Below are 288,358 nucleotides of genomic sequence, written 5' to 3'. Positions count from 1 at the left end.
CAAAGCATTTGGTCAACTTAAATACAGTATTCAAAATAATCAATTATCCTATCACATCGTTGCATTCAGTGCAGCAGGTAAACTCCCCCTGCTAACATACCGCAGGTATGCTGAATTGTCGATAGCTCACAGGTGTGCTGCCATGCAGGCTAAGATTACAAACACACACACCTCTCTGAGTAGCACCATTGACCACATAAATATTAATACTTAACGTACTTCATACAGGTAATGACTACTTTGCACACGTTCAAAGCATACAAGACCATGCATGCATGCTCCGTTTTTGGACCTGGAAGAGGGTGGAAAGGGGGAGGGACAGGTGCAGAACAAAGTAGGGTGGGCCTATGCGGACTCTGCTGACGCATACGATGATGCAGAATGCAACCCCCGCACAAATTGGAGTTTGCCTGTACAACATAATGCATTTTTCTATATAATTTCCACTGGTGTGCATTTTATGCACACTTTAACCTAGCATATACATTTTAATACACATTATTTGCACAGAGAACAGCACTGAAAAATCCGTGTAACAGATTAATCCCCAAAATTTTCAGAATGAACAGAATTAGCACGGGCTTGAAAGTCTTTTTCTTCAGTGTGGGACACCAACAAACTGTAAACAGGCTGGTTTTCATCATAGAAACGGGTCCTTGAGATGATGTAATAAACAAATCCAAGTTGGGCATGTAGATGGACCACCAGTAGATCCCGTCTGTGGATTGGCTGGAATGATGCTTTCCTGGAAAAGCCACACTATATAGTGCATTTAAGCACATGACTTCCCCTAAAGAATCCTTGGGAATGCAGTTTCCCCCTCACAGATTTACAAACTACAGTTCCTAAGATTCTTTGAGGGAACTAATTTGTTTCAAATGGGTGTTGAATGTGCTTTTATTGTATGGAGTGGGTGTTCCCAAAGTTGTTTGAATAAAAAAAATCCTTCCAGTAGCACCTTTAAGACCAACTAAGTTAGTTCTTGGTATGAGCTTTCGTGTGCAAGCACACTTCTTCAGATACACAAAGTTGTTTGGTTTGCCTAGGTCAGAGCTTTCCTAATTTTTCAAGTTGGTGACACACTTTTTAGGCATGCACCATTTTGCGACATAGTAATTCAGTTTTACTAGCAAATCGGAGGATAAACTAACCCCTTTCCAGCCCGGGGAGGAGCACAGGGAGTGCAACACACCTACACACTGCAGCCAACACTCTAATGTGTTGTGATGCACAGTTTGGAAAGCTCTGGTCTAGATGCTTTAAGTCCTACATCCACTTCTCCGCATTCTCTATTATTGTGCTAAAGGTCTCTTCACAAGCTTACCTGTGTTGTTTCATTATTCCTAGCAACTCTTGCACATGTGCTTTCATTTCCATTACATCCAACTTCACAGACTTCAGAGTTTGGGTGTCTGGCTCTAGCATCAAATAATATTTGCTTGTGATCACAAGACAAACAATAAAAATGGATGTCTGTGAGGCACACGGACAGAACATTTGATGCAGCGCAATGTGTTTATTTCACGTCTTTCATCTACTTTGGCCTCATTGCAATCCATGACATAGAACTCAAAACATATTTTCACATTTTACAGATGAGTAACCCTGACACCAAGGCTAGTCACATGTCACAGAATTCAAAATGTGCCCATCGTTTCACAGGACACAACATATGGTAAATCAGAACTGGAGAACCTTCTCCCTGTGGAGACAAGTGTGGCTCTCCAGGACGCTCCGCCTGGTTCTTGGCACTGTCCCCAAGCCATACTCCCTCCCCAGTCTCATCCTTGGCTGGTTCTGCTTTGCCCCCTGCTGGAGTGCTTTGCCTGGCTGGAACATGCTCTTGAACCCTGCTCATGCCTCTTGCTCACCTGGATGGAGGACAAAGAGGGATGAAAGAGTATGTTTAGAAACCACTAGCCTTCTGCACGTTTGGGACGTGGGTGGTGCTGTGGGTTAAACCACAGAGCCTAGGGCTTGCCGATCAGAAGGTCGGCGGTTCGAATCCCCACGATGGGGTGAGCTCCCATTGCTCGGTCCCTGCTCCTGCCAACATAGCAGTTCGAAAGCACATCAAAGTGCAAGTAGATAAATAGGTACCACTCTGGCGGGAAGGTAAACAGTGTTTCCGTGCGCTGCTCTGACTTCCCAGAAGTGGCTTAGTCATGCTGGCCACATGACCCGGAAGCTGTACATCGGCTCCCTTGGCCAATAAAGCGAGATGAGCACCACAATCCCAGAGTTGGTCACGACTGGACCTAATGGTCAGGGGTCCCTTTACCTTTACCTTTAGCCTTCTGCACAAAAGTAAAAGTCATATTTATTGCTCTTCACACTTTCACCTCTCGCCCCAACCCCCACTGGTCTATGGCTCCCAGAAGGTTCTCCAGAAGTCAATGGGGCTCTCAGAATGAAAAAATTCCCTACCCCTGAGGTAAAGCTATTATTAATAATGCATCTACAAAGCATCCAACCATTTCATATTTCTCTCTTCTTCAGACAGACATAGATAGGAGAGAGAAATGAACACACACTCTCATTGGACACTGTCCCACTGGCCAACTGCTGTCACATGCTCCTCACCTCTTCTCCATTGCCGGTTGACCTGGGCCCTACTGGGTCCTCACTAGTTGGCTGCTGGTAATGCCAATCTGTAGTGTGAGCCTCAGCTAGCCAAGCCAGTGGGTTCCTCCTTGCCGGCATTGCTGCCCATCCCTCCTTCTCTGCCTGCGATGACCCAAATAAGACAGCTGCCTACCAGGTCCCTGCTCACCACCCACTTGCAGTGGGGAAAGCTCAGGAGCCGGGGGGCTGCAGTAGGTGGCTGTTCTGAGTTTTTAAGCCCTTACACGCCTGGCCTTCTCATGACTCAGTACAGTGGTACCTCGGGTTAAGAACTTAATTCATTCTGGAGGTCTGTTCTTAACCTGAAACTGTTCTTAACCTGAGGTACCACTTTAGCTAATGGGGCCTCCTGCTGCCGCCGCGTGATTTCTGTTCTCATCCTGAAGCAAAGTTCTTAACCTGAGGTACTTTTTCTGGGTTAGCGGAGTCTGTAACCTGAAGTGTCTGTAAGCTGAAGCGTCTCTAACCTGAGGTACCACTGTACATGGGTGTGCATGCGGCAATGCATGCAAAACAAACAAAATAATTAAACAGAAAAGAAAAACTGGAAAGGAGTGAGGAAAAGGCTCACCCCTCTCCACACCATTAGGACATGTTTTCTGCTTTATTATTAGTCTTACTCATCAGTTTCACCAGAAGTATTTGCAAAGTATTGACAATGCTTTGGCTGCATCTATTAAAGTTCATTTGATCAGCCCTTGGCCCTTATGGATAAAGGAAAATTAATGCTAGGCTGCCTGTCAATAAGAGACTTTGCAGAAGCCTCTGGCTGTGCCTCACTTGTTCGGTAGAGGGCGCTGCTTTTAGCTGTGCCAGAACAAGTAACTGTACCACAACAGCTAAAGTGGATACATAGGATTTGTTTTTATTTTCCAAACTACTTTCTGCTCATTTACTGCACACTTGCTCTAAGGCAGGGGTTCCCAACATTTTTGTGGGGACTGAAAGCACATCTGAAAGCCTAAGAAATATTGTGGGCATCACACAACACTAATTCCATGAAATAAAAATTGGCAATGTTCAGAACCACCACCTTCCCCCCAAAAGACAAATCATACCCCAAAACACAGACTGAAATGTAGCTATTAACTAGAAATATCTCTGAAAATCAGAGCACACTGGAGGAAGATCTGGGTGGAAAGCCGTTGCACGTCATACTTACTACAGCCGTATTTTGGATCAGCTATGTACGCTGATAAAATTTTCTCTCAGCAATAACACTTAGAAAACACTTGATGGCAGTATTCTACTTGAATTCTTTCACTTTTCATTCTGTATGGACAGGAGTTTTTTTTTTAATTCACACACACGGAGGGGGGGGGGGGGAGAGGAATTAAAGAAAACATATCCGTATCTCTCCAAAGCTAAAGCTCTTCCTTCTGGGGTGGGGACGACGACAACACAAATGCACAATCAGGGTATTGAAGTTACAGTATTGTCCCTTGTTCAATCATCTATGATTTTAGGAATTAATATTTTTTTAAAAATCAGGGACACATTAAGGCCCGCCCTCCCAGTCAAACATACAACAAACAATAGCGCCATTATCTTAACCCCTCCAATGATTCCTTAACAAACCTTACAATATATTTTGAACACACACTTATAGGAACATATTTGAATATACACAAACTCTTCTAGGAATGAAGTCACTAATATTAACCATGTTGGGTGTGGGGAGCATACAAATGAGATTGGACCAATTGATGAAGATGAAAGCAGTGAATGAGATCACATAATTAACTAGAAATTCATCTCTCCTCACAGCAGTGGTAAAGGAAAGGGGAGGGGAAATTGATTTGGTGATTTGGGAGAGTAGAGTGCTGACAGGAGTGGTGGGAACTTCTCAAAACCAGGAGGATAGGTTTCTGACACTTTTTGGTTAGGAACAGGTGATCAGAGCCAGATTGAGGCCTTTAGAAGACGTAAGCACCAAGTGCTTTTTTCCAGGGGGTACTCAAGGGTTTGCAGAAACAACACCTTTTTGTTGTTGTTAAAAAGTGTGACACTTACAGTAACAACTTCCTGGTGAGTACCGGCACCTATTTTTCTAGGGGGGGAAATCACTGGTAAGCACTGAAAAGATGGTGCCCTCTATACAGTGGTACCTCTGGTTACGTACTTAATTCGTTCCGGAGGTCCGTTCTTAACCTGAAACTGTTCTTAACCTGAAGCACCACTTTAGCTAATGGGGCCTCCTGCTGCCGCCATGCAATTTCTGTTCTCATCCTGAAGCAAAGTTCTTAACCCAAGGTACTATTTCTGAGTTAGCTGAGTCTGTAACCTGAAGCATGTGTAACCTGAAGCGTATGTAACCCAAGGTACCAATGTATGTTGTTCAAAATAAAGACAATACTAAACTGTAAAATAAAATGTTAAAATAACAAAATAAAACAAAACCCAGATTTATTGCAACACAAGCAGGATCTGATTTCCTCACATTATTTCGATATACATTCCTAGGACGCTGCCTGGTTTAGCAATAAAAAGAGAATAGAAAGATTGGGGAAGACTGTGCAGTGGGCAACAAAGAAGCCTAATGAAATTCTGATTTTCCCCATTTTAACTACTTTGATGCTTCTTTTTTTTAAATCCCAGATATCACATTCTTAAAACAAACCCCTCACATTGTTGTATGCCTCTGCTTTGCTGGCCTGCCTGGGTTACATAGTGGGTAATCCAGCATTGTAGGTGTTATATAATGGAAAGAATGAGGTAGATTGTCTACTATAGATGATTAGCAAATAGGCAAGACTGGTGCTGTTGGAGATCTGAAACCTCAAGACAAGTCTCAGGAGACTAATTATACGGGTGGAAATAACGACGAGTTACTTTCTATGATTCACACCATGTTAAAAGTTTGGAGGACTTCAGTGAGAGCTCATAATCACGTAATAAGTACAGTGAGAAGGTACCCCTCCCAAGAATGACATACTTATGGAAGAAGACATTGATAATTTAGATGAACATATTGCAGAAGTATCAGGTGGAAAATATCCCTCCGTGACCTAGAAGAAGATATATCTGGAATTAGTTCTTTTTTATTTTATTTTTTGAGGGAAGTGGATCAAAATTTATTGAAAATGATTTTAGAAGTGGTTCTGGAGATTAACCGAGCAATCATATACATGACTTGAAGGGAGCGGGTGGCACTGTGGTCTAAACCACTGAGCCTCTTGGGCTTGCTGATCGGAACATCGGCGGTTTGAATCCCCATGACGGAGTGAGCTCCTGTTGCTCTGTGCCAGTTTCTGCCAACCTAGCAGTTCAAAAGCACGCCAGTACAAGTAGATAAATAGGTACCGCTGTGGCAGGAAGGTAAATAGCATTTCCGCTGCACCAGTAGAGGTTTAGTCACGTTGACCACATGACCCGGAAAGCTGTCTGGGCAAATGCCAGCTCCCTCAGCTTGAAGTGAGATGAGCTCCGCACTGCAGGTTGCCTTTGAATGACTTAACCTTTGACCTATACATGGCTACTCAGAAGTAAATATCATTGTTTTCAGCAGGGCTTACTCCCACCAGGAAGTGCATATAGGATCACAGCTTAAAATCATTTTTAATCAGTGGCTTGAATGAAATATAATAATAATAATAATAATAATAATAATAGTAAACTAACTAACTAACTAACTAACTATATAATGAGATGAAGAAGCAAGAGCCATTCTGAGGCAGCAAGTAGAAAAAGAGGAAGAAGAAAATGAACAAGGTCAAAGGGAAAATTTGTCTTCAGAACCAGAAGAAAGAAATGGTGAGAAATATGAAGAAACCAGCAAACTTTAGAAGATGATTTAGAGATGAAAGACATTTTGAATAAGACTAAGAACAGGAAGGAAAGTTCTGTGAAGGGGAAACAACATTTGTGGGACAAAAAACCAAATTAAGACAGGTTTCTCCAGCCTTGAGTCCTCTAGACGTTTGGGGCTCCAAAAGGTTTAACCAGCAATTCTGGCTTATGGCTGTTGGGAGGGGAGTCCATCAGGCTAGCAAAGGTGGAAATAAGGCAAAATAAATACAGTGGTACCTCAGGTTACAGACGCTTCAGGTTACAGACTCCGCTAACCCAGAAATAGTACCTCGGGTTAAGAACTTTGCTTCAGGATGAGAACAGAAATCGTGCAGCAGTGGCACAGCGGCAGCTGGAGGCCCCATTAGCTAAAGTGGTGCTTCAGGTTAAGAACAGTTTCAGGTTAAGAACGGACCTCCGGAACGAATTAAGTACTTAACCCGAGGTACCACTGTATTAAAGGTCAGACTAAGTAAATCCTAAGCACAAAATCTCTCTGCAAGTTATTTAAAAATGCTAATTGGTTTTTTATCAACTAGCCAACACCATATGGTATTTTTGAAGCAATTTCAATGGGAAGCCCATTTCATGCAACAGATGAGTGTTTCAGATCCTTGAAAAATAGAGGCTATTGAGAGGGTGGAATTTTAACAAATAATTATCCGACTTGCCAGAGTACTATTAGGAATGAGAAAATAGCTGCCAGGAACTTTCTTCAGTGACTTTTTAATATCAGTGTTAAGAGGACTGCAGTTAACAGGTTATTTGTTCATTTAATTCTTTGTCCCCTGTTAGAATTCCTCTTGATTCAAGATAAAGGGAAGTCAGAGAAAGAGCAGTTCATGAAGGCTGATGATCTGGATTTGTCTGGACGAATGTAACACAATATCATACCCACAATTTATCACCTTACCTCTCCAAAGGTAAGTTCTGGAAGTAGTAACTGAAGCTTTACAGCAGACGTCTTTCACCTGAGGCCCTCCAGAAGTTTGGACTCCAACTTTTATCAGTTCCAGTCAGCTCATGTGTGTAGATGTGTGTATATATCCTTAGAGCACCTGGGGGGAATTTCTGAAAATTGGCAAAATGTCCAGGATTTTGAGGTTGATTTCCCAAAAGAAAGTTTCATTTCCCAGAAAAAAGCTCAACCACTTTTGTGTCTGAATTTTACTTCTAGAACCCCCGAACAAAAGACATATACTCAGAATCATAGAAATCTGAGCCCAGAAATATCTTTTGAATATCAGCAGTGCACAGAGCTTACAGTTCTTCCACACAAAAACTCTGTCCGGATTACCCGAAGCCTTAATTTCAACAGTATGATTTAGGGCAGTGGCAGGAGGGGTATTATTTTGTTGCTGCTATTGGTAAACCATGGGGAGTTAGAATCCTTGCCAGTGGCGTCGCAACAGGGGGGGCAGGGGCGGTGCGCCCCGGGTTCCATGTCTGCGGGGGTGACAAGAAGTCACCCCATGGGGGCTCGTGGCGATGCGAGCAGCCACCGCAGCCTCAGGTGGAGGATCCTTAGTTCACGGCTAAAGCTGCAAGCAGAGGTTCCCTGCACCGCTGCCGCTGCCAAACCTCTGAGTACAGCGCATGTGCGGCGTTGCACACATGTGCTGTATGTAGTGACGCCGCACATGCGCTGTATAGCAGTTTGCCGGTGCCACCGCTTCAGCGCCGTATGGACGGTGCTGGGATCCCTCTGTTCCTGCTACAGCTGTGAGCAGAGGATCCCGGCGCCGTCCGTATGGCGCTGGAGCAGCGCTGCCAGCAAACCGCTAAGTACAGCGCATGTGTGGCGTTCCTACATACAGCGCATGTGTTGTATGTAGTGACACCGCACATGCGCCCTATGTAGCAACGCCTGCCCCGGGTGTCATGCCGCCTTCCTTCGCCCCTGATCCAGCAGATCCAGAGCTACGTTTTGTCCACCGCTGTACTGAACAATGCGCCCCAAACAACAACATCTCTTCCACCTGCCCATTAAGGGAGTGTTCTTACTTGGTGAACAGGTCTTTCCCACAGGAATTTCTGTGTGCTTTTTTTAAAAAGAAGAACAGGACAACTATTTGGCACAACTCTTGTTCCACTTGATCCATAGGGCAAGGCTATATAGCCTCTCGTATCCTGATGCCACCTTGCCAACAAAGGTCCGTATAGTTAAAGCTATGGTTTTCATGGAACTTTGAAGTGTCAGGCATAGCCCTATTGGCTTTAGCCCAAACGTAGCAGAGTTTTCCTGCACAGCGAGGAAGCTAGTTGCGGCGGTAATGACTAGTCAGCTAGACTCAGAATAACTATTTACAGGATTTATTAAAAGGAAAAATAAAACCAGCAGAGTTTCTGCATACAAATGAAAGCAAAATAAATCCTTTCTTTCTCTCTCTCTCTCATAACCATACACAGCACTTCTACTCCTAACACACCTCACACCAAACTGTGCTAGCAATCCTAGATAACAGAGTTGAGTGCTGGTCGTTAACCAATCAGAGTAAGTAGTTTCTAGGTCAAGCAGACCTTGGCTTTCTGCCAAGAGTAAATTGACACTGCCTTGAGTTAATTGTGTGAAGCCAGAATCTGCAAGTTTCCCATGAGAATCAATTAACAGAAACTGAACACCCCCTCACAGATTCTGCTGGACAATTAACATCAAAAACACCTATGTAGGAGATTATTTTTCCAGCAAACCTAAACCCTTGCACATTTGCTTGTTCTTTATCTTTGCCAATGGTTTAGTTAATACATCTGCTACATTTTCTTCACTTGATACATAAGTACATGTGATTATATTGTCTTGTACACAGCAACGTACATTTTGGTATTTTACAGAGATATGTTTGGAACGCGATTTGAAACCCTCTGTTTTACTTAAGGTTATACAAGCTTGATTATCAATGTAAACTTGTACTGGTTCTCCACAATTTACATTTAAATCTGTTAACAAATGCTTGAAATAAATCACCTCGTTGCACAATTCACTCAATGCGGCATATTCGGATTCCGTTGATGACACACTTACAACATCTTGCTTGCGTGACCGCCAGCTGATTAAAGCTCCACCGACCATTACGACTAGTCCTGTGACAGATTTTCTATCTGGCAAATTTCCCCAGTCACTATCACAGAAGCAACTCAACATTTCATCCTCTGAAGAATTTAATTGCAACATATAGCCAATTGTCTGTTTGAGGTATCTCAGAACTTGTTTTACCCCTTTCCAGGCATTTAGTGTGGGTTTTGAGACCAATCTACTTAATATGCCTACTGCATAGCTAATATCAGGTCTGGACCACTGTGCTAGATACAATAAACTTCCAATTACAGAATGATATACATCAGGATGTTCAAATTCAGGACCCTCATCTATATGAAGTGTTTTTATGAAACCTGGATCCATAGGCACTGCTGCCCCTTTGCAATCCTGCATCCTGTATGTAGTCAGTAGTTGTTTAACTTTGTTCTGCTGACTAATTAGGCAGCTGCCATCTTGGGCCCAGCACACTTCCAACCCTAGATATGTCCTAACCGGGCCTAAGTCCTTCATTTTGAACTTACTGGACAATTGCTTGGCAAACCTTTTAGTTTGTTTATCTGTTTTGCAAGCATACAAAACATCATCTACATAAATCAGACAAAACTCTTGATCGCTGCCTGTACCACGTACATAAACACAATTGTCAGCTGTACTCTGCTTGAAACCAAATGACACTAAGGCCTCATGGAAACATTTGTTCCAAGATCTTGCAGCCTGTTTGAGACCATATAGAGCTTTGTTTAATTTTAACACTCTATTGGAACCTGTCTCATAACCAGGCGGTTCGGCTAGATACAGGTCTTCTGATATTGATGCATGTAAATATGCAGTCTGGATATCAAAATGGTTTAACAGGAGTTTTCTCTTTGCTCCAAGCGTTAGAATCAGCCTTACACTGTCCCCCTTAGCAGTAGGGGAAAAAGTTTCATCATAATCTTTTCCAGGCCTCTGAGAATATCCTTGAGCCACTAAACGAGCTTTGTATTTGTACTTTCCTGTCACCAGAGGTTTACGTTTGTACACCCACCTGCAGCCTACAATCTTTGCCCCCTCAGGCGCTGCTACTGGTGTAAAAACCTTGTGCTCATTCAGAGAGGACATCTCTTCCTCCATTGCCTGTTTCCAGAGCTCTGCCGCCTCTTTTGGTAACTTTAACACCTCCTGAAAACTCTTGGGTTCTGCAATTACACTAAACACATTTGCAGTATCTGGAGAAAAACGCACCGGAGGCACTCCTTTGTTTTGTCTTTTAGATCTTCTGGGAGAAAATTTTTCTTCTGACCCACTTTCCTCCTCAGAACTACGACCTCTCTTTTGCTGCTTAGCAACTGGTCTCTGGCTAACTCCACTTTCTTGAGAGCTCTTATCTGAACTTTCCTCCCCCTCAGACTCTGATTCTCTGTGTCTACCTTCAGAGTCATGGAGCTCCTGGGAAGGTTCAAACCAAACCTCAGTATTGGCATGTAGTCTCTCCCAGCCACTATGTTCACAAAAACTGGCATTCCTGGAGATCACAATGCCATTTGTCCCTTCAGCAAAGCGGAAACCTTTTCCCAGCTCCTGGTAACCCACAAACACTAACTGTTTGGTCTTAGGATCTCCCTTCTTTCTCATTTGTTTCGGAATTAATACCCAGGCTTTTGATCCAAACACATGCAAATGGTCAATTTTAGGTTTTTTCTGAAACAATTTAAAGTACGGGGTTGTACCTATTGTTTGATGAAAGAGCCTATTTTGGAGATAACACGCGGTGAGCATACTCTCCCCCCAATAAGACATGGGCAAATCAGCATCATCAAGCATGGCAAACATCATATCTTGTAAAGATCTGTTTTTTCGCTCTGCAACGCCATTCTCCTCTGGGGAAAAAACGTTCGTTTTTCTATGCCCAATCCCACGCTTTTGTAACCAATCTCTAAAAGCATTTGACATAAATTCGCCACCTCTGTCCGTCTGAATCCTTCTGAGTTTAATGGACAGAAATCTTTCCACAGATGCCACCCAGCCTTTAAACTTAGTGAATACGTCACCCTTATTTTTCATGGGAAAAACCCAAGAGTAACGCGTGGCGTCATCCACAATTGTTAGTGAAAAGCGCGCTCCACCCCTGCTTACAGCAAATGGACCAATTACGTCCATGTGAACCAGCTGTAGCGGTGACTCACTAACTCTGTCACTTCTGGGGTAAGAGACTCTGTGGGTTTTAACCTTTTTACAAACATTACAATCAAGGTACTTGTTACAACTCTTTAAATTACCCCCATCAGCCAATTCAGACATTTTTAGTACACTTTTCCAGCAAGCATGCCCCATTTTCCTATGCAATAAGTGCACACAGTTGTCATGTATAGCTTTGTTATTCACTGCAGGCTGAGATTTACTGACTACTGCTGCAACTTGAGATCCTGCTTTAAGCCAAAACAAGCCTCCCTCTGACTTAGCAGTGCCTAAAATCTCACCAGCCTTCTTAATAATGCAACTGTCTCCTTCAAAATACACTTTAAACCCAGCTTTTAGTAAACAATCTACAGACATCAGATTGCTCCTTAATGAAGGCACACAAAGTACATTTTGCAGGCATTCACGAAGACAAGGAACAAAAACTGCACCCCCCGAAATCACTTCGGAAGTACTTCCGTCTGCTAGAGCCACCTGGCTGCGCTGTGCTGAGTTCTTGGAAACAAACAATTCATCTGAATTTACGATGTGCCGAGACGCTCCAGAATCGACCACCCAGACAGCTTGTTTCTCATCAGCAATCTTGACCTCGGCGGTCACCAGCTGAGCCGACTGTTTTTGTTTGAAGAATTTCTTTTTACGCTGCTGCTGCTGCTGATCTCGTCTCTGCTCCTGCACCGGCAACTGAGACTTGACCAACTCCGGACATTGTCGTTTTAGATGCGCTGAAGACCCACATCGAAAACAACGCCTAACAGCAAACGCTGACTCCTCACCAGTATGCTGCTTTTGCTTCACCTCTGGCACGGCATGAGAACTCCTTCCAAACCGTCCACCTGTAGAAGCCTCTGCAGCCAACGACCTTTCTTGCCTCTTCTGCCATTCTTCAATCAAACGCCCAGTAACGTAACTGACTGATAAATCACGCTCCTGTATGCCTTCTAGAGACAAAACTAAATTATCCCAGCTTTCCGGGAGAGAACTCAAAATAATAGCCACCTTCTCCTGCTGGTCTAACGCACAGTCTCTTTCCTGTAGCGCAGCAAACTTTAACTGTAAACTGTGTAGGTGTTCCTGCATTGTAACCCCAGGCTGTAACATTGCCTTGTACAATGCCTTGTGAATGAACAGCTTGGAAACCGCTGTCTCACGCACATGGAGTTCTTTAAGTGCTTGCCACACACCTCTAGCTGTCTTGATTCCCCTCACATACGGCAACTGGGAATCTTCCAGCCCCAAGACAATTGTGGCCCTTGCTCTTTGGTCTTTATCGAGGTCTTCATCATCCGGCTTCGCAGGAAACTTACTCACCACTTGCCAGAGACGATCCCTCTGCAGCACTGCCTGCATGCGTTCCGACCACAGCAAGTAATTGGAGTCATTCAGACGCTCAAAAACCATCTGAACTGGTTGTGAGGCCATCTTGAGAGCGATGTCCCTGGAACCCGGAACCAGCTACTCACGACCACCGAGAGAGAAAACAGGAACCACAGCACCCAGCACTCACACGCTGCAGCTGTTGTCCTTGTGTCCACTGCGTCACCAGCTCACAACAGTCAGGAACCAGCCAGTGTCCATCTGCTGCACCAACAGGAACAACAACTTCTGGAACTACTGGAACCAACACCGCTGATGCTGACACCACCACAACTCAGGCTGGCAGCACAATGCCCATAACCTCATGGAACTTTGGAGTGTCAGGCATAGCCCTATTGGCTTTAGCCCAAACGTAGCAGAGTTTTCCTGCACAGCGAGGAAGCTAGTTGCGGCGGTAATGACTAGTCAGCTAGACTCAGAATAACTATTTACAGGATTTATTAAAAGGAAAAATAAAACCAGCAGAGTTTCTGCATACAAATGAAAGCAAAATAAATCCTTTCTTTCTCTCTCTCTCTCATAACCATACACAGCACTTCTACTCCTAACACACCTCACACCAAACTGTGCTAGCAATCCTAGATAACAGAGTTGAGTGCTGGTCGTTAACCAATCAGAGTAAGTAGTTTCTAGGTCAAGCAGACCTTGGCTTTCTGCCAAGAGTAAATTGACACTGCCTTGAGTTAATTGTGTGAAGCCAGAATCTGCAAGTTTCCCATGAGAATCAATTAACAGAAACTGAACAGGTTTTCCCAGTAGTGATGTATGGAAGTGAGAGCTGGACCATAAAGAAGGCTGATCGCCGAAGAATTGATGCTTTTGAATTATGGTGCTGGAGGAGACTCTTGAGAGTCCCATGGACTGCAAGAAGATCAAAACTATCCATTCTTAAGGAAATCAGCCCTGAGTGCTCACTGGAAGGACAGATCCTGAAGCTGAGACTCCAGTACTTTGGCCACCTCATGAGAAGAGAAGACTCGCTGGAAAATACCTGATGTTGGGAAAGATGGAAGGCACAAGGAGAAGGGGACGACAGAGGACGAGATGGTTGGATAGTGTTCTCGAAGTTACCAGCATGAGTTTGACCAAACTGCGGGAGGCAGTGGAAGACAGGAGTGCCTGGCATGCTCTGGTCCAGGGGGTCACGGAGAGTCAGACACGACTAAACGACTAAACAACAACATCCTGATGCCACAGATAAAGCAGATCCTGCACTGTGGTGAATATGAGCAATATTGTCTGCAGTTTTAGTGGGATACTTCAGAACACACGGGATTTGACTTTGGCTCTGAACAGAGGCACCACATGTACAGAAGCTGTTACTTTGCAGGGAAGTACTTTGCAGATGTTACCAGTGTGGCAAGAGTGCTCTCCTCGCTGTTGTCATGGCATATCACTCTCTTTTTAAAAGACTTATGGCTCAATCAGTCAGCTTTGGCAAGCGCTGAATGCCATGTGCAATCAAGTTATGAGCTCAATTTCTACAGTTTCCAGCATATTGGTGCCTTACATTAAAATAAAATAAAAATCATGACATCGTAGCAATAGGGAACAATGTTGACTAACATTGCTCGTGCATGTTTCCTATTGGGGGGAAGTAAGTAGTGTGTTGCATAGCATATGTCCAGTGAAGATATGAAGCAAACCTCTTGCTCAGTTAAGCACTAAACTGGAAGGCAAAGGATGCCTGCCAATGGCGATTCTCATTAATGTACATCAAGCATTTACAACCCTGAGAGCATTTATATGTTGAAGATATTCAGAATAGATTGGCTACTGGCCATGTTAGGTTTTATACCCAGTGGTGGCTGGGGCTCAGTGGGACACCCAGAGGAGAAGAGGAAGCTGATATCCTTGCCTGGATGCAAGCAAGAAGGCAGACCAGCTTCCACTGTTAATAGCTTGTGGTTCATTATTCAATGGAAGTACCAAAATAAGCACAAACCCCAAATGGACTGATGCCCCATCAGCATCTTCCAAACATTATACCACATCAGGTTGGCAAAAGCTCCCAAATGCCAGTGGACTCTTTAATCCAGATTAGAGTAATTAGGTATTTGCTAGAGACAGGGGATTTAGAAAAATTATATTATGGCATAGTTTCATAAAACCATTTTCTCTCTTGCCCTCCTATGCCACCCCCACTACTACCTAAACTGTCCATATGTACCAAAGAGGTTCTGTTCACAGTTAAAGCTGCAAGGATTTCAGGAACAGCTTTCATGAAGCTCGACTGCATTTTCTGTTTTGATCAGCTGGGTTTACAGCAGCCAGCTCCACTTAGCATAAATTATTAATTTATTACTGAGCATTGCAAAGGAGGATAGAGGAATAATTCAGTGAGATAAAGACATCAGCTGGAACACTATAGGCACTTCTTGTCTGCTTGAAGTTTATTGGACTCAGGCTTTCTGCCTTTTAGCAAGAGACCCCACACAACTAAACTTTGTAGTCAAAACTTTCAAGTGTCATTGGGTGTTCGTTGTTGCTCTGCAGCTTGGCCTCTATCTCATTCCCTACACACAGGAAAACCCTAGATTTCTTTTGCTGGTGTAAAATCATGTAGCTCCATTGACTTTAATAAAGTTGTGTCAGTTGTTATCCAATAAAAAAAACAAAGAAATAAAATGTTGGAGGGTGGCCGGAAAGTTTTACGGAGTCATGAAGCCAGCAGTGGACAAGATGTTCCTTGAGGGCACGTGGCCTTACGTGGACCTTGAGGAGGCTGGGGGAAGTACAAGTTTGTTGATGGATTTAGCTGTCAATAAAAAGTCAGTACATGCAGACTTCTTTAATAATTTTGATGATGACGATATCCAGTGAAATTCAACTTCCTGCTGTGCTAAATACCTATGTTTCTTGTAGAAGCAGACTATATTCCTAACAAAAGATAGGAAAATGTGAATATTGTCTCCAAGCCATGAAAGAGCACTTCGAAATGGCCAGAGGTGGTTGAATAACTAAACTCCCCCCTCACACATGCACAAACAAATCCCATGCAGCCAACCAAAGACAATCAACCACACCCAAACCTCTCTCACTACCAAGGAAACATAAGTGAATAGAAAGAATCTACCCAAGTGACACTGACACAACACCCCCCCACATATACTAAGTAAAAGAACATAAGCTTCTCCCCTCCTGTCCCCCCTCTTTTCTTCCCAAGCCTATGCTGCATATAACACCAATGTCTCACAACAAATTTAACTGATCTGAAAACACAACCTGAAGAAAGAGACAATGCATGTGCTTTTGTAAACGAGGAAAATCTTTAATAAAAATTATTAAAAATAAAAAACATAATCAAAGGAGATCTAGTTCTTATTTGACACACACTGCTGAATATTCAAATATAGCTTTTAACAAGCCAGAAAAGCATGGACTTAAGATTCTAAGAACTATAGATTTCATTTTTGTAAGTGTCACTACAGTGTACGCTGAGAAAGGAAAAAGCAAACTTGCATTACAAAGACCTGCCATTCTTGCTTTTAAAGAGAGACTCACTTGGTGATCTCCTGGCAGGATTGGCTCGCCTAGTGAGATTTCAGTGATGGAGGTATCAGGTGTTCTCTAGTACCACCCAGTAGTCACTAGGCCTGGGGAGTGGAATTTCAAAGGAAGACCAGAGTGAGAATTGTGGTGTTCAAATCCACTTCCCATGATTAGGATTTTTTAAAACCATAGTGTGCTGGTCCTGTGGGTTACTTGAGAGGTGAGGTCCGAGTCCGGTCCATGATCAAAGGTGTAATGTGGAGGCAGTCCATAGTAGCTGAAGCTGGGTGCAGGGCAGGGAGCCGGGTGAAATCAGGAACAGCCTTGCAAGCAGAGAGCCAGGGCAGGCCAGGAGCTCAGGCAGGAAAGCAGGACAGGGTTCAGGCAGGAACTAGCAACCAACAATGTTGCTCCTGCAACTTGGGACTGGGGCTGGCCAGCTTTTATCTGCCACGAGGCATAGGGCAGCCCCGATCCTCTGGTAACTCGCTTCTCCTGGCCTGGAGGCGAGCACTCCTCCTGCAGGAACTTAGTTCCCTCCGCCTCTCTGCCCTGAGCCTCTGCAGCTCAGGAGAGGCTGGAGGGTTACTGGACCCAGAGGCAACCTCAGCTTCCTCTGATGGGACTGAGAGTGGAGCACCTGCAGGCAATGGGTCCTCCATCACCTCAGGAGCCAGAGCAGACTCAGCTGATGCCTGCACCTGAGGATCCAGCACAGGTGAGGACCCTTCATGCTCATGCCCCAGCCCCGGCTCAGCTGGTTCTGGAGGCGGGAAATCCTGTGCAGGCTGGGATTCCCCAGGTTCAGTATCCGAGTCTGAATCCTAGGCCATCACACATAGGTTTGAAGATGCAAAATAATAAACAGTCCCTTATTGTTTACTTGACATTATTTTTGGCCCTGTAGTGGATGGGCAAATATCACCCTATTATTTATATACGCCTTTTCCTCATACTTTTATATTTTGTTTGAGCTGCATTACATGATCACATTCAACCATGCTCAGAAGCCATCACACAAGAACCTTGGAAGAGAGCCTGGCTTTCCCCAGCCTTTTGGGGTGCTGCTTCCCTTCCGCCCTTTGAGATGAGTTGGAAAGGGGTGTGGTGAAGTAGAACCAGCAGACAAGAGGGCTGGTGGTTATAGAGGGCTGCTGCCAAGCTGCTACAGGCTGAACCAAAATTTAAGGAAGGGTTGTTCTTGGCCCATAATGGAAACACCTTTGGCAAGATCATGAAGGGATGAGAGCAGAGCATTATACAGTGGTTCCTACAATCAGAGCAGGTGATAAATCTGACCCCTAGGAACGATCACCCAGTTAGTTTGGTACCATTTCTGAATTTCACTTGTTATTGACCAAGTTAGGAAAATGGGCTGAATTTTAACTTGCATAATCATGGAAAAACAGGCCAGATTTAGAAAAGTTAATTGTCTAGGAAGCAGTTATACACTGTTTTTGCCAACAATTTGAAAGCTACCAGGAATCAGAATTGGAGCAAAAGAGTATAAATTAAAGGCCTACGCTGATGATTTGGTAATATCGTTAGAAGATCCAGTAGAATCATAGAATCATAGAGTTGGAAGAGACCACATGGGCCATCGAGTCCAAGCCCCTGCCAAGCAGGAAACACCATCAGAGCACTCCTGACATATGGTTGTCAAGCCTCTGCTTAAAGACCTCCAAAGAAGGAGACTCCACCACACTCCTTGGCAGCAAATTCCACTGTCAAACAGCTCTTACTGTCAGGAAGTTCTTCCTAATGTTTAAGTGGAATCTTCTTTCTTGTAGTTTGGATCCATTGCTCCGTGTCCGCTTCTCTGGAGCAGCAGAAAACAACTTTTCTCCCTCCTCTATGTGACATCCTTTTATATATTTGAACATGGCTATCATATCACCCCTTAACCTCCTCTTCTCCAGGCTAAACATGCCCAGCTCCAGGCTAAACATGCCCAGTAAAAGGTATTGGTAAAGTTCTAGAGCTACTAGAAGAATTTGGAAAACTGTCCGGTTTTAAGCTAAATAAAGTTAAAACCAAGATGTTGACAAAGAACTTGGCTGAAGATTTAAGAAGCCAGTTAGAGTTGCAAACAGGAATCAAGTTGGTGAAAAAGGTGAAATATCTGGGTAGTTGGGTCTCCATGAAAAACATAAACTTAGTAGAAGATAACTATATTAGGACCTGGAGAGAGATTAAAAAAGACTTAGATACCTGGAGTAGGATAAAACTTTCCTGGTCAGGAAGAATGGCTGCAATTAAGATGAGTATTCTTCCAAGACTGCTGTTTTTATTTTAGAACACCCCGGTGATTAGAGGTACAACAATGTTTAAAGATTGGCAGAAAACCCTTTCCAGATTTATTTGGCAGGGCAAAAGAGCAAGAATAAAATTTAAACTACTTACAGATCGAAGAGCTAGAGGAGGGTTTGCCGCCCCGAACTTGAAACTATACTATGAGGCCTCGTGCTTGTGCTGGTTTAAAGAATGTATTGTTTTGAAAAACACAGATTTGTTAGATTTAGAGGGATTTAACACCAGATTCGGTTGGCATGCATATCTGTGGCACAATAAAGAGAGGGTACACAAAGGCTTCTCTAATCATATCATCAGAGGAGCGTTGTTTGAAGTATGGGACAGAAATAAAAGACTTATAGAAAAAGACACCCCCTGGTGGTTATCACCAATTGATATTCTAACAATCAAAAAATTAAACATGGAAAGTCAAAGATGGACCTATGAAGACCTCCTGGTAAGATCAGATAAAGGATGAAAAATCAGAACATATGAAGATTTAAAGGATAAATTAACGGGTTGGCTACAATTTCACCAAATTAATGCCTTATGGAACGAACATAAAAAAACAGGGATGAATGAGAAAAAGTCCAGATACCAGGTGGAAATACTAGAAGGTAATTCCAAACTCTTATCCAAAATGTATAATCAATTACTAGATTGGGATACTAAGGATGAAGAGATAAAGGAAGTTATGGTCAAATGGGCCATAGATCTTGGATATAACCTAGATTACGATAGGTGGGTGAAACTTTGGAACAAGGATTTGAAGTTCACAGCATGTGTTGGACTCCGAGAAAATATGGAAAAAATGATGTACCGATGGTACATCACCCCTGTGAAATTGGAAAAAATGTATAAGACCGGAGACAAAACATGCTGGAAATGCAAAACAAAAGAGGGTGATTTCCACCACATGTGGTGGACTTGTGAAGAAGTGAAAAGGTTTTGGGGACTTATTTATGATGAATTAAAAAAAAATTTGAAATATACTTTTCCCAAAAAACCTGAAGCCTTCCTCCTGGGAATGGTCGGAGAGGAGATCAAGAAAGAAGACAATGTTCCAATATGCAACGGTAGCCGCCAGGATATTGCTAGCGCAAAATTGGAAAACCCCTAATATCCCAACTGTTAGAGAATGGCAAATTAAATTATTCGAGTATATAGAATTAGCAAAGATGACACAAAAAATCAGGCATCAAAAAAGTGTAAAATTTATTAACGATTGGAACAAATTCATAACATACATAGAAGCAAATTTAGGAAATGTTAAAATCACAGTAGGTCTAATATAAAGCCTGTGATGTATAGATAGAGGTTGTAAAATGATACCGCAGAAAGATATTGTGGCTACATGGCCCAAAACCAAGATGGAGGGAAGTCAATCAATGTTAAGTTATGAATTGATGTTGGTTTGTTTTCCGTTTGTTTTCTTTTTTTATGTGTTGCTTTGTCTTTTTTCTTTTTTCGTTGTTCGTTTGTATGTTTTCGTTTCTTCACTTTGTATGTTTTTGTCTTAAAAAGAACTTAAAAAAAAAGAATTAAAAAAAAATAACTTGCATAATCTTGGAAAAACAGGGCAGATTTAGAAAAGTTAATTGTCTAGGAAGCAGTTATACATTGTTTTTGCCAACAATTTGAAAGCTACCATTTTATTTGGTAGCATACACCAGGAGACACTAGGGGTAACATTTTGATATACCAGTGTTGACAGATATTTACTCTGATCAGGAGGCATCATATTGATACATGTGGCAAAGTCAGTGGCCATATTTAGATGACCATGTTGTTGCTTAGTTGTTCAGTCATGTCCAACTCTTTGTGATCCCATGGACCAGAGCCCACCAGGCACTCTTGTCTTCCACTGCCTCCCGCAGTTTGGTCAAACTCATGCTGGTAGCTTCGAGAACACTGTCCCACCATCTCGTCCTCTGTCGTCTCCTTCTGCTTGTGCCCTCCATCTTTCCCAACATCAGGGTCTTTTCCAGGGAGTCTTCTCTTCTCATGAGGTGGCCAAAGTATTGGAGTCTCAGCTTCAGGATCTGTCCTTCCAGTGCAGCTTAATAAACTTGAGACATGAATGAACCTTTTGGCAGAGCACACAACCACTTTTCTCCTTCATTGGTGTGAGAGACTGAACAGACAAAAACGTGTTCTATTAGTTGTAGTTTTGCACATATTCCAGATTGGGAAACTATGGTAAATGGTGCGACAGAAAGACTTTGGACCTGCCTCCTGGTGACCCAGCAACCATTAAGAGCTGGTGAGACTGGCAGTCAACCAGGAGAGAAGGTGTGAAATTTAAGCAAGCTGCTGACAGTTTAATGAACAGATAGGAATTTGATTCTCAGTGGGAGAAGGATTGACAGCGATGGCAGTTGGGGTTTTGAACTATCTGAGTGGGGTTAGCCAGGCAAGGCAACCTGGTTTTGATTCCCTGTGGGCAAGTTAAATATTGGAAGGGGCTAAATGGGGGTTGCTGGTTAGAACACTTATAGCCATTCTGTGTTCCGCCCAACATTGTGGGGGCTTGTTGTGTGCACATTATGTCACACGTATCAGGAAGAGGCTGTGAGGTCTGACAAGGCCCTCTGCTATCGCAGGAAGGCCCAGCAAGACCCATCTCCTCAAGATGTAAATAGATAAAATGGAGGGGGACCTTACTCATAAAGTGTTAAACCCTTGTGGAGTGTAATTTAAATAAGCACATAGTTCTGTTCAGTGCTTTCCCCCCCTAAAAAAATGTTTAGGGGTACTCTCATTTTCCTGCTCATATTGAAATACTGCCCCTCAATGAGGCCAAACTTAGATTCACAAAATGTTTAGGGCTGTGTGTACCCCTTCATCCCTCCAGAAAAAAAAGGTTCTGTTCCATAAGTGCTTCCTCATACTTTGGACCTCTGGGTGGGAAATGAATGGTCACTGGGAAGCCTTCACAGAAATAGAATGCTTGCTGCAGTTAAACACAAATGCTACTGCAAACAGTTAACTTTAGACTTTCCTAGTGTAAGTGACGGGGAGAGCTTTATCTATGGACACACCCATAAAATCAATCATGTTATTCAACACCCATCTTTAGTCTGTCACAAACGGTTTTGGAACAGGACAGCATATGAAGCCACAGTTTGAAGATGGCTTAATATTCTGTCTTATTAAGCCAACATATAATTGTCCAAATCAGCCTAGAGTCATTTTGAAGGTCAACTTTCAGAAGTGGTTTCTATTATCAAAGGTGTTGCAAAGGGTGTCCTATTGACTCTATCCCTGTTTACCAGCGTTTCAGAAGACAGATTGCTTACCAGTTCCAGTTTTATTCCACAGACTGTTGATACTAAAGTATGCAGACAATATGGTTCTGTTGTCAACTGTGCAATAAGGGTTACAGTTGCCGAGGGATTTCCAGATGGTGTGCAAAAGAAAGCAGTTAATGGTTAATTACATTAAGACTCAGGGTTGTGGTTTCTAGCAATTGTCCTGATTACCACAAATAGCTTCTTGATGGTCAGGCAATTAAAGAGGGTTTCCATTATTTGGGTTTGTTGTTGTTTTTTACGTTTTCAGAAATATGGAATTAGACTTTCTGCTTGCTGCAGCAAAGGTAAAAGCTTCAACATGCTGGGTTTGCAAGAAGATTTGAGGAGAAAGATAATTTAGAATATTTCTATCTAATTTGGATGATATTTATAACAGTGTTTATTTTTCTAGTTTAACAAGTGTGTAACAACCTCAGTTGTGCATTTCGCTGTGACAGCTCAGAAGTTGATAACACATTTTGTAATAACGAATATTGATGATTTTGGTGACCTTTCAACTTTTTTTTATTCCATTGGTTCTTGGAGATGTTATTGCTATAAACAGAAACTGGTGGTAATGCCATTGTTATAATATTATAGTCTACTATTTTGTGATCACCTAATTGGTTGAACAGCAACATTTTGACTTGACTATGCTCTTATATTTTCAGTGAGGGCCGAGTAAGCGAAATAGGCAAATATTTTCATCATTTTTTTGTTTCCTTTGCTGAGCAAGATGATGATGATTTAGATATTTATCCTGCCCTTTCTCCCCAATGATCCAGTGAAGTTGGTTGTTGAGAAAATGATTAATTTCAAAAACTGATCTATGCTTTGCAGCTGAGGGGTTGGAAGCAGGCTGTGGGCAACCTCAAATCCAGATAGGCTGAATTAAAATGGGCTCCTGCATCATTCACTGTTTCTTCTTAACTCCTCTTTTCAGTTGTCATTTATTTCAAACTTTTTCTTGACCTTATTAATTCCACTGTTTCAACATGATCCATCCAAATGTCAATTGATTTCAGTGGGTAAAAGCCGAAAGATTATGTTCCATGACTGACCCACCAAATCCCATTTGTTTTCTTTTATGAAAGACAAGGTTGGGACTTCTGTATGAGGAACAGGGATTTAGTCCTTTCTTGCTACATTGTTTTCTTCCTGAAAATCACAACTGGAAGCTGTTATTTTGCTCAACTAGGGGAAAATAATAATAAGGGGATAGGGATGCAAGAAGGTATCCTTTTCTATTCTGCTCTGTATTCATTGCACACAGCACTGTTTCTCTTCCACTGCAGGTCATCTTCTACCAAAAATGCAGACAAATTATATCACATTATTCCACCTCATTGATATCAGTGCAAAGGAAACATAATGAAAATGGGGAGGGGGCAAAGTAATCAACTGCATAACATTTGCAGACTGAAAGCAAGAACAGTGAATGCCAATCAATATTGTATTTATTTCTTTTCCAGACGTGGGATGAAGAATTGAACATCGGCAATTTCCGCTCCCATTTCTGTTTTAATCAGAATTCTTTGACATCCCTAAGATGAGATGAACCACTCTCCCTTATCCAAATGCTCCTCCCATGACTACTTGTAAAAGAAAAAACATGGATCATTCAAATCACAGAACTCCCACATTATGTCTAGTATGGTCTGTAGTTAAAGCTGCTGCTTAACTCCAGTGAAATCAATGGGACTAAAAAGTGATCGGACTTTGTCCGATCATGCCATTTGTTTTTGGCTAGATATACCTTGGCAATTGCTGTTTCTTTGTTGTCTGTAAGCTCTTATGCCGTTTAACATGTTCCCAGACACATTAAACTTTGCTGTGTCTTCCCCTGCTGCCGTACATTCTCTTTTAATGAAGTCTATAAAAACCATTATCTGCAGAACTAGTCTACGGTCGCTCCAAGCTGTTATTCCCATTTAGTTTATAGACTGGAATTATGACATCTCATTGATTGCTTTCAACATGACATATTTCAGAAAAGAAAAATGGGTGGGGAGAGGACTTCAGTGGACCCAAAGTCTGTGGCGCAAATGGAAACAGACATGTGAATGAAGAAAGGCTCTTTTAACATTCTCTTAGACACTTTGGCAGAGTACTGGTATTTCCTGCAAGCCTTAAATCAAGAATAAATGTCTCCATGCAGATCATACTTGGTGCATGTAACTATCCGAGGTTTCTCTTTGCAGGCTGCTGGTTGGTTAATGGGTGGTTTCACCTCCTTTACTGGTTAATCAGTTTTAAATATACATGCGAAATATTTATAGACAATTGGGCTGTAAGTCATCATGAGAGAAAGACCTACCGGTACTTTGGGATCACCTGAGAAAGTGTGTTGTGATCTAAGATAGATGTTTGGTTGTGGGGCCTTGTGCAAAATTCATTTCAGCCCCCACCAGTTTTTGCTTGATTATACACCATTATCCAGTTACATAATAAAGTAAGGCAAGGCAAGGCAAGGCAAGGCAAAGCAAAGCAAAGCAAAGCAAAGCAAAGCAAAGCAAAGCAAAGCAAAGTAAAGTAAAGTAAAGTAAAGTGTATTTTAGGAAAAACACACTGAGAAGGACACAAAAATGCATTTCTGAGGGGAAAAATAATATAAAGCGCATACTAAATGAGTACAATTTAGCTGCAGTTTGCACAATTTCTAGAATCCACAAGAAATTGAAAGCAGGATTGTGTGTGAACCCAATGACACAAGAAGTACACATCATCATGAATGCACAATAAAAAGGATGTCTAGAGGGGTCCGTAGTTAACTCCAGCTCAGCAACAGGAGCTGGAGGACCAGAGTTCTCATGTTCCTCCCTTCTAAAAGATTTCAACTTGTCCACATTAAGTGTTGAGCAGGATTCGAGTGCCTGACAGGTGACAGCAGAATTAGCAAAAAGAAAGGCAGGAAAAAGGCATGCCAGTAGAGGCTGTCCTCTAAAAGCCATGGCTCTTGTTGCTCCGATGCACCCTAGCACCCCAGTGTCATAAATGTATCGCACAATATATTAGTGTACATATCTTGGATTCAACATTGAATATAGGTGCTTTGCCTGAAGAAGTGAATTCTCAAAGTGTAAGGTAAAGGTAAAGGGACCCTTCACCATTAGGTCTAGTCATGACCAACTCTGGGGTTGCGCGCTCATCTCGCTCTATAGGCCGAGGGAGCCGGCGTTTGTCCGCAGACAGCTTCCAGGTCATGTGGCCAGCATGACTAAGCCGCTTCTGGCGAACCAGAGCAGCGCACGGAAACGCCGTTTACCTTCCCGCCGGAGCGGTACTTATTTATCTACTTGCACTTTGACGTGCTTTCGAACTGCTAGGTGGGCAGGAGCAGGGACCGAGCAACGGGAGCTCACTCCGTTGCGGGGATTCGAACCGCCAACCTTCTGAATGGCTAGTCCTAGGCTCTGTGGTTTAACTCACAGCGCCACCCGTGCCCCATCTCAAAGTGTAGATGCACGCAAATCCTATCCCAACTGAGTAAACCCTTCTGTATGATCAGGGCCTCTGAGAGAGCAGGGCCAAACAAGCATGAGGAGAAGTCCCCTGAAAACCTTCCCTGTGCAAACACTGAGAAGGTTGGTGAAGACGCTGGGGGTGAGCCTTGACAGCCCGCTCCTACCCCTATCTACACTGCATGTGCATCTTCAGAAGACTGCCTGAATAAGTGTGTTGGGGATATATTGTGGACTTTAATGGATAACAAACAACTGCATCCTGTAGAGGAAGAAAAAATGCACTATACAATTGCCATCTTACCATAGGCTTAGTAAATGTAGGTTGAAATGCAAATTGGGTGTGTGGTGTAGCCAATGGCATGGTCACGTCACAATAGGTCAAATTCAGTATGCAGTCTTCAAATCACCCTCTTAGTAGGGGCCACCACGATTTATACAGATGAATTCTTTGATTTTGCTTCTTTTCTGCCTGAGAACCTTATCATTTTCTCCTGTGCAGTCAAGATATATTGGCCCTGTTCATTGTTTGCCTGTTTATTGTCTCCTGTTGAAACCTTACAGTAATATATATTTGTCAATTTTCAGTTTTTGACATTTCCCCCCTGGCTATTAGGGAACCGTTTATTCTGTGTCAAAAGGTTAAGAGTGCACTTTCTTTTTAAAATTGAAATTTGGTCAATAAATTACTAGCCCATTTGCTTCTTTTATAAATGTCAATGTTCTGATTTATTTTTTAAAGGAAGATAGTTAATGTGTAGAAATCTTTGATACACATTAAAGTGGAGACTTATATTCTGATGCTTGGTATCTCTGCTTCAGACTGATAGGTACTCATATATTACACAGTCATCTATTATTTACTGTGCAGTTACCATAAACATAAAGTTTGGGCATTTGCAGTGCCTATGAGTAATTGACAATGTACACTACCAATAATAAATCACTGCCTAGGAGACAGATTCCTCTCCAGTCCTGTATGATGTATTTATCATTGTCTGCTCAGATGTGGCAGATGGGGATTGAAAATTTGGGTGTCTGTCATCTTGCATAGAGTTTGGATAAAACAAAAACAATTGCAAAACATAACTTGGCCTCTGTTTAAGAACATTCTTAATGTGTGATTGACCTTGGGGTGTAGCTAGAAATTCTGACTTGGGGCTTATTTTTACGCATTGAGGACTATTAGAATATAGATTGCATTCATACATATTGATGCACCCCATAAAGTCAAGGGAATTAAAGGTTCTTAAACAAAAAAAGAATTAGGTTTCGAACGCTCATGGTTTCAGAGTTAGGAAGACAGTTGTGGTTTTAAATTACAAACCATGTGGCGTTCTTAGAGAGTGATGATTTAGCGGAGCTTCTATAGCTATTGCTTTCTGGATTCTTCTTCTTTCTTCCCTTCCCCTGCTTGCCAAATTCCGCTCAGAGTAGACAACCATGACCTGGGCACTTGAGTCCCAGGTCTTTTGTGTTGGGCCTCCAGATCACCTACCTTAGTGTTAGAACATTTAATTTGCATGCAAACGGTCCCAGATTCAATCCCTGGCATTTCCAGGTCAGGCTGGAAGTAATCCTGCTCCTGGTGGAATGCTCTGCCTCATGAGACCAGGGCCCTGCAGGATCTTATTTCTTTCCGCAGGGCCTGTAAAACAGAGTTGTTCCGCCTGTCCTTTGGATTGGAATCAACTTGATCCCCTTCCCCCTCCCCCCTCCCCTTTTTCCTTTCTCCTTCTGTGATAGAACTCCTATTTGGGGACTTCCCTGGCTTTTTTTCTGGCCCACATAGGACCAGTCTGGATAGTTAGCCTTGGTGAAGACCTGACGTTTTCATCCCCCAAGAAGTTTTTGATTTGAGTTTCTACTGAAATGAAGCTGCATTTTAATCTTGTTTCTAAGTTGTATTTCTAAGTTCTAAGTATTTTAATCTTGTTTCTAAGTTGTATTTCAATCAATTGTTTTTATACCTGGTGTTAGCCGCCATGAGCCTGGTCATGGCTGGGGAGGGCGGGGTATAAAAAAAATTATTAATTAATTAATTAATTAATTAATTATTATTATTAAAGCCCTGGAGAGATTCAGCCACTCAGCATAGACAACGTTGAGCTTGATGGATCACTGGTCTGACTCAGTATAAGGCGGCTTCTTACATTCCCAACTTTTGAAGAACTTTGTTTACAGGGCTGCTGCATGTGCTGTAAAGCAGTGCTGTTGATTCACATCCACCCACCATCTTAATTTGCCCAGGATGCTAATAATAATAATAATAATAATAATAATATTAATTTTTTTATTTATACCCCGCCCTCCCCAGACGAAGCTGGGCTCAGGGCGGCTAACAACAATAAAAATAATCCAACATTCTAGAAACCTTTCATTATAAAAATTAATTAAAATCAAATTGATGGCAACCATTAAGCAAAATTCTGTGCAGATTGCCAGAGGAGGGGGTCAGGCTGCGCCCTGGCCAAAGGCCTAGTGGAACAGCTCTGTCTTGCAGGCCTTGCGGAAAGATGTCAAGTCCTGCAGGGCCCTAGTCTCTTGTGACAGAGCGTTCCACCAGATTGGAGCCGCAGCCGAGAAAGCCCTGGCTCTAGTTGAGGCCAGCCTAACCTCTCTGAGGCCTGGGACCTTCAGGATGTTTTTATATGCAGACCGTAAGTTCTTCTGTGGGATATACCAGGAGAGGCGGTCCCGTAGGTACGAGGGTCCTAGGCCGTATAGGGCTTTAAAGGTTAAAACCAGCATCTTAAACCTGATCCTGTACTCCACCGGGAGCCAGAGCAGCTGGTATAGCACCGGGTGAATGTGATCTCGCAGCGAAGACTCCATAAGGAGTCTCGCCGCGGCATTCTGCACCCGCTGGAGTTTCTGGGTCGGTCTCAAGGGCAGCCCCACGTAGAGCGAGTTACAATAATCCAGTCTGGAGGTAACCGTCGCATGGATCACAGTGGCTAGGTCAGGGCGAGAGAGATAAGGAGCCAACTGCTTAGCTTGGCGGAGATGAAAAAATGCCGCCTTTGTTGTAGCTGTAATCTGCGCCTCCATAGAGAGGGAGGTATCGAAGATTACACCCAAACTCTTAACGGACGATGCTGGCACTAATTGCACCCCCGCAAGAGATGGGAGTTGCCCCCTCAATCCAATATCGCCCCGTCCCAGCCAGAGAACCTCTGTCTTCGAAGGATTTAACTTCATTTTAAGACTCAAAGGCAAATCTCCTCCACTAAACAGGCACTTAGAAATGAAAACATCCACAATTAAAACCATGTTTGCATTTCAAGTGGATAATGTGTGATCTAATCCTCTTTGCAATGAAGCCATTTGTGGAAAAGGGAAAAAAGCCTCAAACCCTGAAAAGGCAGATGTGTGTTGGCTACGTAATCCCAGGGTGTGTGCCAGCAGCATAACTGGAACTACAAAGAAAGGTGAGATCATTTCTATGTTCTGCTGGGGTGCAAAATGTTGAAGCCAGCCAGATTTCTAGGAGTCAGCATGGGAGGAGGGAAAGACCACAGTGTGAATTTCATCTCTGAAACTCCATTATTCCTGGCATGGTGAGCTCCAGACCAAAGGGCATCCCAAGCAAGGAGTGTTTTCGACACCCATCCTTTGTTCAGCTTTTGAATACCTCCCTTCCTGTTCCATTTCAAGGTATAGTGTATATGAAGCCTTATTCTTGCTGAATTCCATGAGTAGCCCCATTCAGGCTGAGCAAGAGTATGCCTATCTGGTCCAAGAGACCTGGCATATGATTGGCTACCAAACCATGCAGAACCCAGCCATCCCAAACTTGGTGCCCTCTATATATTTTAGTCTACAATTCCACTCATCTCTGATCATTGGCCATGCTAATTGCAGCTGGTGGGAGTTGTAGACTGTAACAGTTGGAGGGCATCAGACTGAGGAAGACTGTGTAATGGGCACTTGCCCTAAGTATTGCATTTGTTTGCAGGAGGTTTGTACCATGCACATTCCTGGTGGATTGTGTCCTCTTTGCTTTACATGATCTAACAATGTTGGGACAAGTTTAAAGTTTGTTTTGAGACTGAATCACTTTCCAAATGTCTCAGTTGTGCAATACCTCAGGAAGCAGGATTATTATTTTATTTGACTATCTAAACAAATTAAGAATTAATCCTTCACTCTCCAAAACAATGAGTTATAAGGCTATAGCAGTTGGCTATCAAAGGGAGATGCTTCAAGGTGTGGCTCACTCTAAAGATATGTGCCAAACTGCTCAAGGGAAGTTGTGTGAAATAAATTTCATGGAGTATGAGTCGCCTTTTCTTAAAAGTTCAGAGAAGTTGATTGTTAAACATAACTTTGCCAGCCTTCCCATGAACTTGTCTCCACTGCATTCCAGTTAGGATAATATTACTGTACTGATGTTACTAGTGAAGTTTTGTTTTTCTTTTTAAACTTGGAAGGAAGGACTTGAACTTTGTTTTCAGGGTAACATTTCTGGTTTAGAATGGAGATGGGAATTCATTTTTGGCTGAGGGTCATATTACCCCAGTGGAAAGTTTAGGGGGCTACATTCCAGTAGCAGGTAGGAACCAACCCCAAACTGGTCAGGCACTCACCCCCCATCACCCACACTTGATGTACAGAGAAAAATATAATGCACACACAATGTTATTTCCCTGGGAATGAGGAATATATTTAAGTCTCAGTAACTCCACTCAGGCTTCACCTTCCATTTCGTCTGTAGATTTTTTTTAAAAAAACAATGCTTATAAAAATAAAAAGCTCTTCAGCACTCTTTATCTGTCCTCATTGTGTAATAGGCAAAAATAATTCAGTAATCCGACAGAAGAATGTGAATAGCATCAATGCACAGCTGAACACCCCCAGCCAAGGAAGGCACACATCTGATAGTTATTGTCCAAAGCGCACACTTATGCCAGCTCCTAAGGTGTCCCAGATACACACATGCACACACTTCTAGAATCTAGGCCAGGGGTCAGCAGCCTTTCTCAGTCGTGGGCCGGTCCACTGTCCCTCAGACCATGTGGTGGGCAGGACTATATTTTGGGGGGGAAAATGAACGAATTCCTATGCCCTACAAATAACCCAGAGATGCATTTTAAATAAAAGCACACATTCGACTCATGTAAAAATATGCTGATTCCCGGACCATCTGCGGACCGGATTGAGAAGGCGATTGGGCCGCATCCGGCCCCCGGGCCTTAGGTTGCCTACCACTGGTCTAGGCAGCTATCCCTAGATTTGTGCTCTGCAGAGCAGTTGCAGCCACAATGAGACCATGGCCCTCCACCAGCTTATGTACTGTCATCAGAAGGGGTGCACGTGCGCAACCTGAGACTAACACTACATGAAAGCTGCCATTGCTCTTCCCTCTTGGATTGGATTTGATATCCCACTTTAACACTACCCGAAGGAGTCTCAAAGCGGCTAACAATCTCCTTTCCCTTCCTCCCCCACAACAAACACTCTGTGAGGTGAGTGGGGCTGAGAGACTTCAGAGAAGTGTGACTAGCCCAAGGTCACCCAGCAGCTGCATGTAGAGGAGCGGGGAAGCGAACCCAGTTCACCAGATTATGAGTCCGCCACTCTTAACCACTACACCACACTGGCTTCAAGCCCCTCCTGGTTCTTGGAGACTGTGGGGCAGGGGATGTTGGGGATTTCACTGACTTGTCCCTCACCTGAACAGTCTCTTCCTCTGCCTCAGGCTGTTCTGACCCTTCCTTCTCCCGCCGCCACTACCATGGCTCCTGCCTTGTGGGCGGCACCAACCCCACACACTCATCAGAGCCCTGCCAGTCCCTGACATATTAGTAAAGGTAAAGGTACCCCTGCCCGTACGGGCCAGTCTTGGCAGACTCTAGGGTTGTGCGCTCATCTCACTCTAGAGGCCGGGAGCCAGCGCTGTCCGCAGACACTTCCGGGTCACGTGGCCAGCGTGACGAAGCTGCTCTGGCGAGCCTGCACCAGCGCAGCACACGGAAACGCCGTTTACCTTCCTGCTATAAAGCGGTACCTATTTATCTACTTGCACTTAAGGGTGCTTTCGAACTGCTAGGTGGGCAGGAGCTGGGACCGAACGACGGGAGCTCACCCCGCCGCGGGGATTCGAACCGCTGACCATGCGATCGGCAAGTCCTAGGCAATGAGGTTTTACCCACAGCGCCACCCGCGTCCTGTAATATGTCCCTGACATATTAGAGCTATTCAAATCTTAAAGGTCAACATGTAATTGCATCCCAAAACTTAGACACATGTACTTTCAAATTTCAGGACAGTTGCAGTAATTTTCCTGCAAAGAGAACAGGTTGGTTTAAAATTTGCATGAAATTTAGCATACCCAAGAGAGCTCCCCCAAAGTAAGGAACTTGCTAAATTACAGACAAATAGGTCCAGGTGTCATTTACTTTTCTAGACAGTTTTAAATTTTATTTTATTTTTTGGGTGGAGGAGCTAAGAGGGATTTTATTTCCTGCCTTGTAGTTTTGTGGGCAGGAATTTTGTTATGAAAACAGCATGCTTTGTAGAAGTACCCCCAAGAAAAGTAATTGGGGGGAAACTCAGACAAATAGGTGCAGGCAGTTAAGGCAGACGTAGCCAACATAGTGCTGTTCCCAGACTTTGATAATGTAGGAGTCCAAATGTTCCAGGATCTATTTATTTTCATTGGTGTCACTGTAACGTTCATGTTCTGAACTATGTCTGTCACAGTCTACCCCCATATTCTTGGGAGAAAATATGCTGGTGATTCTTGATGGTTTGATTACAGTACATCTGTTGACTGCAGTAAGTGGCTCCAATGTATACAGTGAAATTGTCCTCGGATGTTTAAAACAAATGCAGTACAGAACACCTATAAAATGCTCATCTCCACTTGTTATAGCTTGGTGGGGTTCAGTTGTGGGGCAGGGACGGTTTGTGTTGCCTTTCCCCAAGTGATGGACGCCCAGCCTATGTGAAACACAGTCTGGTTTTTTAAGTTTCATTACCTGTCAACACCTTTTAGCCCAACAGTCAAGCTGAAATAAACGCACATACTATTTACTAGGCACCTGGACAACATTTAGCAAGTGTTGCCTTTTTGCATTAGGCAACTGCTTAAATGGAAACACATTTGTCTATCTTGAGCTTTATTTGCTGATCTTAAGAGAGCATGATAAACAATACTTTTGGATGCACTATCTCAGATGTCATTGCGGGTCGCAATGGAAGGGTCTCAGAAGTACAGTGGTACCTCGGGTTAAGTACTTAATTCGTTCCGGAGGTCCATTCTTAACCTGAAACTGTTCTTAACCTGAAGCACCACTTTAGCTAATGGGGCCTCCTGCTGCTCCCGCGCTGCCGGAGCACGATTTCTGTTCTCATCCTGAAGCAAAGTTCTTAACCTGAAGCACTATTTCTGGGTTAGCGGAGTCTGTAACCTGAAGCATATGTAACCTGAAGCGTATGTAACCCGAGGTACCACTGTATTTTGTTGACTTCTAAGAGGTGCGATATAATAATTCAACCCTTTCTGTGTGACTAAGAGAGTTGGCCCTACCATGAGGCAGCTGATTTTGAGTGTTGTGGGCAGAGCTGTCCTAACCCTGCCTGGGGGGTGATCAGAGCAGAGGGCCACCACCACTTCTAAAGCCCTGTTGGCTCCTGCTGGTCAGGACAGAAGGTGAGAGAAGCCAATTTTCTTCCCCTCTTTTTTTTCTTTCTTTATCAGCTTGAGGTTGGCACAGGAGATGGGCTCATAACAGGCCCTTCACCTGACATTGGGTTAGAATATGATGCAGCGGGTCCTTGGCTGGTACAGCTTTGCACCTGAAACACCCCATTTTGGGTCCTTATGCCATCTGCTTCTGGCAGGAAGATTATTGGTGATGGCCTTCACCCACCTGTAGGCATTCACCACAGAGGAGATCCTTTTCAGCGGTGGAGATCCCTCCCTGCCAGTGGAGTCCAGCAGAGAGGGACCCATGCTTCACTCTGCTGTTCCCCCCTCAGCCACCCACCTTAGGAAGGTTAGGTTCATTCTCAGCAGAGATGAGTTAATGTGGAATGGTGAATAGGTAACAAAACAAAGCAAATGTAAATGATTCCCACTTATATGTTTAAGTGAAGTTATGCCTAGTGTGCCTTTCAGGCATGGCCAAACTTGGCCCTCCAGCTGTTTTGGGACTACAGTTCCCATCATCCCTGACCACTGGTCCTGTTAGCTAGGGATGATGGGAGTTGTAGTCCCAGAACAGCTGGGGGGGCAAGTTTGGCCATGCCTGCTTAAGTGAAGGCTTATGCTATTAAGCAAGGGTTATGAAGGGGTACAGTGGCAAAAAAGAAGAAGGAAAAATGGTGGGGGATAAATGAGGTGGGAAATTGTGACTTCATTAGCCTTTCAGAGAGCATAATTTAAAGTGGTAATTTCTCTGTGCTTCATATACTAATGTCTCAGGATGTCAACATGAGAAAATATAGAACTCATGTTTCATTAACTTATGTACCAGTCCACACATGAATGTTTTCTAAAAAAGCATTAGAAGCTTTTGAAAAAAATAAATACATTCTTGGTGTACTATTGTATACGGGGTATGATTCTGCAAATAGGGATAGGTAAATCAATCAGTTTTGGTTTCTCCCTTTCTACTCTTAAATTCAGTTCCCACATCTTCTCATCAGTTTGCAATTTAATTTTTAAAAAGCCCTCATGAATTCATCAGTGTGCTAGTGCAAATTTATCCTAATACACATGTTTTCACATGCAATTTTGCCTAATGTAGTCATTTGTACAAAGTAATCTTCCCTAGATTGAGGGCACAAGAAGAAGGGGACAACAGAGGACGAGATGGTTGGACAGTGTTCTCGAAGCTACCAGCATGAGTTTGACCAAACTGTGGGAGGCTGTGGAAGACAGGAGTGCCTGGCGTGCTCTGGTCCATGGGGTCACAAAGAGTCGGACACGACTAAACGACTAAACAACAACAAATCTTCCCTAATGTAATGCATTTTGGTATACTCTTTTTATTAAACGTGCACATTTTACTTGGCTAGTGAACTGCCTAGCAAAATTTAGAGAAGTGGAAATTTCAAAGGATGGCTTTGTTTTGATTCAGTTATTGTTTTGGAAAATGCAAATTAGGGTGCTCACCGTTAAATGTGAACTCAATCAAATTTCTCTCCCATCTCCAGCAGCAAACAAACATCTCCTGGCAATTATAGATTACTGCAGGAAGAAAGGCTTTGCAGAGACCTCTTACTATCCTCTCTTGGAGAGACCTGCTAGGATTAAGCAGGCTGAGGTCCTCTCCTTGGCCGCAGCTCTGCCTCTGGAGATGTTTCATCCTCTGGTACCGGAGATGGGAGCTGTAATCTCCAAAGCCAGTCATCACTTTAAGAGACACCGTGTAGATTCACAGCTGTGTAAGTTCTTGTAAAAGCCACGGAATGCAGCTGTAATAGCTAATGGATTAGTATAAACCAGAGCATCTGGGAATCTAATACCTGGGATAAGCCTTTTGAATTGCTGGGAGCAGGGATGTGTGGCACAGGACCTGTTTGGTTTGTACCCAACACACACATCTTTACCGTCGGCTTCCTCCAAAGTCAGTGGAGTTCGCTTAAAACCTCCTGGTGACACCAGTACAGATTTTACATATCAGAAAAAACGATGGTTAAGAAGACTTCTTTTTTCTATGTATTCAAGTTTCTTACTTTTGCTTGTTGTCTTGTTTGGGTGTCCTCAGAAGGCCTTCCTACCTCTGAGATCTTCAACCTGAAATCCAGGGACCCACAAGCCAAAAGCTTCTCTAATGACAATCCAGAGAGTGGCATTTGATGGGCAAACAGGTGTGGCATCAGCCCTCTGGCCAGCATGAGCATGTAAAGTTGAAATTTCAACATTGCAATTGGAGCCACAGAGAGAGACAATATGTGGTGGCTGGGGCTGGTGGGAGTTATAGTTCAGAACATCTGAAGGACACTAGGTCAGGGAAGGTTGGAATAATCTGCTGACACATGTTCTTGCTACTTGCTTCTTCATATTATGGCTATGTAGATTTATTTTTCTTACTTTACAAGACAGCGAGGATCTCCAAATGGGTGGGTGGATGGATGAAATAACAAACTTTATTTATTATTTTTTATGCATTTTATTTTGACAATTTATATATGCCACCTAATGACAATTATTGTACAAGAAACTGTATAAGAAACTCAATACAATTAAAATGAAAATCAGTTAAAATAATAAAATCAGAATTCAGTTAAAATGCCTGCTGTAAGAAGTCATCTTCAGAAGGCACCTGAAGTTCAACAGGAATTGATTTTAACTTGTCGAGAATGACTTTTTAATGCTCATTTTGCATCTCAATGAAACAGATAAATATCGGTGTCACTGATATTTTGGGTTCACTTCAGTTAAATGGGGAGGTGGGAACACTGAACTCCAGGCAAATATCAAATATACAAAAATACACAAATAACAAACATACATTGGGGAAATTTCCTAAGAGCTCAGAGCTCCTGGGGCCCCAACACTGAAAGAAGTTCTGATTTAGAAGGTCTCTGGCCATGGTACTCTCACCTGCTTGAGGGGGCATTTCTTGCTGGGGATTTGGAGGGGAACTTCCAGAATTTTAAATAAAATGACCAGAGTTCCTCCTGGCCACTTAGATAATAATAAGAAGCTTTCCATAGGTGTGTTATAGATTTTATTACTATTATTTTTTATTTTTTGCGTTGTGATGAATGTGAAATTACTGGAAAGGAGAAAGATGCATAACATCTGTTGTACGTTTAAAGTGATGGGGGATAAAACTTCATTTTTCATATGATGTGCCAAATGTCATATATCATAATATAGCCTCACTCGCTGCATACCGTGGGGCAGCTGGGAGGCAAAATGGGGACTATCCAACATCGCATTCAGAGTAAGGGGCTTACTATATGTTTACTTAAATAACTACTCTGGCAAATGTTGCTGCCTTCCTGAAATATCTCTCCCCCTGCCTGTCAGCATACTAAAGTTTCAAATGGAACCGCTGTAAGACTCGTGTATTGCCCATCTGAATGGTCTCTCCAGCAGTGGGAGAGCAGCAGAGGTGGCAAGTAAGAGATTAGCCTAGGTCTGGGGCTTGGCTTAAAGAGGCCTTCAAACGTCCATGGGTCTTGTGTCACTAATTGATTCTGTGGGTGCTGTCACTCACCATGGCAATGTCCCACAATCACAATATTGATGCTGTTCAGGGCAAGGGCTGGAAGAAGAAGAAGAAGAAGAAGAAGAAGAGGAGTTTGGATTTGATATCCCGCCTTTCACTCCCCTTCAGGAGTCTCAAAGCGGCTAACATTCTCCTTTCCCTTCCTCCCCCACAACAAACACTCTGTGAGGTGAGTGGGGCTGAGAGACTTCAGAGAAGTGTGACTGGCCCAAGGTCACCCAGCAGCTGCATGTGGAGGAGCGGAGACGCGAACCCGGTTCCCCAGATTAGGAGACTACCGCTCTTAACCACTACACCACACTGGCTCTCACTGGATCATTGAATCCTATGACTGTCCTACGTTGGAGGCTGGAGCACCAACTTCAGTCTACCCTCAGCCAGCCCCCACCTGCCTTCTTTCTTACAATTAGGGATAAAAAGATCTGTCAATTTCAGTTCCCCCAGTTTCTGATTTTCCAATTTTAAATTTAGTTCTTCACATTTCTGCAGCAGTTACACACACAATGAAAATTCACCTGCATTTTACTGTGAATTTCTCCTAATAAACACATTTCTATATGCAGTTTTGACTAATGTACACATTTTTGCAAGCGATTTCTCCTAGTTTAATTCCTTTTTGTATGTTATTTGCACCAATATCATCATTTCCCCTAATGTATGTATTTCTGTAAACATTGTTTGGCCAAAGAACTGCATCACAAATGGGCGAATGTGAATTTTGAATGCTAGCTACGTGTTGGTTTGCATATTGTTTTTGCAAAGTGTGGATTTGATAGATTTGGCTTTAAATGCATACTGAATCCAATGTTTCCTCCATCCTTACTTACAACCTGTTCAGTGGATGCCACTGCCTGTCAACTTATTCCTCCTTAGTCCCAGTGTTGCCTTTTGTACAGCTCAGCAGTGAAGAGGACCAGGATGAAAGTGGAATTAATTTGCTCCACCTGCCATTGGCTGAGGGTAATGCCTAATGTTTGCTTCTTTGTCTTCTTCCTTCCCAGTCCCAAGGGGCCACTAGCCACCATTGCTAATCTGATGATATCATGCTAATCTCTTTAGGGAACTACATCGACTGGACAAATACAAGTCTCTTATCCAAGCATGTATGCCACATATTGCTTGAATACTCCCCAGTTAGAATGGCCTCTCTCTGCCTGTTGTGTGGGCTTGTTCAAGATAACCAAAAGTTATGTTTACCTGCATTTGTACATATACTTCCCCAGTTGACCTCACCTCTCTCATTCTCTCCTCCATCTGTTGTCTATCATTCTGTCAAATGTTAAAATTGTAGCCTCCTCAGGGCAGAGACCTGCTGTTTTTAATGTCACTCTGTAAAGCACTGTGCATATTAATGATGAGATATAAATAATAGCAGCCAGGGTTGAACCGTGACTTCATGTCTGTACATAAAAAAAAGTTAGGTAACTACAGTGGTACCTTGGGTTACAGACGCTTCAGGTTACAGACTTCGCTAACCCAGAATTAGTACCTCGGGTTAAGAACTTTGCTTCAGGATGAGAACAGAAATTGTGCAGCGGCGGTGCAGTGGCAGTGGGAGGCCCCATTAGCTAAAGTGGTGCTTCAGGTTAAGAACAGTTTCAGGTTAAGAACGGACCTCCAGAGCGAATTAAGTTCTTAACCCGAGGTACCACTGTACGCTCTCTATGTCTTTTTGCTCACTGAAAATATTGTGGTTTTAGTTAGAAGACTTGCTCTAAAATTTCATGAGCCCTGCGCTTGAACCCTGCTGAGGTCTAAGCATACAAAACACTCCTGGCTTCTGATGTCTGGAGCCATCCTGAGTGTACTCCTGCCCCCAGTTTTCTGACTCAGTTAAGTCATTTGTTAATAGGCACTGATGATCCCTGAGATTAGAAAGGAAAGCCATCTCCCACAGTTGTGATTTACTGCTCCTAGTTTGTACCAGCCAATTACTCACTAGAACTACAAATGTTCAAACTTTATGGTTATGGTGACTGCATGGTGAATTATAGATGACTCTGTGTTAGGTAGCGTAATATATGACATCCTATCACCAAGAAATGGAGATATCCAAATGTGGGTTTTGCTGTTTTTAATGAATATGAAGGATTGCTATGCATTAAGAGTCTGCAGCCAAGAATCAATCAGAATATTGCAATTTACAAAATGCCAAATGCAGCACAGTGCACAGTTATTCATTGACCTAATTATGTTTTCAATTCTTGCTACGGGTAGATGAGCAAAGTGACGTGGAAGAGCCACAATGTTCATTTTAAACAGCGTGAATGGAAAAGACAATCAGGAAGCTGCTTGAACAACCTTGTTTAGATGGGATGGTGTGCAGTAAGTGGTTCTTCCATTATTTCTACAAAGGAGAGGATGGGGTTTTTTCACAGGCTTGGTAGGGAGAGGAAACCTCTAGACAGAGAAAATGACTTGTGCATTTTAATTCTCTCCATAGCTGCTTGCCAATGATTATCTGTATGAACTGAGTTGCGCATCCCAGAATGCCACCAGCTTGTTCTGCATACTGTGTACAATGGCTCTCTCAGGCACATTTCATGTCAGCCAAGCAGCTGCAAGGATGAGTACTGGAAACTGAACTTCATGGCCCAGATTCCACATGACAAGAGCTGTCCATTTTGGTTTCAAATTAAGTTCAGTTCTCCACATTTACACATCAGTTAGCAATTTTTCTTTTAAGTATTCGTGAAAATCCACCAGCGTTTTGTGCTCTTTTGGCCCCAATATACCCATTTTTGTAAGAACCCCCCCCCAAATATAGTGCATTTTTGTATCCTATCTTCAGTAATATATGCACAGTTTTCCTACTATAAGCATTTTGGGACACATTAGTTGGTTGGAGAATTCCACTGCAAAATTCAGAAGGGCAAACTTTGAAGGGTGGCTGATTTTCAGTGTGCACATGGTTTTGGAAATGGTGAATTATGTGAGTTTGCCTATATATGCAAAATGAATTAAACGTCTCCCCTACCTCTATTTGTGTGAGTTTCTGTGCTCACTACTAGGTAAGTGTGTATAGGATGCCAGCCTAGGCTTTTGTTTAAGATTGGCATTGTGCCTTAATTAGCTGAGAGCCAGTGTGGTGTAGTGGTTAAGAGCAGTGGACTCGTAATCTGGTGAACTGGGTCCGATTCCCTGCTCCTCCACATGCAGCTGCTGAGTGACCTTGGGCTAGTCACACTTCTCTGGTCTCTCAGCCTCACCTCACTGAGGGTTTGTTGTGGGGGAGGAAGGGAAAGGAGAATGTTAGCCGCTTTGAGACTCCCTAAGGTAGTGATAAAGCGGGATATCAAATCCAAACACCTCCTCCTCCTCCTCCTCCTCCTCCTCCTCCTCCTCCTCTTCTTCTTCTTCTTCTTCTTCTTCTTCTTCTTCTTCTTCTTCACCACTGAATCTCCACAACTGGGACCAACAGGACCTAGTTGACTTCCCATGGTAACCACAAGGTTGTCTTGGAGCAGAGGACAGAAAATCAGTAACAGCTTTACTTTTGCCTCTGGTCCCAGCAAGGTAGCAGTGCTTACCTAAATGTCACTGGTGTTGTTGTGGCTTTCCCGGAGGGAGTGGGCAGAGTCAGTGCAATACAAATGCACCAGCAGAACCAAACTGGAAAGCCCAACAGTGTGTTTGTACTGTGCTAAAGTCGCCATTGCTTTGCCCTTCTCCCTCCTAGTAAGCTGTGCTTATGCTGGAGACAGAAAGATAAGTAAGTAGCAGCACCCCACTGATCACTGCCAGACCCCACTCAGGACTGGCTGGTGGTCCTTGGTCTGAAAAGGGTTTCTCACTTCTGTCTTAGGCACATACCTGCAAGCCCATAACACAAGCAAAGCAGTCTTGTCACAAACCAATAAAAGACAAAAATGATAAATAGGTGATTAAACACAAATACAACAGTGGATTCAAACCTATAATATAATATGATATAATTATCCATAATACAAATATGGATAACCAATAAACAATAAAAGACCTGTGTATCAAATATAACACAATGCAAAAGTAAGTCTCCATGAAGCTGAATGACGACTACAAAGGCTGTATGTAACAGAATAAAATTACAATCCTTGAAAACTGCATGTAGCAGAAATAATAAATAGTTCTGTATCAATTAAATGAATTCCATATGTGAATGGAGTTAGCATGCGTGATGCATCAAAGGAAGTTGATGTACAAATTGCATGCAGTAGGAAAGTTGATACGATAAAAAGTCCAGAATATATTTCTGTGTCAATACTTCCTCAGAAACTACTGTGATGGATGGGAGCCAAGCTCAATGCTTCGCAAAATATCATGCCACTATGCCAAATACCTTGAAGAAAGGACACTAAAAGTCCCCAAGGAGATAGTGTACTAGGTTCACCAGGCAGCTTGGTTGCAGCCTGGAACAGCAGTGCTGTGAGGAAGAGCTTCGGTTTGCCTTGTAGTGCCTCCTTTTCTTTGTTGGCTTCTCTTTATCATGAACTCGGGTGCAGGAGAGAAGGACTGAGGGACAACTGTCAGATTTAAGGAGGACTCATAATAGGGAAATGAATCTTTATGAGGAGTTGCCAACCTTCAAGGTCAGAATGGCTACAGAAATTAGTCGAATATGCAGAATTAGCCAAGTTAACTGAAATAATGAAAGATAAGTCCAAACAAGTATTTATTACAAAGTGGGAACCTCTTAAAACATATCTTAAAAACAACTGTGGAAGTCTAAACTCGGTCGCTGCTTTTGAATAACCTCTGTAGTTGTACCAAGTAAGAAATAAAGATACAGGAGAAATAATACTTTACAGTAAAATGAATAGATAGGTTTATGCAAAAAGTTAGTAAACTAGAAATGAAGTATGGAGAAGATGGGAAGTCAATGAATTTCAAGAAGATTTATTGTCAATTATATAAATTTATCCTTTTTGGTTAATGGTGTAATTTGTAACAAATGACATAATACTTTCCTTTTTTGTATTTTGTTGGTGCGTAAGCATGAATAAAGCGAAACACACACACACACACAAAAATATGGCGCCCTCCAAATGTTGTTGGGTTCCAACTTCCAGTTTGAGCCATGATGGCTGGAACTGATTGGCCCAACAATGCACCATGTTGGATATCCCTTGTTTAATATGAAGGGGGAGGTAGCCCCGCTCCATGGTTTCAAGGGGTTAGATGAACACACCGGTTGGCGTGGTACAGCAGAAGCCACGCTGTGTGTGTGTGAGAATCTATATGAACATCTTCAAAATAGCACAAGGGAATGTAGAAATGGAATTTTCCTAGGAACAGCATTTTGCTAATGGGATTTCGTTGTAACCAAAGTATTAATTGAGGGAAATATATTTGCATCTAATGACTGCCACCAGTGAAGGCAGTGAAGGTCCTGTGTGAGTGCCTGGAGGCTAACAGATTGAGGTTGAATCCTGACAAGACAGAAGTACTGTTTTTGGGGGACAGGAGGCGGGCAGGTGTGGAGGATTCCCTGGTCCTGAATGGGGTAACTGTGCCCCTGAAGGACCAGGTGCGCAGCCTGGGAGTCATTTTGGACTCACAGCTGTCCATGGAGGCACAGGTCAAATCTGTGTCCAGGGCAGCTGTTTACCAGCTCCATCTGGTACTTAGGCTGAGACCCTACCTGCCCGCGGACTGTCTTGCCAGAGTGGTGCATGCTCTAGTTATCTCCCGCTTGGATTACTGCAATGCGCTCTACGTGGGGCTACCTTCGAAGGTGACCCGGAAACTACAACTAATCCAGAACGCGGCAGCTAGACTGGTGACTGGGAGCGGCCGCAGAGACCACATAACACCGGTCTTGAAAGACCTACATTGGCTCCCAGTACGTTTCCGAGCACAATTCAAAGTGTTGGTGCTGACCTTTAAAGCCCTAAACGGCCTTGGTCCAGTATATCTGAAGGAGGGTCTCCACCCCCATCGTTCTACCCGGACACTGAGGTCCAGCACTGAGGGCCTTCTGGCGGTTCCCTCACTGCGAGAAGCCAAGTTACAGGGAACCAGGCAGAGGGCCTTCTCGGTAGTGGCGCCTTCCCTGTGGAACACCCTCCCACCAGATGTCAAAGAGAAAAATAACTACCAAACTTTTAGAAGACATCTGAAGGCAGCCCTGTTTCGGGAAGCTTTTAATGTTTGATGTATTATAGTATTTTAATATTCTTTTGGAAGCCGCCCAGAGTGGCCGGGGAAGCCCAGCCAGATGGGCGGGGTATAAATAATAAATTATTATTATTATTATTATTATTTTTGCACACTAAAGCAATGATTGAGAAAGGCATGTGGGTATCTTTCCCAAAAGTTGCACAACTTGAGACCAGCCCACAATTTCCTCTGCTAGTGTGCTGGTCCCGGGGGTTAATCAAGAGGCAAGGTCCAAGTCCAGTCCGTGGTCGATGAAGCAATATGAAGGCAGTCCGTAAACGTCGAAGCTGGGTGCAGGGCAGGGCTCAGGCAGGAGCTGACAACCACCAACATTGCTCCCGCAATCTGGGACTGGGGCTGGCTGGCTTTTATCTGCTCCAAGGCACAGGGCGGCACCGATCCTCAGGTGACTCGCCTCTCCTGGCCTGGAGGCGAGCACTCCTCCTGCGGGAACTTCGTACCCTCCGCCTCTCTGCCCTGAGCCTCTGCAGCTCAGGAGAGGCTGGAGGGTTACTGGACCCAGAGGCAACCTCAGCTTCCTCTGATGGGACTGAGAGTGGAGCACCTGCAGGCAATGGGTCCTCCATCACCTCAGGAGCTAGAGCAGACTCAGCTGATGCCTGCACCTGAGGATCCAGCACAGGTGAGGACCTTTCAGGCTCATGCCCCAGCCCCGGCTCAGCTGGTTCTGGAGGCGGGGGATCCTGTGCAGGCTGAGATTCCTCAGGTTCAGCATCTGAATCCGAATCCCAGGCCATCATCTCCCATCATCTCTACCCATTGGCCATGCTGACCAAGGCTGATGGGAGTTTGAGGTCCTAAACATCTGAGGGGCACCAGGCTGGAGAAACCTATCTGAGAAACATCATGTATCACACGAGCATCAGCGCCAGGTTCTGTTTGTTTATGTCTGTCTCCTGCTCGCCACATACGGAACACATTTATGTAGCCTTTGCCAAAGAAAGTGCCAGTGAGATGGTTTTAGCAGTGCTGTTTTTTGGTTCCCCGTTTCAATTTATGACCCTCCAGAATTTGCTCTTGCTTGTGCTAAATTTCACTGTCTTGACTGCTCTCTTTGCCATGTGTGCCTTAAAGGAAAGTACAAAGATGCCTTTGTATCACTCTTTATAAATCCAAGCACTTCTGCTTAACTGGGTAATGAATCAGGCTGTAACTTGCAAACTGGAAATAAGATTACTGAAGGAAACCTGCCTGGGACGCTCTAAAGGTTGCTTAGCAGTAAAAATAAAAAATAGCAGTGCCGTGCAGTCCAGTACTACAAACATTTATTTGGAAGTCTCATTTATTTCAATCAGGGCCAGACTTATGATTAGGCAGAAGGAGTCGGCCACCAAAGATGGCAGATGCATTGTGGGGGTTTGCTAAATATTTCTTATTGTTTCCTGAAGTACAAGAAAACAAATAACTCTGAATTATAACAGTCAACAAACTTTGGTGTATGCAGAGCAAACCACAAATGTGATACAGATTAAAGCTCAGTAATGGGTCAAGTTATTCAAGTTTTATGGAAGTAGCTATGCCATAGGACATCAAGCATCATTGGTGGGAAGATGACAAACCCATTGCAGCTTACATAACTGAGAAAGAGAAACCAAGTCCCATGGAGTTTGTCATGACAGGAAATATCCTTGACTGCCCTTTGGTGTTGTGTTAGATACGTAGCACAAACTATGGCCCATATTTTATCCATTCATCCCTTTACTGTAGGAGTAACTTCCAGTGATTCGCTGTTTCTTGGTGGGTGGCTGCCATTAGCATAAAAATGAGATTTTTATGAATCACCACTGGATTTTTTTCACTCTCAAGGGACAACAGTGCAAGATAAGTCGTCTTTTCCCCTAAGTCCACCTTGTCTCTGGCAGCAGGACCTTTAGATGTTCCAGCAGAAGTTCTGCCCTGTGTTTCATCTCCCATTGTAAGGAATTTCTCTTTGTTTTGCACTCCAAGTTTAAATGGGAACACCAATGTCTATAGAATTCCTGCCTCTCTGTGCATGGTCTGCCACTTCAGTGCTTCAGGACAAATACTCTGGAAAACTTCATTTAAAGCTTCCTTACATTTAAGTTCTCTACAGTTTCACAGGGCTATAAACCATCACTTTGTAGCGGTAGTGTTCAAAGCGGATGATTATGTCTCTTGGCAGGCTGTCACTGTGGGATATTGGACCTGACATGTTGTGTGCCTGCTCAGCATCATCTAGCAAGAGGGTCACTCCTAAGTTCATGGTATTAAGCAAATGAATTAGAAATGTCGGGGTGTCTGCCGCCTCCTCCTTTCTCTTGGAGACCTCCTGTATGCAGAAATTACTATTTCAGTGCTCCCTAGTACACTGTTCCTCCAACCACAATTCTAGGTCTTCAACCACCATTTTTATGATCTCCAGCTCTGCTTAACTATCAAGGCCCATTTTCATGGCCACATTTGCTGTTCTGCTAAAGTCCACAGTATTTGAAGAAACCTACTCTAATTTAGCCTCTATTGGCTTAGGTTCTGAGGTACAATCCTCTGCCAGTGCCCTTCTATTTTGTGGTAAATATTCCTCCTCCTCTGGCATATCAGGCAATTTCACACCTCTTGTTGATTTAACCTTGCCTGTTTCAGCTTCCTTGTTTGATGGCTCAGAGTTGTTCTCCCCAGTTATAAAATCCCACTCAGTTTAGCAATCTTTGCTTAACTCCTTTGGGTACCGCATTGCATGGCCTCTTAATAACTTGATTTTAATCTTGCTATTGTGTTAAATGTTTGCCACCTACTGTTGCTTTTGCACTGTAGCTTATTGAGACTTAAAATTAAGCTGCAATTCTACTTACACGCAAGCCTCCTTCCTCGATGTGTGCTTTTAGCAGCAACCCCCTAGCCATTCTTTCTGAGCTGTCTGGCAAATTCGTTTTCCCTCTTTGAGAGACCAAGCTGTATGTACCAAACAGCCTGCCCTGCACCCGCTAAGCCAGCCTCCTGACTCCAGGTGTGGTGGAGACTGTTTTTCTGTCACTAGTGTTGAAGTAAGAGTCAAGGGCCAGTTGAATGGATGGATGGAAGAGAGGCACCATCTTGGCCTTCCCCTCAGGCAGCAGAATGTTTTAGTCTATCCCTAACTTCAGTGACCCGGAAGTGTCTGCGGACAGCGCTGGCTCCCGGCCTCTAGAGTGAGATGAGCGCACAACCCTAGAGTCTGTCAAGACTGGCCCGTACGGGCAGGGGTACCTTTACCTTTTAACTTCAGTGATCCTGCCAACCTAGCAGTTCAAAAGCATGTCAAAGTAGATAAATAGGTACTGCTCCGGTGGGAAGGTAAACAGCATTTCCGTGCGCTGCTCTGGTACCTTTACTTACTACAGTGAATGTGCACAGCTTCAAAGCCTTGATTGATTTCTCTCTCTTTCTCTCTCTCTCTCTCTCTCTCTCACACACACACACACACACACACATACACATTCATTCTCCAAAGAGCACAATGTGTGCGTCACTTACCAAGTATCTTTAATGATCTCTGAGTCATGAGATCACTCAGGTAAATAATCCAGTAACATGAACCGAGTGGTGAATCGGATGGGTAGATGCAGTTGTTTGCTGAAATGTCAGGAACTTTGAACAGATAACAAAGGGGTTGAGGAAACTGACAAAAGTACTTTTGAAATCTGCTATTACTCTCTTCTACAGAAAGATTAAGAGTCTAATCCTACACGTACACACTGGTGGTTAGGGGAGGTGAGTCTTGCATGTCGTTTCCTCTCCTTCAGCCTCTGCTAGTGTGGAGAGGAATGAGGATGGTGGAAGGTCTTTGCCACAGCAGAAATCTGAGCTGTGCCCAGGCAGGTGCCAAACTGCAGCTGAAAGTCTACCTGCCAGTGGATGGGCGTGTAAACCTCCAAGATGGGGCATTGCTGATGTGCTAGATCCAAAGGCCCACAGATCCCCCAAGGGAGCTGGCATAGCTTTAACAATGATGATGATGATGATGATGATGATGATGATACTTTCTACCCTGGCTAGCTCCTACCAGCAGGGCTTTGGATGCTCTGCTCTTCCCTGCCCTTGTCTGGCTGGGGTTGGTATAGTTACGGTCCCAGTCGCAGCACACACATACCCCATGCAGTGAAAGTCCACCCCACAGCCCAGCCGGCAGGGGAAACCCTCACATGGCTGGCGAACACATGTTATGGCTCCACCCCCCATCATCCAGCCTGGACACTGAGGTCCAGCGCCGAGGGCCTTCTGGCAGTTCCCTCGCTGCGAGAAGTGAGGTTACAGGGAACCAGGCAGAGGGCCTTCTTGGTAGTGGCGTCTGCCCTGTGGAACGCCCTCCCAGCAGATGTCAAGGCAATAAACAATTATTTTACTTTTAAAAAACAACTGAAGTTTAGGGAAGTTTTTAATGTCTGATGTGGTATTGTTTTTAATATTCGGTTGGAAACTGCCCGGAGTGTCTGGGGAAACCCAGCCAGATGGGCAGGGTATAAATAAAAGATATTATTATTATTATTATTATTATTATTATTATTATTATTTATTAGGGGGTCGCATCTTCTGCCCACCTGGGAAAGGGGTAGATGGCCACTCTGTAAGCACTCACATGTAGGCTTGTTGGAGAAAGTTGATGATGATGATGATGATGATGATGGATTTCTCCATTCATCTTCTTTGGAAACTATAATTATTCTTTTTCATTTCCTTCATTATAAGGCGTGCTTCAAAAACTGTGTGCTGCAAAATGGACACTTGTGAAGTTTTGAATCTCTCCAACCAAGAGTCACTCATGTAGGGAAAATGTCATGTGTGGTGTTAACTATGTGTCCATCCCTTAACTCTTAACCCTGTTTTGTTTTGTTTTTTGCTTTAGCAAAGGTTGCAGTTTGCTTATGGGCACAGGGGAGGATTTTGACTTTTGATATTTGCATGCAGTTTGCATTTAAATGTGACCCTACCTAACGTGCACTTCCCGAAACAATATGCAAAGCATATTGTTAGGGGAAAGCATGCATAAAAGTGTGTATGACTCCAGGGAAAATGGCTTGCAAAAATGTATATATTCCACAGCATCACAAAAGTGCATGTTAGGAAAAATGGGCGCTAAAATTTTCCTGAGGACTTTAAAAAAAATAACAAATGGATAAATGTGGCGAATTGGAACTGGAAAAGTAAGAAGCTGGAATTCACACATTTGTCCAGCCCTACTTTTATTCACCCTCTTTTGGGTGTTTGTTAATGCAATGTCCATTCATGGCTTTTAGGTTTAGCAAGGTTGCTTCTGCTGACTGATAGGAAGTGTACAGCAAAATAATTGATTCACTTTCACTCATGTAACGATGAAAGCTCACACAAGATCAGATGCTATTTTTTGAAGGTCACTGAGCTGCTGTAGAACACAGGACCACTCAAATGGAATGAGTGAAACATTCCCTTTTAAAATTGCTTTTAGGAAGGAAAAATACTTGATGTGTTCACTACTGAGGCAGCCTTATGCCAGCTGCTTGCAGTGCTTTGGAAAGGAGAACTATAGCCTCGACTTTGCATGACAGGTCAATCTTGAAATATTGAAATATAATCCCGGTGCATTGGCATTTACAAGGTAGCTAATGGAAACATTTGATTTTAACCTATGATAACATGAGTAGGTTAATCACACCAATTTACTGGTCAAACCTTGTGGCTCCATTTAGAATGTCTTTGTCATGTTTTCAAGCAGGGGCAAATTTTCTATTCTGCTAAACATTCTGAGTACTTGACTTGTATGTCATTTTCCAACAGTATTTCTGTGTTCAAACTGGGCCTATCCTCTTTCTTGTTCTGGACTCTTTTTTAAAATCCTCAGCTGGTTCCTCACTACCTAGAAGAGCAGCAGCCTGCAGCAATGGTCTCAGATCAATGTGTGTGTGTAGGAAGAGAGAGAGAGAGAGAGAGAGAGAGAGAGAGAGAGAGAGAGAGAGTCAGTCAGTGTAGTGGGGTGCAATAGTTAGAGCATTTGACTAAGACCTAGGAGACCAGGTTTTGAATTCCCACTCAGCCATGAAGTTCACTGCATGACCTTGGGCCAGTTGCTGTCTCTCAACATAACCTACTTCATAGGCTTGTTGTGAGGATAAAATAGGGAGGCGAAAACCATGTACACCACCTTAAGCTCCTTGGAGGAAAATGTGATACATAAATGTAATAAATAAAATCATATATGTATATGTGAGACACTACACACACACAGAGAGAGAGAGAGAGACAGACAGAGAGAGAGAGAGAGAGAGAGAGGGAGGTTCAACTACAAATGCTAATGAAGTCAAGAAATCTAGTATGTCTGTGTCAGTATTTGGGGGTTTTGAATAAGCGCCCATGACCACTGGCAGAGGAAGAGTGCACCGCCCCCAGCAGCGCGATCCCGGTGGGGTGCCATTGCGGCTGCCCCCTTGCCCGCCTGCTCTCCACCCCCCCCGGTGCCCGAGCATGAAGCTCCGCCACTGCCTATGACAAATGCATAACTTCCATGGGAACTCTTGCACAACAATGTATTTTTCATTATGGCAATGCCTGAACAGTTCATGAAAGAGTGAAGCCAGAGAGGAAAGCAGCTGATGGGAGTTCTGGTCCAAAACATCTGGAAGGCACCAGCTTGGGAAAGTCTAGTATAAAGCATTCAAGCTGATCCCAAGTCCTGATTATTAACCCTGAAGCTAAACATCTCTTCTGTTTTAATAGCACAAATACATTGGCTATTTTTTCAGGTGCTTCATCCATGGCAACACTCTCTAGTCCCCAACGGTGAGCCTAAATGTGTGCTTCTACTTAATCTTTTTTCCACACTACATGTGCTGCCCAGTATTGTTTTAATTTCCAGGACGATGAAAGAACATTGCATCATACACTGAATCCAACAGAGTGGAATTTCTTTCGCACAAATACACTTATTTAGACAGGAACTGGCTATGGCGCTAGATGAAAAAACTTTGAAGATGTGCTCAAGTCTAGCAAAAATATTCTCAGGGGATTTTGTGATATTAATTGGAGGGAATTTGCATTTCAGCAACGTTCCTTGTTGGAAGCTAAGGAGATCCAAAGACGGAAAGTCTGAAAATAACAGAGCAGTGATAAGCGAAGGATCATTATGAAGCAAAGGGCTGCTCTGACTCCAAAGAAAACAGACAAAGAGGCACAGGATGAGGGAAGTCGATCTGGACCTCATTGCAAAGTGGAGGAATTCGTTTGGGAACATGTTGGAATTAATAATGTACTTTCTTCACGTCTATTGCCAATTATGTACAAAATAAACAGGGACACACAGATACTTTCCTTGCCCTCCCGTGAACTTAAGTGCAGTGTAATGGATGCTGATGGAATGGCCTCTTGTCCCAATTCCCAAAATGCAAGAACTAGCTTTTCTGGAAGACTTGTGGATAAACAAGTCAAAGTCTATTGATTTATTCATACAGTTATACGGTAGATTTTAGTGCATATTCTCTCTCCCCGTGTGCCCCCCCCCATCTAACATTACCTGCTGGGGGAAATAATTAGAAACCAAGGAGTACAAGAAATCCTGCTAAAATAAGCAAATTGCTTTGTTATGTGGTTAATATCCACCATTATTCAAAAACAAAGCTAAGGAATTACCCGTCAATCAAAATATGCTTCAGAAAACAGGAAATAAATTTAATGGGCATGCACATAAATATTTTTTTTGGATCCATAGTCCCTATTGGTATAAACAGAAGAGCTGACTAAACAGGATTTCAGGATTTCAGCGACAAAACCTGCTTATTTGACAAATAAGGCTACTGCACTTATGTCTACTCTAACGGCGGGTGTGGTGTCATTTATCAGTGACCCAAATTATTTATTATTAATTGACATACAGTGTTTATTTACCTCTTTCCAACAAAAAAAAGTGCTGTAAAGCAGTTTACATTGTAAAACTTGACAAGAATCAAGCATCCTAAGGCACCTTAACTGTAAAGTTTTCGCTACAGTTTATCTCCTGCCCCCCCCCCCTTTGAATAGAACAATCCTTGAGGCCTGGATGGCCAGAGCAGTGGCTTCCTGCTCTCACAAGCCAAGGGAGCAGTGGAAAGGGGGTCAGAATCATGCTCCCGATTATTACAGGCACTTTCCAGAAAGTACCAAGCACACCATGACCACAGTAGCAGTGATTGCATCAGCTGGGAAGGGAAAGCATGTTTTCTAGCTGCAAAGTATTGTTCTTTGAGTGCTGGGAAATACATGAAAATTCCTCCGATGCGAAAGAGAAACCTTTGGAGGGTTGCTTGGGAAAAGCATCCAGGTGACCTGGCGGCTTAGTCTAACCAGGGGTATGTGATCTATCCTGAACCTTTGAACTTGTTGCAGTAATTATGTTTTAGAATTCAGATGGCAGGGCTGCAACTCACTGGGTGCAACTCTGGTCCAATCCCCATGGAAATAGCACTGAGTGGGATAGCATTGAGGATTAGCGAGTTTCTCAAGAGTGTTTCACACTGAGATCCCCTTCCAAGGCCTTGCCATCTGAGGTGTGTTGGGTGGGGTCTGTAGAGATGGCTTTCTTGGCAGGTTGCCCCATTTGTGGAACATGCTCCCCAGGGAAGCTCAGCTGGTATTTATCTTCTTGTCATTTCAGCACCAGATGAAGACCCTTTTAATTTCCCATGCCTTTAAAATGTGAACTTGTTATCTACTGCTTTTTGATGTCATTGTTTTGATAGTGCTGCTGTATTTTTAATGCTTTATCTGTTTTAGCCACCTTGGAAAAGGTTGGCTATGAAGGACAGAATATAAATACTTTAAAATAAATATATTTTAAATAGGGGAGAAAACTGAGAGCCACACTAGGCATTCTGTTAAATGATGTTAACAGGCAGGTGGTGTGTTTTTTTAATGCAAATTGCATCAGTTAGAATTAGGGAGGGAGTTGATAAGGCACAGTGATGGAATTTAACATACACATACCCACAGAGGTCCAGAAGAAAATCCTTCTTCTGAAGCTGATACAGTGGAACCTCGGGTTGCGAACATGATCCGTGCAGGAGGCACGTATACCAACCCACAGCACCGCATCTGCGCACACGCGTGACGTGATTCGGTGCTTCTGCACATGTGCAAAGCTTGATTTAGTGCTTCTGCGCATGCGCGAGCGGCGAAACCTGGAAGTAACTCTTTCCGGTACTTCCAGGTTCGGTGCATCCGTAACCCGAAAACGCGCAACTCGCAGCATTCGCAACCCAAGGTATGACTGTACAGTGGTACCTCGGGTTAAGTACTTAATTCGTTCCGGAGGTCCGTTCTTAACCTGAAACTGTTCTTAACCTGAAGCACCACTTTAGCTAATGGGGCCTCCTGCTGCCACTGCGCCACCGCCACACAATTTCTGTTCTCATCCTGAAGCAAAGTTCTTAACCTGAAGCACTATTTCTGGGTTAGCGGAGTCTGTAACCTGAAACGTATGTAACCCGAGGTACCACTGTACTTGCTTCTTGGGGAAGGGGAATTCCCACTGGTGCCAATGGGGAATGAACTACCAATGCAAAAAGGGAAGGAGATGGTTACATTTTCTGTCCATGTCTGCTGCAATCCCATTCATTTGAGCAAACACAAACCCCTGTGTTGCAAAATGTAACAATATACAAAAATGCAAATGCAACATGCTGCCTAATAACAGGTTGCTCAGTTTTGTTGTCATTCATTGCTTGCAATGCCTTATATTCCATTTCCAGCTGATTAAGACTTTATTCCGAAACAGCTGTTCCTCGCTATGACACTATGTTCCTCGCTATTCATTGATTTGTTTGATTCTTTGTTTGCCTCTGATACATAACTTGTAGTTACTTGTATATTTTGTGAGATGCGTTGTATGATATTTACAACATTTTGAAGTGGCTTATTCGTATATTTTGAATGACATCATAACCAATTATATATTCACTAACAGTTATTAGCCAGCGTGTTGCATTTGCAATCCCGTTCCTTGTCAGCTGCTCCTCCCTCCCACCAGCTGGTGCAATTTTCATTTTTTTAAAAGCTGCAGGTTAGATGTAAGGACACAGTTATCACATAGTCGAACCCTCAGTAAGTGAGCCTGCATCTGATTTTTTAAAACAATAATAATAATGACGAGGAAATCAAGCTCTCTTTTCATATTCAAAAACTACACAGGTAGTGCATGTGTCTCACATTGTCGTCCCCCAAATTGGTATGTTGTATCACAGGGAAAGGCTTCTCTGGTTCCATCTCTTAGATTGTCTCCTTTTATTACTTGCCTGCTTTTAATAGCATATCTCCTATTGTTTTATGAGCCTACCATAACTTCAGTTAATGCCAAGGACGTTAAGTGCATGTCTTTTAAATTTTTAACAAGAATAAAAAGTTTACCCCGACACTGCAGAAGCTTTGTTGAATCATCTCTAGATTTGTGTAAAAGATAAGCTGGGAATGTTTCACACATAAGTTTAAATATTTATTCAGGGCACCCAGATGCCTTTCATTTCTTTTCCCTTGCAGCATCTGTTCTTTAATTTTTTTTTTAATCCCAATTTCAGCATCCTGTAAAGAAATCTTTCAGATATTTACATGAACAAGTCCGTCAACATTCCCCATAGGTAGAAGCTAAGGCTTGGGGAACCCCATAAGATCCAATCTGATCTCAGTTCAGATTTCCTAAAATATTTTTTTCCTGGTTGTCAGATTTGTTGTTTCAGATTCTGATTTGTTCCGAAAACATTGCTACTACTCCACAATGATATTTGGGACATACATTTTCTACAGCCACTGGGTATTATGGGTATTGGGTGGCTGACTGCCTGATGAGCATCTGTGCAATTTACAAAGCAGCATGTTGCAACTTTATCCGTTTCTTCAGTTCCAAAATTTGAAACTTAAGTTTACCAATGATTCAAAGCTGATATTTTCAACTGCTCATGAAAGTGAGGGTGGAGGGGGAAGTGATTTCCCAAGAATGTGCAGGAACAATTGAAGGTATGTTGTAAATGGTAATTAATCCAGTCGTTGTTGGAAACTAAACTTCTGAGATTATGTGAGATTTGAAACTGGGAATTTGACCCCAAAATTCAGACTGCAGACGGATGAATGCAGAATATAGCATATAGATAATATTTGTATTACTGAAACGCTGAGATGTTTTTTTGTTAATACACAACTAGCAACTATAATCCACTAGCCTCCTGGCAGGTGGGTAGCTGTTGTTAACTGGGAGAAGAAGAGAGGTAAAGTGGCAGGAAGGTTTCGTGGCAGAAACTCTCTGGTGAAGCAGACCTGGTGCTCCTGAATGGGTTATATTGAGTTTCATTTTGTGGGGTGAGAAAGGAGTAATAAAGACATCATATACTATAGTTTTTAGAAATATAAACAACTTATGCAGGCACAAAGCCAGACGGCAGTGAAAATATCTGTGGCTTTGGTACAGTGTTAAATTGAAAGTAAGATTTAGGTAACCTGCCTACACAGTTTATCTGACTGCTAATCATCACTTGAATTACAGGAGAGTTGAGCGAACTGATTTATAGCTCAGCGCCATGGAGGTCTAATCAGAGGTAAGGTCTATTGAGTTCAATAGGACTTACTCCCAGTGTGTATAGGATTGCAGCCTGGGAGTAAACCTCACTGACCTCAGTTGGATTTCCTTCTGAGGACACATCTATTCTGTAGGATTACATTGTTAAACTGGAATGCATACATCATCCTAGTGTGATGAAGTAGGATTCATTCCATGACTTCAGAATCATGTATACATGTGTTAAAGGTAAAGGGACCCCCTGACCATTAGGTCCAGTGGCAGATGACTCTGGGCTTGTGGCACTGATCTCGCTTTATTGGAAGAGGGAGCCGGCGTACAGCTTCCGGGTCATGTGGCCAGCATGACTAAGCCTCTTCTGGCAAACCAGAGCAGTGCACGGAAACGCCGTTTACCTTCCTGCCGGAGCGGTACCTATTTATCTACTTTCACTTTGACGTGCTTTCAAACTGGTTGGCAGAAGCTGGGACTGAGCAACGGGAGCTCACCCCATCGCGGGGATTCGAACCGCCGACCTTCTGATCAGCAAGCCCTAGGCTCTGTGGTTTAACCCACAGCGCAGGAAACAAAAACTGTTTTATCATTACATGTGCGGCTAAGGCTGCCTGGTTATGGATGGGATGTCACGTTTCGTATACTAGCTTCTGCCAGTCTTCCATGCAAGTCAGTTTAATTTCCTTGGAAATTAAATAGATCAAAAAATCTTGAACTGCACCCCGATAACATTTACGCACTTCTGTTTGCGTAAGGGACGGGGCAATGGGTGGTGGTGGAGAGCAGAGTGCTGTCAGTCCCATTCTTCTCTCCTGCCCCCTGCCAGAGAGACCAGCAGGGCCACGGCTCCCTGTTAATTAATTATGATGTCAGCTTTGTGTCAGTGTCCAGTTTGTAATCTGGAGGTTGAACCAGGGCGCTTTCAACCCGGGAAGGAGAATCGCACCATGCAGAGGGAAGCGGTGTTTAATATAAAGATAACTGGGAGGATTTCTAAGACTTCTCCCCATTCGAAGGCAAATTTAATCAGCACTTACGGAGGTCCTGCTGTTTTTAATCCTTTACTGTCACAGATGTTTTTAAGTGAATAGGAACGCTGCATAAAATATGTAGGGGGTGGAGAAACACGTGGAAACGGAGACCATCTAACCAGGGGTCCTGATAGTTTCCAAGTGTAGGCAACAAGGTGCACTCCGTCATTATCTTTCCCTTGCTATTGAAGTCGGCTGAAAACTGGTTTTGTGTGGGTCTGAACCACATTCACCCTAAAATCAGTGGAAGAAAGCAGTTGACTCTGGTAGCTTTCCGATGCACATCAGAGCATAGGAGGCTACATGGTCAGGCCAGGAGTCTGTGCAGCTCAGTGAGAAGATAAGTAGCCCCTGGTGGATCAGGCTAATGGTTCATCTTGTCCAGCATCATGTTATCACAGTGGACAGCCCCTGGGAACCCTAAGACCAGCACTTGAGTGCAACAGCATTGAGCATTCTCCTCACTTGGGATTTCCCAGCAATTGACATTCAGGGCCATACGGCCTCCAACCTAGAATCACAGAACTGTAGAGTCGGAAGAGACCCCATTGGAACAGTGGAGGAAGGACATTGGCACCGTGGCTTGGAGCTATGGATAGTCTCATCCAGTATTGTGGACATTAACTGGCAGCAGCACTATGAGCTTTCAGACCTTAGGGCTGCAGGAGCAGCTCACTCACCACAAGCTGTAGCAATGGCCACTCTCACTTAATGGGGGGAGGGGGCAAGGCAGTGGTGAGGGTTGGATTGGTTCTGTCCATGTGCCTGGGCAACCCTGACCTTGCCACCTCTCTGTAAGCATCAGAGATGCAACTGCCAGGATTGTATTGCTGTGACTCTGCCCTGGCAGGCAAGCTGCTCTGGGGTCAAAGTATTTCCCAGTCCCCTTACCTGGAGAATCTGGGGGTTGGACGTGTGGTAGAATCTGCTACTGAACTACAGTCCTTCTCCAGCAACAAGTGTGTGGGGGGGATGTTCCCTCCTCTTCCCCCTGGCGGGACTCAAACTCACCTCCTGCTTCCCAACCCTATGTAGTGAAAGCTACTGTAGTCCTCCTACATGAAGCATCATCATCATCTTCATCATTTGTGTATCCTGTAAAGGGCTTGCTTTACATGTTGGAAAAGGGTGACATCTTTTCAATAACAGAATTCATGAGCTGCTGCCTGAGTTGCCTATAGGTTATTGCTGTGGTAAAAAACATGGCCCTAAGAAATGAGAAAATGTTAGGTGTATGACAAGCCATGAAAGCACTGAGCAGTCCCACTGAGGCTGTTAGTGGATGATTTAAGACTCCTTTCTTTCCCCTGGACAGCACATATGAGTTGCTCCATTGACTTCTAGCAAGAGGATTCCTATTTTAATTTCTCATCCTTCTTCAAAGTTTAGGTCTCGTGCATGTCGTTTTATTGATCCCAACAGCTAGCTTATGATGTGCTTTCCCTCAAGAGTTCCTGATCTAATAGTAAAACAAAGCAAAATAACCTGTGTGAGCAGCATCCTGAGCACATTAACACTAACCAACAAAAGCCTTGTGTACTTGCTCAGTTACACCTGCATATCACCATCCATGGCAATATACAAAAATGTTTCAGATAAGTAACTGAAGCCCATCAACATAACTGTGTGGTAGTCTATAAATCTGCCTTGTCTTTCACTTTTGAAATCAGATTTTTATTATTATTGCTTCTTTTGGGTGTGCTAGAAACCAAATTACTTGAAGAAAAATAGGGTGTATACAGATAGTTACGGTAATTTTTTTCATATGATTTTAAAATCTTTCTTTCTTTCCAAGTATTTCCATACACACATATTTGGAATATCAAAATATAATCTCAGATATCTTGGTGTGGAAAGTTAATTGAAAACACAAGACCAGTTGAAACCTATCTTTATGGTTGCCACTTGGCTTGCAGTCTTTGGTACCCTGATGCTTTCTGGACTATTCTTCTTGTGTCTGTGTTTTTCCTTCATGTGCAAGGCAATAGCAATGTCTCTTGGACATTTTTACAAAGTACAGAACAGAGCTTTAAGCTTCTTGCTCCGCTCTCTTTAAATAGAATGCTGAAACCATTTTCTGAACTCCATAAATATATTATGCAAGCTCAGGGACCACGGGTCTCTCTATGCACTTGGGAAGGGGAATCTAATGGACGCAGCTTATTGTAAGAAAATGAAATTTATATACTTGTTTATTGACAGTAATAATCTATTAATAATTGAACCACAATTTCTTTCTAGTGCCCCATTATTTATATATGACCCATGCTGTTATGTTAGTATAGATAGTAATGGCTGCAATGAATACACCTACATGTTATCTATGGGATTAGTTTTTATTGAATTTTTCAAACATGAAAATGTTGCAGAGTGCAGGGGGAGGGACATTTTTTGATACAGTTTTCAACCAGGATTGAGATTTCCACAGAAATGTTTTCTTTTTAGGATAAGTGGATTGTTCAGTTCAGTTCCTACAAAAGGGGGGAAACCTTCTGGAGAAAACCCAGTGTGTCTTCTGTGGGGTCAGTGCAAATGAATCAGCTGTCATGTGGAATCCAGTATAAAATTCCACCCCAGAGCAGATGCTTCCATGGAGCAATCCATTCAGCTTGGAAAATTTCTCTGTGCCACTGCAAAACTGTAGTGTACCGCTATAATAATGTGTTTGTTCCTTTTACAATGACGAAATCGGTTTCTGTATTCGTTTAGGTTATAAAATTCCTCTAAGCATGAAGATATATGCATTGCTGGATGGCTATGTCCTGTTTTAAGCTTGTGCTCATCCTCTTGTCTTCTCTTTCTATTTTCCCCTCACATACTGTACCCCAGTTGCTGCCTTTCTTGGTTCTTATAAAACCATGGTTTGCCATTTTGTCCAAGTGGACTAACTGCAGATTGGGCTTGCCTGACCAGGGTTTGGTCCTGGTCTGCGATCCTGTGTTTCAGGCATGCACGAGACACGGTTTTACCCATGTTTACCAAGAAGTAAAGGTAAGAATCTCATTGTGTGTGGAGGGAAGAGGGACCATTTGAGCCCGAGATTCCTCAGGACTCAGTTGCATAAGGCCAAGCCATGGTATTGCCACTGGAATCCAAAGACCTACTTGAGGGCCACCCAAGGGCTTGGAGTTCATCTGCCCACCACCTCTGAACAACAGAGCTGCGTGGCAAATCACAATTTTCAAAAAACAGTTTGCCATGTGGGATGAAGAGGCAGATATTGGGAAGCCAGCATGGTGTAGTGGATAAGAGCGGTAGTCTCGTAATCTGGTGAACCGGGTTCGCGTCTCCGCTCCTCCAAATGCAGCTGCTGGGTGACCTTGGGCCAGTCACACTTCTTTGAAGTCTCTCAGCCCCACTCACCTCACAGAGTGTTGTGGGGGAGGAAGGGAAAGGAGATTGTTAGCTGCTTTGAGACTCCTTCGGGTAGTGATAAAGCGGGATATCCCTAGAGTCTGTCAAGACTGGCCCGTACGGGCAGGGGTACCTTTACCTTTACTAATATGTCAGGGACTGGCAGGGCTCTGACGACTGTGTGGGGTTGGAGCCATGGTAGTGGCGGGGGGAGAAGGAAGGGTCAGAACAGCCTGAGGCAGAGGAAGAGACTGTTCAGGTGAGGGACAAGTCAGTGAAATCCCCAACATCCCCTGCCCCACAGTCTCCAAGAACCAGGAGGGGCTTGAAGCCAGTGTGGTGTAGTGGTTAAGAGTGGTGGACTCATAATCTGGTGAACTGGGTTCACGTCTCCGCTCCTCCACATGCAGCTGCTGGGTGACCTTGGGCCAGTCACACTTCTCTGAAGTCTCTCAACCCCACTCACCTCACAGTGTGTTTGTTGTGGGGGAGGAAGGGAAAGGAGAATGTTAGCCGCTTTGAGACTCCTTCGGGTAGTGATAAAGCGGGATATCAAATCCAAACTTTTTACCCACAAACTACAGCTTGTTGTTCTTTCCTTTTCCAGTTTGCTGCTAGATCATTAACTAGGCCTGGGTGATGTGTTTGTATTATGCTGGTTTACAGAATACATTTATTTGTTTTGCTTTTATTGTTACCCTTTTATTGTATCATTTAGATTGTACAAAAGTCAGTAAAATACATTTATTTTAAAAATGTAACCAACCTGGATCCTGGATCCATCTTATCAGATACTGGAAGTCATTTTCTCTCTAAACCAGGGCTAGGTAGCCTCTGTTTCCTCCCAGATGTTACTGCAGTCCCACTCCCAACAGCAGCAGCCAGCATGGCGCATAGTCAGGGATGATGGGAGTTATAGTGCATCAGCATCTGGATACAGAATCCCCATCTCTGCTCTACACAAATAAAACTGGGCAATCCCATTCTCTGAATTTTTACCTGGAAGTAATGTATGTTATATTAAGTGGGACTCACACCCAAGTAATTATATACAGAGTGTGCCATTGTATGGCAATTTGATTAAGCTGGAGAATTGTTTGGCCTTACATCCCTGTTATGGCCAGCGTTCTCACAGAGCCCAGCACCTAGTGACTGAAAGAAAAAACTATATTGGCCATTGATGAAATTAATAATTTGACGGTTTGCTAAACTACTCTTTTGTGGATACTGAATAAAGAAAAGAAAAAGGGCCCTGCGTCAGTGGTTAACCTTAAAAGAGCATTTAAATCCACAATCAATGATCATGGACATCGATGTTTAACAAAGCTTTTAGCCTTTTAACCACCAGGAAATCTTCCTTTCAGGATATATTGCTCTTGGGGACTCTTATCATTCTGTGGCATTCTGGTGCAAACTGCCTGGGCTTTTCAATAAGCTCACATAACCCGGTCACAGCAGCCACTGTTTTTTTGTTTACCCCAGAATCACAGGCAGCAATTTCACCAGGTACAGCTTTCCCCCTGCAAGGATTGTGGGTGCGGGTGTGATGGGGAATCTGCAGTACTTAAAGGCTCCAGGGACTGTGGTAAAGAGGAAAGCAGTGCTCCAGTGCGCAGAATGTGGACTGGGCCTTTTCTCCACCTCTTACAGTACTAGAGCTCAGGGTCATTAAATTAAAGTACCGTATTTTTCCATGTATAAGGCTAGGTTTCCCCCCTTAAAAATAATGTCCAAAATGTGGGGGCGTCTTATACACAGAGGCCACCCCCATTTTCTTAAATCAGAGTCCCCATAATAGGCGGCGTCTTATGCATGAGGGCATCTTATAGACAGAAAAATACGGTAATTCACATTAGATTTAGGACAGACAGTTGAGCTAAAGGTGGATATTTTACTGTCTTGTTCTCTGTGATAAGTAGGGTCAGAAATACTACATGTCCTCTTCTTTTCAATGTGTAGATGAAGAGCTAAATTTGAGGGCATGGGGGGTCTCAACTAGATAGTGTATCAAATATGTGTGATTGTATTTGCAGGTGTTAATTTTCTTTTTAAAAGCAACCACGAGGAGGGGATCCTTATCTAGATCTGGGCTTTGGCATGGGGGAAGGGGGCTTAACTCTTTCTTCCTGAGCAGTTTTCCAGACAAAAATCCACCCATTCAAAGTTGCTGTTTCTGTTAACGTCCATTTCTCTTATGGTGAAAATACCAGCTTGCTGGTGTGTGTGTGTGTGTGTGTGTGTGTGTGTGACCAAGAAAACAGCATGGGGGGAACCCCATCTCCTTCATGCAATGGTTCCAATCCAGATCAGCTTTTAGTGGTTTTGTTTTTTTATAGAAAAAGATCACACATTTTGTCTCTTATTATTATGTACGACTGAGCTGGATGTGGAATCCAAGTCAGGCTCCTAAAAGTCACCATTGGCCAGTTGTGTTGGATAAAACATTAGACAGGAAGCAGTCTTCTTTTGAAATAAACCCACTGCTCTCATTTGTATTTAACTATCATATATGTATGATCCTGTTTCTAGGTTATTTCACTAGATGCAGAAATAGTATCTAGGGTGGGGCTATGGGGATGCCAGTGGGTTGTCCACATCAAATGGGGTCAGTTCTCAATAGCTACTGTGTGTTTCATGGAACAAAGGCCAACAGTGTCCTGAAATTGCCTTCTCCCTATAAACTACAAGAACACAGGAAGATGCCTTAGACTGAGCCAAACTATTTGTCCATCCAGCTTGCTGTATTGTCTACAGTGATTGGCAGTGGCTGTCCAGGGTTTCAGGCAGGAGAAATTTCAAGCAAAATCCCTATATGGAGATGCTGGGGACTGATCTGGGGGGCCTTCTGGTACCCAAGCATGTACTCTAACACTGAGCTATGGGCTTCCCCCTGACGGCTGCACAAAACCCAAAGCTTTTCTAATGCATTTTGGCATCTAGGTAAAGAATAAAATGTTCCCCACCCTCTTTGACATACGGCAGTTGGATGGGCTGGCAGTTGAATGGACTTCAGCACTGGGACAGCGTCTTCTACTAGACCTGAGGCTAGCTCTGTCCTACCTTCCCAGAATCTGATGCCTGAGGCAGCTGCCTCCCCCTGCCTAATGGGAGGGCTGGCCCTGTATTCCTGTAACAAACAATGGGGGAAACGACCTGTTACACACATTTGCATGTAACGGTGCCTTACTTGAGGGTCTTATGCTTCTTTTCTTTTTAAAGAAAAACAGATTCAGAAGGTCTCATTCCCTCGAGGGATCACCGCAATATATGTGCTCTCTCTTTGCCCTCCTGCCCATTGTGATTATGGGCTTTTCACTATTGAGGAATAAAGGTGATGAAGATAGCTTTCTCCATCAGATTCTATATTGATTGTATAAACATTAGCTTGTCTAACATTATTAAACTTGATCTAATTAATCAATATGATATGACTACTTTGACATCAGGGCATATTTGAACTTTTCTGTTAAATAGCTCAGGTTCCTGGACTCTTAGAAATAAGAGACTGAAAATGCCTATGAGATGATTTAGCTTGATCATGGCCGCACAGGATTATTCTTACAATATGATTTCGAGAGCTTTGCCTACCTTAGTTTAAATATCCCTGGAGACTGAGCTTCCAGTAAGCTCCAGATTACCAGAAAATGGGCATTAAGAACAAGCTCATTTTGCATTAAAAGCAATAGCCTCATCAGCACTTTATATTCTGACTCTTTACCCTAAATGTAAATATGTAAATAGGCTGAGGTAAAGTGGTGGTAAACTATTTTCCCTCTCAAATCTAAATGTTTATATGCAATAATCAATATTGAAGGACATAATTCATACCAATTTTCCAGTTTTCACAGAGGTAACGAACATGTGTATGGGTTGTACCTCTTCAAACTGAAGGTTGCAGTTAATTGGGTAGATTGCAGCTCCATCCCCCCCCCATCACTCCCCATAGAGAACAACCTGCTGGTGGCAGAGGGACAGCTGTGAACAGATTTGCCATAGTTTTTTTTTAATGGATAAATACAGTTGTGAGGAGGCGGCGGCAAATCAAATTGGTAGTGTGGTGGTGCTGAGGGAGGTATTTTTTAACCCTTCTGTCCATGCCATTCTCTTGATCCAGATTGTGCCCTTGCTTCCTGTGTCTCCATTTTTTAAAAGTGTAAGATCCACTTGCAGTGCAAGGTCCAACTAGGCTGGCCATTTGATCTCAAGAAGAAGAGTTCTACCCTATCCGGACACAGTAGTTTTAATTATGGATGGATTTGTTTGTTTTTGAAATATATGAAGAAGCATTGCATTATCTGAACCTGCACCTGCAATCCAAAGTCTAAAGGGAGTGGTAACTATTGGATGTCTAACAAATTGAATAAATAAATAAGAACAATTAAATCAAGTTGTATATCCCAGGTACAGGTTTACCATGTAGTGAGGTCCACATAATGCATAGGTGATCATTACACGGACTTAAGAAGAAGAAAGAAACCCAACAAATGTCATTGTAGGGTGAAACTGCCAACTTGATATGGGTGGGGTGGAGTGGGGTGAGGTGGACTGTTTGAACTTATTTTCCAAATAAAATCATACACTGTTTCTCCCAAGGGAGCAACTGGGGAAGGAGTGAGCTGATCAATAAAAAGGCATGGAAGTTAAACATCCCCTGCAACAGAGCTGCTGCTCCCATCAAGTTTGTAGCCTGACCATCACCACAGCTGTATTTCATAAAATGTTATTTCCTGCATATAGCATGTAGTTTGGCAGCAAGAAACTAGACTACTATTAAGTGCTTTGACAGTACAATCCTATACATGTCCTGAGTAGGCTCCAATGGGGCTTACTCCTAGGTAAGCGAGTATAAGATTTCGGTCTTACTTAAGTCACTGTGATTTCAACAGGAGAAGAAAGCATAATTTTCTCCCATTGAATAAACAGTACTTAGCATGCCAAAACATTTAAAGCTTAAAATTCCTATTAATATTTCATGCTGAACTTTGGGTATAGCCACGCAAACATACTGTGTTGTATCTCTGCTGAATGGATCAGCCGTGGTTGGGAACAAAGGTATTTTAATGACAAAATGGGAATTTCATTACTGCAACCTGAATCTGATAAAATCTGAATTATGCTCAGATTAATGGGAAGACTGGAATTTCACATTCCTTTCAGCTCTTACAGAAAGTTGATCATAAAACCCTTTTCCCTTTTCTGGAAAAGGAAAGGATAGAATCATTTCTTGTCACTTCAAACAGTGGTTGGCCACTGTGAAATAACAGGTGGGCAAATCTGTCAATTTCAGTTTGCCTCAATTTCTCATTTTCCCATTCTTAAGTACCCCTGACCATTAGGTCCAGTCGTGGCCGACTCTGGGGTTGCGGCGCTCATCTCGATTTATTGGCCGAGGGAGCTGGCGTACAGCTTCCGGGTCATGTGGCTAGCATGACTAAGCCGCTTCTGGCGAACCAGAGCAGCGCTCGGAAACATAATTTACCTTCCCGCTGGAGCGGTACCTATTTATCTACTTGCACTTTGACGTGCTTTTGAACTGTTAGGTTGGCAGGAGCAGGGACCGAGCAACGGGAGCTCACCCTGTCGCGGGGATTCGAACCGCCGACCTTCTGATCAGCAAGAAGAAGAAGAAGAAGAAGAGTTTGGATTTGATATCCCGCCTTTCACTCCCCTTCAGGAGTCTCAAAGCGGCTAACATTCTCCTTTCCCTTCCTCCCCCACAACAAACACTCTGTGAGGTGAGTGGGGCTGAGAGACTTCAGAGAAGTGTGACTGGCCCAAGGTCACCCAGCAGCTGCATGTGGAGGAGCGGAGACGCAAACCCGGTTCCCCAGATTAGGAGACTACCGCTCTTAACCACTACACCACACCGGCTCTCCAAGTCCTAGGCTTTGTGGGTTTAAACCCACAGCGCCACCCAATTCTTAAGTACAGTTCTCCACATTTCCACAATATCTTTCTTTTTAAAAATCCTAATGGAAATCCAGCAGCTTTTTAGTGTGTAATTCTCCTAACATACACATTTTACTATGCAATTTTGCCTAATGGACACCTTAAAAAAAAACAATTTCCACTAATACCTGGATTTTTATGCATGCTTTACCCTGGCATATGCACTTTTGTTCACATTACTTGGCCGCAGAACTACACTGCAAAATTCAGGGAAGTGCAAATTTCTAAATATTGATGTGTTTTGGCTCATGCGTTGTTTTGTAAAGCGTGAATTAGGTAGGTTCACCTTTAAATGTGAACTGAATCTAATTTCTTCCCCATCCTCAGACGAGTTTTTAAAATTATTTGTATTGTGTATCACTATTCAAAGTGGTGGTGGGGAGTCAAAAGTTCTAATGTCACATATTTGGACCCCCAAGAAAGTCTGAAGTAACTTTATTGGACCCCCATATATCTTTTGGAGTACAGAAAATGTATAGCAGGTTTTTTTTTTTTTAAGACCTGTTTATTTCATTTATATCCCACCTTTTTCTTCAAGGAGCTCAAGGTGGTGTATGTGAACCTCCCCCTCCACATCCTGTCTCAACATTAGGCTGAGAGGCAGTGACTGGTCCAAGTTCACTTAGTGAGCTTCATGGTTCAAGTGGGAATTTGAACCCTGGTTTCCCAGGGTCTTAGCCTTACACTCTAACCACTGCACCCCACTGGTTGCTGAGCTGTTGCCCATAGTGCTGTCAGGGCTGGACTTTGGGGCCGAGGTCTGGACCCCCACTCAACAGACTGAGCAGGAGGACCCCCAAAGCAGCAGGGAAGTGAATACCCATTACCATCTCAATGTGAGGGGCTCCCATAAGACCCTTAACTGCACCACCATTTGACCTTTTAGAGTGTCCGCTGCTGAATTATTGCATTTCTCCAGAGCTCAAGATGAAGTATCTCACCAGGAATCCTGGGCAATACTTCAGTTAAAGCGAAAGCAAAGCAATATATGAAGGAAGCCTCGTGTAAAATTATTTATGTGAAGGAGGAAATGGCTGCACCAGTATCAGCTCTGATCTCATCTGTGCTAGCAGAGTGATCCAGTAAGCTCTTTCGGACGCTTCTTAAATACAAAGGGGCAGGTATCATAATTGTTGTTCAGGCAGAAAGCGTATAGTCTTCATGTGTGTGCACGGGGGGAAAGGGACGACTTCCTCCTCAAGGTTTCCATCCTCCCACAGATCTAGAGAGATGTGAATTAGTTGTGAAGCCTTTCGAATGGTTGCTCCCCCCCTTGCTACTGATGTGCTGCAAAGCATCTCTCTCCATCGCCACGCGCGCGGGGGATCGGCTGCTGAGCGTGTGCGGGTGTAACAATCCAGGATTGTGGGCGGCTTCCACGTGGAAAGCAGAGGCGACCTTCGTCTGTCCGTCCCCCCCGCCCCATCTCTGACAGGATCCCCACGTTACTCCCGCAGCACCGAGGGAGCTGCAAAGACGCGCCTTCACCCGCCTGCCTGCCCATTCCCACCAGCACTTCCCACTTCGGACACGGGGTGGCGCCAGAGCTCGCCGGTGGCGCCGACGCCACTGCGGTGGATTTTCCTGGTCCCTTTTTTCGAGATGACTGCGGAGAAGGGATGGCGGACGCGGGAGGGAGCCGACCTGCGGGGAAAGGCAGATTCCACGGCCAAGCGCTTTCCACCTCCGCCATCCATCGCTCTCTCTCTCGCGCGCCCGGCTGTTAAAAAACGATCACGTTCCATTATCCCGGGATCGAGGAGAATCCCGTTTTCCTGCGTTCCCTGCCCCGTTCCTACGCGCGTGTCTGCTCCCTGCGTACACGTGACAGCGGGAGGCGCCCCTCGGCCTGGCCTGCGGGGATCGGGGGTGGGGGGGGATCGGGCCTCTTCGCGGGTCCCAATCCTACGTCTCCGGCGAGGCGATCTCGAAAAGAACAGCTCATCGCCTTCACCTGGATCAGGGACCTGCGGGGGCCAAAACTGCTGCCGGAGGCGGCAAGGGGGCGCGCGGGTTGGTGCGTGTGTGGAAGCCCCCCAGGCGAATCCCTCGCTGCCTCCACCATGTGGGCTACCCGGGCGCCGAGAGGGGCGAAAAGACGCCCGCCGACCCCCCCCCCCTTCCCGGTCCTCCTTCCTCTCTCACGCCGATCTTCGAGATCCTTTTCGAGCCAGTGGCTTTCGATTCCGATCACGTCTTTGCGTCTTTCTTTCTTAGGGGGGGAGCAGGGAAAAGGGGGGGGCGACGAGTGCTGCTGCGATTTGCACAGCGGAGGGAGGCTGGAGGGTTGTCAACAACCACCACAAGCACCCCCCCCCCCCACACGCCAGACACGGGGAAAGGTGTTTTTGCGGAGGGCGGCGCGCCCCGGATGCGCGCGCGCGGCCAGATCCCCGCCTGACTTATTGGCTCTTCTCTCCTGCGAAGCGGCCCCCGCCTCGCTCGCTCCCTCCCTCCCTCCCCGCTTTTATTTTGGATTTGAGGCTGGGCTCTCCCCCCCCCTTTTTTTTCTTTTTTGATCAAGGAGTTTCTACCCCTCCTTGCGTCAGCCTCACGTCACTTGGCCGGTGGCAGCCCCCGAGCTTTGGGGCTGGAGCAGGAGGCTGGAGCCGCTCTTCGCAGCGGCGAGGGAAGGAGGAGGAGGAGGGAGACGGCGGCAGCGGCGGCGGCGGCGCGTGGGGCAGCGAAGCGCCTTCTCCCCCCACCGCAACCCCCCCCCCACACGCAGCCCGCTCCCTCCCTGCGGTGTCGGCCCACAGAAGCGGGGCAGGAGGGCGGCTGACTAGGCGGCGGCGGCGGCAGTGGCAGCTCCCCCGGGGGCTCCTAGGTAGGAGCGCGGCGGGCACCTGGCTGAGGAGAAGAGCGGGCTGGGGATGCGGCGGCGGCGCCCCGCTTGTTATTCTCGGGGCAACGCGCGCGCAGGGCGGGAAGCGGGAGGGGGGGCGCGCGCGCGGGCGGGCGGGGGGGGGGGGCAGGCGAACCCTCGCGCGCCTTTGCCCGGCTGACCCTCACGGGGCGCTTCTCTCTCTCTCTCCCTCTCTCCGCCTCAGCCGGTCTCCTCTCGCCTCTCCCGCGCCGCCTCAGAGGACTTCTCCCCGGCCGACGGAGCGCAGGAGGCGCAGTCGCCGCCTAGGGGCCAGGCAAGAAGGCGGCCGCTGAGGCGACGCTTCTGGTCTTCGCGCGGGAGCCTCGACGATGCCCGAGTGACTGGCTGGCCCTGGCCGGAGCCGCGCTGGATTGACTGCGCTTTGCGGGCGGGAGGGCGAGCGAGCGCGAGGCCAGCAGCAGCAGCAGCAGCAGCCGCCGCTTCCTCGGCGTCGCCATGGGGGCCTGGCCCCGGACGTGGTGTTGGCGGCGGCAGCAGCAGCTGCACGGCTCCCCGCGGCCGGCGGCCACCCGCTTCTGGAGCTTGTGCTGGCTGGTGCTGGGCGCCTGGCGGGGGCTGCTCGCCTCGGCTTGCCCCGCGTCGTGCACGTGCAGCGCCGAGCAGATCTGGTGCCTGGAGCCCGCCGGGAACCTCACGTCCTTCCCCGTGCTCGGCAAGAGGAGCGCGCCCGAGAAAGTCACCGACATGTGAGTGGTCCGGGGGGCGGCGGGACCGAGCGGGGAGGCTCCGATGCCTCTCTCGACGGATAAACCGTTTCCCAATATCCTATCAGTATCACCATATCACATAGATAGGTACAGGCTTACATGCACACGCGTGGATCTGGCGTGTGCGCAAACTAAATAAGGCAATCCTTTCAGATTTCTCATACTTGTGAATGACGCAGACAGGTAGCTTCCTAATTTTTATTTCCAATAACACCCACTTTTATATGCCAAATGGCCATTCAAACCCATTCTTTTGGTGTGTCTTTTTTAAAAGCATTCATCACATTAAAGGCTCATGGTTCTTCCCTCTCTTTTAACAAGACACACAATATCTCATAGCTGCAAGCCTATAAATTCGGACTAGGCATATCTGTTTTTATCTGCCACAGGTTTTTTATTGTCACCATTCTGCTGCTGTGACCGTAGACCGCTTCTGTCCACCCTTAGAGAATGGAGTCACATAAAGACTAACCACTATGTTTGCCTCTGCGCAGAGCCAGCGACAGTCTTTTGTAGCTAATAGGCATGAGAAGGATGGACACCCTTGCGTTGTGAGCCGCTCATCTGAGCATGATAAGGGTTTTTTAAACCTCTTTTTGGCATCTCTTTCAGAAAATCTTTCTGCACTACCAAAACATTTCACTCCATTCCTGTGTATTGGAAAAAGGCATCCTAGCCGTAGGCAAATGGGCTGCTCCTAAGGAGATTCTGTGTTAAGGAAACTGTCTGAGACCTTTTGTAAAGGCTGTGTAAGACGAGATGGTCTCTGTATAGCAATGCACTTGCTCAAAAGGCAACTCACTGGAAGCCTAAAAGCCTCGGCTGATCTAATTTAGATTTGACTTTCCCTGAGATATAATTTGGAAAGCATTTAGCTTATAAATCTTAATTGCCCACAGTCCAATTTGCTGGGAATAAACTAGATGATAAAGCAATAAAGGACATGGATTGGTGTTCATTTTAGTACAAGGCTAGTATTCTGTTACAAACCTGCTGTCAGATTTTGCTGCTTGAGAGGCAGGAGAACTTGAACATTCCTGCTTATTATTGGGTTTTCACAAGCTGTTAGTGTTCTAAAAATAAGAGGGAACAAGGGCATATAGGCTAGCTGTGTGTAGTAGGCAAAAACCAAAAGAGTTTGTATAATTTTCGTTCAGAGGCAAGAAAAGCAGATGAGATTTATTTTCTCTTCTTAGACTTAGACCGTTTTCATGTTTCCTTAACAGTGTAGATGGTACGTTTTATCCTCACTAGCTGTTACGTATTCTTCCATATAAAGTATATGAAGAATTGTGTAACAGTAGTACTGTAAAGAAAGAATTCCTTACTTTTCCTTCCTCTAGGATAGGTTACTTCTTAGGTTCCCAAATTGTGGTGTGGGCCTCCCCTTTGGGGGCATAGGAGACTTTGTATGGAAGCCATGCCTATACCAATGAGTGGGCTCATCTCTCCTACCACCAACCAAGAATTGGGTGGGATGAATGCCTTGCAGCAGAGGACCATCAGCGATAAATACTGGGTTTTTGGGGTAACTCCTGTTTGCCCAATTGAATGAGAGAAAGAAGCTTGAAAGGCTCCCGTGTTATTTCAACAATATTTCCTTGTATTTGATCAGAAATGTTCTTTAGCACACAAGCTCATTTGTAGAACAGAATTGGTACTGCATTAGTGATGGGGTGTCAGGAAGGTAAAGTAAGTTTCAGTCGGGGTGGAGGGCAAATTCAAAAAGTTTGGGAAATTCTGGATTACACCATTGTATTAACCTTACTATTACTATAGCAAATTGAGTCCCTCTTAAAAATTAGAGCTGCTGGATTATTTTAATTGGAAAGTACTTTGTTTAGCTTCTCTTTTAGAACACAGTGCTGATTTATCAACCCAGGCTTCTTTCCCTCTGAAATAGGTAGCTGAGTACAGACTATATACTACAATAAGAGATAACTGTAAATCAAGAGATGCACGAGATTGCTAAAGACATTTTATTCACTCTTCCGCATTGAGTGCATTGTTTATTTGCAGAATTTCAAGATACGTGGTTGTGTTCAAGAAGTATTTTTAAAGTTTTTCCTTTGCAGTTTTTTTTTAGCTGAAAAATCCATTACCTTCATTATCAATTTCGTAAAAATCCTTGTTCTGGGCTGCCTATATACAGTTCATTGTAGTTCTTCTGCAGCATTTCCCAGTGCCTGGGTTTGGTAGAAAGTGATGGATTTGTTTTCTGTAACATTGTTCAAAGGGCTTATTTTTTTTGGTAGATCTTTCTTTGACAATAATAAAAGCACATATTTCAGAAGGTGATAGTGACAGTTTGTTTTAACGGTTTTTCGTTCATCTTCAACTCAAGAAAGGTGACATTGCTTTGGTACCCCATCCTTTCACTAACATCATCAATCACGAAAAAATTATCCCCTTGTATTCTCTTCAACTATTTCTATTAAATCTAATTACCCTGAAAACATACAAGTTAGGTTCATTTCCTCCTTGCGTTTCTGAAGTTTTTTGGCAGTATTTGCCCCCCCCCCCCAGCCCCTGTTACCACCGTTTGATTTTGATACCATCTACATCATGAATTGATCATAGAGGAATGGCTAATTTCCCAGGAGATCTTATTGTACAAATTTAAGATACAAAGCATTGAAATTGGCCTTGACACTAAAGGATGAGCAGCTCAAAGTTGTTCATTATTACTCATTATTAAATGTGGGAATTATTTTAGGGTTTCTTTGTAATATTTATGTGGCAACTGCACCATAAATAAACCAATTCTTTATATGCGGCTTCCAAAACTACACACAAACTACATACATAATTGAATGATTCCAGCCTGGTATGTCACCTGCTAGTTCATCAGGCATTGAATAATAGCTTTTTTCTGTTATATGTGCTGCATGTTATAATAGGTAGAGTTTTGCATGCTTTTCCCATATAAAAAAATGTGATGTTCCTAACTTGTGATTTTCTTTTTCTTTAAAAATATTGGGAGTGATTTTATTGCATGTGTTTCCCTATGAGTGATAAATCTCAGCTAATTTAGGAGGCAAACTTTTTTGTGGGTTTGTGGGGGACTTTAAGGCCTTGTTATTGGAGTCAGTGGAATTTTTCAGTAGAATAGGGGATACACTGTAAAATGGAGGGCTTGCACGGTTTCAACTTTCCCATGCTTTGGTATGGTACAACACAGGGAAGGCAGAAGGATGGAGGGTGGAGTAATTTGGTGGGTGGGAGGGTAAGATCAGCTCAGAATAGGTTGTAAATGTGAGGTTCTGATGTCCTACCTAGGTGAAAATGCTACATTCTTTTGGCTGCCAGACATTAAGATAAATTACTGTTTCCTCACAGAAACTGACATAGAACTCACAGGGTGGAAATAGAGAATATCATTGGCTTTATGTATGTGGTTTGGGACTGGGCTGATTGAACCAGTTAGGGAGAAGAAGGAATTTTGCCTAAAGTGTTTTGCAGAATCTTTTAAAAAAATCTCTCTCAGTAGATTATTCACAAACTTGCTTGTCTTTTTAATGAATACAACAGACATGGTCTTATAAGCCTGTGCTTATAATGAGATTGTGTTTGATTCTGTTCCTTGGGGTCCCTGTGTGGGCTTGAAAAGCTTTTGCTACGTATACACACTTGCAATGGTTATTGCTCCGTAATGGGCCATAATCTACTTCTGACATGATTGTTGCAGGTTATTGGCTACACAAATATTCTGATCTTTGCAGTGAGACACTGTAGTAGGGAAATTAACGTAGGCCTTGCTTAGCTGTTGTTGTTACTAACAGCTGAGGAACAAATGTAAGGCATTTGTTAAGACAGAGAATTCAAAATCCGCACTAGAGGCATTTCGAAGTAGATTCCCCCCCCCACAGTGGAATTTCTAGAGTTAAAACATTAACAAGATGGCTAATGGGCTTCTTAGAGTTCTTGATTAATATTTTCTCTTGTGCTAAAATACTCAGTTGCAAAAATCGGGGTAATGTCAACAGCTTATCCTATCAAACTATTTCCTTATAGACTTCTGTATATTGTAGTAGCTAAGATTAGCAGTTCTTCTGTCAAGCTATTACTTCAGACAACCAACGTTTGAAATTAATTGTTCTATTTAAGAACGCATATAATGTGCCAACAAAAAACAGGCAGCTATTCAACTCCTCGCCATAGCATTGAAAAAGCAGATTGTGTATGTGTATATTATGTATATCTAAAAGCCACAGCGTGAATTTGTAATGTGCTTGTAATGTAAACCACTTCAGACCTGTTAATAAATGAGGCACATTGTGCAATTTAAATAATAAATTATTTAGCAAGGTTTGTAAGCTTGTGCAGAAAGGGGGGTGGGAGAGAGAGAGATGCTGTTTGCATTCCTGTGAAGCTTTGTCCTGTTAATTTCTTGGGTCTCTTCCATGTTTTGCTCATTATGCTGTTTGCGTAATACAATAAAAGCACCCTCGTTCTTTTGCCCATTTGTTTTTATTTAATGGCCACTGCCAACTTCTACAGAAAATTCTTCTGAGGTTGAATCTGTTTTCCTCTCTGGCGATTTGGAGGTGCACAACTCACCTCCTCACCTTGTACCACTTGCACCAGACGCTGTTTTCTCCTCTTCGTGAGGAGGCAGCAGAAACACAGGCGAGAGCCTGAGACTTCTAGCAGGTTGCAATTTGTCCCCAGTAAGTATTAGCTGAACAGACCCAGATAAATGTCTTGATGGAGATAGAACGGACAGCAGGCTGCATGTTGTGGTCATATCTATACTGATACTTCAGGCCAGAGAAATTTGCAATGGAGGAAATCATGCAGGCATTTTTATCTTCGTACTTTTATGTGCCCGGGAAATTATGTGATAGATTGCCTTGTAGTAACTTTTAAAGGGACAGTTCATTCATTTTTTAAAATAGCCAAGCTGTCTTAAGGTAAGTAGAAAACATTTGCAGGGTTATCTAGGCAAGCTACTGGACATACAAGGTGGGGGGGGGGGCTGCAGGAATATGAAGGGCCAGCTCCGCCCCCTTGATGATGCTGTGCATGCCAGCAACTCTTTTCAGTGCAAAGTCAGGCAAGGGGATCTCCTTAATCTCACAAAGGGTTTCCAATGGTGTTAGAAACCCTGATGGGCCATGTTTCCCATTACCTTATTGAAAACATTTCACATGATGAAGGCGGCCTTCTTCAGACTCAAATCAAGTTATTGGTGCATGTTGTTCTGTCTAGGAGCAGACCATGTGTTTCACAGAAACACCTGAGGAGGTCTTCTAGCTTTTGCATTTTCACTATCGTGGTTGCCATGGCCCCCTGTTGACCTTTCAACCTGTTTCAACATGGGATTGATGATGCCCAATATTGCACTGGGAAAAGCTAAGCTCCAGAAGACAGGGAACACAACACTTTTAATGGGGCATCATGCAGGATTCATTTTGTAAGTAAAGGTAAAGGTACCCCTGACCATTAGGTGCAGTCGCAGATGACTCTGGGGTTGCGGCCCTCATCATAGATAACTGTAAATAAACCTATATTGGTTCAATACAGTGGTACCTCAGGTTACATATGCTTCAGGTTACAGACTCCTAACCCAGAAATAGTACCTCGGGTTAATAACTTTGCTTCAGGATGAGAACAGAAATCGTGCAGCGGCGGCGCAGCGGCAGCGGGAGGCCCCATTAGCTCAAGTGGTGCTTCAGGTTAAGAACAGTTTCAGGTTAAGAATGGACCTCTGGAACGAATTAAGTACTTAACCTGAGGTACCACTATATTTTGTTATATTGTTGTATTGTTTGTTGTGATGGCTTAGACTACTCACATGAGTAGTTGCTTATGGGACAAAACACAGGTACTTCTGAGCAGCTCCTCTCCCTTTTTGCTCAAGAAAAAAAGGTGTGAGTCAGATCTTTTCAAAAGACATCTATACTAGTACTGTCTAAAGCAGAGTTAAGACCATGGGTAGGCAAACTAAGACCCGGGGACCGGATCCGGCCCAATTGCCTTCTAAATCCAACCTGTGGATGGTCTGGGAATCAGCATGTTTTTACATGAGTAGAATGTGCCCTTTTATTTAAAATGCATCTCTGGGTTATTTGTGGGGCCTGCCTGGTGTTTTTACATGAGTAGAATGTGTGTTTTTATTTAAAAAGCATCTCTGGGTTATTTGCGGGGCATAGGAATTTGTTCATTCCCCCCCTCCAAAATATAGTCCGGCCCCCACAAGGTCTTAGGGACAGTGGAGTGGCCCCCTGCTGAAAAAGTTTGCTGACCCCTGATCAACACACTGTGAACCTTGAATTAGTGCTAAAGAAGCCCACCATCAATTTTCAGATAATTGTTAACCCAGAATAGCCTTATTCAACCAGGAAAAAAATCCAATGATTTTGATTGCACCAGCTTTCACATTGTATTGGTTCAGCCACACGTCACTGTATTTATCTATGGAACTTTAAAAATTGGACTCTAGTCATGCTTATCACAATCACCATGGGAACCTCTTCCCTGTGGAGAGATCTCATGCCTTGTGGTAAGCACCTGAGGACCAGAAACACATGTGCAGAGCTAATTGTGTGGGTCCTTCTCAGAGGCGGATTTAGGGAAGTGCGACTGAACTGGTCACACTGGTGTGGAGCCTTGAGGGTGTTGCAGGAGGCGCCACAACCAGCCCCTTTTTTCTGGGGGGGACGCAGGGGTACGCATACCCCTAAACATTTTGTGGATCTAAGTTTGGCCTCATTGAGGGGCAGTATTTCAATATCAGTAGGAAAATGAGAGTACCCCTAAACATTCTTTTAGGGGGGGGGGGAAAGCACAGGTCACAACTATAATGTAGAATGGAGGGTGAAAGGCTGGGGGCGCCAAATTTTGGAATTGCATATGGCGCTGCTGGAATTTGAGATCACTGCTTCCCACCCAGAGTAGTAGTGAGAAGAAGCTGTGCAGTTGTTACTGCTCAAACAGTAACATGGGCTCTCATTATGGGGGGGGAAGAGCCTATGATACTAGATATGGATAGCACTGCAAACACAACTGTTGTGGGGTACTGTATAAAATGCATAATTCATCTAATAGTAGACTTGGGTAGTGTCCATAGAGCATCAAGAGAGGGGTATTAGCATGCATCAGGGCACCTCAAGCATTGCAAAAGTATGAAATGCCATTAAGGTGGCAATTCCTTTGAAGAAATAGAAGATATAGAAGCATGATTAGTCGCACCAACAGGGTAAAGAACAGCTATCCGTGGGCTGTTAGGCTGCTGAATGAAAAGATAACAACAGGGCAACTGACTTTTGGGTTTGGTGGGTGTGCGTCAGTAAACGAGGGGAATTAAGACTAAGAGAGCTGAGTGGGGGGTGCTCATGTAATCTCACTGTATACAAGTTGTACAAGTGACAATAAAGTATTTCAATTCCTCCCATCACCCCTGTTTCACCAGACCAGTGAAAACTGAGTACATACTTGGTACCCATGGAGCTTTGAGTGTCAGTTGGAAAATAAAAATAAAAGATGGGAGGGGCAGGGGCAGGGTGGGAGGTAGATGCATTGATAATGTTCCTCATCGCTCAAGGTGGGCTGGCTGACTGGAACTCTGAACAGGAGCGCTCCTGTTTGCAGGTGGGTATACAATGCAACATTACGTTGCGGATCCCATTTGTTCAGTTTTGATAACAAACCAGGAATCTTTTCATGACTAAATTTTTGTGCCTCACTATTTTATCTGGGATTTCTTATTTGCTTAAGAGGATTTTCTTGTGGTGCTGCCATTTTAGTCAGTGTGTAATGGTTGAAAAAAAAAAAGGCGGTGTATCAGACTGTGTGGAATTTATGGATTAATTTATCAGAGTTGCCGAGGAAACCTTGCATAGTGTCTTGTAACAAAGAATGGCACATTCTTCAGTACATAAGAAAATGATCTATAAAACAACTTCAAATTTTTAGTATGATTCTTCTTTTTACCAAATTCTTCCAAGAGATTCTGGCTTGGAAAAACTCAAATGATGTGCTCAGTATGAATTCAGATAAACACTGCTGATACATTATTGGAATGATAACTTTGGTTTCAGTCAGAATCTTTCTTTTTTTTTAAATTTAGAATTTTTAGCATGGAGTGGCAAGAACAGAGGGAAGCTTAAACTGAATTAAGATAAGATAGAGATGCTGGCGATTGCTCAATCTTAGGAGGAGCAGCTCTGTGCGTTATTGACGAGGTCATACTCCCCTTGAAGGACCATGTGTGCAGTGTTTCTGTGTGTTTGGATTTTGGTTTGCTCTTGAGTCCATAGGGTGGGGCTCTGTCCAGGAACCTATTTTTCCTTGGCTGGGCTGCTGCATCTGCTGCATCTACTAGAAAAATTTAACCCCTGAATGGCTTGGGATCTGTATAGCACAGAGACTTCCACCTTCCGCAAGTGTTTCCCTGCTTTCTTAAATTACTTGAGGTAATCTTTCTCCATTTACTTGCTGTGTTGGATGGTGAGATGGGCTAGAACCTTTTTGCTGTTGTTGTTCTAGTGCCACAGTTATAATCTCCTTCTTATGGTAAGCCGGGTAGTGTACTTAGGGATTTTATGAAAAATTTGTGACATTGTCTTTGGTTACAAGTCCTACAGTGTGTAAGCTGATTTTAATTCTACTTGCAGATTGTACAGCTGTTTTACAACTTGCAGTTTTGTTATTGTTCATAGAATTTGTAATGCCTGTAACCTGCCTGGAATTAATAAAGAAGCATGGGATATACTTTTGCAAATGAATAAGTTGTGTATAGTTTTGATAAGGGTCGTGGAATATGAAGGAAGTAGTCATTCAGGACAGAAAAAAATTGTCTTTTCACACTGATGACATGTTTTGAAATAGATCTCATTGATTGTGAGAATAGACTCTTACTATAATAAAGTAAGGGACACGGGTGGTGCTGTGGGTTAAACCACAGAGCCTAGGGCTTGCCAATCAGAAGATTGGCGGTTCGAATCCCCGTGACGGGGTGAGCTCCCGTTGATCGGTTCCTTCTCCTGCCGACCTAGCAGTTCAAAAGCACGTCAGAGTGCAAGTAGATAAATAGGTACCACTCCAGCGGGAAGGTAAACGGCATTTCCGTGCACTGCTCTGGTTCACCAGAAGCGGCTTAGTCATGCTGGCCACATGACCCGGAAGCTGTACACCGGCTCTTTCGGCCAGTAAAGCCAGATGAGCGCCACAACCCCAGAGTCGGTCACAACTGGACCTAATGGTCAGGGGTCCCTTTACCTTTACCTATAATACAGTAAGTGTTTTTGGGAGGTTTTTTTTCCAGAAACTCGGTGTACTCTGTATCAGATAATGGAAAGTTTATGGAGCTCTATGCATGGGACCGGGGGGTGGGGGGTGGGGGGTGGGGGTAGGTGGCATAAGGTATATCACAGAAGGCAAAAAGGAGAACAAGCTCCTGTGCTCACTAATGCAAAACTCCTTATTGTAGGTTTAAGAGGAACCTGATCCCCATTTAAAAGAGGTCTTGCTGACTCCTGTAGCACTAGGGATTTGCAGAAGGGCAAGGATGTAAAGCTGCATAGCTCTGTATATTTCTCACTTATCAATACCGACAGAGGGTCCTGGCTTCTTCTTTTCCTTTTGCAGTTGAAGTCAATATTAATATCCCAAGCTTAGAATCAAGCCACAACTGAACGTACTTTAAGTGACATTTAGTATTTGACATTCTTTGCTTTCTTTCAGGACTAGTCTGAGGAACATGAAGGCTCTATCAGAATTGGATTCTTGAGCCCAGCCCCCAACCCTGTTGTACACAGAACTATTTTGCATGATACATAGAAAGAAAGGAAAGAAAGAAAGAGATGAAGGCAGGCTATCATGGTTGTCACATCCAACCATTGATAAGAATATAGCTGAGTCAATTCATTGGTCCATCTAGCTGGGCACTGACGTGAGAGTAGCTCTCCAGGGTTTCAAGCAGTAATCTCTTCCAGCCCTACCTGGAGATAACTGCAGATACAACCTGGGACCTCCTCATGCAAGGTAGATGCTCTACCACTAGACCCGGGCGATTTTTCAATATGTCGTTCCGAATCGAAGTCCACAGCACGATAATGGTTTCATAAAGCAGGTGATGACTATGAAAGTATCTGGGAAAGCAGCAGCCAACCAGCAGCAGAATCTTATCAGCCCTCCCAATATACTTCTTTCGAATTTGCAGCAAGCCCTAACTCAGCAGTCTAGTAGCCAGTGGGACAGGTTGATAGATGTGGTTTACAGAGATACTGGTCTGAGCTGGCTCGGGGCTTCTTGCTGGGAGCTCCCTTTCCCCTTTGCCCCTCCCTTACCCCCTCCACCCCCCGGTGAAAAAAGAAACGGGTCTATGGGAATTTTATGGAAACCCCTGTTGAAGATAAATTGCCCACCTGAGAGCTCCCAGTTAATTTGGAGTGGTGATAGCTGTATCCATTTAGCAGTGGCGTAAGCCAGCCTTCATTCCATGCCTTGAAACAGATAGTATTTGCACACATGGTGCTAGGCTATGTGATTCTCAGATATGGTAGGAGAAAGTTTTTTATTATGATGACAAGAGACCAGGGTTTTTTATGGGTTCATAAATATTGACCCGGTCTACTATTCAGATTCTGTCTCAGCTCACCACCATCGCCTGCCCCTCCCCTAATTATGTGGCATGTGCATTGATGGGGTGAAGAAGGATGGAATTTGGCTTATGTGCTGGTGTTTCCTGGCTGTTCCCCCAAGTTCTCTGCATTTGTCAGAGGACTTGGGGAGAGGCAGGACCCTGCATCTTTGCTCCTCTGTCTTCAAAGTTTCCTCCATTAAGCTAACACAGGCATAGGCAAACTCAGCCCTCCAGATGTTTTGGGACTACAACTCCCATCATCCTTGACCACTAGTCCTGTTAGCTGGGGATGATGGGAGTTGTAGTCCCAAAACATCTGGAGGGCTGAGTTTGCCTATGCCTGATCTAACAGAACTCACTGCACAGCAGTGATGGTTCCACTTGTATCAATCTGTTCTCATGCTTGTTATCAAATAGCAACCCACACACTCCGCCTTGAATATCTCTGTGAAGGGGCAGCATGTTCTCCATTACATCCCACTGGGATGTGCATCTTGCCCCTAAGTGTTGCCACTGGGGCATTAGTAGGATTTATGGCAGTTTTATGGCCTCTTAACTCTTCATTCCTCCTTCCACTCTCTGTAACTGTTGGTGTGAAGTCAGCAGTTGCTGTGTGAAGTGGAGGATACCATAGGGTAAAATCAGGCATCCTGGGCAAATCGCCAGCAGGCACTGGAAATCAACCAAATGAACATGTGGGAGGAGCAAGGGTAGATGGAACATGAGCTAGGTAATTGATCCTTGTGATTGGCAGTCACACTTAGGGATGGATGGATCAGTTTGTTTCCAATCTGTATCACTTTTATATATGTTCATTCAAAAGTCTATTCCAGATCATTTCTGCATTAACTTGCAAATTTTTAAAAACAAGAATGTGTAAGCAACTTTGCATTTAAATATTTAAATGCTATTTTGAATGTCTTTCATCAGGAAACAAGTGTTTATAAATGTGTTTTTAAAATGTAAATATTGTTGTTAAAGTATGCATTTTATGTTCATTTGGGTATATTTTTTGGAGCTGGGAACTGCATTGCACACTTGGAGAAGTGGGAAATCTGAAGGGTAACTATGTTCCGTTTTGAACATTAGTCCAGGAGATGCAGATCAGGCCGATTTGCAATAACTGAATTCCTCAAGCTAGACTCTCAGGCTAATGTGTGCCTGTATCTCGCTCTCCCTGTCCCACTCCTAGTTTCCCAGACAAAGCAGGGGAGTGGTCAGCTAAACCCGCAAGAACTGAAGTCCTATGAGAACCAGAGACCTGGCAAGGGAGCTGTCCAGCAGTGCTAGCAAGGTCAAATTTCAAGTGCTGATTAGCAAGGGGGAGCCAAAGAGACAGCTAGGATTAGGCGATGGTCCATAGGATTATTGTACAACAGATTCCAAGCAGCAGCTGAGGGTTTTTGTAGTCAGTGTGGACTTCAGAGTGACCCTGCCCTTGACCATTGCTTAACAATTAAACTACTTCTTATCCCACCCTTCCTCCCAAGGGTCTCAGGGCAGCACACATGGTTCTCCAGCTCCCGGCTTTATCTTCCTCAATCTTAGGTTGAGACTGAGAGGCAGTGAGTTGCTCAAAGTCACCAACTAAGGCTAAGCTTTGTGGCTGGGCAGAAATGTGAACCCATTTGCCTCTGACAGTGAAGATAGAACATTGTGGCTAGTAGCCATTGATAGCTTTTATTCTCTGCGAAATTGTCTAATCCTCTTTTAAAGCCATCAAAGTTGGTGGCCGTGCCATGGAGGGAATGCCACAGTTTAACTATGCAATGTATGATGTACTTCCTTTTGTTCCTTCTGAATCTCTCAGCATTTTAGCTTCATTTGCTGTCCCTGTGTTCTAGTATTATGAAAAAGGAAGAAAAACTTTCTCTATTCACTTTTTCCACACTATATATAATTTTAAACACCTCTATCATGTTCTCTTACTTGCTTGTTCTCTGAACTTAAAAGCCCCAAATGCTGTAATATTTCCTTGCAGGGGAGTTGTTCCAACCCTTGGTCATTTTGGTTGCCCTTTTCCAACTCTAAAATATATTTTGAAGTAAGGTGATCAGAATATTATTATTATTATTACTATTACTATTCTTAACCTCTCAGTGGCTTTGGACACCATCAACCATGGTATCCTTCAGGAGCAGCGGTCCGAGTTATGGGTGGGTGCCACCATTTGCTCTTTAGCTTTGTGGAGACATCATTGTGGGTTCGTCAGGGTTCAGGTTTATCTCCCATGCTGTTTAACATCTACATGAAACCATTGAATGGGGTCATCTGGAGTTATGGAGTATGTTGTCAGCCTGGCACCTTCGTTATATATCTTTAGGTGCCAGGCAAAAACATTCCTCTTCTTCCAGGCCTTTGGCTAATTAAGCAGTGTGTGGCCTTTTAAACTGTGTTGTTATTTTGTTTGTTATTATGTTATGAATTTTGTGTTCTTATTACTGTTCTGTGATCTTCGGGTGAAGGGCGGTAGGGCTTGCCGATCAGAAGGTCAGCGGTTCAAATCCCCGCGACAGGGTGAGCTCCCGTTGCTCAGTCCCTGCTCCTGCCAACCTAGCAGTACGAAAGCACGTCAAAGTGCAAGTAGATAAATAGGTACCACTCCAGCGGGAAGGTAAACGGCGTTTCCGTGCACTGCTCTGGTTCACCAGAAGCGGCTTAGTCATGCTGGCCACATGACCCGGAAACTGTCTGCGGACAAACACTGGCTCCCTCAGCCAGTAAAGCGAGATGAGCGCCGCAACCCCAGAGTCGTTAATGGTCAGGGGTCCCTTTACCTTTACTAATAACTGTAGACAATATTCCAAGGGCAGTCACATCATAGATTTGTATGGTTTTATTGACAGCTTTATTTTCATCCCCTTTCTTAACGATCCCTATCATGCCATTCACCTTTTTAACAGACATACACTGCTGCACACTGCATCAACATCTTCACTGAGCTATCGGCTAGGACCTCAAGGTCTCATTTCTGGTCAGTCACTGGCCAGTGCAAACCCCACCAATGTATATGCAAAATTAGGATTTCTTGCCCCACTTGATGCACTAATTGAAGCTGATGATAGATGCTTTTCATCAGAGAAGCCACCTGGGCCTCTATGGACAGAGAGAGTTCTAAGAGTAGCCCTGAATTGCATACCTGTTTCTTCAGTGGGAGTGCAACCCCATTTAAAACAGGCAGGCTCCCCAGTTCTCATCCCTGGGAACCACTTAGAAGAAGAAGAAGAGTTTGGATTTGATATCCCGCTTTATCACTACCCTAAGGAGTCTTAAAGTGGCTAACATTCTCCTTTCCCTTCCTCCCCCACAACGAACACTCTGTGAGGTGAGTGGGGCTGAGAGACTTCAGAGAAGTGTGACTGGCCCAAGGTCACCCAGCAGCTGCATGTGGAGGAGCGAGGAAGTGAACCTGATTCACTAGATTACAAGACTACCGCTCTTAACCACTACACCACCCTGGCTCTGTCTTTGTAGGATTCAGCATCAGTCTACTGGCCCTCATTCCCAGTGCCCTAGAAGAGTTGCTCATGGAACCAGATTTCCTCTTACAAATCCCAGTACTACCTCCCATGCTGTTTCAGAGGGTCACAGACCCTCCAGGGCAGCTTTTCAGGAGACACATAGAAAGGGAAAAGTTCAAAAATTGCCCCCTTTTTCCATTGAGGGCATCCTATCAGTGACACTCGCCACATGGGAAATCTGGATCCAACCTTGATATATAGTCTGCCTTGTTTCAAGAAGCGGGTTTGGTACATTTTCTCCTTTTTCCGAACGACCAGCACAAATACAGTTGAAGTGAAAGTTAGCTGAATCCCAGAAACATGGCTGTTCACTAAGGAATGTTTGTTCATTAACCTTCAAAATGTTTTCCCCCAACACAATGAAATAAAGCTCAACAGATAACTGAGGAGTGTTTTGTTGGGGAGGGCGAGAATGGGAAGTGGGTGGAAAGTGTGCATTTGTAAATATGTTTTCCACAAAGGGGATTTATGGCAGTAGAGCTTGAGCCAGATTGCAGTATTATTTCTTTTTACCTAAGTAGTTCATGCTAGTGTGTGGCGGGTTTTTGAGTGTGCTCTGAATTTTGAGGGGCAACTTCAGTGTTGCTTGTAGAAGACATGAACATCAAAAGGCTTAAGTAGACATATTTTGGCTATCAAACTGTTCTGAAGCATTGGAAAAGACTATAAACATGCCATGTTAAATTTTTTAAAAGTGATTCTTTACTTGGAACAAACTATGTTAAAGGGTCCTAAAGCATGAAGTGTATTAGTGTTATGAGTTTGTTGATATTCCTTAGCTTTTCCAAAATATTTGTGCTGAGTGAAACTGCTTTTGCTTGTGGCTGTATGTGTCATAAGCTAGTTTTGGAAAGATTAATTATCAGTTCTAGTATTCAGAAATGTAACATCTTTTTTAAAGAATAAGACACATGAGGAAAGTAATTTCTGGTGGGAATATATGAGTATTTAAATATATGTGCATATAAAAATGCAAGTTCGTTGTCTATCTTGGTTATATAATTGGACCTTCTGTATGTTGCAGTTTCATCTCTTTCAAAGTTTCTTACATACTGGACATCCAGTATCCATAATATATTTCATTGGTTCTAAGCAAGTTGTTTTTAAGGCTGTAGTAAGGTGCATGCAAGACCTCAGCCATCCAATGCTATGTTCTGCATGATTGGCAAGCTAAGTTGGTTGGTTTTTTTACAGGATGGATTATGTGTTGCAGCTGGTGGGACCCCCATAATCTTTTGTAAGATCACTGGCAGGCATCCAATCATCGAGTTTCAAGTATTTGTCCCTATTTGTGGGCCTGCAAGACAGAATTTGGATTCTCTTTGTGTGCCATCCAACTGACTACCCAATGGTACCTCTCTCTGAGTTGGTAGAGGTGGTCTCAGGAGTCTTGTTGGTCTCCCTCAGATGTATTAGGCAGAGAAGGATAGGAGTTTAAGGTATTTTAAGACCATTGAGAATATTGTTCCTGCCCCCTGATATTTATTATTTTGCTGCTTTGTAAACCATTACATACCCTTCTTTGAACTTCAGCATTTGTACTTTTCTATTTTATTGTCTTAACCATATTTTTTTAACCTCTCTGTGCTACCTTGGGGGCCTTTTGAAAATAAAAATGGCATACAAACATAGACTTCATCCTAAACTAATTTACCTGATGAAAGGATTCTCTGTGTGTTTGTTTTGGGTTGAGAGAATACATACCAAATACATAGCCCTTGAACTTGCCAGGTTTTAGTTTTGGGGATTTTAGCCAGGTTAAGATGGTAGCTGTTTTTTGAGCTGGGCTGAAATATCATAGAAAATAATTCTTTTGCTCTCCCCTCCAAGAATTATTCTTTAAACTCCTACATGAATTGCCATAGAATTTTAGCCCCACTATGTTCCCATTCCCAGTTTTGTTACCTGTGATTATTGTTTAATATTGTTACAGGAAGCAATGGGCTTGAACTGCCACCCCATTGTTTGCTTCATCCACCACCATAAAGTAAAAATAGTTACTTTCTGTATTAACCAATCTGTTTAAAAACCAATAATTTCCCTGTCCATCCCACAAAAAATTCTCTCCTACTCCAGCCCAAAAAACTGTTGAGAGAAGACTGCCTTCTCTCTGGAGAATATTCAGCGAAACGGTGGATAATGGAAACTGTTTTTGTTTAGCTCTAGACTTTTTTCTTTTACCATGTATAACAGGGCCTACCCTGATATTCCCTGTTTGGGTTCTGAGAGTATCCATGTTCAGATGCCAAATTGTACAGCTAAATACAGTAATAGGAATTTGGAAGAGAAGAGTGGAAGCATGGAGATAGGTATTGCATGTTGATAAGAAGGTTGTCACTGAGGATTGTTGTGGGTTTTCCTAAAGACTAAAACAATTAGAAAGTGTGCTTATCTTGTAGGTCAGTTGTGATCCCCACACTCTGCTTAAGTTCTATCCATGGGGCTGGACTGGGCTGGTTACAAAAGCTTTAGATCTCAGGGTTGTTGACATTTTCCTATGGCATACAAATGGAACATTGGGGCTTCCATAATCTGCTCATGCCTTAGAGTGATTTTCTTGTAAGGCTATTCAATTAAATAAAAGGAAAGCTATTTCTAAGAGCAGAACACGCTACATTTCTCAAGATTGCCCTGAAAAAGCCATGGTAATGTCAGAGCTTTTAGGAATATTAATGTTTGATAAGTAACATCAAGGTAGAGTAGTTGTGAAAGAGGCAGAAATAGCCTTTAGCCAGAGCAGAGGTTTTGCTTCAAACCTCTGTCTGACTCAGGAGTCCGTGCACAGATCTGTACGTGTGGCTGGGATGGAGAGCACACGTCAGTTGCTGTCATCCCCACCCCCAATTAACCCAGGTGATCTGCATTGTAGTCTGCAACACCTGGTGGAGTGAAGCAAAAGCAGTACAGTGCATTGCTACCAAAGTGCTTGCAAAGCAGACAGCTCTAAATTATTCAGGCAAGTGAACATTGCTCCAAGCAGAGGCAAGTAATATACTCTGCATAGTTCAACTCTGCATAGTTACTATCCTCTGGCCCTTTGGGAGAATTCCTTCCTGAACACCACTCTGCTCCCTGTCAGGGATGGAACTCTGAGCAGGAGGGCCAGCTTCAATAAAATATTGGTGGGTGGGGGGCAGCTAAGCCGTGCCCCACATAACTGATCACACGACACTGCACACACAGTATTTGAATGGCAATGCCCATCAACTTTGTGGAGGACTGGCCCCCTCAAATATTTTAGGGGGTGCAAAGGGACCTTGGTCCCTAGGAGTTGGCTCTTACGAGCATGTGACAAAGTCTGTCCACTGAGAGTCACCCCTAACTTTACTGGGCAAATGTTTCCAACAACATCCAGTTAGGCAGGGTGTGGGAATGACTACTTGATCTCAGAAGATCATAGCAAGTTCTTTGTTCCCATTTTATTCTGTTCTAAAACGTTATTCCTCTAATAAGAATGAAGCCTTCAGGCTTTCAGCTTGAAAAATTTTTTTACGGACAATTTTTATAGCTAGTAGTCTATTAAATACCTTCCTCCTATTATATCTTGTCTCCATTGTTATTTAACTACAGTCACAGTGTCACCATTTAAATTTAAGTAGATCAAATTCTCTTATTGTAGAATTCTCATTTGTTTAGATGGCCTACATTGTCTTGTGGCTTTTTGCCTTTTCAAAACGATGGCTCCCTAACTAATAACATGTACTGTTATGCTTTGAATTTATTGGTTTTGAGCTCATCCTGTTTCTTCTACATAGCAATTCTCCATATCTCTTATCTGCAGGGTTTTCCAACATGCTCCTCCTTTCTATCCAAGATTGCTAATGAAAAGAGAATTAAAATAATAATTCCAACATCAATCCATAAGCATGACCTTCTGGTTCTGAGTAGAAAGTTTAAATTGATGTGTTGTCCATCTTATTGTTCCTATGTTAATATCTATTTGTAGAGAGTTTACATTTAAGGTAAACCGAGTGGGGTGCATTTCCTGGTCCACCCAGCAGAGGGCCACAGGCAAACACCCAAAGCAGTGATTGGTGTAAGCCTGTAAGCCTTCAAGCCATGGTTCTTTGCCCCATGCTGAATTTTATCTATCCAGTCTGCTCCCTGTTGGGAAAAGAGACAAAGAAACAGCATGGAGGATGGTACCTGACAATGCTTGGAGCATTTCCACCACAACAAGGGGGCACCAGAGGACACATTTTTCCAAGGTTCCCCTTAAACTTGGAGCTGCAAGAAGCAGCCCGTGGGGGGGGGGGGAAGAGATTTCAAATGCCCCCCCAGCTGCAATTCTTGGATTTAGCACTGCATAGTAGAGGATCCACAGCTTGTGTCACATTTTAGTGACCCAAGTGCAGGACGCAAGAGACCAGGCATTTGATTATATACTCAGGGCCGTCTTAAGCATATCCGGCGCCATGGTGCTAAGATCCTTCAGGTGCCCCCCCTGGCAACTCCAAAACAAGGGAGGGGGCGGTGGAAAATGTCCTCTGCCTCCCCCACTGCGCCGATCCCCGGCGTGGCGGCGGCGATCAAGCAGGAAAACTTGCTGGCGGATGTGCTCTCCTGGGCGCCTGAGAAGGCAGCCCAGGAAGGCTAAACGCTGCCTTTTGCCAGGAAGCAGGAGGAGGACAATGACCGGTAGCAGGGCCGTCTTTCACAGATGCAGAGGCTTGGGAGGGTAGCTGCACACCTGCCAGCCATATAGTTGGCGGGGCACAGCTGGTGGGCGTGCAGGGAAAGGGGAGGCTGCCGGCAAAGCCGCGCATCTCCCCCACTCGCTAGGGCGCCCCTGAGAGACCGGCGCCCTGGCGCAACAAACCACTAGCACCAATGGGAAAGACGGCTCTCTATATACTAACAACATTGTGAAAGTAGATTAAGAAAACTGAAAGGCTGGTAGTTAACCTGTGATATCAGCTTTAATGTTTTTTCTTTTTTTTTTTTAAAAAAAGCACGCATAAGGGGTTACATACTTAGTTGAAAGACAATAATGGGAGGAGGAATGTGTAGATTCCCCTTATGTGTAGGGAGAGTGTACATAAGAAGAAGCCTGGTTTTTGTTTTTTAATGTAAACAAATAGAAGAAAGAAGGTTCTTTAGTAACAACCCTAATTTATCCTTTCACGAAACAACCTGATTTTGTAAACAGGTTTTGAACATTCAGCGTGAGATCCTTTGCCTAGCTTGAGGAGAGAATTGCTCTAATGTGAACTGACGATCAACAAGGGGTTTATCCTTATTATCTCTAGTGTTGTTTCATGAGTTTTGCACTGTCTCTTAATGAGCACTAAAGGTTTAGATGAGTTTGCCTGTAATGGCTCGCAGGGGGGAGATTGTGAATAAACCTCTCCCGTAATTTCTATTTTATTTTATATTTATTTTTCTGTTGCTTTCCTGTTCATCCCCTGCCGTGCTGTCACTGTGATATGAGGCACATGGTACTGGTGTACTATGTGATGAAGACCAATGTATACCAACAGTGGCTGATGTTTAGACTTCTCAATAACCTTCAGTCTAAGCAGGGTTTGAGGTCATTATTAGGCATGAATTTGGAGGGAAGATGCACGGTCATTGGAAGCGGTGGCAGATGTTTTCCCCTGAATCAAGGGCATGAAGAAAACGTTAAATGTCTGGTCATTTAAGAATGGATCAAAACTAGCAGACAGTCAATAACTTGTATCAAATTTGTACAGATCAGTTTTTGTAATTTTACATTTTAATATAAACAGTTTTTGTTGTAGTTTTGTCCCCACACTTTAAGGCTTGAGATCCCTCAGTTACTTACAGGTTAAACTAAATTACTTATCATCAGATCTCTGTTGCACGTATTGTCCATTTAACTCACAGTGTCAAATTATAATCAACGCTTGGAAGCTGAGCATTCTGTGTTTGTGTTTTACTCAGGGTGTGATGTGATAGACACACAGAGTTCATTAGGACTAAGATCATTAGACTTTGCTAGTTATCTATTCTGCTTTTTCGGAGAAAATAATCAACCTAGAAAGGAGTAAGTGAAATCCATTGTGTGATTGAGTGCCAGAATTGGTAACTCTTGAAACCTTATGCTTGTATTCTTCTATCTTATGATGCTCCTGCAAGCCTGTAGCCCTATTTGGGTGTTAGTAGTTCATGAAATTACCAGTGTGTGAGGGAAGAACAGGGGTGTGCCAGTCTGCCCTGTCCCTGCTTCTGTATCTACTGAGGCCACCTCTGCCCCAGCTGCCAGGGTTCTACATCATCTAGGGAGCCTATGCATGTGTAGCAGGCCCCCAACTCCAGACCTTCCCAACAAGACCTTCCCCCACTACAATAATGCATCAACAGCCTTCTTAACTGGCATCTCTCTCTCTCTCTCTTAAATAGTTACATTGCAAACCAACGGAAATTAGAAAGCATAAATGAAAGTGATGTCAGAAGCTACGTTGGATTAAGAAATTTGTGAGTATATCATTTTTCATATTTATTATTATAAACCATGTGTCTTTGTCCATTGTTGCATATGCTCTGTAGGGGATTAGGCAGAGTTCCTGCATATTTGGGCATCCCTGTTTATTTTAATGAAAAGAACAACTTTGCAAATGAAAAAGAATATATGTCCTCTCCATTGCACTTTGAAGCTCTCACATGTACCGTGGAAGGCTTAATAAGGGCAGTAGTGCTTAATAATCTTTAGAATCACAATACTATGTGCCTTCCCCAAATGTGTGCCCTCCAGATATTTTGAACCACAGTGCCCATTATTTCTGAGCATTGGCCATGTGAGCCTGTTGAGAGTTCTAGTCCAAAACATCTGGAAGGGACCAGGTTGGCCATGGCTGCATTAGACGTGCTGTGGTTACTGAATCAATATAAATAATCATGAAATACCTTGAGCTATTAAGGTAAAGGATAAAGGACCCCTGGACGGTTAAGTCCAGTCAAAGGTGACTATGGGGTGTGGCACTCATCTCACTTCAGGCCGATGGACCTGGCATTTGTACACAGACAGCTTTCTGGGTCATGTGGCCAGCTTGACTAAACCACTTCTGGCGTAATGGGATACCATGATAGAAACCAGAGCGCATGGAAACACCGTTTACCTTCCTGCCGCAGCGGTACCTATTTATCTACTGGCACTGGTATGCTTTCTAATTGCTAGGTTGGCAGAAGCTTGAACTATTATGCAGGATTAAAAAGGATTAAAGATTACTTGACAATTCTAACTTGCATTTGTGTTTTTTGTCAGAACTGTGGTGAATTCAGGTTTGAAGTTTGTCTCAACCAAAGCTTTCCTGAAAAATCCCAGCCTGCATTACATGTAAGTAAAAACTCACTTAATGGTTCCAGAATACGCAAAGCTTTATCATACATCATTACCTTATTTGCAATCCATGGGAAGAAAATTAGAGGGATGCTACTTAAAAATAACAAGCAGTGACCTGCCCAAAAGTATTGCAGTGTATCATTGGTGCTTCAAGGCTCCTGATCAGGGTTCACACCAACCTGGAACAAACATGTTTTGTGGTTTGCAGAGGTGTTCACGTGTCTGTTCCCATGTGTGTGTAGATTTCAGGAGAGGGAAAAGAAAACGACATATTTCTCATCCCCTCAAAGCCTTTCCTGGCTGTTCTAAATGACAGGGTTGGGGCTGATTGCCAGCCTTGTACCTGTATCACTATGTAGCAAAGTGGGTGTGTCTGAAAAAAGAAAGGGGAAATATGCTATTTTCATTTTCCTTCTTCTTGAAACCTCTCTGCATTGTGAGAAGTGGAAAGTTTTTTAACCTTAATCCTGATCCTGACCCTAATCTGTCCTGTTATGGGTTCAAGCAGGCTTATCCATGGCTTTCCCCTTTACTTTATTATTTATCCTCTAACACCTTTGAAAGCATTGAGCATTGTTGAACCATTTTAGCACTACCTTAATTTCCCTTTTCATTAATGCACTACTTACATTTTTCTGCATGCAGAAAGCACTATATTGTTTGTGGTTGGCCCTGTTTTGCTACCATACTGATGGCAGTGGATTGCTCAAGTTCAGTTTAGAAAGAATGATAAATGGAAAGCATCTAGATATATCTGGTTATATGTTGGAAGTGTAAAGAAGTGGTTGCTGATTTTGCTTTTCATTCTGGATTGTTAACAGCTTGTGATACGGTATGATGACTAAAGAGCCATGGATTTCAAGCTTGGAATCTAAGGGAAGAAAAATATTAGATACCAATGACCTGCTAATTGCCACTTTGCAAATTCCATGTTTTATATTTACACATAAAATATCATGTATTCCTGTGAGACACATAGCACCTGAGCTAGCAGCAGAACGCTGATGGAGATAGCATTTAAATACATGTGCATATTTGTATATTGTCAAAAGCAGTATACTGCAGATATACAGCATGTATACTTGGATGCACATTCTAATGTATCTGAAACAGCAAGTGATATGCCTGTGGATATTTACTGTTGTATATATGTTATACAACAACAATACTTCATTGTGGTCCAAAGACCCACAAAAAAATTTCAAAACAAGATACAGTTAAAACGACCAGACAGACAGATGGAAAAAACCAAGGCTGTCATTTTGTTTTATCTAGGGCATAATCATCTTTGTTTCTTATAACCTCCGAAAGAAACTTTGCCATGGCCCATGTAATATCATTTGACCTGTCTTCCAAAAGATATTTAATATGGGAGGCTTCAGATTTTCCCTGCAATCAATTGATCCCTCATATTGCCCACAATGCAGTAGGATATGCTTCATACTATCGACATCCTGGGAACATAAACAAAGCCTATTCTGATAGAGGATGCCTCTCAGACTGACACTGAGAACCTCTGAGGGAAATACATTTAGTCTGGCTTTGGTAAATAAACGCCAATAGGTAGGTACCAACAAATTCCTAAGGTATGAGGATATCTGAAAGCCGTACCCGTATTGGGTTCCAGCTGTGACTGAGGTACAAATTACATAAGATCGGGATCGCAGGTTGCTATGTGAGATGTTCCAAAGCCTTTGTCTCAGGGATTCAAGGTCAGTGTCATAACCCAGATGATGTAAGAGGGATGACGGCAGTCCAATTGAGGTGGCTTTCCTGGCCATAGTTTTCAGCCATGGGCTGACAAACTTCTCATTGGTTAAATGTACTAATAATCCCTTATCCAGGCCAAATACTGAGATCTTGAGCCAGTATCTCAAGGCAGCCCATCATGCTTTGGTGGAGAGTGGGCATTCACCTGTTTCCAGAAATAGAATTGAATTTGGGACACAGTTTGGGACCTGTAATAGGAACTGAAAAAACTTTGCCCGGAACCAGTCTAACTTAGGAAATGAACCGTTGTACCAGACGTTTGAAGCATAGAGAATTTGGGAAACAGATTTTGCATTAAAAACCCTTATGGCTGATGGGAAAAGAATTGGAGTATAGCGAGTTTGCTTATCTCCGCCTTTTGATAGGTGGTCTGCCTGTGGCAGTTCCAGGACTTTGAACGATGAAATAAGAGCCCTAAATACCAGAAGCATTTGAATATATGTTATGCAGCTACATGTTCTGCTGAAAGATGCGGCTTCTTGAGTTTTGTCCATGAAACTTGTTGCATAGGCCATATTGGGATGTCATGCTAAACCACGATTGGCTTGTTTCAAACAAATCATGTTTAACATGAATGGCAGCTTGTTGCTTCAGATGACATGACGAGCTGTTGGTTAAGCCAGGAGTGGGGAAGCTCAGGCCTAGAGGCCACATGTGGCTTCTGGATGCCCCTCTGTCAGGCCACACACCCTTCCCCCCAGTCCACATCAACTCTGCTTTACTTCCTTGAGAGTTTCTGCCTTGCTGAAATGTGTTCTTGAGCTCTGATATTGCCCCTTTGTTCCTTGGATGGAGTATATAGAGCAGGGGTAGGCAACCTAAGGCTCATGGGCCACAAGCAGCCAACAGGGGTCGTTTAACCGGCCCACCAGGCCAGTGGCGTAGCGTGGGGGTGCAGGGGGGGCCGGCCGCACCGGGCGCAACATCGGGGGGGGGGTGCGCTCGCACTCGGAGCTCTCTGCCCCTACCTGGCTCACTCACTCTCTCACACTGCTGTGCTGGCTGTGTGAATCTGATCCGAGCCGCTGGGTCGCCGCCCACTGTGGAGGGGGTGGGTGCCAGGCGTGCGGTGCGGAGAGAGCGCGAGGGACTATCTGGGGGAGGGACAGTGCAGCGTCCGCCCAGCGCAGCGCTGAGCGCGGGAGAGAACCACACCAGACCAGACCAGGCAGCAGCAAGAAGAAGCTGGCAGCGGCGGCAGGTTAGGGGTTAGGGGGCGCAAATTACTTGCCTTGCCCCGGGTGCTGACAACCCATGCTACGCCGCTGCACCAGGTGCCCCCGAACCGAGCTGCCTGCCCAGCAATTCCCCTTGCTGTGCTAAACCAGCCTGGTGCAGGGACTGCGCTGGAAATCGCATCTGCTGGAGTGAACCGTCCCAGGCGAAGTAAACCTTGCCGACCCCTCATATAGAGGAATGTGTGTAGAACATAGCCTACTGTACCAAAGGTTTCATTTACACTGGATGCTCTGCCCCCTTTGCTTTTGACCCTGTCCCTCACTGGGATGTGGCCACCACAAAGTAGTGTGGCCCTCAGACTGAAAGAGGTTTCCCATCCTTGCGTTAAGCAAAAAAGAAAAAAGGGGGGAAAGCAAAAAGCTTTTGAAGTCCTCGTGACCACACTGGAGGAAGAGTGGGGAGGAGGCTTGTTGTTGCCTGTTCTAGTCAATCGGAATAATCGTTTACAACAGCCTTCCTCAGCCTGGGTCCATCAGCTGGTGTTGGAATACAGCTCCCATAATCTCAGACAATTAACCATTCGGTCTGGGAATGATGGGAGTTGTGGACCACCAATGGCTGAGGAACCCAGGTTGGGCAAGACTGGTTTTACGTGGCATTCAGACAGAGTCATTATTCATTTTCATATTAAGCTAAAAACAACCCAAAACAACCCCCCCATTGTATATCCTTGAGTCTCATTAACATTGGTGGCAAAAATCCAAGTGATTTCATAGGGTGCAATGTTTGCTTTTTCTACTGAAGTTTAAATCATCAGAGTGACAGCATATACATTTATGCATTTCACTGTTTCTTGTCTTATAACAATTGGTGCACATCTAGGATTTGGAAACCATTTTTGTTTTTGTTTTTTTGGCAGACGTTTTAATGAAGATTGATATAACTGCATGAACTTTCCAACTAAAAAAACTATTTTGGCTTTAATTATGTCACAGGAGGAGCCTTTCAACTCCTTTTAAAATCCCTTTTTAAAAATAAACTGATTCCCAACGGTATTTCATGTGAAAATACTAATGATAGCAGCGAGCATTTAAAGCAACTGCAGTAATGTCTGATGCTAAAGAATACATTTTGTCCCCTCCCAAGATGAAATTTGTGTAGCCAAAATGCTTTCCTTTAGCTTGATTATTTGAAATCAGTAATAATGTAAACAAAGGAAAATAAACATTCCAGTAGATATTGCTTAAATGTAACTTACAGCATAATTGACTCAGTTCTGGCATTCTCACTGACTTTAAATTTCAAAACAATAACACTTAACAAGCCATTGAACAGCACTGTTTTAGCAAAGCCACCTGTTTGTAAATTCAGCAGTCAAAATCATTAATGACTTGCTATCATGCTGTATGAACAGTCACTGTGTATTTAAGTGCCTGAAGAAGTATTGTACAGTATGTGCTCTTCAAAACTTTGGGGCGTTGATGCTCAGTGCATGCAAGTATATGGTAGGGACACTGGAGAGATTCAGTTCATTCTGTATTTTAAAGTGAACCAACCAAATTCGCATTTTCCAGATCATGAATTGCAAACACTGCTGTGAGGGAGAACATTTTCCAGTGATTTATTTTGTGTTTTGTATGTTCATTAGTAACAATGAATGGCTGCTCGTTGCAAATAAATATTGGGCAAGTTTGGAAGTTTCAGAGTTTTGAGCTTTGTTTACTAAATATGAGTAAATATACTAAATTGGTTACTTTGGGTTGTTTTGCTCTTTTCTAAATTTGCAATAAATTTTTTTAGCTCAGAAACATGCCAAATGTGTAAAAAAATGCATGTTCTACTGTAAAAATCCCCCCAAATGCATATGCTTAAAGTCCTTTTTAAAAGAATGCAATCAACTTTTCATTAATGTTACTCCAGCTGTGTAATAACTGACGTGCTATAGCCTGGCAGATTTCTCAGCTACATAAAATGGTGAAAAGTAGCACAAGTAGGAACAGTGCAAAATGAAGTCTTGCTTGACTCCCTTGCCGAAAGAATCAGGGCTTGCCTAATACACTTATTAAAGCTGCACATTTATAATACAGTAGGCAAACACCTAATTCACCCTCAACTATGGGTGAGGAACCTGTGACCATCTGGTTGTTGATAGACCCCCAACTCCATTCAGCCCCAGTGCATGTGGCCAGTAGTCAAGAATGACGCGAGTTGTAAACTAGTGTGATGTAGTGGTTAGAGTGTCGGACTAAGACTTGAGAGACCAGGGTTCAAACCCACTCAGCCATGAAGCTCATTGGGCCAGACACTACCTCTCAGCCTAACCTACCTCATGGAGTTGTTGTGGGAATTAATTAAGAAAGAGGAGAACCATGTATACTACAAATGGCTTAGCATGTAGCACTGGGGTGCAGCTCCTAGTTCAATGCAGTTAATTACAAGTAGAATCGAAAGCATCTGATCTTCACTCAGGTAGAAGGCAGAGAGAGGAAGCGAGAGTACATGGTCCTGAGGCTCATAGCTATTGTACTACCAACCTTACTGTATGCTTGTGAAACATGGACTACTTACAAACGCCATCTGCAACTTCTCGAAAGATTCCATCAACGGTGTCTCCGAGAAATCTTACACATCACTTGGGAAGACGGGCGAACTAATATCAGTGTACTGAATGAAGCAAAGATCACCAGTGTTGAAGCAATGATTCTTCAACATCAACTTTGTTGGACTGGTCATGTTGTACGGATTCCTGATTATCATCTTCCAAAGCGGCTACTCTATTCTGAACGTAAAAATGGAAAGCGTAATGCTGGTGGTCAACAAAAGAGGTTTAAAGACTGTCTCAAGGCAAATCTTTAAAATGTAGTATAAACACTGACAACTGGGAAACACTGGCCTGCGAGCGCTCCAGTTGGAGAACAGCCTTTACCAAAGGTGTCATGGACTTTGAAGACATTTGAACTCAGAACGCAAGGGAGAAACTTGCTAAGAGGAAGGCATGTTTGGCAAATCCACACTGTGATCAACTCCCACCCGGGAACCAATGTCCCCACTGTGGAAGGACGTCTGGATCCAGAATTGGCCTCCACAGTCACTTACGAACTCATTGTTAAAACCGTGTTTATGGAAGACAATCTTACTCTGCTACGAGTGATCGCCAAAGAAGAAGAAGAAAAAGAAAAAGAAGAAGATAATACAAAAATATAGTTCAGCATTGTAAACCAGACCAATACAGTGGTACCTCGGGTTCCAGATGCTTCAGGTTACAGACTCCGCTAACCCAGAAATAGTTCCTCAAGTTAAGAACTTTGCTTCAGGATGAGAACAGAAATTGCGCAGTGGCTAAAGTGGTACCTCAGGTTAAGAACAGTTTCACGTTAAGAACGGACCTCTGGAACAAATTAAGTTCTTAACCCGAGGTACCACTATATCTCCTTAGGACTATTCCAAGATTTTTTCTTCACTGCCCTAGGTGGATTTAATTCCCCCATCTTGTGTCCTAAGCAGCATATTTTTTGTTTTAATTTTTGATGACAGTGCCTTCCTTACTTCCTTTCTTTGGAGTGCTTCAGCTTCAGGTGCTGTGCAGTGTATCTTCATATCCCGTACTTCAGCCAGATTTGCACTCAACTGGGATGGAGGTTGTGGGGAGGCAAAACTGGCAATTCATGGCAGCTTCTACACTTGTTCTCAGCCCTAAAAAAAAGGTCCAGGTCTTCAGAGATTTGTAGTCTGAATGGGAACATAGATGACAGGGACCACTACAGCATCTACTAAGCATCTCTCTTGCTCACTGGGAACGTTTTATTTTATTTTATTCTATTTTTCCTCCTTTGTCTCTTCTTCAGTGAAGGTGTTTCCACCCCCACAGCACAGATGACCATGTGAACATAATCTAGAGCAAAATTGCCTCTGATCTTCAATCTAGTAGAAGACATTAAAGCTCATTATAGTATGACGCCCTGAATGCTTAATTGACGTGAAAGGCCTAATGGCTGTATTTTGCCATTTCCCCTGTGATCTTTCATGCAGTTTCAAAGGGATATATAAAAAGCTTATGAAACTTCTTATTTGGCATGTGGTCAGGGTTTAGGTAAGTACAGTTTTCAATGAAGGATCAAAGAATACATGGTAAACATGTATATTGCGTATGAATAAGTTGAGCATGTAGTCAACATCTGAGAATGTCTTTGGAGTAAAACTTAATCCACATTTTTTCTCTACATGAATAGACCTGTTTAAAGGTGCACATCGTGATGAGTGTTTGCCTTTGTGTTGTGTCTCATCTTCAAGTGAGAGTACAGTCCGTATCATTTTATAGGCCATCACCCAATTAAAAAAAAAAAAATGAAAGTTGGTTGCTTTACCAACTTACAATATATTGTAATATTTTTGTTTCAGATTTTTTTTTTTACTTTTAATAATGACATTCTGTTTCTTTACAGTAACTTATCTGGAAACAAGTTTTCAAGTTTGTCCAGAAAGTCTTTCCGCCACCTGAATTTGACTGATCTGTAAGTAATTGTTTTGTTTTGTTTCTTAAATGGTGAGGGTTGGTTGTTGTAGTAGTTGCCATTATCATCACCATCCAGCCCAAGCCTACTTCACAGGGTTCTTGTGAGGATAAAATGGAGAGTGTTGAAAGCTTGTGTGCTGCCTTAAACTCCTTGAAGAGAAGGTGAGATATAAATGTAATAATAAATAAATAAATAAATAAATAAAAAAATAAAAATAACCATTGTCCAGTTTTTAATGGATATGGAATATATCAAAGAAATACTTGTGGGTTTAAGAAAAGGTAAATTTTTCTTTGCACAGGCCTAAAGACATTTGTGTGCTCTGGTGAATCAGATGGGTTGGTCACTACCACATGTTTTGTCTCCATACTCCAAAAGCCATTACTGGGAATGTTTGGAGACTGGTGGTAAAGAATATGGGACAGATACATGTGATGAGCACAATACAGACAAACAACGCACTTCATCCCATGGAGACAATTTAAAGAGGCTTCCATGCAATCACTGAAAAGGACTCCTAGGCTAGAACTCTTTAACAGGGGCTCTTCTCTTTCCCCCCTCAAACCACAGAATCCACACTGCAGATCAATTTACTTGTATGGGCCAGCTGCATATTCCTGCATTGCAGGGGGTTGGACTAGATGATCCTCAGGGTCCCTTCCAACTCTACAGTTCTATGATTCTATGATTCTACTTTTGAAACACTAGAGAATTGCAGTGGCAGTAAACTGTGCACTATGGGAAGCCCTTGAGCAGGCCTAGCATCACCTGACCCCTTGACCTGATGAGAATTACTGAACCCTTGGTGAAGCAGCTTCACCTAATTAAAGTTTTTGAGTTACTGGGGCAGTATCACAAAACTTGTAAAAGTGGATCAAGTGATGCTTGAGCTGTGCTTATGAAGAAGCAGTCAGTAGATAACATACCATGGTCAAGGGAATTCACATCCTGTCGCTCTAAAACGTTTCTGTGTGAATTGGACCTTTTGTTCTTTCGTCTTTGTCCTGCTCTTTTGGAACTTTCTTCACATCTTTATTGCACTTGTCTTTCTGGTGAAGTTGTACAGTAAAAGAAAATTTTGTTGTTTTAATCATTTGATAGAGAAGAAGTAAACTATGACTACCTGGAGGATTTAAAAACTGGATTTGTGTTTGATTTTCTTTCTGCTGCTTCTTAAACTTGTCTGAGGACACATTATCTTACCTGGACTCATTGTGTTGAAACCAGTGTTAATTCTACTCAGAGGAAACCTATTGAAATTAAATGGACATGCGTAACTTAGGTTCATTCATTTCAGAGGGTCTGCTATGAGTAGAATTTAGATGGATTCAACTCATTAGCTGTAATACCAGTAAATATATATTTTAAAAGATTTGTTACATATTCCTTTTTAGGGAAGCCATATCATTTACTGGTTTTAGAAGTTCCCAAGGAGAGCCTAATCTTAGTTAGGTCCCATGTTATGTGCAGGTATGGAAATTTGATAGACAAGTGGAAAGATACTATGGCCTTGTGATTACAGTTCAAGAGGCAGCATTAGTTTGCATATTTTTGTAATGTAGTAGTCATCAAGCAGCTGGATGAGAAAGATTATTGTTTGAGGAAATAGAGTGACCATGTTTGGTCGATTATATCTCGGTAAGCTGAGATATGAAGAAGCCCTTTGAAAGTGTGAGCAACTCCTTTGCTCCATTGAGTATTTTCGCTAATCCAACCTCTATAGTAAAGCTTGTACTATTCAGTTGAATGTGATACTTTTTTTGTCAGCTCATATTAATGTACATTGCTGGCATAAACAGCCTAATGATGGCATTTTATAATTCTCCTTTTGATCTTTCATCTGGGTGCACATAGACTCTCAAAAGTTTAAAGAACTTGTGCTAGCACTGGCCAGGATTTAAGTGAGTTCACTTTTCAATTTGTGATTAAAAGAAGGCATGAGTAGCACCCACTTTGCTCATGGCTAAATTGAGCATGTAATTGAGACTATAAAAGTTGGCTTGATAGTGGAATCTGCCTCATATATCTGTAGGTGCCAGGTGGGGCATCCAGTTACAAAACTTGATTCTTATGTGCAATGAAAGTGAGATATGAAATTACTCTTACAGAGGAAAATAATCCAATCTCCTGTTCTGAATGTCCTTTGACTTCTCTGTAATCAAACAAACACTTTGTTTTAGATGTCATGGTAGACATGAGTTGAGAGAGGTTTTAAAAGGCCATAGCTTTAAGTACATTTTAAGAGATTGAAGTTGTTGATTATAAGGTATTTGGATGCTATAACAATAAGTCAGTCTAATAAAGTAGAGATTTGAGGGGAGATGGGAAGTTATTGGTATAACAAGGGTAGAGAACCTATTATAAAATGTAACAATAAATGGGTAGCAATAATCTGAAAGAAACATTACTGTGAAAAGAGAAGGAACAATGTACCACATTTGATGTTTACTGAGCAAAGGGCAGGGAGCTGATCCATAGCTGTCAACGTTTCCCTTTTTTTAAAGGGAAATTCCTTATTCTGAATAGGATTCCTTGCAAGAAAAGGGAAACGTTGACAGCTGATCATTAAGATTTAGGAGGTGGGTAAGTCTGGGTTGTGCTGCTAAAATGTGCTGCTATATTGAAGGCAGAGGAAATGTTTCTGAATGGCCCACTAAATCTCCAAGGGGAGCTAGTTTATAATCTGGCAAGCACAGCCTTGTAAACAAAGGTTACTAGCCTGCAATTTTTCTTTTACTAGCCTGTTGTGGCTGGCAGGGTGAGAGAGCTCTGTCCCTCCTGCAGTAGCATTTACATTTCTTTGCATGGATGATGTAGCTTCTCTCCTCTTGCAGCTTGCTTGGTTTCTTTGTTGGGCACAGAGGAAGGATGGAGTCTTCCATCACCCTTCTGCTGGCCTGTTTATGCGCCTGCATGCAATTCCATGTGTTTACCTAAATGGAACTAGCGGAATAGTGTTTAAAAGGCTAGGCCAGTAAGTACAGTGGGGATTTAAAGACTTTAAAGTTATAAGAAATTCAGATAAAAGTTAAAATAAACATGAAGCCACAAATCAGCATAAAATAAGTATTCTTGGAATAGGGAGGGGCGACAAATGCCTAATCTACTATGCATATACTTTCATCTCTGTGTCCACCTGATTTCCTGCTGGGTATAAATTAAGTACTGTATTATGGAAGTGTGATGATGATTATTAAGTAGTTGCCAAGTCCTTCTTTCGGTGTGTCCTCCAATACAGTGGTACCTCGGGTTACAGACGCTTCAGGTTATGCGATTTCGTGTTGCGCACTGTGCCGAACCAAGAAGTACCAGAATGGGTTCCTTCCAGGTTTTGGCGCATGTGCAGAAGCACCAAATTGCGACCCACATGTGCACAGACGCGGTGCTGTGGGTTGCGAACGCTGCGGGGTGCGAACGTGCCTCCTGCACGGATCACGTTCGCAACCCGAGGTTCTACTGTACTCCTGGATTAGACCTGGGCAAAGCTTTAGTTTGGCAGCGTGGCAGTGTCATGACAGGAAAGTGTGAATGCTATCTTGAGGTTGAGGGAATTTGGCACCTACAGAGTTGCCTGAGTGCAGATAACTGTTGCAGTTAGGCTGTTGAAAGGCTGACCCATGAATACTTTTTCCTTTTGTATTTGCTAGCTAAAGGCTACCATCCATATGCATGGCTAATTAACATGTACTCTGTGTAGCTGTAAACCCAGATTTGCCACCAACAGTTTAGCAAGCTGGTGGAGATACACTTGCCAAGGAATCAGAATTGGCTGCAACTTCTTGTCTAGTGGTTAGTTGGTGACAAATTGATAGATTTATGTTCCGAAGCCACTGTTTACATTTCAAGGGAAGCCTCACTTTCTGCCAGTGGAAAATTTTAATGAAATCTAAAGCTCCAGAGAGACATTTTTTGTTAGGACCATGGCAGGCAGAGAGACAGAGGGAAAGAGACTGAAACTTCCTCTCCCTCTCCATCTCCAGTCCTGAGGCTCTTTGGGCTTCACTTCTCACTGCTATTCACATAACAAAAATAAAAACAAACCATGTATGTAAATTTTACCCAGTTTATCTCTCAGATGCCAGAAATTCAGCATTCCATTTTATGAGAGAGGGGACACTGGGAAGACCAGACCAACTCCCAGCCTTCTCCACTGCCCCGTGTTAAAGGAGAATTAAGGTGGGACGTGAGTCTGTTTGGTACAGTTGTCTCTCTTTATTGCAAATCCCATCCTCTCCCTCTGTACTGTCGTCTCCCACGCACCACTGGAAGAAATCCAGTGCTGACCCAAACCACAAGGTTTGTAGGAGTGGGGTCTTAACTTTTCCAGTCTGTTAGCGAGAATTTGTCAAATCTGTAGAACAGTCTGTTTTGATCGGAATTATCTACTTTGGCTTGGGTCCAGTCCAAATCAAGAGCTTTGGAAACATCTGAACTGTTATGAACATTCTGCTGAGATTGCATTGGCAAAAAGGATTTTGAAGATCGTGGTCAAATCAGATATAACTCCTGTAGATTATTATAATTAGTGCTGGTTTGTTTCTTCTTTTAATGAAATGTCTTTGGCAGCTCAAGCGCCACATAAAAAATTATCCTCATGAACCATAGGTATGCTTTTATGAGCAAAGTTGAGATAATGTTCCGTTCCTGAGCCAGACATCTGGATGTTCTGTGTTGTGTTTGTCTCCAGCATCTTTGCACTTAGCGCTGATTTGTGGCTTTCATGTGTGTTTTAATTATAATAGTTCTGCAAAGCTTTCATTTGAATTCCTCAATATGTGCTTACATGCTTGGGGTATGCAGTTCAGCTTTTGTTTGTTATTACACTTTGATATTAGCTAAACACTTTTTGCGTCATTGCCTAGAGATCTTCAGATTATTTCTTTTTAGAATAATTGCATCACTTACTTTGAATACATTTCTTTGGTGCTTCAATATAAAGGGAGCTAACTTTACCCCGGAATATGAAAAACATTTTAAAATTTACTTTTTCCAGAAATAATACTGGAAATCACATATGGTTTATATTCCTGGTATTGTTGAAATATATGGAATTGCTCAACAGGTTGATTCTGTGTTTAGCACAGCTCAAACTAATGGTAGAACGCTACTGAAGTCAGTGGAATCACATCTCTTTCCTCCAGTTCAAGACCTGGTCCTTGGGCTGAAACATTTAGTCTATTCATCAGTTGGATTAATAGGTTAGAAAACATTTGATTTAAAAATGTGTCCCTAATGAATTGGGAGTTTTAGAAAATTGCCAGTGTTTTTTTTAAAGATACATGTATGTATGTATGTATGTATGTATAAATAAATAAATAAATATGTATGATATTGACAGTATCAAGTGCCATGTTAGAAGATGTATTCCTTTCCTGTCTCTCACATACATCTGTGAATGCCTGCTACAAGACTTGCATGAATATTGTCTTATTCATATCCAGATTGTATTGATTAATAGATTGAAATGTATGGGCTTATGCACAATGCGCATAGGTCCTGTTTCACACCCTTGTGTTTAGGTATGTTAAAGATGGAGCAATCATGCCAGGTGGGAGTGGGAAAGAGCTATGTTAATTGCTCTCCATCATGGAGCAGATCAAGGACAGGTAACATTCAGTCCAGCCTTAACGACTTCTTAATTAGGTGACAGTCCTGCCTGGTCTCATATTAAACTTTAATTTGGAGCAACTTTTTTTTTAATGCATTTGTACTTACTGTTTTGTATATTATTAATTAGTTTTGGAAAAGAAAAACCATATTTCCTGTCTTTTTAATCTTTGTAGGATTTTGGATGGCAATCCATTCAAGTGTAACTGTGACATTATGTGGATCAAGATATATCAAGAGACCAAGTTTCCAAAAACTCAGGATTTTTACTGTATGAATGACTTCAACCAGAACATATCTCTGAGGGAGAAGCCAGTCACAAACTGTGGTAATGCACTTTTAATGTAGAATGTTTGGCATGTGTGTTTGATGTTGCTAAAAGTTTTGGAGCACAACCCATTAAGCACCTTCCATGTCCAAACCCCATTTAATCAAACTTTTATTAGATCATTTCTTCATGGATTAAATTCTTGTTTATAATCCAGGTGCTAGTCTGGTTTGTGAAAGATAAAAATCATACTTCAAGGAGAATGTTTAAAGTTAAGTTGTGTATACCTGTTGCTTAATCAGTCTTAATTGTGTGCAGGATTTCTACTGGAAATGTGACTTTTGTCACTTTTTGGATTCACTTGTTAGAATGATTTTTCAAGTGAAAGTCCTGTTTTGCCTGGTGAAGAGTGGATTAAACTTCCAAAGTTAGTCCATCTTTTCTGTGTTGCATTATGAGCACCTTGACAACTGTTGATATTATGTTACACTGTGATTGTTTGTTAAGCTGAAACAGATAATTTCAGGTTGAATGAACCGCAGAATTGTTCCCATTCTACATCTTTTTAAAATTTCAAAATGTGTCAGTCCCCTTTTCAATATTTAGTCAGCAAGTTGCACTTGCTAAAAAGAGAATTTTTTTGTGGGAGGATTTCATTGATACAGCAGTGGGGAGAGAGAATGGGAAAAAATTGCCTCCCCCCTGCAGGAACTTCTGTTGAATCAAAGGCTCTTACATTCATGTCAGGGAACTGCCGTCGGAGCCAGGGGGAGAGGGAGGGCTCCAGAGGGATTCTGGAGAGCGTCCCGGGAGGGAGAGAAGCAGCACATCTTCTGGGGAAGGAAATCAACGTAGCACCAGTGGAGAAGGGGGGCAGATGGGGGAATCGGCGAGGTGGCTCCATGACTCTTCGCCGGGGACTAGCGGGGAGAGCACGGGTCCTCCGCTGCCCACACCCTCCCTGTGCAGAAGGCTTCCACGCAGGGAGACTAGGCGGAGACTAGGCGTCAAAGAACTTCTTTGCTGGAAGAAGTTCAAGAAACGCCAACTGACGGATTCTGCCAGCGATTGAGACAGCCATGGGCGAGTGGCTGTCCGGACAGAAAAGGTTCACTCAGGCAACCCAGCCAGGTGTGGCACTGATTTACGCACGAGCAACCCCTAGAACCATTACAATTCATTGATGAACATTTCGCATCCAAGCCTGTGTATTTATATGAACCATTAGGTGTCTTGCCTTTTCTGAAGCTTATATTGTAGAAATGGGAAGGTCCAAAATACCAGCTACTCTACATTGTCCATGTCATCCAGTGGCTTATACCAGTTGCAGAAATGTCTGTTCCTCTCAGGGCACTGCTATTATACAGGCTTTAGTTCTGCTGAGCTTATAGAAAAACATGTTAACTTCTGTTTCCTCCACATGCTAGTTCTTTACTCTGAGATACTTCCCTCTAAGGAGTACATGGCAGAGATCTCCCTTCCTCCCCCTTTATTTTTGTTATGCTGTCCTTCCAGGTGCCCTTGCATTCAGGGTGCCATTGTCTAGCTCAGGGATAGGCAAACTCCGGCCCTCCAGATGTTTGGGACTACAATTCCCATCATCCCTAAGTAACAGGACCAGTGGTCAGGGATGATGGGAATTGTAGTCCCAAACATCTGGAGGGCCGGAGTTTGCCTATGCCTGGTCTAGCTGCTCTGGGGAAGCAATTTTGCCTAAGAGAATAGCATAGGATTGAGTGCAGAGGCTTCATTGTCAAGAACCCGCCAAGCCGTCCTGCCAGAACTGATCCATGTGCTTTCAGCTGACAAACTAGGGACCTGAGCATCCTTTCCAGAGTCCTCCAGCTCTGAGGCAAGCAACATTTTAACGGTTTATGCTTCTAATTTTTCTGCTTAAAATACACACTTTGCATTAAAAGTAGGAATAAAGAAATAATTGGTTTAACCAAGAAACAGGAAGCATGTAATGTGTTGTTTTCAAGTTTAGGAGCAAATGCATGGTCACTCATTTTTCTTCCTGTTCTGTGGAAACAGACTGCTTTTGACTTGTTTTTCTGCTCAGGTAATTCATCCCAAGAGATGAACACAGACTTCTTCTTTGACTTAGCTTTTTTAAAGCAACGTTGTTGTACATATTTATTTGATGTAATAAATAAATTAATTGTCATTGCTTCATTCTGAATTCCTGTGAACTTGCAAGAGGACAAACATTTTTTTAAAAAAAGAATCAAGGATGTAGGAAGTCAAAGTCGTTTGTTCATTTATTTTGACAGATGTTCTACATTTTGTATGGTTATAATTTCCTCAATATATTGCAAATTTAGTATTGTACAGAAGGCAGTATAAGTGTTAGTAATGCAAGGCCTTACAGCAGTCAGCTGCTAATAAATTACTTGCTGGGAAATGAAGTGAGACTGTTGTGGTTTCTTGGTAAGGTTATTCATATTAGCAGACCAGTGAAGCAAGAAATAGAAATCGTTGGTGGTACTGCCTGTACTCTCTTTTTATGGTTGAAATGGTCAAAGACTTGCTTTTAATGCTTAGCTGAAAATAAACATTAAGTGTGCAATGGAAGTTTATTTCTAACCCTGGTAAAATATTAACAAAGAGAACTATGAAGAGTGGGTCAGATTTGGCTTACTTCTCGCTCTTTTCTTAAGTATATTTCAGCTGGTTCTTAGACTGCTCACTGATGAACTGTAGGGGACTTTCCTTCTTTCCAGCTGTTAAGTTGCATTAAAAATACTGTTTGTTTATGTTTGCTGCTAGCTTGCCATTTGTTGACTTCATTTGGAGGTGGTATATAAAATAATGTCATTTAGAGGGTATTGTTAAGTGTTTAGTTAGCAAATCAGGGTGTTTTTGCGTATTTTATGATTATGTCATTAAAATAAGGAAAAATCTGTGTCACAGTAAATGTTCAAGCTCCTGTATAATTTTTGCAGTGAAGGATTGTATTTGTGTAGCAGTTACATTCTGTAAGTTGTAACCAATGTTAGTCCTACTCAGAGTAAACCCGTTAAAATGTATGGGTGTGACTAACTTGGGTGGAATTTGGCTAATCACTCCCACTAATGGAAGGACCCAAACCAACGGCTTCAAACTATAAGAGTAAACATCAGGAAGAACGTTCTGATGGTAAGAGCTGTTCAACAGTGAAACTCCCTGGGGAGGTGGGTGGACTCTCTTTCATTGGAGATTTTAAGCAGATGTTGGATGCCCATCTGTCATGGATGGTTTAGTTGAGATTCCACATTGCAGTGGGGTGGGCCTCAGGTTCCCTTTAAACTCCCCATTTCCATGAATCTATGACTCATGCTAGCACAGTGGTACTTTCCCCTATTCTCCTCTCCCCTGTGCCCCTGGAAATTGGCTAGGGGAAGCAGGAGGACCCCAAAACAACATGTCAAAGCAGGAAAAGGAAGGGGGTTGTTCCATCTGGTGAGCTGAAAAGCTTGCAGTGATAGAGCAACTGTTGTAGTGCTGTGTTGAATTTCCCCCATTAATTCCAACGGGTTTTCTGTGAGTACAAGTTAATTGGAGACAACCTGATAACTGCATCTTGGGACCAAACCAGACCTACATGCATTTATTAAATGCAGGCTTGCCCTTTTGGCTATAAAGTTAGGGTGGGGGGGTGTCAAAAATTTTATACCACATAGAATATGTGGGGGAAGGGAGAAAAGCCCCCCCACCTGCCGGCTGACCTAATCTTGCTGTTCTCCTTTCCCCCCTTCCCTTCCCCAGTTGGGAAAAATGGCTTTTAGCAGTAGAATGTGGCAATATTAGGTTCTGTAGAGCTACACTCTGTTTAGCCTGAAACACTGCTTCCCCCAGTGACCTTATCATTATAACCAAGCAGACAAGTGTAAGTTTAATAATCACATCTGTGTCTGGCTTGGCTTTCAGTGTGATACCTTTGTTTGCCAAAACTTGCTTGTTCTTTTTAAGACTCCCTGGTTTGGCTAATCTGCTTGCTTCAGACATGTTGCATTTGTTTGAGTTGCCCAGAAATGCCAACTAATTCAGAATTAGGCTTCTGATTATGATTTTGTAAAGTTTTCTAGTGCTGATAAGAGTTGGACAATATGTGACGAGTATTTGCAGATCGCTAAAATTCTGTGAGCACAAGAGAGACTTCTGCACTATGCTTGATGCTTCACTTGCTTTGTAAATGGAAGAAGGGATTCAGAATTCTTTAGGAATCTAGGGCTGTACTTCATAGATGCCTTTCCTTGCATTGGAAGATGTTGTCTGGTAGTCTCCATGGTTTCGTTCATGGAGTGTTAGGGTGTGATTGCTTTTTTAACTGTTACCAAATGTGAAGTTAATTCCATTCACCTAATCAATTGTAAGGAATGTTCTTGTTTAAAATAATAGCAAAAGGATTCCAATCATTGTGGTGAAGTCATGATACTTGGAAAGGTTTAAAGTGTCTTCTTTTCCTACCCAAGTGTTACTTACGCTATAAAAATCCATTTAGTCTTCCAGGTAATGTGCTGATGCAAAAGTAGGTAATATATGTCTCACAGATCCCTATAGGGCCTCTTCCCAACATCTTTGCATGGTTGGTGCTGTTCATTTGCTGCATAGTTGTAAATTGCAGGGATTTTCTTGCGGGTTGTAATATTTCATTTGAAAGATCTTTTTGTGCATGTTAATTATTTTCTGAATAGTGGAGATATACAGGTTGTTTCCGGAAGCCTCTTGACATCTGGACTTTGTGTGTAGGGTAGAGAGTAGGGAAAAGTCTTGGGCTATTGAAAACTCCCCAACATGGGGCCATGTTCCTGTAACAGGAATCGTCTGTGATACACCTGTGCACAATGCTCTTTATAGGTCACCTATATGTGGGACATGGGTGGCTCCATGGTCTAAACCACAGAGCCTAGGGCTTGCCGATCAGAAGGTCGGCGGTTCAAATCCCCATGATGGGGTGAGCTCCCGTTGCTCAGTCCCTGCTCCTGCCAACCTAGCAGTTCGAAAGCATGTCAGTGAGCAAGTAGATAAATAGGTACCGCTCCGGCAGGAAGGTAAATGGCGTTTTTGTGCGCTGCTCTGGTTTGCCAGAAGCGGCTTAGTCATGCAGGCCACATGACCCGGAAAAACTCTCTGCGGACAAATGTCGGCTCCCTCGGCCTATAGAGCGAGATGAGCACCGTAACCCCAGAGTCGTCCGCAACTGGACCTAACAGTCAGGGGACCCTTTACCTTTATATGTGGTGGGGGAAAGCTTCCAAGCCAGATTTGCAATAATTTCTTAAAATAACCCACCCCATGATTTTTATTTTGAAAAAAATTAAAGAATAGCATATGCATGTGTTCAGACCATGTGTAAACTGGTAGAGAGTTTTGTAGCTGTAGGTGTCTGTTAGCGCCTCATATTTGACACTGAATGAGGTGTTCATAAAACAACTGCAGGCTTCATTCTGTTGGTTATTGAATAAATTCTGAAATGATTTCTTTGAAATGAGATTGAGCAGGATGAGGCCACCTTGTATATTTTTCCTGATACTGAGGGACGCTGCCTGTTGCTACTGAACAGTATCTGTGTGAGTGTAAAGTCAGTCCTGTGTTACCTGCAAAGGACATTGCTGATCCCTGCTTTAAGGTACCAAAGTGTGAACTTAGATCTGGTTTGTATGGCTACATCTAAAATTGTTGTGTGTAAAGATGAAAAGGATAAAGGCATTGTTACACTGGAGGTAGATTTAGGCTTGTTAATTTAGGCTTCCACATATCTGAGAAAAGTGTGTAACAAAGTGGTTGGCTAATCTCACTAATGCAACAAACCCCAAAATATTATAATAAACCAATAGAATTATTTGGGTCATTTGGAATGTTGTCAATCTGTCTTGGCAACATTTCATTCACCTCTGGATCTGAATTTGCTTCTCTCGCAATCCGTTGTTTATCTTGACACAGATGAGTGACTGCTAGGAGGGGGTGAAAGACTAGGTCTTAACAGAAGTATTAGGGCTTAAACTGTAATTCTGATACAGTAGTGTCTGCCTCATGCACACGAACACAAAACATTTCTCTTAATCAATGTGTGCACTCTAAAAAGCAAATTAAAAGTGGTTGGTCCTCCTCCTCCTCATAAACTTTATTGCACTAGCCAAAGGCCAGGGCATCATTCACAAAGGGAACAAAAATAAAAGAAACAATAACCATAAAAACCATAAAAATCATCAGGCACTGCAGATACAATAAACCATGATCACGTCTCCTAAAAATTATTTGCTGCATACGATAGAATAGCAAGGGGTTCTCAGCTAGAATGTGCCAGCTTAAATGTCCGAATCTCCTTTGCAATTGACTGCTATTTTATCTAGTTCTTTTCTCCTGATCTTAGCTGCCAACGCACATAGTGCAACTTTACAAGTTACAATGTCAAGTGGTTGGTCAAATTCTATTGTGTTGGAGACCCTTGTAAATTCTTCTTCTCGCACCTGCTAATTATTTTCTTTGAATAAATAAGAACATAAGAATAGCTTTCTGGATCAGGCCAGTGGCCCATCTAGTCCAGCACCCTGTCCTCACAGTAGCCAACCAGACGCCTATGGGAAGCCAGCAAGCACAACATGAGCACTAGAGCTTCCCATGGTTTCTAGCAACTGGTATTTGAAAGCATTGTTGTCTCAAGCTGTGGAGCTAGTGATAGAGCATAGCCATCCATCATGGCTAGTAGCCACTGCTACCCTCTATCGAAATACAGTGGTGCCCCGCAAGACGAATGCCTCGCAAGACGAAAAACTCGCTAGACGAAAGGGTTTTGCGGTTTTTGAGCTGCTTCGCAAGACGAATTTCCCTATGGGCTTGCTTCGCAAGACGAAAACGTCTTGCGTTTTTTGCAAGTTTGTTTCCTTTTTCTTAACACCGTTAATACAGTTGCGACTTGACTTCGAGGAGCAACTCATAGAACGCGGTGTGGTAGCCTTTTTTGAGGTTTTTGGTGGTTTTTGAAGCTTTTCCAAAACTTTTCCGACACCGTGCTTCGCAAGACGAAAAATTCGCTAGACGAAAAAGCTCGCGGAACGAATTAATTTCATCTTGCGAGGCACCACTGTACAGAAAAATAACAGCTTCTAAACTGGAGACAGAATACATGCGGCCATGAGTAGGTATGCAATTGTGGTACGCATGAGAGTTCATGATGATTTGAGAAGTATCAGTCTGCTCCTGAAATGTGGTCACAGTGAATGAGTACCTGAATATGAACACAGATTTATGAAGCAATAAAAATATATTTGAAACTTCAGTATAATAGATGTTTGCTGTTCCCCATTCTAAATTATTTAGTCTGTGTCTTAGAACGCTTCCAAGAAGATGCTTAAGTAGATTTTAGATAAGGATTTCAAAGACTTTAATGAAGGTCAGATGGTGTTTTCCTGCTGGTGAGGGGAGGGAGGATGTGACACAGTAAAAGGCCTATTCTTTAGAAGAACTAGTGAACATTTATAATGGGCGCAGAAGTGATTGGTCCCATAATGTCATTTAATTAAATTTTAAGTTTTTTTGGTCTTCTGCATCCATCAAAATATCTTGGTTTTTTAATGACTGTGGAATTAATAAATTCCAAGTTTTATTTGCATAGGTGTCTTAGTTGAGATGTATTCTGAGGACATCTGGGTCAGAAATAGAACACCCACAAGTAAGGTTCCTTAGATTTGGCAATAATGCTACAATAATGAAGTGGCCTCCAGTAGGATTATATGTATGTTTGTTTTTATTGAACTTGTATATCCAGGTTCCTTAGCTGGCTCAAGAAATCTCTTCTAGAATGTTATTTTGTCTACCCAAATGTCATTTCTTGATAAATTCTGGATTCTAGCAATGAATTTTCAGTCATAAGACTTGATTCATTGGCATAGTTGAGAGGAATATTTGGAGCATTATTATTCTACAAAATTTGTTTTTTAAAAAATTATATTGCTTCAAAACAAAACAGCTATCTGAATTCATAACTGGTTCTTGGCATAGACTTCCATGCTTATATAATGCTAATACCAATAGGATTCACAAGTATGTGAAATAAAGTTGATGAAGAAAAATCTAAGCTATCAACCTAACCTTAAATATATTTTGCTTTCTACTTCATACTGGAGTGATCATAGCCTCTTCTGTCCCACATTCTTCAGCCAGAATGCCCCCCCCCCCCCGATTTCCCCCACCCCTTTGTTATTGTCTGAGAATACTCTGCAGCTTTTGGCACCATGATAGGATTGTCAGTAAATTAAAGGAAGCTCCCAAAACTGCACCCCCTCCCCAAATGTTACCTAGATGAGGTGCAAGCGTGTGCAAGCTATCCTGATGAGACATAGAGGCATTACAGTTCTTCTTGCTTACCACCAGGTGGCAAAGTCCAACAGGTATCTAATGGGGCTGCCTTAAGAAGGCCTTGTAGCCCCACAGCATGATTGCAAGTGGAGAGTTGTATGCCCTTTGCTAGTTAAAAAGAGGATCAGAGTTAAAAATTTGTACAGGAGATGTCTTGACATTTATTACTTACTGTGTTCTTAAAAGGAGTACTCACATCCTGCCTTTCTAAGTCAAAATGTGACCCTTTCCAAGTAACTAACATCAAAATGCAAAACGTAAGCAGAAAGGCATACTAAAAAGCATAAACACAAAAATAAAATGAAAACAGAAGCAAACAAGCAGGAGATACAATCGTAAAAACAAAGGGCTGCAGCGAAAGCAAATTTCAACTAGCGTCATAGCTCAAAGCTTGCAGAAACAAAGCAAAACTCATGCTGGCAGAGTGCCATCAAGGGGGGGGGGCAAGCAAATCTCCTGAGGCGGCGAGTTCCAGAGAGTGGGCGCAGCAGCTGAGAGAGCCCTTCGAGTATTTCTGACAACTGTGCCTTTGATATCAAAAGGGCCTTTCTGAATTGATATTAAGTATTTAGCAGGCTGCATTTGAATTTTACATATTGATATGAAGACTTTCCTGTGATTTGGAGTTTGTATGAGCTTTCACTTCATGTGACAGATGCTGTGGAGATTGTGCTTGAAATTAATGTCCCTGCAAAAAGGAGCCTAGCTTCTAAATTTCCTCTTGCAAGCCAGTATGGCCACAAGCTGCTCAGAACTGAAACAATTATATTATTGCTCCTGCCTGTTTCTTAGCTAGTGTCATTCATATCTAACTGTTCCATAGGTTTCGTTGACAGTTAATAAAAGCTGATGGACGTTTTTGTCGACAGATTGCTACATCCAGAGGAAGAGTAATGGAGCTTTCAGTAGTGTTTAATGTACAGTTTTGCAAACAGAATGGACAATGAATTGTCTACAATTCCCACAAACTGATCTTTGGACGCAAAATAAGCTGCCTTAGTAATGTGTTCATTGTAAAACCTTGCTAGGCAAGAAAATGATTTGTCCTGCTTTTCTATTATGTGTCATTTCAGTTCTATTGAACTTTAAGTACATTATACTTTCCTTCAATTTTTTTGTCCCTCTTATTCATATAGCACTAGGGGGCCTGCCTGCAAGAAAATGTGACAGTCTAGAGCGCTTCTTGCTCATTCATCCAGTAAGCCAGCCATGCCCTTCTCTGGGATACTTCATTCTATTCCCTGTCCCACCCAGTTTTCCATCCTCCTCATCCTTGCAATAAATAGTCAGTTAACATTCCATAGCTGTTGATCATTCTCAGTCCTTGTTGGGCTATTTTTGAGGCTCCCCACCTTAGGTTTTTCTCCCCTTGCTGCACTTCGGCAAACCCTGGCGGTCCCCTGTGCCTGTTAATACCCTGCCCTTCTGCTTGGATAGAGCAACAGCACTCACATCTGAACATGGAAATACTTTTATTTGTTTATAGAAATATTTACATACCACCCACTCATATAAAATATCACGGTGGTATACAACAGTATATGCATAATACAATAAATCATAAGATACATAAAACAATTCAAAATAAATATTAAAATGTCTGGTTAACCTTGAAAAAAATATAAACAACTGAACAGGCCAGTCATCATTAGAAAAAGTTTTCAAGAAACATCTGAAAGTTAGGACTGAGGGTGCTTGTCAAATATCTGCTGGATTCAGGTGTCTTCCCACTTATGTGCATTTGACTCACGCACAACCACATATATGCACAGTGCCAGGAAATAATCAAATCCATTGATTTAAACTGCAAAAAGGGCCTGAAAAGAGAGGGAAAATAGCTAGCAATCGTAGGAGCCTTTGCACTGACCTTTAAGGCTTGTGGAGAGTTGGAATCTGAGGTTAGAAGGGAGCAATTGTGGTGGAGTTTGGCAGATTTTTATGAGTTTTTTTGTCAGAGTTTGGCTTTTTAGATGGTGTTCCCTACTGTACGCTATTTCATATATATGCATGGTACCCGGGAACGTAACCCCTGCGTAAATGGGGAGTCGCTTGTACTCAACTTATAATTGAAGCCAGTTGGGCATCTGAAACACAGGGGACAAGTAGTAGCACTCCTCCAGATTAACTCAGGTTATGCTGTGATAGAAAGCCTCAGGCGGTCATTAAGGTATCCTGGACCCAAGTTATTCTGGGCTTTTTATATTAATACAAGAGCCTTGATAGTTAATACAGACCACATATTTAATGGCTAATGGAGCCATTAAACCTTGCAACACAAAAGAATCAACCTTGCAAGACTGGCATGCCTGTCAGCACATGATGAAACAACTACACCATAACTGGAAAGTAGAAACAGAATGAGGCACAGTTACAGAAATAAACTCATGTCGATACAGAGCCTACAATCTCTGTACAGAGATGTACTGTCATGCCCTCTCAGTTATTTGATATAATAAACATGCCTAGAATTGCTTAACCAACATAAAAAAAGGTAAAGGACCCCAGCTATTCTGGGCGGCTTCCAACATAAATAAAAACATAATAAAACTTTAAACTTTAAAAAACTTCCCCATACAGGGCTACCTTCAGATGTCTTCTAAAGGTTGTATAGTTACTTATTTCCTTGGCTCGTGGGTTGCAGAACTACATACCCTCCAACATTTCTCCGATGAAAATAGGGATATCCTAAGAAAAAGCGTGACATTCTGGCATCAAATCAGAAACCAGGATGGCTTCTTTAAATCTGGGACTGTGCCTGGAAAATAGGGACACTTGGAGGGTCTGATATCATAATAACAATACTGAATGTATTGAAATCAGTGAGCATGATCCGTCTCCTTCTTGTGGGTGAAATGGCACACATGAGCAGCCCTGGCAAGGCCAGACCCAGAGAAGTTTTGGGAGGAAGCTGCTAATCTAGTGAGCAGTCTCAAGCAGATGGGGAGAGCAGTCAGTGAGCAAAGGGAGGCTGCTTGCCCAGTCCTGGTGATGCCAAGCAAAACCTCAATATAGGCATCTTTTTCAAGATATGGAAGGAAGTTTCTTTTGAGTGATATTTTACTAAACGTATTACATTTCATGTTTAGAAATGCAATATTTCTCCTCAGATTGGGAACCCAGAATATAGGATATTCCTGTATACAAAGCACACCAACTTCAAAATGACTTAAAATGAACAAGTTCAAATCCCTTAAGTATTGCGGAAAACCCAGATCTGAAAAAAAAAAAACAACTTACTGACATTGATTTTAACTGAGCGTGGCCTGGTTCAGTTGTTTGTGGTTCTTGCCAGAAGGAAAACCCTAGTGGTTTCACTTTGAAATGGAAAAAATCTGGCTATAAAGCTGAAGGTTGCAAACTAAAAGGAAAGTTTATTAGAAGTTTCACTTTCATTGGTTTTGCCAGAGGGAGGAGGGATTCAGAGTATATGTGTGGCCTGAACTGATTGTGTGAGTACCAAAGATTAATCATGGAGAAAATTTTAATCTGCATTTAAGCCTTTCATTTCTCTGCTGAACTAAAGCTTGCGGTCCTGGTGATAATTCTTCATAGGTGGTATATAATAATTGGTAGCAGGGTGAAGTGATTCAAAAAACATTACACACTAATTGTTATAAAAAAACATTACTTGTGATGGGGATGTTCTATGTTGTTGGCATCATGGACATATTATAGTCACTTCATGGAGTTTTCCTTGTTATTTTCAGTGGCTTCTATTGAGGAGCCTTAAGAACTCAGCTGGTTCCCACTTCTTCATATAACTGTGTTTTGATATGCCAAAATAATATTTGAAAAGTCTGTTCACAAGTGTCATGTTCAAATAGTTTATGAGAACCAAGATGCATATGGTTCACCTGTGATATTTGCTGAAAGCGTGGCATAGAGATTTCTCTCTTTCTTGCTTCGTAGGCTTGCCTTCAGTTAGGCTGAACACACAGAACCTCACTGTTATTGAAGGAAGAAGTGTCACATTGTACTGTGAGGCTACTGGAAGTCCATCACCAAGTATAGCTTGGGTTTTCAATAATATTGTTTCAAAACATGAGGTAAGAATTTCATATTGAAGTATCTGGATCTGCCAAAGCCGTATACGTATTGGTTTTTAAGTAACAGTGCAAATTCCACATCCTACCTGAAGTAAAAGTGCCAGATGCAGTAATGCAGATTACATGGAATTATGCAGCTTGGAACTCTTTAAGTGCCTGTCAGGAACCCCGCAGACATTCCTCATCAGTCCTGTGAGTTAATGAATTGCCCACATCCATAGCGGGTGGCGCTGTGGGTTAAACCACAGAGCCTAGGACTTGCCGATCAGAAGGTTGGCAGTTCGAATTCCAGCGACGGGATGAGCGCCCGTTGCTCGGTCCCTGCTCCTGCCAACCTAGCAGTTCGAAAGCACGTCAAAGTGCAAGTAGATAAATAGGTACCACTCCGGCGGGAAGGTAAACGGCGTTTCCGTGCGCTGCTCTGGTTTGCCAGAAGTGGCTTAGACATGCTGGCCGCATGTACGCCGGCTCCCTCGGCCAATAAAGTGAGATGAGCGCCGCAACCCCAGAGTCGACCACGACTGGACCTAATGGTCAGGGGTCCCTTTACCTTTACCTTTATAGTAATACTTGCAGAGCCTACACAGTGATGTCCAAACTTTTGTCGAAGAGGGTCAGATTTGATGAAGTGAAGGGCCATGGGGGCCGACCAAAAGGCCGACCAAAGTTGTTGACCTTTTTTTAGGATTCAAGTTGTTGAGCTTTGTTGCTTTGTTTAGGGTTGGAGTTGTTGAGCTTCTTTTGGGATTGAAGTTGTTAAGGTTTGTTTTAGGATTTTACCCCAATAAATAAACTGCCAGAGGGGCCAGATTAAACGGACCAGTGGGCCAGGTTAGGCCCCTGAAACTGACTTTGGACATGCCTGGCCTACAGCCTGAATCAGCAGAAGAAGCTGCTCACATTTGACTGGCCGTATTGTCACCTTCCCCTTATAAGCTTTCGTGGCCTTTCCACTATGTGCTGCCTCTAGGCTGACATCACAATAATGATGCTAGCCAGGAATGAAGCCCAAGGGCAGATGAATGGCAGGCACTGCAAAATGTAATTTCTTCTTCACTGGTCATCCTCAGAGGCTCCCACTGTCTTGACCCATGCTGGGCAGGATCATATCCCCGATTATTGTGAGGAATTGCCAATTGCCTCAGATAGCACACTCTTTCCTTCACAATCCTATCACTATCTACTTTTTATATAAAAATACAAACATATTTCTAATGTCTGTTTAGTGAAAGAAAACTTCTGGTGGTTATTGTCATTTAATGTCCTAGATTAGGAGGCCATTAATGCAAATGGAATGGAATTTGTGGTTTGTGTTGAATACATGTGGTTAATTTTCTCATCTCAGAAAAATTGTCTGATAATTATCAGAACCCACATACAGTGAACCAGTTTAATATTTGATTTCTAGCCAAATTCTTCATGCACTAGTAAAACTATTCACCATGACAAATGCTAATAATAATGTACCTACAATTCATTAAGAATGTGTTAGAGTTTTTGCTCACCTGAACATGAGCAAATTGAGGCGATGATAGGATATGAAATACTGCTTCAGTTCTTCACATGATAGATGGGCTTCTGTAAAGCAACAACACATATAGGTGTGTCTGTGTGAGAGTATGCCCTTAATCCATCTCTCACTCCTGTTTGTATGTGGTTGGTATACCATGTGTGCATATTGATTGGAACAAGTCATGCGGCAACTTATTATCCTGCCTAATTCATACATGGTCTATGGCATTTCTTTGCATCCATTTATATGTATATGGGTATGTTCACAGTTTAGTTTCTGTGGCTAGAATTATAGTTACATAACCATACGCGGGTGGCGCTGTGGGTTAAACCACTGAGCCTAGGACTTGCCGATCAGAAGGTCGGCGGTTCGAATCCCCGCGACGGGGTGAGCTCCCGTTGTTCGGTCCCTGCTCCTGCCAACCTAGCAGTTCAAAAGCACATCAAAGTGCAAGTAGATCAATAGGTACCGCTCCGGCGGGAAGGTAAACGGCGTTTCCATGTGCTGCTCTGTTCGCCAGAAGCGGCTTGGTCATGGTGGCCACATGACCCGGAAGCTGTCTGCAGACAAACACTGGCTCCCTCGGCCTATAGAGCAAGATGAGCGCGCAACCCCAGAGTTGGTCACGACTAGACCTAATGGTCAGGGGTCCCTTTACCTTTACCTTTAACCATAGTGAGCGCAGTGGAAGTACTCTTGTAACAATTAAGCACCGGAAGGTATAATTTGATAGGAGGTTACTAGGGCTTTTTTTTATTTGACACCCAGGGCTATTCCCTATTCCTGATAAAATATATTTATTTGGGGATGCAATACTGTATAAACAACTTGGAACCAGGGCACCTAGGAGATCACCTCCTCTGTATAGACCACGCTGATTGTAAAGTCTTCTGAGGAGTCACTTGCTATAAGCAGACATTCTCAGTTATAGCACCCAGCCTCTAGAATGCCTCCCATGAGTAATTCATGAGACAGCAATTACATAGCTACAAACCAAAATATAGCCTTCAAACTAATAGGCGCTTTATTTAAATTGAATAAACTCTTTTGTAAATATGTTTAAATTCAAATAAGTTTCTTAGTATCAGAGCATGTTAGGGAAACCACTCCTAACCTCTTTATTTCTCCCTTGCTTTTCTTCTAGAATGACACAAATAAGAACCCAGCTTCCCTAACCATAAAGAATATATCATCCAATGACAGTGGTGTGCAGATTTCTTGTGTAGCAGAAAACATTGTGGGCGAAGACCAAGCTTCTGTTGACCTCGTGGTGTTCTGTATGTAAATAAACTTACGTAAAATTTTAGCTGCAGATAATTGTAGCCAAGTGGCATCAGTAGAGAACAATTTTAGAATTTCTGCTCAGCCTTCTCCAAAAAGATAAAAGTTTATAAAGTATATATTAGTAAGGATTAGCACTGAAGAGAAGAGTCATTAAATGCTTATGATTGTCCCCCTCAACACGCCAACAAACATCTTCCTTTGAGGTTGCTAAAGGTATTCCCTGTATTCATTGTGTATGTGCAAACTGAAGTTGGAGCTTCAGTAAATCGGAGGACATTGACAATCTGTTTCTTTTTGGTCTGGCCCAATTCCATCATTTATGGCAGAAAATTGATTAATGGTGCAGAATTGCTCTTCTTTTGGCCTTAAGGCAAGAGAAGAGCGTGACCACAGACAATATTAAATCATTCATTTTCCTCTCTGTTCTAATTCTCAGAACATGCAAATATCAAAGTTTTAAGGGAACTGTGCTGCATTTTAAGTTTTGCCTTGCCTAGTTATGTCAACTTCTGCTGTAAATATTACAAAATTTGCTGGAATAACGTTATAACAGAGTAGGTTCAAGCAGCAATCAGACACCTACTTATGAGGAAGTAAGACCCATTGAAGTAGTGGCTTATTTCAGACAGAAATGGATATGACTGCGCTGTCAGAAAAAGAGGTGTATGTAAATGTGAAATATATTAAAGGTTTAGGTAGAATAAACTCAGCTGTGAAGTGGGTAGGAAACACTAGTGATTGAACAATATGAAAAAGCCACTGCCCCTCCAAAAAGTGAAGAAGGAAATCATAAATCATAGCTTAAATGATCTTCTGTTATAACTTCCTCTAAAGAATGCTTTAATATATATATATATATAAAAAACGTAACAAATTTGCTTTTGGAATTCATTTATTCATTGCATTTATATGGATGCCAGCTGCTTTGCTTTAATGATTTAAAACAAACTGATGAATTTTCAAGGAAGAGAAAATGTAGTATACTAACATTACTCTTATTTGTTCTTAATATAGTTGCACCAAATATCACGTATCTTGAAATTCCGTATCCGGACCACCACTGGTGTATTCCATTCAGCGTGAGGGGGAACCCGCAACCTATCCTGACATGGTTGCATGATGGGGTTAAGTTGAATGAGTCCGTCTATATCTGGACTAAAATACATGTTGTAAATCAAACGGAATACCACGGCTGCCTGCAGCTGGACAACCCTACTCATGTGAACAACGGCGATTATACCTTGGTGGCACAGAATCAATATGGAAAAGATGAAGCCAGCATTTCTGCGTACTTTATGGAAGATCCTGGAGGTAGTAAGTAATAATATTACTATACTATCATTGAAGCATTAATTAAGTAGGGCTGTTGTTTCTTCTTAGTTTGCTTAATGATGCTACTGAAAGTTAAGATGAGCAATTTTTTATTTTAGTTTTGCATGCAGCCCTTGGGTGGCATATTTCTATTAAAGCTGCAATCCTATACACACTTACCTTGCAGTAAGCCCCATTGAATGGAATAGAGATTGCTTTCGAATAGTCGTGCATAGGTTTGCATTGTATGTGTGCAGTTAAGTCGTAAGGTTAGACTAGTTAAATGCTAAAAAGCAAATAAATGCAGATTTGAGAAAGTAATCTCACTAGACAGCACAGTAACCTAAACTTTGCATGATGAACTAAACCGTCTCTGGTCAGCCTCATTAAAATAGTAATTTAACATTATCAACTCACTGAAATCATTATATAAAGCAGTGGTTTTCAACCAGTGTGCTGTGGCATCCTGGAGTGCCTTGAATGATAGTCAGGGGTGCCACGGGCAACACTGGCCTCTGTCCCTCTTTCCTTCCCTCCCTCCCTCTGTTGCCCTCTTGCATCTCTGCCTCCCAAAGGCTTGCACAGCTGTTTGTTGCAGCAGCCCTGACTACAAGCTCCCCAGGCGAATGGGCTGGCCAGGGGGTGCTTCCCAGGTCCCTGTGGGGCAGTGTGAGGAGGCAGCTCTCTTTGGGGTAGGGGGGTGCAGCTCAGAGACCAGGGGCTGCAGCTGTGGCTGCCCAGAGGACGCCCAAGGAGAAGGGAGAAGAGAGGAGACTGAGGGAACACTCCGCAATGGAGGGTGTTTGAAAAGCGGTGAGAGACTGCCTGCTCTGCAGGCAAGGGGTGACATAACTGGGCTCCTGAGCCCCACAGGGGTGCCACAGAAAGAATGTAGTTGGTCAAGGTAGCCGTGGACTCAAAAAGATTGAAAGCCTCTGATACAAAGTATTATTTTCTTAATCTTCATGTCACTGTGAGTTAAATACAGTATTGCCCATCGGAGACGATAATTATTTCATTCATTTGCTTAACTTTCAGCATGGTTTGTTTGTTTTTCTGCTGGATACTGAAATACTAATTATAGAGATGCAAATTGCAATCCAGTGTTCCTAGGTTATGGGTGCTATTAAATGAGAAGTTTGTCTGCACTGAAGCATCTTTGTTAATTGACACATTATTTTCTTAATGTATAGCTTAAGGCTCTCAAAACGAGAAGGATAAGTGATCATTGCATGGGGGGGGGGGTGCCTGTATCTGCATGCTTTTGTATTCTTCTGCCTTCCTCATTATTCACTACTACTGAAGAGATACATTACTTCTACCTATGCACGGAGGTGCATGGAGGTTATCATATCTTGCTCTTCCAGAAATTAAACCTCATACAGTGGTGCCCCGCAAGACGAATGCCTCGCAAGGCGGAAAACCCGCTAGACGAAAGGGTTTTCCGTTTTGGAGGTGCTTCGCAAAACGAATTTCCTATGGGCTTGCTTCGCAAGACGAAAATGTCTTGCGAGTTCCTGCGGGGTTTTTTCCCTCCCCCCCCTTTTTCCCAAGCCGCTAAGCCGCTTAACAGCTGGTCGCTAAGCCGCTTAACAGCTGATCCGTTAAGCCACTAAGCCGCTTATCAGCTGATCCGCTAAGCCGCTTAACAGGTGATCGCTAAGGCGCTTATCAGCTGATCCGCTAAGCCGCTTAACAGCTGATCCGTTAAGCCACTAAGCCGCTTATCAGCTGATCCGCTAAGTCGCTAAGCCGCTTATCAGCTGATCCGCTAAGCCCGCTAAGCCGCTAATAGCGCTAATCCGCTAAACCGCTAATGGGCTTGCTTCGCAAGACGAAAAAACCGCAAGATGAAGAGACTCGCGGAACGGATTCTTTTCGTCTTGCGAGGCACCACTGTAATTTAAGCATAAGTTCCTCAACGTACAGTGATTTTTTTTACCTTTAAACAAAAACATTTAGGGCTCCCATATTCAGCTACATTTGCAGTTTCATAGCATGCTGCTATACAGTATCTCCCTGTGAAGTTAATTAAATCAAGCTGCTTTATTCTTGTGATGCCAGTTATATAATCTCTTCTTTTATCATTACTTTATACTGTTTTTAAGTCTTAACAAACTTGTAAATATGCAGAGATTTTAAAAACCGTAGGTTTATAGTTATGGCATAATACATTGTGAAATCCCTTGGGGCACTCTATAGACCTTCATATGCCAGTAATCACCACCACTGTCTTGTTTTCCGTGGTTAAACTTCATATCTCATACCTTCCTTAATAATGTAATAGTTTCACCTGTTAAGAGAAGGAAAATACCAATCAACTTCCAATACTTGTTAAATAGATCTAAATGGTTGGGGTTTTTTCCCTGCTTGAGGAAAAGAACTCTGCAAAGTAGGTTAAAACTTCCCAGGGGAGGCCAATGCAGGGTAGATGAAGATACACCCAGTGCTTTTTTTCTGGGGGGGGGGTATGCAGGGGTACGCTTACCCCTGAACATTTTGTGAATCTAAGTTTGGCCTCATTGAGGGGCAGTATTTCAATATGAGTGGGAAAATGAGAGTACCCCTAAACATTTTTTTTAGAAAAAAAGCACTGGATACACCTAAGGACTTACTAAAATCCTTGATTTGTTTGTGTTGGAGCCCAGTAGCAGGGAGGTGCTATAGACCAGGCATAGGCAAACTCGGCCCTACAGATGTTTTGGGACTACAATTCCCATCATCCCTAGCTAACAGGACCAGTGGTCAGGGATAATGGGAGTTGTAGTCCCAAAACATCTGGAGGGCCGAGTTTGCATACTATGCCTGCTATAGACTACAGAAAAGACCATTGTCTCCTACAGGTTAGCATGGCAAGAGGTAACTTTGTACCTCTAGCCTAGGAAACAAATCTAAGCAAAACATTTTGTTCACTTGCTTTACTGTGCAGTTCCATTATTTGAATGTCAGTGGCATTAAAGTATTGCTACCGAAGCAGAAAGAAACTTCAGTAGATGAGGCAAATTTTGTAACGACGCATCTGCTCCTTTTCATATCCTTTTCAAGCATCCTGACAAGGTTCTGGATTGGGGGCTGGACAGTTGGTAAATGCCCATGAGGATGTTGGCATCTTAGGGTGACTGTAGTAACCGCTTGATACCCTGGAAGCTTGCTTGTGCAGGTCTGCAGCACATTGGGTGTCAGTTGTATTTGGTCTGCCTGAAATTCTTTACCTAAAGTTCAGTTTTTCATGTGGCTTATAGTTGTTGACAAGTATTAAGAAATCAATGCTAGGTTAAACCATGTGTAGACCCCACTCCAAGGTAGCTTCACTCTTGGAATATTGCAGTGTCTTACAAACTATTTGTCTTATATTTTATGTTTGCCTTCTTCCACAATGAGAATAAAGACAAATAAAACATATATAATCTACTGTAATTGCATTCATGGTTTACATTGCTATTTAAAATAAATACAGATCAGTCTTCAAGCCTGAAATGGCTTTGATAGCTATTGTCACTGTCAGTTTTACATACTGCACAAGCCCAGTGCTATCAAGTGATGGCAGTGAGCTGACTTGAGATTCAGTAGGCTTTCCTTGAGTTACTGTTGCTGTGAATCCCACCAGTGGTACTCTTGCCTTTCTGCATTTTTGGATCAGTGCAACAGGGAGCTGCACGCTGGAGGAGTCATGTTGGTGGAGCTGTTTGGGGCTAGATAACCATTGCTCCACCCATCCACTCCCACCCAGAAAAAACGCTGGTTAGGGCTAGATATAAGAACAGGTCAGTGGCTCACGCTCAGTTTATGAGACCAAGTAAATAGGCTACAGTTGCCAACACTGTTGGCAAAACCTGGATTTGCTGCAGTCCCCAACTGGAACAGTACAAAGACAGAGGAGGCTTTACCCCGTTCTACAGAGGGAGAGTTTCTTTTATATTCTAGTTGAAGGGAGACAGCAGTTGACCTGTTGGGACCAGTGCTCTCCTCTGGTTTTACCATTACCAGGACTTTTAATTATATATAGCATTGTGTTCCTGTATGGGGGCATTAGGAACATACATAGCCTTATACAAAGTCAGATCCTGGTTCTGGAAATTGCCATACAGAGACACCATTGGTCCATCTAGCCAAGTATTGTCTGCCCTGACTTGCAAGGCTATCCCGTATTTCATATCAAGGTCTCTCACCTCTATCTAGAAATGCCAGGAATTGAACTTGGGACCTCGCTAAGCTATGACCCTTAAACTGTGCATGTACAAACCTTTTGAGAGAATCCCATGCATAGGGTGTTCTGAATATGGAGATGAAGGATGTGTGTTTTCTGTGTGGTGATACATTTCACTCCTCTGTTGCTGGCATGGAGCTACCACATTAACTGTTAGAGAGAATGATGATATATGCATACATAGTCACAAAAGAAGGTTAATTTTCATTAATAATTGCTTTATCCAATTGATCTCAGAGAAAAGCTTATCATCCAGATGGTGGGTTAGTATACAATGTGTGCCCAAAAGTTGTAAAGAGGGATTCTCAGTCTGGGCACAAGCATTTTGAAGTAAAGCTTGGCTTGAGTTCTTCTAAGAGACAGACAGACAACAGATTTTTTTGTCATGTTAATTATTAAAATGGCTCACATCTAGTTCCAAAACCTCTAATTTCCAAAAAAAAAAAAAAGGAATCAAGAATCTACATATTGACCTCAGCGAGGCTGATTTGAGTGGCAGTGCTAATGGAAAAAGTCCAGCATGAAAGTTAAAGTTCTGATGAGATACCGTCTCAAAAAAATTTTTTTGACAATGTTTCGTCAATTTGAGATTAACAACAAACTATGAAACCACAAAAAAATAACAGCCATTAAGAAAAGCGGGATTGTTCAAAAACAAAAGAAATTGTGTTTTTTTTAAATGAATAAAAATAAGAGCCCCTAAAAGGAAGCATAGTCTCTGAGCTTCCCAGTTCACCTCTAGATGCATCTTGGCTGCTGTCTCCATCTGAGGCTGAAATGGAAAAGGTCTAGGGTTCAGAAAATGGCCACCGAGTAACAGCACGTTCAGAGGTCTAAAGTAACAGAATGTCCCGAAGTTCTCAGTCCAAGATTTTGAGGTTAACCAGCTAAATAGCAAAGGAGTAGGTGGACTCACTCCATGCTTGGGGTGATGCAGGACGTGTAAACAGGTTTCATTTACCTGTACAGCACCATAGTTTCCCACCCCAGCCTCTGGGCAGTTTGTCAGCCACTCCTTGTTATCTCTTCTGGATGTGATTTGAGGTTTTATAATCTACAGCAAGTCAGAAGCAGAAGTTAAAAGGTCGGCTTTGTCTATGCCACTGGCCAAAATGTCCGTCCCCCCCCGTTGTTTCCCCAAGCAAGGTGGCATATACTATACAGGTAAGCACCACAGAATCTCACAAGCAGTTTCACAAAAGTTTTCCTCACAGGCACAAAGTGGATCTTGGGCTGTTGGTTTTTGAAAAAGCTTTCAGGCCTACCCCCTTTCTAAAGGCCAGGTTGGGCAGAATCTGCAGCTAGGCACCTAGTGTCTCATAAGCAAGCTCTCACAGAGCTCTTCCTCCACAGTGCAGGATCCGGAATGCTGGTCCCCATTCCCAGATGAGACAGATCTTACAGGTAGGCACCCCAGAGTCTCACAAGCAAGCTCCCAGGAGTCTTTCTCATAGGCACCTGATCATATATGAGCTTTTCCACCATTTCATAATGATGACATCTTACTAGTAACTGGTACAATGATTACTTGACCATTAAAACATGCTACATTTTCACCTTGCATCATTGAGAGAGGGTCAAACACACTTAAATAAATGGGTTTTCCCGTCAATAAAATATATGAACAGGGACCGCTATTCTCAAGTTACGCTAATCTTATCAAGTTGCAAGTTGTTCTCATTGTTCTAGAGAAATAATAAGTGAATTAGATTTTGTGTGCCCAAACTGTTTCATCATCTTGGAAAATTCAGCTTCCTAGATAAGTTTTTTAAAAAACCTTTAAAAGTTACAAATTCAGTAGTGAGTGGTGCTATTTAGACTGTTGTGTTTCAGCCTGACATGGCTATGTTCTTTTTCTTTTAGAAAAGTGATAATTATTACATTAAAAATTCCCCAGTGCAAACCTGTTCATTCAAGTTGAATCTGAATTCTCATTTTAGGAATATTGAATATTGAATGAATGTTCTCCCAAGGCACAATATATTTATTTATTTATTTGTTTGTTTGTTTATTTAGTTATCAAATTTGTATACCACACTATATCTGCAGATCTCAGGGTGTTTCACAAAATAAATGTGCAATGCATAATGTAAAATAGGTGAATTCAGCTGATATGTGTGGTGTAGAATATGATGCGCAAATAAGTGTATTTTGTTTTTCTCTGGAAACAGTTTAGAAGATAAAAGTGTGCATAACTTAGGTCTGCATTTAATGTTATATGGTATCATGTGATTAAAAGCTAATTGGTTAACTGTACCTCTATGCTATATTTGTAACTTAATTATATCTTTTTCTTTTTGTTATCCAGGTAGTTCGTTCTACACCCATCTTGGTTATAGTGGTATATTTTTATTTTCTACTTCAAATATGTATATAACCTCAAATGATCAAGTAAATGACTGAAACATGTGAAAGATGGACTTTTATACAGTTTGGAATCATGAATACAGTAGATACTATTCAGCTAGATTTAGAACATCAAAATTGGCCTTGAATTGAATACAGATATGAATTTCTTCTGAATTTTCTGAAGGGCAATCCTTAATCCTGAGGTGGCACATTTTCCTGGAGAATGTCAGCAGGGTCAATCTTCATTGCTGTCAAGGGAGAGGGACAACATGACCCTTCCTGTCAAGCTCTGCCTAGTGAGATGAACAGTCAGGTCAAGTTGGAGCTGTAAGAGCTCTTTGAGGCTTCTCCTTCACCTGCCCAACATGCCTGCGAAGGGCCTCTGGGGATGTTTCTTTGTGTGTGTGTGTGCGCAGAGTCTCTTCAAGAGCACTCCATTCTCCCCTAGTCTGGAGCCAGATGTCTTGCCACTGAAGGAAAGTAGCAATTTTAATCTAAAATAAAAGTACAGTGGTACCTTGGTTGTCGAACTTAATCCATTCTGGGAGTCCATTCGACTCCCAGAACCATTCAAAAACCAAGGAACGGCTTCCAATTGGCTGCACTCAATCAGAAGCCGCTTCAGATGTCCGGCTTCCAAAAAATGTTCGCAAACCGGAACACTTACTTCCAGGTTTGGGAGCCGATTTGTTCGGGAGCCAAGCCATTCGACAACCAAGGTACCACTATACTAGGCTAGATGTTCTGGCAGCAAAAACTGTGAGGCAACAACTAATATGTGATCCTATGCCCACTCTCTCCTCTTGTCATAGGGCAAGGCAGACTAAAAGTGCTCCTAGAGCATCTGTCTCCCCAGGCAAATTGGCAGGAAAACACTTTTGATATCCACAAATATCAAATGTAACTTACAAACTCTGTCCAGCAGTTTATCAATGGTTTATTTACTACCAAAAAAACCCACAGTTGGCTTATGAAAGTTGGGTAGCAGAGTATCCAAGGATACAGTTTCTAGTTGTTCAATGGAATATACTGCTTTGGCTTATCAAAGACTAGGAAACTCACTATTCCCTAAGGGAGATGGCAGCATCTGCTGTTTTTTGGCCTAATTGTCCTTAGTCATTTGATATGTCGCTGAATGGGTCTCCACCCAAATTTGTTTTTACTACCTTAAAACAGTCTGTTTTTCAAGAGAACTTATTCCATAAAATGGCTTACAGCTGTATTTCAAACCACGACAGCATTACAATCTACAAGAATAAAATATTACATGCATTCAGCAAGCATTACAGAATAGATACTGCAGACGTGGACTTTAATAAGACGGTCTTGCACAATGTCGTGCTTTAATAGGGTGCTGGCTAATGGAAGCCCACCCTTAACTCTGCTTCTCTGTTACGTGCCAAGGTGAAGGAATAGCCTCCTGGAGCCTCAGGAGAAAATGGAATTTCTCTTCTCTGAATTTCCTGGAAGATAGTCCACCTGCAACCTCTTTGTGACTAGCCAGCCGGTTATGGATTTCCTTCAAACCAGAGCTTCTGTCAACATTGTACATACATTGGAGGCAGACAGATGTGCCTGGGGTGAACTCACCTCCCTGCTCACCTCCTTCTTTCCATTTCTTATTGTTTTGAGAAACAGTTGTTTTTTAAATGATCATATAATTGGTGCCTGTTGGTATGGATGTTTTTTTTTATTTGGTTTTGAGTGGGGACCAAAGGGTTTGTGCCCTTTTCCAGTCTGCTCTGGCAGGGCATGGTATCCAGTCCTCCTGGCAAACTGATAAAAATTGACCTACCCACATGTTCCAGGTGCCTTCTCAAGGTTAAGAGCTGCCCTCTGTGAGACTTAGAGAAACAGAAATTCGTAGTAAGGAAAATTTCCAATTTTTCTTTTTTGTGTGTGTACTGAAGCAAGTCTTCTTATATAACAATCCCTTTATATATTTATGGAAAATATCATACTTTTGTTTTTCATATATATATATATTTTTGTATATCTACATAGAATTATTAATTACTAATTTTTTTAAAAAAAACATACTTTTTACCATATAAAAATTCCCATCAGCAATTTTTCTTTTTAAAACAATTTCTTAAAACTGTGCTTGTTGGAGGCTACAATCCTGCACACAGTTAATCTGCTTAAGTCCTACATTTAAGCTGCCCGATTGTGTGTAGGATTGCTGCTGAAGCTATTTGCAAATTAATGTTCTTCAAAAGGCTAACCTATTGTTATTAGATCAAAACTGGTGCCTTTTAAAAGAACTAAATTTTTAGATAATGCCATCATAAAAAGCACCATTGCCTTTTATCTGTGAAAGTCCATTTTAAACATTGTTTCTATAATACTTGTATACCTTCAGGAGTGGAAAGTTTTGTTCATTCTTGCTGAATATATAGCTCTGTGCCAAAAATTGTCTAAAAAACCAATATAAATTATATATTAATTGTAATATATAATTTTATATATTAATTCGGTTTTATTCCACATCATTAACCATAAACTCTAGCATGCAATTGGATTACCACATTACCTGTAAGAGGAATGAGTAGTTCCTAATACTAATTAAAATCAATTCTGAAGGGGAGTTTTGGACCATTCAAGAACCCATTATTTGGATAAATATTTGGGCAGCTTGCCTGTGATAGTGGAGGAGCAGGGCAGGAGGGAATGCCACAGCCCACTGATGAAGTCTCCCTCACTTAATTAGAAGTTCACTGAATAGATAGCTTGCAGCAATGCCTTCAGTTCTTTCATACTTAATTACAATAACCCTGATCAAGAATGCAGTATGCGAGAAAGGGAAGCTTACCTTTCACAGAGGCATGCACACTGTGATTGTAGGAGCCATAGGGAAAAAAGTCTCCATTGGCCTTGCTGCCGTAGGGGAAAGTGCTAGAGAAATGTAAAAGACAATGACCCCAGAGTTAAAACTCATTGGTTGGAATGAATGTGTATAAAAAGGAGAGTGTGGTAGTTATGCCTCTTTCTCAATAAAATGTTTAATATGACCTTAAGATTGGAGATACTATATTATTGTAGTTGGTAAGTTATTGTAGTGTCCTGCTAAAAAATGAGCTGTAGCAAAATTCGGGCTTGCAGTCTCCACTTCTTGCAAAACTGAGAGGAGACTAGGGAAGCTTTCCCACTGGTTTCCACAGCTGAAGTTGGTTTGTTTCAGACAATAAACTGTGGTTAACCAAAAACAGAAATGAAAGCTTCCCCACTTCTCTGAATTGTATGGGAAAATTAGGTGAAATTTTACTGAGCTTTGTACTTGGTTGTGCACGTTGTGTTAAACCAGGCATAGGCAAACTTGGCCCTCCAGATGTTTTGGGACTACAACTCTCATCATCCCTAGCTAGTAGGACCAGTGGTCAGGGATGATGGGAATTGTAGTCCCAAAACATCTGGAGGGCCGAGTTTGCCTATGCCTGTGTTAAACCATGGTTTGGCATGATGTATATATGTTGCCATAGAGTTAATCTCTTCCATTCCCTTTCTCTGTGTCATTTCTGATTTTTCTGGATTGTCAAAATTAATGATAAAATAAAACTGTCCTATCAGGAGTAACTAACCCAGTGGGGAGAAGCTGCAGCAATAGTCTCCCAGCAGCGGGGAGGGGTGAGGTTAGGGCTATGCAGGATGCTCCCACTTGTTCACCCATGTAGCCCCAAATTCTCCAGTGCCTCACCCCTTTTCCTCACGGTAAGTGGCAGTGACCATGGTGGCTGGAGGTTGTTGATTTGGCTTCACAGCACTGAGCAAGCTGCTCCTCCCTCCTCATGTCAGCTAAAGAAACAACCTGCTCAAATGATACCAGCTCACATCTAAATATATTTGGTAGGGAATATATCAAACTTGCCTACCTTCCTTATGTACTTTGGGGAAAGAGTGAGATGACTTAAAGGGAGTAAACTGCCATTAAGTTTAGCTTATAGTTAATCACCTTGGTAGTCCGAAGCACACAAAGTGGCTCAATTCTGTCGATTGTATACAATTATAACAAATGGAATTTCTGCCATTAAATGCTCCGTTCCTATGCGTGGAGCTGATTGCATCATTTTTTCCAAAACAAATCATAAAAATTAACTCTGCATTCAAAGCATATAAAAAGATTAACTCCAGTTGTGCAGCTCTAAAAGCCATAAACAGAAAACATTTTGTACGAAAAACCACCTAGTACTGTGTGAAATTATATATTTCTCTACATGTTTTTTATGTTTACATTGTACATTCTGCTGGATGATTATTTATTTCTAGTTTTCAGATTTGGCTCAGAAGCCATATAATCTGATTTTTCTTTTGCCCTCTCTTATTTTGTGATAATATATACTAATGAAAGTGGAAGAACCCCTGGCTTTTGTCCAAGTGGCAATGTTAATGTTTCTCAGTATATCTATATCATGGCAACACAACCACTAATGTGCCAAGTGAAACCTCCTTTACACCTTTTTGCTTATACTCTGTTACAAGAGTCTTGAAAGACTCTTGAATGTAATGCAAAGCACCCCACCTCACCCCCGTGATCTCACAAGTTTCACATGCAGTTTTTTTGGCACGTCTTACTGCTTAGCCATTCTGGGCTCAAGGAAGAAACTTTTAGCCCTTCCCTGGATGTGGAACACCTTTCCTGTTTGGATGCACACCTTCTTGTGATATTAACAGAGCACCAGGTGGTGTGGACTTCATTTGCCCTTTGTGGGATCTTGACATTGGAATGAGGTATTATGCAGAACATGAAAGGAAGTGTAACTAGTCATAAATAAGCACAGCATTTGCTGCGATTTGAGATAATGAGCAGATTAAACCTTTTGAAAAGTTCTACACACAAGAAGCATTACTATTTCATGGGAAGAGAATATATTTGTTCTGGAATAGTTTTAAAATAATTTCCTTCAGTTCAAGGATAAGCAAAGTTATGCATAACTTAGGTTTAATATTTGATTCGTTAATATTAAGTGAAGATCTTTTGTTCTATGCTCAGTGAACAGATTTTCATTAATTACTTGTTCATTCCTTTGTATTTCCAAATGCCTGCTTTAATAAATCTAACCTATTCCCCTTCCACTAAATGGAGAATAACTTTTTTGGCATTTTAAGATACTTCAAATTGTACAACTTTCTGAAAAGTATTTTTAATGTTTTAATGCACATTTTGTTGCATTTCCACTTAACCAATCTCTTGTCAGTGAAAATACTTCCCGCCTTTGAGCTTTTGCAAAACTTATTTCACTGGGAAAGGAGAAGTGTAACTCAAGCGAAAGGATACATTTTTCATACTCAAAATGAAAGTTAGATGAATCAGGGAAACAATGATGTACTTTCAGCTGCCCAAAACAGGCCTTAAACTACCCTATGCATTATTCTTGGCTGGTCCATGTGGTTCGAACTCCCTCACAGAATTCTTAGGAGATGATACCTCTCCTTCTTCCTTTAAATTCCAATTGAACTCCATCTCTTCCACAAACCCCTTGATTTGTCTCATTGTCTGGAACCTTATTATACCCAGTTTCCTGGGAATAAGCCCTATTAAACTCAGTGGGATTTGCTTCTGAGTAGGCAAGTATAGGATTGCACTGTTAATTTTTACCACCAATTACGTGTGTAATCCTATACCTACTAAACACTAAGTCTCATTGAGCTCAGTGGAACTTACTTTTGAATATAGATGCTTAGGATTGTGCAGCAAGTATATGGAACTCTATTTCCTCCTGTTCCTCTGCTGTTAGCCTGCTCTCTCCCTTTTCTTGTTCGTTCCCCTTAAATGGTAGATTATTATAAGATTCTTAGGGCAGGGGACAGTATTTTTGCTTAACTTATGTTAATTCTTTGAACTACTATACACATAACAGAAGAAGTTTCTATTTAGTGCATTTTACTATTACAGTATTACTATTTTGTTTAGAATATAACTTAAGAAAGAACAGAGTACATATTGAATTTGAAGAGTAGATACAAGTTTTCATACCACAGAGCATTCACTGAGAAAGTCAGGAGCAAATAAAGTTCTTGGCTTTCTGCATTTTTGGCAAACAAAACTTAGAACACTGAACAATACATTATAGAATTATAGTAAATTTTCATTTCCTGTGTTTAGTACTTTTCATAGAGACAAAAAAAAGTTACAGTCAGGGAAGTAAATAAAAATACATTCTTTCTCTTAGAGGATTATGGAACGCCAACGGATAATTTTGAAGATACTACAAATAATAGTAATCCAGTTACTTCTACGGATGTTTCCGACAAAAACAATGAAGATAGCATCACTGTAAGTATATACATAGTTTCCTGGTTTGTAATCTCAGCAGACTTTCTGACAAGGGATCTGATACGTTTGTGGTGTTTTAGCTTGTAACAAGACACCACCTTGTATATACCCTAGAGCTTTTCACAGGCATTTATATAATGTGAAACAATTGCTTTTTCAAAGAGTTGGTAAATTATAGATAGAAAACAGTGTGCAAAGTTTGTTTCATACGTTACCATTAAGTGATATTACCTAGTTGCAGCTTCCAAGCTGCATGGAAACAACTCCCATTTACAGCCTGAAATATTTTGGGTTTCCCTCTTTTGGCATGAAAAATATGGTGTAACTTTAGCTGAATGTTCTAGTGAGCACCCACATAATTTAAGTAACTATAAGGTCAACGCGGGTGGCGCTGTGGTCTAAACCACTGAGCCACTGATCAAAAGGTTGGCGGTTCGAATCCCTGCGACAGAGTGAGCTCCCGTTGCTCGGTCCCAGCTCCTGCCAACCTAGCAGTTTGTAAGCATGTCAAAGTGCAAGTAGATAAATAGGTACCACTCTGGTGGGAAGGTAAATGGCGTTTCCGTGCGCTGCTCTGGTTTCCAGAAGCGGCTTAGTCATGCTGGCAACATGACCCGGAAAAACTGCAGACAAAATGCCGGTTCCCTTGGCCTGTAAAGCAAGATGAGCACCGCAACCCCAGAGTCGTCTGCAACTGGACGTAACTGTCAGGGGTCCTTTACCTTTTTAAAGCCAAGATAAACTGGATGTTGTATCCACAGGAGCAGATGATCTTGAGATATTTTCCTGGTTCTGGTTTCCCTAGCAAAAAGCCATAGAAGCCATATTTTGAAGTCTCTTTTATTAAAGAGGCAACCTTAATTTTTTTTTAAAGGATTAAAATTCTAAATTCTCAGCTCTTTCTAGGGTGTTGTGACTATCCCTAGTAAGAGCAGCATAGGTGTATAACACCCATAGGCTCTGAGTGGCAAGAGTTCAGACTGCAAACTTCAAAAGCTTTTCCAGTTTGACAATTCTGATATCATGTTCAAATACTGCCAATACTTCAATACTGGGTTTAATGCACCTTGCTTTTTTTTTTTAGGTCTATGTTGTAGTGGGGATTGCAGCATTAGTGTGCACTGGCTTAGTTATTTTGCTCATTATTCTCAAGTTTGGAAGACACTCCAAGTTTGGAATGAAAGGTAAGAGGGGCTGCTTTTATTTCTTTACTTCAATGGGTTAGATTGTTGCTTTTTGTTTTTTTTATCCACACTATATACATTTACATAGGGACACGGGTGCCACTGTGGTCTAAACCACTGAGCCTAGGTCTTGCCGATCGGAAGGTTGGCGGTTCGAATCCCTGTGACGGGGTGAGCTCCCGTTGTACGGTCCCAGCTCCTGCCAACCTGGCAGTTTGAAAGCACGTCAAAGTGCAAGTAGATAAATAGGTACCGCTCCGGCGGGAAGCTAAACGGCGTTTCCATGTGCTGCTCTGGTTTGCCAGAAGCTGGCCACATGACCCAGAAGCTGTACACCGGCTCCCTCGGCCAGTAAAGCGAGATGAGCGCCGCAACCCCAGAGTCGTCCGCGACTGGACCTAACAGTCAGGGGTCCCTTTACCTTTACCTTTATATACATTTACATGTGTAAACGTTGTACAAAATACATACAGTATGCATGTTAACTCAGAAAATGGAAGGTGTATTTTAATGTAGCTCCTGGAAGATACAGCAATTTTTTTCTCTATGATTCTTGAAGTTTGCAGTGCATAATAGCAGTACAAAGTGCTGGGCCCCTATACCCTTTCTTCTACTAACAAATGTACACTGGGGCTGTGCTAAATGTTTGTATGTGTTTGTCTGTTCTGGTACAAAGTCAGCCCAAAATGCCCACTTCCTGAAATTCCCCTAAGTGCACCTTGGTCCCTTTATGGTCATGGGTGCTTTCTTTCTCTGCTTCTCCCTCCGCACCACTTCAGAGTGAGGCCATTACTTTCTATATCTCATTATCCATAGTCTCCATGGATGTGGCGAGTGCTGTAATACTTTGAGTGCATGTCACAGGAGGGGGAGAGTGGAACCACCAGACAATGAAGGTGTTTCTCAGCCAACAGAGTTGTGGGGGCTCCTCCTCCTGTGTCCTTCTGCAAAAGGTGTTTTGTCTTCAGTTTCCTACTATTCCGATGATTAATACAAATTGCTACTGAAAAACCAAACTGTTCATTTTCATTGCCGCTTCTTTCACTCTTCAGTAACCATTTTAACCATTACGCCATGATCAAATAGTTTGTGTGCTTATTCAGTAGTAGTGAGAGTTCCGATTGCTCCCCCCCCCCCAAAAAAATATATTTTTCATATAGGAAGTGATTTGGCAGCAGTGGTCACTGATGTGATTAATTCTCTGTAAAGGAATAGAAAAGGGTCAAGATGCAGTTGTAAGTCAGTGGTTGTGTTATCTTTTCTCATATTTGTCCAGTCAGTCTACCATATGTGGGCATGTCTACCATGTGTGGTAATATGCACCCGTTTCATCTTCATATTTCCAGGAACAAGTGATAACTTTTCACAGGTTATATGATGTCACTTAATACAACTTTCTCTCAGATGTGAACATAAATACAATCAATTTATATCCATATCATCTCCCTCCTGAGTAACTCTGTTTGGATGCACAGTCATATTTCATACTATGATTATTAGGGGAAATGTTTTTTTAAAATACAGCAAGTCTTGTAATTCCTTTATATAAAACCAGTGCTATTTTTCTAGAAAAAGAGGTGCTAGAACTCACCATTAACACCTCCTTCGTTCTCTTATAATGGCAATGGTGCCCACCTGAGAAGTGCCGGAATTGAGTTCTGGCTGAAAAAAAGTCCTATATAATACTATAATTCAGCTGTCCTACACAGAGTAGATTCAGTGAAGTTAATTGGCATGACTAATTTGAGATAATTAATTTCACTTGAATCAATTTTAGGCCTAGCTGAATACAACTATATGTACAAGTCCAACTGTCCCATCACAAAAAAGCACAGACCTGAAAGGGGTTTAGAAGGGGCAACCAAAAGGCTTTAGAGGTTCATTTGGGACATCTACAAGGAAAGACTAAAATGTTTGGAATATTTTAGGTGGGTTTTGTCTTGTGTTTTAAGGCAGCTGTTGGGTGACATGAACTCAGGATCGGCCAATAAAGTTAATGGACGTAGATTCCGAACCTACAACAATAATTCCTTCACACAATGAATAATCCATTTATGGTATTCACTGCCACAAGATGTGGGGATAGCCCTTGGCTCGGATGGTTTTTAAAGTGGATTGGACAAATTGGACTGTCAATTACTATCAGCTGTGGTAAATAAATAGAGCCTTCGGGTTCAGCGGTGGTATATGCCTGAATACCGGTAATGGGGAGGCAATTTTGTGGGAGAGCTACGACCTTCATGCCCTGATTGTGGGCTTCTCAAAAGCATCTGGCTAGTGGCTGGAGAAGTTCAAACAACGGCCACTTATTTGGGAATCCTGGCAAGTAGCGGTTAGAGCCACAGCCTGGTCAGGTCATCTTTACCATGGTATGACCAATTGGGGACATCAGAGCCTCTCCTGCAATGGCGCCTCTCAGCAGGAAGTGCCCATTTGAACAGGCCAACATGAGACCAGCTGGAGGCATGGCTGAAGTGGTAGGCCAGGGCATTACTCAGGTCCATCCAATTTTTATAAGTTCAGGCTGCACCCGGGCTTCCCAGCGCAGATCAGTATTGGTTCTTATCTTGGCTAATTATGCTGAGTGTTTTGATTATGCATGTAGCCCCTTCATGAGGCCATCAAACAGGGTCATACGTCTTGCAAATAATTTTTCAAGTTCTGTAAATTCCCTTGAAGGTGCTGACTTCTCAGTTTGTCAACATAAAATTTTATTTGCAAATATGCAAACCACAGAAAAGTTTTATTTCCCATATACAGTTTGATTTTAAGAAATCCAGTTTCATGACCAAGGTCTATATATCTATTCAGTCAGACATTTTATTTCGTTCATCAGAGGTCACTACAGTCCCTCTAATGGCAAGGAAATACCTTGAGAAATAAGATTAAAAATGATAAGAAATGGTTTTCAAAGAAGGTGCAGTAATTTATATTTACCTTAACTTACAACTTCACAGGTCTCTTTGGAAGTTTAAATCATTATAATTTATTAAAGCTGCTGTTGGGATGGCTACAGACAACCCATATTTTTGGGTTCTTTCTCAAATAGCTTTGACTTATGAAAATGTTATGTTTATGGCATAACTTTTGAAAAGTCACGCAAAAAGGGGTCTTGTTTTGTTTACAAAGAGCCCTGTTTTGGCTCAATCTTTGTAAGACCAAGGGAAGCTGCATAAATAGGGTCGGCACAGTTATGATAAAAAAAGAGTCAGGATCCTGGTTTGGGCCCAGCTATCATTCACAGGTGAACCGTGTCCCTTAAATGCCATTTCCCCAACTGCTTACCTTTTAAAAGGCCTTGTTCAAGCCTGCTTCGTTTAAAATATGTGGACAATAAACAATGGGATGCTGTTCTTGTTTATTCAGAAGCAAGTCCTATCGAGTTCAGTCAGATTTACTCAATAGGAAATCTGTGTAAGCAACAGGGAATAAGCCACATTGATCTCAGTGGGTCATATAAACTTTAGATGGTATACAGTTGCATTGTATGCTGTTGGATTCGATTTCAATAGAACACGGCACACACAATGTCATTGTATATTTCATAAGTCTAACCAAATTATAGACCATTTTATAAAGAGCAGAACATATACCCTAAACATTTTTTATTAAGGCATATATAAGAGTTTTTGAAGGAGCCTATCATCTTCTCAGCCTTCTCTCATCCATCTCTCCCTTCTCTCATATATCTGTATTTGTATACACTCACAAAACCAGAGAGATATTATGTTATTGAGGCCATATTTCTACTGAACATGATATTTCTGCTCAGAAAGTGAGTTACTTTGATCACACAGAAAAGCTACTGTGTAAATGTGAAGTAGTAACAGTATTTGTTCCTTTAACAATGGAAGAAATTGAACTAGCTTTGAACTCTGGAAGGGGCTTAAGTTCAGCTCACTACCTCAGAATTCCATATTAGCACTATTCTAAAAATCATTACCATCACTAGTGTAAAATTAGGAAAGTGCTTACCATAGTGATGTATCCTCCCTCAGGGTTGCTGCCAACATATGTTTAAAGAAAAATCAAATGTAAGCTAATGAGATCTTTCTGTCTGAAAGCACATCCTTGCTCAGAAAGATCATTGAGTGTTGTTGCCTACTCTAAATTTCAAATGCAGTGAATTTGGCTGCAAACTGTTTCAAGCCCTAAGACGTATTCAAAGTTTTTTCAGTTCATTTGGGGGAGCTATTGATGTAATTCATTCCACCTTTAATTTGTTCCTCACGCAAGAGACGGATATATCACTACACTAGTTGATCTGTATAAAGGTCCTCGCTGCAAATCATATATCTCATCTGAAAATCTGTGCATCTGTTACGGAGATGGGTTAAGGCAGCATAAGCAATAACTTCACTAGGGACTACAAACAGTACTTGCCAAAAATATGGCCACTTTCCAGCTCTGGTTTTGCCCTTTGTTTCTTCTTCTTTTGAATTTTCCATTAGAGCAGCAGAAAAGTTCTAGTATTCTTTTACGGTGATTGACTGGGTTGCCCTAATTTCTCTGTTGGTTTGTATGCCAGTTAAGTTCATTCAGAACTTCTGAGTCTTAGAATCCCTGTGCTCAGTGTGGAGTTTTGAAAAAACAGATTAGTTCGTGGATGAGATTATGCGACTTCTGCTTATTAATATCGTATTATATTAAAAAGCTTAAACTGTGGTGATGTAAAAAGCAGTGTGTTGAACTTCGGTGCCAACAGAATGCTTGTATTGAACACTGATGGCCTGTGCACCAAAACAGCACACAAGTGTTCTCTTACTTAATTTAGACCAATTCAAATCAACTCCATTAGTAACCCTTCCTATATTAGACTCAAAATGATTTAAATGAATGAAATGTGGGGTTTAATTTTTAAAAATCTGACACTGGATTTAGATTTTTAAAAGTTTGTGATAGTTATCCAAACAGGGTGGTTTTAGGCAGGTTTCCATGTTCCTGAGTTGGATTGTGTTGTTGACAAGGCATCTTGAGTCAGATCAGGGACTTCCTAATCTTCCAAGCCGCTATGTGGCTTCAGCTGTCCAAAGCATGCCCAACTTCCTTTTGCTTTTTTTCCTGAAAACCAAAACCAAATTGACTGTATAAGCACCCAGAGCTCAAGAGGGATTGAGGTGAAGAGCTGGGGGGAGGGACAGGGGCTTGTCTTCTCATTCACGATAGAATAGAGCGTTAAAACCAAAGTCTTTAAAGAGCCTAGGTCTATCAATCCAGTTTGCTCGACGTGTTTAGAAAAAGAATTATCTTAGAGCATTCCTGATTGCAGTTTATCAACACATAATCCTACCCCTGTTATCTGACTTATTTGATGCAAACCAGTCAAGAGCTTTATGTTTGATCCATCCTTACAGATGCAATGCAATTATATTTCCATCCCATTCCCCAAATGTTGGTCCCCACTGCAGTCTCTTACTACAACCCTTAGGGAAACATGCCAAAAATAGCACTACATTGCTAAATTTTTCACCTGGCTCAAATCCAGCTCATCTTTCGCTGATAATCTCTCTCACAGTTCTTTAAATATACCTGCATAAGGGCCAAACTAAAGCACACAATAATACAGGGCTCCTGTATTATGTAGCAATCATTTGTACCCTGCTAAATTGTTCTCTAGTTCATATCCTACCCATTACTTGGGCATTTCTTCTTCATAGTCTCTGCGCATGCACACAAATGGATTTTGTGTCTGTGCGGAGTACCTTTCAGAAATTTCTAGCAGTTTTTGTGTGTGAAGGTCTCCCATACTGTGCATGCTTTAATGACTTCTCTGCCACTCCCATGACTACCCCACCAACATCTGGAGTGATGAGCTCCCCTCCATCAGCCTCTGCTTCTATTCTAAGTTATTATGGTGACTGCTATCACAGCAGCAGAGTGTAGGTTTCCATTTTTAAAAGGTTTTTGACAATCTACCATGCCTCTTCCCAGTGAAGGAGCTCCTTATTCTCAAAGTCTCCCTTGACATCCTTGTGATTGATGACACTTCCTGCTACTCCATCTTGACTCTCCTGCTTCTTCCTGAGTTCCTTCACCTCACTTTTACCACACACCTCTGTTATTCCCTTGTTCCTGGATCTATAGCCATGACACCCATCACTACTTTGCTCATGCTGAAGACTGGGACTGTGATCTCTTGAAAGAAGAGCACCCATCTTCTCTATGGTCCAGTTCCTGGAGCCTTTCACCAATTTATTGTGATGATAAGAGGAACTATGCATCAGATTGGGGCAGAGGTTCCTGTGCATATATCACATATGGATTCCTGCTATAGGTTAGGGATCTCTTTCTGTACTAATAGTATTACACATTAGCCTCCAGAATTGTGGAGACACATACCCATAAGGTTTCAAAGCCGCCACTGAGATAGGGATCCAGCTCCATCAACTTTCACAGTCCTTCTGCTTTGATTATCTCTATGGAGTCTTTTAGTTGACCTACAGTAGATGGATTAGCAGGTGCTTATTTCAACATGACCTCAAAGCAGGAAAGTGTGTTTAGTTTCATTTTTTGCTTTGCCATGGGTGATATGAGTATTCCCTTTCAGTCTCATCATAGTATTTAGTAAAATTTCATTTTCCTCTACAATGATGATTAGTTATGAGTAGGGCATTCCTAATTCCATATTCTCCACCAAATTACTCAACTTCTTTTACGTACAAAATTATACCTACCCACTTGTTCCATGGTATGGGGGGGGGTGTCATCCTGGATTCTTCATAGGCCACAACTTTTGGCTGGCCACCATGGTTTTCAACACCCACTCAGATAGCATTACGAATTCAGCGTCTTTCTTAGTCTTAACGTCAGCCCTAAATCCTGTTTCACAACCCCAGCATGAACATATTCTTATGTGTGCAGGAGCTCAGACAGGTGCAAACTAGCTTTACGTATGTGCCAGAGCTCATGGAGGACATATGCATACATGTTCTTGTTCAGTGGAGCATCTGTTGACATGAGAGTGCATGGGGAAGATTTTGCATGCAGTATCTCCAGTGTTTTTTTCTTTAAAAAAATGTTTAGGGCTACTCATTTTCCCACTCATATTGAAATACTGCCCCTCAATGTGGCCAAACTTAGATTCACAAAATGCATACCCCTGCGTACCCCAGAAAAAAGCACTGAGTATCTCCATGTGGACATTAGAACTCTTGCTTTAGAGTTCTTTGGGTGTTTTCTTCTGTTACTGTACCCATTGAAACCCCTTTACTCTTGGCCTTTCACTTGAACCAGGGAAGTCTCTGAAAGAGCTGGACAGATATTTGGGCACTTCATTTTGCAATGCAAAAAAAGAGTTACCTTAGCACTATGCTGTTGGGTTCTGTCTGATTCTGTGACACAGTTAGGGGTGGTGGCTGATGTCCTATTGCTGTGGTATATCTTACCTGATCTCAGAGTTTCATCCTAGAAAGAACGAAACAAAGAAAGCAGTGTGTGCCAGACTGTAGCATGCATGCACAGTAGCTAGGGTTCCTTCGGGACTCTGATCTAGAGACTATATCCTCTTGGGGTGATGTTGTGCCAGTGAATGCATTAGCAATTCCCTTTATCTAGCCTATAAATTCCAAATCCTGCGTTAGAGTCAGCTAACATATATCTCTGCAAGCAACTAGTGCTTCAAAGGAGCCTCATGAGGGAAAGGGAGCCAGGCAGCTTACCAAAAAAGGAGCCAAAAGAACATTGAATGAGCATTAAAGATGCTCTGGTCAAATGGGAGCTGAAGCAATATCCTTTGTTTTACTTTGACTTCAATACAGCACCTACCATATTTTTCCGTGTATAACATGCCCCCGTGTATAAGACAACCCCTATTTTTTGGGACTCCAAATTTAGGAAATGGGGGGAGATTGCCCAGAGTTGTTAAGCTTTTTTTGGGGGGGGGTTGCCCAGAGTTGTTGAGTTATTTGGGGGGAGGATTGCCCAGAGTTGTTGGGCTTTTATGGGGGGGGGGGGCTTGCCGACAATCTCTCACCAGCCTGACCACTGATGCCAATCGCCCACCCACTTGCTGCCAAGGCCTTGCCGCAGCCACTAATCGTCCACCCAATCGCTGATTACAATCTCCTGCTCACGGCTGCCACCAATCGCATGTCCCCCCTCTGCACTATCCGTGTATAAGTTGACCCCCAATTTTTAACAATATTGTTGTTAAAAATCCCATCTTATACACGGATAAATATGGTATATTGTAGCAAGGATAAATTGTTCAATTGTAGCCTGACACATTTCAATGGCAGTTTATAAAATTGGATACACTCCATTTCTAGATGGAATTACTGTACTACTTTTTTTTTGTATTCTCCCCTTTCCAGCCAAGCACCATTATAGTGCCTGTTCCTTTAGTTTTGAACACCTTGATGAATGGATGGATGAATGAATGAATCTTTATTTGCGTCAGCCATCAGCCATAGCAATAAAACAACAATACAATATACAAAGAATAGAAATAAAAAGTCAATTATAGGCTTATTTTGCAGATGGTAGGCTCCAGCAGGACCTGGCATTTTGTTCTGAAGCCTATAAGCCTATCCTGTGTATGTTTTTACCAATAAGTAGGGCGGAGAGTATGCAGAGATGAATTGCATTTCCCAGCAGTTTTTACAAGCTCTGCTCCCGCATACAGCCTCCTTGCCCCCTCATGCTGTTCTGGCCCATGTGAGCCGGAAGGGTGGGTTTCCTTAAGCTTCAGCATCAGCTAGCTTCACAAAACAATGCTTTCTATCAGCGGCTTGCACACAATGAAGGGAAGAAGGGAGGAAAGAGCGCTTGCTCACTCAACTCAGGGAGACACAGAAGCACCGGCTGGCTTCCCTGTTTTTCCAATACGGTCGTACCTTGGAAGTCGAACGGAATCCATTCCGGAAGTCCGTTCGACTTCCAAAACGTTCGGAAACCAAGGCGTGGCTTCTGATTGGCTGCAGGAAGTTCCTTCAGCCAATCGGAACCCACGGAACCCGTGTCAGACATTTGGATTCCAAAGAACGTTCATAAACTGGAACACTCACTTCCAGGTTTGCGGCGTTCAGGAGCCAAAACGTTTGACTTGTAAGGTGTTCAACTTCCAAGGTACGACTGTATCATGATTTTTGCATAGCACACGCACACACACAAGTGCAGCACCTCTACACACATACATACATACATACACACACACACACACACACACACACACACCAGTGGCTCCTATGGCACTTTTTCTTTTCCTAGTGGTACTATCACGACTGTCTCTCCTTATCCTTGAAAGCCTGTTTATGTTCTTGAGTAATTTACATTCCCTCCGCCATAGAAAAAGCATAGCTGTCGTTTTTGTATTTTATCCAAACTAAAAATGGTGGGGTGTTGTTTTTTTAACCTTTCTCGCCTTTTTCTGCTGTATAGATTGAAATCATAGGTATTCATTTCTAGCTACCTAGCCTGATAGAGTTGGAAACACCATTCACCTCCTAATTGCTTCAAGGACCTGACACATTAACAGTGGAAGTAGTGATATCGCTGTGTAAGCTAATAGAATCGTGTTACTGTAGGAAGCCATGAATTTGACACCGTGTACTAATTTTCACTGCTGTCAATAGCAGTACATTGTCCTTGGGGCCAGAGTTAAATGAAATGTCCCTGTTCCTCTCAAATATGTTTTTTTAATGGACAGTTTCTGGCTGTTGGAAGTTTGTTGTTGCATTAAGTAATCAGCGAGAATATTTATTTCAAAGATTTTCCCCAGTCCGTTTCTGTGACAAACCCTGTCTTAAGTTCCAAAGCAAACCTATAACATTGTATAAAGTGTTATTATATTTTACAACAAGGATGGAGGATTTGTGGTCTGCCAGATGTTGCTGGACTACAACTGCCATCATCTGACTATGTTAGCTGGAGTTGAAGGGAGTTGGGAATCCAAGAAGCATATTGTGAGCCACCCCTGCCCCAGATGAAGACCCCAGCCACTAATTGTTGTTGTTGTTCTTATTTTATTTATATGCCACCCATCTGACTGGGTTGCCCCAGTTACTCTGAGTGGCTCCCAACAAAAAATAGTAAAAACATGATACATCACTAGGTGTTGCCATCATCACAATGGACCACTTTGCTCTATAGGCAGCTACAGATTGCCTCTTAGACAAGAACATCCAGGAGGAGTTCTTTCCTATCCAGAAGCTTAGGCTCAAGCTCCTACAGCTGCCTCTTGTAATATTAGCACTTCTGCCAATAACTTAAAATATCAGGCAACTTAGGCAACTTGCTAAGCTCGAATGACTCAAATACTTTGGCTTAACAGGGCTGCAGAGTGTTACTGGTGGGACAAGCCCCTTTCCCATCCAAGTAGCCTTATTTCTCCATTGTTGGTTTGTGCAGATGTAAAAATGATATCCAAGACAGACCAGTTGTACTAAACAGTTACATTTAGAAAGCAGTTTCCCAAAGCTGAACAAAAAGGTGCTTGGTTAGGAATAGCATGCATTTTTTAGGAAGAAATTGGGGGGGGGGGGAGAGAGACTTTCACTTCATTCCACAAAGAGGTGAAGTTCAAAGTAGAGAATTGGAATTCATTAATGATTCAGAATGGTTGGTTTCCAATTCCATCCCTTTAGTCACAAGGCAAATCATGGTCGATATTTCTCTGTCAAGGTCACCACTATTGTGCCCCCCTCCCCAATTCATATGCACATTGTCACCTTTTCTTTTCTTTCCCAAAAGACCTCCCACCCCCGCTGTATCCTGTCAGACATTTAGGAAGCCTTATCTAGCCATTCTTCCTTCATGAGGAGAAAGGCAGCGTTGGGAAACGCTGTCATTTGAGGCCAGGAAAGCAGTCCTGAACTGGGTCAGACATGACCTCTTCTCATCCTGTCTTATTTTGCAGATGATAGGCTCCAGCAGGACCTGGCATTTTGTTCTTATGTCTATAAAAAAGAAAACAAGTGAGGAAGAGAGAGTAGAATAATATAATAATAATTTATTATTTATACCCCGCCCATCTGGCTGGGTTTCCCCAGCCACTCTGGGTGGCTCCCAATAAAATATTAAAAACACGATAAATACACCAAACATTAAAAACTTCCCTAAACAGGGACAATCCTCACCTGCCTTCTCTCCTGCCAGACTTCCATGGAGGGAATTCTTCATCCCTGGTTTAGCCTTGACCAGATGAAATTGCGTATGAAAGAAATAATGTTACTTCAGACCAACCTTTACCTGTAACAGACCATGCACATATATTTTCACCCCCATCAGCTTGCATCTCTCCCCCATCAAGGCTCTGTAACTGCCAGAAAAAGTCGCTGCCAGTATGGCCTTCTGGTGGGTGTGGGCCCTTTCCCAGGTCTTTCACTGTTCTTAAGAAAAAGCAGGGAAGCGTGAGTTGTTTCAGATTTTTAAATGAGCCAATCAGTTTCTGATCAAGTGCAGGTTTCATACAGAGACTCTTGATACTTTCCTTCCCTAGCCACAGTCATTCTTAGCAAAGCCTGTCCTCACATCCCAATCCAGAACGGACACTGCAGATTCTGTTGTTTCAGGTATAAGGATCAGTAGCAGTAATTCTATGCTTTGCCCTTCCGTCACTCTTGAACTCTGAGGCTCTTCACCAAGATCTTGGAAAGTCCAGCAGCTTTTCTAATGGAGAAGGGGATCTATAAATATCCACTCCTCAACTACCTGCATGCTTGTTTCTTTCTTTGTTCCTAGGTCCTGTTTCTTAAACGTTTGGAAATAACAAGCTCTGCCCTGTAGATGCATAGTTTTGTCATCTGCAAGGATGACAAAATCAGTCACTCCTTTTGTAATTGGTTCTCATTGTGTCCATAGAATGAGTCTTTCTGTATCCCAGCAGCATGAACTTGGTGAGTGTACTTGTGATGCTCCTCTAACATGATGTTGTGACACGTCTTCAGTCTTCATCCAAGCTTCTGGAAATGAATATTTCATACTTCAACTTGGGCAAGATTCTACTTCAAATTCAGATTATTTAGACTGAACCAATATATGCCTGCTTCCAAAATTCTCTGGTGATGAATACTCTCCCTGGGCACGCTTGCCTGGCACCTTCGTTATATATATTTAGGCATCAGGCAAAAACATTCCTCTTTTCCCAGGCCTTTGGCTAATTTAACAATCTATGGCCTTTTAAACTTGGGGGGGGGGGTATTGCTTTTGTTTGTTACCATGGTATGTAGGTAACAAACAAAAAAGGAGGAAAAGAGCATAAGTTCCATGAATTAATGGTGATCCGTCTGGCACTAGTATACTTAGCACACCTCATCAGGAGCTACTGTGTCCTAGTCAACATGGCTGCAAATGTGCAGTGGTGCCAAAATGCATGTGGTTTTTGGAGCTTGTGAGCCACATTCATGCACCTCAAATCTCTTCCTTCACATTTCTCTGCTTTAACACAATCTGGGCTGCACTGACTTGGCGAATAAGTGGGCTACCGCTAAGCTCATAGTTATTCCACAGAAATGATCTACATCCTCTTTGCATCTATGTCCTTTTGACTAAATGGTATGTGGCACCACCTGGATGTTTTTGTAGCTTGATGCCAGTGGTATGGTAAAAAGAACTCAAACTAGGCTTAGGTTGTGGTCAGTGCTTTTTTTCAGGGGGTACTCAAGGGTACACAGTACCTGCACCTCTTTTTGTTGTTGTTAAAAAGTGTGGCACATACTGTAACAACTTCATGGTGAGTACTGGCCCCTATTTTTCTAGGGGGTGGGGAAGCACTGGTTGTGGTGGATTTGGTTTCCTCCAAAATAGCCTTTAGTCAGGGTTGAAACAAAGAACTCTACGGAAGCAGATAGCAGCCCTTGCCATTACCCTGGAAAACTTATTGTCATCTTGCATAGTTTGTCAACTGCATACCTGGACCAACTTATTTTGTGAGCCCCCCTCCAGTTCACAACCTCTTAAAGCCTTTGGACCCACTACGTTCAAGATCCTGATTTTGAAGACTGACTGGTGGTGGTCACCTCAGCAAGCTGAGTATTAGAGTTTGGGATTCTGCCTTTAGGGAAAGAACTGTGTCGTTACCTGCTGGGAAATGTAATCTTTAGGCCCATTAAGTATTTTATTCTTAAAATTGACCTGGCCTTTTCTGCAGGGTGGAAGATTTGTTCTTCTTTTCTTCTGCCAACTGCCTGCCACTCCTTGGGGGAAATTCTTGATGTATACAGAGCTCTCATGTGTTATGTAAACAGGATGAAGCTCATTTGACAACACAGACCCTATTCTTACTTTGGAAGAAGTTATCTTTGGCAGGACAGTGTCTATGACCTTCCTGGTGCACTGGCTTCAGGAAAGTATAGATCTACCCTCTACTTCTTGCCATTTGCAGCTGTTTGAAGGCATGCTTGCTTATTCCATAGGGAGTGCTGCAGCCTTGGCTTCTTGGGCCACTTTTGAGATCTTCACCGGGTATTATCCTTTGCCATGATAAGAAGCAGGATCACGGGACTGTCCACAGGGGACATACTACTTTTTAATGTCCTAGCACTAGCTTCATCCTTCCCTTCAGGGAAAAGAGAGAAAACTAGGATTTGTCTGCGAATTAGTGTTATTCTCAAGTGAACATTGTGGTGTTCTGATCTGATGAAACATAGAAAGTTGTCTTACACCAAGTCAGACCACTGGGCCTCTTAGCTTTGAGTCATCTACAGTGTTACAAAGATAAAGAGATATGAACTAGAGAGAGAGAGACCAGAGGTTTAGAAAACAAGAGTGCTAAAGTTGGGAATGCAAGATAGTTGGAGGAAGCTTAACCACACCCAAAGCTGTGGGCTGCAAATGTACTAGCTGAAAAATCTGAAAGTGATGACCCTTTAGCCAGTTAAACCCTGACTTGCTGACCTAAACCCTGACTTGCATTCCCTTGACCTAATAGTGGGGCATTGCTTTAGTGGGAGAATGGGATATTTCCACCTCTGATATCAGTTGCCATACATGATTCTTATTAAATACTAGTATAGTTGCATCTTTCTAGTCCACCTCTTTTTAATTTACTGGCTCCTGTTAGAATGATTGTCACAAAATGAATGCATGTAACTGAATTTTGATTAGCACTTATTTTTAGGGGTGTGTGTGTGATTGGGTAATTTCTCTTTGCAGATTCCTATAGATTGTCTCACTCCATGAGATTATAAATTGAAGGAGGATAAGGCTGTGTTCTCCTTTCACTGTCAGAGACAGTAAGCCTCTGAACACCAGTTGCTCAGATCCTGCTTTCAGGCTTCACTGAGAAGTTGCACAGAAAGGGGAAATAGAAAGAACTTGGAGTTTGACTTTAAGGATGATCAATACCTTGGCTATTTAAATCATGTAGATACTGCCTTCATCCTATGAGCTTGCAAATTACATTTATTTTGCAGGTGTAAACAGACAAATAAGTGTGGATTGTTTATATACAGTATGTGAGATGTCCAAAAACAAAAGAGGAATAGACATGTCTGTGTAACTAGATATCTTAATTTAACATTTGTTTTAGAAACTAGGGCACTAGATAGGGTGAATTTTTCATGACAGGCTTCCAAATCTGAGAAGAATATAGGAGGCATTTGAAGATGTATCAGATATTTAGACAAGGTAAAAACATAAGCAATGGAAAGGGGAAGGAACCTATCTATGGTGATTAAATATGTTACATAATACTGGCATTAGAAATATTTTAGAATTGACTGCTAGCATTTGGCTTTATCATATATCAAGGGCACAAGTAATCAATAGCTGTTAAATATAGCAGATCCAAATTTGTAGCTGCTCATAAGACTACATCAGTCAGGGACCGTATGCTGTTCAATTTTATTAATCCCTGTGACATTATACTTACAGTTCAAGCAGGTTTCATGTATGTAATACTGATTTAATGTTGTTCATAAAAAGCCACTAATAGAAAAATCCATTTCTATTGCCTTCTCTCCCTGTGTTTCTTGGGATACACTAAATCAATGGCCATGGGAACACAATGTATTTCTGAATAGCCATTGGAAAGCATTAAATCAAAGGTGGGTTGCTTGCTCATCCCGAGGTTTTTAAGGCCTGCCCTACTGTACCCAACATCTGCCCTCATATGCATAAAAATTGAGTTGTCAAATGGCCATAAGAATGCATTAGGACAGCTTAGCTCTGTTGAATCAGCTACAGGCATTGCTGCCTTCTATGTCAATGAAGTGTGTTACCAAATGGCCGTGGGAATCTGTTGAGATGGGGAACTGAACTATGATCTGTATGAATCACCAGGAGCCCAACTGTCTGTCAGAAATGCATTTAGGCTATCCCACCCTGCGCCCTGCAGAGGAATATACAGTACTTCTAGGATTTTGCCTAACAATATTCCAGTGTCTTCTTAGCCAATCATAGGTTGTAGCTTTCCAGAACCTAGAGTCTAAGAGTATCTGTGCGACTGCACAGCTGAAGAAATAATTTAACTTTAATTAGCAAGGCAGTGGGATAGACTTGAAAACCTGGGATAGTGAGATAACACAGGTGCCATCTGCTATTAGTGAGAGAGAAAACTACATTCTCATGAGCTGATTTATCCAGAAAGCTGAGCAAAAGGAGCCATCTTTTTAGAAAAGGCTTAAACATAAAAACCAGTTTTCTTGACAGGCCCCGCTCTACTCCCCACCAGCCATACTTAAACTACAGCAGCATACAGAAAAGGGGCTCCCGGGTAGATCTTTGGCAGCAAACAGGCTGGTAAGGGAGAAGGTGGTAATTTGGGTAACTAGTCTCACAATAAAGCCTGCTTTTCATAAACAAGCATGGGAATGCCCTGGCATACGTTGTCAGTCCTGAGACATTTCTTGTAGGCTTTAATGCCTGCCATGTCAATCAGCCCAATTTTGAATGGCCATTCCATCCAGCATTTTGGATACTCCTCAACTGCTTCCTCTGACCCAAACCTGTCACAGCCACCCTCATTTGCATAAAAATCAACAGAGTTTCCAGATGGCCACAGAATTGCATTGCAATGGGCTGGGATTCCACTCCTTGCCTTGTCAGCCTCCAAATAATGCTATACAAAAGGCTTGTCAACCTGAATGGCTATTAAAATGCAGAGGGTTGGATGGAGAAGGTAATGCTTGATCAGTGCTATATAAATGCATTGCTCGTGGTTAGGAAAAGGTGAATCTATCAATTTCAGTTTCCAATTTTAAGTTCAGTTCTCCACATTTCTGGGATGCGGGTGGCGCTGTGGGTTAGACCACAGAGCCTAGGACTTGCCGATCATAAGGTTGGCAGCTCGAATCCCCGCAACGGGGTGAGCTGTCATTGCTCGGTCCTTGCTCCTGCCAATCTAGCAGTTCGAAAGCACGTCAAAGTGCAAGTAGATAAATAGGTACTGCTCCGGCGGGAAGGTAAACAGTGTTTCCGTGCGCTGCTCTGGTTCTCCAGAAGCGGCTTAGTCATGCTGGCCACGTGACCCGGAAGCTGTACGCCGGTTCCCTCGGCCAATAAAGCGAGATGAGCGCCGCAACCCCAGAGTCGGCCACGACTGGACCTAATGGTCAGGGGTCCCTTTACCTTTACCTCTGCACATTTCTACAGCAGTTTGCAACTTTTGTTTTAAAAATCCTCATACAAATTCATCAGCACGTTTGTGTGAATTTCTCCTAACATGCACGTATTTGCATGCAATTTTGTCTAATACACACACATTTGAAAAACAAATTCCGTTAATATAATGCATTTTGAATGTTATTTTCTTCATTATTTACATTTTTATGGACACTTTACCTCAGTTTATGCATTTTTGTACGCATTACTTGATGGAGAACTGCACTGTAAAATTCAGAGAAGTGTGGTTTTGAGTGAATTTTGTATTTCGGTTTACATGTTGTTTGAGAAAGTTTAAATTAGGTTGATTCACCTTCAGATGAGAACTGAATTGAATTTCTCCCCATCTTTCCCCACAGTGCGCATTAGCTAACCACTAGTTTGCATTGGGAGTTAACAGTTGCTGCTGAAGTTCCCATTGCAAAATATTATGTGGCCAGCCTGTCTCTAGTTTCATTCTTTGTTTATGTAGGACGGTACACACTTCAGCTCTGTGATAGTGACATGATTAATACAGAGTTTACATACACAGAAACACATTTTGTTGCACTAAATTGAAATTAAGATTTGGCCAATAAGAAGCTGCCATATCCCAGGTCAGACCATCTACCTCAGTAATGTTTGCACTCAACTGACATCATCACACCAGGGTTACAAGTTTTCCCAGCCTACCTGGAGATGCCAGGAACAGAATCTGGAACCTTCTGCATGCGAACTGTTCCCCAACTGTGGCTGACATCTATGAGCTATCAGCTCACATGTTACATTGACCCTAATAATGCAGATATACAGACTGTGCCCCCATGTACAAAAACATGCCCTTACTTGCTGCCTGAATGCCATGAAAGATGCCATGTCATTTAAGGTTAAGAGAAATGGAATCACTGGACTCAAAGCTGTTGTATAAAGTAGGGCAGGTTTCAATCTGTTCTGAGCAAAGTCTTGGTTTCCCCTGATCTGATTCCAAGTTTAGTCACAATTATGCATCCCACCCAGTCTCCTCAGCTGTTTATAGATAAGAATACGTGCTCACAGAGTTCTTTTCCTGTCCATGCATACCCAACCAGTCAGTTCCTACTCCTCCCTCCATAACAAAAGAAGAAAACTAAACAGTCTTTTACTACTTCTGCACAAACTAGTTTAACTTTAGCACACTGCCTTTAATTTCAGAAGGAATTGGTACTGGTTTCCTCTACTATCTTCCTCTCGATGAGTAGCTGGAAGTTATTCCATTTACCCAGCTGCGCCCCCCCCCCGCCCCTTGCAGAAAGCAGTTAAGACAAGAGGGATGTTCCAGCCATGAATTATTGCCCTGACTTACTGACCTACTTCTGAGTCCTCTGGAGTAGAAGCTGACAAATGCTGGATCTAAATAGAAATTCTAAAACATTCATTTAGAATGAAACACACAAACTCACTTCCCATCTAAACAGGACTGAAACAGGACTGAAATTGATGTGTGCAAACATAGACCTGGATCCAAAGAACTGCATGGTCAATTCTCTGTGCCAGAGGGATCTTTGAATTTGTGCTTCTCAAAGAGCAGCTCTTTTTTGAAGCAGAGAGCAGTTTAAAAACTGGTTTCTGATTTGGTGTGGGATTAAAAAGTCATTGTGGGTATGCCCTAAGCCCTTTTGTGCACCTGAAATGGCTTTTTGGATCCAGGCCACAATTAGCAACAAGGCAAACAGGGTGGTTGGGGGGAAAAACCAGCCAGGTTATTTGCATTTTTATGGCATGCACATACAAACACTTACATTTTTTAAAAAATAATAATCAGTCAGTTAATTCAGAATTACAACTATCTGCTAAAATTTAGTAATCTCAGCCCTGTCTTTTCCTGCCCTTCTATCAGGTCTAAACTAGATGTAACATTAACTGCATCAATGCAATTAAACTGCAAGTTTCTTGTTATGTAAATATCAGCCAAGGGGAAGCCTTGGCAGCTTTGGAAATTGAGTGGGGAAGGGAAATATAGCTATTTATTTCCCTGCCACAGCCTCTACAAAAGCCACCTGCTAAAACTCTGCCTCATCTCAAATGACCCCGAGCTTGCTCAGTCTTACCCTCAGTTGCTTTTTTACATAACAAAAAGCATGTAGGTTAATTGCATCTTGTCTAGCTTTATGTGTGCTTCCCACCTCTTTCCTGCCAGAGAGGTGGCTGTTCATGACATAGAAGAATATGCAGAGATCTCCTTCAGTTTCTTTGTAGTAAATAAACACCCTCTGGAGGGAGGTTCTTCTGAATAAATAGTTTAGGTGCAGACTGTTAAACTGGAGTGAGTGGTGCTGGTGTGAGCAATGGAATGTGTTAAATGACCTTAAGTTATGTTGAGCTTGATCAACACCCTTTTCTGTTGCATTAATGCCAGTGCATCTCGTTGCAGTTGAATTTAAACAAGTTGGTCTGGTAGACCACATGTGGCTGTCATTGCAAGACTGCGATAATGAAGGTGAGACCATTAGTTGTATAGACTCATAGCTCATGGACCAGAAGATAAAGACTAAAATCCATTTTTCTTATTAAAAATGGATATACTATGAAATGATTCCATCATAGTAGTAGTCTTAGCGCAAAACATTCTTACCATTATTGTGTTGTGTGGTCCCATATATTTCATTGGTCATTTTAGTTTCACATCCATCCATCCATCCTAAGAGACATAGCAATGGGAGGATAAGGAGGAATATTACCTGTCTCCAATTTGTGAAATGAAGAAGTTCAGTAGAACATATTGTTATATCTGGTGACTCCAGCCCAGAGTTTTATGGACACTCTGATATGTGCCACAGCACTGGCACAGATTTCCCACAGCACTTAAAATTAAATAACAAAGCTCCAGGGATGTGTATGTTAAGTTGCCTTCTCCCTTTAAGCCTCTGAAGAAATATTCTCTAATCATACCTTCGTTTGCCCTAAAGTTTGAAGATTTCTTAGGACTCTTTGAGTCTCATTTCAAAGACCCATTGAACCATTCACAAAACTGCTTCAGTACTTGCAAATTGATTGGTGAGATCAACATGTATTTATATATTCATTCTAATTATAGGTCACTTGCTATGCACAGTTTACAATATGATAAATCCTAATACATAATCAAAATGCATAGATGTACAATAAGCACATAGCTTATAAGCCCCTTACGTCAGGGCTATAGTTCAGTAGTAGATAATCTGATGTCCATGCAAAAGGTCCCAGATTCTATGGTCATAAGGTCTCAGCATCTATAGCCACGGTAGAGCCACTGTCAGTCAGCATAGACATTACTGAACTAGATTGACCACTGGTCTGATTCAGTATAAGTTCCTATGTTCCTACATAAGGACTGACTCATGAGACTATTTCAGTATGTGAAAGCTGTGAGGGAAAGCAGCTCTGCGACTTTCCTTTCTGGGTATGGAAATTTTCTTGGAATCTTTTTAATGCGATTAAAAAGAGGGAAAGGGTCATAGATGAGGGGTGGCAGAGTATATATACTTTGCATTCAAAAGACCTCAGCTTTAATCCCTAATGTCTCCAGTTAGGAAGTTTGTGGGTTCCAAATGATGGGAAAGACATTGGCATGAGACCCTGGAGAACTTTTGCCTCATAGAGTAAACAATGCTGGGCTGGATGGGCAAATACTTATTTAACATATTTTTAGACTGCCTTTTAGGGCCATACTCTCAGAAAGCAGCTTCCATCATGCATAAAAGACAATTCAAATAGTGTTTCCTGGTATTATGTCAGCTTTCTATGTTTCTAATGGCAGACTACTGGCAGACTGGACTGGTTTGTTGTTGTTTTAAAAAAAGCTAGCAAACTTAGTTATATGAGGAGTTCTGAGCTGAAATCTAGTCATGCTGGTGACAGAAATGCAAATGTCACTAAATAAGAGTACCCTGGTATAATAATAATAATAATAATAATAATAATAATAATAATAATTTATTCGTATCCTGCCCTCCCTGGCCAAAGCCGGGCTCAGAGTGGCTAACAACAGGTAAAAATAGCACAGTGTACATAAAATTGCACAGTCAGTTAATTAAAATACATTCTAAAATCAATTCAGAATCAAATTAATGGCAACCGTTGGGTTAGAGTTCTATGAAGATTCTAGAAGGAGAGAGGAGGGTCAGACTGTGCCTTGGCCAAAGGCCTGGTGGAACAGCTCCGTCTTGCATACCCTGCGGAAAGATGTCGAGTTCCACAGGGCCCTAGTCTCTAATATTTAGCTTTTTAGTGGTATTCCTGGTAGACCTTGTAGTAAGTCACCCATAGCCTACTGTCCAACGTAGCTCAACTCTCTAATTAATTTTATGTTAATTAATTTGGTAATATTTAATTACCATTCCATTCTTGTCAAACACGTGGGCTGAATTTCCAGAAAAGTCTTCTTAAGTTTAACTTGGATCTACTTAAACTTGGAAATATACCAAGGGTTTGTTTTGTTTTTCGATTCCTTAAGCATATATAGCCTCAGATCCAGCAGAGTTAAGCATGCTGAATCCCATTGAAACCTTGGCTAATTCTGTGTAGGATTTAGGCGTCTGTTGGAGACAGCATCCACACTAGTAGTAGCATTATATCCTGTTCATTTTCCATCTCTTATCACATCAGTGGTGGTTTTAGCTGAATTCATTCCCCTGTACATTTCCATGGTAATTGTCTAAAATGACACTGTGTCCATTTCTTTACAAAATGCATGGTGCAGGTTCATATTTATTTATTTAACTATCACCTTCCAAACACAAGTTTCAAGGTACAAAATACCATTAAAACAGCTTTAAAAAGTGTTAAAAACAGCACAGAGAATAACAGTTTATGAATTTAAAAACAGTGCAAAGTAGGCACTCAGGCAGAGCCGAGACCTTTCCATCCAGCTGGCAAAGTCTGTCGGAACAAAAACATCTCCAAATGTTTCCAGAAAGTGCAGAGGGTGAGTTCCTGTTGCATCTGGACAGGAATTTTATCCTACAAAACAGGTTCTTGTAGAATCGATGTAGTAGGTGCAGAGGTTTACATATAATGAGAATAAACTTCTAGGTACACTATTAATAGCAAAAATACCATTTTTTTAAGCACACTGCAAAGTTTTCTGACAACTTCAATACAATATAATTTTAACTGAATTTAATTCAGTCTTGCTATTCTTAGCAAGAGCTGCCACGGTAACCAGATCTCATAGAGATCTGTACTCCCCATCTTTTTCAGTATTGGTAGAGGATGATTTTATGATGCAGCCCATTGCAATTATTTGCAATGTGAGTGAAATGTAAATTCATAGCACAAAACCTGCCAGCGTATCGTTTTGAAAGGAAGTTTATTTGAAAGCTGCAGTCTTTTTAATGCCCTTCATTCTCACTAATCAATAAAAAAGCAAGGAACTATATCTTCAACACAAGCAGAATCGTAGAAGGAAGTGCTTATTAGACATTGCACAGGGCAATGTGAGAGTAATGACCCTGCGTTTGAGAAAAGCATCGTAAATCCTAGATTAAAATGCTGAATACAATTTATATTTCTCTTTCTGTCTCATGCCAGGAAGATGTAAATGCTGTTCAAGGTTTCAGTGGGAGAGAACACCGTGAAGTAGCCTAAAATAGCCTATTACAGGCAAGGCCACTGCAAAAGAGTTTAAGGAAATCAGCAATCATTGCCGGCAGGGCATGAGGCTATTAACCCTGCCCATATTTTTGCTGTCAGAAATGCTGAGTCTGTGGGTCATATCTTAACGTTCTACCCCACTAATTCATTTTATATTGAGATCAGTGTTAACACTTTTTCAAAAATTAAAGTGTGTACAATTCCATTTCTCTCTCACACACAGATACACTTTTATTTTATGAACTTGTAGATAGCTTATTTAAGCTATTAAACATATGAATGAACACTATCAATAGCAATCACATTAATTATTCCAATTTGTCTCCTTAAATTATAAACTTTGTTTCTGTAGACGCTGAGAATATATGGCTTGGCAGTTAATAAGGAACGTGACTTTTATTAGTTGTACAAGAAACTGCATTTTTATTAACAAACAAACCCACATGTGTCTCTTACATACTTATTTCTGTGTTGAGGATTGTGGACAAAAATGTTAACAATAATGATGCCTTAGTATGATATTGTGGTGTTATGGTAGGTTGTGTCTATAGCTCTACAATGGTTGTGTGTCTGGGGCAGTTCAAGAAAGACTAATAATGGGACTCAAGACTCTTGTGTTCTGCTCTTTTCACCCATTGACAGGATATGTGACCTTGTTTGATGATTCACTTAACCTTCCTGTGCATTGATTAATTAATGTGCGAATGGAGTGTAATCATTAGAAATTGTCTAAAGTTACATAGTAAGGGCTCCACACTAGATTCCTACCTGTTATTTGGGCTTGAGCATTTGTTTCAGCTACCATGTAAGAAAACCAGCCAGAATCGCATGCAGATAGGTTAAATGTTTCTTGTTGGATGCTGCATTTATCTTAGGGCAAGATTTATTTCTTACATGTGTAGTCAAAACTGGGAAATTCAATCAATGTGGTGAGATCCTGTACAAATGTACCTGTGGATGGTTATACTGCAGGTAAAAGGATTCATAACTAAATGTATGGTTTCCTTTGCCATTAGAGAAAGTGGAGTGGACTGTCAGTATTCTACAAATTTGACCTATAAGCCAGAAGCTCTAAAGCGTATTACTGATTGTCGTGCTCACAGCTGAACATTCTGCATAGGAAGTGGGGAATAGTAACGTACGTGGGGAGCCCACATCATAGAAGATAAGCAGAAGCGTTTGTGCTGCTAATCATGCCTCTTCTATAGCATACACCATACAATCATATTTGCGTGGACAGGCGGAGTCCCCAGATCCCGCGCGGTCCCCCCGTCATGTGGAATAACGACTCAAGACAACGTGCTATGGGATTAAATTGGCCACAACTTTATTAAATTTCAAATGTGGGTAGACCTTGGCTCAGGCATTGGGCGTTCTCCCTCCCCAGTCCCCAGCCGGGGACCTAGGGAGCATCAGGGTTATCCAGTGGGGGGGGGGGGATGGGCCGGCTCTGGAGAACATATGTTCAAGCAGAGATAGCCGCCCCCGTTACGCTGCCGCCGCCGCAGGGGAGAGCAATGACGACCTTTCAGCGTACGGTCAAAGCCTCCCTTCAGAAACCCGTTTAACGGGGAACCCTGGTATCGCCGCCGCAAAGAGGAAGATGGACTAAAGGATTCCACCCAAGGCCTGATACCGCCAAAGTTGTGACGTTTTGCTACGGGAAAGGCGAAACCTGCTGTCAGGGAACTGACATCAGAGCGGGAGGCGAAGGGGAGGCTCCTGGATGATGCTGGAGAAGGACCCAGCAGCAGGGGGAGAAGCAGCTCAGTGGAGGGGGAAGCATTTAAGCGCAACACCAGGAACAAAAGTGGGCAGATGGGGAAATCGGAGAGAGGGCTCACGGACTCTTCACTGGAACTCAGTGAGGAGGGGACAGGTCCTCCGCTACCTACGCCCTCCCTGCGCAGAAGGCTCCCGCACAGTGAGAGGAGGAGGAGACTGGGTGTCAAACAACTCTTATGTTGGAAGAGATTCAAGAAACGCCCACTGACGGATTCTGCTAGTGACTGAGACAGTCATGATTAGAAAGGGCTGTGCAGTCAGAAAGGTTTAACAAGGCAAATTAGCCTAGAGAGGCACCAGTTTACGCACGAGTAACTCATACTCATCACACCTGCCAATGCAGGAAAATTCCTTTCCGGCCCTTTAACAGCGACCTTAACGTAGCAGCGCCTGCATACCTGTGAAGAAAAGTTAACCTGCAAAACCTGTGAAGAAAAGTTAACCTGCAAATAAGACATTAACTGAGAGTGGTTAGGGTGGGAGAAGCTCTGGAGCCAAGTGAGGATTCCCAGGTAAGATGCTCCCTCTATTGTGTGGGCAGGTAATCCCTCCCCTACCTGGCCTGGTCTCCTTGGCAACGCTTCCCCCAGGTGGGATTGGACAACTGACTGAGGTAGGCGGAGACCTCCAGGTATCCCACCTGAGGGAAGGCAAACCAAGCCTATGCTGTTGGAGCCGCTCCAGATCTAGGGGCTGCGTGCGTCCACGCAAAGGGCGCTCCCCGTTTTAAGCGGGGAGTGGTCATTCTTTAACGTTTTGGACAGGTCTCACTTCCACTGTTATTCACCTTTCTGTCTCTATTATCTTGTCGGTACATGGAGGCATAATCCATCACACATAGCTATGTGGATGTGTGTGCTGCTCTCATACTCAGCGTTCTCCCCTCTTTCTCCCCTTCCGGCCAGAATCTGGCCCTTTCCACTTCCCATTTCCACTTCACCCCACCAGCCAGTTAACAAAATAAAATGGCAAGAATACAGCAGTTGTATTCAGTGTTCAACACAGCTGCTGGTAGCTGTGATTACAAAAACCATACAGGTTGTGGGTACGATTAAGAAAACAGTGTGTCCCACAATTTGAGAAACACTATAATAAGTTTAAAATACCGTATTTTTCGCTCTATAAGACGCACCAGACCACAAGATGCACCTAGTTTTTGGAGGAGGAAAATAAGAAAAAAAATATTCTGAATCTCAGAAGCCAGAACAGCAAGAGGGATCGCTACGCAGTGAAAGCAGCAATCCCTCTTGCTGTTCTGGCTTCTGGGAGAGCTGCGCAGCCTGCATTCGTTCCATAAGACGCACACACATTTCCCCTTACTTTTTAGGAGGGAAAAAGTGAGTCTTATAGAGCAAAAAATACGGTAACCTTTTTGCAAATGTAGAGAGGTTACTCTTCCTAAAAGGCAGTCATCTGAGAGAGAGATTTGAGCTCCCCCCCCTCTCTCTCACACACAGACACACAGATAGATAAAGGAAGCTTAAAAGGCAGACTTCATAGAATTCTGAGACATTTGTGTATTAGCTGTAGCTATAATTTCACATGAAATTTCAGATTAAGAGGCTTTTTCTGAATATTTTATCTACTGCTTGGCATTATGATGATGATACACGGCATTCTTTTTGCATAAGAAACAGTTTCCAGAAATCCAGGCGGGAACATTTCCTGGCTTTCTGATAAAATAAATAAATAAATAAAAAAACAAGGCGGCAACATTAGCAAGCATTGCGAAGTAGCAACTGAACAGGATAAATTATTTCATTTCACTTTCTTCTTGGAATCAGAACTGAACAAATTTGATAAGATTTCCTTTTTAGGTAACATTGCAGCAGCATCTTTCCTTCTTCTTTTTTTTATATTGCTTCCCTTTAACACTCAGCTATTCTTCATTTCTCTCCTAATAAATCATTCTTCATTTAAATGGGTCACAGATACAAGTCTTGTTACGGATTATGTCTGTATCTTGTTTAAAATAGCTGAGATTGCATAGGGTATCAAATAACACCAATATGCTTGAGATATATGAGGAAACATAGTGGGGGACAGAAACAGAGTTCAATTTTAGTCAGATTTTAAAGCCAGGAGAATTTTCAGACTCTGCGTCTCCAATTTGAATCACAGAGTCGTGGTGATCATTTTAGGCCATTTAGCCATGTAGTGCATGAAATCCAGAGCTGTCCAGGCTCAGCTTGAAGACCTCTGGACAGCGAGAGCCCACCACCTTTCTAGATCATTGTTTCCATTGTCAAACTGATCTTACCATTCTGCTTCTCCTAATGTCAAACCAAAATCTACCCTTCCTGTAACGACTTAAGTCCATTAGATCTTTGTGATATGCACATCATACATTTAAAGCATGTTGCTTCCTCTAAAAAATCCTGAGATTTTTAAGTTCAACCCTTGCAGAGCTGTGTTTTCCAGGACCCTAAGCAAACTACAGTTCCCAGAATTCTTTAGGGAAAGCTATGCATTGAAAATGTACTTTAAATGCCATGTGTTTTAAATGGTGTTGATGTAGCCCTAGTGTAAAGCCTTAGGGTTCTGTAATTGAGAAGAGGAGGGGCGGATTGGCAATAACTCCAAAGTCTATGAAAATAATCCTTTATCTCTTAAAAGTAAACAAGAACAACAACAAACTATTCACATAACCAGTCAATGACCCATTATACAAGCAAATGCACAATGCACAAAACAAAGCATTCCAGAAGCACACAACTCAAACCACTGTGGGTTCCTTAGCAATAGAAGATTTATTAACAAATAATGTCAGCTAACTGTTGCTATTTCAGTCTGGCACAAGTCCATCTGGCACAGGTCTTTCAGTCTGTCAGAATTCACTTTCTTTCTGTTCACTTTGATTTCTTCCATTTCTTCCTCTGGTTGTGTTGTTCATCTTCTCTCAGATCTCATCTTATCCCTGTCTTTATTTACTTGAGGCCTCACTTCCCATTTGACAATTCTCACCATTTTGTGCTCCTCCCCTTTGTACATCTTGTCTTGTAGAGCCCTTAGGAGCAGGCATGGCACTAACCTTGCCCTCTGGAGTAGCAAAGAACAAGTCTTTGCTCTCTTCTGTGTAACAGCTCTTTAGATATTTGAAGAGTTCTACCATGCCCCACTCAGTCTTCTCTTCTCCAGGCTAAACATATTTAGTCCCATCACCCTTTCCTAATAGCATTTGTTTTTATACCACCAACCATTTTTGTCGCTCTCCTCCAAACCCATTCCAATTAAGGACACACTCATTCTTTGCCTGCCCTTCACATGATGGGGAAAACATGAGGTACCAGGCAATCTTCAGAGCCCTGCAGCAACCCTCCCTCCAGTTTGATGAGGAACTATTGATGAGAACTCTTTATAATCACCTGTGAATCCACATGGCTGTATTCTCATATAACCTGCATTTAACCAGTTTGCTAATCAAAATAGTGTGTGTGTGTGAGAGAGAGAGGGGGGGGGGGAGAGAGAGAGAGAGAGAGAGAGAGAGAGAGAGATGCTTTTTTGAAATCAGCATAAGCAAGAGTACTTCAATGCATGGGGCTATCTCTGAAGACAATTTGGAAACTTCAGCTGGAGCAGAATTTGGCGGCCAGGTTGCTCACTGGGGCAAGATGGTTTGAGCATATTACACCAATCCTAGCCCAACTGCACTTGCTGCCAGTTTAGTCTCCAGGCCTGATATGAACCAACCCAGGCCCTGAGATTCAGGTCCTTCTTAATGTAGCCCCTCAGCAAAAGGCCTGGAGGGCAGCAAAAGGAGAACAGGCCTTTTCTGCAGTGGCTCCCTGCTTGTGGAATGCTTTCCCTAGGGAGGCTCGCCTGGTGCCTTCATTATATATCTTGAGGTGCCAGGGGATAATGTTTCTCTATGACCAGGCCTTGGCTGATTAAACATTCTTTGGCCTTTTAAATGTGTTTGTGGTTAGTGATTTGCTTTTGTTTTATTATGTATTTTGTGTTCTCGTTTTGTATTTTTAAGTTGTGAACCACCATGTGATCTTTCAATGAAGGGCAGTGTACAAATTTAATAAACAATAAAACAATAATAATTGTGGCCGCAGCATCCCCAAAATCTGCTAAACTGGTAATCATGCAGTGCTAGAAAGTAAAATTGACCCCCTGGAAAAGATGAGAGCTCTCAGCTTCACCCTGCTTGTGTATAACAGCCACTTTGATGGGACAAATATAAGATCAGTATGGAGGTTGGTGTCAGAAGTGCTCCTGAGAACACACAGGTTGTGCTTTCTTGTGTCCTGCTTTAAGCAGTGTCTTGGATTTTCCAAGTGGTGCTTAGCTGTGATCCTGAAGTACAAATCCTTCTAAAATAAATCACAATTCATGATTGCCCCACTACTTCAACTCCATTTCAAAATGTTGTGTGCATACCTCCTCTGTTAGATATTGGAATGAGCCATCGTGTGCTGGAAGTTGCAGCATGTCTGTGTGTTGTCCCTGGCAAGATGTGAGTAGCTTACTGGGGAGGTAAGAGGGCCACTTAAAAATAAATCACAGTGAAGTGTTAATCACATCAGTGAATGTGGTATTCCTCAGAAGTAGTTGTCATTACAGCAAATATTACCTTATGAAATTAATCTTCTTAATGTCCTAAAGCCTTTCCTTCAAAACAGCTTACGAGAACGCCCCGTTACAGAATCCTGGCAGTTCTAAATTGATTACACTTGCTCTGAGATTATAATTTTGTGTGTGGTTTAGCCAAATCCCTTTCACTCTCTCTATTTTTGTTGGCTTTTCGTTCCACGTTGTAGTGATTGTTTCAGCAAAAAGGAATTTAGGCAAACCTTCTTGGAAACATGAAATAGCTCCTAATAAGCTAGTTTGTTTTTGCACATGTGTCATTACCTACAGTGAAGCAGCAAATAGTACTGTTGCCTCAGGTGTTAAATTAGCAATCAAGTGGAATGCAAATGAAATAATTGCTGTTTACACCCTACAGCCTGTATTGATAAACTTTGGAGCAGTTAGAAGTTCCAAAAGTCTCCTTTACGATTGAAGCACATTGGAGAATGTTTCACAGGATAAGCACTCATCCATTTTTATTTTATTTTTTGTGGCCTGCATTCTTTTCTGGGTGGCTCTCTGATCCATGTGATCTTCCCCCACTTTGGGGTTTAGGGGTGGAAATCACACAAACCAGATCTCCTCAAGATTGGATGCTAATGTGGAAGGCCCAAGTTATGCAGCAGTGTGGTTGGGAAGAGACTTGCACTGGTCTTCTGCTATGTTGTTGTCAGTGTTATTTTTCTAGAAAAAGAGGTGCTGGAACTCACCATGACTGTTTCCCTGGTTCTCTTATGATGGCAATGGCGCCCACCTGAGAGGTGCCAGAACTGAGTTCCTGTGAGTTCCCCCTGAAACGAAGCCCTGGTTATTGTGGTGGTGCCTTGACCTGAACATTTGAGCCAGACACAGTTGTATGTGGTTCTGAATTGTGGCATCCAAGGATCATTTTTGTTCTGCTCATATTACATTGCTTTCTATTTTGAATATTTTATTTGTTCACACAATGCATATATAACCATACACTAAATAGTAAATGCCTTTTAAAGGGAAAAAGAAGAGAAATCCATGCATGCAAGTCATGTCAAAATATATTTTTTCTTAAGCATCAAGCGCATTCCCCCCCTTATGGTCATGTCATGTGTTTTGTTAAATGCATTCCATATTTATTTGATTCTTTAAAAAATATTTATGTTGATTCATTGTGTTAATTTTGTTTGACTGTTATAAGCATGATTTCTCATATGTTTATTTTGTTTCTTTTAGGTTCTGTTTTGTTTCATAAGATCCCACTGGATGGGTAAATGAAATAAGGAAAAAAAGAGAGGGGGCGTGTTGAATCTATGTGCTTCTCACTAGGCAGTGGACATGTTGTTGTGCTGTCAATTGCTACGCTCCTTGGACCTCTCTTGTAGAGATGAGTTATGTTTGGAGGACTCTGGAAGTATGCACTGTTTTGGCAACTTCATTTCAAAATCAGCCCCAGGCAGCTATCAAGAAAGCACAAAAATAAACTGTTGTATTCCGTAGCAAGGATCCTGCTCACAAAGTGGCATTTTAGCAAAGTTCCACAGTATTATTTCAATTCGATTGTTTGCCTGAACTTAGCTGGAAAGAGAATTAATTTTATAGATAATATTTATTAAAGGTGAACTGCAAATACTTTGTGTACTAAAAAAAGTTAAAATGTTTTATGTCCTCATTTTACAGATTCTTATATTCCAGCCTTTGAATTATAACATTCATACCAATGGCGCAATTGCTCACTTAAAACCTGAGCACTTGCATGTTTGCAGGACTTTGATCAAACATTCTAAAACCAATAAAAAGTAGCTCCACAAAGCTTTCTCAATGTAAGTAGTCTTTAGCATGGGCCGGTGTCTCTGGAGAGAAAATAAGCTGTAAAAATTGCCTCTTAACATGTTGCAGTTAAGGCATTGTTTAGCAGTGTGCCATCTCATGTTCAAAGATCACTCTTTGCTATTCTCAAGAAATCGGTTGGTCAGGAAACGTTATATGACTCTCCACCACTGCTACCATTAAATAAAATATCCTAAATTGCTGTATGTGCAGTTCAAGTACTTGCATGGTCTTCTAGGTCTTGAACCCAACGGCGGTACTGTTGCCATTACGCTCATACGGCATTACCACCCTTAAACACTTAGGTTGCCACATATATATATATCCTGTTTCTCTTTTTTGAAGGAAGGTAGGTGGCAGACATATGCCTAGGTGCTGTGGTGGCATCTGAGACAGAAGGAACCCTTTTCAGACCAGCTCTGAAAAGTGGCACAATTCTCACTATATCACAGCCTGCTCTGTTAAATATAAAAAGCATGGTGGGTTCTGGGGCAGTTGCCCAAGAGGTTTCATTCTCAAAGGAGAAGTGTTCTGTGCAGCAAAGGAGCATAGAATAAGTGTCTAACATCTCATTGCCTAATCCTGCCAGTCCTTTGTCATCTCCAATATAATTCCCTTATGCACCTCTGGGAATGAGACTGATTCTTTCTCCTGATTGGTATGAACTTATATTTGCTGTTAATGGACTGAAAACCATTAAACAAAAGGTGGTCAACAAAACAAATGCTCTATTTAGCTTATTCCAGCCTCATCCAAGCTGCAAAGTTTCATGTGTGTAAAAAACATTAATAGACGGATATCTTAAATACCAAACTGAGAATTGCCAAACTTCAAAATATTCTCAATTTTCCATTCTTTAAAGAAGTTTCCAAACACACTTCTTGTCACATAATAGGTTTAGGATCTTTAACAGTATTTCTATAAAACATTCTTGTAGTATTTTGCAGTTCAACTTTAAGGTACACAGGTACGATTTTGGAATAGCTCTACGTGTACTGACAGATTATTTTGGATTCTATGTAATCAAGGCATTTATTTTGATAAAACAGAATTGATTTGTGCACCACCAATTTATATATGCACACAGGCAATATAGGATAATCTGGGTATTTTTGTATTCCACATTAGCCACCCAATGCTCTGTTCATGCTATAGTTACTCACAATGTGTTATGGATTACAGCACATGGCTATTTGCTGTTTGTGTTTTGGCAGTAGCCATGCTTAAATAATGAAATAGGCCATGCTTTGCTTGCCGATTTCCTTTCCAATATGGGAGCAGATAAAGCTTACTGAAGCCAAATTTTGAAGTTGGAACTTGCAGTATGCTTATTTCATTTGGATTACTAATGACCCTGCCTGTCACTCTAGATATTTTAATCTGTCCAAATAGTGTTGAGTTTACAAAGATCATGGTTAATTATACAATTACTGACCCCTTAAACCACAGTGAAAATCATCCTAAGAAATCTGCCAGGGCCATTAAAATAGTTAAAGGCGTAGCTTTCATTGCTAAAGTGGTGTTAATAGTATCTTGCTAGGCGGTAAAAAGGGTTTGTAGAATGCTGAAAGTCTGTTTTACGCATTGATAAAACCTGAATAGTGTATTTTTATTGCCAGCAGTTGTGCCTAGCTAACTGTCATGCTGGCTAATTGCAGCATACATTAAAAATCAGTCCTTGGCTCTTCCTGGGGGAGGGCGGTGTTAAGAACCAGAATCTGAAACTACTATCATGTTCAGAAACTATTCACTTAGTTAGGTTGAGCAGCTTCAGGTCTGTAATAAAACTTTATCCTTTCTTCCTGAATTCTGTTGGGAGTTCTGCTATTGGCATGCATGGCTAGAACACGGTACCTTGTGTAGAGTGTATATATTTGATCAAGCCCTGAATGCACACTTAATCACAGACACGTTAGTGTTCCATAACGTAAAGTTCACAAGGAATGTCACCATTTAAAAGGGGTAGCTGCCCGCCTTTAAATTTCCTAGAAATTAATTTGTACGCGTTGCTTACATTTTATCATGTTATAATTTGGGTTTCCTCGTGCAATATAGCTAACTACTGTCCAACTATATAGCTCAAGCTTTGACTCATTTTCATTCTTTAGTTACTAGAACCGTTCTTAGCAAATAACAGAGTAAAGCTGACACATTGAGCTGAATTGTGACCATTTTCATTTAGCATTTTAAAAAATAAAGAGAAAAAATGAACTTGTGTAATTACGTAAATTGTGTGGATTAAACAGGACTGTTCTGGAAAAGGCAGAATATGAATCTTAACTTCATCAAGTGGAGTGAAAAACACTCTGAAACTAGTTCTTCTTGGGTTCCTGGTTTTAGATTGTAGGCTACTAAGTTGGTGCTACTGGGGAGAGTTAGGATTCACCAGAAGGACCCATCTGCTGGTGTAAAAGAAATTACCTGACCACTTCAGTAAGCCTTTCCATGTGGAGTGATGTTAAAGCGGCCTTCACATAAGAGTCACAAAGTCATTGGTGGCCTGGGAGGTGGGGAAGCTCTGCTGCTATTGGGGGCTCCATTGCATCTAAAGAAATCAGCATGGCAGGGCCGCTACCTACCGCAATGTTTCCACTGGTGGTAATAATAATAATAATAATAATAATAATAATAAAATAATCAATTTTTATTTATACCCTGCCCTCCCTGGCCAGAGCTGGGCTCAGGGCAGCTAACATCAGTAAAATTACAATAAAAACATAATGGGGGGGGGGGGGCAATTTAAAATACAGGTTAAACATATAATTTAAAATGCAGCCTCATTTTAATAGTAGCCCATAGATCAAAACCAGAAGGGGAGGGAAACATAAGGGTCAGACTGAGTCCAAACCAAAGGCCAGGCGGAACAGCTCTGTCTTGCAGGCCCTGCGGAAAGATGTCAAGTCCCGCAGGGCCCTAGTCTCTTGTGACAGAGCGTTCCACCAAGTCGGGGCCAGTACTGAAAAGGCCCTGGCCCTAGTTGAGCCCAATCTAACCACCTTGCGACTTGGGACCTCCAAAGTGCTGTCATTTGTGGACCTTAAGGTCTTCCGCAGGATAACCAACATAGGGCCTAGAATTGAGGCACAACAGAACTGACCACAGGCCCACTGGATCCTAAGCTATTCCCCATCTTCTTGAGCAGAGCCTGGTTCCCCTCCCCATAATCTTCCCCCCTGACGACCATGCCCGCAATGCAGGGGTCAATCCAGGTAGAATTTGCATTGTTCTGACCTCTAATTAAATTATTGCTTCCATGTGAGTTTGGGGGGGTGTAAACTTGAAGTCTCCCACAATACCACCCATTTAGATTCCTATCGTAGAAATAAAATAATGTTCTCCTGAAAGTCCTGCTCTCCTGTGTATCATTAGTTGAAATCCTCCAAGCACTTATCTTAGAAAAGTCACACTGACTTTAGGGTCACTACTCTTAAGTAAGTGGTTTGAAGATTTTGACCAGTGAAGCTACCCAGTCATGGGATGCCAGTCGCCTGGTTCATATGTCTCATTGAACAAGGTACAGTTTAATATGAATGAAAAAATTTCACTGCACTTCTTCCTCATGCCTTTCCACTACCAGGAAACAAGCCAGAGTCTGGCTTGTCATAATGTCCAAACCCTAGCTTGTTTCTCTCCAAAGAAACAAGTGGGAACATAATTTTTTATCCTTGGCTTCCTGCACAAGCCCAAGTTTGGACATCACAAGAGGCAGGGAGGAGCACAGTGAGAAATTTTCAGCTGTGTCTACCAACTGCACATTCACACTAAACCATTTCATTGTTGATTTTTAGCTATGGTTTAATGTGAGCAATATTTTGCTAGCCCATTCATACAGTACTGTGCCTTACAGAGGAAGAATAGCAGGATTTATTCCTCTAGCCGGAACAAGCTGATGCTGACATATTCAGCATTTAATTGATTTGAGTTTAGATCAAATCTAAACACCCATGATTCCTGACATATGCATAATGTAAATATGTTTACAATTTAATTAAATCACATCAAAGCTTTAATATAGCTGCTATTAGAAGGCACCATTTCTTTTGGACCATAGGATTGTATCCAGTGCTGCAGCCCAGCTGTTGCAAGGGACTTCTATGTGCACAACAGAACTTCCTTTTTCTCTCCTGTCGTCCCCCCACGGACCCTCAAAATTAGCTCTAGAAGACCCTCTGGAGCAGGGTGGTTTGAGCTGGGGTTGGAGGAAGGAAACAGAAGTCCTATTGTAGCAGTGGAACCTCACTGGAACAGTACTAGATACAGATTGTACTTCCATTTGAGTAAGAGGAAAATTCCCATCATTTGCTGTAATCCATCAACAATGTGAAACTTTAGATACTCTGCCTGCAATTCATCTTAAAAGGAATTATATATTTATATATATTTCTTGTAAATAATTGACAATCACTGATTTTATTTCAAAGCACGATCTTGACAATATGGACAGACTGTACTTGCTGAAATTTCTAAACTTCTTTTTAACAGGCCAATAAAGTTTTATAATTCATTACCATTGTGTCTTGCATTTTTTGTAAATGTATGTAGCATCCACCTAGTCCTTCATCAGTGAAAGTCTAACCAGAAATAGAATCCATTGATGTATCATTCTTATGTTATGATTTATTTTGTTTCTCTGAAATTTGTAGATATTTGTGTATGTTTATAGTCTGGTGCTTTTCTAAAATATGTAGCTGGTAATGTTTTTCTCATAAATTTATTTAAAATTTAGAGTATGGGGTATGTTCAGACAAGTAAAAATCACTCCATTTCCAAATTGAAAGTAAGGGAAATGTAATATTTTGCTGAGGCAAATATATGTGGTTAATCCAGCATCCCACAATTATTTAGCATTTTGATGATAATTTGGAATCCCTTAGACTACTAAACTGAATCTCCAAAGCATTTTCGGATTTGCATTATGGTAGAATGGGGGGTGGAATACTATTTACATTTAGAACTGGGAGGGGACGAAGGGAATGTGCAGATAGAGATGGGATAAGAAAAAGGATGAGGTCGCTACATGAATAGGCAGAACAACTGAGGAAGGAGTAAATTGTCATAGTTACTTGCATTCCTGGATCAAGCATCTTAGCAATGTCTCTGTCACTTTTGTTTTAAACATTGCAATGTCAAAATGAACTGATAAGAAACATCTTACAGGTAAGAAACCATGACGGCTGGAACTATGCCAGTTTCTTAAAACAACTTTAATAGAAGGGGAACAAATATGATTTCCCAGTTAGGTAATGCTGTAGAGATAAAAGGTAAAGGACCCCTGGACGGTTAAGCCCAGTCAAAGGCAACTATGGTGTTGCAGCGCTCATCTCACTGTAAGGCCGAGGGAGCCAGCATTTGTCCACAGACAGCTTTCTGGGTCATGTAGCCAGCATTACTAAACCGCTTCTGGCACAATGGAACACCGGGACAGAAACCAGAGTGCACAGAAATGCCGTTTACCTTCCTGCCACAGCAGTACCTATTTATCTACTTGCACTGTTGTGGCGCTGTGGTCTAAACCACTGAGCCTCCTGGGCTTGCCGATTGGAAGGTCAGCCATTTGAATCCCCGCAACGGAGTGAGCTCCTGTTGCTCTGTTCCAGCTTCTGCCAACCTAGCAGTTCGAAAGCACACCTGTGCAAGTAGATAAATAGGCACTGCTATGACAGGAAGGCAAACGGTGTTTCCATGCACTCTGGTTTCCGTCACGGTGTCCTGTTGCACCAGAAGCGGTTTAGCCTTGCTGGCCACATGACCCAGAAAGCTATCTGTGGACAAAGGCTGGTTCCCTTGGCCTGAAAGCGAGATGAGTGCCGCAACCCCATAGTCGCCTTTGACTGGACTTAACCATCCAGGGGTCCTTTACCTTTTTTACCTTTTAATACCTTTTAATCAGGGGTAACCAGTCTTTGGTGGCCTGTGGGCAGAAGCTGGAACCCCACATAAGTGCTGCAACCACTCTTACACCACCATGCAGCAGTTAATTCTCCCCCCAAACTCACCGCTTGCACAGCAGTTAGGCTTGAAAAAAAGCTGCCTATTTCTACAATAGAAGGCTGTTTTCAAGCCTAATTTCACCAGGGAGAAGGTGCCAGGGAAATCTTCTGTTGGCATACGGGTGCCCATTGGTGTTTCATGTCATAGAACTGGCTTCATAGGTAAGTTTGTTTGTTATGCTATTCAGTTTCACTTGTTGAGGTTTATTGCCTTTTAGGACGCTTCTCTTAATCAGGATATGTGTGGAACGTGTCCCAGTTCTGACAAAAGAGGTCATTTCAATTGGGGAAATGACAGGGACCAGAGATGTATACAGGACTCATCAATCTGGTGGTGTTTCCACTTTAATGGTGCCTGAGATAGTGGAAGGCATTGTTCTTCTTCTGCTTGCTCCAGCCCATGGGTGGCTAATCCGTGTACCTCCAGGTGTGCTCCAATCTAAGTGGAGGATCCTAGCAGGGAGCAAAGGGTTAACCCCCCCAACACACAACACTACATTGCAGGTCCTACACTGGCAGTTTGTGCAAAACAACAACACCTGCACAGCTGCATAGCCATAGCACAATGTTGTTTGGCCCTGACATGCTTAAGGAATTGATTAAGCCCAATTTTGCCTGAGTGCCCTTGCCAAGACAATGGAACAGCTGGACTCTCTAGAACAGCCTTTCTCAACCTGTGGGTCCTCAGATGTTATTGAACTACAACTCCCATCACCCCTAGCTAGCAAGGCCAGAGCTCAGGGATGACGGGAGTTGTAGTCCAACAACATCTGGGGACCCACAGGTTGAGAACCGCTGCTCTAGAACTTCCCACCGTATCTGGCAAGTCACCTTATTTTAATAATAATAATAATAATAATAATAATAATAATAATAAATTTATTATTTATACCCCGCCCATCTGGCTGGGCTTCCCCAGCCACTCTGGGTGGCTTCCAAAAGAACACCAAAACACTGTGATACATCAAACATTAAAAACTTCCCTAAACAGGGCTGCCTTCAGATGTCTTCTAAAAGTCTGGTAGTTGTTGTTCTCTTTGACATCTGGTGGGAGGGCGTTCCACAGGGAGGGCGCCACTACCGAGAAGGCCCTCTGCCTGGTTCCCTGTAACTTGGCTTCGTGCAGTGAGGGAACTGCCAGAAGGCCCTCGGCGCTGGACCTCAGTGTCCGGGTAGAATGATGGGGGTGGAGACGCTCCTTCAGATATACTGGACCGAGGCCGTTTAGGGCTTTAAAGGTCAGCACCAACACTTTGAATTGTGCTCGGAAACATCCTGGGAGCCAATGTAGGTCTTTCAAGACCGGCGTTATATGGTCTCGGCGGCCGCTCCCAGTCACCAGTCTGGCTGCCGCGTTCTGGATTAGTTGTAGCTTCAAATGTAGCCCCACGTAGAGCGCATTGTAGTAGTCCAAGCGGGAGATAACCAGAGCATGCACCACTCTGGTGAGGCAATCCGCCAGAGGTATATGCCTCTGGGTATTCCTTTAGATGAGGCCTGTACGTTTCATGGGCGTAGACGGTATTTTTGTTAGGGGTGCAGGCTTTTGTTAGGGGGAGGCAGAACCTCAGATTTGTATTGATTTTGATTGATGGGGGGGGGCTGCCCGCCCGGCTATGCCCATGGTACGCTTTGTCAGTTTACAGCCCCAACTCCTTGCTTTCATGCTCATTCTGTCATGAGAAGGTCACTAGGAGAAAAACACTGAGATAACTGGGTCAGTTTTTCAGATTTTTGCACATAAAAATATATATATTCTCACAGAACTAGAATAGATTCTGCATAGGCACACTGTGGAAACAAGCTGTTTTCTTTTTATAACATAGCAGGGAAATGGAATGGAAAAACTCTGAAACATTTTTGGTTGATGTGAATGCAAGTGGATTATTATGGGCAGTCGTATCTGCTTTTTTCTGAAGGGAAGAGAAAACAATCCTATGAGTGTTAAAGCAATTATGCCTCAACATTGCCCTTTCTTGCTATTTGTACAGTCATGTCATGTTTTTCCCATGGTTTTGAATATTCTAGTTCTGCTAACTTGGCAGATGCAGATTTTTACAATCTAAGCTGTTTGTGTTTGCAAAATGTGCAGTCATTTTTTTTTTCATTCTGGGAAGACAGAAGTCTCCTCAGCATCTTAACAATCAGCGTAATTTGGCCATAGGGGACAACTATTTTTTTCTTGAAACAGACATGATAGCTGATGGTGTTGCATTGTACAGTGGTACCTCAGGATGCGAATGGGATCCATTCCGGAGCCCCGTTCGCATCCCGAACAGAACACAAGACGCGACGGCATGTCTGCACGTGCGCGGGTCGCGTTTCGCTGCTTCTGCGCATGCACGTGACGTCATTTTGAGCGTCTGCGCATGCACAAGCGGCGAAACCCGGAAGTAACATGCTCTGTTACTTCCGGGTTGCCGTGGAGCGCAACTCGAACACGCTCAACCCGAAGCACATTCAACTCGAGGTATGACTGTATATTTAATATGCAGATCACTCTTGTGTGTGGAATGTTCTTGTGTGGAATGTGCTGTTATTGGAAACACGTTGCTAGACGGTCTCACCATCCAAAAGAAATTAGGCCAATTTAAGAATCACAAGCTTCCATGTCAGGGTTTCTTCTCCATGGTTAGGCCCATGTCCATGCTCCTATGTTCATTTATGATAATTCCATAGTGGCAGAATATTCCTGGACTCACCCTGCAACCTTGGGTATAGCAGCAATGTATTTGATTAATACTTTCAGCAAAATGTTTGGTTCCTACAATTTTCAAGACTGGCTCTTTCTTGACCTTCTGGACAAAGGACTCCTTCTAGTAAGAGCACTTTTATATACTCTAATCCAGGCATAGGCAAACTCGGCCCTCCAGATGTTTTTTGGGACTACAATTCCCATCAACCCTGACCACTGCTCCTGTTAGCTAGGGATGATGGGAGTTGTAGTCCCAAAACATTTGGAGGGCCAAGTTTGCCTATGCCTGCTCTAATCCAGATTCAACGGTCCCTTGGGAGAGTGCACTGGCTCTAATGCACATATGAGTTCATTTTTCCATAATGTATTCCCCATTTTATTTCAATACACAAAGGGATGGGAATCTGGAACTATACTCTTCATGTAAGTGAATGGGGATAGGAGCTTTTATTCCATTTGCACATATAGAACTTTGCATTATGACAACTTCCCTGTCCTGACATTCTAGATCACCCACTCCCATTCCTTTTATTTTATTTTTATACATATTATTTTTCAGTGTTCAATTTAACAATAATCATCATCAATTATACTTACATACAAACTTGTTTTGACTTCCCTCCTCCCCTTCCTTGGTTTCTTGTAAAAACATTTTCAAAACTGCATCTCCCCCTTAACTCCTTTTATTTGTTACTCTCTATATTTCTTCCAAAGTCACCTTTTAACTGCTTGGTTTTAAATTAATCCTGCTAGCTAGTGTGTTTAATTGTTTACAATATTTTTTTTTAGATAATCCATGTATCTCCCCCATTCTGTGTTAAACATTCTTTCATTGCTTTTAAATGGCCAAATCTTTCTAACTTCTGCTTAATGAAGTCAGTTCCATTTTATATCTTTAAATGCCAGAAGAAATGTTCACAAGTGTCAAGAGTTCGACGGGAACAGAGAGCTGGGTCTCGCACATCCCAGGGTTAGCTACGGAGTTTAGGAGCTTTGGGACACCATATGCCGGGCCATCTGCCTTCATCTTTCTCCTTACTATTGTTCTAGCTGCTTGTGAGGAAGCAAGCAGTGGCTGCTGTCATTCCTCACCCTCCTCTGGGCCAATGAGGAGGCAGCAGTGAGGAAAAAATAGAGCCAGGATTTTATTGACAGTGTATTTACTGCCAGGGTATGGGCCTTGGTAGGGGCTTTCCCATGTGCTAGTCACCTCTTGGCACCTCAAGGCATCTCTTGAAGGTTTTTGTCTTTTCAGCTGTTTAAATAGCCAATCTATTATTGGTTTTAATAACGTTCACCGCACTGAAATTTTATGATATGCTGGACACACACCCCCCCCCCGTATTTTTCGCTCTATAGGATGCACTTTTTCCCCTCCAAAAATTAAGGGGAAATGTTTGTGCATCTTATGGAGAGAATGCAAGCTCCTTGGCTTCAGCGATAGCAACGTGAAGCCTCCAAAGCACAGAGGGAGCGCTCCCTCCGCGCTCCGGAGGCTATGCGTTGATTTCACTGAAGCCTGGAGAGTGAGAGGGGTCGGTGCGCACTGATCCCTCTCGCTCTCCAGGTTTCAGGGATAGCCGCCTGAAGCCTTTGGAGCGCATCGGGACCTCGCACTGCGCTCCAAAGGCTTCAGGGTTAGCTGCGCAAAGCCTCCCCAGGGCAGTGGGGTGCCTTCATCCCGCTGTCCTCCGGAGGCTTCAATGGCTGTCCCAGAAGCCAGAACAGCAAGACGGAGTGCTGCGCAGTGCTCCATCTCACTGCGCAGTGCTCCGTCTCACTGTTCTAGCTTCGGGGTTAGCGGCGCAAAGCCTCCGCAGGGCAGCAGGATGCCTTCATCCCGCTGCCCTCTGGAGGCTTCGCGGACTGTCCCAGAAGCCTCTGCAGGGCACAGGGATGAAGGCTCCCCGTGCCCTGCGGAGGCTTCGCGCAAAGCTAGACCAGCTATCCCAGCGGCTATCCCAGAAGCCAGAACAGCAAGAGGCTATCCCAGAAGCCAGATCCCTCTTGCTGTTCTGGCTTCTGGGATTCAGAATTGTTTTTTTTCTTGTTTCCTTCCCCCCCCCCCCCAAACTAGTGTGGAAGGCATTGGCCTGGATTGCAAAAGTAATGGACTGATGACTGAGCAGTGGTTTCTGTTTCTTCTCTAGCCTAAACACGATATTCACGTAATATTTCAAAGAAAATGTAGTTATCCATGATCAGCCATGTGCAAAATACTTTTTCCATTACCTTGTTTTCACAATATATATCATATATTTAAAGCTCCAGAAGAAAATGCAGATGTTTAACCTTCTGTTGCTCTAACCTAACACAAATATAAATACAATATAAATAAATCCACAGCCATTCTTTTGTGGATTCCTAGAGCATTTCTGAAATGTACCTGCTCAACAAGCCCTCATGTCTTTTATTCAAGTGAAATACTCTTTGCTGTTTGTGTGCATTACTGAAGGCATTTGTTGCTTGTGTTAATGCAGCCTGAGTCTACCCTTTGTTTGCAAAAAAAAAAAGTGATTAACAAAACTCCTATAATAATAATTCTATTACCACTACAACAACTTTCTGTAGAAAAGGTCACTTAGAGATTTTTTTTATGTCAAAGTGGATGCCAGCTTTTCATTATTTATAAGTGGAGAGATAAAGCTACACATTCACCACGATAATAGAAAGTGTTGCTTGGTAAGTTTTCTTATTTATATGGCTAATAGTTTTTCCTGTCCTGACCTCTGAAGAAGTTTCATGCTCCAGTTTTTTTTAAGTACTACAGAATGCAAAATTAAAAGACTTTCTGAATTTGGGACATTTTATAGACTTTGGCTTTTAATACCTAGCTAGGATCTTAAAGTCTGAACAGCACAATCCTATAGCTACATACCCACATTGAGTTCAGTGGGGCTTACTGATTCAAATGAGTATGAGGTTGAAACCTCGGCTAATTTTATTTCACTCCTAAACCAAAGGGACTTTTCTGTTTCAGGAACTCCATCTATTTTATTTGTTTGTATCCTATCCCCTCTCCAGAATTCAGTGCAGCCTCCATGACTCTTCTTCCCCCACACCCAATCTAGGAAGTAGTTTATGTTGACAAATATTACATAATAAGGGTAATGGAACTTTGTGCTGGGTATACATGCATAGAATTGTGCTTTAACAAATGCTTCAGGTCTCCTCAATTCCTAACCTGCTGAGCTGAAAGGATGGGGAGAGTGCTGTTGCATTCAGTGCTGTTTTGGGGCTTCCCACAGGCATTAGGTCTGCCACTGTGAACAGGAGGATGGACTTAATGGGCCTTTGGCACGATCCATTCGGTCTCTTTTTATGTTCTTCTTGAAGGGGGTGGGGAGAAGTAGAAAGGTAGATCCTGTGAAATGTCAGGTGTTGGGTCCCCAGTTGTACTGTCTTCAAAAAATTCATTTGGAGGAGTAAGCCATCTTTTAAGTTGTATACTATAAATCTTTACTTTGGTTTATGTTACGATTTGTCTTTTGGGTTTGTGAGGAGGCAAATGCTGTGGGCACGTTGACCAGAAGGCATTTCATTTGTTCCTTAGAACTGTTAGAAAGAACTCAGTCCTGCCGTCCTCACAAATCTGTAACAGCTGCTAAGCTCTAGTGGTTGTGCCAAACAGTCTGGCAAAGCCAGGCTCTAGCAGAATGTTAGGGCTTGAGCAATGTACTTTAGACATAGATGAATTGAGCTAATAGCTCATATTTCTCTGGTACTGTGAGCCAAGTCATGCAAGTCCTTAATACCTACTCTGGCAAAACTCCCACTGATAGTTTTGTCTCAGCATGAACCAAGGAGTTTTCAAGATTTGATTTTGCATTAATTTCTCAAGGGTTAAAAATGAGGAATGGATTTTCATAGATTTTCGATTAAACATTATGTAGACATGAAACTGTCGCTCTTTGTAATATAAGAGACCAAAGATCCATCATTTCCCTCTTTGCACGGCATTGGGCTAAGGAAGATGTATTACTTTAACTCATTCTTAACAGCAGAACATTAATCTGCAGTTGTATAAATGAACTATTGTCTCTCCGGGACAGAAATGGCTGAAAACGTCATTTGCTAAAAATCATGCGCTGATTATTTCAAGACTTCATGCTTCACTGGTCTGGAGAGCACTCATGCGTAGTGGAGGGGAGGTTGCTCACCACAGCTTGGCCTGACCCCTATATTTGCAGAGAGATCTCTGAAGAGGAACCTCTACACATGAGTAGCTACTGCCCACCAGGGTCCTCTATGTGAGTAACACATAAAGAGGGCTTCTCTGATCCTCATTCACATGGGACTTGTTATGTATAATAAGACTACTAGTTAATAATCTAATCTCATTCACATTTATTTTAGAGGAAGTCCAACTGAACTAAGTGGGAGTTGCTTCTGAGTAAACATGCACAGGATCAGTCTGTTAGGAAAGTCTGGATGGTTCACGGTTAGAGATCCACTTAGCTGAACGAGTAGAAGAGCCCTCAATGAAGCAGGGTCATCTTACCACATCCAAACTTTTCACATTGGTGACACACTTTTTAGACATGCATCATTTCGTGACACGGTAGTTCGGTTTTGCTAGCAAACCGGAGGTAAACTAACCCCTTTCCAGGAGTGTGGAGAGCATTTGCATGACACAGCTGCACACTGCAGCCAACACACTAATGTGTTAATAATTTAATAATAATAATAATTTTTTATTTATACCTCACCCTTCCCAGTTTAAAAATCGGGCTCAGGGAGGCTAACAGCAAATATAAAACATTTATTAAAATACGACTTAAAAACAGCATAAAACAGCATAGAATACAACATAAAATGCAGCATCAATATCAATAAAATTCTAAAATGCAGGGGTCATTTTTTTTTGGGGGGGGGACCCAGACAGAAGACATTGAATGATCACCAGGGCTAACTGGCCAAGTTGGTGCTACTAGGGTCAGCAAGGAGGTGTGTGAATAAGAATTTAAATGTGGGGTCCCAGAAGGGGTTTCTTCATAGAAGAGGAAAGGGAAAGGGGAATAGAGGATCAGCCTAATTCTGATTGAATTAGGTGGAATAGCTCTGGCTTACAGGCCCTGCGGAAGGAGATCAAGTCTTGCAGGGCCCTAGTCGTGGGACAGAGCATCCCACCAGATCAGAGCCATCACTGAAAAGGCCCTGGCCCTGGTGGAGGATAGTCTGTCTTCCTTAGGGCCTGGGACCCTTAAGCTATTGTTATTCATGGACCTTAGGGTCCTCTGCGGGACATACCAGGAGACACAGTTTGGAAAGCTCTGAACTAAAGGTGTTGAAGGGGGTGGGGCATAAGACCATAAAGTCCCCTCTCTAAAATTACCTAATTGCACCACTGTGCCCAGTCAATCCATCATTTTATTAGTATGCCCCCTTTCCAAAGTTAAAACAATGATCAAGGCTGCTTGCAACAATAAAAAAATGCATAACTACAAACAAAAGTAGTCATAAACAATAAACAAAACATCAAAGCGTATACAACCAAATTGAACAATTTCCACATAAATCATAATTTCCAAAATAAAAATACAAAAAATTAACAACAACAACAACAATAACCCCCCCACCCAACAACCCCCCCCCCAAAGAATGCTTCAGCCCAAGGGGCTGTTCAGCAGCCTCGGCTTCTGTAGCTGGAATCAGTCAGGGTCCCACCTGTCCAGCCCAAGTGGGAAAGGCCTGCAGGGCAGGGATCAGGTCTTGCCGGACTCACAGCCAAGATGGCCCAAGTACCAAACACAAGCAAGACAGACACACCCGAGTGCTGTCTGTGTTCCCTGTACAATTCTTTATCATTCACTAATTTATACTCTCCACTCTCAAAAGAGGATGTATGTGTTTTAAGGCGAATAAGGAAGAATGATGCAGGCAGGCACATTCCACATTTGAAATGCCACTCCTCTAATTTGGGCTTGTGTATTTCCACCTGATTTAGAGACACGGGTGGCACTGTGGTCTAAACCACAGAGCCTAGGGCTTGCCGATCAGAAGGTCGGCGGTTCGAATCCCCGCGATGGGGTGAGCTCCCATTGCTCGGTCCCAGCTCCTGCTCACCTAGCAGTTCGAAAGCACGCCAGTGCAAGTAGATAAATAGGTACTGCTCTGGCGGGAAGGTAAACGGCATTTCCGTGCTCTGCTCTGGTTCGCCAGAAGTGGCTTAGTCCTGCTGGCCACATGACCTGGAAGCTGTCCGCAGATAAACGCCGGCTCCCTTGGCCTATAGAGCAAGATGAGCGTGCAACCCCAGAGTCGTCCGCGACTGGACCTAATGGTCAGGGGTACCTTTACCTTTATTTCACCTGATTACAGAAAAAACCATTGTATGAACAGAAGGGCAATCAGGAACGTCTTATTCTATCAGCAACCAGTGTTTCGCTTACCTTCCATTTAGGACTAATAAGGTTCAGTTCTTGGCATCTCCCTATAGGTCTGGGAATGTCTTTCCCCTGTCTCAAATCTCACAGCTGGTGGTCTAAGAGAGCTTCCAATGGTCTGAAGTGAGCATAGAGTCACAACAGTCTGATCTCACGTGGAGAGTTCATTGTAAGCAAACAGGCCACTAACATTGGTTGCCATTATAAAATGGTTTCTGGATCAAACTTGCAGCCGTGAGCACTTTTGATAGCAGAGCTATAATAAAATACAAATAGCTGAAAGGAGTATATATTCATTTCAATCGGGAAATTGCTTATTTCATCATTCTCTAGGGAACTGGCGTGTTTGACATCAACATTTATTATGCAGGATCTGTTTCTGAAAGGTGTGTTTAAGGTTCTATTTAAATTAGCAAGAGTAACCCTTTGACGCAGTTGTTGATTATTTAGGATGAACCAGAATGCAACTGTTTCTCTGCCCTTGCTATGACTTATTGCCAACATTGTCTGAACACTAAAAATGTCACTTCAATGCATTTCCTCTTAATCAAAGTCGAACTACAAGGTAACCCATTGCCGTTCTCTTCAGGCCTTAGAGAAATATATTTCCCTGTCAACCCAAAAAGGTGTAACATGACAATGGCCTGATAGGTGGAATGAAAGCTGCATAAAGAAGTGTTTCATTTCATGAACTGTGACCTTGAGCTTGGATCCCATTCAGCCAAGGGGGAGTGAAAACCTGCAAGTTGGTTCTTGAACTTGAACTTTATTGCATAGGCAGCCCATTCCTGTCAAAGATCAGGAGGAAATCCTCCACGTACTACATTGCAGATGTCGCTGAAATAGACAGGCTACCCAGAATGCTTGAATGGAGGGATACTTCAAGAGAGATCAGCCCTCTGAAGAAGTCAAACAAGATTTATTAAGTTAAATATAGGTACAAATAGACTGGGAATGTTTTATTCAAGTTGTTCCTGGGGGAAATACGTTGTGAGCTCCAGCATGACCCTACAATTTTCTCCCCCAGTAGATGAGGCCATAGGGTTGGGCGCATGGCACACCAGTGTTCTTGCTTGAGCATCCTGTGTAACATCCAGGAGCTGGAGCTTCTTCCCATAAGCTGAGGAGGTCATGTGCTTACAGTGACACTCAAAACTCAGGGGCGCTGCCAAAGCCAAGGACACCAAAGCCAGCAGCACAATGATACGCAGTAGGAAAAGAGCTGGAGGCCAACACTAAGGAATGATGGTGTGAATAAAGCCCAGCACATGAGGCCTGCCCTACTATTAGGCAGAGTGAGGCAGCCACTTCAGATGACAAATGTTTTGGCGCAGAGAACAGCAGCAAGATTTTGGGGAGGGAGGTTAAAGCTCTTTGTGTGGTCTCCCCTAAGCCGGCCTGTCCCATCACAAGTGTTGAAGTAAGATTCCATTGCCAGTCCAGTCAGCTTTTGTAAATAGAACAGGGTATTAGAAATGAAGAGTAAATTGGCACAGATTCTCTCTGTTTCTAACAATTCCCAGCCGGATACCTGTGGGTAGCCCACAAACTGACCTGGCCTTGTCATGTAGTCCTTTGGGGCCTAGTGAAGACAACCAGTGCCAATGTCTGCTATGGTCCTGTTGCACCAGATCAGGAAAGCTGCCATTTTAAATACCTGATGGGGCCTGAGAGCACCATTGTTGTTAAGTTTCATGGCGTTCTGGAAAATTAAGAATGGGGGGGGGGGCAGTTGTCAATGTAGGACAAGACCCACCAGATAGCACTTGCTGACGGACCTCCTTATGTTGTTTGCAAGCAAGGCACAAAGGCCTACCCCACTGTTGTTTCCACAGATGCTGTGGGCAAGGATGAATGAAAAATTCCAAAGTTCATTGGGTTCCCTCTTTTTCCTTTTTGAAAGCAAAGGAACTGTATCTCAGCATTGTCAGTGCCACCCACAGAAGTATCACACCACTCAGAAAAGGACAACCAGCAGGCCTGCTTTGGAAGGTACTCCATTTCTAGGTGTGTCATCCAAAAATACACCCTGCAATACCATAAAGAAAAAAACTAACTGGAAAAAACATATGTGCAATGGAAACAGAAAGCAAACATGAGAATCTACCTTTAATGTTCAGCATTCTAGAGAAAATCTGGCTACAATATGTAGCCTAAGGATAACCTTTCAAACACAGGTCTCGCCATTTGACTGTTGGGAAGTCCTCCACCTGTGGCTGTGTGCAAGTGTTTCTGCTGTATCCTGTTAATGGCTTAAACCAGGCATGGCCAAACTTGGCCCTCCAGCTGTTTTGGGACTACAACTCCCATCATCCCTAGCTAACAGGACCAGTGGTCAGGGATGATGGGAACTATAGTCCCCAAACAGCTGGCGGGCCAAATTTGGCCATGCCTGGCTTAAACATATAGGAATGCAAGAGAGAGAGAGGAATACAAGAGAGAGAGAGAGCGCAAGGCTCTTGTAGCCTCTGGAAGAGTTGTAGGAAGTCAGAGAATCCAACCTCCTAAGGGGAGAATGAGAAGGATCCTGTTGCAAGGGTGTTGAGAGAAAAGTGAATATGGGAGGCACACAGGAATTTATGGTTACAGATAGGTAGCCGTGTTGGTCTGCCATAGTCAAAATAAGTAGCACCAGGTATCTGAAGAAGTGTGCTTGCACACGAAAGCTCATACCAAGAACTAACTTAGTTGGTCTTAAAGGTGCTACTGGAAGGATTTTTTTTATTAGGAATTTATGGGATAGGGTAGAAAGAACTAGAGAAGACGATAAGTACTTAGGATGTGTTGTGTGCCATTTCCAGAATCAGAAGTAGAACAGGTGTAAGCAATAGGATTTTCTCCAGATGGCAGACTGCAACTTCTATCATCCCTGACCCATTGGCTGGGACCAATGAGGATTACATAAGAGCCCTGCTGGATCAGACCAAAGGCCCATTATCCTGTTCTCATAGTGGCCACCCAGGTGCCAGTGGGAAGCCAGTGAACAGGACCTGAGTGCCAGAGCACTCTTGCTACTTGCGATCCCCCCCAATTGGCGCTCACAGGCCTGCTGTCTCCAGCACTGGAATCTACAAAATCTGGAAGGCAGCATGTTGGCTAACTCTGAAGTAGACCCAGCTTCTATAAGACCTACTTACTCCAAACAATAAGTAAAGCTATAAATATAAAAACAACCACTGCCCAACGTATTACTCATTTTGGCAAAGAATGAAGTCTTTTATTGCTTTAATATTTCAGAGACATTGATGCAGCCTTCACTGTCTAGCTTCTTAAGTTGCCCCAGCATTTGTTGGGCAAGAGGTGGGAGCGGTAACAGCAATGGAATTCAGTCAGGCTGGGTCTCTGATATCAGATTTATTGTGTGCAATAGCAACTGGGAAGCATGGAGTTTCAGATGTTTTGAGTGGGCAAGTAAAGTACTCTGCTATTATTGCATGACACTACAGATGGCTTCCTGGAGTGAGAGTTCTCTGTGGAAATGTACGCCAGTGGACATTTTGTGGGGGAGTGAGGCTCTTGTGGAAGGGGCAGAGGATGGTGTGGTGGCTTCTGGCACTTCCACGGTGTGTGCAGCAGGAAACGGTTCCTCCACCAGAACGTTGACACACCCCAGTAGGGCCAGTCACAATCTATGCATTTTTTGAGGGGGGGGGAACCTACATAAGAAACATGGATAACTACCGTATTTTTACGTCTATAAGATGTCCCCATGTATAAGACATTTTTGGGGACTCAGATTTAAGAAAATGGGGGGAGATGTATCAGTGTATAAGACGCCCCCTAATTTTTGACATTATTTAGAGGAACCTAGTCTTATACATGGAGAAATACAGTGCTTTTCCAAATCTCCAGGCTAGACTCTGTATTGGAAATGATTCACGTACAACTTCATGCAACTCAGAATGTACATCAGATATAAGGAGGAAGGACGGAAAGCTAGAGCAGGAAGTATTTCTCCTACGTTCTCTCTCTCCTAGGCAGATTGCTGTTTCTTATCTGTTTTTAGTTTCCAACTTTAAAAAATAAGAAAAATAATAATCTTCACATGAATTCAGCTGGGAACATCAAGCAGAACTCCATATGTGGTTACTATTAGCTACTAGTGACCTGCATTTCTAGCCATTTTTTTTTTAAAAATGTACTTTTCCAACTTTTGGTTGTAAGCCAAAGCTGGATTTGTGAAAACAACATCAATAATAGGTGTTATCAAAAGGTTCCTTCTGCTTCTGACAAGTAATTAGCTGACCCCATTTGAACCAGATGCAGCAGAATTTCAGCATTTGGGTGGAAAATTACCCTTTGCCTCAAAGTTCACACACTGTGCGTATGGGAGAGTTGATGGAACACTGAAAGCTACTTCCAATTCGAAGTGAGTGTTTTTAAATTCCCTTCTGAAAATTGTTTTGCATTCTTGAAACCTCACGCATACATTTGGTTGTTCAATTAAGTGTTGGCTCTATAGCATAGCCTTTGACTGTGGTGTAAATTTGGCAGTGCATTAAGGAAATGGGATGCAGCTTTTCATCTAATAGCTAGTCTGTCAGATAAGCAAGCATTAAAACAGTTTGTACGCCAGTTTACTCACATTTATCAAGGGAGCTGACAAACAAGGTATTTAAAGAGGTGTAAATTTAGCTGTCTCCTGACACACAGAGATTTGCCATCTGTTAATTACATAACAAATAGAGGACAAAAGGGAAAAAAAGTAGGCATTGCGAAATCAGAACACTTGCACTAAGCTCATTCATTGCCACAGTTTTGTCTGGGGTATTTTATTATCTTCTTTTAGGATATTAAAATATGATGGCGGTTTTTGTTTTATTGTTTTCTGTTATGGCTGTTTGTGTGGCATTAATGTAGGTCAGGTGAAGGTTTTCAGAGCACTGTCTAATATTGGTTTGTGGGATCAGTTTCACTTGTTGTGGCCTGAGGATATGGGCAGGATACTGGCGGGGTCTGGATTATCACAGGTTACATTCAACTACCGGTAAGTTAGGTCCATCCATGTCATTGGTTGAACTCTGGGTCTAAGTGAATCATGTCCATTAATTCTATTGGTTCTACTCTGAATATAAAATATAACTAACACTGGATACTGCCTCATGTGCTGTGTGTTCTGTTGACCCTTGCCTATCATGGCTAATAAATATTAGCCAGGAACGTTTGACCATATGAAGTGGTTGAGATGGGGGGGGGGTGATACTTCTCTCCCCAAAAAAGGTGCAGCAGTCATCCCTTTCTCAAGAGTCCCTCCCTGGACTCTGAAATTCTAGATAGCTATGATCCACTTCCAAATGTCCCAGGGCAAGAGCATTGAGAGATGGCAGCTGATCAGTTTCAGGCATGCTTGGATGAAGCTACCTATTTCACTCTGGCATCATAGATGGCACTGAAATGACCTTGGTCACCCTGACTGATAACCTTTATCAGGTAAGCGACAAGAGGGAGTGCAACTCTGTTGGTTCTTGATCCCGTTGTGCTTTTGATATCATTTAATTAACAAAATGTATACACCGTTTGATTGTAAAAACAAACAAACCTCAAGGCAGTTTACAAAAGATAAGACAGTAAAATCAAGAAAAAATCACAACCCTGCGGGTGTAGGGCAGTATATAAATTTAATAAAGAATAATTAAAGAATAATGATAACTCTACTTTAAAACAGATCAAGATTACCTCAACTTTATTTTTTCCTGATTTTGAGATTATTATAGTCAATTAAAGTAAATAAGAAGAAAAAGGAAAGAACAGAAAACAAGTTAAAAGCAGATCAAGATTACCTCAGCTTTCTTAGCATCTGGGTGGGCTTGTCTAAACCAGAATGTTATTAGCAAGTGCTTAAAAGAGTACAGTGAATTGGTCCAAGTTGTTAAGGGCTTTATATGCTAATAGTAACTTGGCCCAGTAGCAAATCGGCAATGTTTCAGATCTCTTGAGCACAGGGCCTCACCTGTCAGCAATCGTGCTCCAGCATTCTGCACTAACTATAGTTTCTGGTTCAAGTGTGAGGAAAGCCCCACACAGAGTGCATTGCAGTAATACAGTCTTGAAGCAAGCAACACGTGGACTGCTGTGGTAAGGCTTTCCTGGGCCAGGAATGGCCTTCCCTGTCAAACGAGCTGCAGTTGGTAAGAGACACTTCTAGCCACTGAAGTCCCCTGAGTTTCCAGATACCATTAACTATTGTATCCTCCTGTACTGACACCATATTACAGGACCTCCTCTTGTACCTGCAGGACTGATTCTGGACAGTAGCACTGGGCGTCTTCTGCTCAGTTCCTTGGCATTTGTGCAGGACACATGCTTTTTAACATCTATATGAAGATGGTCAGAACTATCATCCAGGCATTTGGAGAGTCATCAATATGCAGATGGCACCCAGCTCTGTCTCTCCTTTCATCTGATTCGGAAGAGGCTATTCAGGCACTGGATCTGGGCCTGGAATCAGTAATACAGTGGTGCCTCGCAAGACGAAATTAATCCGTTCCGCGAGTGTCTTCGTCTAGCGGTTTTTTCGTCTTGTGAAGCAACCCTATTAGCGGTTTAACGGATTAGCGCTATTAGTGGTTTAGCGGCTATTAAAGGCTTATCGGCTTAGCGGATTAGCTGCTAAAAGGCTATTAAAGGCTTAGCGGCTTAGATAAAAGGGGGGGGGGGGAAGCGAAAAAAAAATCTCAAGACTCGCAAGACATTTTCATCTTGCGAAGCAAGCCCATAGGGAAATTCGTCCTGCGAAGCAACTCAAAAACGGAAAACCCTTTCGTCTAGCGGGTTTTCCATCTTGCGAGGCATTCGTCTTGCGGGGCACCACTGTAACTGGAATTGGATGAGGGTCAAGAGGCTGGGGATGAATCCTGGTGAGATGGAGGCACTGTTGATGGGTGGTTTCCAGGTCCTGGAGTTAGGTAGATGGCCTGTTCTCAGTCGTGCAGCACTCTCCCCTGAGAGTACAGGTTAATAGCTTGGGGGTTCTCCTAGACTTGTTGTTATTGTATGCCCTAACCCCTTAAGAGCTAATCCCATCCTGGAAGGGCCAGGTGGCGGCAGGGAGTTGCTCTGCAGAGGAGCCCCTCAGCTTTTCATATGATGGAAAGTATGGCAGATGAAGTTGATGGACTATATGGAATTGGCGGAAATGACTGGCAGAATCCGAGACCAGGGAGAAGAGTCGGTGGAAGAAGATTGGAAGAAATTTAAAGACTATTTACAGAAATACTGCAAAATCAATGAATGTTAGAAAAATGTTGGAATGAAGTTACATGGCTTTAGTAGAAATGTTATAAGGAATTAAGTATAAATAGATTAATAGAGTATTAAAGGAAAAAATAAGGTTAGAATGAGTTAAGATAATTATAGGATAGAAAACAGAGGAAGATGGAAAGGAATTGCTGAAATAATTAACAGAAGTGGAATACAAAAAGGGAGGTGTGAGGAGGTCGTGGAAATAAGTGAATGAAAGATGGGATAATGAAATTGTTTGATTTATTTTATTGTTTTTGTTTTGTTTGGTTAGCTTAATGTATTGTATTGTATTGTTTCTTCTTTTTTTAGTGTTTAAATTTCTTGGAAAAGTAATAAATATTATTTTTTAAATAATAATAATAATAATAATATGATGGAAAGTAACAAGTAAAAGGAACTCAACATTTCGTGTAAGGTACCCATAGAAACAAGCAATTGCAAAGAAAACAAAATGCTACTCCAGTTGTCTTCGCTGAAGCAGAAAGGAGACATATTTGGCCATAAGCAGAATCAAATTTCAGTTCCAAGTCATCTGCTGAAGTGTTCTGGCAAAAGAATGAGACTATCATGAAATTGGCGTGCTCTGGTCCATGGGGTCACGAGGAGTCGGACACGACTAAACGACTAAACAACAACATCAGGAAATTTACAAGTTTGTTTGTAACAGAGTAGCATAGAGGAAGTCAGAAGATGAGGAACATCATCAAGCAGAGGCTGGAGACTTCTTTCATGTTATTTGATGGGTTTCCTGGTTCACAACAGCAGGTGATATGTTAACACGTTTTTGCAAGCTTGTTTGCATTTCTAATTAAGTGCTAAAGGTTGCGTTTTAGCTGGATGAAGAACTTTTGTTGAAGCCTGAAGTATTTTCTAAGTTGGGGTCCAAAGTAAGAGGAGGGGTTCAATGGCGTTTACTCCCACAACACTACGCTCCAGCTTCAAGATTTCCCACTACACCCCTGGTGTAGTGGCAAGCAGCCATAGTAACTGTGGTGCAAGTCATTGCTTTTCAGGTAAAGTGAAGTTAAGGGGGTAGGAACCACCGTGTCATATATAACTGAATTCAAGATGGTCAGTGGATTGAATTAACTTTCTGATTTATGAATTCTGATTTATGAAAAGCCTCTAGAGTACTTTGCATTGGACGGTGATTTTACAATGCAACATGGGCAAAAGGGGGGGAACCAGTAAAGGGATGTGTGGTCATGGCCTGGGAAGGAGGGATGACTAGTGAGAGGGTGACCTCAGTGGTTGCATTTGTCCTCCGGACCTGAGGCTCCCCATTCCCAGAGTACACAGTGCTGAGCGGGATAGCCAGACTCGGTATAAGGCAGCTAAAATCAGCGCTATCACCTCCCTCACCATGCAAGCCATTCTGGGAGAGGGTGCATTTGAGCTGCTTTGCTCCATCCATTCCATTGCATCCACATTCCATGGCTTACAAAGTCACCAGTATCTTACATGGAGATCCGCTTAGGACACGAGTCGTCATCTATATATTTGCTGTGTTTTATTCTTTATTTATTTGTTGCATTGATATGCTCCTCATATATAGCTAAGTTTAATGTGCTGTATGAGCGGGCACTTTACTGATTTAAAAGTACAAAATGCCATCCAAATGGAAAAGAAATGAGAGTTTTAATTGGCGCAAAACAGCAGGAGAAACCGTCTTCGGAACCTTCTAAAAGTCAGCACTGCCTATACGTAATTGCCACGGTTTGCTGTGGGTCAGCTTCCAAAGTGGTAACAGGATCAGAGCCAAAGTGATGTGCAGAAGGTCAACTTCCAGAAGCAGCAGCCGTTGAGGTCAGAGGCAAGCAGCCTGGTCAATGGTAGACCTTCGGTAGGTCTGCTGCCTTGGAGGTGCAGAAGTTAAGGCACTAGGCCCCTGGGTGTCCTGGTCTAAAGCTCTTTTTCCCATTCTCTGCACAAAACCTTACAGTATGCTTGGTTCTAAGCAACATAGTGAAGGCCAGAGCAATGATAGAGGGAGGGGAAAACTATGTCAAGTTACAGGGGCATCTTTGTTTCTAACTTTAGGTCCTTCTTCAGTTATCAGCAATGACGACGATTCAGCGAGTCCTCTTCATCACATCTCTAATGGAAGTAACACTCCATCTTCTTCCGAGGGCGGACCGGATGCAGTAATTATTGGAATGACAAAGATTCCCGTAATTGAAAACCCTCAGTATTTTGGGATCACAAATAGTCAACTCAAGCCCGACACATGTAAGTACAGGTGTTTGTTTATATGTCTTCTGCTGCTTTTTCCTCTCCTGAATTGTGTATGAGAGCCGAACAGCAAATTAACAAGGCAGTCCTAAACTTTTTCATTTTGATTATGGTGCATAATCTAATTTCGTTTAGATTGTGTGTTCAGTTGGGCTTTCTCTTATGGTGCAAGTAGGACTGCAGCCTGAATGAGCTTTTGAGGTGGGAGAAATGGGGACAGGTGGATTTCTCCAAGCATTTGAATCCATCAGGCTCTGAAGATCAAAATCTGGTACAATTTTAAATACATGTCAAGGAGGCATAAGCTAAACCTGCAAAATGCCAAAGGTCAAGTTGCAATGCAAATGTTTTGTTTCGTTTTCAGGTAAGTTTAGAGATGTTTGGATTAAATTAATGGTTTCTCTTGTATGTTTTTATTACTTTATTACATGTATATACCACCTTTATCTTCCAAGGAACATCTCCTCCTTCCCAGTCCACCCCACAAGAACCCTATGAGGTAGATTAGGCTAAGAGATGGTGACATAGTGAGCTTCATGGCTGAGTGGGGATTTGAACCCTGGTCTCCCAGTCCATAGTCCAACACTCTAACCATTGTGCCACAGTGGCCAAGGCAAATACACTAATACACTTTCTGTTGATTATTGGAGCAATATATAAAAAGCAGAATGAGGCCGTAGATTGTATCATCATCATCATCAATAATAATAATAATTTGTTATTGATACCCCACCCATCTGGCTGGGTTTCCCCAGCCACTCTGGGCGGCTTCCAACAAAATAGCAAAATACAATAGTCTATTAAACATTAAAAGCTTCCCTAAACAGGGCTGCCTTCAGATGTCTTCTAAAAGTCTCGTAGTTATTTTTCCTTTTGACATCTGATGGGAGGGCGTTCCACAGGGCGGGTGCCACTACCAAGAAGGCCCTCTGCCTGGTTCCCTGTAACTTGGATTCTCGCAGTGAGGGAACCACCAGAAGGCCCTTGGCACTGGACCTCAGTGTCTGGGCAGAGCAATGGGGGTGGAGACGCTCCTTCTACATAACAGTAGATTACTGTTATGAGAATCATTTTAATTCCCCCCATTATTAGTTGCTCCCCCCTATTATTAGTTGCTCCCCCCTATTATCAGTGCTCCCAACAGTGGCAACAAACTCAAGATTCCAGCCTATTCTCTTCAAAAAAATAACTTTTTAAATTTAAAATTAAAATAGCTAGCAGGCTGAGTTGGTAAGGAAGAGCTCAAAGTTGACCTCTTGGCTTCCATGGTAATCTTAGCCTGTCAAGAGCAGGCTTGTTCTATACAGTGGAACCTTGGTTCTCGAACGCTTAGTTGATGAAAAAATCAGCTCCCGAATGCCGAAAACCCAGAAGTAAGTGTTCCAGTTTTCAAACGTTTTTCGTTTCGAGTGCAGGAAGCTCCTGCAGCCAACCGGAAACCGCGCCTTGGTTTTTGAATGTTTCGGAAGTTGAATTGACTTCCGGAATGGATTACCTTTGAGAACCAAGGTACCACTGTATATCCCAACCCTCTAGCTTCAAAAGTTTGAATGACTGATTGTTGAACCAGCAGAGAATTTGAGATTTGGTCCCAGTACAGTGGTACCTCGCAAGACGAATGCCTCGCAAGACAAAAAACTCGCTAGACGAAAGGTTTTTTTGTTTTTTGAGCTGCTTCGCAAGACGATTTTCCCTATGGGCTTGCTTCGCAAGACAGAAACGTCTTGCAAGTTTGTTTCCTTTTTCTTAACACCGTTAATATAGTTGCGACTTGACTTCGAGGAGCAACTCATAGAACGCGGTGTGGTAGCCTTTTTTGAGGTTTTGAAAGACTTTGGTGATTTTTGAAGCTTTTCCAAAACTTTCCCGACACCGTGCTTCGCAAGACGAAAAAAATCGCAAGACGACAAAACTCGCGGAACGAATTAATTTCGTCTTGCGAGGCACCACTGTACTGGAAACCTTAAACATTACATGATTCAGAATGGCTCTCTGCTCCTTTTCAAGTCTGCAGAGGGCTCCTACCCCCATTCATTCTATACCTGGAGTGTTTTAACTTGTCTCTCTTTTAAATATCCCTGTAAATCTCCATCTCATGTATGGTGGATTTTTCATTTCCAGTCTGCACACATTGCTGGGCTCTGTCCCTTTTGGTTTATCCTTCAGATTAAACTGTCTCCTTGAGATTTTTCTATGGGCTGGTGAACAAGATCAAGAATGTCTACCTGGTTTCCCTGTATTACCTGTTTGTAGATGGAAAGAGTAGCAATTGAAGTCACAGACTCACAAGGAGGCTCTGAATATGGAAAGGCAATTTTTGATATGAGGTCATTGTGTGCAAAAACTTTGCGGTGTGAGGAGCAGCATTTCACCTTGGAATGACCTATAATTTCCAATTATAACTGTTAGAATGGCATTGCAGTGAAGTAATCTGCAGGTGTTAGGATGGGTGGCAGTGTTTTAATTTTTTAAAGATTACACTCTCACTCTTGAAGACCCCATAAGATTGAAAGCAGCTTATACAGGGCCCTGTGTTTGCTTTACAAATTCTGGCGAGAGATGCAATATCCCCTTATCGTCCTTTTGCCCTTTCGTTGATAGTGTTACTGCTGACTGATACCTTGGCTGCTAATATTTCAAAATTGAAATGGGGCGTGGGGGAGAAGGTGTTGGAAATGTTTCACAAATAGACTCACCAGGGAATGGCCATTAATATTACACAAAAATAGCGATAAAATATACCTGAAGGTAATTTAATTGAGCCCACCACGTTGAAGTAAGGTCTCTTAATATGGTAAATATAAATGGCTCAAGCAACAGAACTGGATCATGTACTGTGGAAGAAGAACCTTTGTCCAGGGAAAGGTTACTGGCAGCTAACATGAACTAAAGGAACTAAGGTTGCATACACACAATAACTATAAAGCACGTTCAAAGCACATTTCTCCCCTCAAAGAACTCTGGGCACTGTAGTTTACTCCTCACAGAGTTATAATTCCCAGCAACCCTTAACAAACTACAGGGCCCAGAATTCTTTGGGGGAAAGAATGTACTTCATTTTCCTGTCACCTAAACCAAAGCAAGCCAAAAATTGGGAATTGGGGGTGGGTGGGTTTAAAAGGGCAAATTATATCATGAAGTGAGAAGAATTGCAAAGGGATTCTGATCCTCAAAGACTACACTATGGGTAGACAAACTAAGGGCTGGATCCGGCCCAATCGCCTTCTAAATCCGGCCTGCAGACGGTCCAGGAATCAGCATGTTTTTACATGAGTAGAATGTGTCCTTTTATTTAAAATGCATCTCTGGGTTATTTGTGGGGCATAGGAATTCGTTCATTTCCCCCCCCCCAAAAAAAAAAATAGTCCGCCCCCCCACAAGGTCTGAGGGGCAGTGGACTGGCCCCCTGCTGAAAATGTTTGCTGAACCCTGGACTACACGGCCATTAGAAATTGTTGTGCTGGGTTGGCCAAAGGACTTTCTCGTTCAGCATCCAGTTTCCAGCCAGACTGGCCTCCCAACTATTCATGTGATATATTGCCTGTACAAGTTTTGAGCCCAGCACAATTAATTTAACTGATCCCACTGCATAATTCCTTTGTCCAACACGCAGCGGATATCACCAAACACCTGCTATTTCTCTGCAAACTCCGTGTTGCTTTAGTTTGCTTCCAAATGGAGTGAACTCTCCCACTCTTTGAAGCCTGTTCTGACAATTTGCCTTTCTTGATCCGTGCTCAAAAGAAAGGTGAAATATAACTTCTTACTGCCATTACTGTTGGGACAAACCAAGCAGTATAGCTCAATACTTAATGCAGAAAAGGACGAAATTATTTGCAAGTGTTTGAACTATCTGCCAGAAATGTGAGGCTTAGTTTAGTACACACACACACACACACACACACACACATATAAAATAGTTTGTGGTCAAAAAGTTTTTTTCAGAACCTACCTTCACCCCACCCTAAGCACAGCTGGCTATGAAATAGGTTTCATTTCAAATCAGTTGGTTCCAAGTTTTTCCTTTGGCTGGCTTCTACCATTTTAAATCAAGAGCTGAGTTACTGTTAATTTTCATTGACTTCTTATCTATTCCCAAGAAAATTTCAAAGTATTGAGATCACTGGTGCCAGCTCATCCAAGTGCTATTAGCTCCAGTGTCGCAAGAAGTCCTGCTCTTTGAGTAGAACCAAGTGCTAAATGTGCATCTACACAAAGTAAGCAGACAATATTATCAAATAAATGAAATCTCCGGTCCCCCTTGATGAATGCACTGAGTCAAATATATTAATTACCCTCTGGCTGAAATCCAGAATTTCCATTGCCATTATTGCTGTTGCTACTACTACATTTATTATTTACCATGTATTTTGTTCTGGAAATTGTCCTATTCCGATGATTGTTTCTACATTTCAATTAATGCACAGAGAGGGAGCAGGATTGCACCGGCGGATCCCACCCCTGATGTCCGCATGAGCCTCTGAGCACACCCTAAGACGTATGCATTCAGCCGAATTCATGAAATGGGACCTTGCATGCATTCAGTTGTGTGTACATACAGGTTTCCATACAGCCAAGAGCCCTGTGTGGTCCCGGTTCTGGATTGCATGGCATTCCCAGCACATTCCTGCATACTTACTTGCTGCCTTGCAGGACATCTTTGGGAGAAGAAAAGGCTAAGGAGTAAACCCTACTGGGGCAGAGCTACCTGCCCTGGCACCTGGAGTGGCGTGGGGGGGCGGGGCTAGCCGCCCACACGGTGAACGTGGGGGAGCGCCGCTAGCTGCCTGCATGGTGAGCATCCCTAGCCACCTGCCGCCCGTGCAGAGAGTGAGGCAGGGTGCTGCTAGCGGCCCTCGCGGCGAGCGTCCCTAGCCACTTGCCCGGCGAGCATCAGGAGTGTTGCCGCTAGTCACCTGTGCGGCGAGCGTCGGGGGGCACTGTTAGCTGCCCATGGCAGCATCGTCCCTAGCAGCCCGCCGCCCGCGCAGCGAGCGTCCAGGGACACCACCCGCACAGTGAGCGTGGGGTGGGGGGGTGGCGCAGTGATGTCACCCACCCTTACGGCTGACACTCGGTGCGCACCGCATCCCCTGCACCCGCCTTCCTCCACCAGTGAACCCTACACAAATCCAGAGTGGAGTCCCTAAGATAGTTGAATGGCGCCTTGCACTCTACTTTCAGAAACTCCTGCATCCAAGCTAGTATTACTCTGCTTTCCTTTGGACCACATCAGGACCTCCAGACACACTGCCCAGGCTTGCACATTGGAGAAGTCACTTCAGTGCTGCTAATGCAGCAAAAGCAACGCGGGAGGCAACAGTTATAAGTTGCCGGTCTCTGCAGCCACAGCAGGCGCTGTGATTCTCCAGTGGCTTGACTTCACCCTTGAAGGCACACTCCATTGCCTCTCGAGTCAGACAGGTGCCAACAACTGCTTCCTCCTGTTGGTGCATGGGAGTCCCTTTCACCCATTCAGCTGAACATGTGGGTATTGTTTGTATGCCTTGAGGCGCACAAAGGCATTACCGGCATGAGCAGCAAGTTCAGTCATATTCCCCTTATGTACTCAGTGACGCTGTGGAGGAATGAGGGAACACGGCTGTCAAGGCTGCCTCAAGTCTCAGCTCACAAAAGACCAACGCCTATCTCTTCTTATATACAAAAGTGTTTATTGCAGTTCATTGTTTGCTTCACATCCGAGGCGCGCAGCCCTACGTCTGCTAGGCTTAGACCGCTGAAGTCCCCTCTGAATCCGTCCCTCCCCTGCACCAGTTTAAGAGGCTTGCGCTGCTCCACCTCTTTCTCTCTTTCCTTTTCCGCAGGGTCTTTCTGCCCGCTGGGGTTTCGCCCCTCCTGGATTCCTCTGACGCGGAATCAGACTGCTCTTGCCCCCTCCTGCGGGCTTTGGGACCTGGCCCCTCCTCCGGGCTCCCTGTACTTCCGCGCGCCTCTACATTTGAACTTGGCGCGCGCGCCCAACCTCTAACCTTCCTTTTAACAGCTGCACTACTCCCTTCACTACTCCCCTCCCCTTCCGGGAGGGTGGCTTGCTCCGACCTCCCTCCTTTCTCTGCTGCCGGAGCCGCTTCCCCTGATACACTGAAACCTCCACCCCCTTCGCTGCACTCTGGCGGGGAGGCTGGTCCTGACGCCCAGCTGCCACTTTGGGATCCCCCGCTGGCCCCCTGCTCCTGACACGTCCCCCCTGGGGCTCCCCTGGCCTTGACCACCGGCGCCCCCTTCTGGGAATCCTCTGATTCGCTGGAAAGACTCATGGAATCTCTTGAGTCATTGTCATCCTCTTCCTCGCTGTCTTGGGATTCATCCCCATCGCTCTCCATCTCCTGCCTACCCTGTGCCTCTGTCCCTGAACCCCTGACAACGGCTATTATGTTAGCCATTGCAGCTGGCAACATATAGTTGTCTGGAACCAGCAGCAAGGAACCTTTTTCAGCCAAAGGCCACATTTCCACATTAGAGCATAGCCAATTTAGCATACCCTCCAACATTTCTGTTGAAAAGAAGAACATCTCATCCCATAGCAGTCGTACTAGTAGTAATTTTATTTTTTATTGGCCACCCATCTGACTAGGTTGCCACAGCTTCCAACATATATAAAACCATAATAAAACATTAAACATTTTTTAAAAAACTTCCCTACAGAGGGCTACCTTCAGATGTCTTCTAAAAGATGAATAGTTACTTTTCTCCTTGGCTTTGGGGGTCCTATAATTCCATACTCTCCCATTTCTCCAATGAAAATAAGGACATCCTAAGGAAACATGGGTGGCGCTGGGGTCTAAACCACTGAGCCTAGCGCTTGCCGATCAGAAGGTTGGCGGTTCAAATCCCCACGACGGGGTGAGCTTTCGTTGCTCGGTCCCAGCTCCTGCCAACCTAGCAGGTCGAAAGCATGTCAAAGTGCAAGTAGATAAATAGGTACCGCTCCGGCGGGAAGGTAAATGGCATTTCCATGCGTTGCTCTGGTTTAGCCAGAAGCGGCTTAGTCATGCTGGCCACATGACCTGGAAAAACTGTCTGCAGACAAACATCGGCTCCCTTGGCTTGTAAAGCGAGATGAGCACCGCAACCCCAGAGTTGTTCGTGACTGGACTTAACTGTCAGGGGTCCTTTACCAATTGTCAGGGGTCCATTCAGGGATCTAGTCTGAAGCTGGGATGGCTTCTGCAAATTCAGGACCGTCCCTGGAAAATAAGGACTGGGGGATCCAATTTAGCCCCATCTTCACTACATGCCAAGAGAGTTATTAGGAGACTCCTGTTCCTTTCCCAGATCTACTGTTCACGGAATTGATTGACAATCAGTTCCTCTCTGCAGTGAACTCTAAGAATCATATGTCTCTGGTAGGAATTGGGGTCTCCTAACAGTTCTCAGCACCTTTAACAAATTGCACTTCCCAAGATTTTTGAGGGGAAGCCATGACTGTTTAAAGTGATATGACTCTGCTTTTAATGTATTGGGCAGATGTGAAGATTCCTGTGCCTGGTTGCACATTGTGCTTTGGGTCCACAGTTTTCTTGTGCAAAAGAGCATCTTTGGAATGTGTTCCGTGCAATGCATAAATGTTAAAAGATCCAACTATTCTACCATCAGTTAATACAACTTGAGTGCTTCGGCCATTTGTAATTTTATCTGAACAACCAATGTTAGCCCAAAGGATAACAGCAGGCTGTGGTGGGGGAGGGGGGGAATCCATTTAATCTTCAACTTAATGTATTCATTTGTATAATTTTTAGTTTTGCCTTTCAAATCTCTCATAAATCTTTTGGTAAGAAAACGAGCACATAGTTAGAATTATTCATAAATCAATCAAACATCATCTTTGCTTCAATTCATTATCAAGTGATCATGTCATTAATCAAATGTTTTTACTTGCATTACGTTCCTTGCCTCCGGCAAGTTTGTCAGAAATTAGCTTGAGGGAAAAGCAATTGTTGATTCAATGACCTTGTTGCTGACAAGCTAGCATGCAGTAAAAGTAAGAATGCCATTGCTCCTAATGAATCGTTTCTGCAGTGTTAGTCAGATACAGAACAATGCATAGCACATTAAAATATAAAATCCACTTTAGGGCAATAGAATAAAATAGTCATAAAATAGTCATAAAATAGTAAGCAAGCTTTTGAGTTCTGCAGAACTCTTAACCAGGCAGGAGGATATGCAAGATTGGGTGGGAGGAAGTAGAGGGGACTGGTGACGTTCTTTGCTTCCCAAGTCTGCAGTTAGAGCAGTCTTCAGCTGGAATGCACCAATCTATTGGACATAACTGGATTAAGCCTCTCACAGTGCAAAGCCCGATTATAACTTGCATCCAAGTCTATTTCTCTGCATTTGAGAATATAAAATCTAGCCATGACTACTTAGTTGTTCTTTCTCAAGCTATAATTAGAATATGTTGTTCCCTTGGAAGGCAGAGAACAAAAACAAAGAACGATATGGTAGTCTTTAAAGCTGGAAGTTACTTTTTAGGTGGCAAGTCAGTAGGATATTTTTTAGATAGCATTGCCTAGTAGTTGGAGGGCATGAAGCCCTCAGAAGTAAAGTTTTATCTTCAGGGGAAATCACTGGATTGCAGCTCCAAGGGAAATCACTGCGCCAGTTAATAGGTAAAGGTAAAGGTACCTCTGACTGTTAGGTCCAGTCGTGGATGACTCTGGGGTTGCGCGCTCATCTCACTCTATAGGCCGAGGGAGCTGGTGTAGAGCTTCCAAGTCATGTGGCCAGCATGACTAAGCCGCTTCTGGTGAACCAGAGCAGCGCACGGAAACGCTGTTTACCTTCCCGCCGCAGCAGTACCTATTTATCTACTTGCACTGGTGTGCTTTCGACCTGCTAGGTTGGCAGGAGCTGGGACCGAGCAACGGGAGCTCACCCCATCATGGGGATTCGAACCGCCGACCTTCTGATCGGCAAGCCCTAGGCTCTGTGGTTTAGACCACAACGCCACCCACATTCCTGCACCAGTTAATACATCAGAATAATTCGCACACTGAGGTCATATTCATACAAACAGTTACTTTACCATTTATCTACGGACAATACAGCACAACAGCAATATGACTGCTGCATCCAACTCTGATGTTTCCCTTTGGAGCTTTTAAAGAGACAGAAACATTCTCTTTGGGGAGGAAATACATACATTTTATCAACTGAGGTCCAATGCATGCATCTACAACACACATTTAGTAGCTAAAAAACCCTTCCATGACATCAGTGAAAATTTCTGCCAGGAAGCTGCAGCTCTGTCCATGAAGGTGACGCTTCAGATGAACTTGAGCTCCAAGTCTTGGGATGTGTACTCCAACAAGATCTGGAGGCCACGGGTTCCTCATCCCTGCCTTAGGCACTCACTTCCGATTCTCCCCAAGGACAGGCTGTTAACCCTCACGCCATGTCTGAACTAGCTCCAGCCTTGACAAAAGCCAGCATGCCACAAGGTGTGTGTATATGAATGGCAAGGTGCAGACAGTGTAAAGCAAGGCCTATGCAGGTTTTGATTCTGAACATTCCACCCCAGTTCTTTAGGCTCCAAGGGCTCTTTAAAGCCATAAGAGTGCCAACGTTACCTCTCTGATGCCAGCCTACCTTAGAAGTACAGGGAAACTGGATTTTTGGAGTGTTTTCTTAGACGGATGAAGTATTATGCTTAAAATGTCACTTGCTTCTCATTTGCTTAGGTTCTGACCAAGAAAACCCAGATATGCCACATTCTCCTTTTAGATACAAAACAGAGAATGGAACCTAGAAAAGAGTGGAGAGAAAAATGAGGGAGGCAGCCCCATGCCTGCCTGTCTTTGGCTGTTTAATATGCTGATGTCATAAATTAAAACAATATTTTGCAGCTGTGCCATGCCACATCTTAGGCAATTAAAGCTATTAAATAGATTCCATCCTTACACCCTTTGACAGAATATCTGCAGAATTTGGGTTAAAGCACCGAAGGCATTTGGGAGTGTTACCATCTCTGTTGATATATTTCCTGGCTGGTGTTAACAACATCCATGCTTAATGATGACAGATCTTTTTAGCTGGCTTTCAACAGGAGGTAATGTACTCACATTATAAGTTTTCTTCTTCCTGGCACTTCTCTCAGAGACTCCCAGGCAGGTTAGGAAGTGAATCTGCCTCCAATTTTGCAACAACAACAAAAAGCCATGGAAGATGGGTGAATGATGATAAGAGTTGAACTGGGGGAAAGGTTTGGTTGAAAATCGAATAATAATGCTTTTTAACATGTCCAGAGTTGCCATTCAGAGCTTTCAGAGATTACGGAGCCCTTTAGAGACATGCTTTCAGTACCAGCTAGGCAAGGGGAAGATTTGATTCAGTTTGCATTTAAAGGTGAATGTACCTAATTCACACTCACTGAATTAGTGTATGACCTAAAATTCAGCCATCTTTCAAAATTCACACTTTAATTTTGCAGTGCAGTTCTTCAGCTACATAATATGTGCAAAAGTGCATATACTAAGGGATACATATACATTAGTTAGATACATATATATTAGATACATATATATTAGTTAGAATAACATACAAAAATGCATTACGTTAGGTGAAATTGCATTGCAAGACTGTATATTGGGGAACATTTCATGTAAAAATGTATATAGTAGGAGAAATTTGCACAAGAACACTAATGAATTTTCGTGATGCAGAAAAATTGAGAACTGAACTTGACTGGAAAAAGGAGAAAATGAAATAAACCAAAACTGATATATTCACCTATTTCTAGTATCAGCCCCTGAGAAAATGGCTGAAATAAATATTCCAGAATGCACATCTCTCTCTCTCACTCTCACTCTCTCACACACAGGACCCTAAGGCTGGAATTCTGTGCACTTACTTGGGTGTAAATCCCATTAAAATAAGGAAGTCTTAGCTCTAAGTAGGGTGGGATGCGGGTGGCGCTGTGGGTAAAACCTCAGTGCCTAGGACTTGCTGATCGTAAGGTCGGCGGTTCGAATCCCTGCGGCGGGGTGAGCTCCCGTCGTTCGGTCCCAGCTCCTGCCCACCTAGCAGTTCGAAAGCACCCCTAAGTGCAAGTAGATAAATAGGTACTGCTTTATAGCGGGAAGGTAAACGGCGTTTCCGTGTGCTGCGCTGGTGCTGGCTCGCCAGTTGCAGCTTCGTCACACTGGCCACGTGACCCGGAAGTGTCTTCGGACGGCTCCGGCTCCCGGCCTCTTGAGCAAGATGAGCGCGCAACCCTAGAGTCGGTCACGACTGGCTCGTACGGGCAGGGGTACCTTTACCTTTACCTAGCTCTAAGTAATGTTTAACAGGCTCAGTAAATATGGACAGTGTAGAACTTGATGGCAACCCAGAGAAGGTGAACAAACGGGGGTTGCATTTTCCAGGTCTACAGTGGTACCTCAGGTTAAGCACTTAATTCGTTCTTAACCTGAAACTGTTCTTAACGTGAGGTACCACTTTAGCTAATGGGGCCTCCCGCTGCCTCGCGATTTCTGTTCTCATCCTGAGGTAAAGTTCTTAACCCAAGGTACTATTTCTGGGTTAGCGGAGTCTGTAACCTGAAGCGTCTGTAACCTGAAGCGTCTGTAACCCGAGCTACCACTGTATAAGGCAAATGCAAAGCCTACCATGCTTAGAATGCCACATTGCAGTCTCCATACATGTGCACAAGACATTTGAAAGAGATTTTGTGCCCTGTATGGTTTTCATTCTAAAGGTAATAGCCGCTTTGGTGATGGTGACTTTCAAACAGGGCCACAGCTCAACAAGACGTGTTTCTTAAAGCCTCCCCATGTCATGGCCCAATTCAAATTGTCCCATCCCCTGGTGGCTGATTTTGGAGGCGTCTCAAACATCACTTTTAGTCTGGCCCTAAATAAACAAACACAAAGCACACAGGGGTTTATGGCGCCCAATAACATAGGGTCAAGGCTATATTAACATCCATTCCGCAGATGCAGAGTAATGGACAGTCCCTTGCTGAATTTGAGGTGGCTGGCAGAGCCACTAAGCAACTCTTTTTCGAAGCACATGTGTGGTTTCTTAGTGAGCAGCTCCCCTAGGCTACTCAAGATGAATGAATATAAATTAATTTAACAGTACCTAAAATGCTTAAGTGGGAAAGTGGGAAGAAATCTGATTAATATTACAAATTAACTGTGATCTGGAGACTTTCTTTTCTTAGGAACTGGAGCAGCTAAGTCATACTGTTGCCTCTTTTACTTAGAGGAGAGTGTACGATACTTTCCATACCTGCCAGCCTCAAAACTTACCGTATGTTTTTAGCACATTCCACAAATTTTGATGTATGCTAGGCGCCAGATATGGTTTCTTCATGACAACTATAACTCTTTTCAAATATCAAATATTAAAATCAAATAGAAAATATTGCCATATTTCAAATACTGATGCCAAATATCCATCTCAAATTAATTGTCAACATTTCATACCATTTAACACATTTATATACTGTATTTTTCACTCTATAAGACACACTTTTCCCCTCCTAAAAAGTAAGGGGAAATGTGTGTGCGTCTTATGGAGCGAATGCAGGCTCCATGCTTTAGCAAAAGCTCCGGAGCCTTCATGTTGCTTTTGCTGAAGCCAGGAGAGCAAGAGGGGTCGGTGCGCACCGATCCCTCTTGCTCTCCTGGCTTCGCTTTGCTGGAGAGGCATTGCGCAGCTTTCCCTCTCTGCACAGCACCCCTTCAGCGAAGCGTAAGGAGAAATGGAAGGGGCTCCGCTTCTCCTGCCGCTTCGCTGAAGGGGCGCTGCGCAGAGAGGGAGAGAATATTTTTTTTCTTGTTCTCCTCCTCTAAAACTAGGTGCGTCTTATGGTTGGGTGCCTCTTATAGAGTGAAAAATACGGTACACAGTGACTGCATTTTTATTATTTGTTACATTAATAATATATTCTATCTGCTGCTCAAAGCTGTGTGTACAGAAGCTATTCCCAGATATCCTATCCAGGCATTGACCAGACTCAGACCTGATTAGCAAATTTGGGGCTTCATGTGCCTTTAGATTAGGGTTGGGGAACCTGTTTCCCGCTAGGTGTTGTTAAACTACAACTCCCATCTTCCATGACCATTGGTCAGGCTTGCTGGAGCTGATGGGAGTCATAGTTAAACAATATTGGGGGTGGGGGGATAGGTCCCTCATCACTTTGTAGAAAACCTTGCACTGTTTCCCAGCAAAATCAAGTGGTGATCTGCTGTGTCAACAATCCAGTCCATGTAAAACTTTCATATCACCCAACATTGTGATACGCCTGATGCTTTTCAGTGTTGTCAGTTCATCCATTCAGATACTGGCTGTTTAAATCCTGAATAGTTCCAAGCATTGAGCTTTAAATGACAAATATATACCGTATTTTTCCGTGTATAAGACTAGGTTTCCCCCCAAAAAATAATGTCAAAAATCAGTGGACATCTTATACACGGATAGTACCAAGGGTGGACTGGCGATTGGTTGTTGCCCCCAAAATAGGGGGCGTCTTATACATGGGGGTGTCTTATAGACGGAAAAAGACTGTATATAGTAAAGCAGTAAATTTAAATTACATAATCAGTGGATAGGAAATCAATAAGGCAATGCATGTGGTGAACCAACCCTTAAATAGGTTGTAACTGACAACAATAGCAGAAGGGCTATTGAAAGTAAACAAGGATATAGATTATCAGCAATATCTTGATGATCGGTGGAGGAAAGCTTACTTATTGCTTACCTAAGAGACCCAGGATACATGCAGGGCATTCCAACAGGACTGTTAATGGAAGATGAAATGTAGGAGTTACCTGAAAAGGCTTATTTGTGATGGCATCTAATGCTCTATGACAGGCATGTCCAACTCCCAAGAGACTGTGATCTATTCCCACTATTAAAAAACTGGCAGTGATCTACCCATTGGATTGACCAAATTGTTTGGATTGTTGAGCTTTTCTTAGGGAGCCAGAGTTGCTGAGCTTTTTTTTGGGGGGGGGGGATAAATAGCTGAGAGTCCAAAGATTGACCAGGATCGACCACGGACACCCCACGATCAACTAGTAGGCCTGTTCTTATGAGAACACTGCAGAATTAAGGGTTCTTGATTAATCAGAGGTGCCAGCTCAGTTTTCTTCTAAGCACAGGTTAGCTAAGCACAGGGGCGCACAGTGTTTTGGAAAGGGATAGGATTATAAACCACATGGGACTTCCTCCCCACCATTTGCCAAAACCTGTGTGAGGCACATGTACAACGGTTTCCCGCTTACCCACATTAGATTGGTATGAACGGTGCCTTTCCAGCTGACCACTATGGGTGGTTTAGGAAGGGCCGGAAGATGTCCAGTTCAAAAAAAAGGTACTTTTGATATTGTGTTGTAATCTATCTATTCCTGCATGTGCCATTCACAGCATGGGACCAGTGACTAGGATTCTGGACATAGACTAAGGTGGAGCTATGGTTTTCCCAGTAGTGATGTATGGAAGTGAGAGCTGGACCATAAAGAAGGCTGATCACCGAAGAATTGATGCTTTTGAATTATGGTGCTGGAGGAGACTCTTGAGAGTCCCATGGACTGCAAGAAGATCAAACCTCTCCATTCTGAAGGAAATCAGCCCTGAGTGCTCACTGGAAGGACAGATCCTGAAGCTGAGACTCCAATACTTTGGCTAGCTCATGAGAAAAGAAGACTCCCTGGAAAAGACCCTGATGTTGGGAAAGATGGAGGGCACAAGGAGACGGGGACAACCGAGGATGAGATGGTTGGACAGTGTTCTCGAAGCTACCAGCATGAGTTTGACCAAACTGTGAGAGGCAGTGGGAGACAGGAGTGCCTGGCGTGCCCTGGTCCATGGGGTCACGAAGAGTCAGACACGACTAAACGACTAAACAACACGAAGGTGGAGCAGGTTCAAATCCCCACATGCCCACAAAGCTTACTTGGGTGACCTTGCAATAATCACTGTCTTAGCATTGTGAAGATTAAAGGTGGCAGGAGAGGGATGGGATTCCGTCCTGAACTCCTCGTAGGAAGAGCAAAATAAAAATATGTCATGAAATAAATAACTGCATGCACAAATATTTGTATACTAAGCCATAGGACTGAAGCCAAGAGGCAGGTTGAGGAGCAAGAGAAGGCAGAGTAGATTTAAAACAGTTCTGGGGAGGCTTCAAAATGTTGGAGAATATTATCTTATGGTCAAGCTCATTAGGGTAGCTGAATAAATCAAAGCTGAATAAAAGTGATTGTCCTTTATCTGCGCATGCCCTTATTCAGCAAAGTCCTGCATCTGCCGGAAGATTGGACTCATGCCCTTCTGTGAATACCAAACAGCCTTGGATGCTTGCCTCGTGCCCACTTTTTCAGGAACAGTGGGCTGTGAGGAGGGGGCAACCGTGGTTACAAATACTTGTGATTGTTTCCCCCTCCTTTAAGATGTATCGGAACAAAATGTTCAGGCCGTGGCCCATCTCCCTCTGCTTCTCAGGCTACGGATGGAAAGTTGTGAGCGAGTTCATTATGGTGCGATAAATCAGCCAATAAACTTGCATGCATTGTCACTGCGGAAGTGTTGGGGCAGCTCGTGTTCCTTAGTGACAGCTGCTTGGCACAGGATGCCGCAATTATCAACAGAGAGAGATTTTGAGAGAGAAGAGGAAGATAGATGGATATATTTTGAGAGAGGGAGGCTGGGAGAGAGATGCGATTTGGAGGGAAAGGGCATGCCTAGGTGTAGACAGCACAGAAGCATTGTAGCAAGTGTGTTGTTTTGCTGTGGGGCAAAAATAATAGTATGTAAATTATTATTAATCCTACCAGAAACTCAGTGGGGGGGAACCTGTGGGTGCAACTTCTGTTCCATTCATTTTGTTTAGTTGTTTATATGTGGGGGGTTTTCCCCTGCATTTTGCTGTTTGCTTTTAATTTTCCTTTTAATGTTTAAGAGAATATTTTGTTTCATTGTTAATTGCATTACTTTAAATGTGAAGTGTAGAAGGGGAAGAAATGGAGGCAGTGAGAGATTTTACTTTTTTGGGCTCCATGATCACTGCAGATGGTGGCAGCAGCCACGAAATTAAAAGACGCCTGCTTCTTGGGAGAAAAGCAATGACAAACCTAGACAGCATCTTAAAAAGCAGAGACATCACCTTGCCAACAAAGGTCCATATAGTAAAAGCTATGGTTTTCCCAGTAATGATGCATGGAAGTGAGAGTTGGACCATAAAGAAGACTGATCGCTGAAGAATTGATGCTTTTGAATTATGGTGCTGGAGGAGACTCTTGAGAGTCCCATGGACTGCAAGAAGATGAAACCTATCCATTCTGAAGGAAATCAGCCCTGAGTGCTCACAGGAAGGACAGATCCTGAAGCTGAGGCTCCAATACTTTGGCCACCTCATGAGAAGAGAAGACTCCCTGGAAAAGACCCTGATGTTGGGAAAGATTGAGGGCACAAGGAGAAGGGGACGACAGAGGACGAGATGGTTGGATAGTGTTCTCGAAGCTACCAGCATGAGTTTGACCAAACTGCGGGAGGCAGTGGAAGACAGGAGTGCCTGGCGTGCTCTGGTCCATGGGGCCACGAAGAGTCAGACACGACTAAATGACTGAATAACAACAAATGTAAATCATTAATATATTTGGATCCGATTCTCATTTGTAATGTGTTATTTTTTATTTTTCGCAGTGTTCTATTTGATCATTTAGGCAGCTTGAATCCTACTTTGAAATTCCTTTGGAAATGTGAAGCGGTGTAGAAATGATAGGCTGTGATACTGGTGCTGGCTGAACTGTTGCACATTGAGATTTAGGTAGCTCCCCGTCACTAAGTCAAATGGCCAAATATCAACCTTAAACCCAGCATGCATTTTTTCCTTTCGATATGGTCTGCTACCAGTGGCAAAGTAAGTTTCGGACATTTAATGCACTAGTAGCCTGCTGTATATATTCCTCAGAAAGGCCACAGTTCAGTGGTAGACCATGTATAGAAGGTTCCAGGGTCACTCCCTAGCTTCTCCAGTAACAGGGATAGTTTAAGATCCTAGCATGAGCATTTGGGAGCTTGACAATACTGGGCCTGATGGGACATTGTATAAGGAAGATTCATATATTGGAAACATGTGCCGAGGAGGGTGACCAAGATGATAAAGGGTCTGAAAAACAAGTCTTATGAGGAATGGTTGAGGGAGTTGGGTGTTTAGCCTGGAAAAGAGGTGATATGGTAATCATCTTCAAGTATCTGAAGGGCTGTCAGATGGAAGACGGAGCAAGCTTGCTTTCTGCTGTTCCAAATAACAGGAAAGGAGATTCCAACTAAACTTTAGGAAGAACTTTCTGATGGCAAGAGCTTCTCAACAGTGGAACATACTACTTCTGAAGGTTGTTGACTCTTCTTCACTGGAAGTTTTTAAGCAGAGTTTGGATGGCCATCTGTCAGGGATTTAGCTGTGATTCCTGCATCGCAGGGCTTTGGACTAGATGATACTTAGGATGCCTTTCTTCATGACAGTTCTATAATTCTGTGTTCGTAGAGGCAGGTTCTGAGTTCAGCAAGTCTGTTAGCCTAGTTTTACATTTTCAGGGCCCTCTTATGAGTCATATCTGTTGGCATTTTGGAGCCATCAGTTCAACGTGAAAAGCAACGGTGGGGAAACTTAGGAAGCTGGCAGGCTGCATCCTTTACCTGTTGCATCCTCCACTGGCCATTTTGACAGGAGGATGGGGTTGATCAGTGGCGCCTGCAACCGCTGCTTATTTTGTCTGGGCCAGTGTTTGATTTACACTATAAAGCAGCAGTAGAGAACCTTTATTCCCCACTGTACTTGTACTACCTCTCATGGGTCAAATGTGACAGGTGGGCGGGACCTTTCAAAGAGGCTTGCTCCAGGAGTGGTTTGCAGTGAAACTCCTGCTAAAACAGAAGCTTTCACTCTTGCTATACAGGAGCATCTGATATAGGGTCTGCAATGCTGCAATGCACTCTACGTGGGGCTACCTTTGAAGGTGACCTGGAAACTACAACTAATCCAGAATGAGGCACCTAGACTGGTGACTGGGGGTGGCCGCCGAGACCACATAACACTGGTCTTGAAAGACCTACATTGGATCCCAGTACGTTTCCGAGCACAATTCAAAGTGTTGGTGTTGACCTTTAAAGCCTAAACGGCCTTGGTCCTGTATACCTGAAGGAGCATCTCCACCCCCATTGTTCTGCCCGGACGCTGAGGTCCAGCGCCGAGGGCCTTCTGGCGGTTCCCTCATTGTGAGAAGCAAAGCTACAGGGAACCAGGCAGAGGGCCTTCTCGGTAGTGGCATCCGCCCTGTGGAACTCCCTCCCACCAGATGTCAAAGAGATAAACAACTACCTGACATTCAGAAGACATCTTAAGGCAGCCCTGTTCAGGAAACTTTTTAATGTGTGACATCTTAGTGTATTTTTGGTCTTTGTGGAAGCCGCCCAGAGTGGCTGGGGAAACCCAGCCAGATGGGAGGGGTACAAATAATAAATTATTATTATTATTATTATTATTATTATTATTATTAGAAGCAGACAAAAATAAAGCAGCAACAGCAGCATTGTCATAACTTTATCCTTTTCGTATCATCTCAAGTAACATCTCAAAAACAGGAATAGTTGTTCAGTATAGTTTGTGGCATTCATACGTGTGTATGGTCTGGTATTTTAAGTACTAAGACTGCAATCCTGTACATGCTTACATGGCGGTAAGTCTCATAGAATTCAATGAGGCTTACATTTGAGTAGACATGCCCTGTAAATATTTTTGTAAGCAGGGAAAGAAAGAAGAACAGGCATCAAAGAAAATGGTGAAGGGTCCAAGTTTTAATACAGCAAGACAGTGTTATCCTGTAGCAGACAATTGCCCAAGCTCTGATGGCCATATTGTTGCCGGTTGTCTTATTTCTCTGTTTAACCTCAGAGCAAGAGTGTAAATCATATTTGCTAGAATGAAACATTTTATTTATCCTAGTTGTTGAATGAAACAGACAGAGTAAGTGGCAGCTTAATTTAAGAGGAGCAAGCGAGGAGAGCCACAGAGTAGGCTGGATTTAATTAAAGGAAGACCTACTTTATCTTCCTAGGTTATATGAATTTCCCCCCTCCCCCCCCCAGAAATTTTCTTTGCTGTGCAATAAAGGGGAGCAGCTGTTAAAGAAATTTTAAAAAACGGAAGTGACAGGAAATAAACACAGCCTGTCTTTCAGTGTTTCCCTCCTCTTAATTTATTTCTTGAAGCAGCAGCATTCAGAATTGTTTTTTTCAGAGCTCACTCTGCTGTGGTGATCAAAGACATCCCAGGATGACGGACGACCTTGATCTTGTCAAGAAGAAACACACTTACCCCCTCTCTAAGCCTTTTCAACCTAACCTGTACACCTTTTTAACAGCAATATCAAAGTATTTCATTCTTGTGCTCCACCCTCTTTTGGCTTTGCCTCCCCACATCAGAATGTGGCCCCTGGAAGGCTGGCCAGCTCTGAAATATTTCAATTCCATCTTATGTATTTTATGTTCAATTCCCCCTTTGTTTGGTGGTAGGGGAAATGTATACCTCATGCATAATATAAGTAAATGGTTACGTCTAACCAGAAGAAAGCTGAAGAAGGTGTTGGGGCAGATTGAAACGATTGTCAGGTCACATGATTGGTGGGTGGGCGGAGTTTGCTAGAAATGGCCATGTGAGTCTGAATGGTCCTGACCTCTGCATTAGCTGCTTTGACTTAACATGGCCAGGTAAAAAGGGAGGAGTCCTGCTTTGGGGCCGGACTTGCCAAGTCAACAGAGCAAGCAAGCCCTGTTGCTCTACATGCTGGGATTTTACCTGGGCCCACTTCCCAAAATGCCTCTTTCCTTGGCCAGGAAATTCATTTCTAATCCTTGCTTTACCTTCATTTTGCAGTTGTCCAGCACATCAAGCGACACAACATTGTTCTCAAAAGGGAACTGGGAGAAGGAGCCTTTGGGAAAGTCTTCTTGGCCGAATGTTATAATCTGTGTCATGAGCAGGAAAAGATCTTGGTTGCAGTGAAGGTAAAACGGACCATCTTTGTTGTGGATGTAACGGTTGGTGTTTGTTGCCATTGAATTGTCTCCAGCTATAAATGGGTGAGGAACCTGTGGCCCTCCAGATGTTATTGGACTCCAGCTCTCATTGGCCCAAGCCAGCATGGCCAACGGTCAAGGATAATGGGAGTTGTAGTTTAGCAACATCCATAGAATCACAGGCTTCTACCTGCCCTGCATTGTTCAAAGTAGGCTGCTATTAACATCTTGCAAATGTTAATAGGAAGTCAGGAGATTCCTGTGAAAATGCCTAGAAGTAGGCTGCGGCCTACTTGAAAGCCATACCCTTTCGAAGGAGAACCTTGTCATAATCTCAATCTCACATTCCAGTTGCGTTTGTTCAGCAGGGAAGAAAAAGCACTCTGCAGATGTTTGAAGATGTACTCTCTCTGCTTGAGAGCTGAGCCCTAGTACAGTACTCCAAACATGTTCCATGGCTGAACATTAGTGATAAAGTGCTCCCTAAATGGTTTCTTACAGCATGGGGAATAATTTAATTAGATCTACATTTTTAAACAAACTTGTGCATGTGAGGCCACCTATGCACTTAGTTTGTGTGTCAACCAGTACAGTGGTACCTCGGGTTAAGTACTTAATTCGTTCCGGAGGTCCGTTCGTAACCTGAAACTGCTCTTAACCTGAAGCACCACTTTAGCTAATGGGGCCTCCTGCTGCCGCCGCGCCGCCGGAGCACAATTTCTGTTCTCATCCTGAAGCAAAGTTCTTAACCCGAGGTAATATTTCTGGGTTAGCGGAGTCTGTAACCTGAAGCGTATGTAACCCGAGGTACCACTGTACTATGTGCCTGGAGAAAAGTACTAGCATTCCAAGAATTATGCTTTTTCTTCAAGTCTTCATTGTGTGTTTTTTTAAATATATGAATTGGTCAGCCAAGGGGGACACACAAGTGTTTTTTAAGGATGCTTATTATTCCTTCTTTTCTGAATTGTAAACAATGTGATATCACTTCCTGTCTCTTTAAGACAATAGAATCTTGATAAACTATGTGATAAGCCTGTTTACTTTTCAGGAGCGGTAGAGGATTACATCTGTTAGCCTACCGCTCCCTTCTGTGTGTTCAGATGCAGAAGGTGCACCCATTGTGGTTACAAATCAATGCACGAAGGCTCTGCGAGATCATTGGCCCAGCATTTTTGCAGAGTTCTCAATTGCATGGGAGCATCTACTTTGCTTCCAGTTGTACACATACCACATAGGACTTTGTCCACACTGATGAACACACAGAAGATATGGGCAGGACCAGAGGATGCAGTCTTACTCTCCACCATCACTTTTCACATATTGAGTGAATGCAGTTTGCAAGTGTGAGCAGGACTGCAGTTGCAAGTTGACAGATCTGGAACTCTGACTTTGTAGTTAATGCTTAGCTCTTACTCAAAGTAGCTTTGTAGTTGACAATATTGTTGTCACCTTGATGCAGAGATAAAACATAAGAGCACAAATAATGCAAAAAGATTTTTTCTCTCTCTCTCTTACACACCCACACACCAATATGTATATTCACCTGGGAGTGAGCCCCACTGAAAACAGTGGAACTTATTTCTGTATAAATACATATAGGATTGTGCTGGAATTTTAGGGGATGTTATATGCACACATCCTTCAATTCTCCTTGTGGAACATACACTTTGTGACTAATATGTCCATTTCAGAAAGATTTTAGACAGAGGAGAATCTGAGCAAGTTGCCCCAGAAGGCCAAATAATCTCACTTAATGTTCAAGTATTGTCACATTTGCTATTCATTCATTGGATCTTTGACATGTCTCCTTGCTGGTTGCTGGGCAACCCAGAATAGCATTGTGTATACATGTTAGGGAATGGGAGCCACTGTTTCCTCTGAGAAGACAAAATCTCAAAAGGTAGCATTTTCAGGGTGTGTGGAAGAGAGGGTGGCAAATATTCTAATCGTGTATGAATTAATAGCTTTAGAAGAAAGGGTATTCATAAAAAATGATTTGATATAAAAAGAGGAAAACACATACAGAGGGAAGCTCTGCTTTGCCCTTAAAAAACAACAACTTGACTCAGGTTTATTTTTACTTTCAGTTTGTTTGGACAGAGTTTGATTTGTGTGTGGCCATTCTGGAGCCAGCTTCTGTGCAGAAAGATTTAGCTGAGATTTGAGTAACACGCAGTCCTGCTATAAGCCCTCTAAAAGCAAGCAGATGGAGAGGCCATGTACAAACTCATAACAATATGAAAGCAGCAGACAAGATAAGACAGAATTTGTTGTTCTCCACAGAATAGAATTCTGATTGCAAAAGTGTGGCTTTTGTCTTTGCTGCAGGATATTCCTGTTACACTTTTTTTGGATTGTCCCATTAGGGTGGTATAGAAAAGACTTCAAGAAAAGAAAAAGCACTAGAGGAGGAATTAAAAGAAAGTACTGTAGCTTAATGGAAGGGGACGTGGGTGGCGCTGTGGGTTAAACCACAGAGCCTAGGACTTGCAGATCAGAAAGTCAGCAGTTCGAATCCCCGTGACGGGGTGAGCTCCTGTTGCTCGGTCCCTACTCTTGCCAACCTAGCAGTTCGAAAGCATGTCAAAGTGGAAGTAGATAAATAGGTACCACTCCAGCAGGAAGGTAAATGGCGTTTCCGTTGCTCTGGTTCGCCAGAAGCGGCTTAGTCATGCTGGCCACATGACCCGGAAGCTGTGCACCAGCTCCCTCGGCCACTAAAGCGAGATGAGCGCCGCAACCCCAGAGTCGTCTGTGACTGGACCTAACAGTCAGGGGTCCCTTTACCTTTACCTTAATGGGAAAGCGAAGGCTGTTAAAGCCACAGAGAGCAATATGGTAGAAGGCTTAGGGCCTTTTCTATAGTTCAGCACACAGATAAAGAACATGCATGGCAGGGGTGTGTGCTTGTTGATGGTTCTACCCCTAACCTTCATGAGAACATCGGAAGAGATCCTGCACATACATGTGTGGACATCAGAACATAGGCAGAGCCTGCTGGACCATGCCAGTGGCCCATCTAGTCTAGCATCCTGTTCTCACAGTGGCCAACCAGAGACTTCTGGGTAATTTGCAAGCAGGACTTGAGTCCAAGCACCGTCTCCTTTCCTGTGGTTTCCAGCAACTGGTATTCAGAAATATTAGTGCCTCTCACCATGGAGGCAGACCAGAGCCATCATGAATGGTAGTCAGTGATGCCCTCTCTTTGGGTTTTCTAATGAGCACATATAGATGAGAGGTAGGCCCTGCCGCTGAGATGCTCCCACCCTGCGCATTCATTTTCCCTGAACTGAATTACCGAAAAGGACTGCAGTTGGGGTAAGAGAGAGAGACAAGCAGAATTTTGATTAAGGGAGTTTCTGCTTGTTGTGAAAGGACTAGATTGGGGACACAAAGATGTTCTAGCAGCAATAATTCTCAAGCATCAACAATCTATCTGGGCTTAGAGACAGTGTGCATTTGGCTGTTTTGACGGACAGTGTACAGTTACCACGGCAACAGCTCCATCACGGAAAGCAGCTGCTACTCCTCAGAGATGAAAAGCATGAGTTCACCATTCCACCCTCCCCAACTAAGGCTGCATTCAGACAGCACTTCGTTCCATCTTCCTGGTGTTTCCTCGCCTGATGATTTTTGCCTTTCATGTGATCGTTCACACACAGTAAAATCCCCATCTTGGAAGACTAGCCAAATCTAGTCAGAGTTCTAGTACTCATTTCTATGTTGTTTCCAGAAAAAAATCCTTTTGCAACCCTGGAAACTCATAATATCGGAAGGGTTTTATTCACATAATGAAATTCTGCATGGCAGTTTGGCATACCGTGCCGTGAATCATGTGGGAATGGAAGCACACAAGCCTGGAAAGGGAGGGGGAGTAGTGACCTATCCAATGACATTTGTTGTTGTGTCACACCACACCCACTAGTGCGAACGAAATGTACCATGACGTGGTGGTATATCAAGCAAAAAGCCATAGTTAGGGACCATTGAAAATTGGGACAGAAGTGCTAGTACCTGTAAAACTCATGCAATAAACCCCATGTTTGAATGCAACCTAAATGTGTATGGATTTGAGGGTTTATAGCATGTCCCCCCCGCTCTCTCTCTCTCTCTCTCTCTCACACACACACACTCTTCATTTTTTCCTCCCAAGTTGGTAATTTCATTTTCAGTTCTGTGAGAGATTTTCAGACCACCGGGGATTTTTTACAGTGTGAATACAGCTATATCTGGTACATAGCTTTGACATAGCTGTTCCTTGCAAAATAGTTCCGTTTGGCAACACAGACTGCGCCAAGAGGCTTGATACTTGGGTGCAATGTTTCTGAGGAGGAAAGGTCACCATGTTGTTGAATGTAACAGTAAGTAAAAATGGAAAAATATGTATTGCCCAAGAAGAGAACTTGAAAGACAACTTGCCACCATGCAAGTACCTGGTGACTTAGGCTCCCATATTGCCTATGGCATAAGAAATTGCAGAAGGAAATAATGCAACACACAACACCCTCGACTGCGTGATTCCTCCCTAAACAAAAAAAGTAGTTGCCAAGTTTCTGAAAGTGTGTGATGTATTTGTCTTAATTTTGTTTGACTCTTTCCTCACAGGCGCTAAAAGATGCTAGCGATAATGCCCGCAAAGACTTCCACCGGGAGGCAGAACTATTAACTAACTTACAGCATGAACACATTGTGAAGTTTTATGGGGTATGTGTGGAAGGAGATCCTCTCATCATGGTCTTTGAATACATGAAGCATGGAGATCTTAACAAGTTCCTCAGGTAAATTCATAAAGAAACATCTGCTAATTATGTACAATAGTGGAAATAGCTTTTAGAGAAATAACGTTGGGCTAGTCTGTTGCAGCAAACAACAACAACAGCATTATAGCACCTTAAAGACTAATACATGCATTACAACACAAGTTTTTGTGGACTAGAGTCCATCAGGTATCCAACAGTGTTGGCCAATAATGAGAATATAGCCCAGATATTTCATAATTTGCATGTTGATGGGTTTCGGTTTTGTTTATTATGTGCCACCAAAATTCATGGCTTAAGTTACTATTTCAGTGGGTCTATGCTGAGTAAGACTTAGTCATATACAACCCTTAGCTTCCAATCCTATATATTCTTACCTGGGAATAATTCCCATTTAACACCATGGGGCTTACTCACACGTATACATTATAAAATGGCACACATCTCAGGCTAGGGCTGGGAGAAGCTTCCAGTGCACAAAAGGTAGGATTTAGACCCAGGAATGGGGAACATATGACTCATGAAAATTCTGCAAACCATAGGAAAGAGAAGAAGTATACCAAAAAACAAAACAAAAAAAAACTGGTGCTGAAACTATCCAGTCGACTTGATGTCTACTTTCCTAAAGTGCTGTGAGAGATCATAGGAACTGAGCCATATGAAAACGTTTAAGAACGGGGCACATTCTCAAAATCTGGCTCTGTCCTCCTATCCTGTGTTCCAAAACTATCCAGCCTGAGCTTATAGGATCATCTATGAGTGCATTGCATGGACCACATGATCTGGCACAATTATTGGACTCCTGGAGATGCCTTTTGGATGCCAAACTTTATTTTGGAATTAGGTATTCTGTTAGGAAGGGTATTTGGGCAGTCATATTACCTAAAGACCACACATCAACAGTAAACATTCCTCATGATACCATTTTGAACAGAGAAATCATTTTCACTAGCTAATATTCTAATGGTGCAGTCCTACCCATGGCTACTCAGAAGTAAGCCCTATTGAATTTCATCAGGCTTATTTCCTGGGTAAGTGGAGTTAAAATTTCAGTCTAAATTAGGGATTGTCTTCACTTCCACATGAATTGTTCCTAGAAAGCGTGAGTCCAAGCAGTTTTGCCTTTGCCACACAACTTTCCCCCAGAAAACACTCTCTTTAGCACTAAAACAGAGCAAATGTCAGAGAAAACATGATTGACATTTGCTCTGATTCAGCGATAAACAGCAGGTTTTCCTGAGGGCAAGTTGTGGGGCAAGTGGCAATGTGGACGAGCCCTTAGTTTTGTCCATTTAATTTCAGCTTCCCTGTCAACCTTCATTATCTGTGCAGGTGGTTGTCTGTTTTTTGTTCTTCTACTTACATATGTAAATGCATTAGCGTCAAGATGCAGTCAACTACCACTGAAAAAGTTTAGGAGGCTGAAACTCTAGTGCATGTTTCTGCACACAAGTAACATTTCTTAAAGGCATCCAGTGGATCTAACCCATCCTCCTGGCTTGACACTTTATTAGTATGATAGAGGGAGAAGCGACGTTTAAGGAAGAAAGAGAAGAGATAAGGCCTCGTTGATATCTAGCATCCAAGCGTCCCCAGAAAGCTAGAGCAGGCCTTGCGTTCATGTGACCTGCGATTACGTCAACAGAAATCAGATTCCCAGATGACATCTAAGTCTGTGCGTGTACTGTTTGTACCACATGAAGGGACTGCATAGTTTAGCGAATGTACATAGGTTGAGTAGCAGAACTTGCTGCTGTGATCCTGTTTCTTCCCCTTCGTAAGTCCATTGTATAAAGGTAAAGGTACCTTTAAAGGTACACGGGCCAGTCGTGTCCAACTCTAGGGTTGCGCACTCATCTCGCTTAAGAGGCCGGGAGCCGGCGCCGTCCGAAGACACTGCTTAACCTGAGGTACCACTGTAGACCTGGAAAATGCAACCCCCGTTTGTTCACCTTCTCTGGGTTGTCGTCAAGTTCTACACTGTCCATATTTACTGAGCCTGTTAAACATTACTTAGAGCTAGGTAAAGGTAAAGGTACCCCTGCCCGTACGAGCCAGTCGTGACCGACTCTAGGGTTGCGCGCTCATCTCGCTCAAGAGGCCGGGAGCCGGAGCCCTCCGAAGACACTTCCAGGTCACGTGGCCAGTGTGACGAAGCTGCAACTGGCGAGCCAGCACCAGCGCAGCACACGGAAACGCCGTTTACCTTCCCGCTATAAAGCGGTACCTATTTATCTACTTGCACTTAGGGGTGCTTTCGAACTGCTAGGTGGGCAGGAGCTGGGACCGAACGACGGGAGCTCACCCCGCCGCGGGGATTCGAACCGCCGACCTTATGATCAGCAAGTCCTAGGCACTGAGGTTTTACCCACAGCGCCACCCGCGTCCCAATAAGTCCATTGTATACACAACTGGTATCTAATGGATGCTTATACCTTTAAAGCATATTTGAAGCACCTTGTTTCCCTCAAAGCATTCGGGGCCCTATAGTTTACCACTCACAGAGCTACAATTCCCAGCAGCCCTCAACAAACTGCAGTGCCCAGACTGCTTAGAGGGCAAGAAGGTGCTTTGAATATGCTTTAAAGGCATGATGTGTTTCACAGCAGGTCCTTCTTTAGCTTTAGAGTTCTTGATGTGAGATACCATTAGCATTCCCCATACTGCTTTGCTTTGGAGAGAGGAAGGCTGCCTAAATTGCGGTCACTGGGATACAGGCAGCCTGTGTTTAACAGCGCAGCCATTTCATCCCAAAAAGGCATGTGCCATTTCCGCAGGGAGAATACCTTACTGGCAGCCTGGCCTGACACATGTTTACTTGGATGTAAATCCCGCTGTAGGCTTTACTCCCAAACAAATGTGGGGAGAGAGATCCATGCTATTAATAGACTGATAGTGCCAGCTGATGTGGCCTGGATGAGCCGCGCAAGGCAGCTTCCCACAATTGAATGCAAACATTAAAAATTCATAATAATGGCACCCGTTTAATAGCATTTGAAGCACTTATTCATTTACATTTGTCTCTTGAGTTTTGATTTGGGATTATACCACAGCAACACATGGTCTTTCTTTTGCACTCTTTCTCTCTGCCTTCTGTTGTTAGTTATTTCTCAAGTTTAGAATGCTGAATTGCTCTTGAACTTGCGCTTAAGTCTGGCTTTCTTCTGCCATTTGACGCAGCTTAATAAAAGGCTGCTTGCTGATCGTGAGGCAAAGGAACATTTATTTCTTACCCTGCAGCGCCCCCCATGGCCACCAGGAAAAAGTAAACTCTCTACGTCCTTCACAGTGCTGGCTTCCCGCAGTTCAGGGCCAAACTGCAGGCCAGGATCTGAAGGTCAGGAAGCCTTCCTGTGGGTAGCATTTAGGCTTAGGAAGCCTAAACAACAAAATGAAATGTGGCAGCCACACACAGCTGTGTGTCTGTTATAGATATAAATTGGACAAAAATGAAAAAGAAGAGCCATTTTTCTTTTTCTTTTTAAAAATCAAATTTATATGGAAATAATTCTAATGGATGATAGTCAAATATTATTAACAAAGACTAACTACGTATGATATGTGCCGTGACTGCAGAAGGATTGCTGCTTCACAGTTTGTTTTTCTGCCGATGTTAAAAGCTGCCCACACAGTTTTGAGGAGGACGAGTTGAATACATGAAAAAAGGTGTCCTGTTTAAAGAAACCAGCCCTGAGTGCTCACTGGAAGGACAGATCCTGAAGCTGAGGCTCCAATACTTTGGCCACCTCATGAGAAGAGAAGACTCCCTGGAAAAGACCCTGATGTTGGGAAAGATGGAGGGCACAAGGAGAAGGGGATGACAGAGGACGAGATGGTTGGACAGTGTTCTCGAAGCTACCAGCATGGGTTTGACCAAACTGCGGGAGGCAGCGGAAGACAGGAGCGCCTGGCGTGCTCTGGTCCAGGGGGTCACAAAGAGTCAGACACGACTAAACGACTAAACAACAAAGGACAGGGGTCACTTTAAAAAAAAGGACAATCACGTTTTTCTAGGGATGGGTGACAGCCCTACATTTCAGCCACCATGTACATACAACTGTATGCACTTAATATGGGAGTTAGGAATTAAAAAGGGACCTGTATCAGATCTGCGGTGTAATCGTAAGGCTTGTGTGAGTTTTCTCACATGAAATGCTGCTGTAGTTAATTTGCGACATTCCAGTCTGTGAAACAACAGTGCAGCTGTTTATCTCTTTAGGATCTGAGTGCCCAGCGACACAACCTTCACATTTTCATGTGAGGGCCACTTGAAAGCATGCGCTGGTCTCCTCAAGCTCATGGCAAGCCAGCCTTGTGCTTCTACCACCTGCAACAAGGATTTTGCTGTTGCTTCCCTCAAAATCTCCTTGCTTGTTTTCAAACTCAGCTTTTCTTTTATTTTCAAAATATCTCCAATGATTGTGGAAGAAAGCTTTTAAACATGAATAAAGCAATCTGTTTTATGGCTGAGCAAGCAAAATGATACAGTAAAAAAAGGCGGGATTTTGACAGTACAAGTCATCGTGTCCCACCCTTTGGGTTTCTGCTTTGGCCTTTATCATCTTTCTTTTTGTTTTCCACTCTTTTTCATCCTCTTCTACTCCAGTTCCTTATTTGTTTATTCATGTGTTTGTTTAAAAACCCATGTCGTTCTACAGACACAAAAAACAGAAGTGAATGCTTGCGAATTCGCATAATTGGAAGACTTCATTCCAGTGACTGCATCTGTATTTTTTGCTCTCTGTTTTGAGCATTTATGACAGATTGTTAAACTCTCCCCCCAGAGATGTATCCTCAGATATGTATTCTGTGTTCTAAGGGCTGAAGGCTGACATTTGCCTTCATGTCAGATTGCACAAGTCCGAAGTGAGAAGGGACTAGGATGGGTACATTCTGTTAGAATTCCTGCTCCATGATTGCAGTCATGGATTTTTTTCGTCTATCACATGACTGTGTATGTTTTGACTCCACAGAGTAGGAAGTGATGAAGACAGGATGTTTGTGTTACTGTGTTCCGTGAAGTGGGACTATTGTCCTTTGTTCTTTCTCTTTGCTGTCTGGTGCTAGAGAGAGAGGGAGCCATGTTCCAGTGCTCTGTGTGTGTTTATATGTAAATAAAGTAGATTAGCCAAAATGCTGCATTGCTGAGGTCTGTTACGCAAGCTGCAAAGACTCTGCAGATCCCTAAGTGTGCCGGTGTCTGTTGGCATCGGTCACTGTGATGTTCGGGCTGAAGAAAGCTTTTAAAGCTCCCGAACAATCGACCAGGAGGGAGAGAACATGCCAGTCGGGCATGTGTCTCTGCCAGGGTCCTACTCGAGTGTAGTACGAGTTCCTGATACATTCCATCCCAATCTTTCTTTGTAACTTTTGTCTTGGGTCTTATGAATCAGTGGGACAGAAGAGGAGCAAAATTATCCAGCCCATCCCTCCCAGTCACCAGTGCAATAGCTATTCTGCAAGACGATAGCTCAGAGCCAGCAGGAACACTCGCCTAGTGCCATTTGTGTTGTCACTGGTGTAAAACCATTCTGCTACTGATGTTCTCACAGAGATTGTTCCACAGTTTGTAGTGAGGATTATTTTACCTGAAAGAATGCTTGTGTTTCAAAGTCTCTCTCTGGGACTAATGAAAGAATGCACCCCACCAATTTGCTTTCTTTGTATTGGAATGTACGCTGTAATCTATGCCCGCTGTCCTATAGCTGGCAGAGGGATGTGTAATGAGCAAAACAAGACAGTTCACGTATATTAATGTTTTGTCTGTTAATAACTTGAGCAACACTCTTCTTTATTTTTCTTTGGTTATTAAGAGTCCATTTCCAGAGCTTAAATGGCTTCAGAGGGTACTACTGAGCATTGAGTACAATAGTTTCATATTATAATTGGCTTTCCTCCATGGAGTCCAAGGCAGAATATGTAGGGTTTCTATGTGTTCTGCTAAGTCTTGGCAGAGACCAGCAAGTCCCTTTTCATTTGTAGAGACAAGGGCTCATCCACACGCACCCTTTGCCTCTCACTTTCTACGCATGTGTTCACACTTTCCCAGCCCTGCCACTTGCCCCAGGAAAACCTGCTCTTTACTGCTGAATCAGAGCAAACAGCAATTCAGGCTTTCCACAGATTGCTGTTTGCTCCAGTTTAGCGGTAAAGAGCGGGTTTTTGCAGGGAAAGTTCCAGCGGGGCTTGGACAGGAACCTGGAAAACCAGGACCTGAGCCTAGACATGCAGAGCAAAGCTAAGTGTGGATGAGCCTGAGGTCTGTTAATCCAGGCCTTGATGTTTTCATGAATCATACAACTGAGATTCTTAACCTGGAAAAGGACTGTTGTTATAGGAGATATAAACTCAATAAGCACTTTGCCTGCTCTTCAAAACAGATGGTCATTAAGGAGATTGGGGCACATGGATCTTCATCTCCCATATGATTCTTCCATTGTGTGTGCATGTTTTAAACTTAAAGGAAATGAATAAATGGATCTGCTTACACTCTCCTGTGTTCCATACAGGGCACATGGACCTGATGCAGCTCTGATGGCTGAAGGGAGTCATCTAACTGAGCTAACCCAGTCACAGATGTTACATATTGCCCAGCAGATTGCAGCTGGCATGGTTTACTTGGCATCACAGCATTTTGTGCATCGTGACCTTGCCACTCGGAATTGCCTGGTTGGTGAAAACTTACTGGTGAAGATAGGAGATTTTGGAATGTCAAGAGACGTGTATAGCACAGATTACTACAGGGTAAGTGATTTGTTGTTTTTAATAACTTTGGCTTCAGTCTGCCATCTTGTTGAAGCTATTGAAGCCAGTAGTTGTGCTGTTATTTTTAGAGGTTGTGTCATTTTATGGACCTTACTGATTATTTTTATCTTACTTAATTTTGTTCTAAACTGCCATGTGGCTTGTGCAAAGAGTGATACAGAAACCGTTATTAATCTACAAAGCAGAAAATGTTAGTAGAGTTGAGTTTAAAGTGTCAAGGATGGACACTTTAGGAAATATATCCTGCTGAGTGCTCCAGTGGGTATAGTATTTGACTTTTATCTGGGAGACCTGGATTAAAATCCCTACCCGGTCATAAATCAATTGAGGGCCAGAGGGCAATTCATTAACTGTTAGACTGATCTTTCACTCTGTAAAACTGAAATATTATACATCTTGTATAATATACACTTTATGGCTGCCACTTGCATACTTGGGGCCAGTTGCACCAGCAGGAGCACAACAAGGCTTTCCCCGCTCCTTTGCCCAGACCCCACAAAGCTTGCCCGGGGGGGTCAGGAGAATCCCAGATCGGCACACCAAGGGGGGAGATGGGAGTTGGTTTCTTTGTTCCATAATAGTGCAATGTTAAATTCATCCTTTGGCTTTGAAAATAAATAAACCGAGACAATTTTCAGTGGTGATTTCTAGCTATGTATGATATCCAAAAATGCAATTCTGTAGTCACAGAGAATATAACATGCTGACCACCAGATGTTGGGAAGAAATAGTCGGCTCCACATATTGCCGGCTTGTCTTGCTTTAAGAATTTCCTTGAGCCGTCTGGCTGGCCAAAGTCTCAGACTAGCGTTCTGCTGGAAAATGCCTTCTGCATTTTTTCATGAATATTCTGCATCCATTAATGAGAAAAGAAATTGCATTCCAAAATTTTCAAAGGGGAAAGAAAAATTAAGTAAAATTCTCATGGGTGAGATGCAAGATTTTTGTTGCACTTACTTTTGAGATGAGCCGAGGTTCTTGTGAGTGTCCTTTCTTTCATTCTACAAGTCATCTCTCCCGTGATCTGCCTTCTTCAGTCTTCCCAAGCGCCTGCCCTGAAAACCCCATGATGTCATTGCTGGACTCTTTCTAAGCAGGGTAACCCAGGGAGGCTGCTACCCTGCTCCTGGCAGATGTTCATTTGTGAAAAGAGTAATCTTTTTACTTATAAAGAAATCAGTGTGGATTTTAATTTTTTTTTTAGGTAAAAGGGAGCACCTTCTTAAAACAACAAAACCAGTGAGTGCGCCCAGGTTCTCATTGGTCAGCCTCCCCAGTGTTCAGTTAAAGCCGAGGGGGAGACATTCCTCCCCTGAGACTTAAGATCAGGAAACACCACACTCACTGAAATTATAAAGAAATTCTAAAGCTCCCTGAGCAATGAGGCAGGTAAAGAGAAGCCTCTTTTTCAGAAGAAAACTTTTGAGAAACAGCTTTTGGCACATTATTTTCTTAGTGAAGATACTGACCTACTGAACTCTGATTCTGATCCAACATGCTAGCTGTGAGTTGATGACTATTAAAAACGAAATAGCTGTTTGGCTAATCTTTTCTTTTATTCCTGCTCATGAGTAGCTTACAAGTTTCTTCTGAGACCCGAGAGCTCGCTTGCCATGAATAAGGAAAAAGCATTTCTCAATGAATGCTGACTGGTCAGTTTGATCTGCCACGTCATATCAATGATAACACAACCACCATATCTGTTCTTAAGCCTGAGAGAGACCAGATCTTACTGGAAAGAAAATATCAGTTAAAAATCATGCATCACAACTGACCTATTAATGGGTTGCATGTTGCTGCGATCTCACAATGCCTACCTTCCGATGGTGACATAATCATGTTCCCATGCATTTGTGTTTGATTTGTGAACTCCCTGCCGAGCAACAAGCGTTCAGTCATTGCTTATGGATCAATTTGTTGATCAACATACAAAGGACTTCACAAAAGATAAAAGCTTCAGTGCTAAACTGATTATTTATTGCTGTCTTTGTTGCTAACTTCTTTTAATGAGGCAAGTGGCTGTGGTTATTGTAAAGCAACAAGTCATGGGCTAACAGCATTTGGTTTTGATCACATGTAAATAAAGAGTCGTGCTCTTTAGCCACCTCATTCTTCGCTTAGTGGCCTGGTTCTGTGAGAGGACAGAACCGATTTTGAGCAGTTCCATTGTCTGCAGACATCCTGCTTCAAAAGTGAATTGTTACATATGGCTTAGTGGCAAGGCAGAGGAAACTGCGCCACCACACAAGGACAGTATTTATTTTCATACAACTGTTTTAATTAAGAGCCGAAAAAGAACACTCTTATTTTGGTTTGCATTGTCTGTTGCTTCCTCCAGTGATCCATACTTTGCAATTAGTGAACATCTGAACTAGATTTCTGTCACATGTTGTCTTCCCAAGCTTTAGCCTTCCAAGCTAGTACATTGTTACACTACGAAAATGACATCACATCACACGAGCGAACATGACTTTCACGTGCAGTTTTAAGACCTTGGGGCAGGAAAGGGTTGCCACTGGCTAATTTGCATCCGCAAAGTTTCAGCGCTTTTTACACTTTAAGAGACAATAATGCCTCAAGGGCAGTAGCTTCAAAATAAGTCTATCTGGCAAGTTAGGTTACATCTGCACCATACATTTTTTTTTTAAAAAAACCCTCTTATTCTACTTTAACAGTCATAGCTTCTCCCAGAATCCTGGGGAAGGTGGTTTGCTAAGGGTGCTGGGAATTGTACCTATACTTTTAACAAACTACAGTTCCCAGGATTCTTTGGGAGAAGCTATGACTGTTAAAGTGGCAGAGGAGTGCTTTAAATGTATGGTGTGAGTGTCAGCTTAGAGGAAGAGAGATCACAAAGCCAGGGTCATCTTAAGCATATCCGGCGCCATGGTGCAAAGATCCCTCCAGCACCCCCCTTCCCAGAGTTGTTGACCTTTTTTTAGGGCTGGAGGAGGGGGGCAGCAGCTGGAGGGCGGCTCCTCCAGCGGGGAAGAGGCGGAGGCCGGATGCGACGCCACCCAGATCAGCTGGCCGCTTCATGCCGCAGTGGCCATGGCAGGCAGCACACCGAGTGAACGGGCTTGCGCTGAGTGAGCGAGGGTGCGTATGCCGCTCCTGCTGAGCGTTGGCTCGGTTTTTTCCCTTTTAGCCATCTGGCGCCCCGCAGAATTTGGTGTCTGCAGGCTAAAAGGGAAAACACTGAGCCGGCGCTCAGCGGGAGCGGCACATGCACCCTCGCTCACTCAGCGCGCTCGTTCGGTGTTCCCCGGACTCTCGCCTGGCGCCCTCCAGAACTTGGCGCCCTGGCACCCTGCACCACTTGCCTCTATGGGTAAGACTGGCCTGCACAGAGCGCTTGCTTTCTATCATGGAAAAATATCCTTCCATAACAGGGTTTTCAAACTCTCTTCTGGGGAATCCTGGAACTCCTCAGTGGAAAAAAATAAATCAGTAGTGGCAGACCAGCTTCCCCCAAAGCCAGCTTGCTAGTCACTTCTTGTCTTCCCCAGCAGTGGACAAATGAATGCACAAGACTGTTTTAGGACACATTCTAAGGTACGTTTTCAACCCACATGCGACAATGGTGATGCTAGGACATGCCCCAGAATCCTTTGCAACACAGAAGGGGCTCCATTATAAACATATAATGGAGTTTATAGCTCCACTATAAACATTTTTTAAATTTACATACTGCCTTTCATCTGAGGATCACAAGGCAGTTTACAATACAAAAAAATCAAAAATACATACCATAGTGACAAACAAAGACAATACACGCAGTTTAAAAGGCCATAAATGTTTTTATTTTATTTAAACATCCTCAGTGGGCAAAGCAATATAGGAAGGGTTCCTTGATGTCAGAAAGCCTTAAAATCAGAATCTTAGGTTGTTTGTAGTTTATAGTGCCCACTGTGGAAGTAGGAGAGAAAAGAGAGAAGCAACACAGAACTAGATGGGAAAATACTACTACCTTATTTGTCATAATTCAAATTAATTTGTCCTAAAAAGGAAGGGCCTTTGTCTTCACCTGCCCAATTGCTGAGAGTTGGCTTCTGCACCAGCCTAGCCTGGCTGCTAGGTAAACTTTGAAAGAACAGTAGCAGACAGAGGCCCAACTCAGGCGAGTCTCTATGCCCTCAGCCATTCTTCTGGGGTGTGGTTAAGCCTTCTTTCAGTTGCTAGATTGGTCCGGTGTGCCCAAAGCTCCCAGGACCTCTTAGTTAGCCTTCTTTTATTGCAGTGTGTCCAAAGTTGCTCCACCCTAAGGCCCTAGTTCCCTTCTAAAGCAGAAGTGGGACAGTGACATCCTAACATTTCCCTGAACCAACATGGGAGGAAATGATTGTCTTGATAAAGACAAATAGAGATAATGATCCTATCCTGGACATGGACAGGACACTTGCGGTATTGAGGCCAACGACATGTCCTGTTGATCCCCATCCATTATGATTGATGAAATCAAGTAGGAGGGGATTGACTAGGAGTGGTAAGTACCATACCACTTGAGGGAGTTATGTCCACCACCTTGAAAGAGGTGGTAGTACAACCTCTCCTGAAGAGGACCAAGTGATTTTAGGAAACGTTCACCCAGTTTCTAGTATTCCCTTCATGGGCAAGATGATTGAGAGGGTGGTGGCCAGCCAGTGGCAGGTGTGTCTGGAGGAAGCAAATTATCCAGACCTCTGGTTTTAGGTCTAGTTTTGGCACCAAGACAGTCTCTGCCACCTTGACCAAGCTATGCGAGAGGGACAGAGTGTGATCCTGTTGGTTCTCCTTAATCTCTCAGTGGTTTTTGACACCGTTGATCAAGGTTTCTGGAACATCTCGGGGGGTGGGAGTTGGAGCCAGTGTATTACAAAGTTCTGTTCTTGCCTGCAGGGCATTTAGGCCATGGGGTCCTCAAGGGGTCTATTCTGTCTCTCATGCTTTTCAACATCTATATGAAACCATTGGGAGTTGTCATCCAGGGATTTGGAGCATGGTGTCTTCAGCATGCCGATAATATGCAGCTTTATCTCTCCATTCCATTTATACCAGAAGAGGCTGTGAAAAATTTGGATCAGTGCCTAGAAGCAGTGATGGGCTGGATGGGGGCCAGTAATCTGAAGCTGAATCCTGATAAAATCCAAGTGCTGTGGGTGGGTGGTTCTCAAGTCCTGGAATTAGGTGAGTGATTTGCGGGGTGAGTTGCACTCCCCGTGAAGACACACTCATGGTCTGGGAGTGCGCCTTGATTCAGATCTGTCACTGGAATCCCAAGTGGCCTCAGTAGCTAGAGTTGATTTGTTTTTCGTTTGACAGCCATAGCTGTTTCTGAGCCAGAATAGCCTGACTGCAGGAGGCCATGCTCTAGTGACCTTGCATTTGGGCTCCACACATATGCTCTATGTGGGGTTGCCCTCAGTGACAGCCTGGAAGCTGCAGCTAGTGTGGCAGACCAACTGGACAATGTGTCACTGGTCTTGAAAACACAATACTGGCTGCCAGTGAACTACCAGGCCCAGTTCCAAGTACAAGGCCCTAAACAGTGTGGGAGTGAAAACATCACCTCCTGCAATATCAACCACCAAAGGCCATATAAACAGCACAGCAGGCTGCCTAACTGGTGCTGACTTTCCATCAGTGGTTCATCTCCACCCCCATTCCTGCCTTTTAGTGACATTTTAGGGTCACTTCCAGATTCAGCGCCATGCATGCGTGCATGATTATCATTTGGATGTGCATAAATTGGTTGTTGCCTGTATTTAGGCAGAATTTTAAAGCAGGCCTGCTTACCCAGGTATCTGAAGTCTCTTGCATCCTTGAAATTAATTAGCTGGGAAGATATTTGAAGGTTTTGCTTTTTAAAAAATCTTTGTATTGTTTTTACTCTTTGCATTGTTGTTTGGGAGGAAGGTTGGGTAAAAGTATGATCAAAGCAAGACATTGATCAGCTGTAAAAGACACTGGAACGTATAGTAAGCTTGTGTCTTTTTACTATTGAAACTGCATATTTGCCACTGAATGTTGTATCAGCTGTTCATTTGCCTGATCTGTGTATCTCTTAGCTCTGCGGTGCATAGTGGAAAAGCAAGTGTTGGTTACCAGTGTCTACATAACCATCTTTATTAATGTGTTAGTAACCGGCACTCCATGACGCCTGCACTGCTTTGCTGAGATATTAGTTTGCATCCAAAATTATTGTCTGCTGCTTGCCTGTTTACATGGCAAATAGGCCCGGCCCCTTCTGCTCTGTCAGATTGTTAATGATATTCTGCACTCTGTCGGCACAGCTATTAAGAGATGCTGCAGGGACAACTGTGGAGAGAGATAACCTTTGGATAATTGGCATGTTGTGCTGTTGCATGGTGCTAGCTACAAAGGCTTTGTTTGTTTGTTTGTTTGTTTGTTTGTTTGTTTGTTTAGAGCCTCTCTGAAATCGTACAACAGACAGGCGGGGAAAGTACTTCTATTGTCCAGTGCAGGAAACATGTAAAAACATGATAGTTCTTTTTAAAAGCAAGCCCACTATGTCTTAAGACATGAATGACATATAGCATTTCCCCCCTTTCTTATTCTGTGAAAGAGAAAACAAAATGATAAATTATGAGCATCAGATTTGGTTGGCATGCAAACACCAGATCTTGACAATAAGTATTTATCCCCCCCCCCAAAAAAAAGTGTTCTTTCAACATTTTGCAAAATTGCAGCCTTATACAACTGAACTTCTTCAGTTTGAACTGAGTTTGGTGTTCATACTGACGGGGGTCATTTCCTTCTTTTGCTGAGGTCTGGGGTGTTTGGCTGCTCACAGTGTTATTCCCTTAAGACAGGAAGTTTCCCGTTCTTTCTGTTTGGCACCTAACTCAGGTAACTCGTTAGCATTTATCCCAAGGGGATTTACAAACAGCAACTTTGCAAGGTATTCTTGAACTCACTAGGGGAAACTCAGTTTGGTTCCCATTTGAAAGCAAACTTCCCTCAATCACACATTACTAACTAACTGGGATGGTGTTTTCCTTTGATATAATTCCTCCGTATAATTCCACAGCCCTTATCATTTCTGTAGGCTTAGCAGGCACAAAATCCCACTATGGTCCTATATACATCAAGCCTAAATTGTCGGCACACATCCAAAGTAAGTGCTACCATATATAGACCGCAAGACATATTGTAATTCTTGTTTCCCCCTCAGTACATATCACAAATTTAGTACGCTGATCAAATCAAAACTGATAAAATCTGTTAAAACTCACTCTGAAGTCAGTTTGCAAGTGGTTTGTATTCATAGGGCTCTAAGCAGTTATCAAATGATTGGCACTGACAGCCAGCCTTCAAAGGGGTTCAGTGGAGCCCCTTCTGAGTTGTCAAATGACATCAGATGATTGACAGGTGGCTAGCCCCATCCATCTGACAAATTTGGCCTGCAGGAGAAAGAGAAAGGAATGATCCAGCTTATAATCATAGAATTGCAAAGTTGGAGGGGATCACAAGGATAGTCGAATCCAACCCCCTTCAATCTTTTGCCCAACATGGGGATTGAACCCACAGTCCTGAAATTAAAAGTATCGTGCTCTACTGACTGAGCTATCTCTCAGGGCTTGCCTGCATTAACATCATTGCATAAAACACTGCCATCAGTGCCGGAGGGAAAGAGCAAGATCCAGAGGGATTCCGGAGAGCGTCCCGGGATTGGGAGAGGCAGCCCATCTTCTGGGGAAGAGAATCAGCGTAGCACCAGTGGAGAAGGGGGGCAGATGGGGGAAGCGGCGAGGCGGTCCCATGACTCCTTGCCGGGGACCAGCGGGGAGAGTAGAGCTCCTCCGCTGCCTACGCCCTCCTTGCACAGAAGGCTTCCGCGCAGGGAGAGTAGGAGGAGACTAGGTGTCAAAGAGCTTCTTTGCTGGAAGAAGTTTAAGAAACGCCCGCTGACGGATTCTGCCAGCGATTGAGACAGCCACGGGTGAGTGGCTGTCCGGACAGAAAAGGTTCACTCAGGCAATCCAGCCAGGTGTTTGCACCGGCTTACGCACGAGCAACCCCTAGAACCATTACACATACATTTCATGGTCATTGAGAAATACCTTGTGTTGTGGGGATGGAATTTCGACGTGTCATTTGCTATTGTTTGTTAAAGTGTGAAAGCAGTTCTGGGTTTCATCAGACACCTGCCTGCAAAGGACGGGTCCCCTTTTTCTTGTTAGCCATTTGTCTACTCAGAGTCGCCCTAAGCTCCTTTTATGCTTGCAGGGCCAAAGATGTGAGAGCCCGGTATCTTTTCTAGCACAGATGGGGGTGGGGAGATTTAGGGAGGACAAGTGACTGGAAAGGCAATGGTTAAACTTACCCTTTCCCCTCTACTTCATTCAAAGTCACCTACAGCTGCCTTGCAGGATAAAAGAAAAGCCCTGAGGGAAAACACTTTGAGTTCCTCCCAAAACCAGTAAAGACTTCTTATCAACATGTAATCCCCCCCCCCTTAAGAGTAAGTGTAACTAAGTAAATATTAGTTACAGATGGGTAGCCGTGTTGGTCTGCCATAGTCGAAGTAAAAAATTCTTTCCTGTAGCACCTTAAAGACCAACTAAGTTAGTTCTTGGTATAAGCTTTCGTGTGCATGCACACTTCTTCAGATACACAGAACATACTTCTGTGTATCTGAAGAAGTGTGCATGCACACGAAAGCTTATACCAAGAACTAACTTAGTTGGTCTTTAAGGTGCTACAGGAAAGAATTTTTTACTTTAAGTAAATATTAAGGTGTGTATATATTAGATAATAGAAGCAATCACAGCTTCTTTGTAAGAGGTACACTTTCTTCCGCGATGGGAAGAAGTCCAAGCCCTTTTGAATGCCAGAAAGTCAAAGCCTGTCACAAATTAAGCCACAACAAAATATAACAATAGCGCAGGCACACACAAATGAATGGAAAATAAAACTCGGATACTTGTACTCCGCACTGACCTGTATCAGGTTGTTTATTACACCATAGGAATCTGATTTTGTCTGTCACCAGGTTGACTCAAAATAAGCACACCTTCCCAGTGTTTACCAAGAAGGTGTAACCTACTGAGCTTTTGCTCCTCTACCTGCTTGGAGGCTTAAAGGGTGCTCTACGTTGGGGTTGTTTTGTGCTTTGGTAGCAAGCTAATACTTCCTGGAGTAAGCTAACTTTTTCCATAAATGTTATATGTTTTTGCTAGGTTTTAATCTTAGATTCTCCAGCACGAATTGTACTTCTTAGTAGAATGGCAGATTCCGGCACAGTATGAGAGGCTCAGAGCTAGCTACTCCCTGTAGAAGCAAAATTATTCAGTAGACATTTTCTGGGGAATTTTTTTTATTATTTTTTTTGCCCACGGACCCCACCCTGAGTTTGTTTAATGGGCCACTTTATGGAATTTCCCCCCTGGCATTTTTGTAGTAGGTGCCTTTTACACAAACACAGAGTGCTCAAGGATGTGCTTGCACAGTGCAACAGTCGTGTGTGTGTGTGTGTGTGTGAGAGAGAGAGAGAGAGAGAGAGAGAGAGAGGGAGAGAGAGAGAGAGAGAGAGAGAGAGAGAGAGAGAGAGAGAGAGAGAGACTGTCTGTGGTACTGCCACTGCAAATATGGAGCCGTACCCCAAGAAATTTGGAGGGGTTCCCCTCCCCGTGGAGAAATTTAGTGAAATGCCCCACTCCATCAGTTTCTCTGCTGACAAATAGGGTAGAGACTTTTGAGAGGCCATCTGTGCACTGCAAAAGAAAGAAAAGAAATCATTCCTTAGCATGTTGTGCTCTGCCTTCCATCTTACGTACAACCTTTCAATAATCTGGTGCGTTGTAGATTTCCTTGTGACTCCACTGTTTGTTAAAGATAATGGCAGTGTAATAAGCCCAAAGGGTGACTTCACTGCCTATTTCTAGTATAAAATGTCTATACATTAAAAAGAGTCGATGTATGGCAACAGGGTTCTTATTCCCCCTTCTTTTTATAAATAATGGCAGCAGGTTTAGCTGCCGATAGAACACTTCAAGCAAGGGATAAGTTGCCTTTCTTTCTCCCTTCCGAAATGGCAGTACTCACAGGCACCTGCAGGTCTCCGCTGTCACTACGCAGCTGCATACCTGTGTGGGCGAGTTTTGTGTCGAGGTCTCACACAGGAAAAGCAGGAGCGGGCTGGTGACGAGTCAAGCAGCTTGCCAAGGCATCCTTGTGGGTGTTTATATTGAACTGTCACAGTTTGAAGGCTTTTTATTAGATGCTATTTTGGCAACTGGTACTCAAATGAAATTAGCTCTTTCCCCCACATGTGCTTTTCAGCTCCGCTCCAACGTCACAGCCTGGTTTGGCCATTGCGTCATGTCAGGATCTATTCTAGAGGATGACAGAGGGATTTTATTTTTTTCCAGGGGCTAGAGGCCTTGTGCCTTATCTTGTGCTAGGAGAAGCTTTACTCCCAAGGTTGTAAACAACATTTTCAAGTGTCTACGTTTGACAAGAGCGAGTCCTTTGTTTCCTTGCCTAATGAATAGGTAATGAAGGAAAGACCATACATGGTATAATTAGTAGTGTGTTGTTACTTTAGATTGGAGGACGTTTATGCATATGTATTGCTTTAACAGATAACAGCTACAGTATGTATATTAGCAGGCCCCAGCTTTTTGGGCTTTGCTCAGCTTTCGGAGAATGATCGCACTGAGCCGTTATTGCTAGCGATAAACACCCTTTGTTTTCTCACCACCACGTGGAGATTTCCTTCAGCCTCAAATGTTAATTTTGCTACACAGCATGGTGGTTGCCTTTATTTTTAGCCCACCTTTGATGACTCCCCGTCCTCACAGTATTCTTAGTTCATTTACCCCAGAGTCGTCAGACATAAAAATGACATGAAGCGAGGATTGTGTAAAGCAGGGGCTTGCAGACGGATTATGCTGTTGCCTCTGGTAGCAAAGAATGGTATAAGGTGGGAGTGGAGTGAGATTGATCTTCCAAGCTGGACTGGGCCCAGCCGGCATGGCCAGATGTAAAAGTGTGCAGGGCTCCTACACTTTTAATATTTAATTAAAGGTGCAGAAGCCCCAGCACAGCAGCTGCCATTGGTGCCAGTTTTAGCACAAAGCTGCCCAAAGCCTATGAAGGAGAGTAGGGTAGACCTTGGCCCATAGCTGTCAATGTTTCCCTTTTTTAACGGAAAATTCCCTTATTCCGAATAGGATTCCTCGCAAGAAAAGTTGACAGCTATGCCCTGGCCTAGAAGCCAAAGAGGTTACTACAAGTGGCCATTGAACCACGCTGGAAAATAGTTTCTGGTAGCATCCCTCCACACAGAAAGGAGACTTCTTATGTTATAAATTTGCTTTCATTGCCTGTGTATGTTGACTGTTGTGGGGGAAAGTCTTTTTTTGTTGTTGTTGTCCATCCCTCCCCTTCCCCACTTCTGCTAACTGATCCTAACTTGGCCATGAAAAATAGAAATTAGATCTGCAATGAGAACATAGCAAATCTTCTATAAAGAAGAAACCAATATGCTATGGACACTATCTTTTGTGAGCAATTGGGAATTTGTTGGGTGATCCTTACAGAAGCATATAGAAATTCCGAGCCAATCCCTTGAGGGCAAAAATGTTCCATTCTAGGTGATGGTAATTTTAAGTTTTGCACAGGTAGGAGGCAAGAAGGAGCCCTGAAACTCTGGATGCAATAAAATCCTTGCCCTCTTATACTAGGCACCTGTAGAATTATTGAAGGGAATGTATTTGTTTAGATGGCACTGCAGTGAATGGAAGAGCATGGTGAATGAAGGTGAATTTGAAAGCTCTGGTTCAGGGGGAAAGCAGATGTCACCCTTCTTAATTCCTGTGCCAATCTTGGAACAGCGGCTTTATTATCGCTGTGCATTGTGAGTTTTAATTTAGAGTCTCAGGCATCTCAGGAGTCTGCCCTCACAAGTAGAGATGTTGTTTTTGGCACCAAGATTTGAAAGCTCAACGAATAGCTCTCTGCAGCTGTAATTTTAATTACATAGAAACTCTCTGCTGCCTTCTGCGAAGCAACCACCCAGAGTCTTAGAGGAATCCGGAGAACTGCTGGGCACAGGCAGGTTAAATTACAGTTATTAGGAGGAAGTTATTTAAAGATCAAAGTTGACTGTCTTCTGAGGAGCGAAGCCTCCACTTCCCTCCAAAATGCAAACCAAACAAAATGTTTGCTTATCATCCCAGACTTCCTCTTGTTTATTGCTGCTTGTCTGCAAACTCCAGTGCATTGTACTATTACCCTCTTATCTGCCAAAGAAATATACTTTTATTGTGAGCCCCCCCCCCCACTCGCCATTTGTTTCCCACCCTATCCTGATGGCTGAAGGCAGGTAACAAGGTCAATAAGGAGTCGTGCTGGTGTGAGTTGTGGGAATGAAACTGAACCAGAGCCCAAACTCAGAATGAATCATTTATTTATTGAATATGGTCCTCAGATTCCTGGAAAACAGGAACTGTTAAATAGAGTTCAATAAGGGCTGGTTCACACAGAACATCACACCATGGACCCTTCCCCTCCCCCCTTGCTTTTTCTGATTTACAAATAACAATAAATCACAGTATACTGAGCTACAGTTTATTAAACCATGGTTTAGCATTATGTGTGAGCCCTGCCCAACAGCTTAAATAGGATTTATTTACTGCAAACCAACTGTGATATGAAGCCATAGTTTGTGGTTTGTTTGCTTATGAACCTTGATCTGTTTTTACTATGGCTTGGCATTCCGTGTGAACATAGCATTAACCCCACCCAAGAGCTCTCCAAACTATAAAGATGTGAAGCAAGAGCAGCTAGAAAACAAACCATATTTTGGAGCAACAAATCATGATTTATTTCATTGTCCGTGGAACAACTTGTTGATAACTCATGGTTTGTAAAACAAACCATTATAGATTTTTTTTTTAAAAAATAAATTGCTTAGTATTATGTGCAAAGTGGGCCAACGAATTACTTTCTCTTCCATGCAGTCCATAGTGTGCCAACAAACTGTGCACATACACTCCAAAACCAAGATGGCAAACCACATTGACATTGTGACTTCCTATCTTTATTTGGAGGGCAAATACAAATTTGATGATTCAGGTGTAACTGCAAACTATGATGTGGCTGAGAAAGGAAGTACCGTATTTTTCGCTCTATAAGACGCACCAGACCACAAGACGCACCTAGTTTTTGGAGGAGGAAAACAAGAAAAAAAATATTCTGAATCTCAGAAGCCAGAACAGCAAGAGGGATCGCTGTGCAGTGATAGCAGCGATCCCTCTTGTTGTTCTGGCTTCTGGGATAGCTGCGCAGCCTGCATTTGCTCCATAAGACGCACACACATTTCCCCTTACTTTTTAGGAGGGAAAAAGTGAGTCTTATAGAGGAAAAAATGCGGTAACTCAACAGTTCATGAAGGTGGGAGGAAAGAGGAAGTGCAAGGCTTGTTCACACATTGCTAAACTGTAGTTACACCTGAAGTTAGCCCAGGTTTATTGTTATCCCCCAAAATATGCTTAGGTATTTCACTAAGGCACTCCAAGTGTCTTTACTGTGAACAGTGAGGGTGCGGTGGGCAGTCCTGTTTTGAAGAACTTGGTTATTTAAGCTTATTTTCAATAAAATAAATAATGTTATTTAGCTTCCTGAGAAGAAACACTCTCAATTAGACTTAAACCACTAGCAACAGGAATTTGAGACAGTCCCATTGTTCAGAATGGCGGCATCTGTAGCTCCTCTGCCCTAGCCATCCTGCCTACAGATGACTGAGCAGGATAAAATGATGATTGTACAGTGAATTTATTCCAACTGTGTGTTGCTCTCCAAGTCCAATTTATTTTTAAAATTTGGATCCTGCCGCTGCAGTGGACTGCATGTGAGCTCTGGCAAATAGCTCCAGCCCAGCCTTATCCATTGCCCCTTAATCACCCCGCTGGCAGAGGGCCTTGTCCACCTGTTGAGTCAGCTTCCCTCTGGTTCTGATTTTTATGATTGGGTAGCACCTGTAGATCTCCCAGGCATCATTTGAATTGACTCAATAGAATGTTTTCATAGATTGGCATCTGTACTGCTTACATCTTGTACCAGTGGCAGGAACACATTTATTCTGAGTCATTAAACTTCCCCAGACGCAGGAAGGAATCTCTGCCTTTAAGGGGTTGCCACCTTGGTAAAGGAAAGAGAAGTAGATTTGCTGGTCTATTTTGGTTCTGCTGGTTTCTTGCGTAGTAAGCAGGGTGCACATGCAATATAATAATGTACCATTTTAGCACAATATGTTGGTGGGATATATGTATGAGTGTTGATCTCTTGGCCATAATAAATCTGTCAGGACCCTAAAGAGCCTGCCCATGAAGGAAATCCCCCTCTTTTTGCCTATCCTCTAGCCTGATGTACCTTTTTGAAATTCACCAGCAGTATGCTCGAGATGTTGATGTGGTGAGGTTTGCACATTCGGAGACTTCGTTTCCATGGTAGCAAGCCTTCTGTGCTAGGAACCGGCAAGTCAGGGGAGCAGCGAGCAGAGAGGGAGGAGAGAGCAATAGGGAAAGAAATCATTAAAGTGTGTCAATTAGTATGCAGTGCCATAGCTGTCTTTACAGCACACTCCCTCAAAAGCAGGCAGTGTTTTCTGCCCTTGCAGAAGCAGAGTGGGCATGAATGGGAAGAGAATGAGTTTTCTCGTTTAAAACTAATGGCACGCCAAGCTGAATGACAGATCACCATTATACCAACATTAATGTGTCTTTGTAACAGGGAGGGAAGAGCTGATAAGGAACACCAGATGAGTATCTTCCAGGCCAAATATCCCCTTCTTACCTTTTCTGCCCTCTCAACCAGAAAATATTGCACCGATTGGAAAAACAGTTCATCGTTTTGGAGAAAATATGCCTTTCTTTTAGCCTTCGTAAGCAGGGATTGTGGGGAGGGCAGAATCTGTGGTATTTGTATATTTGACAATACCACAAATTAAAAATCTCAAGACTGAAAAGATGACTATTACCCTGAAATGAGTAATATTCCTGTGCAAAGAACATTGCCCAAATTGGCTTACAAGGAAGTAGTGAATGATGGAACAGCATCAATATGAGAAGCTGAATTATATCTGTCTATTTAAAGCGATAGCCAAACTGTGATCATTAAAAAGCCAATGAACTAACTCTGAAGAGAGAGGGGATCAGAACCATGAGGGTTCTTGTTTACCAATATGAATCACTGTTTAGTGTATAAAAGGCTATACAACTTATATCTTGTTTATTAGACAACAGCTGTTCATAAGCTTAGCATGAGGTATCAGAATTGTAGAGTTGGAAGGGAAGAAGAAGAGTTTGGATTTGATATCCCGCTTTATCACTACCCTAAGGAGTCTCAAAGCGGCTAACATTCTCCTTTCTCTTCCTCCCCCACAACAAACACTCTGGAAGACTCCACAGTTCAGAAGTTCAGTGCAACAAAACTGATTAGGATGATGCAGTAGAGGGGGCTGGGAGTTAAGTAGCTTAAGTGCCTTAATTGTGTGTGTGTGTGTTTATATCTGTAGTAAAGGTAAAGGGACCCCTGACCATTAGGTCCAGTCGTGGCCGACTCTGGGGTTGTGGCGCTCATTGGCCGAGGGAGCCGGCGTACAGCTTCCGGGTCATGTGGCCAGCATGACTAAGCCGCTTCTGGAGAACCAGAGCAGCGCACGGAAATGCCGTTTACCTTCCCGCCGGAGTGGTACCTATTTATCTACTTGCACTTTGAAGTACTTTCGAACTGCTAGGTTGGCAGGAGCAGGGACCGAGCAACAGGAGCTCACCCCATCACGGGGATTCGAACCACCAACCTTCTGATCAGCAAGTCCTAGGCTCTGTGGTTTAACCCACAGTGCCACCCGCGTCCCGTTTATATCTATAGTTATGAAGAAAAACATTTCTGTTGTTAACTTGAGGCAGCCCAAGCATCTTTATGAGGCTCCTACATTTAGTGTATGTTATTCTTCTGGAATATCTAACTATGGGGAAGCTAATAAGAGGAAGGGTGCCCTTCTTTTTCTAATAGGCATTTACATTTCTTACGATAGCGAGAAGCTTAAATCACAACAAAACCTCAATAAAAGAGCGAACTGTGTTTTACAACCAGCTTTCATTAATTTTTTAAAGACTGTCCCATAAAACCCACGGAGCCAAAGGAGTCATAGATGCCACGTGATGAACAGGCTTAAGAGCTACTTAATATTTAATGAACCAAAAGCCTCTAGCAACTAATAATGTTGTAATGGTGCTTGCCCTTTGCTCTGGTGTGTAGCCACAGATTTCGAAGGGTCTCTATATATTTTTTCAACCTCCTAATGAATGCTCACCCACCCACTGAGGAAATGCAGCCAAGGGTAGCAGCTTGCTTCTCGCAGTGCATCTTAGAGCAAGGGTCAGAAACTGAATGTTGTATTTGTGTCTGGTGTGCATATTGGCAATGCATTAGTAACACTATACTCTCCACGCAGATCTCGGCCACAGATCATATTAGTTCAGTTATGGGTATTTTTACACATCCTGGTTCTGACACCCTTGATACCAATCCTTCATATGCTCTGGAAGCCCCCAGATGTCTCAGGAACATCAGAGAGCAGCGGCCAGTCTGCTTCATTCATGTTAGAGCCCAGATATGTCCAAGGAAGGAGTGTAGCTGGCTGTTCCTAGAGCCTAGATCAGCCTTTCTCAACCTGTGGGTCCCCAGATGTTGTTGAACGACAACTCCCATCACCCCTAGCTAGCAAGGCCAGAGCTCAGGGATGATGGGGAGTTGTAGTCCAACAACATCTGGGGACCCACAGGTTGAGAACCGCTGGCCTAGATGCTAACTGGACTGCTGCACCTTTTCAAGTTGCAGTGCAGAGTAATTCTGCCAGCTGTGGCTTCTGCTCTGAAACATGGTGACTTAGGAGCTGAGCTGAAACATGGTGACTTGGGTATGTTCACCAGGGGAGCCTGGAGACCTCTAGCCAATCCTTTGCTTGTAGACTTTTAGTCATTGTTGTGTTCTGGCACAACCAATCTGGAGTAAACAGCCAATGAATAAAAATTGGTGGTAAGCAATTAGGTTTTACTCAGAGTAAACCTATTGAAATTAATGGCTCTAATGCAGTCATGGCCATTCATTTCAATGGGTCTACTCTGACCACAGTTTAGTTGAATGCCACCCATTGTGTGCCTATTTGTGTGTAAGATGCAAAGCTCCTTATTGGAGGTGGAGTAAAACCTGGTTTAAGGTGATCTACATTGATTGCCATGGTCAAATATTCTGTGCAGTGAAACAAAATGAGTAATCCACAAACTGTTGATACATTTTCTGTCCACCGTATTTAACCAGGAAAACATTTAAGAACAAATGTAACCGGCATATATGCCTTCATTTCAGGGAAGTCAACAATGGCTCCTTTTTGAGAAAACACTTCTGCGTGTCTTTAAGTGCATACAGAGGTGCTTTCGACAAGTAAATCAGTAGCCCTGAATGCAGTTGTATGCTCCAAACATCCATATGCTACTGCTAAACTCTGGCATACAGCTGGAAGAAAATGCTCCATAAATCTTGGTCAGACTTTTGGCTCTCCTGATACTTTGCAAAAGAAGTAAAGGACTATAGTGTAAAGTCCCTGAAAGTTTCAAAGAATGTTGCCTTGGAAGTGAAGAATCCATCCATCCTTGATGAAGATTGTAGGGGATAACAAGGAGCAGAAGGATGTACTAATGAGACACAAATTCACAATAACAATTTGTTGTTATTTAAAACAATAACAATAAACATGTCTTTAAACATGTATTGTCCCTTTCTCCATATACTTCTTCCCACAAAAACCATTTAAATTCTTTCAAACTCTTCTATCCAGGTTGGTGGACATACCATGTTACCCATTCGTTGGATGCCTCCTGAAAGCATAATGTACAGAAAATTCACTACAGAAAGTGATGTCTGGAGCCTTGGAGTCGTTCTATGGGAAATCTTTACCTACGGCAAACAGCCATGGTATCAGCTCTCAAACAATGAGGTGTGTGCTGTTGTACAAATGATGTGCTTTTAAAAATGCAGTCGGGCTGTGGTGGTGAATGGTCTCAAAGGCAGTGTATTTGGCTGGATCCATTTGCCGGAAGTGGAACATTTTTAGAAAGATAAGAATGCAGAAGTGTTTGGCACATGTAAATTGGGAGGTGGGTGACTCTCTCAGGATGTATTGACTAATTGCCCAAATCAGCAATAAAAGAAAGAATAAATGGGCTTGCTCCTTGTCCTTTCTCTTCTCTCTCTCTCTTACTCCAGGTAATTGAGTGTATTACTCAGGGCCGTGTCCTGCAGCGACCTCGCACCTGCCCAAAGGAAGTCTATGATCTGATGTTGGGATGCTGGCAGCGGGAGCCTCATATGAGGCTCAACATCAAAGAAATCCATTGCCTCCTTCAGAACTTGGCCAAGGCGTCTCCAGTGTACCTGGATATTCTAGGATAGAAACTCCTGGCACTTCCTCTTACAGAGTGTGTGAATGAATGTGTTCAGTTGCCACTAAACTCCATTAAAATGTGTTCTCAACTCTGACAGTATTAAATGCAAAGATATGGAGAAGCTTTCAAAGGGCAAGCTGTGTGCATTTCTCCCTCTGTAGACACAGTATTGACTTTGTGACATTACTGACATGTATCTCTTCTCCCCTTCGTTCTTTCTGTGTCTCGGTCCCTGCCCCTCGATTTCTATTCAATCACGCTTCTGCATTATTATAACTCTGCATAGACAAAGGCCTTAAAAAACCTGACCTGTTATATCAACAGACACTCAGTTTTGCCCATCACAACTAACAATGCCTTGTTGTATTCATGCCTTTGACCTGGATAAAAAAAGGGAAATAATGACTTGAACTTTGTGACTTCTGCTGTATGGATATCAGGAGCTTCTATGGATTCACCTCTTCTTCACGTGCTTTGGCATCTGGGCAGAAAAACCGAAGACTGGTATTCTCTGTGGGAATCTTGTTTTAGCTGAGATCAAGCCAGAGGGAAAGAAATCAGCAGATTGTGTAATCCACTCTAAGGAGAAACTATAGGATCAGATGGCATCCGATATACCACTTTAAAACATCAATGTAATTATTTGGTGAATGGGAAGGAATTCGGTGCTTTCCCCTGGGAAATGTTTAGAGGAGTAAAGGCACATCTAAGTGTGCCGCCATTTTTACACTGATAGATGCATCCATGTGGTCTGTGTAAAAGGCGTTGCCAAGACATCCCAGAATTGCATAGCAATATGCTCCAGCCTTGTTTAACCATAGGGATTTCTGATGTCTCGGAATACTAGCTGATGAGAATCGCACATGCGGAGAGTGTTGCTTAGTTCCTGTTTGTGGGCTTCTCCAGGCATCTGGTTGGCCACTGTGAAAACAGGATGCTGTACTAAGATAGGTATTGGGCCTGATTCAGATAGGCTGTTCTTTCGTTCTGTTCTGATGCCACTGGTACAATTGTTCTCCCGTGAGTCTTTGATAATGCAGGTGATGGCTGAGGTATATTAAAGTGTAGTATAATTACCAAGGCCAATTCCTAAACTATGAATGCTTCAGTAAGATAGGAGGGAAGCTTCTCTTATATGATGCTGTTCAGACAGCGAGCCCCTGCTGTCGCCCCCCCCCTTTCCTCTTTCCCTTCTCCCTGTGCAAACCCCAACCCAGCATGGTCCTTGTTGATTAATACCCAGCAATTTGTGCTGAAAACAGTTGCTCATCTCATTGTGCACCCAAATAGGCGTAGCAAAGTCATGACGGAAAACATATATTTAGTTGTAGGAAGGTCATTAGCTACATTCAAACATCTATACATTGTCGCAGGCGCAAGAGGCTGGTACCGAAGATTATATGGCATTTGTGAGAAAACAGGTCCAAGAAGTCTCTAGAGAAACGACAGTACGGTTATTAACTTTGTGAATGATTAAGATTCAGGGTTCGCACTAGTGTCTGCTTGATGAAGTGGTGGTACTCCGGTCTTTTTTTATTTAAGATTGACAGGCATGGTGCGTTTACACTTTTCATCATGGCTGCTGGGCTGAAGAAGGCAAGCTCGTGACACACAAATGTGAAAGGTCTAGGATGTGCATGTCAGGTAATTTCTATTATAAACCCTTAAGATGAGATAAAATCAAAGTCAGTTCCTACCATTGTGGAGAAAGTGCTGCAAAAAATAGGGGTTATTTTTTACTTTAAAAATGGGGTCATAAACGCACAGCTTGTCAATGTTTTATTGTCGTTTTATTTTTAAAATTAAGCACTTATTTTTCTAAGTGTTTCCATAATAGTTTAATATATGTTTTGCTTGCATTTCTTATTTATTAAGGCACTTTCTTTTTGTCCCTCAGCAGTATGGAAAGAAACTGTTCTTTTACATCTAAATTAAAATAGCAAATGTTAAATAGTGGTGAAGTTGGGCTCTCTTATGTCATTGACAAAGGTTGGTGAAGAATACATATAACAATGTAACTCTAAGGCCATATACATATATATGGCCATATACATATATATATGTTCCTAAATAAGATTTGAACAGGATTTTTTAATGACTGAGGATATTTAATATGAAATGGACTTTGAAGATTATTTTAGTGATTGCTGAGAATTTATTACATGGAAAGAAGAAATGTTGAACACTCAGTCTTATCCATTCTTTCATCCAGTCTTTTCAAGAACCACTTTTTAAAAGTGTCATTCTAGTTCATTTCCAATATGTGAAAAATGTGGGAAATAAATCTTGAGATGTCAGAGATCACTTAAAAGGCACACCCATCCGTGTATTACATTCCAAAGTCATTTTTCAAAACCTTTGGTTGCTTTAGCACTGCTGAGGCATTGGTTAGTATGATTAGTTGAAAGTGGAATTAAAGGGGAGACTCCAAGCACTGTGTTATAAAGGTCCTTTCCAGTGTTAATTAACAGTTTCTTGCTTCTAGGAACTGTCGGTTTTGATTCCAGTAGAGGAAACTTGGCTTTAATTATGCATTTCCTTTTATTTATTTTTCTTTTGCAGTTTAATAGTGAAATAGTGGTATTTCACTATTCAAAAAAGGAAAGGGAAAAATTTAGAGCCTCCTTCTACCCAGCGTGAATGGAACTAACACTGTGGCAATTAAAATAGGCTATTCAAGGCACAAAGAACAGGCAGTTCATCCCAAAGCCTTAAACAGGTGGGCTCTACAAGCAAGAAACTTTAATTAAAGGCACAGGAGCACGAAAAGGCTGCAACTTTGCCTTTCCTCGCTGGACAAGTTGGTGTTGCAGTTGGGTCTTATAGCCGGGGTGGGTTGCTACAAATCAGGTCTGAGAATACAGAAATCACTGCACTGCAATGACTGGAGAACGCCTGGAATTTTGATAAAGTGTGACCGATCTATAGCTGCCATTCCTAGAGAAAAGGGGCTAATACGGAAACAGACCTCATTAACAAAAGTACCCTCATTTCACCTCTCAATACACATTTTTTAGATTCTCAGCTTGAAAATAACCATGTATATTGTATGATTGCTGAAGGACTGTATACCAAAACAAATGTAAAATTTGACCAGATGGTATCCTCTCCCCACCCCCCTTTCTGGAAAAGCATAAGAGAGTAATTAAAAATACTGTGTTATAGTATAGTGTGCAGTAGCTTACCCATATGCCTATGTTAAAGGACCAAATGTTCTATACAGCCATTGTTCTGTGCCTAAATCTTGGCCTGTACTGCAAATGTGGACCTTAAGTGAATAAAATATTCTGGCCTTGTAGGAAAGGTGTTAACTAAACGCTAAGGCAACAGTGGCATTTATTCATTCAAGTGGATATAACTATAGGTAACTGACAGGAAAATAAGAATAAGAAATATAATCTAAAATGGGAAAAGAAAGGTTAATCATCTACTGTGTACATATCTGTCATGTTTTTCAACTTTGGCTAACTTTATACACTGAGCAAATATGACAATCAGGCTTATAAATAAAGAGGAAACCTTTCTTGACTATGCTACAATCATATAGATATAATATAAATTAGATATGTGTCTGTGACTGCATACATTGTGTATATATCCACAGTAGATACATACCTGTATATGTGTTTTATAAATATTTGATTTATACATATGCAGACATATGTGATTTTGTGTATATGTATACATTTGTGTACACTGCACATATCTTCTTACTGGTGATGTATAAAAGACAAGTTAGATCAGAAGGCTGACAAAGTATGCTAAGTAACCAAAATCCATTTATCATCCATTTTTCCTTAGGTTTTTTTAAAAAATAATAATAATAATAATAATATTGTATGTTTTTCCACATATTGGTGATCGGTATCTAGCCTGCATGCAGTTCTGCCTAACCAGATAAATTCTTAAAAGCAGATTTACTAAATGCATAAAAATAGCCCTATTAATTCCTTTCTGACTGGTTGTAAGAGTATCCTTTGGGTCTAAGAGTTTGACTTAGCCTGCCTCATTTTCTTTTGCTATTATTATTTTTCATGAACTTCCATTGTGTGAGTTTTCACTTGTCATTTATGCACAGTAGAATTTCTAAGGCTAAGCTGGAAAAACAAAGGTGCCCCGCAGAGGGTAGGATGGAATCACTGGGAAAGCAACAGACTTTCCAGTAAGTGCAGCAGCAGCAAGGGAAACCCAGCGGGGTATAAATAATAAATTATTATTAAATTATTATTATGAAGCTAATGAAGGTTAAGCTTCATCCCAGAGGGGCCCCAGAAGCAACTTTAGTCGACATGGCTTAACAACTTTGGGTTCAGTAGACCTAATTTGAGTTGCCCATCTCAAATGGATATTTTTTGTTGTTATATATAGTTCAACAACCCCCGAGTCTGAGTGTCAGTAGCACAGATGCCAAATGTCACGGTAACCTGAAAACTATAAGGCATAGGGAAGTTTTATTCATACCCGTAACTTTGATATGTGCAGCAATTTTAACCGAAATCTGAGATGATGCAGTTATTTTATTTTTTTAATTGTGATCTGTCATAGAGCAACCCAAATGAAAAAGATAACAGTGGTTTCCCAGACCTCTTTCATGGTTGTGAAGGGTCAAGCTTCAGGGACCCAAAAATGTAGGTCTGCCACTGTGCAGCAGAGCTGAATTTTTGTGAATTTTGTGGTGAAATGTGCAAGTTCAATGTGGGAGAAGTTCTGAATGGGCAATTCTCAAACATTTCTCCAGGACAATGATCACAGATGTGGTACATCTGTAATCTCTGAAGTAGCCCGCAGAAGACAGTTCAGGGAAGCTCCAAAGGCTTCGGAGCTGTGGAGTTAATCCCTGAGCTCGTCTAAAAAGTTGGAGAACTTTCCCAAGCTCACTGATATAAAACTCTTGCAGAGGCCATTTATCTTGATTAAAGCCTTTGCTGAGCCGGGCACAAATTTTATGCAAATCTTTGTTGTATTTTATTATATTGGCAATGCAAAACTGGCAAGCGTACCTGCGGCCTTTAACAAATTTAGCCGGGGGCTTTGTAGACATCTCTCATGTCTAGGCTTCACTTTTTTATATAATTGCAAGGGCACAACTGAAACAACGAAGGCTGTTTTGGCTGAGCAGGACCACAGAAGCATTTCTCGCATTCTCTTTTCCACCCTCCGTTTCTTCAGCTAGCTTTGGGGGCAAGTGGGCTTTGCAAAGGGACAGGGTCCTGCATTGCGACAGGAAGGCGGCTCTTCTTCGGAATGGGGTTTGTTTACTCTGACACGTAAATCATCATTTATGTCTATAGCCACTCAAAAACAGCAGTCAGTGGGAATCACAAGGTCTGCAGCATCGCCTCTTCACTCCAACCCCACCCAGGCCATGTAGCCATTTGTTGCCTCAGGCAGAAACACCCACCCACACGTTCCCTCATAATCCTAAAAAATTACGAGGCGCCAAGCCTCACAATCCTAAACTGCTGTCTCCTGATTTCTCTCTTTACTCTTTGGAGAGTGGCGTGGGCTTTTGCAGGACAAGCAACTTCCCAAGGAAGCCAGCGGTTGGCTAAGAAGACTGTCTTCTTGAGGTGGCCATTGTCCCTGGGAGCACATTGAAAGCGTTGCCATGGGAACAGAGAGTGCGCCGGGGGGGCAGCGCATTGTGGCTTGTCACTAAATGTGAAGGTTTAATAGCACACAAAGATGTATTTTTCTTATCAGGGCTGAGATACTGCTGCTCTGATTCGAGCGATCCTCATAGAGCCTTAGGTTAACGCTTGTTTTGATTTCATTTTTATACATTCGTTGCAAATATGAAGCAAAAAAAAAAAATTAATAATCTATATATGTTGCAGGGAAAACACTGTGAATTTCACGCAAGCAACCAAGTGACTATTTTGCCATCTTTTTAACATATGTCTCAGGAGAAGAATTGGGAATTGATGGTTATATGTTATTTTTTACCGTCTATGCATTCAAAGCCAGGTCGGGGCGGGGGGCGGGGGGGGGGCTTGTTCATTTTCTGGGAGAAGATTTAAGAGTGTCAAGTGGAGTAAAATTCTGAGCTGGAGCAGCTGGAGCTGTTCGTAACAAGGCTGTTTGTCAGGAAGATAGAAGAAAGCAGAAATCAAACATTTTCAGAGACCTACATACAGCTTTTAGGTGTCTTTGTGTAACTAAAAAAATACCAAATGTTGAATAAAACAGCTGAGAATGTTTTGTAAATTAAACCCACACTGGGTTTAATTGCATCACAAATCAATTTAATTTAGAAATTATTCATCCCAGTGCTACAGGCCACTTATAGTATATGTACATATATGTGTATAGATATATTTTCTAGACCTTTTTCTGCCTTTTTCCTTTTCTGGAAGAGGAAGAGCAAGATCTAGATGTTGATATAAATATCTATATTTTCACTCAAACTGTGACCTGGTGTTTGGAGCCCTCTTTATCCCTTTTCATTTTTTTTCTTTGATTGTGACGTCTCCGTGCCGATATTTAGTGGTTCTTGTTTTGCAGTTTGTTACCAAAACTCATTGCTTTTAAAATAAAGACCTATTGCATCTTGGCTGAATTTGAAGTGATGCCCGAGTAGCAATGTTCAAAGTTTTGTTTGTGAATCATGTGACCAGCTTCTCTCAGCCTGACATGGAAAGTCTCTTGTACTAAAGTGTATTTAATGAAAATGATGTCCAACAATAAACAATGTCATCCTAAAGAAAAACAATTAATAACACAGTGACTATTACTTAAGAAGGCATAGAATTGCAATGAGCTGTTGTGTCCTGTTTCCTTCCATCGACTGTCTATATATATAAAAACCACATTGCTGGATTGTCTGCAGAAGCAACCTTGAGATGTAGGGGCTTATACTGAAGAATAACAACTGAAGTGAAGAAGTGGCCCAATACATGTACCATTTTACCTAATAAGGTCTGATTTCAGCAATTCCTTCTTCTTTGAGGAGTAAGAGATGCATGAACCTGCATTAGATGCCTCTGGGTAGTGAGAATGTTGTGGGACCACATGGTTACTCACTCTTTCAGTGCAAATACAACAATCCCTGGCTAGGTAAGTGTCATGAGCATCTATAGGCGGGGCAGTTGCCTCCCACCAGTGACCACAACCCCCAGATTCATTTGAAAAACAGAGTATCTAGCATTTGTAGAACCTGAGATAGGAAACACTATTATTCTCTTTTTGTGTGAGAAACTATCCTCTCCCTTTTCACTGTTTTACTACCTTACCCCTCCAAAAAAGAATTCCTGTGAAAGTCCCTGTTAGGTGTGTGACTTCAAATAGCCTATGCATGTTCTAAGCATACCACGAGCACGTCCATACCATCTCAGAAACCACCTTGTTTTTTCATAAGCTTTTTTGATAAACCATATGACATTTCTGCTGGTTAGTGAATATGCTTGATTTTTGCAGGGCTAAAATCTGACTCTCTACTAACTGGCAGTAAGGTGGTAAGGTTTCAGAACTGATTACATGGTGGTAAGGTTACAGAGGACGTGGGTGGCGCTGTGGTCTAAACCACTAAGCCCCTTGGGCTTGCCAATCAGAAGGTCAGCCGTTCGAATCCCTGCGACGGGGTGAGCTCCCGTTGCTCGGTCCCTGCTCCTGCCTACCTAGCAGTTTGAAAGCACACCAAAAAGTGCAAGTAGATAAATAGGTACCGCACTCGCGGGAAGGTAAACAGCGTTTCTGTGCACTGCTCTGGTTTCGGCAGAAGCGGCTTAGTCATGCTGGCCACGTGACCTGGAAAAACTGTCTGCGGACAAACGTCAGCTCCCTCGGCCAGTAAAGTGAGATGAGCGCCACAACCCCAGAGTCCTCTGCAACTGGATTTAACTGTCATGGGTCCTTTACCTTTACCTTTTAAGGTTACAGAACTGATTACACTGCCTGGCAGTGTGTGTTTGCCATATCATGTTTCTTGGGTTATCCCATTTCCACCTTATATCTTAACTCTTCTGCGCAGCGGTCCACTTTGCACATAATGGGGCTTACTTCTGAGCTGCAGTGCCTGAGACTAAGGAACGCTGGAGGGATCCTAAGATCAGTGGTAGTTCTAAGGGCACCTAGTTTAGTGGTCACTTGTGATTTTGATTGGTGAAATGCAGTTGGCTAGATGTGGAAATGAAGTTTAGTTGGCGCGCAGTAGCAATCTAACATGGCGGGGAGAGACACCCGCAGAGTGTTTGGGCTCCTTACAAAGGGTCCATGGGTGGGTATTTTTAAATAAGCAACTTGACTCTAGATCTGAAACACAAATAGGCAGAACCTGGGCTTCTTGTACTATGATATATGGAAACAGTGACTAAAACAGAGAGATGTGGAACCAGGAGAATGCTTCAGCAGACAAAACAGGTCTGGAAAATGTGAATTTTCAGCTGTGGTGTGGATGTACCCCGTATTGAAGAGTTACAAGCTGAAGCTGAGGGAGACTGTAGCACATGAGGCAGAATGTTGAATTCTATGTGCAAATGCTAATAATATGTGGCTGAAGGAGGCAATTACTCGCCGATCATCTGAAATAGCCCCTGCTTAAATGTTGATTTGCCTTGCATGCAAGAAATTTCACATACTGTTCTGTAGAATTCTTACAGTGGGGATCAGCAAGGTGGATCTTTGTGCAACCAAAATTGTTGGAGGGGGATTTCCAGCTGGTGGCAGAGGACAGAGTGACTCCAGGAGACATAGGTGTAAAAACCCAAACTAAAACGAAGACTTTATTACTAAACAATAAACACAAACTCTGGTGGGTGTTATTCCTGCAGGTTTTTCTTTTATAGCAACGGCCAGCTGCAGCCAATTAATCCCAGAAACTTCTTAAAGGTATACACACGTTTCTGTGCCGAATGTCCTCTAACAAAAATCTTGACAGAAATGGCAGGCCAAATTTCTCTCATGTCACCACATGTTACTGCCCTAGTATCTTTCTTTTTAATCTCATGTCCTGCATCTTCCTTTAAAAACAAACCACACCAGGCTTTCTCACATATTCTTCCTAAAATGTTAGGGGAAATGTCTGTGCATCTTATGGAGTGATTGTGTGGTCCCTGGAGCCGAATTGCCCAGGGGCAAAAAGCAGATCATGCTTTTTTCTTTTTTTTTTTGAAAGAGGGAAGGAGGTGTTGAAACAAAGCCGCTGATCGTTTGCCGATCGGGAAGAGAAATAAGGGACGCTAGAGATAAAGGAGGCTGCCTGGGAGGGGGGAGGTAAAGACAGCAAACTTGCAAAGGGGGGAAACAGGAAGACTAAAGCAATAAGGAGAGAAATTAGAAGAAAAGGAGGAGCAAAAAACTGCTCCAGCTAAGGAAAAGACACTAAGGCAAACTAGAGGGAAGGGAGTGTTGAAAGGAAACAGCTGATCGGTGGGATCAGAAGAGAGATAAGGGACGCTAGCAAAGGCTGCCTGGGAGGGGGAAGAGAAGAAGAAGAAGAGTTTGGATTTTATATCCCGCCTTTCACTCCCTTTAAGGAGTCTCAAAGCGGCTAACATTCTCCTTTCCCTTCCTCCCCCGCAACAAACACTCTGTGAGGTGAGTGGGGCTGAGAGACTTCAAAGAAGTGTGACTGGCCCAAGGTCACCCAGCAGTTGCATGTGGAGGAGCGGAGACTCGAACCCGGTTCCCCAGATTACGAGACTACCGCTCTTAACCACTACACCACACTGGCTCTGGAAGGTAAAAGCCCATGGATCCTCAGGATTTTTACATTGGGTCACCCCAAATTCACCATCAGATCATTTAGCATGCCCATGGCTACAGTCTGCACCAAAAAAATCACGCATCCACTGTTTCCTGGGGCCGCAACGGGGGAAAAACATGGTTACAAAGCACGGATCCACATGGATCCTCAGGATTCTTGCATTGGGTAACCCCAAATTCACCATCAGATCACATGTCTGTGGCCACAGCATGAACCACAAAAATCATACATCCACTGTTTTGTTCAGAATATATTTTTTTCTTGTTTCACTCCTCTAAAAACTAGGTGCGTCTTATGGTCAGGTGCATCTAGTGGAGCGAAAAATATGGTATTTACTTGAAAAGGAAGCATGGGTGACTGAATCTAGCTCTCTGCACCAGTATCCCACCAGTGATGGCTGATGTCTATTGGGAGTGGAAGGGCAGAAGGCAAGGAGGCCAACAGGAGAGCAGTAGAGCCAGTAGAGCAAGAGCCAATGACAGGGGACAACTTTTCTGCTTTTGTCCCCATCCTCTTTTCTGCTGAGTCCTAGAAGGGCAAAATGAAGAGGAAGCAGACAGGCACTGGTTGTAAGAACCCTCTGGATTGGTTGTAAGAAAGCAGGTTGGTTTGGAGGAATCAAGACTAAGGTTGGTGGAGCCGTGCCCCTATTGCCCACATGCATTCAGTCTACCTCCTACTAAACAGATGACCAGAGCTTTCATTATATTTTGTCTGATATGGTTTCTGCGTAAACTATGTGGGAAGGTGTGCGTCAGCCCACAGCATATGCACATACACGTAGATTTATGCTTTCAGACTTTTATTCATAGGCTTCTGAGTTTTATTTATATTTACAGCCTTTAAACAAATGTATTGTCCTCTAGACAGCTTGCACACAAAAACCAGTGAAATACAATAGCGTAACACAACTGCAGCATTTAAAAAATGCCAATAGAAATGAAGAGGAAACCAGTTTCTTTAATTTTTTATACAGTGGTTGCCTCGGGTTAAGAAATTAGTGCTCCCTAAATGGTTTCTTACAGCATGGGGAATAATTTAATTAGATCTACATTTTTAAACAAACTTGTGCATGTGAGGCCACCTATGCACTTAGTTTGTGTGTCAACCAGTACAGCGGTACCTCGGGTTAAGTACTTAATTCGTTCCGGAGGTCCGTTCTTAACCTGAAACTGTTCTTAACCTGAGGTACCACTTTAGCTAATGGGGCCTCCCACTGCCACCATTCAATTTCTGTTCTCATCCTGAAGCAAAGTTCTTAACCCGAGGTAATATTTCTGGGTTAGCGGAGTCTGTAACCTGAAGCGTATGTAACCCGAGGTACCACTGTATTCATATTAAGTTTGTTTATTAATGTTGATTAACAATTGTGTTGGATTAACAGGGAGGAGGGGGAGGAGGCCACAGCAGAGGGGAATAAATATGAACCAAGGAAACGGGCGGTGGGGGGGGGGCTAGTTTGTTACCTACCCCAGAATACCCCTACCTCGAACAGCTCTGACAGGGGGATGTGCAGTTACACAGCCTGGGGGAAAGGGCTGGAGATGGACATGCAAGAGACTTTCTAGCTTGCTCCAAGGACAGAAGGGGCTTAGGGGGCAGCTACAGCACTGTTTGCCAGGAAGTGGGGGGCAAGGAAGGTAATTGAACATGATTAACAGGGACCAGAGCCCAGGTGGAATGAAGGCAAGGGGCAAAAAACAGTGTGTCATTTGCTAGGCAGCCGCAAGCAGGTGTCTCCTCCCACTTTGAGGGGGAGTGCTCTGTGCCTGTGGGAGGAACACCCCTTGCCCCCCACTTCCAAATCTGGGGAAGGGGACTTCGGTGCTCTAGAAGGAAGGGAATTTTAAGCAAGCTAAACAACTAGAACAGTGATTCCCCCCCCCCCCAAAAAAACCCCTCCAAATTTAATGGATTAACCTCCAAGCACAAGAAAGGTTGTCATCCCAATAGAATTTCTCCCATTGCTGCAACCACCACTATGTGGTAATCCTCACAGAACTCTAGCCCAATGGTTGCCATTAATTTGATTTTGAATTGATTTTAAAATGAATTGATTTTAGAATGCTGTGTTACTTTTATTGTTGTTAGCCGCTCTGAGCCTGGCTTCGGCTGGGGAGGGCGGGATACAGATAAATAATTATTATTATTATTATTATTATTATTATTATTATTATTATTATGTGTGGGGGGGGAGCATCCGATGGCAGAGAGAGCCAGGCCTCCCCTTCCCACGTTGCCTCAACAGAAAACACAAGACAAACACATTTGGCAGGGTTAAGAGTGCAACTCTTCGCAATTCGCAACGGGAATTTTAAATGTATTTTTTTGCTCAGTTTGTTGTTCTGGGAAAAGACGCACCTTCACCTCTACACAGAAAGCATTGAAACTTAAGAGAGAAAGAATCAACATAAGCCTCCTGCAATTTCCCCTCCTTCTAGCTGTTTTAATATTATTATTCTTTTCCCCCCCTTTTTAAGTACAAATTCTCAACTTCTCTTGCGAGAAAACAGCTGTACTGTTAGAAGCAACCAAGAAAGGGGAGGGGGGTTGGGAGGACCAAGGTGAGAGGGGGCAAGTGAAATAATATCAAAAGGAATACAATTAAGCGTCCAGCTGTCCTGTTTTACAATGACCACAAAAAGTTTCTTTTCTTTTGTTTAATTCAAAAGGAAGAGAGGGGTTGTTGTTTTGTTTTGTTTTTTAAAGGAAGGGAAAAGGAAAGAGAGAGGGAGATAGATTTGGGCCAAATCTGACAATCTGCGGGTTGTAATCCTCTCTGGTTCATAATCAGTTGAAACTGCTGCCCTGCAGTTCCTTTACATAGCCATGGCCTTGACAGCAATTGCAGAAAGTACGGCGATCAGGATTTCTTCACCCATCATATTTCTGTTCAATCTCCTTGCCCAGGTCTTCCTCAGGAAGATGTAGATTCTCCCAGACTCCCACTGTCCTGGAACAAGGAGAGGTACCCATTCTAAATCCCAATAAGCTGGAAGTCATTTCTCTTCATGTTGGGCACGTCCATGTTGTGGGTAGAAAGGCAGATATCTTCCTATTTCCCCCAGTGAATATGTCTATGCCAATGAGGAGCATTTTGACATGACCGTGCTTGCTGGTCTTGGAAGTGGACACCTCCACAATCTTGCAAAATTTGAGCAAAACACTGCGTGGAGAAGGTAGCAGAGACCCCTGGCATTGCTGGTCTTGAAGTCTAGGTCATCAGCCATGGTGGAACAGATGTTATGGAAGCCGCCCAAAAGCTCAACCGCTGCCACCCATCCCACAGTGCACACACACACTTCGAAACCAGTTTCATGGCATGGCTAAAAATACATGCCATGTAAACAGAGTGTTTATAGTGTATCACTTTAAAATCACAGATCGCAAAAGGTATGAGAGAATTTCACTTCCCTTGGCAGAGGCGCCTGGAGCAGGACTCTGAAAACAGGGCCAGCCCTTCCGTTAGGCTAAGTGAGGCAGCAGCCTACTTAGGCATCAGGTGCCTGTAGTAACTATGAGGATTGGTGAACAGAGCTCTCTGTGGCAGATGGCCTGCCCTGCACCCTGGAAAATAACTAGGTGTGGTGCTATCCCATTGCCAGTGCTGAAGTGGGATCCAACAGCCAACCCTGTATGTGGAATGGGGATGGGGATGCCATCTTGTCCTTTGCCTCAGGCGGCAAAATGCCTTGGGGCAGCTGTGTCTGAAAAGGATCTCAGGGTATGTGTGGGAGAAGGCAATATTTCAGTAAGACCTCTAAACTTATACTTATCTATATACTAGCAAAATGTCTATCATTATGAAGCATAGTTTACATGTACTATACGTGTTGAAGGGATTTGTATACAGTGGTACCTCAGGTTAAGTACTTAATTCGTTCCGGAGGTCCGCACTTAACCTGAAACTGTTCTTAACCTGAAGCACCACTTTAGCTAATGGGGCCTCCTGCTGCCGCCGCACCGCCGGAGCCCGATTTCTGTTCTTATCCTGAAGAAAAGTTCTTAACCTGGGTTCTGTCTTGGGCCTGGTCTTATTCAACATCTTTATCAAAGACTTGGATGATGGACTCAAGGGCATCCTGATCAAATTTGCAGATGACACCAAACTGGGAGGGGTGGCTAACACCCCAGAGGACAGGATCACACTTCAAAACGACCTTGACAGATTAGAGAACTGGGCCAAAACAAACAAGATGAATTTTAACAGGGAGAAATGTAAAGTATTGCACTTGGGCAAAAAAAAGGAGAGGCACAAATACAAGATGGGTGACACCTGGCTTGAGAGCAGTACATGTGAAAAGGATCTAGGAGTCTTGGTTGACCACAAACTTGACATGAGCCAACAGTGTGATGCGGCAGCTAAAAAAGCCAATGCAATTCTGGGCTGCATCAATAGGAATATAGCATCTAGATCAAGGGAAGTAATAGTGCCACTGTATTCTGCTCTGGTCAGACCTCACCTGGAGTACTGTGTCCAGTTCTGGGCACCACAGTTCAAGAAGGACACTGACAAACTGGAACGTGTCCAGAGGAGGGCAACCAAAATGGTCAAAGGCCTGGAAACGATGCCTTATGAGGAACGGCTAAGGGAGCTGGGCATGTTTAGCCTGGAGAAGAGGAGGTTAAGGGGTGATATGATAGCCATGTTCAAATATATAAAAGGATGTCACATAGAGGAGGGAGAAAGGTTGTTTTCTGCTGCTCCAGAGAAGCAGACACGGAGCAATGGATCCAAACTACAAGAAAGAAGATTCCACTTAAACATTAGGAAGAACTTCCTGACAGTAAGAGCTGTTCGACAGTGGAATTTGCTGCCAAGGAGTGTGGTGGAGTCTCCTTCTTTGGAGGTCTTTAAGCAGAGGCTTGACAACCATATGTCAGGAGTGCTCTGATGGTGTTTCCTGCTTGGCAGGGGGTTGGACTCGATGGCCCTTGTGGTCTCTTCCAACTCTATGATTCTATGAACCTGAAGCACTATTTCTGGGTTAGCGGAGTCTGTAACCTGAAGCGTATGTAACCTGAAGCATATGTAACCTGAGGTACCACTGTATTGCAAAGACTTTGGAAAGAGAAGGATGTGTACGTAAGAATGTGTAATGGGTTAACTGGTTAGATTAATCCATTAAACAAATAATCGATGGGAAATACGCTGCTCATCAATGATTTTGCATAATTTGTAGAACTGCAGATGGCAAGCACCATCTTTGTTATTTGTTGAATTTTCGTTTTGACAGCTATAACAAAACCCTGCCTCCCTTTCCACCTGCTGCCCTTCCACCCAGTCTGAGACAACAAATGAGGCACAAAGTTCTGTTTGCTCAGAGCTGTCAAGCAAGTGGCACTGAACATTTTAAAACACGTTCCTGCAAAAAAAAAGCTTGTTTCCCTTTTCTCTTGCACACAAGGGAATGCTTCTTCTAATATGATGCCAGCACAGCATCTATAAAACAGTATGCTTCTTCTTTCAGAAATAAGTTTTTTTAACCTTATTACTATCAGCAGCATCATTATTACTCAGCCTTCACCGGCAGGTCTCAGGGTGGGTTACACAATTTAAAATCCAGAATTAAAAATATTGAAAACATATTACATTTGCAATAGGGTCAGTTTTGCAAATAAATAGATAGGTAAATATTCACAAGATTAATGAAAAACAAGTGCAATGCCTGGAACATTTAGCCGGCTCAGTATTTTTGTAACTCTGGCAAAGAGGCCTGCTTTGCAGAAATAGCTGGAACTATCGCTCATTTCTCTGCCACCAGCTGCCTGCTAATATTTCAGCCAGTCTTAGGTTGTGGGAATACAATAGCGGATATAGTCTAGCTCATCCATGGTGGCGTGGGGAGAAGGAAGAAACAGTGAACAAGGAAATGTTCCCAATCTCTGCCCTGCACGCACACACACCAGCACTGGTCCTCTCCATCACTTTATACAGCCTCTGCCTTCATGTTTTATAATAGTTATGATTTTGAAACTAAATTACATAATTGCAGGGTCGTAGCTACAGCGAGGTTAGCCAGGTTTCTTGCCCCGGGTGAAGCCTCCAGAGGGGTGTCATTGAAGCTCCCAACCTGTGTGTGTGTGTGTGTGTGTGTGTGTGTACACGCAAATGCACATAGGGGGTGTGCAAACTAGATCTTTGACCCTGGTGAAATGAAACCTAGGTGTGCCCCTGCATGAATGTGAGCAGTGCAGTTCCTTTTCAGAAGACTAGCACATGCAGTCTCTCAACATGTGAGTAGGGGAGTAGTAACCTTGTCCCCACCCCCAGCCCTACCCCAATGTCATACAAGCCAAGTAGTCCCAACCCTGGTGTCTGCTTAAAAGGCTATAGGGACCCCTGACCATTAGGTCCAGTCGTGACCAACTCTGGGGTTGTGGCGCTCATCTCGCTTTATTGGCCGAGGGAGCCGGCGTACAGCTTCCAGGTCATGTGGCCAGCATGACTAAGCTGCTTCTGGCGAACCAGAGGAGGGCACAGAAACACCGTTTACCTTCCCGCCAGAACAGTACCTATTTATCTACTTGCGCTTTGACGTGCTTTCGAACTGCTGGGTTGGCAAGAGCAGGGACCGAACAACAGGAGCTCACCCCATCATGGGGATTTGAACCGCCGACCTTCTGATCGGCAAATCCTAGGCTCTGTGGTTTAACCCACAGTGCCACCCGCGTCCCATGGTGTCTGCTTATGCAGTGCAAATATCCCTAAGGAGGGAAATGTCAGCCGTGCGGCTGGACACTAAAGTTTCCTCCCTGAAGATGTCTGTGCCAATGGACAGGGCTATTTGGTGAGCCTCTCTCGCTGTTTACATACGGACTGAGCATGTCGTCCTCTCTTCTGCAACAGGCTTGCAGGAGTCCTCAATTGACAGATACATAGATCACATCAGTGCCCCCCGGACCTACACACTTGCCCAATCCCGGCTTGAGCAGGCAGCTTGACTTAAGATCCACTTTATGTCTGTTTATCTAGGTTGCCGGTCGAACCCCACTGTGTCCCTGCTTCATTCCTGAATGCTATTGAACTTTGCGCATTCCTTCCAAGTATCTTTGGCCTTTTCAGATTTTGCCAGCATCCGCCTTACCCTGCTGCAGTCCTTTCATTAAATATATTTCTGTGATATTTTGGGAACTGGTGCGCATGCACACACACACACACACGCCAATTACTAGATCCTCAAGCAACTGTGGAACTGGTAGGAACACAGCGGTCCCGTCTCCTAGCAACAGAGTAGGTAAAAAAATTAAACCCAGAGACCTGGTTGCTGAGCAGTGCTCTGTATGTAAGGCATTTGCGCACTTCGCCTTTGTTGTATTTGATTGCCATTTCTAAAATAGAGCTCTTTATTCATCGAATGCAATGTTCGTCACTGACGTTACCCTATTTAACAGATCTCCACTGATACCCACAAATCCTATAATCAACATTTCAGGCACTCATAACCTGGAAGTAGAGGCTGATGAACAACAGATTAGGATATCCACGTGACACAGATTTTCTCTTTCCAGTCAGCCTTCCAGTCAGGAGAACAAGCCCCTCTAAGCAAAATTGCTCCCCTAACCATGAGAGCAGAAGGACAAAGTACATGTTACATCCATCATGTGGTTAGCAACCATATCAGAGGATTTTAAAATGTAATACTAAGCACCCGGGCCAGCGGGGGAGGGGGGTAATTGGGACCACCAAAACACATGAGAAGGAAGTTTAACCCATCTTCCCCCAACTGTGAGTCCCCCCCAAACTGCCACACCATGCAACATTTAGCTATGGGTCAGGGCAAACTCTTAGAAAGCATCTGGCCCATATATTTTGTCTTCAAGTAACGGACAGAAGTCTACTTTGTTTCTTCAAAACTTTTATAGGCCTAGTGATACCTATGCTTAAGCCATGATCACCTCACACCCATTTAACTGTGGTTCCATACATGTAAAGCTTTGAAGCAAACTAAATAGGACATTAAGCACTTCACTTGTTCTTGCAAGCATGGAGGTGATTTTCATTGTGTCGGCCTGTAGAATGCGGGGAGGGAGAGTTTAATTCTTTCCTCCCCACTGTGTGGTCCCAGTTAAAATTTCCCTCCTACTGGCTGCCATTCATGCCTATAGAAGCCTTGTCTCAGAGCTAACAGTAGACACCAGATTGGGGGAAGGAATTTTTGTCAGGACTGCAGCTAAGGAGAAAAAGGTTGCCTGCTTCTCCCTGTATGCTGCACTCCTAATGAAAATCCAGGGGTGTCTGTGTCAAACTTGCTTTTAATTGTTTGAGGGAAAGATGCAGTCACAAGTGCCATGTCTCTTAGGCTGCAATCCTATACTCCGTTTCCTGGGAGCAAGTGCCAATGGATTCTATTAGTAGATACTTTGAGTGGACATGGATAGGGTATCATGTCTAGTCGGAACCAGCTTCTATGGATGCTAAACCACCCACCCAGACCCTGCACGATTAACTATTAAATGCATGATGCATTTACATGACTTAATGGCTGAGCAACTTCAAATCTTTATTGATTTGTCTTCTCAGTAAAGGTTGCAGAGAAAGTGAATCAAGACTGACAACCGAACAGAATGTTCCCTCATTCTAAGAGCCCTAATAATTTCTTTATCGCTCCACAATGAGATTTGTTTAAATGCAGTCACGTTGATTCAAAACACTGGTAAGATTGTATTCATAGTCTTTGGTGTGGCCGCTGTCTTTTCTTTTCTCTCAAATATGGGGAAGATATAGGAAGTATTTTGGAAATGTGGTGGTAGGTCCATATTCTCCCCCCAAAGCTAATCTGAGGCCGACAAAATTATAGCTTGTAATCAACACACCACATTCAAAGAATTATTCCTCACACAGATGTACATCATTAAACAAGAGATGATGGTGCCTAATGACTGTCCTAAATATGATGGCATGTTTCAGTATATGTACTAAAAATTGCATGATGATAATGATAACCTTGAATTACAGAAGGACTTGTAATATCTGCTTTAGGTAATGCATAGGGAGATTATGGCTATAGTCTTTCACATGCCTTCCGATTAAGTCCCACTGAGGTCAACATAATTTTTCTTGGGCAAGAGAGCCAGTGTGGTGTCGTGTCAGAGTGTCAGGCTAGGACTTGGGAGACCAGGGTTTAAATGCGCACTCAGCCTTGAAGCTCACTGGGTGACCTTGGGCCTGTCACTGCTTCTCAGCCTAACCTACCTCACTGGGTTCTTGTGGGAATTAAATGAGGAAGTGGCAAACCATGTATGCCACCTTGGGCTCTTTGGAGAAGAAAGTGGGATATAAACACAGTAAATGAATATATATTTGAAGAAGCAGGTGAGTCCTAAGATGTACTTAGGGCAATTTTGAGTTGAAGGTGGGTTTAATCCTTTATCCAAATTCCTGTGGGAGTCAGCAGAAAATGGGATTCACTAAAGCGTGGGTAGCCTTCAGACATCCTGACTACAGCTCCCATCGCCACTGGCCATGCAGGCTGGGGCTGATGGAAGTTAGAGCCCAAGAACATTTGGAAAAGACCAAGTTGACTAGCCCCAAACAGGTTCTCAGAAATTGGATCCAAGTTAACTCGAGCAGGTGAAGTAACCATGAAGCTCCATGTGCAAGCAGAGGTTACATTTCTCACAATAAAGCAACCACAGCCCAGCATCACACACCAGGCATCAAACTTCAAGGCAGTCTTGATCTCTGGTTGGCAACCAACCAATGAAAGTTGCTGTCCTGAGTCCCTTACCTGTGCCTTGCGCCTACATTTTCACTTATCAACCAAGAAAGCAAACATGTTGCTATGGAAGTTTAGGTAGTTCCATGTGTCTTGGCTGACTTTGGCTTCGATTGGCTTTACTTTCAGTTGTTTGAAAGCCTAGAGTCATAGAACTGTAGAAGAAGGGACCCCAAGAGTCATCTAGGAACATGCAGGGGGCCCAGCCAGTGACTTCGGCATTATCAGCACCACGCTCTAACCAATTGCTTTCCAGCTCTGATTGTATGGTGTAAAACAGCCCCAATAGTGTCTAATGTACAAACAACAGCAAATGAACAGTACGAGGCTAAAATATATATAGGAGTCTCCCAGCTTTGATTACTGGAGGTGCCATTTGCAGCAATGGCTAGAGTTTTTAATTTTCAAATCTATGGTCTGTTCTGTAAAATGTTCCTTTATATCCAAATGCCTAATTATACGCTTGTATACTCAGAAGTAAGACCCATTATGCTCAATGGGATTTATTTTCATCTATGCAGGTGTGTCCAACATTACAGCCTAAAACTCTTTCAATTGCCCCCTTGCTTGCGGCCTGAAACTGTGCCCCCTTCCTTGATATTACCCATTCTGATTTGTTGTAAATGCAGGCAGAAATGATGGCATCATTAGAATGAGAAGGCATGACTGCCCTGGGTACTTTGACAATTAATTCTGCAGTCTCCAATGAGCGTTATTTTCAGAAAATAAAAAGGCACAGCAGCTTGTTTTTCTGTTGCTGCTGGGTGCACTATTGTGCTAGAAGCCTTGATCTCATGGGCTACCTGAAGTTCAGCCTCTACGTACTTTAATTTGGCTCTGACATAAGGCCTTTGTCAAGCGAGACTAGTTACCATGGCACTGTCTCAAAAATAGACCAAATCCAATACACATCAATATCTGTGCAATAAATAGACTAATGCCTTGCTTAAAACACATCATTTTGCACTCTGCTAGGTGCTCATTTGTGCAGATAGAAGACTGAAACTCTTTTCCCTCCATTTTGCAGTAAAGAATATCTCCAGGTCAGAAATAGGACTGAAGCTGTCTTGAGGAAGTATAAAGAACATGGTAACCTTGGCATTTTTCACCTTTCCAAACAGTTGTTTTTAAGGTAAAGGTTAGATTTTCGTAATTTAGTTGTTGAGAGGGGGATCCAGAATTCCAGATGTCTTTCCCATGGTCTGTACATCAGGAAAAACAGAACAATTATAGATGAACAAACAGCAAGCCCTTAAAAAATCAATGCATGCTAGGAGATTGTGCCATTTAGCTTCTTTACAGCCAGTATATCTGCTACGCTTACTTTGATGTGACAGTGATGCGCTGAATTGTAAACACAAATATTAAGCTGGTACTCACAGTTCTTTTGTAAATATTTTAAACAGTGTAGAAAGATGGGCATCCCTTTCTTTGACACACCTTAAGAAACATCCACCTATTTGCATCACCTTGACTTGCTCTCACTCTCAACTGACTTCACCTGCCCTTTTCGAGGTCATCAAGTAGTCATATTTGATTGGCTGAATAGCACCGTGCAGCTTGCTCACAATGTGATCACTGATTGGCCAGGGTTGTCCATGTGATGTTTATGCAGAATGAGAGGCTATTATTGGGGGGGGGGGGAGGCATGTCTTTTAATTTAATTCTGCGAGATTTATTTCTTCATTACACAGTGGTGCCCATTATCCATATCTAAGTTGGAATCCAGTGACAATGAGGAAATCATATAATTTAGTAAGCTAAGTCACTAATGATTATATTGATACTAATTTTAAAAGTATAATGTGAGACATAACCTAACTAATTATATTGCATACACACACACAGAGAGAGAGCAAATTTGCATGCATGGTCCTATCGACTGCAATGAATCACAGAATGCAGAAAAGGCAAAACATGTCTCAGGAGGGGCAGGCTTGTGATATGATGAACTGGGCTGGGTGGGGGCTCAGTGTACTATACTTCTGCAAAACACAACCCCCCCCCCTCTAACTCGCTAACTAGACCAAGGAAAAGCAGGGTGCTCATACTCAGTGGCGTAGCGTGGGTTGTCAGCACCCGGGGCAAGGCAAGTAATTTGTTCCCCCTAACCCGTGGATTTGCGCCCCCTAACCCTAACCCCCAGATGTTGCGCCCGGTGTGGCCGGCCCCCCCTGCACCCCCCACGCTACGCCACTGCTCACACTGCATCCTACTGGATGGAGAGGATAATTGTTTTAAAGCTACATTCTGGAACCCTGTGAAAGAACGAAAATATTTCATTTTGTGTTTTGTTTTGGGGCTGAACAACTGTTGCTTTTTTCTTTTTCTTTAAGTTATCCCTGGAGAGTCAAAGGAGGTTTTTAACGCTTGATGTTTTTATTATGTTTTTAGATATGCTGTAAGCAGTCCAGAGTGGCTGGGGAAACCCAGCCAGACGGGAGGGGTATAAATATTATTATTATTATTATTATCTAAACCTTAAGGAGGAAATAAAAACTAAAGACTTAAGTTGGTGGGGGGAGGAATCAATAATAGGGAAAAGAAACCTAAATAGGGCTCTCCTGTCCTTCTGATTGGCCAAAGGTTGGCTGGAGGAGAAGAAATCATGTATGGACGTAAAATGCACAAAGGGGGTGAGTTAGCTCGCTGCAAAGAAAACAGAAGGAAAATCAGGAGGAAATAGCTAGAGGATTGCAGTGGATCCAGACTCCAGGGTAGGGAAACAGTTCAGATTAGGTGTAGGTGGATGTGTTTTCCTACATTATTTTATGGTTAAGTGTTCAAACTCTTTTGAAATTAAGTGCTTTTCTCCTAAAACGTCCTCACATAATTGTTTAAATCTTACAAAAATAATTGGTAGAAGCTTTGTCTCAAATATGCCTGATTGCCTTACCACAGTACCTAGTACTGAGAGCTTCCTGGGACAGTTTTTTTAGACCACAAGGGAATGTTCCTCAGAAGAACCTATAGCAGGTTATTTAAGTAAAAAAAATAAAAAAAATTAGTCACCACAAAAAATGTTTTGAAGACCACTTTGTCTCATTTCATCTTTAATGCTGTATATCCAAATGAAGATATTGAACATTTCCGTGAGATTTAGCCCTCTCCAGTTAAATTTGTTTCTGCCTGCAGGTAGCTATTAAGGTTCTAAGCATCTATCCACAAAAGTGGTGAAAACTGAACCTCAAGTTCTTACACTGACTGTACAGCACCCACGCCCCAAGAGCTAAACAGATGAATGAGCTAAACAGACTAAATTTAATAAGTGTATTGTTTTCCGTGTCTCCCCTCCCCTTCTCGCACACAGTGCTGTAAATTTGCATGCCCAGGTGCAGGAAGTCAGGCGGCAAAATGCCTTGGGGCAGCTGTGTCTGAAAAGGATCTCAAGGTTCAGGTAGATATATGTGGGAGAAGGCAATCTTTCAGTAAGACCTCTAAACTTATAATTATCTATATACTAGCAAAATGTCTATCATTATGAAGCATAGTTTACATGTACTATATGTGTTGAAGGGATTTGTATACAGTGTTACCTCAGGTTAAGTACTTAATTCGTTCCAGAGGTCCGTACTTAACCTGAAACTGTTCTTAACCTGAAGCACCACTTTAGCTAATGGGGCCTCCTGCTGCTGCCATGCCACCGGAGCACGATTTCTGTTCTCATCCTGAAGCAAAGTTCTTAACCCAAGGTAATATTTCTGGGTTAGCGGAGTCTGTAACCTGAAGCGTATGTAACCTGAAGCATATGTAACCCGAGGTACCACTGTACATCATCATCATCATCATTTTATTTGTATGCCGCCTTTCCACAGTTAAACAATGCTCAAGGCGGCTTACAACATGACAAGATTTACGTAATTACCAACGTAACAAAAGTCATAAGCAATAAGTAAAACACATCAACAAGTACACAACCAAATGGGAAAAAAATTCCACATAAATCATAAAATCTAAAACTAAGAATACAGCATTAATAGCAATTACAATTTAAAATGACATAAAAGCAATTTTAAAAACAAAAACAAAAACGGAGCCCTCTCTGCCCAGATGGAAAGAGGCAGGCAAGGTCCTTCAGGCCTTCAGCAGCAGGTGAGTCCCCCATACAACACACACACACACACACAGAGTTCATGACTAAGGATTTTGCCCAATGCCTTATCCGCCAAAGTTGGGACAGTTGCTGTAAGGCAGGCAAAAACTCCCAGACCAGCCAATTTGTCTGGAGACAAAATTTCTTCCTGGCCCTGAATATGGCAACTGAAAACTTCCATAGCAAGGTCTTCGCATGGAACCAACTCTGTATGGTGAAACTCCTCTGAAATAATGAGAGGGAGGGAGGGAGATTTGAAATCTGACTGCAGTGAAGGGCAAGGAAGTGGGCCTAATTTATGCCTGGGAAGCAGACCAGACCCTGCAAGAGTCTCCGTCCATCTTCACTGCCACTATGTCAGCCTCTGGAGCCCACCCATGATTGGTCAATTTCACAGGTGGGCTAAATTCTAATTTCCCCTCTCCCTGGCCAGCAGAAGAGGCCACACCACTTCATGCTGACCATTGGAAGTGGAAAAGGGAGACTGGAAATGGCGGCAAGTCATGTGATGCAACTGCTGCCCATGGTCAAGGTGAGTGGAATTTATGGAGTATTGAGTTTTTTTGGGGGGACAACACCCATCACTTGAATGGGTTACAAACACAGAGCAGTAGGAAAAAAGACAGTAGCACAAAATGTTAAAATTAAAATCAAACAACTAATCCTTTTAAAATAATAATGAGGATGAGCCAGAGAAAAATATAATTCAGCAGTGAGAGTAAGTGGTCCATTGAGGGAGAGGAATCAAGGAGAGGAAGAGACTGAATTATGCTATTGTAAAAATGTGAAAAACTCCAATAAACAAATGATACAAACAAACAGAGCCACTATCCAGCTAATAAACTGTCATTCCTGAAAGGCCAATTGAAAACAAGACGTTCAAGGTTTTTTGGAAACCTTCAGCAAAGTGACTTGGCACAGGTTTGGTAGAAGAAAATTCTAGAGCTATGGTAGGACCACCACAGAAAAGACCTTCTCCCTCATTTTTTATTGCTTATGGTGGAAATGTCTTGAGTTGCAAGAGGTCCATGTTTCCTTGGATGCCTTCAGGACAGTAGGACAGATCCTAAATATACTGAGAAATAAACAGTGATTCATTTGGGCATCAAATATTAAAATCCATTTAGAATTTTGAATATGACTGTTCTGTCTTTTTGAGTGGTGTCTGTCACATTTTTCTACATGGGAATGCAACAGCATTCATCACTGAATGAAATTAATGTGGTTTTTTATTTAAAAAAAAGGAGAAAAAGAGATAAAAATGAAATTAAGCAATCTTAACCAGAGGTATAGAATTACAAGGCTTCATCTGGTAATTTCCTTCTAGCTACTATGATGATTATGTTTAGCTGTAATTCCCAATACATTAGAGAGCTAACAGTGCCATTCAAGTGCTGGGAAAGCTCTAATTCAAAGCACTTGGATTTGAAAGTATTCTAAATATTACCAAGGAGACCATTCTCTTCCTGTCTGATGAGGTCCTCTTGGCTCCAGCTCTCAAATCATTATTATTATTATTATTATTTGCAACCATAAAACCATCTTCGAATGCCTCACCCCTCACAAATGCAAGTTGAACTTGCCGGCCGATTAAATTTGAATGAAAAGAGACTGCTAATTCCTAACAAGCTTGATGAATGTCTGCCTTTGTCGGCCTGCCTGCAGTAGAGATGGTATCTTTTAAACTAGCACACCAGGTCTGTGCAGGATTGCATGAACTTGGGCAAGAAGGGAAGGGTGAAAGGTTCAGTGGAGGGCTCAGCCGATTCAGGAACAGAGAAGGCTGCTATACCTTTGAAATTATGCATAGAAAGGAGAGAAGGGGGGATGCCACCAGCTTTGGCTTGCTAAAGATCTATGGCCAGGGAAGCTTTGCTTAGTGAAATTCTCAGCCTCTGGCAACTTGTTCAGTCCTGACCACCTGCACGTGCCCCAAACTCAAGTCTGGATGAAAGAGGTTAGGAACCCTGGTGCAGTTCCCAAAACAGGACACACATACCCCTTCCCCTGGGACATGGGTGGCGCTGTGGGTTAAACCACAGAGCCTAGGACTTGCTGATCAGAAGGTCAGCAGTTCGAATCCCCGTGATGGGGTGAGCTCCCGTTGCTCGGTCCCTGCTCCTGCCAACCTAGCAGTACGAAAGCACATCAGAGTGCAAGTAGATAAATAGGTACCGCTCTGGCGGGAAGGTAAATGGTGTATCTGTGTGATGCTCTGGTTCGCCAGAAGCGGCTTAGTCATGTTGGCCACATGACCTGGAAGCTGTACGCCAGCTCCCTCAGCCAATAAAGCGAGATGAGCACCGCAACCCCAGAGTCGGTCACGACTGGACCTAATGGTCAGGGGTCCCTTTACCTTTACCTTTACCCCTTCCCCCAAGAATATGGTTACCAGAGTTTTTTCAATGAATCTGGGGACACCTCCCCCCCCCTTTTTTTTGAATCTGAGTATCAACAGGGAGTCAGTAGTGGGGATGGAGAGGCAAAAGACCCTGGGCCCAAGCACACATGCATATCCTGAGCCTTCCCTGATGATCTGCCCCCTTCCCCCTTTGTTTTGACAGATCAGGGGAGACTCGGGAGTTGCGGGTGGGCGGGCATTGCCCAGGAGGGGTGCAAGGTGCGCGGTTTCTCTGCCAGGCAAGGTGCAAAGCCCTTCTTTCGTACCCTGTGAAACATAAATGCACAGAGTTTTTAAAAAACTGGGCAACAGCCAACTGGCCGTGACTCCCGAGCCTCCCCCAATCAGTCAAAACAAAGGGGGAAGGGGGCAGGAGATCTGTACCACTGGACGTCCCTGGTTCCCCTTCAGCAGTGGCAGCGGCAGTGGCAATCAGCAGCCCGGAGCCAGTCTGGTAGCGCTGTTGGCTCTGGCTGGCTTCAGGAGCTGCTCACTGCTCGCTGCCGTGGCGCCCACCATTTTGACTCGCCGGAAGTCCCCATATGGTGTGTTGCACACAAGACACATCATATGGGAACTTTCAACGAGGAAAAATGGCGGGCACTACAATAGTGAGCAACTCCTGAAGCCAGCCAGAGCCAACTGCGCTACCAGGCTGGCTCTGGGCTGCTGAGGTTACCGCTGTCACATTTCCTGGGGACAGATTTGCAAATCTGGGCACATTCCGGGGACGGAATTTGTCCGGGGACAGATTTGCAAATCCAGGGACTGTCCCCGGGAACCAGGGACATCTGGTTACCCTACCCATGAAGCAACACGTGAACTAAGGGATCACAAAGTAAGTGTTGCAATATCTTAAAGACTAACATGTTGGCATTCATGGACTATCAAATATACTCTGTGCAGTTTCTCAGCAGAACACAAATGGGGGGGGGACATTTTGTCAACCTCAGTAAACAAAAAGAAAATACAGTGGTACCTCCGGTTGCAGACGGGATCTGTTTCGGAGGTCCAGTTGGATCCCGAGGTTTCCACAACCTGAGGACTGCTTCTGCACATGCGCGTGGGGCAGAACCCGGTAAAATACTTCCGGGTTTGCTGCTTTCGCATCCCATAATTTACGGGTTATGTAACCGGAGGTACTACTGTACTCTGAGCTTGTGTGGTTTCACATTTTAAACATACTTAATTCACTTCCTGCCTTGGGACAGTCACCAGCTCTCAAACTAGCCTCCCTTGCAAGGTAGAAGGAGGGAATATATAAGAAGGAAGTATAAAATGGCTGCAAAATGGGACTTAAGGTTTGTGTTATAAGCATCAGATTTTGTTTTCTTTAACCTGAAGGTTGCATCGTTGTACAGTACAATAAACGTACACATATCGCCTGGTGGCCAAACAATGCACTTGTCAGTCACAGCTCTCTGACTTCACTTGCTGCCTAAAGTTGCTGAAAGAGAGGAGCAGCCAAGCCAGCCCATCTCACAGAAATCACTAAGACATTGCAGTCCTTTACTATTTAAACACATGCTGCACCGTGCTATTGAATATGTACTGCTAATCTTTGCCTCCTTTCTACTCAACCCCTTCCAACAGATCTTGTATTTTAGTTCCATGAAGCATCTTCCCAAGTCCAATAGTTCTGTGGCACATGTAGCATCTCTGATGCTGAATGCCATGTGAGCAGGAATAGCCCTGTTGTTTTTGTTAAGTTGTGGGTGAACATATCAAACGACATAGCGATTCTTCAAACAGCTCTTGTTTATTCACAGGCCAGAACAGAACTGGACTGAAGGGTTCAGCTAGCCTGCTTATATAGCGCTCAACTACAAGGCAACAGTAACAACTTTCTGTAACTATCCAATCACTGAACGTCACTTTCAATTCCTTATTTGCATATGTGGACCTGAGTGAAAACTATCTACAGTATCCCCCTGCTGGCCCAGGGTGAGAACTTCAGTACATAACAGTTTTTAGTAACGAGGGGAACCCCATGTACTTGGGGGGACACGACCGCATTGTACTTTATCATGTTCCCATTAATTAATCGGTGGAGCTCCAACATCACCACCGCCCTGCCCCAACCACACCCAAGTCATACCACTATTGGGAAGATGGCTTCACAACTCTGTCCCACTAGACCAGCTGCTTTTGGGACCACCCTATGTTTACACAGGGGCTTCTCGCACAGAAAAGTGCGTGCCAACACACACACACTACTGCATGAGCATAAATGTATTGACAGCTCGTCCTCACTAACAATAGGCCATAGTAAACAAACCCTGCTGAGTTTGAAAAAAACACAATCCCATTTATAGTTACAAAGAGTTATTTTCATTTATGAATTCCTGCTGCTCGTTCTTATGGCTTACTTTAAACTGGGATTTATATAACAACTTAATAAATCTAAATCCAGCACAAAGGTATGAATACTTAAGCTCACTGAATCCAATGTGTTGGACTGAGGGCTTTCTGTATGCCACTTCAAATATATACTTAAAATAGTTCTCTATACATTTGGTTAACAAATGTAAAGATTATATGGAACCTCCTGCACTACCTTTTGTGCCAAAAAGTTTCTTTAAAAATAAAATAAAATAGTACAGAGATTTAAAAATGACTTGCCATGTAAAACCTTTGACTTATATTTTTGGCCAAGATGCAACTATAGCCAATGGTCAGATGAATGACAGTCAATGACACAGAAGAGGAGTGAGTGCTTTGATGCAGCTGTTAGGCTAAATTCAAGTCACGTTGCCTAGGGACTCGGCTAGACTGGTAAAGAAAAAGTGATTTATACGTGTTGTATGTGCAATGTAACATTCTGCCACCAGATGGCGATGTGGAGTCCTGTTTTTCTCTACGTGTTTTCCCTGTTTAAATTTACAACGCTTTAAATTGAAACGCTTCTTTGATGTGTCTAGAGCCAGCCTAGGAGTGGTGGCGAAAATGGCACAGCAACACCCCAATAATGAGCACAATGAATGGAAGTAAATTCCACTGAAATCAGGTAATAAACTGGACTGTCACCCAAGTAAAAATTCCTCACCACCGTAAAGGCAGAGACATTGCACTCTTCAGAGCAAACAGCACATACTCTCCTCCATATTAGTTTCTAACACTTACAGAATACGACCAGTTTTCCAATAGTCACTTGGCATTAGTCATCCCCACCTTCTGAATTAATGAAGTGCTATCAAAGTGGCCATGCATAAATCCTTCATATGTATCCAAGACACTTAGTAGTAAAATTTCCTGTACTGTTTATCCCTATTAAGGGAAAACCAGCCAGTGGGCTTAAATGGTTTAGTGACCACACTTTCCCGACATTCTTCTGTGGAAACTTTTATAAACACACTCCTGTTATGGGCCAGACACACACACAATAAAGATGATAATTTCTAAGGGCAGAATTTTGTATGGTTATATCTTATACAGTGGTACCTCGGGTTACATACGCTTCAGGTTACATACACTTCAGGTTACAGACTCCTCTAACCCAGAAATATTACCTCAGGTTAAGAACTTTGCTTCAGGATGAGAACAGAAATCGTGCAGCGGTGGCGCAGTGGCAGCAGGAGGCCCCATTAGCTAAAGTGGTGCCTCAAGTTAAGAACAGTTTCAGGTTAAGAACGGACCTCCGGAACGAATTAAGTATGTAACCAGAGGTACCACTGTACAGTATTTTAAAAATAAGAGTGAATAACCATATACAGTCATACCTCATGTTACGTTTGCTTCATGTTACGTTTTTTCAGGTTGCGTCCCGTGGCGACCTGGAAGTATCGGAAAGGGTTACTTCTGGGTTTCGCCACTCGCGCATGCGCAGAAGCGCTAAACTGTGCTTCGCGCATGCGCACAAGCACCAAATCACACCGCACACCTGCGCAGATATGACGCTTCAGGTTGCGGGCTTTTCATGTTGCGAATGGGCCTCCGGAACGGATCCCGTTCACAACCAGAGGTACCACTGTACTGTTGCAAGGGAGCATCACACTGGGGTTACATATTCTCAGAAAAAGAGATTGGACATACTAGTCCTTCTTGTTTTCTGTTGGTTGTTGTACTTTCTGTATCTCTGGTTCAGCTTTCTACAAAACCTCCTTTCTCCAAAGCTCTGCTTACTATTTCTTTCGTATTACGTATGTGGGTGTCCCTTGGGTATATCCTTGCTCATTTTATGCTGGAAACAAGTGGACGTAGAATGAAGTATGAAATAAATTAATGTTGTGCTAAACCAGAGGAGTCTAACCTGTGACCTTTCAAATGTTGTTGGACTCCAATTCCCATCAGTCCCGGCCAGCATGGACCTGAAGTCCAACAGCAACATCTGGAAGACCCCAGGTTAGCCACCCCTGCTCTGAGCTCTGAGCAGCGTCGACATACCAACAATGATTGATCCAAGGTTGCTTTCGTTCTTACAGCTTTCCCTAGAATTGCTTCCCTCAGGATAAAGCAGCTGTCATTACAATTGCTGTTGTTGTTTAACATGATTTTTAACATTTAAGCATTTCATACTTAAAGCTCACTCCACAAAAGGAGTCAGCATTCATATTATTAGTATTCATTTCATTTTCTATACCGCTTTATATTTTTAAGAAAAGAAAATCTCAAAGCGGTTAAACCATCAAATAAAACAACCCAGAATAAATTATTACTGAAAAAGTCAGATTTAAAGTATACATTCAAAGCAACATAATTAACAGGAAACTAAAATATCATCTTAAAGATTTCAAAATAAAACATTATGCTATGAGTTTGAGGGGAATAGGCTGTATGCCGAGACCCTTATAACCCCTGGATCCAGCAACGGTTAAAATCTAAGAAAGGCTAGCTTCCTGATTAGGTGATCACCTGGGTGATGGGCCATTAAGGGGAACAAAAGAAGTGGATCTGTGTGAGGCCACAAATGGGGCAAATGGGTGCTCCCCACTAACTGACTGATAGTTAGAAAGACAAAGATGAGAGCTGAGAATTCAGTGATGTAAGCTAGAAGCAGGGATGCGGGTGGCACTGTGGGTTAAACCACAGAGCCTAGGACTTGCCGGTCAGAAGATCGGTGGTTCGAATCCCCACAACAGGGTGAGCTCCCGTTGCTCGGTCCCACCTCCTGCCAACCTAGCAGTTCGAAAGCACGTCAAAGTGCAAGTAGATAAATAGGTATCACTCCGGTGGGAAGGTAAACGGCGTTTCTGTGGGCTGCTCTGGTTCACCAGAAGCAGCTTAGTCATGCTGGCCCAATGACCCGGAAGCTGTACGCCAGCTCCCTCGGCCAATAAAGTGAGATGAGCGCCACAACCCCAGAGTCGGCCACGACTGGACCTAATGGTCAGGGGTCCCTTTACCTTTAAGCTAGACGCAAATCAGTAAAAAGGCAGGGAGAGAGCAATGTTTGATTTCTATTTGAATCCAAGGAGATTCTAAAGAGATGGGAGAAACAAGACCCTTTTGGGAATGCTGTGAGTCCCTCCATCGTAGGCTCAGGTTGTGTGTGTGTGTGTGTATATATATATATATATATATATATATATATATATATATATGCCATACATGACAAAGACACCACAGTCTCTGCTGTGCCTCATTCCCAAAAGAAACACAGATTTTGGGTAAGTGCCTGGAATCCCTGGAATCTCACAGAGCTTGGAGATTGGGGTGGCATGCAACAACTGCTAAGGAGGTCAACTACACAATGCACATTTAACACAACAAATTTAGCAAAATAAAATAAAACAAAACACTTCAAAAGAAACCACCACTAAAGAAAGTCAAATATAAAATGCACATTTAAACAGCATAAATAACAAGAGAATAATATATTATCATAAGCAGAGAACATATCTGCTGCTGTCGCTGCCAATCCTGCCAACGGTGGTTTGTGGCAAGGGGGCAGCTGTGGAAGCTCAGGCTCAATGACCTGGATCTGCACTAAGAGACAGACAAGACGGTCTCTGGCCTCTTTAGCAGCCTCAGCTTTTGTAGCTGGAGTCAGTCAGAGACCCACCCTCCTGGGCCAGGTGGGAAAAGGCAGGGAGCAGATCCCCTAGGATTCACAGCCAAGATGATTTCCACGTTGACGCTTCAGAGAAGTTTGAGAAGTTTCTGATACTGTATTAGGGGCTTTGGAGAGGCTAGAAAGGGGCAAATCATTGATGAGGCTATTACCAGCGTATGCCACATCCTAAAACCTGAGGGAAAGGTTCACAGTTCTTATGATTGGCCCAGCCTTGCACCAATTGGATGCCCTAACAAGGGTTTCCTTTTGACTTGCATTAGAAAGGATGGAAGAGTTATACAGCACTCTCAGGCTGGTGTAAAACAGAATGCTTTCCTGGTTGCATCATAGCAGCTACAGGATGGAGACGGAGGAGGAGGAGTTTGGATTTGATATCCCGCTTTATCACTACCCTAAGGAGTCTCAAAGCGGCTAACATTCTCCTTTCCCTTCCTCCCCCACAACAAACACTCTGTGAGGTGAGTGGGGCTGAGAGACTTCAGAGAAGTGTGACTGGCCCAAGGTCACCCAGCAGCTGCATGGGGAGGAGCGGGGAAGCGAACCCGGTTCACCAGATTACAAGACTACCGCTCTTAACCACTACACCACACTGGCTAGGTGCTGCATTAGAAAAACTAACCAATAAACTGAAATTTGATACGGGGACAAATAGAAGAAGAAGACACCTTCAACCCGGTTTGGCTCCACTTTATCACATACGTAGCCCGACAAGACAAAAACAAGGATCAGCGTGCAAATCAATCTGGCTAACCTGATTCAAAAATACAGTGGTACCCCGCAAGACGAACGCCTCGCGAGACGAAAAACTCGCAAAACGAAAGGTTTTTTCGTTTTGGAGTTGCCTCGCAAGACAAATTTCCCTATGGGCTTGCTTCGCAAAACGAAGCTTGCCCCGGGGACAGCGGGTCTTCTCTTTTGAAGCAAGGGGCGGCGGGGAGGAGCGATCTTCTCCCCGCAGCCCCAGGTCCGGGGACAGCGGGAAGCGCTTCCCGCTGCCCCCGGACCTCTTTTGAAGCAAGGGGCTGCGGGGAGATCGCTTCTCCCGGTGCTCCGAAGCGGGGCGGGGGGGGCGGGAACACCTGCCCCAGCCGCCCCACTTCGGAACGCTGCTCCGAAGCGGGGCGGGGGGCGGGAACACCTTCTGAAGGCGGGCGGGGGGCGAAAGTCTTTGTCCCCCCTGCCCGCCTTCCCAGGGGCTTTTAAATCGCCCCAGACAGCGGAGAAGTCCTCCGCTGTCCTGGGGCGATTTTAAAATGCCGCCCGCCAGCATTTTAAGATCGCCCGGACAGCGGAGAAGTCCTCCGCTGTCCCGGGGTTTTTTAAAATGCTGGGGGTGGGAAGAAAAGCCCTTGTCCCCCCCCCCCCCAGCCTTCAGAAGAGGTCCGGGGACAGACTGTCCCCGGACCTGGTCTGAAGGCGGTTTCCCTAGGAACGCATTAATTGATTTTCAATGCATTCCTATGGGAAACCGTGCATCGCAAGACGAAAAACTCGCAAGACGAAGAGACTTGCGGAACAAATTAATTTCGTCTTGCGAGGCACCACTGTAAACACTCACCCCCCACTCACATACAAAAACAATTCTCACTACAGTCAACCAAAGACAACCAACCACACCTTAAGCCACACCCAACCTCTCTCACCACCAAGAAATACAAGTGAATAGCAAGAGAACACACACAAATAATGCTGACACAACCCCCCCCACACTAAGTAGAATAATAGAAGCATAACCCCACCCCCACCCCACTTGCCATTCCCCCCTCCCCCTTTTTTCCTTCTTCCTAATTGTTTAAACCAATTCATGAACCAAGAACTTATACAATGACCACTAATAATGAAACATCTGTTGTAGATATTTTTTCCACATGTATTATGCTAGTTTTGTGATATACAAATGACATGAGAAAACTTAGTAGACTTGTCTGTATAACATTATTCTTGTTTATAAAACCCAACAAAAAAAGGAGGGAGGAGCAACCCTGCAATATATATAGCAAAAGATCAGTGACGTAATGGATCTCACCCATGGACAAATCTATGTACTCCAAAGTACATATCTGAACAGGGATATGACGGTTAGAATTGTGTGCACTTGAATTTTTGTCTTTTTTTCTAGGAATGTTCATGGACACGTGGCTTCTGCAAGACCTGCAGAAAAAGTAATGTGTGAATTCGACTGTTAGACCAGCTGTTTTCTTGGTTTCTACAGACGGAGAAGGATTCAGGAGATTATAGCAAGTCAGCAGATAGCAGAAGCAGAAGCTGTAATAAAGCTGTATCAAGAGCAACATAAAGTGTATTAAGAAGCCTACCCCGCCTTTCTCTGTGTGTGTCTGTCTGTCTGTCTGTCTGTCTCTCGTCCCTTTCTTTACCATTCAAAGAAAGAGAGAAAACGTTAAAGCCTTTGGCTTTGAGCCTTTCCTGATCTTGTACTGTAATCATTAGCAATAAGACGATTAATCTTCTTGAAGACTTTCAGATAGCAAACCACAGAGAGCAAAAAAACCCAGCCAATTGGGAGTGATGAAATGTTAAAAGGGTTCAGCTTATAAGTCTGGTGTATAACCACAATAGTAGGGCTTAACTTCAAGGAAACAAAAGCTTTTACATCCTTTACGCTTCTGAGGGTAAAGGGCTGGAAGCCAGGAGGAGTGTTTACCGCAACTGAGCATGCTGGATTTTCATCACAATCATGATTGACACGCATGTATTTATTTTATGACTTCTATATCCCACCTTCCTTCCAATGTACTATCTGTAGCATTCCTAGGCAATCTTCCACCCAAAGACTGACCAGATTCACAACTGCTTAGCTTTGCAAAGTTGAGCCTTCAGATCGACATAGGGACCCTTCATACTGGTGGGGTTTTTTTCCGCAATCCAATCCAAATAACTTTATTGTACTTGCCATTGGCTATGACATATCTGAATCAAAAATAAGTATGTGCAAAATGGATGCCACACCACAAATCATAGTCTATTTAGATTGCTTCTCAGCCTGTCGGCTAAGATAAAATGTCAAATTGTTGTTTGTTGTTGTTGTTTGCAGGTGGATTCTGGTGGATTTATACTGGGCTGTACAGACACCGTTCCATTTTATTGGGTGTTCCACAGTGCTTCTCCATTGCTACTGCATTATTGCCTATTTTCTTATTTGGCGATCACTCGTAGCCTAGTAAGATTGTCTTCCATAAACACGGTCTTAAGAGTGAGTCCACAAGTAACTGTGGAGGCCAATTCTGGTTCCCTACGTCCTTCCACAGTGGGGACATTGGTTTCCGGGCGGGAGTTGATCATGGTGTGGATTTGCCAAGCGTGCCTTCCTCTTAGCACATTTCTCCCTTGCATCCTGAGTTCGAGTGTCTTCAAAGCCCATGACACCTTTGGTAAAGGCTGTTCTCCAACTGGAGCGCTCGCAGGCCAGTTGTCAGTTTCCCAGTTGTCAGTGGTTATACTACATTTTTGTAGATTTGCCTTGAGACAGTCTTTAAACCTCTTTTGTTGACCACCAGCATTACGCTTTCCATTTTTAAGTTCAGAATAGAGTAGTTGCTTTGGAAGACGATCATCAGGCATCCGCACAACATGACCAGTCCAATGAAGTGGATGTTGAAGAATCATTGCTTCCACACTGGTGATCTTTGCTTCTTCCAGTACATTGATATTAGTTCGCCTGTCTTCCCAAGTGATGTGAAAAAATTTTCGGAGACACCATTGATGGAATCTTTCGAGGAGTTTGAGATGCTGTTTATAAGTGGTCCATGTTTCACAAGCCGCTGGAACATTTGTGGTATGAAAAGATACAGGTTTTCAGCACAAAGCTACAGGACATGAATAGACTAGAAACAAAATAATATGTCCACCATGAAAATTTTGCAGGCACGAAACAGAATTGAAAGCAAGATAATGCATAATTGTCCCAATCCTTTCATGAGTACAAATCAGCATGAATGCACAATAAAAAGGATGTCTGGAGGAGCCCATGGCTTCTAAGTATTACAGTGGTACCTCTGGATACGAACAGGATCCATTCCGGAGCCCCATTCGCATCCTGAAGTAAACGTAAGACGCGACTGCGCCTCTGCGCGTGCGCGGGTCGCGTTTAGCTGCTTCCACACATGTGTGTGACATCATTTTGAGCGTCTGCACATGCTTGAGCGACGAAACCCGGAAGTAACACGCTCCGTTACTTCTGGGTGGCTGCGGAGCGAAACCCGAAAATACTTAACTTGAAGCTACGTCAACCCGAGGTATGACTGTACCTGGCTGGTAGTGCCTGCATATGGCACCATCACCAAGGTAACGCAGAGAAACCATGTTCCTGGATTTTGAAGTACTGCTTAGCCACCACATCCTTTTAATTTGTTCCTGCCAGTTTTAGAAATGATCATCACTGAGAAAAGGAAATTCTCCTTTTATTCTTTTGTATGTCACCGTAAAGCTTGTGACTCAAGCAACATTGTAAAGCATCACACCCTTTTCTGCAACCCTCAGCAGCATGAGATAAGTATCCTTATGAGGAAGGAACACCAGAGGCAAGTATTTATCTAAGGTCAGTGACTACACAGCTATCACAGCTCCTGCTGAGAAATTGAGTTTAATTTATAGCAGGGATGGATAGATCTGTCAATTTCAATTTCTCTCAGGTTGCATTCAGAGGGCACTCTACTCCATCTTCACGTTTCTTTATCTGTTCATTTTCACATTTTATGTGAACTCTCACATGACGTAAAAGCCACTTCTGAAAATCTAGTGGAATCTGGTGAAAGTTTAGCACACATTTCCATGTTAAATGTTTATAGAAAAAATCAATTTGCAACCATGATAACTTGGAAAATCACAGAAGATTTGCACTGACAAAATTTGGGGTGATGTACACAGTTCTTTATCATCATTTAAAATTCAGTGTGACATTGTGGTATATTGATCAAAAAGCTACAGTTCCACAGCATAACAAGGTATGGCAGTGTAAAAGGAAGGCTAGAAATCAGGGCAGAAGTCCTAGCATTATACCCAGTAAAGCTATTATGTTAAAAACACACACACACACACACCCCATCCGAATGCAGCCTTGGTTTCTCATTTTCCTAATCTTAAATTCATTTCGCCTCATTTCCACATCAATTTAAGGGGGGAAAGTCAGCACAAAAATTCTTACTCATTTTGTCCATGCAGTTTTACATCCAATTATACTTGATATATACATTTTTGTAAGCAATGTTCCCTAACAAAATGAAATTTTGTATGTTATTCTCAGTTATACAGACATGTGTGTGTGTGTGCTTTCCTCTAATATACACTTTTTTTGTATACATTTTCACTGGAAAATTGCATCATAAAATTCAGGGGTGTGAATGTTGAAGGATAGCTGCTTTCCTCTTCATGAATTAGCTTGGAGAATGCAAAGAAACTTCTCCCCCAGTCACATCCTCTTTGCCAAAGTCATGCCCTTCCTTGACCTTGTTTTGTGCTCTTGAGCACTGCCTCTTGTTTGCCTGAGTAAAAGTTATGGAGGGCTGTGTGAGCATGTGTAAAAATTAGCCTACTGTACAAAGAGAAAAGTTACATTCATCACTCCACCTACTTGTTAGGATATAGTTCCATCCCACCTTTAGAACACACATGTGGAGTTGTTGTGTGTCACATGTCTGTTTACTTCCAGCACAGTCTGCTGGGAACTTCCGTTGTATATAGCTTTTGCCTATGCTGCTGTTTTGCTTGGACACGAAGGGAAGCAGACATGTTTTTCTTTTGTCCTGATGCTGAATTGTACATATGCCTCCATCCGCCACTTCCGTTGTGAAGTTACCGTATTCACTCTGCTGTTTGGAGCGTGCTCAGTCTCTAAAGGTCTCTGAGGCTCGAGTCGCAGATTGATGCTGTTCTGAGAACCGGAGTTCGCCCAGCTGCTGGCCGGTGGCAGGAGCCAGCTAGGGGCCTGTCAAATGCCCCCGTCTCCCCGGACGCATCCCAACACTACTTTCTTCTCTGACCCTGCGCCTCCCAGTGGTATGCTGTCCGCAGAAGATTGCCCAGGAAGAAATGTAGCCCACAAACCAAAAATGGTTCTCCATTCCTTCTCTAGATCTTCTTTTACAAGGGATGAGTAGAAAAAGCCCTTGAACTATCTTGATGGAAACTGCTGAAGTTCCCCTGAAAATTTTCATTCTCCCAAAAGAGCTCAGGTAATTTTTGGAAAGCTTGCCTGCCATAGAGCCAGAGTGCTTCCTCCAAAATCTTCAGGAAATTTCCACTTATTCATCATATTCTTGATCCTAGGACCCAGGCATCCATGTGCTTCTGTAGGAATTCAGCTTTCTCTAGCTGCACATGAACGCCGTGTACAGACCTAGCAAGAAATGATGACTGGTGTTCAAGACTCCACCAACAAAGATGAATATGCTTGCAAATTCCAATCTTCTCCGACTGAAAGGCAGCAGTTCAAAATAAATGACACTGAATTGCAATAACGGGCAGTGCAAATAAATCCACATGCTCCTTTCTTTCTTCAAGTGCTATTAGGTAAGGTGAAACCTTCAGGGGTTATTTTGCAGAGCCAGATAGCAGCTGCCTTTCTGCTGCCTACAATGAAGCAGACAAACTGCAGGGGAGAAGAAATAATGGCTGCGGCTTATTCCCTTCTGCCTCTACATCCCACTTGGCCACTAAATGTTCCGTGCCTTTTCTCAACTGAACAATTGGGCTCCCTCCATCCTTGGCAGGGCCTGTTTTGGCTTTAGACCTCACAACAACATCTGCCCTTTGGTTATATAATGAGAGTTTTGCCAAAGAACAATTGAGTTTTTAAAAACCCCTCTTATTTTCCATTCAGCCGCTCAGTTTTAACGGAACCAATCCTCATCTCCGTCTTCTTCAGACTATAGAAGATGGATAGAAGCCCAAGAGCTAAGGTTTCCAAATGTGGCACAGTGCCGAGATCAGCTTTTTGCTATACAGCAAGGCTTCCTATGGCGAGGCGTCAAGCTGTCGGAAGGGAGCTGCATGAAATGCGAGGCTGCATGAAGCACAGGGACAATGTGAAGGGAAACTCCAGCGGTTGACCTTTCTATAGTACTGTCTATCTAGCTGCCACTGTGAGCAGAACTGGCCATTCGGTGGCAAATAAAGGATTCTCAATTCCCCCAGAGGAGAGTTTGCAAAGGACAAATGACAGCCAGGAGGGGTGGTGCTTAACTCATCCTGATACCCACTGCAACCCCATTTTTCTCTGTAACCCCTGTCCTCCAGTCACTATTATTGCAATCTTCCTCTGGGGTAGGGTTTTCCAGTCAAGTTGGGAAAGGTAGCTGGGTGGGGGATGGTGTGGAGGGAAATCAGTGAGTGACTTTCTGCTGGGGTTTAAGCGAGCCCCCTGCCTTTTACTACTTCTCCTGCAAGTGTTATATGTGACATCTGAAAGGTGTGCAAAACTTTTATTATTTCATGAAGAATGTGCAAAAATCAGTTTCACCGAACTGACCAAAAAAAATCTAACAACCCTCTGAAATTGACCCAATAATTCAAGGAGAAAAAGTTCTTTAAAATGTCCTTCAGAGGTCAGAGCAGACCATTCCAGAAACAAAATGGCTCTGATTCAAACCCCCGCCCACCCGCCCCAAGATTTGCCTCTCCCAAAATATTGACAAATCAAAACACTTCAGTTCAAGGTGGGTAAAAAAGCTGCAAATTGGTCAGTTCAACAGTCAGACCCATGGGTAGGCAACCTAAGGCCTGTGGGCCGGATGCGGCCCAATCGCCTTCTCAATCCAGCCCGCGGACGGTCCAGGAGTCAGCGTGTTTTCACATGAGTAGAATGTGTCCATTTAAAATGCATCTCTGGGTTATTTGTGGGGCAAAGGAATTCGTTCACCCCCCCCAAAAAAAATAGTCCGGCCCCCCACAAGGTCTGAGGGACAGTGGACCAGCCCCCTGCTGAAAAAGTTTTCTGACCCCTGCTCTAACCCCTTCAGTCACTTTGAAATGCTTATTTCAATAGCATGGAATCTAGAAGTGGCATTGCGGGGGGGGGGGGATGTGGAGAGGCAGCGGCACATTAGCAATCATGGGGTGTGTGCAGTGATGGCAAGGTCTAGAGTTGGTAACAACAGCACTGAAAGAACATCACCAGTCCTGAGCTCCCCTGACCTCACCACCACTTTGTCCCACCTCATCCTTCTCCTGGCAAATACAGCTCTGCTGCTGCCCTCCTGCCTCCCGCTGCAGCTAAAGGAACGAAAAATTGTTAAATGATAATGTATTGCACTTTAACAGAGTACAGACGTGCCTTTAAGGCAATGCCAACAACCATTTTTAAACTGAGATTTTTAACAGTTTGGAAGGGGGGAAACGAGTGAGGCCGTTGATTAGGCTTTGAGATGGGTGCCAAATTGCAATCACTGGCAAATATAAATAAAACGAGGCACTGTGCATGGATTTTTTTTCCCTTCAGCATTTCAGGGCTAGAAAACAAAATGTTTACCAAATGCAAGTTTCTATGTCCACTTTTCTTTGGATATCTACTTCTAGCAAAAACATCCTAAAACTTCAATGCACTAAATAAGGGGGTAAGATAGTAACAGATTGTGCAGAAGCTAACTCTGTGGCAGGAGAAACAGTATGTAGCAACCTCTAGTTAATATATGTTGTTGTTGTGGGGGGGGGGGGAATACCTTAGCAGTAAATTCCCCTGCTGCTGCCGCCACCTTTGAAGATTTGCATGTCTGCCCAAACTCAATGAAGTGTGCATGGAGCACTTTCAGAACAGCTGAAGCCAGGCTGAGGAAGAGCTAAAAACCAGACTGCAGGGAAAAGGGAAGAGCTCAAGCACTGTTTTTCTGAGACCCAGTACAAACTTGTAACACACAATATATGCACACACAAGTTTTGTCAATTTAGCAAAAGTGAGAAGAAAATCCTTGTCTGTTTTTTTTAAAAAGAAAACCCTGAAAGACTGATTGGTGACCTTTACCTTCTTTGTGTTACCTTTGCTTATGGTCCTTGATTTCTGTGGACTGCTTTGTGATTATAGCCAGAAATGGTGGTATGACATGCATGTATTTTGGCACCATTTTCTGTCATTGGGATCTAGTGTCAGTTTTATGCATTCCTGGAGACCAGAGGCATTACCCTCATCCTTTTCAATTTCCCTAATTATTATCCCCAATTTCCCACACTCCTGCTGCCAGGCCCTGCTGGCTCCTCCTGCCTCTCTGCACAGGTAATAGTAACAATTCTAGGACTTGCAGTTCTTAGAACAGGAGCACACTCTGTGCATGCTCTCTCTCTCTCTCTCCCCCTCTCTCTCTCTCCAGTGTATGGACTCTTATCTCACCTAGATGCCCTGAGCTGACAGCTTACTGTTCAAAGCAACTCTTAGTCTGTACTACCAATGGAACTGATAAGCTCCAAAAAAATCTCACAAAATACGCACATTCCACATTGTTGTTGTTTAGTCGTTTAGTCATGTCCAACTCATCGTGACCCCATGGACCAGAGCACAACAGGCACTCCTGTCTTCCACTGCCTCCTGGTCAAACTCATGTTAGTAGCTTCGAGAACACTGTCCCACCATCCCATCCTCTGTCATCCCCTTCTTCTTGTGCCCTCAATCTTTCCCAACATCAGGGTCTTTTCCAGGGAGTCTTCTCTTCTCATGAGGTGGCCAAAGTATTGGAGCCTCAGCTTCAGGATCTGTCCTTCCAGTGAGCACTCAGGGCTGATATCCTTCAGAATGGATAGGTTTGATCTTCTTGCAGTCCATGGGACTCTCAAGAGTCTCCTCCAGCACCATAATTCAAAAGCATCAATTCTTCGGCAATCAGCCTTCTTTATGGTCCAGCTCTCACTTCCATACATCACAACTGGGAAAACCATGGCTTTAACTATATGGACCTTTATTGGCTAGGTGATGTCTCTACTTTTTAAGATGCTGTCTAGGTTTGTCATCACTTTTCTCCCAAGAAGCAGGTGTCTTTTAATTTCATGACTGCTGTCACCATCTGCAGTGATCATGGAGCCCAAGAAAGTAAAATCTCTCACTGCCTCCATTTCTTCCCCTTCTGTTTGCCAGGAGATGATGGGCCCAGTGGCCATGATCTTCGGTTTTTTGATGTTGAGCTTCAGACCATATTTTGCGCTCTCCTCTTTCACCCTCATTAAAAGGTTCTTTAATTCCTCCTCACTGCTTAGTCTGTACTAACAATGCAACTGATAAGCTCCAAAAAATCTCACAAAATATGCACATTCCACATAGAGTCCCACGAAGAACTGTTCTAAAATGTCCCTCTCCCCCACCACAACCCCACGCCGAGGACCTGAAAATAGTTTTAATCTCACTGATAGGCTGTTTATGATTATTTACTTAAAATGTGTATAAAACACTTTTCTCAAGCTCAAAGCGGTGGACAAACCCTAAATGACCTGAAACAAAGGTGGTGGGCAAACGAGGATAGATATTTGCATGAAATGTGTGTGTGCTGCTTTATATATGTAGGCACAAATTTAGAAAGAAGTATTATCACTTAAACAGAAATACCGTACTTTATATCACACTATAGTACAGAGGACTGACCACATGAGATGTGGACCTACTCAGTTGGTAACTTTGAGGCCCCTGTTCTGTCTTCTTCTGGTTCTTCATCTTTAAATGAACTTGGACCATCAACCCTCCAAACAGGGGGTCCTCTGTAAATTGAAAGCATTCTAAAACCAAAGTCATGTTGTTGTTGTTTAAAAAAAGGTGAACACAGCAAAAAATAGAAATGAGACACAGAGCAAAATATAAGCAACCCAACATTTCTCAGTCTCTGTTAGTCCTACTATGGGTGTAAAGTGTTGTTTCTTCTCAGGTAGTGTGGTTTTTAAACATTCTAATAAGTAAATATATTGGATTGGAATGGAGAGTCCCCCATGATCTGCTAGAGTTTAAATTTTTTTGGCCTGGTCATTTTTAGAAGGGGGGAGGGAATATTTTTTATCAGTCACATGTGCTTGTTAGTTCCAGCAGCATTCAAAAGACCTTCTTAGCTATACTGCTTATCCTGGCATGCATTATATTTATCGATCTCTGATATCTGAGTCTCCCATATGGTATGCAGAAAGCATACACAATGATGAATAATGAATGGACAGCTGCAGAGTTTTGTAGCATGATTGACGCCTTTTGCTAGTTGATTGTTTAGCTAATTGAGTGTGATTGGCTCAGGAGAGGGGGGCTTTCTTGTGTTTCTTGTTTTTAAAAGACTTTTGTTTGTTTTTCAAAAGTTTGCTACCAAAGTTGTGGCTAATTTTACAAGCTTGAAAAATCCTCCTCTAAGGACAGCTCTTTGGCACCACACATTTGCCGCTCAACAAGTTGTTGTTCTTGTTTTTTGTCCAGTGCCTTTTAGGACTAGGCAGACAGATGCTGGCCAACTCTTCTGCTGCAATATAAATAATGTATTACAGAGTCTGAATATAATTGTCTACTTTTTATGCAGGCTTATATGCATCTTGCATAATCAAAATGAGGAATCTTGTTTATCATACCATCTTTCTTTCCTCCTTTTTTCAGCTGCTTCATTTCTAGCCTTAATATAAGTATTAACCTGACACCATTGATTGACCCTGAGTTCTTCTAGTGCAACCTAAAGGGGCATCCAAAAGTCATCAGGCCAAAGGTAAATTACCAGACGGGTGGTAAGTGTCCCAGAAAAACCAGGACATCCTGTTTTTTATCTCAAGAGAACAGTGGCTATTTGGGATGCTGTGATCTTGCATGATTTCACTGTGTGGTTTCCCCCTGAAAAAAGCACTTGGGGGGACAGGACAGGACTGTGGTGCGAAATTGCCAAAATGTCTGCATGCTTTTTTTAAAAAGGGAAAGGTGTTGTCTGGGAAGATGGTGTCCTGGATTTTGGCTACAAAGTGTTGGAGGTTATATGGTGGCCCTAAGAAAGTCATCATCATATCAATCCTTGTATCTCTCTGTCACATAAACCACACATAAATTCCCTTTGCAAGCTGTTTTTTTGTGTGTTTAGCTGGGGTTGGGGAAGGTAGCCACATCACAAACAGCTCTCTCACCTTCAGCTGTTCTCATCTGGTCATGGAAGGAGCAGTGATGAGGAGGGGATCTGCTGCACACCTGGCCTGCTGGCAGTGGAATCACTATCACTACCTGGAAGGGAAAGTGGGAGAGCATGGCGGCAGGAGGTCAGGGCTGGACAGGTGCACTGGTGGAGCCAATCTGGCAGTGTGCCTGCACTGCAGAGTTGACCAGACCACCATTTTGAGATGTCTTACCAATTTATGGTGATGTGCTAGACAGCATCTTAAAAAGTATAGACATCACGTTGCCAGCAAAGGTCCGTATAGTTAAAGCTATGGTTTTCCCAGTGGTGATGTATGGAAGTGAGAGCTGGACCATAAAGAAGGCTGATTGCCGAAGAATTGATGCTTTTGAATTATGGTGTTGGAGGAGACTCTTGAGAGTCCCATGGACTGCAAGAAGATCAAACCTATCCATTCTGAAGGAAATCAGCCCTGAGTGCTCACTGGAAGGACAGGTCCCGGAGCTGAGGCTCCAATACTTTGGCCACCTCATGAGAAGAGAAGACTCCCTGGAAAAGACCCTGATGTTGGGAAAGATGGAGGGCACAAGGAGAAGGGGACGACAGAGGACGAGGTGGTTGGACAGTGTTCTCGAAGCTACAAACATGAGTCTGACCAAACTGCGGGAGGCAGTGGAAGACAGGAGTGCCTGGCGTGCTCTGGTCCATGGGATCATGAAGAGTCGAACATGACTAAACAACTAAACAACAACAAGCTATAGATTTGGGGGGAAAGCTTCTTCTGGCTGGACTTAGGAGGAACATAGGAAACTGCCTTATACTGAGTCAGATCATTGGTCCATCTAGTTCAGCATCATCTGCACTGGTGCTCTCTGGGATCTGAGGCAGGAAACTGTCTCAGCCCACCTTGGGGACGGCAGAGATGGAACCTGGGACCTTCTGCATGCAAAACGGATGCTCTACCAGTGAGCTATGGCCCTTTTGTCAAACAACCATTGGTGTTTTTTTGCCATCTAAGCAAGGGAAGTATGAGATAAACCACATGTAATGTAAAAAGTCAGATGGAAGCAAGCATTTCCCTCTATCATATCCTCCATTCTCTCTTCCTCTCGTCTTTGGGTTTTCAAAACGGGTGGTATTTCCTCAGCTAGATCAGTAGATCTACTCTTTGTTTTATTTAAGGGACAGGTCCGCTTTGATCAAAAAGAAAAGCAGCAATGCAAGAACACTAAGCAACTAGCCTGTCCAGTGTGTAAATGGGCAAAGAAGGTACATACGTAATGTTTTTAGGGATAAACAGACCAGTATTTAAGAAGCTCTAAGAGCCCTTTCACTCAATGCGTTCCCAGAACACTTGACTATTTCCAATTATCCCTGCCTTTCTTGAAACCAAGAAACAACAAATGAATAACAGATGTCAACTTCTATTGAAGGCTACTTACTGAATGTGAGCTGTTCTCGCTTATGGGAAACCCTTTTAAAAGTATTTCTTTTTCTTACTGTTACCATGACAATATTTAGCCTAATCCCATGGCTTTTATCACATCTAAAGAAGACTGTGTAGGCAAGTTATTATCATTAAAATGAATAGTTCTCACAGTTCATAATGAATTTCCTTAAAGTTGTCTTCCTTGTAAGATTATATTGTAAATATGATTTCATCAAGGAAGACAGTATGGAATGCACAGACACATGGGAGCCCATCTTTCCTTGGAAGAGATTGAAACATGCTTAATTTTAATTGGTTTGTCTTTGTGGGGTCTTCTTTTTACAAGAAATAACCACCCAGGCTTCATCTCAAGATGTGTTTTGCACCAATTTGGGCGAAATGTATATTACTGCATTCTATTTGCTTACTAGGTTGATCCAGTCGTGATCTTGTGGAAGGGTCAAGTCCACCTAGCAAATCCACCTTCAGTTTTCTTGAAACTTTTGTCCTTGGTCAATGAATGAAGGTGAAGTTCTCAAAACTACTTGAAAGAAAGAACATGAATGGCTTGATAAAACTGGAATGGCAAAATGGTTTTATTACTCCAAGGAGTTCAGAGCAGCTCCCCATTTTCTCCTCACGTGACTCAGGCTGTGTGAGAGACAGGGAGACTGCGCCAAGGCCACCCACTGTGCTTCACGTTTGAGTGAGGATTTGAACTTTAGGATGCTAACTCTCTACTTGGTAGCCAATGTGGTCCCCTCCAAATGTTGTTTGACCCAAACTCCTATCAGTTCCAGTCAACATGGACAATAGTCATGGTGATGGGAGTTGTCACACCTGGCGGAGACCCATGTTGGCTAACCCTGCTCTAACCACTACGCAGGACACCATGTGTTTTGGGGGAAGCAGAAAACAAAGCTGAGATGAACAATAGCCCAGTACTTTACAATAGCCAGTTTCCAGCAGAATTGTAATCTGTGACACCAGGATGTTTGCCACAGCTGTTGCTTCCATCAGCAGCAGAATTTGGGTTGCCATTTTCCTTTTGCCCTTTGTTTAAACCATTGCATGCGCCCTCTTCTCTTATGGGCTTTTTGTGAATTCACTTCAGTTCCACAGAGCTCATAACTTCAGCTTGAAAGTGTTCCACAATGCATCGTTTTTCCCATCTAAAATTCACTCTGAATTTCAGACTTTATTAAGTTTCGTGTGCGGATAAAACAGGTAAAATATTGCCAAGTGCATATTACTATTGTTTTTCAGGAAATTCATGCACCAGAAGGCTGTACTATTAAATAAAAAACATGCAGCATATTCAAACTTGAGTGCACCAATAAACCTGTACTGTTATCTGGTACAGAAAGAATAACAGAACAGGCTTCCCTTGAAATGTTATGTGTATTTTAACAGCACTGACAACCCACTAAAATTGGCATTCTTCATTTTCATTTTCTACATGGCATCTAGGAAGAAGTGAAAGTCATCTGAAGCTCTTTTTAAAATTGCTTTACTTGCTAAGGAATAATTAGGATGATGTGGAAGAATTACTGAGGTTTGTAAAATGTGGATTAGATATAATTTCTTTTTGGTGCGGAACCCTTCCATGTATCTTTAAGGTCGATTACTATGTATGGCTGAAGCAGGATTTCACCTTTCCCTCCATGTTTTAGTTAAGAGAGTCTAATTATTGCTAAGTCAGTGGTGCATCCTGACTGGTTTGATTGAAATAGATGCTTCTGTAATTCCGTAAAACAGAATCAACTACTACCAGCTTAATGAATTATTGCGTGTACATTTGAATTTTCAGGTGGCAGTCTTCAATTTGCTTCCTGGTTTATTGATGCAAATCTAATCCTCCAAAATGTGAAAGACTGAATCTGTGAAATGTGACTAGGGAAAAAAATAACTTTGTATGTGCTTAAAGGATGTAAGAATCTGCTGTAATTGCTTCTCAGTTACTGGCGTTCACAGGCTTATTTTCTCTGGCAGAAGATGCAGGACATCACCATCATGGCTCATTGCCACTGATAGCTTCATCCACCATGAATTGGTCTAATTTAAAGCCACCCAAGTTGGTAGCCATCTTTACTTCTTGTGGCAGCAAGTTCCATAATTTAATTATGCACTGTGTCTTTTGCCTGTCCCAAATCTTTCAACATTCAGCTTCAATGGATGGCTCCTAGTTTTATGTAGGAAAAGATGCTCAAAATTGGACTGGGGATTTCTGCAAGACTAGTCTTAGGCAAAAGCTGTTTGGCGGGTGTCTAATGGCAGAATTCTCTCTAACTAGAAGGAACTCCTTTTGAAAGGCAAGCTCCTTCTCCCCCAATGAATCTTCCTGTAACATTTAGAAAAAGAGGCATGTAACATGTATGTGATGGCCTGGGATTCGGATTCAGAAGCTGAACCTGAGGAATCCCAGCCTACACAGGAGTCACCGCCTCCAGAACCAGCTGAGCCGGGGCCGGGGCCTGAGCCTGAAGGGTCCTCACCAGTGCTGGATCCTCAGGTGCAGGCACCAGCTGGCTCCTGAGGCGATGGAGGACCCATTGCCTGCAGGTGCTCCACTCTCAGCCCCGTCAGAGAAAGCTGGGGTTGCCTCTGGGTCCAGTGACCCTCCAGCCTCTCCTGAGCTGCAGAGGCTCAGGGCAGAGAGGTGGAGGGAACTAAGTTCCTGCAGGAGGAGTGCTCGCCTCCAGGCCAGGAGAAGCGAGTTACCAGAGGATCGGGGCTGCCCTATGCCTCGGGGCAGATAAAAGCCGGCCAGCCCCAGTCTCAGGTTGTGGGAGCAACATTGTTGGTAGCCTGTTCCTGCCTGCACCCTGTCCTGCTCTTCTGCCAGAGTTCCTGACCTCACCCGTCTCCCTGCCTTGGACCCCGCTTCACCTTTGACGGACAGCCTCCATACCCTTGACCTTGGACTGGACTCAGACCTCGCCACACGGTTGACCCTCGGGACCAGCACAATGTATTCCTAGAACAGGAAACATCCTAGAACAGATAATTCAAGAGTCAATCTGTGAGCACTTAGAAAAGGATGCTGTGACTACCAAGAACCCAGCATGGGTTTCTCAAAAACAAGATGCCAGATGAATCTCGTATCCTTTTTTGATGGAGTTACAAGCTTAGTGGATCAGGGGGGTGCTGTGGACATAGTGTATCTTGATTTCAGTATGTTGACAAAGTCCCTCATGATATTATCTTGAGGAAGCTGGTAAAATGTGGATTGAATGAGGTAACTGTTAGGTGGATTTGTGGCTGGTTGACTGACTGAACCCAAAGAGTACTCATTAATGGTTCCTCATCATCCTGGGGAAAAGTGACAAGTGGGGTACCACAGGGTTCTGTCCTAGGCCCATAGCTGTTCCATGTCTCTATAAACAACTTGGATGAAGGAATTGAAGAGATGTTCATCTCATTTGCAGATGGCACCAAACTGGGAAGGGTAGCTAATGACACAGAAGACAGAATCGGAATTCAATATGACCTGAACGGATTGGAGACATGGGCCCAAACTAACAAAATGACAAAGTAACAAAACTACAGTTCCCAGGAGGAAACCATATGATTTAAATGTGCTTCAAATTTGTGTTGTGAATGCAGAGTTGGCACAGGCATTAGGTCGGGTGAGGCTGCCGCCTCAGGTGGCAGAAGCCCACAAGGCAGTGCCCACATGGGCACCCTGCCTGCCCTGCTGCTGGTATCAATGCCAATTTTAGGTGAGATCATGCCAGTTTCTCACAGGATCTCACTGAAATCATGTGAGTTCTTGCGGAGTGCATGAGATACTGCACAATTTCAGCAAGATCTCACCAGAAATCGATGCAATCTTCTCTGCCAGTGGCAGAGGCGGCAGCAGGACTGGGTGGCACTTCTCATTTCACCTCAAAGGGTCAAACGGGATGCGCTGCCAACCCCTGTGTGGATGAGGGCATAGCAGGGGATGCAAGCATTCCAGACGTGGAAGGTTAGCAACACATTTGTGTCGAGAAGCCTCTCTTCCTCCAGAGTACAGCTGCAGGGGGGGGGGGAGTTAAGCAAGTTAGGAGGCTTTGAAAATGATGTAACTGCCTTGAATCTTCGCCACCAGCCTTTATCCAGCTCAATGTCTTCTCGTCTTTTCCATGCAAAAAGCCAGTCTATGTTCCAATCCTATAACATCATTAGATCTCTGGTTTAAAATGTGGTCTCTGTAAAAATGCGGCTGAAGTCTCATATGCAGTCTGCTTTCTGATAATAATAAAAAAAATAAAAATCAAAAAAAATATGCCAGTTTGGTCCGAAGCTAGAGTAAAAACTTATCATCCTCATGGCTTGGCAAAATGGCAGCTGTTGTTCCTGTACTTTTTTGAGACCCTCCATGTCACTATTCCAGATCAGTGGATCTTAAAGTGGTAGCAGCTTTTAAATAGCTGTACAACAAAAGGGAAGAGGAGCATAAGCTTAGTTGTGCGTTTCTATGTGTGACCTTATGGGTTTGGAAGTGCAGTTGTACCTTGGAAGTCAAACA

General features: G+C 42.9%; 1 protein-coding gene and 1 pseudogene across 10 annotated transcripts; both read left to right on the top strand.

Annotated features, from left to right (window-relative positions):
* Positions 1-15,633: 15,633 nt before the first annotated feature.
* LOC308458855 (COP9 signalosome complex subunit 9 pseudogene) lies at positions 15,634-15,958 on the top strand (annotated as a pseudogene). The gene has a single exon. The product of its transcript is annotated as a COP9 signalosome complex subunit 9 pseudogene (transcript).
* A 51,408-nt stretch (positions 15,959-67,366) lies between these two features.
* NTRK2 (neurotrophic receptor tyrosine kinase 2) lies at positions 67,367-240,175 on the top strand. Of its 9 annotated transcripts, XM_080972478.1 has the most exons (20): positions 67,367-67,550; positions 67,774-68,296; positions 88,790-88,864; positions 89,652-89,723; positions 97,121-97,189; positions 102,976-103,127; positions 115,317-115,453; positions 118,111-118,243; positions 119,265-119,564; positions 125,122-125,172; positions 126,077-126,109; positions 132,285-132,388; positions 133,473-133,572; positions 152,501-152,566; positions 188,217-188,405; positions 208,312-208,442; positions 213,063-213,235; positions 219,724-219,958; positions 237,828-237,986; positions 238,256-240,175. In XM_080972478.1, exons 2-20 carry the CDS (start codon positions 68,046-68,048, stop codon positions 238,439-238,441), a joined length of 2,616 nt encoding a protein of 871 aa, XP_080828604.1. In that variant the 5' UTR covers positions 67,367-67,550; positions 67,774-68,045; the 3' UTR covers positions 238,442-240,175. The 9 variants fall into 9 exon arrangements, with proteins under 9 accessions (XP_080828604.1, XP_080828605.1, XP_080828603.1 ...); XM_080972479.1 differs by lacking the exon at positions 67,367-67,550 and having other exon boundaries at positions 67,747-68,296; positions 119,265-119,561; XM_080972477.1 differs by lacking the exon at positions 67,367-67,550 and having other exon boundaries at positions 67,747-68,296.
* Positions 240,176-288,358: the final 48,183 nt, after the last annotated feature.

This window comes from Podarcis pityusensis (genome assembly GCF_964106645.2).
Source record: "Podarcis pityusensis genome assembly, chromosome: 11".
Lineage (NCBI taxonomy): Eukaryota > Metazoa > Chordata > Lepidosauria > Squamata > Lacertidae > Podarcis > Podarcis pityusensis.
This window is presented reverse-complemented; position numbering and strand designations above follow the sequence as displayed.

Excerpts from the sequence above, each read along its gene's own strand:
- NTRK2 (XM_080972478.1), top strand. The coding sequence starts at position 68,046 with ATGGGGGCCTGGCCCCGGACGTGGTGTTGGCGGCGGCAGCAGCAGCTG. Across the intron at positions 88,865-89,651 it reads TACGTTGGATTAAGAAATTT|AACTGTGGTGAATTCAGGTT; the intron begins GTGAGTATATCA and ends GTTTTTTGTCAG. Across the intron at positions 219,959-237,827 it reads ATAGCACAGATTACTACAGG|GTTGGTGGACATACCATGTT; the intron begins GTAAGTGATTTG and ends TCTTCTATCCAG.